Source organism: Denticeps clupeoides, chromosome 5 (assembly GCF_900700375.1).
Source record: "Denticeps clupeoides chromosome 5, fDenClu1.1, whole genome shotgun sequence".
Lineage (NCBI taxonomy): Eukaryota > Metazoa > Chordata > Actinopteri > Clupeiformes > Denticipitidae > Denticeps > Denticeps clupeoides.
Window position 1 is genome coordinate 27,259,242 of NC_041711.1, and position 273,245 is coordinate 27,532,486.

The window sequence follows — 273,245 nt, forward strand, 5'->3', positions numbered from 1 at the left end:
GCCGGCTGGAAACAAGATGCATTTCATGTTCAGAGACAATGGGCCATGGCTGATTTATGCTGTGCCATTGTCTCTGTGAAGAGAATCATTTAGCAATTAAAGCTGACAGAAGCAGCAGCGTTTTAATGATGGAAGAGCTGCCAAGAGCTGCTGATTAGATGTGGAATGGTGCTGAAGAGGGCAGACCTACATGCCCACACTGAAAGTTCATTAGTTTACCTTTAAGAAAGAGCAGCTTGATGTCAGTTGTTCTGGAAATGCATTCAAAATGTTGCCAATTAATGGTTAATGATGGTATTCTGATCATTTTTTGGGTGATTTTTTTAGACCAGGCAACTAATTTCCACTAAGTGTTAACTAAAGACCTGTCAGCTTACCCGTGTATTAACTAACAACTTAACTGTTTCCTGCCATGTGTTGACCCAAACAGTGTCTCTCTTAGAGAAAGCGGTCTAAGTCCTGCCGCCTCTGTGTGTTACATCAGGGACAATGGCAGCTTTGTCAGTGTGGCAAAGACAACAGCAACTGCACAAACACAGAGAGGAAAAAAAGTGGAAAAATGAAATAATGGGATTCCAGTGCTTCCCCTCCGGCTTTCTTCATTGTACTGGTCAATCAATGGCCATCTTTCTGGGATTATGTGGAATAGCAATTAACATTCAAAGGTTTGTCACCCTTGCTCTATTTCTGTTGTTTTCATTTGTTTCAGATGATCATTTATTGCAGATTGACATGCTCACATGGCAGTACGCTTTTGGCAATCCCACATGGAGTACTACAAATACCAACATTAAATTAATACATCAATAATAAAATGTATCAAGAATTATTTAAACATCCTTAATTCAATATAAATTTATAAAAACTGGAAATAAAAACATTATTAGTTAATTAATTAAATGTGCAATGTTGAAATATTTCACAATTTTCTGAATTTGTGCACATTCAACGCATCAGTCAGTCTATTCTATTTGTCAGTCTGACCTAAGTGAGTTTGACTAACACAGATCTGGCCTGGCTCTTTCCACCATGGCATTACAATTCATGGGTGCTTCCATTCAACATACTGGTCAGAAAGTTCAGAAATAACTCCCTCAATAAATTTTATTAAATAATCTCACAATGTCTCTTACCAGAGAATGTTAGTGACATGTTGAAAAGGACACAGCTTCACACCAAACCAATGGTCTGTACAATATCAGGTTAGAGCAGCATTTATACCACCCACTTACTTTGATGGGTCAGGCTGACAGTAATTCATGGTGCACTGAATGTACCCAAATTAAATAAATTGGGAAATATTTCAATAACATTTAATTAATTTATTCATTTTTTGTAATTAAGATCATGTTGATTGATGATGCTTTAACTTCCCATTTTAAATAATAAATGAAAATGTATTATTTAATGATTGGTGTATTTATCTTTGTCATGCCATGAGGTGTGAATAACGTGACATTAACATAAATTTGAATTCAATAAAAGGAACAGAAAATGGCACAAAACACAGAGAAACCAAAAAAGAAATGCAACACATCACCAATGGAGGACAAGGTATCAAGTAGCCCTCCCACAAGGGCACCCAACAGTCAAAGGAGGTGGACCCGGGCACTCTGGCAGCACCCCTCGGCGAGTCAGGAATGGAGGTCGGTCAGAACTCTCAGGCAGCACCTCTCGCCATCCTGACTTAACACATGAGATACACACGCATGGGAGGCGGCCCTTGGATCCTCAATGCTGCTGACCTGTATGGGAATGTAGAGGCTTCGGATGACCACAGTCAGATCCACGGTCGAGCCGGAAGTGGGCAGGGCATGGCATCTCTGTGCCAGGACCGGTGGGGACCCAGAGAGGCATAGGCTCGCTGCAGTCAAAAACGGCACAATGAAAAATGGCATGATGGCCAAAACACAGAGAAACCAAAACCAAAGTGCAACACAATATTACCAATGCAGGACAAGGGAGTGAAGAAAAAAACAAGATGTAAAGGGTCTAATCCCCCCTGCCAAACAAGCAGCAATTGGGGGTGATCTTTTTAATTTTGCAATCTTGCCACTTCATAATTAGGATTAAAATCCCATTAGGATTTATAAAATATTCATGGTCATATAGTTAAAAATACATGTTCAAATATGCTTTTATTTCAGGTGTCTGGTACATACTTGTGATTATGTACTTGCTTCATTTTAAAACTTGCATAAATCCATGCTAGACTGTCTGTCATATTAAATGCACTAGAGGGAGCTACAATTCAAAATCACAAGTCTCAGATGGAAAAATCAAGAAATCTAAACAAAATTTAGATTTTCTTCCTTTTGAATCTAGTATTTCCTTTGCTTTTCTTTGTGTTCAGACAGTTTTTGTACTATGTTGGCTGAACAGAAGCATCTCAACATTAATAATTGTTAAAATTGGTTTCGGTGTTGAGATGAGCAGGACTAAACTCGCATGGGGAGTGGCAGGGCAGGTGCAGACAAAGTGTCACGCAACGGGAGACAAAGGACCCAAGTGCAAGTTATCAACAAAAAAGGAATTTAATAATAAAGTAACAAGGGGATACATATCTCAAAAAGAATTACAGGAATTACAGAATCGCTGGATGTGGCAAATGCAATGATTTGCAATGACAAGAAAACAACCAACTCATTAAAGTGACACACCAAGTGCTGTGGTATCACTTTCACTTAAACAGACAGTGGCAGTGCAGAGTAATGCATAGGCTGATTGGAACAGACAGGGGCAGAGACGCAGGTGAAAACAGATGAGCTGAGAGCATGACACAAACTTAGCAAGTTCCAGCCAGTTAACTTTGGTCCAGCCAGTTAACTAAAAGTCCAGGAATATATCTAGTCCAGTTTATATTATATTTAAAATAATTTTGGGGTGGCTATTGAGCTCTGAATTAATCAAGGCAATGAACGTTTGGTCTTATTTAATGAAGGGAGGGAATTTTCAAATGCTTGTTAAAAGTAACTACACATATATCTGTATTACATTGATATGTTGAGCTTTCAGTGCACTTGGCCTACCTGTCTGGTAGAAGGTGCATGAACTTTCATTTGATTTTCAATGACAGAGTCCAATAACCTGAACCAACCCCTGACATTTCAAGTGATTTCCCTATTGTAGAAAATGCTTATATTTTTGTATCACAGTCATAAAAAAGTAGAGAAGTTATGTGCTAATAAACACTACATTTAATAAAGTTTGTATTTTTAAGTCACTACAAAAAAACGAATCTATCAGTCATTTTTGGTTGTTGCTCTTGCAATCTTGCAGAAAATGGGAGAGAATTTTTTATTTTATAATATACATATATAAATATATTTGTAATATATAAAATACATACATAAAACATACATACACTTCCTTAGTATTTGGTTGAATTGCCCCAAAATTGTTTCACTTGGGCCAAACGTTTCAGGTGTTCTCCGACAAGCTTTGTACAACATTTTTGTCCACTCCTCTTGACAGAACTGGTCTAACTGGGTCAGGTTTGTAGGCCTTTTTGCCTTTTCAATGTGCCCCACAAATTTTCAATGGGATTCAGATCAGGGCTTTGTCCATTTGGAAGACCTACTTGCACCCAAGCTTTTACTCCGTGGCTGATGTCTTCCCATCCACATAATCCACAATTCTTTTTTCATGATACCATCTTTTTTGTGAAGTGCTTCTGTTCCATCTGCATCAACAACAAAATTATAATGCCACCCCCATACTTTACAGTTGGGATGGTGTTCTGAGGCTTTGAAGATTCCCCCTTTATCCTCAAAATATACTGTTAATCATTATGGCCAATCAGTTACATTTTTGTTTTTCATCAGCATCTTTACAAGGTCCTTTGCCTGCTGTCCTGGGGTTTTTGAACTAGAAGTGAAGTGATTGCCATTGTGAAACACAGCACATGGTGACACAATGAAATGTGTCCTCTGCTTTTAACCATCACCCGTAGTGAGCCGTGGGCAGCCATGACAGGTGCCCTGAGAGCAGTTTGTGGGGTCGGTGCTTTGTTCAGTGGCACCTCAGGGGCACCTTGACAGATCGGGATTTGAACCGACAACCTTCTGATTATGGGGCTGCTTCTTTAACCACTAGGCCACCACTTCCCCAAGTTATGCACCACATTATGCACCAAAAACTTTTATCTATGGGACTCAGAATACATCTTCTTCCTGAGCGATTTGATGATTGTTCAATTCCATGTTTTTCAAACTTTTTCAAAACTATTATTGTCGGATGAACATGGAACATCTGGAGTTTCACCTTTGTTTAAGACACAATAAACTTGTATGTATGTTTCTGACTATCATTTACACCAACAGATTTATGTGTCCACCAAGATCTCTGCATCCTGGATGGCAGCTGATCATCTAAAGCTCAATATCAGAAAAACTGAACTGCTATTCATCCCTGCTAATTCCTCCCCACAAATATAGTTTTCAACCAAATTAGGGATTTTAAAGAGGGATATATTAAAGCATGTATATAAGCCGCTCTGGATAAAAGTGTCTGCCAAATGCTGTAAATGTAAATTTATTGGTAAACACTTGCAGTCCAAGTAGGTGAAAAAATAGGACAGAGTAAAGAGGACATCTAGTCACCCTATACATAACATTAATGTCCAGTAGGTCGTTACCAGATGTATGCATTATGTATTTAGCGCATGAATTCTTTAAAGAAGGTATGAGCTATTAATTGTGTCAATGTGTAATAATTTACTTTATTTCCAAATATGAAAGTCATTCATGACCCTCAGCTACTAATTCTAGACCATGTAATTATTTCCCAAAAAGCCCCAACATACATCATGGTCTATGATCAACTCCCCCATCCCCGCAAGCAGGAGAATTATACAAATTCAAGGCAGCGTCCAGGTATCAAGATGCGCATGACTATTAGGGAGTGTCAGCATGCAGGTAGCAGTTTGGTCATAACCATGTCCAGATCAGGCAGGAGGCTTGGCCATAAATTCCAAGATTATCTTTGTGATTTCCATGCACAAAGCCAAAAAACAAATATTTTGCAGCCGTAACCTAAGAGCAACAACAAATAACAATACATGTAGATTTTAGGAGGTGGTCTATTGCAGGCTGTGCATAATGTCAGGTTAATTGTACCTAACAATTATTATGGTTATGGGCAAGATTACCAGACAGTCGAATCTGTCATGGGCAGATTCCGTGCAATATTTCATGGTCTGGAGGTGCAGGCATAGAAGGCCTTGTAACGTCTACCAGGTGGAAATAAGTTCAAAGAATGGCACGGATGAGTTGAGGCCTTGCAGATACTGATTGCTAGACAGCGTGACCTGTAGATCCAATGATTTTCTGTGCTGTGGATAAGACCTGTTGTATAGTCTTCCTGTTGGCTACTGTGCAGCTTGAATACAACTTGGGGATGTAGTATGACAGTATGCATCTGTTGTGGAAGGGAGGCGTTCTTCAGTCCCTGAACCAGACTGACCCTGAATGTTGTACGTCTCATCATGGCTCTATGTCTGCAATAAACCAACCTGGATTCACACATGCGCCTGGACATTAATTCTCTGTTATTGTGTCTCTGCCCTGTGTCCACCCTCATGTTGTGACAAAGGTTGCCAGCTTAAACTCCTTTCAAGTCCATTCACTGCAATTTCCTTCTAAACATCTAGTATTCTGGCCTCCTTTATCTATGAATTTTTTTCAGGCTGTTCTCTTTTTGAACCTTGTTGATAGAATCTAGACACACAAAAATGTTATCTAGTTGCCTAGGGGCATCAGGTGGCATTTTGATGCCTGAACTGTACTTTGACAGCCCCGAAGCAGTGGCAAGAGAAAAGCTCCACCTTAGTAGTAAAAAAGAAACATGCCTCCTCCACCACCTACCTAATCTGGCCAGTAGCTAAACTCCTCTTCATTTGTCACCACAATTCTACAGACTTTCATTGGTGCATTGGTCCTCAAAAGAATAAAATAATGCCAGGGCTAAGTAGACTGGAATAAGGCCAATTTCCCAAGCAAGGTACCTGTACAACCCTTGAATTATGTAAGCGACGTGTTCTGTCTTGTGCTTATCATGGCCATCTGGTATTACCTTTTCTGTAGCTCCTTCTTTCTTAAGAGTGCGGCCACACTGAACCCGCATGCTCCATGTTCCATCAGTGCCACGATCTTATCTGTGGAGCCCTGGAGCCAGTGCAGAGATAAGGTGACGAGAGAACACTTCACAATTCTCTCTTGCATGCATGTTTAAGGAACTGGAATGTAAAGGGTGGGAGCTGGAGGCTCCCAAGGGGCAGATTGGGGACAAATTTTTTTAAAGAAAGATCATGCTGTTTATTTCTGCAATTACTAGTACTGCAGCATTTTTTCTAATTGAGCACTATACTGATAGGACTAGTATTTAATCGTTGGATTATCAAATAGATGATCCAGTGATTAAATTCTGTAAGACAAAGTGTAAACTGCATGATGGCAAACTACATACAAGCAGTCGCATCCAGTCACATGGCTGCCATGCATTCTGTTCTGGAGTGTCAAGACTTATCAAGTCTTCTGGTATATTGCTTGGTCAAATTATTACAAGATCCATCAAACATTTGAGGAATGATGTCACATGACGAGGTGGTGTTATCTGGACAAGAAATGTCACAGATTAGCTTACTTTGGACCCAGCTTCATTTGTATCAATCTTTCAGGATTCCTTCACCATTCTGAACTGAACAACTATTACCCTGTTTATTTAGAACAGTTCAAATTACTACATCATTCACCTCATCCAGAACTTCCTCCATTGAATTGTTAGAGGAAAGTCTACATAGCTACAATGTTACTGGTTTTGAACAAGAACTGCTTCTGCATGGCTAGTGCAAGAGGTAAAGCCTGGGGGAACTCATCATTGTTCCTTCGTCTGATTTTCAAATATAAAACAAAAAGAATGATCAAGAACAAGCAAATGATTGTAAAGCTGTGCAAAAAATTCTGAATGTGAATTAGTTTTTCATTGTTATGAACTGTTCTTTTAGTGTGTACTGCTACAACACTGGTCACTGGTACAACAGCCTGACATATGACTTCCAAAAGAATGTGCTGAAAAATCACCACAATGCATAAAAACAATAAAAACTACAGAAAAAACTGAACCGTGTTAAACAGACTGGACGGACTGGCTGCAGGACAGTGCATGTTGGAGAAAATGAACACTCCTTGATTGTTTGTGGATGAATGCCTCTAAATGACCTCACCATCTTTGTAGGGTATCTGGATTATAGGTGTAATAGCACCCAGGTTCCAAACTTTGGCACGCCTCCCCACATTGTAATTAATTACACAAAGCTGAGAGAGAGGGATTCAAGAACAAACCTATGCCCTTGCTCCTGCTGGCTGAGGTGTGTGGAACCGGCAAATTCACAGAATTTAAGGTGTGAGGTTGCTGACATATACACTTATTGAGAAAAGTTATAAATAGTGGTTACAAATTTAGAAAACAAAAGTGTGCAGCAGAAAGTAAGTGAAGAAGATGAATGAAATGCCACACACTTTTTTTCCACAATGCAACATAAGGAAATGTTTAAAATGACCACACTGGTGTCCATATTAAAAAAAATCCAAGTGAGATTTTCTGGCAATTTTAACTAAATTATTTTTTTCTGGATCAGCTTCAAGAGGTTACAGCTTCAAGCAAGAAAGTTTTCAGAAAGTAAACAGAATTGTTTTCAAATTAATTGATCAATGTGTCTGTCAAGCCTGATGTATGGTAACCTGGTAGTGGTAGTAGCCTAGTGGGTAACACACTTGCCTATGGAGTCACAGGTTCAAATCCCACTTCCTACCATTGCTCCAGGGGGGACTGTCCCTGTAACTACTGATTGTAAGTCGCTCTGGATAAGAGAGTCTGATAAATGCCATAAATGTAACCTATTTAAGAAATAAAAGCGAACACTGTAACATTGTCTTCAATGTCTTATCCTTTAATTTCTTTCTATACAGACTGATTTAGGGCTGATAAATCAAATCGCATTTGTGATGTCAGATCATGCAAAAAGGTTCAATTTGTATTATGAGTACATGGACTGAAGCAACATTATATTACCTGTCATTCTCTCGAAGCTTTCCAACAGTAACGTTCCTGGCGTGTTCTGGAACGCAAGATCTTGGGTTGGGTTTGGGCTTAATTTCTATTATTTTAGTCAGCTCAAGTTAGGTAGAGCGTGTGCGGTAAATGAGCAGTCAGCAAACATAAACGTCCTGTACCAATACTTTCCATTTGATTCACTGCTTGTAAATTTGTTTGTAAGTAATTTTAATTTTTAAATTAAAGGTTTATTTGATTTGTAAATCTTGGCCAATATCGTCAGGTGAAGCGTTTTAGTTATCGTGAGAGAGATGCGAATATGGATGCCAAGAAGGAGAAACAGAGGGTAGCCTCTGTTTTAAACCCACACATTTCACCACACATTTCCATCTTAGTCTAGCACTCAGAAGGTTCAAATCCTGATCTGCCAAGGTGCCACTGAGGTGCCACTGAGCAAAGCACCGTCCCCACACACTGCTCCCCGGGCGCCTGTCATGGCTGCCCACTGCTCACTCAGGGTGATGGTTAAATGCAGAGGACACATTTCACTGTGTGCACCGTGTGCTGTGCTGCTGTGTATCACAATGAGAATCACTTCACCCACTCACTCACTATCGCAATATTGATCTCAGTAATTGCAATATGACTTTTTTCCCAGATCGTGCAGACCTAGACTGATCAAGTGTTGTTTTGAATATGTTTATTTCTCAATGTAACCATATATCTTACAAAACTCTAATTTCACTGCTCCATGTCATTTCTCATATGAAATGGAGCATGGAACTGGGCAAGATGGTTAACTTTCCCATATCTCACAGAGAGTGGGCTTGGATAAGGGTATATACTTGATTAATTTGATGATGAACTTCCAGTTAAACTATAAAACATGAAAACAGTTTTCATTATGCTCATTTACATAATCCATATTTATGTAAATCTGTGAGAATAATTAAATAAATTGTATAAATCATAGTTTATACAGAAAAATCTTTGCTTAAAAAGGGGGCTTTTTATTATAGCCCCATTCAAAGAAGCTGGCAACATGATACAGTGACAGAACTGGTTTTTGCAAACAAGTTTGCCTGTATTTGAAATATCCACATTACAAGGAAACATTTCTCTGCATAGAAAGACAGAGAAGTAAGGCATTTATATTCTCACATAAATTGCCAGAATGCATATTAAGAAAAAATATTGAATCTTAACCCTATGTTAATGGAAGCAGTCTGAGGCCAAAACCCCAAATTAATAAAAGAAATCAGAAAGTCTATTGTAAATTTAAATATAATTATTTTAAATAGTGTTTTTAAAATTGTGATTTTTTTTCATAATTCATAAATGCAATTTATTTTATTTATGTATTTAGCGAATACTCAACCAAACGTTTTTCCAGTTTATGGTACTTCACACAGCCACCTGCAGCATATACCAATTAATAATGGTATAAACTGTGTTTTACTCCTATGGTTTCAAATGTCATCATCTGAGGCAATCTAGAGTAACATTCCTATGTGGCACCTCTGTTATGCTGATGGGACAGATAAGCACATTTTGAGAAAAAGGAGACTTGTAGATTCAGTTTGTAACAAGTAGTCATAAACCATTTGATCATGCAAATTTTTGTAAAAGGTTGCCTAATCAACAGAAGTCAGCTTACATATTTGTACAAAGCCTAATTGTGCTTTAGTTCTAAAGTTAGTTCTGTAGTAATAATCTGTAGTGTTCATCAGTTTCTGGCAACAGTAACATCCTGTCTACCTTAAACGTTGGAAAGGGAGGAGTTAAGCTTACCAATGACTGACATTGTAGAGCAGTGGGTGTGAACTTGATCCAAACAGGCAGAGTTCTGGGGCTCCATCCAAGGACTCAAGTTTGGAGAATAGACAGAGAGGGAGCAGACAAGCACCATGTCGGCCACTAACATGAGGTTCAGGCTGGCCATTACATGCATCATCCTTGAAGTGATCCTCATCATACTCTTTGGTTTGTTCGTACAGTACAATGAAGATACGGATGCCAAGCACTGGCATGAGAAAATTAACAACAAGACGTCGAATGCTGAAAATGATTTCTACTATCGCTACCCCAGTAAGTAGCCAAAGCTCAATCTTCACCAGGTAGATGCCGGTATAGTGCTCTGTGTTTGCAGGTAGAATAGTTCTGGGTGGGAACATAAGGACTGCACCGTGCAGGATTCTGCATGAACCTACAATCTGAAATATTGTGCAGCAGTTGCGTTTGAGTGGTTTTTGAGTGTGTAGTTCCATCAGATATTTCCTTATCATTTATGCAGAATTGTGTGAGAGTTTTGGAAAACTTGTATATTTAAATATGCATATTTACTCCTTATTGCAGTTCATAATGTTCATTGGATTGATTAAGTTCAAGAAATTATAATTCATTATTAGGTATTCATTCAACAATTGTTTCATTAATAATGTTTGTTTGTAATTAAGAATTTATGTAACTCTCACTATACACATTTGTAGCGAGTTCTCAGAAATAATATGGATTATTATACTATTATTATACTATTAGGGTTATATGATAAAACTAAGTAGAAGGTAGGCTGTTTCTGAGGGCAAGCTTGTTTATATAGTGGGTAGGAAAAAAACAGACTTTAACAGCTGTGTGTCACTTGTGGCAGATATTTCCATGAGCTTCACACGCAGATGACAGAGCTGGAATCTAAAACAAAGCTTGGAGGAACAATAGAAAACGACTTTTTTACATTTAAAAAAATCATTTAAAATCATGAACAACATTTTGCCTCATGTCTTATTTACCATTAACTTTTGGACACTCATCATGAACCTTTTTGGAAGATATAGTAACAGCAACAACAAAGTGTTGAACACTACATATTGATGCACATATTGATTGAAAAGTATAATCTATTAGTTTTAATCTGTAAACCTTTTGAAAGCTTCAAATCTGTCATCATAAATTGATCATCAGTCTTAGTCACATGGGTGCAGAGTGTGCTGCATCACTGAATTCCACCTCAGGGGCTTGGTTTGTAATGTTAATTGAGGGACATAGTAAGAGAGAGCGAGAGAGACGGGAGCCATCAGTATATTCATCACCACATTTACTTGTAAGGGCATGTCCACCGGTAGAAATGTGCAGATAGCAAAACTCTGGGAAACATGTGCAATACCTTCAGATGAGGGAATGTGGGAGTATACCCCTGTCTTATGGTTCAACTGTGGGCAAGGCGTGAGAAGCAAAGTCAAATAAAGACAGCAAAAATCCATTAAAATGGAGGCGAGAGGACCGTGTCCAAAGAACACTTCTGCACCAGGACGTTCATAGTTCATTTATGACAAAATGTTTCTACAATTAGTCTCGGCCTCAGAATTCATCTGACACAACAAATTACCAAATTAGATTACAGAGTGAGTTGTCATTAAATTTTGGCAGCATTTGTGGTCTCCTCTGCCAGCCGCTACTCACCTGGCAACAGTACAGAGAGTCTTTGTCATGTGTACTGTGTGTACTGAAAGCAGATGACTTCTCCTAATGAGCAGCGCAGGGTGGAGCTTTTTCACGTTGGGATTGGAGGGGTGGAGGTGATCAATTCAAGCAAGGTGGCCAGTCAGTCCCTGAGATTTTACAGTTACCAGACGTGCTACAAAATGTCCTCATTTAGTGCACTAGGACCATTAGCTTAACTTGGAACTCAACCATTTTTTTTTTCAAAAACACATTTTTAATATTAGAAACACAAGACAACATTCCTCCAGGACAATGGTGCAACACAAAACAACACTAATTACAATGCAAGACTACACATGTACTGACAGGATGACACAGAGCTAAAAAAATAAATAAATTGTCTACAAATGCAGTACACACACTCACTCACTCACTCACTCACTATCCCTAACTGCTTAGTCCTGTTACTCAGGGTTGGGAACACCCATCCCAGGACTCGCCACAGGGTGCACATACACTCACAACATTCAGTCACACACCTATTTTTATGTAAAAAAGAGCAAACACAGACACTTTGGGGCCTTTGCAAGATCTGATCTGGTCAGACAGGGATCTAGTCAGACAGAGATCTTCCAACCGGGATCCAAGACTATGTGACAAACAGGGTGGAGGAGTTTGACAACATACCTTTGGCTAACACGTTACATCACATACCTCTGATTATCCCATCTTTTGGCAAAAGAGGCATGCATGCTTATGTGAAAAGTAAAACAGTACTTCAGATCCTCATTATGACTTGATATGTTTGGATGTTGCATAATTTTGTATTATTTGCAAAGTGGCCTCACACCTCCAAGTTTGTACTTTGGAATAAGGCTTGGACTTTGTGTGTGTGGAGTTTGCATGCCCTCCCCTCGCTCCAAAATTCCACATTTACAAGCCAACAAAACACTGACATAAAACCTCATGCTGTTTGTCCTTCAGGCTTCCAGGATGTGCATGTGATGATCTTCATCGGCTTTGGCTTCCTTATGACATTTCTGCAGCGCTACGGATTCAGCAGCGTGGGCTTCAACTTCCTCATCGCTGCCTTTGCCCTGCAGTGGGCTACGCTGATGCAGGGATTTCTGCATGGTCTGCATCATGGGAAGATTGAAATTGGTGTGGAGAGGTGAGATGCTGCCACATACAAACACACAGCTTAAAGCCACCTCTACAAAAGAGACAAACTAGTATAGAGACAAAAGCCGTCTCTACAAAAAGGCTTTATGTGTGACAAAAATAATGTATACTAGATATTTGCCTGCAAATCTAACAACTTATCCTGTATTTTTCCTGCAAATGCCATTCATTTTTTTGCATGGCATCATAGGCCTCACTAGTCATAGTCTCCTTGTGAATTACTTTGGTATAACCTTCAGTTTAGCAAACTCTAACTTGGTAGTAACTTGTAATGCGCTGGACCTTAGTGCTGCCCATATACAATAGTTATCAATACAAACAAAGAAACACACACAGAGCTTACAGACACAACATTAGAACAGGATCTGAGGGTATGCACTAAAACACCTTCAAGTTTGTGTTCACAACATTTCAACTCCACCCTGCCTATATTTTAAGTGTAAAGAGTTTGTGGCTGAGTTTCATTGTCGATTTATGTCCTGCTTTTTATAGCATGATCAACGCCGATTTCTGCACCGGCTCGGTTTTGATTTCATTCGGAGCCGTGCTCGGGAAGACCAGTCCTGTCCAGCTGCTGGTCATGGCTTTGATAGAAGTGACACTGTTTGCTGTGAATGAGTTCATCCTGCTTGGACCTCTACAGGTTAGTTTGTGCTACATCCACCAACTCACGTACTGGCATTGTAGTCTTAATGAGTCATTAGCGTGTGTGTCCTTGTCACGTTTTGAAATAAGAAATTATTAGACTGGACCTACACTTTTTTAGTCAAATATATAAGCCATGGCCCCCAAACTAGTTCTGAACTAGTAATTGCAGTCAAAATGGCTTCCTTTCGGCCAGCAGGTGGCAGATATCCTGGATATTGGTGAGACGTGTGACAATGATGCTGTCCTACTTACTGTTTAAATAGGTTCATTCATTAATTCTAAAAGTCTATTCTGCACAGGCAAAGGATGCTGGGGTTCAATGACCATCCACACATTTGGGGCTTATTTTGGATTGATGGTTGCCCGTGTGCTCTACCGCCCCCATCTGGACAAGAGCAAGCATAAAAATGGCTCAGTCTATCACTCAGATGTATTTGCTATGATTGGTGAGTTCAAGTAAACCATGTCTCTTTTTTTGCAGTCCAACCCAGTATTATTCCTGTCTGCAACATTGTAGATCACTGAAACACTAATGTGTTTGATCAGGTACCATTTTCCTGTGGATGTTCTGGCCCAGTTTCAATTCAGCCATCACAGCCCATGGAGATGACCAACACCGCACAGCCATGAACACATACTACTCCTTGGCCTCATGCACCCTGGCCACCTTTGCCATGTCTGCTTTGGTGAACAATGAAGGCAAGCTGGACATGGTGAGGGTCAAGCAATGGTTTTATTTAATGCAAAACATCAAGTCAAGTCGTATCAAGTGGGACTTTATTGGTATTTCAGTCATTGGATGTTGCATAATTTCATAATTTTATCTTTAAACTGAGCTGCACGGTTAGCAACATGGCATCACACCTCCAAGTTTGTAAGTATGAATCAAGGCTTGGACCTTGTGTCTGTGGAGTTTGCATGCCCTCCCCTTTGTTCTCTGGTTTCCTCTTGCTGTCGAAGGGCACGTACACTAGGTGAATTGTTGACACTGAATTGTCCGTAGGTGTGAGTGTGTATACCCATGATTTGATTTATGGAAAGCGAGGTGAGAGTATGTGTAATATTTTCGTTGATACTGTTTCTTTTTTTTTAAGGTGCACATCCAGAATGCTGCTCTGGCAGGAGGAGTTGCCGTGGGAACAGCTGGTGAGATGATGCTGACCCCATTCGGCTCCATGATTGTTGGCTTCCTGGCAGGAGTCATTTCTGTTCTTGGTTTCAAGTACCTCACGGTAAAGCTTGAATTCTCTTCTTTGAATAAAAACCTGAAATGCCATTATTTGCTGATGGGTAAAAGATACATATTTACTAAAAAAATCTATAGCCACTTTATCATGTCACTTTTGCTCTAACCTCCTTTAGAGGCTTGGTTGAGCCTACATTTTTAAGCCAGCATAGAATCCCTCTAGAAACACATTAGTTGAGTTTCATGACATCCCTGCAACCTTAGGTGATATAACCACACTCTCATTTAGCCTCTTCTGGAGTCCAAACTAAAGATCCAGGACACGTGTGGGGTCCACAACTTGCATGGCATGCCAGGAGTCCTGGGGGCTATTGTCGGCGCCATCACTGCATCTTTTGCTAGCAAACAAGTCTATGGAGAAGGGTGAGTAACCCTTATTTTACAAAGAAACAAACCAAAAAACAGACATAATGAATGAAGTAACACACTTATCAATTAATGTTTCAGGTTGAAGGATGTATTCCCTGATGTCTATGACAACAGCCTGACTGCATCTGACCAGGGTTTGCGGCAGGCCATTTCATTGGCGGTAACACTGGGTATGGCACTTCTTGGTGGCCTGTTGACAGGTGGGTAGGAATCTATCATTTTTATCAAAAATGTTTGTTATCCGAGAGAAATAACGAGTTCTGCTTTACTTTCAGGGTTTCTTTTGAAGATACCAATCTATGGCGCTCCTCCTGACACTATCTGCTTTGAGGACAGCATCTACTGGGAGGTATAGATAGTTCCAGGGCTCTAATAATAGTCTGTACATGTTATACTTGAATATAAGACCTGAAGAGAGTACAGTGTAAAAACAGATAATCACTATACACAAAAAAAAATCACCCCTTCACAACTGGGAAGAGTTATGAATGGGGTTTACAGGACTTCCTTAGCCAGCCTATAGAGCAGGACTGAGAACACCTCTCCTCTACCTGCTGGTGGTGCTGTGCAGAGATTGGAGGGCAATGTCCATACAGCAGCTGTCCACCAGAGGGCCATCTCGTCAAGAACATTGACATTTTAGAACTAAATTTCTTTTTCAGGCAAATGTGAAAATAGTACAATATATACTAACAAACCAAATAAGTAAATACATACATTTTTTTGAATATGTGTGTGTACGTGTGTGTATAGATATTATCTATATACATATGTGTGTGTGTGTGTGTGTGTGTGTGTGTGTGTGTGTGAGACACATTTACAAAAATGTATTTACAAATTGTTTACATGTATTTTCTCATTTGGTTTGTTAGTATGTTTAGATAAAGATATATGCATCAATAATATTTATTATCATTTTAAAAAAAATTTACAGCATTTAAATGTACATGTTTACATTTAAATGTTTACATTTACAGCATTTACCAGACGCCCTTATCCAGAGCGACTTACAATCAGTATTTACAGGGACAGTCCCCCCTGGAGCAACTTAGGGTTAAGTGTCTTGCTCAGGGACACAATGGTAGTAAGTGGGATTTGAACCCGGGTCTTCTGGTTCATAGGCGAGTGTGTTACCCACTAGGCTACTACCACCCATTAAAATAAAAATTAAATATAATGTTACATTATAACACAACAGCTGTTATCCCTCCTTCCACCTCAGGTACCAGGAGAAGAGGGTGGCCATGAAGAGCTAGCTGATGTCAGAACAGAGGAGGCAGAAAAGCTCAATGGTTAAATGTTGTATTTCACTGTTAACACAATGTGTAACACAGAGTCCTAAACACCCCCCCATATACACACATACACACACACACAATGTAAAAAGCCAAAGGTGGCCACCAGGCTACATTTTACTGGCTCCACCTTCTAGTGGATTGTTGCTGGTTTTTTTGTCCTCCATGCTGCTCATATCTGTCTTTGTTGTGAATGTTACAGCTTCGCCAGTTCCTTCCACATGTAAGTGATAATGGCCAAAACAAACCACGAGCCTTTTGAATGTTTTTTTTTATCCAAAATTATTCACCTACGTACCTGGTGACGTTACCGATTTTAGAGGGAAAATGCCCATTTTCACGCAGGGCATTGTCTGCTCACGACTGACTCCCCCCGCCGCCAGATGGCGCTTCTGGGCAGAAATGGCACAATCAGCTCATTGTAAACTTTGTCGTGTGTTTTTTTTTTTATACTTTATGCTTTTTAGTCTAAAGTTTGTTTGTCATTTTAAAACATGTGTGCGGAATATTATCAAACATTATCATGAGAATGTGTTCCTGGGATATGAATTTTTATAGTGCATTGTCCAAATGTGGCAAAAAAGTAGGAAAAATGTCTGCAGGGCAATATGGTTTATTTTAAATAGTTCCCCTGACTCATTAAAACTTGTCCTTCACTTCACCTTCACGGAAAACCGCAGAACAAAATAAGAAGCGTCTTATTCCGTGGCGAGAATCACTGACCTCCACGCAACACGGTAGATGTTTAATCTTTTTTTTTCATTTTTGGTCTTAATCTAACAGCGTTGAAGAATACTGCAGTATGCTTGGGCATGTTTGTTTAGATAATTTCACGAAATGCAGTAGTTCAATGAGTCGCTCGATTTATCAAGCGACATTTGCCAGAAATGATTAGCGGACATTAACGTCGTCTGACAAAACGAATGCGCAGAAAGCGGATGCGTCGTAAAGCGTGTCAGGTGGAATGCATATCTTTCTTCCATTTACTATGATGATAGACCTGCAATATTACTGAGGCATAATACGCCTACTTTATTACGTGTGTGTACTGATGGGTGGCGTGCGGAAGGTCAGAACGCCACCATCTCTCCTTTTAACGCATTAATACCAAAAAGCGGTTGCGCACACTTTTGGGACCATCGGATCAATGGTGAATCTTTGCATAATCAATTATTGTGTCGTGATTTTAACAGTTCGCCTTGTGCTTCAACAATTGAAACATCATGGGAATAAAAAAGGTGTCGTTCTGGTGGCTTCCTTTTTTCTTTCACTGGTGGAAATGTGCGCTTGGAAAAACCTCACACCGATGCCGGGACCCGTGGGGCGCTCCAATGGCGCCGGCGCTCACTGCGGAAGGGCTTCATGGCCGAGCCCAGACGCGGTCCGCGGCGTAATTAGCACAGTTTCACTCTGTGGGATCAAACGGCGGGGAGAAGCTCGTTTTGATCGGACGTCGTTGCGTCATTGCGTCATTCGGCCCTGCTCCCGCGGAACAGACAGGCGGACAGCTGTTCGGTGAATGGCGGCTAATGATGAAGTGCTTAATAGCCATCGCAATTTTGAAATCGTTCTAATAATTGGGATTAGTGGGTAGGGGGGGGGGGGGGGTCGTCGTGTTTGGGTCATGGGCCCGGTTAATAAACGTGGAGCGTACTTTTAAAATGTTAAATATATTCTCAGTGGCTGATGCTGGATTTGATACCATGATCCTTAAACGTTTCACAGGGTGCAATAAAACCAACATCCGGAAGGCCCAGGACCCAATTAGAAAGAGAGGATATGGTTCTTCTTAGGAATGCTTCTGTCTGGCCGAGTGGCACAATGGGTCACTGCAGGAGAGAGACCCCGCTTTTCGCCACAGGGATTACAAATGAACTCCGATCAGGGGTTTGCGGTCTATTGAGACGAAAGCTCGCCCCCTCACCAGTGTTCCTGATGCAGGGAGAAAAGAGCTAAAGAAATACAGATACAGAAATACAGAAAATTTTGCTCATCAGAAAAGCTAGTAGAAGCATCTCCACGTTACCATAGTGTGTGCGAAGCACGACATTTCTTCTATTTACATTTTGGATATTAAAAATTATTTGGACACACACTGCTACGACCACCGAAATAAAGCTGCTTACAGCCATTTAATATTAAGGTGTTCTGTATCCGAAGGAAAAATCCCTTATAAAACACACTATAACACATCCAGATACCTAATCAAACAAAATGGTGGTTGCAAGCTGTCTGACTAATCACCAACACCTAATCCCACAGGACCCATTCTAATGAAAAACCAACAAAAGTGTTTACAGCACCCCTTACGAGAGGGAGGCCTGCTGGACATGAGGGGAACAATGAGAGTGACCACCCCCCTTTAACCCGGCAGTATCTACACTCATGCCTGTGGAGCTGGTGGCATTGTGGGGTGCATGACCTGCGGGTTGAGGAAGGTTAAGTGAGGTGAGGCCTCATGGACATTTAATTGAGTCCTCCTTTGAGAGGGATGACGCGGCTTCCTAGACCCTGTGAAGCAGAAGCTGGCTGTGCTAATGGATAAAGCCATTATAAAGTCACGGCATAAGTGTCCCTCTCAGTCCCGCTTTTAATTCTCTTCATGCTCTTTGAAGACACATTAGTTTCCTGCTTTCTGTGGAAAAAAAAAAAGGAGGAATAAAGCAGGGGCGTCACCAAGACGTGGGTGACAGCCCACTTCAGGGTCCATACAGCAATGTGAAAAATGTGAAATCTTTTAATTAGTTCTCCCACTGAAAATGGTTAAAAATTGTCACATCAACCATTATTTTATCTTATCTTATTAACACACACTTTGCTTCTGTGCATTTTCTTTACATAAGCTTTTTGCATGCATGCTTGTTAATGTACTGCTGTGTAGGGTTTTCACGATAAACCACCTGGCTTGCTTGCACAATTAATTTAATAAAAATAGTAAAATTATAGTTGGGATAAAAAATTGAGAAGCAGCTCTTAGACTCACAAATGCAGCCTACTGGCACAGAATTTGGTGCATTGGTCATCTCTTGGCATGCAAGGGAGCTCTTGGAAAAACCGTTTCCTCTTGCATAGCAACTAATGGAAGGCAAAGAAAATCCACAAATGTAGAAGAATGGCATGGTGGGAGGTTGGATTATGTAAAAACATTACCAAATTAAAACTTTAATCAGCCCCTCCACACCAGCGTGGACAGAGAAACCATTCATAGCACTGTGGTAAGCTCACATAGTCCTTATAGATTTTATGGAATATTGTATACACTGTGGTACCGGCACTTGCTCATTAATACAACCTGTTGGATAATGAGAAAAATAGAGAGAGAGAGAGCGAAAGAGAGAGAGAGTGCAAATGTGGGGTTTATAGAACGCCCCTCCATTATTCCCAACACCGGCTCAAAATTGAATCTTTTTCATCAGCAAGAGAAAAAAGGAGACTGAATGGAGACTGATAAAAAAAAAACTAAAACGTGGCTGATAATATCAGTGGCAGAAAAAAAGAGCTGGGGGATGCCTTAATTACCAAGTAACTAATCTCTGCAAAATTAATAATCGGGTCAGTGGTGTAAGGAAGTGGTGGGTGAAAAATTGAGCACATGGGGGGAGGCAGGAGGAGAGGGGACAGGAATGCTACTGTGATGGCACCCAAAACCCCGATGGGAATTCTGTCCTTGTCTGTTCCCCATAACCCCTCCCCAACCTCCGCTATTCTCTTCTGCGCCTGAACAACAAACAGCTTTTGTGGTTCAGGGGGGAGGGAAAAAAAAAATCTTTATCGGATGCCTATTTGCATAAAGGCAACAAGCAACAACACATTTGCAAAGGGTGGCAGCTGCACCTCCTTTGCCAACCCTACAGCCTTGTGTTAAGGACCGCATGAGCACACTCGCATTCACACACATGCATGCACACATCACACACACACACACACACGCACACACACTCAAATTCACATGCTCCCATGAGCGCGCGCAAGCACACACACACACACACACACACACCACACCTTCTTGGCATAATTAAAACAGGAGCTCTTTGTACAATCCTCTTTTGTCTTAACGAAAAGCCGAAAGTGAAAAGGATGGTGGTGTCGCATGTGAATTAGGGGCCGTACTCGGGCGTATTAACCGACGACACAGTGGGCCTACTTTGTCACAGTGGCGCAGGGATACCGCAGGACGGTGGACTACCCAGCAAGGGGGAATATACAGGCTTACTGAGGGATAAGTGACATGTAGCAAAGCATGCCTCGAACTGCATCTTGGTGTCACCGTGCCTCGTGCCCACCATGCGGGCACGAGGCAAAAATCCTCTTTGGCCAGTAGGTGGCATCACAGATCTAAATGAGTTGTGTGCATGCAGTCATTCTCCTTGATTATCTTAATTGACGCTTTCTTACATTATGGTTAAGCAATGTTGTCTGTTTTTATTCTATATATTTCTATTCATCTTGTGACATGCTAATGGATCTGAGTTTATTTTAAGCCACCACTTCTTAATAATGTAAAACAAAAAGAATAATCATTCTGTGTGCATCATTAAAACTTGGTTGAACTTGCATGATTCCTGAAGTAAATGCTAGAATACTTAAACAACGAGCAACAGTTGACTTGGTTTGGTTTCATGTTCCCAGTGTTATAACAATATTCCATTTTGCACCGCAAATCATTCTACTCTTCTTTGAGGCTTAAAAAACTTTAATTCTCCCTCGCTATCTTTCTCTTTGTCACTTCCTCAGAGGGGCATTTAGAGCCGTGCGGCTGGATGTCCGCCCCTGGCACCCAGTTCTGAAGCGCTGCGTGTGAGGGCCTGTGTGTGAGCAAACGGGCGCCCACTCTGGCCTTGCCCCACAAAGCCCCTATTCTTCAGAGTCAATGGCTCCATTAATGTCGGAGCCTTTTACTCTAGAGGGGATGTGCGTCTTCCCGAGATGGCACACAGAGACAGCCATTAGAGCCAGGAAGCCGGGGCCTAGAGGATGGGGGCAATGAGGAGGAGGCCACTTGGCCAGAGATGACATTTGTGCGAACGCCACTGAATTCCCAGCAACCAGCGCCTTTGTGCCTCTTTTTGCCCGCTTCTTTTCGTGGGCTGAGCCACCAAATTTATCTTCCGTGAGAGGTGCATCACTTAAAGCATTATAAAGGATCGATATGTCAACGTGAAAATAGATAATCAAAGAAACTGGACTGGACCTCTGACATCAAACACACCGGGAAATTTGGTGGAAATCCGACAACGTTCTGTAATGCATATTACATGTCGAATGTTGGATTTGACGCTCATACAATTATTCACGCTTCCTCACAGTAGGCATGGGATGTATGTGAAGACAGGATTAGGCCATGTGCTAAATTAATACTTATAAATCAATGACGCAATACCACAAGTGAACTTGCCTCATAAGGACCACAATGAATGACTCGATTACATGCTTATGAATAGAATTCACGGTGCCACATTTAAAGGAGCAGTGGAATTGATGCTACGTTAATGCTATATGCCTCACAACCCCAAGTTTTAAAGTCACTTTCAACAAACAAGGCCATCAAGCAGCATAATAATGACTTTGCAGTCATTTAAACATCTAGGCATATGTTGTATCAAGCTTAGATTTTTAACTGCTCCCTTTGGGTTTTTTTTTTTTCAATTATTTGGAATTACTCTGCATCTTCTAAATTGTTAAACTGCTTGCTCACAACATATCTTTCGGGACACTAGTCTGCCCATTTGTAGGTGAGCTTGCAGAGTTTGATTCTGTAATCAACATTATACTTTAGAATAAATCTTTCTGTAACTGAATCCACTGCTCCATAGTCAAGACGATATGCTTGGTGCGTAAAAGGTTTGAGCCCTTGCTCACTTCTTGCAGAGAACCACATGGTAAAAAAGAGGAGGCCCACTCTTTTGCACTGGGGGCAGGTGGGTATTTCGGGTTGTGTGTGGGTGGGTCTGGAGAGGTTTCACCATCCACTGATCTAATGACAACCCAACTTCTGAGCAATATCCAAGGAATGGCTCCCTATGCTCAGCACCAATTAACTCCAAGGGTGGGGACAGTTGATAGACAAGTCTATTATTAACATCTAAGAAACACTGCGGTGACTGAAAGAAATCAAAGGAGAGAAGTACTGAAGGACAACTCCAATGCAGGGTGAATGCAAGATGCACGGTTCACTGATTCAATTGTTCACCATTTGCTTTATTCCTTCATAGAAAAATTACTAAAATACACCACAGTTCACGCAATTGTGTGATTATATAGAAAATGGGAAGATTCTAATCAGATGCGGGTTTCTTTTTCGGTGAAACAGGTTTTATGAGGGGCCAATATGGAACATAAAACAAATCCTGGCAACAAATCCTGGCATTATGTATTTTTTGTTGTGTTGTCATCAGCTTTTTAAAAATTGTCGTTGCTGTTATACATTGCTGAAAAGATTCTATTTTCCTCACTATAAATCAGATCTAAAGGCCCATGTGACACTCCCACCTGATGTACTCTCTCTCTCTATATATATATATATATATATACACACACACACACACACACACACATTCAAAAACACAGATATGGCCATATCTGTGGTACCATCCGTTGGTCAGGATTAATGTGACCTCTGGATCCCAGTAATTGAAGGGGTGATGCTCCTATGCCAGAACAAGAAGGTTGCATGTGTCTCTGGAGAAGGAACAAGTGAACTGTCCTCAGGGTGTCCGCTGGGGACACGTCACCCTTTTTCTGCTCTGACCATGTTAAACGATTCATTTTTTAGTCAGAACATGATAGACAACAATCTATTAGTTAACCAATTGATTCACATTTACTACTTTATTGTCCATAAAACTGTACGCTGGCTATCAGTTTATGTTTTTCCTGTGTTGCCCATATAGGTTTAGATATGAGAACAAACGAATCTGCTCGTTTTCTTCAAGGGCTTTTATTTATTATTGCGGCGGGGGCGAGATCGTGTTCATTTGTGGCGCGTTATTCAGATCCTCCGCGTTTTCCGCTCCCAGCTGCCAGTTTGCGGTTCCACTTATGCGTCCATTCATGAGAAAAGGGTCGAGAAAGAACAAAAAACGCCAATGGCAGCTGTTTGTTTACGTTTTCCCACGACTCCCCGCCAATTACCTATCGTCGCTCCTTCAGCCGCTTGTCTTCTCTCATTAGCCACCCCCCACCCGACGGGGACTCCCGAACGGGCCGATGCCCGCGTTCCCCGTCCGGCACTCTCACCTGCTCCGCACACCGCGCCTCGTCTGCTCAGCTACTCCGGCGCGGTGATGCGCTGCGCGGCGCTGCGCCGTGCGCGGGAACGAGTCACGTGGCGCGGCTAGCACGGGTTAGCATGGGCTAGCATGGAGGCCACGCGCGCGGCCTTTTTAACCGAACAGTTGCTATTGCTAAATATTGTACGAGCGTGCGTGCACGCAGGTGTCACTTTATATTTAAACCAACACGCAACATTTATACAACGTATTTACACTAAAGAGGGTTTATAAATATACAGATATCTTTGGTTTATGTCACGAATTGCAACACAATGGCCTCTTTGGTCCCAGTTTAAAACGGTTTAATTACGGTGGGATTCCTCCTGACACACACACACACACACACACACACACACACACCCACGCACATTGCTGTAATGGAAAGGCCGTTCCCGTCCACAATTTGGCATGGACATGAATGAGTTCCTGCAGCTCGTAGGCACCATGAACTCTTTCACAGTGGGTACATTTTCTTCTGTTTAATTGGGACCCAGTTCAGGACGGTGACCTCAAACCTTTCTGAAATAAGCATGTATAAAGGGTTTAAAACAAAAGATCTTGGCTTTGATGGGAACATCAGTAACACGGCGTAAGGAATGTCAGCCCTTTAGAATGTGTGCGTTGTGTGACGTCATAGAGCTTAATTCTGACTGTTGAAAAGACAATGTTCCTTTTGTCCACTTCCATATCCTTTTACTAATTTTCTTCAATTGATTTTTAACACTCCAGTTGTCATCAAATTAAATATGCGATAATTGCTACTGATTGCAATATTCATGGACTTAATCCTCGTATTATCCAATCATTTATGTATCTAAAGATGTTATATTTAATATTTTGGTCAGAACCAAAAAAGTCATATTAAAATTTCCACTTAGATCCCATTTTATTAGAATCATATTTCAAAGTGATTATTAATCATTGTTAATAGCTTAGACAAACATTTGAATTGTCTGAACTCACTACATCAGACCTGTATGTCTATGTCTAATGTCTAAATAAATAAAGTTTTGTCCGTTTCTAGACATGCCCTTGGGATAAGTAGCTTGGTTCTGATTCACGTTGATTTCACGGACCGTCACGCCCCATGTCTCTATCAGATGAAACTTCTGTCTAGTAATGCAGTCTAAATCTATAGGCTTACGCCAAAAGAAATATTATTTCTACTTTTGGTTGAAATAAAGAGGGGTAAAGTATTCTGAAAATAAATATTAATGTTAACACTCAGTTTTGATACTCTTATGTCTCTCCAGTCCAAGAACAGACCAGGCCAGACATGATTCTAGTCACGCATCTCTTCATGTCTGAGTAAAGGCGCTCTCATGGAATCCGTCAGTGATCTTGGGGGTGGGTGGCGGGTGGAAGACCATGCACTGGCTGCGCGACTCAGACGTTCTCAGAAGGGTGGCGGTGGTGTTGCCGAAGTGGGTGGTGATCTGGGTTGCGGGGTGCGGGGTGTTGCCGTCTTTATGCCTCCAGTCAGGAGCAGGTGGGGTGAATGTAGCTGACATTGACAAAGGCAGCTGACTGGAAAGAACTGGGTTAACACTAGTCGCTGTCTTTTTGTCTGACTTAATCTAAAATGGTCAAGCCAGTAAGCTGGCCATTTGTTAGTTAAGCTGGTGCTACCAAAGGATTGATTGGATTGTTGTTTGTTTAAATTATATTATCATTTTAATTTTAGTCACAGGGTGGGTGATGCTACTTGCTTATGCTAGAAGTAGAGAATAGAACATTGTCTATTTGGAAGATTTCCAGAGTATTATTTTTTAATATTATTTTAGCACCTCCCTGCTACCACATAAAAAGACTAAGGGTTCCCAAAATCCCCCATTGCTTTTGGGGTGCATTGGCATGGCCATTACCATGTGAAAGCACCCCTTCTCAGTGCACTTATTTGCCCTCTGACCTCTTGCTTTATGTGTCTCAGACAGAAAATTACCCCAGTGGCTGGGACTGGTCCTTATTCCTTCCACCACACCCATCCCATACCAAAGTCTCCTAGGAAGTAAGAGTCTGTGCACCAGGGTGTGGTTGTGATGTGGGGGGAAGAGGGTGAGGGGGCTCAATCAGGTCATTTAATACCGAAGTCAATTCCCAAGCACATCCATAGTAGAAAGGCACACAGAGAGCAGCACACTCCCACACTCTTGCCCAGACAGTCTGGAGGGTGCTGTCTCATTTGCCTTTCTTTGCCTGTCCGCTCCTCCTGCACCCCCTTTTCTTGTCTGTGTTTTAATTAAGAGCTTGAACCCCCAAAAGTGTCATTGTGAGGCGACCCTGTTCTTGGGCCCTCCATTTTTTATGTGTTTGCATGTCTGGGTTCCAGGACCCATAGCACTAATCCCAAAACCATATGTGATATATTAGAGCTTCCATTAGCCACTAGTTTTAAACATATTCAATTTTGGTGGCATCCAGAGGTCCACTAGCATCAGGGAGAAAGTTTTTGTTGTGACCATATGGTAACGAATGTGTCTGCCAATGTTCTAATTATTGACACACGTTTCTTTTACGTGTTTTTGGAACAGATAGGTGTAAATGGCCAAATTAGCAGATTTTTTAATGAAACGCACAATATAACTAATAACAGATTTTCTCTTTTATTTAGAAATAGTTATGGAAAATAATTAATCACAATTACTTTATTTAATGTTGCTATAATATAGACAAAATTATCACAGACAATTGTGGGAACGTAACGGGAACCTTGTCTTGTCTTTTTTTTCCCCCAAAACTGTACTGTAAATAAAGTAAATAAATGGAAATACATTTTAAGGCAAATTACTTTTTTTTTAAGTTTTATTTTTAATGTTCCCACCCAAAGGCTGTTTCAAATGCCAAAAGCACTGTTAAAATATTTTTATGTGGTCACGAATGATCAGCCTGGTAAAAAATAGACACAGTCACCTTGTGGATGCAGGCAAGCAATTTCCTCGTGTGCCACATGTCTCCATTTGGAAATAATTTAAAAGCAAGGCAGAGGATGCATCGTCTGAATCTGCAAGGAAATATTGGTCATCTTCACTTTTATGTAGGGATCGTAACTGATCAGACCCCACACAGGACATAAACAGAACATTGCTGTGTTAATTTATGTCAACATATTAAATATCTTTATAGCTATAATAGTGATTAACACATACATTTTGACAGCCCTAATTAAAACACTACACAAAATTAGGCCTTTTTCAATCATAGACAGCAAATGTGTTCTAAATGTTTGTATTTACAGGAAGAAATTTTGAAGTAAGGTATTATCCAATATGAAAGGTATAGCTGTCTGTGTAAATGTAGCTGGATGAAACCAGAAAGACCAGCCTGTCCAGCCTTTCAATCATTGTCATCAAAATGGTATTGACTGTATTTTTCAGTGAAAGTGCCCAAAACAATTCACACCTTAAAAAGAGGTTGTCAGCTCTAACCTGACATACTAGAATAGATGAAGGTCATTGTTGCCATTGTACTTTTTGTGTCAGCTTTGGCCGTTTTTATTATGTAAGACTTTTGTATGCACATAATGTACAAAATAGCCCTGCAGACCCCTTGGCATGTCGGCTTCGCCTGAGCTAGTTTCCCAGCGCTGTTAGGTGTTGGACGGTGTCAGGCAAAAGCAAAGACATGCTTTAAGTGTCTTGTTAATGACTGGCACTTCCTCTGATTAGTCATTGTCCTGCAGGAGCCAGCTGGAGAGGCCATTCAGGCAGTTGGAGACCCTGGCCATTATTGTATCCCCAGATGACGGTCATATGCACAGAGGTCAAGTGACCAGCCCCCTCTGTTGCACGGGTACAATCTCAAGGGTACGGCTACCTCCAGCCGCAGCACCACCACCCTTCGCTGGTCACAAAGGTCAAGTGGTGCTTGTTTTGGCCTTGACCCCATTTGTCACATCATTCCCACACAGGCTCAAGAACAATGGTCAACTGGCCAGCCTAGCTAGTGCATTTCCTCACCATTCTCAGGTGGACTGCCATGGTGTTTTCCTTACAATAGAGCTGGAGTGGCGCGTATTGTAATCATTTAATTTAACCAGGTAATTCCTTTGCAAATTCCAGCGTGACTGAGGCATTATTTGCTAAAGGTCAAACAGGATTCAGCATTTAAATGCATGTAATCATATTGTAATGCCAAGAGTATCTGTAGTGTTTTTGCATTAGCCTGTAATTGTATGTGTTTTACATGTAGCTTGGTCTCGTGAAAATCTGAGTGTGATGAGAGTTGCATACACTGTGGATTTAGTTAGAAGGGCCATGTTGATTCATGCTTTTATATAAACGCCACGATAAACTCTGTTGTCCAACCCAAAGGCTTACATCCCTTCAAGCACAACTGCACCAAAATATCACTAAAACTGCATTTAGCTCTAAAACGTCCTGAATAAACTGTGCTCGAGGCAGTATGATTCAAGAGAAATATGTTGTCAGAACACATGGATGTAGGCTTCACTGGCAGCTGCATGGGGAAACAACAGTCTGTTAGACTGTTACTGCCATGTCAAATTAGCACCCTGTCTCTCTGAGGTTTTAAAATTCCTCTAGACAGACAAAGAGCCAAGTGAGGGTTCTGCCAGATTATAACAATAGATCTGTTCACTTCAGTAGCATAAAGGTTTGGGTAGGATTCTGTTATTTTTTATTTTGTTGGATGAGTCAAATTCAGTATATGCAATTCAAATAAATATAATTATTGTTGACATAAACCACTGTGTGCATTATATAGATGTATTTGTGGGTGGGTTTTTTTTGTTGTTGTTGTTGGAATTGTGCTGTGAATGCATTGTGGGACTGGGATATGAGCTGTGAAGTTGATCCGCATGTTCAGTTCAGGATGTGTATGTTAGGGGGAGTATCAGTGCTTGCTGCTCCATGTCAGTGCTGCAACCTCCTTTTCCACTCGGATTCAGTGCCATCACACACTGAGCCAGTTGCCAAGGCAACCAGGAGCCAGCATGAATGCTAGAGAGAGAGAGAGGAAGAGGTGGAGCATGGCACTTGTCTGACAAGCAGCAGCTGTAACATACAACTATTGCACTATGTGCCTGCGATTCTGCTGTTCTTTTGTTTTGTGTGTGTGTGTGTGTGTGTGTGTGTGTGTGTGTGTGTGTGTGTGTGTGTGTGTGTGTGTGCGTGCATTTAACTCCTTCAGTTGGGCACATGCCACACAGATACTCTGCGTGGTGCTTGGCACCTGCATGCCTTTGTCTTGCAGTGCACAAGAAGTAAGAGTCGATACTTGCAAATAGAGCATATGAAATATTTATTTCTGGCTCTGTGTTACATAAATAGAATGCATCAATCCAGTTATTCTAATTAATATATGCATAGAATTGTGCTCACCAATTGTTTATAGAACTTAATGTCAAAATGTCCATTAAATTATATTATTCATATTTATGAATAATATCTAAAGTTAATAACTACAAATCTTAATTAAGCATTCACAAATGGGTGGACCTTACCTAAAATATACTCATCTTGACATTTATTCATGTGTCTATATTAATATTGAGAATGTAGTATTGAAGCTGTAATTTCTTAATGAAATGCTTTGGTGTTACTAATTTTTGGCCAGTTAAATATTGTAAACTGAAGTCATATTTTCACCTGTACCTTTAACCTTAAGATTTTACTGTTTTTTTTTCTAATCATTTCAGAGTTTTAGAATTTACAACCACAATATAGAACATGCTAATTATTTTCCCAAAATAAAATAAGAAATGGTACACTCTGATAGGATTATTACAATAAGAACAATGATTATAATGCTAATAATATGTTGGATTTCAATCCCTGCAAGGACTTTCTTACGTGCATTGATGTATTAGAACATTACCAACTATTTGTACATTCTGTACCATTCTTTCCTTTTTATGGAGATAATAATGGAGAAAATAGAGAACTTAATCTGAATTAACTTTTTGAATGACTAAATTTTTGGATTATACATATACATTATTTAAAAAGAAATCAAAAATCCCTTAACACCGAATTCACCAGCTCTGTCACCTGTTACTGGTAAACTTGACTCATACTGAAGAAACATCATGAAGACTCTCCAAAAGGGTCTGGCTGCAGACATGTACTCTCAGGCACATTCACACTCAGCCACTGACATCAGGTGCATCTTTTTTATGTACAAACTTCTCACAGAAAAAAGCCTCTGCTCCGTGAAGCTGTTGATTCCGAAAGATTTTGTACAGACAATGTTTAAAACCCCAGTTTACAAATCCTAAATCGCCATTACATCTCATTTCCTCATAAATACTGTGTTTATGATTGGATAATTTAGAGAAAAAAAAATGACTGCATAAGCACAACGAATGTCAAGACAATAGTCCAGCGCCACTGTGTTTTGTGCTCTACCCATTGATGGGTTTGTGATGGAAGTGTATGAGCTGGGTAGATATCAGTCTTAGTTAAAATGCCAGACTGTGACAATCAACTTGAACTTGAACCCCCCCCCAGGTCCCCTTGACCTTAGCTCTTTTCCCTTGCTCCTCTCCTCCCGGCCGCCAATGGCTCCTTTTGTTGAGCTGTCGGCATTAACTCTTCGCACCCCTCACACCTTCTTCCCTCCCGCCGGCGGGGCCATCTTTCTTAACGCCCGCCCTGCTTGGTCACGGGAACCCGTCTGGTCCGTGTGAATACCCTGTGGGGCATTTTGTTTTCCCAGAATGCTAATATGGCGGGAGACGTCCATTCCCACAGACAGGCTCCCAGATTTATTCTTTTGTTTTTACCTGAGTGACTTTAGCATTGTGCTGTTCTGAGCTTAAAAAAATGTAATTAAGTAATACACATATAAAATAATTACACTGTAGACAGAATGTGTTTTACTTGGTCAATAGAGTTTAAGTTTCATTGTGTTTAATTTTTTTTTTTTTTTAATGATTAAATTTGAAAAATCTGAATTAACCGTTACTAAATATGGGCCTGAGCATTACCAATCAAGTCAAATAATTTTTTTGATTTCAATCAGTGGAATGTGTGAAACAAGATACCATTTGAGAAGGACATTTATTTGGCATATATTCAGGTTCATAACACAGGAAAAAAGAACTGTATCCTTAATTATTGTTTGCATTGTCTTGCAAGTAATTTTTTTTTATCAGTTACTCACTTAACCTATGCACACAGACACAAAACCAAGCACACACCTTCTCTCCATCTAGCTCCGGAGTATATGAATGGCACCACCATTAAAAACAGTGGGTCTTGCAAGTAATATGTGAAACAACACATTTTTTTTACAAGACCAGTGCAACTGCATATTTTTGTCATCCTCAGAATGATGACAGTTCTCTGTCGCTGTGTTGCTCCTCCAGGTTCCAGGCAACGTTGGCCAAGCTGTCGTACTCCCATCAGAATGTTTCACACCTAGCCAGTGAAGCCATCCCCATTTTACCAGCCCATCACACACCCCAAAGCTCAATTTCTGCTTACACAAAAGACAGCATGTTTTGCGTTGTTGAAACTGTGGGTAAGGACCTAACGGATGACATCCGTTTGAAATCGGCAGGTCGTTATTTTTTTTTCTTTTACCGATTGTTGGCACCAGCCACTGAAAAATCTAAAGATGCACACCCAGTGCCCTGGCAACTGGTAAACAAGATGAGAGTGCAATTGCCTGCAGAAAAAGCAATGGCAGAATTTCCCAATCACAGCCTTGCATGCTAATGATCTAGGGAAGATGATATAAAAAAGCACCTGCTTTTCCTGCCCTTGGACCATCACCCGCATCCACAGATTCCACCATTTCTGTACCACGAGCTAAACATTTCAGGCCCTGTTCAGTTGCATGAGCTAGCAGTGTTATGTAACACTAGTTTGTCATAATCCACTGGCAAATATAATAAATTCACAGTGTCTTTCATACGAACGTACACCCTTTCCCTCAGTTTCTACAGCTTTTTTTGCTATAGAAAATAACACTGATATATTTTAAATTACATGCAATTATATGTTGATCAACATACTATTGGAAAAAAATTACATTAAAATATAAATATGTGTGTGAGTGTGTTTTTGCATGCCTAAAATGTGAAAAATTGATCCTTACAATAGATTTCAAAACAGGTACATTTTCAATTATTCATAAAAGAGAAAGATATTTGACAAAAAACTAATTCAGAAATTAGACATATACATTTGGTATATGGCTTAGACACTCTATGCAACATCACTTCAACCTAACAATGACTCAGTTTTGAGTCATCCACCTAGCCAGACATCATTTAGTTCCAACCCCCAAAGAGTCCCATTGCGTGGAGTTTAGTTCATTATGTCCTCCACTAAGCTATAATGCAACATGCCTCTTGGCAGTCTGACAAAACTGTGAATCAGATTATGGGGGCATAAAGCAGCCACGGAACCATGGGTGAGGGTAGATGTCACAAAAGACTCGGTTGCATGCTGTACATTAGTGCTCTGTTCATAATGTGGCGGCAACCTGGCACTGACAATAAAGGAATGGTAATGTGTGCACTAGGGATGTTCATTTCGACAGTGAATCGTTTTATATGAACCTAAATTGCATTTGTAGGCCCTATAAACCTGTAATGTTTCACACACATTTGGGGGGTTCTGAAAGTGCAAGACTTATAGTGATAGTCTGCTCCATTGTGTGCTCTGTCTGTAATAAAGGTGATTAAATGTATTTATTTATTTATTGATACCAGCTTTTTCTTTCAAAACGTAATTATTTGCAAACAGTGTGAATTTGTGTGAATGCTGTCAAAATAAAATCAATCCATCAGATATTGTGAATTGCTTGTAAAGAGCTCCTCTGCACTAAAAATGTGGACACCTGACAATGAAATCAAATTTATGATCTAGGTCAGTGGCACTTCACCAAAGAATTATGTCCATGGTTCGGGTTAATAAGTTATAATAGACCATATTTTAAAGATGATATCTGGGTAGACATAGGATATTTTAAAACTGAATATTTTAATTAAATATTTGAATATAAATTTTATAATTCGTTTATATACATTTTTTTTTGTGGAACTCATGAAAATCTGTAAACTTCTTTTAATGATCAATACATAATATGTCAAAACATGTAGTGTTTCAGAAAAAAAGAAGCCTTATTATTTGTTTTCCATGTAAACTTTTATTATAGCACATTGATCCTGAAATAAAGGCACATGTGGATTGTCTTAAAATATATAGAGACATTGTACAACCAAATAAATCAAAATAAATAAATAACTGGACTGCCTGAAATGCAAAACACTGTCAAATGTTAATTGACTATTACAGCAAGTCACTTTTTTGTGAAATTATACACAATTTTTTTACTAAACTTCAAAATGTTGCATAGATCAAGTGAAAAAAAAATTGCCACTACCCAAAACAACATTTTTCATTATGATTAAAAGTTAAGTGCAATACGTCTTTTTTACACACACAAACATGTCCAAAATTATACAGTATATTTGTTTCTAATTTTACTACATGCTGTATTGTTTGCTATGTGCAAAGCAAAACATTTCAGCTGATTGCAAAACCAACTAATTTGCATAGAGAATAAAGACAACAGCTCTCTCCAACAGCAGTGTGCTCTCCACACACAGAGCTGTCCAATCACAGTGCAGTTTTATTCACTGCTGCCGTGGGCTTCACTATCACACACATTTCCATAATGTCTACCAATCATTCTTAGTTTCAGTATATTATCATATACACTATATACACCATAGCTTCCATAACTACAAACAGATAAAAATTTATTTCTCTTAATTACAATGAAAAACACATTTTTAATGTGTAAATTTGTCCTATTCTTGAAGTATCATACACATTTTTCACTTCTGTGCATATTTTTCTAATATAATTTTACTGATTCATGTCAGGTGCATTGCTCACAACATTAAATTTTTGTTAAAACATATTATGTTTTTCTTTTATTAACAAATTAAGTTTAAATTTCCTTTTATATTCCGAGTGGTCCTTTCCATTCTACTGGCTGCATTTTCATGCCACTCAAAAAGGAAACTCCAATAACCCAGTAAAGTGCTTTGAATATTAAATGTTGGAGTAGAAAGTACGTCAGCAGTGGTCTTCCTGGTTTCCCGTGCCCAAGCTCTTATGTTCTGGTGTGTGGTGTCTCTCATCGTAGGACCATGTTCTCCTCAGCACCTGGAAAAAAAAAAACATGAAGAAAAAGCCATTTAAAAATCTGTCCAGGTGTGAAATATCATGGTCAGTACAGTCAGTAAGAAGGATTTGAAGGATGGCAAGTGCCAGCGGGGGGATTGAGGGCGAAGTTGAAAGTCTTTGCAGGAGATTGGTACGTGCCGGCCCTAAATACAAAGAGGGAGCATGTGACACGCCCTAAGCTGCACAGCTTGTAGGGAAACTTCAGAGAAGCACAGTCCCCCTGAGCAGCTCAGACATGAAACATAAGCTAGTAGGGTCATGAGTGGACTAGGAATGTTGTCACTGCACATAATGTGGCCTTTTTTGTTCATTTCCCTGCTGTCATTTCCAAACCTGCAGACTCAAATGGATGATAAGAACAGAATGACGGTAAACTGAGAGGATATGGTGTGATGTTGAAAGGATACCAGAATACTGTCCGGATGTCTTCAGTGGAAAAGAGGGGTGAATGGGCACCATGGCACTGTTTCTCCTTTCCTGAATAAGCCTGTTAATGCCAAATTTACAGCCCCAGCACGTGTCCCAATAAAACTGTGAGGAAGGAGGGATGGCCATAGGGAGCTAGTGTGTGAGTGTTGGGCTGAGGCAGCAGGGAGGGGGATTGTCCATAGGACTAGAAGAGCTTTGGGAGTCTTTTGGACATGCGCTCTATGCAACACTGGCTAAAAGCGAACCCTAAGCACGGAATCAACACTTTCATTTAGGCGGCCCAAAACTCCTTTCATTAGCCACCACCCCCTCTCTCTGTCTTTCTCACTAGTCCAACTCTCTCCTCACTTGTCTCCCCTAGAATGAATGGTCCTCACAGTGCTACTGTGTCCCCAGCACCCCCACACCTCCCTGCCGGCTTGGCTCAGGCTTGAATAGGGAGTTGAATTGAGCAAACAGTCAGCCTGTCACCTCAATAGGAGGTCTGACCGTGAACTTGAAGTCCTTCCCAGGCCCCAGCATCATGGCAGAGGGGGAAGTGGGGAGGGTGGGAGGAGAGCCCAGACTCAGACAGACTTTGGGGGGCCCCGGTGCCAGGGGGAGTGGGGGGTTCGGCGGTAGTTGTGGAGGTGGTTGTGGTTCCCAAGGTTAGTGCCTGCAGTGGAGGCCCCGAGGTCCAGCTGCTCCCCAAACATAGCAGGAGGGGTGTGTGTGTGTGTGTGTGTGTACGGACAGGAGAACGTCTGCGCCCCTGTCCATGTGTCAGAGTACACCCAGACACAAGCTGCCGTGTCTCCAGCCCCCTCACGTTCCTCCTAAGCTACTCATCGTCTCATTACCAGTGCCAGCCACTCCACTGTCTACTGTTTGTATTGTTTTTATTGATGTGGGTTGGTGGGGGGGTCTGCATAATTTACACAGATCCTCTCAACCACCCTCATCTTCAGTTTAGCAGCTGTTTATATAGACGCACTGTTACTAGTGCATGTGGCATTACGAAATGATAATAATATGCACCTGGTGGTTGAATCTAAATCGCTCAAAAATTCTATTTATTTACAATTTATTGGTAATGCAAGCATATACATTAATTACATTTAAATGGTTGTCTTAATAGTTACGTATATAATATATAGTCTTATTTATAGTCTCACTTCCTTAGCAGGAAACATTGATGAGCCTGACTACTAGCATAGCACCAGTATGACGGTTCTGTATTGTCTCTACCTCCAGAGAAGGGACACAAACAAAAGGGGGTTCTCTCGGTGCTGCGGGGACAATGGCGGCCATTGTTTACTTACTCTCTTGGTTTATCAGGCCCAGCCGGCTCTAATTGGTGTTTTGGTTAAGCGGTTTTTCAACTTATAGCTCTCTGGCCTCAATAATGGTGCGCCACAACAAGCTTGCCAGGGGGAACAATGCTCGACTTGTCTGGGCACTGGCTCCCCAGAACACTCACCCACAAACACAAAGAGGGCCCTCCTCTATTGAAACCCCTCTATGACACCCCCAGTCCCCTTTTTCGCTCTCCCTTTTCCATCCATCTCCCTCACTCTGGCTCTCACCCTTACGCTTTTTGGGGCTGTGATTTCCCCACATCCGCTCCAGACATTTACACAGTGTGCTGCTCTTAAATCACAATATTCTCCATTAAAAATACAAATGCGAGTGAGAGGGTGTCATTTAAAAGGTGAATATTTAATTTACATTTCTAACTGGAAGCATTACTAATGATAATTTGGCTGTAATGCGCTCGTAATAGAATTTACCAGAACAAATGTTGGAAATTGCGTGTATTGTGTGCATTCTGTAATTTTATGTAGACTCGTTCCTCCACGATGGCACTAATCACTACGCTGGGCATCTGTGAGAGTCACGGAGTGTTCCTCACCCAGGGCTATCCAGCACAGATGCCCACAGACGCCTCCTGAGGACACCATTGTGAAACGGGAATGATTTAATGCTAAGGCTTTACAAAACGTCACCCCGCCCCCTGGTTCACCCACTGTGGCACCATGTGATCGTCACGATTAACAAACACATCTGCTGTAATTAACACGTTCTCTGTGTGGCTGGGATGAGCCTTTAAGATACGGCGAGAGGAAGGAAGAAAAAGGAGGAAGGGTGAAATGAAGGTTGGCGCAGTGCCGGGGCGAGCATTCGTACCTGCTCTGGTTTCCCACTTCCATTTTATGCCCCCTCGTTCCTCATAAGATGGTGGCGCGGGCTGCATCTTGCGATATGGAGAAGAGGGCAAGCAACGGCATGGGGAGGGGTGGAGGGATGACGGGAGGGAGGGAAAGCAAGCGAGGCGACGTAAGTGAGGACGACGGCGAGGGAAGAGAACCAGTCAGCCCCTCCTTCCAAAGCCCACTCCCTTTCTTCCCCCACTGGCATTTACTAAAAGTAGCAACGATGCCCTGCATGAGACAAGAAGAAATGGAGAAAAGACAGAGACAGAGAGGACACGGTGGTGAGACTTTGCAGTCATACAAGCGTACAGGCGTGTGCAGAAGCACACAAGACACACAACGCAAGCACGGCACGCTCACACACCTTTTCATGTCTGTTCTCATGGTACAGTCTGCCCCTGAGCATGCAAATGACTTTCATTATGCAAATGCATGCAAATCAGACCCAACCATCTGAGAATGAGGGCTGGGGAAAAAAAAAACCTACACACAGAGGCATTGAATGAAAGAGGGGGAAAAAAGAGCGAGGGGGTAAATCCTTTTGGGTGGCAGGAGGTGGCTGCTGAGGTAAACACACTGTTGAGGAACAACGGTTGCCCAGGTCAAACAAAAAATGAGCGCAAATGTGCAGAACAAACGTGAAATCTCCTGGCCATTCATCCAAGATGCTCCACTGAAAAATGCGCCAGTCATCATTTGTGTGCCAAAAGTAAATAAAGCTCATTGGGCAAATCAGACAAAGGATTACAAACGTTCTGGTGATGATGATGCAAAAGCCGTCAAGGCATTGAATTAATGAGGCAAACCACAAGTGGGGTTCCTCATCCCTCCCGCTGCAAGCGGGAAAGTAACATGGAAACTCTGTAGCATGTAGCATGTTGGTGGTTATACGCTGCGCTGAGTGCAGGAGCTGCAGAGCTGCCAATACAGAAACCTACGCTTGCAGCACGTTGTTGGCAATGAACAGAAGTCATCGCTCGTAACGTGTCTGGGCACAAAATAAACAGTCTGCCTCCTTCAAATGTCGCACCAAGCAGGGCTGCCACTCCGCCAAGGCGTACAGTGACATGAGCAAAATGGCTGACGCTGGCGAGCGCCCCTGCAAGCCGTCCTTTTGTTTTAAGGTGGTGCCAGTGGACGGCTCTCGTGGAAAGAAGGTGGGGGGCCGAAGTCGGAGAGAGAGGTGAGCTGAAGTAGAGGGGTGGGGTACAGTTGAATGGTGCAAACCTTTCGTAATTGGCACTTGACATTTTTTTTTTGTGCTGTGTGTTCTAAAGTGGGCCCACTTTCTAGCCCTCTTCAGACCCTTGTTTAAAAAAAATGCCTTATGCAAATATGGCAAATAGGGACCATTGTCAGAGCCCCTAAGGGAAGAATAAACTTTCTCCGGGCATGTAGGTGTGTGTGAGAAAAAAGGACAATGGGAACCAGAGAACACGGGGGGGTCTCCCGACGGCATATCAGCCACCAACGGTTTCGTTTACGGAGTCAAAAAGTAGGTATAAATAATACCTAAATAAATAATAACACAAGCTACAATCCACAAACTTCTGACTTGTACTTTTTATGGTTATTATTTTGACAAGTGACAAATTAGTCAGTTCTCAGACACATCTAGTACACCTAGATCTGTAAACATCTATTATGCTGAGGTTAAACATCTCACTGTCTCTCTTCTGCTCTGCAGAGCCCATTCTGACCACCTTACGAGTGGATGGCGTGTGAATGGAACCGGCTCTGAGCGCTGGTGTGGTCCGAACAATGTCAGGGTACACCTGTTACTGGTAAGTTTCCAAACGTAATCTCCTTTGTCTGCGTGAGCCCATTGACTTCAGTAAGAGCCTAAATGTATTCATTTCTCTCGAGGGGGTGATGGGAGGGGGGAAAGGTAGGGTCTGGCCTTGTATTCCTCCCCAGCAGTGAGGCCATTTTGAAGCCCGGTTGGTGTGTTCCGTTGAGAAAGGGGGAGGAAGAACAGGGGGCAAGAATCGCTGTGCTTTTTTTTTCTAGTCCGAAAAAAAGCTGTCTGGCTGTTCAGACCCGGCGGCAGTGAAAGGGTGGTAAAGGATCCCATTGTCTCGCATTGACAAGTGGACTAGCTCTATTGACTGTACTGTCTACTGGGGAGGGTGGAAGGCCTCAATGGCTGTTTTTCTACTTGACACTTGGACTCTAAATCTGTTCACCCAGAGCATAAAGAGCAAGACAAATTCAGCCCCCCCCCCCCTCCATTCCCAAATCCTCTCCCCTTAAACCCCTCTCACTCTGGCCATGCAAAAGGAGGAAAGTCACTGGCTTGTAGGAGGAAATCCGGACGTGAGCCACTTCCAGCCATCCATAGGCATTGCGATCGACTGGCCATGCCACTGCAGACAATTACACCACTTCCACACAAGGTGAGATGGGCTCACTAAAATAAGATTCAACATTTATGTCTGAGCTGGTGTGACAAACCCACAGGATGAGGAATGAGGAGGATATCTGGCAGAATAAATGGATCCAATATGCTAGATCTGGGTAACAACATATGCATCAGAGGTTTTAATTTCTCAGTTTCACTCATTTAAAGTCCAGCATAAGTTACTTGGTTAATGGGGCAGTTAAGTTAGTTAAGGGGCAGTGGTGGCCTTTACGGGTAAGGAAGCGGACCCCGTAATCAGAAGGTTGCCTATTTCGAATCCTGAACCGCCAAGGTGCACGCACACCGTCCCCACACACTGCTTTCACGCCTGCCCACTGCTCACCAATTGTAAATGCAGAGGACACATTTCGTTATGTGCACCGTGTGCTGTGCTGTTGTGTTTCACAATGACAATCACTTCACTTTCACTAAAGGTTAACAATACACGAGTTAGTTTAGTCAGAGTTGGTTCTGTCAGACTTCATGAGCAAATGTTCCACTCAGCACCTGCAATGCAGCGGCGAGATCAGGGGCAGGTCAGGTGATGCAGCAGCAAGGACATTGTAAGGGTGGTCGCATGGGGACGCATTTGTTTGGCCGCTGTCATGAAAAAGGCTAAAGGTGAAGTAAACGTGCAATAATTCAGGACTAATTAAGCTGTTGTCCGCAAGTTCGCCTGAATGGACGCTAATGTCGGCGCTCACGTGCCCCTCCGATACCCGCGGCTGCACTGGAGCGGCTGACGGTGATGGAGATTGCGAGCTGAGGCGCCGCCGGACTCCCACAGGTTAGGGTCCGTAATGGAGCCCCGGAGTGTTTCCCTAATGGTGCTGTCACCGGGGCTGTTCCGCTCCAACTGCTCCGACCACTCCCCCTCTGCCCGGGCACCACGGAGCCGCATTCAGGGCAGTGCGATCAAGCCTTTCCACTTGGCAGCATCTCCGCCAACAGAGGATTCACCCGCTGCACCACTCAGAACCAAGCCAACTGCCGAGTCTAATCAAACACCTCCCGACGGGCATAAAAGGCCAAACTTAACGAAATTGCACTCGAACAATCGCTGGCTGTTTTTCCTCGTGAGGCCACGGACGACTGAACAACAGGGTGATCCTCAGCCTGGAAAGGGGGCAGTTGGTAAAAGAGCGCTCGGGAGAGCCCAGTCATGCTAGCTTCTCACGTATGCAGCCGAAGGAAACGCATGTACAGCAAGACGCCGTTGTCCATGAGCTGGAGAGTGGGCAATCGGTTAACTAATTTGGGTAAAGCAGCTTTGAGGGTGAGGGCATCCATGGGCTCCTGTAGAGCCACATGCCGCTGGCTGCCATGTGATCCCAGCATTAAGCTGCCGCATACCGCATGCTGTGCACAGGGATCAGAGGCTTATTAGATTAAAAGTGATCATGTTTGACCAACCGGGTTGCAGCGTGCTGCACATTAATATTTTCCCCCCTCGGTTAGAGACCTTTGGATCTGAAACCCATCCCAGGGCTACAGTGTCTTAAGGTTCATTGTGCTGCACAGCACCTCATTATGGTCCTGTACACTCATTAGTGAAATTTTGTGTTGGGACACAAGTCTGGGACAAAAGCTGTAGATTATGCAGCCCTCGATGGGTTGAACTAGCCCTTTAAAGACGCAAAGACAGACTACTAACTAATGGATGCTATTTTTTGGTTACTTGTCATAGAACACTCTCACAAATACGATTGTTCATGGGCAGGAAAATGCTTACCTTATTTGGGAATTCAGTTTGGGGATCTTTCGTGTCTTTCTCCAGACTTCATCTGTCCGTCAGATGGGGTGAGGCCAGGAGTGTAATGGGATTCTTGTTACTTTCGGTTATCTAGCTTTATGAAGAATGTACATCACTCATACAGCTAGATAACCAAAGATAACAGCCAACCCCTAAGGCTACCCATGACTCCACAGGAGAATCACACAAGCTCCATGCATGCCTAAAAAAAAAAATCTTGTTTAATACACAGCTGCATGACGTGAAACAAGAAAAGTGATGTGAGGAGTGCGTGAATTTGAATACTAAAAAATGTGGCTATTGCTATAAAGAAAAAGCATCAGCTCATCAAAGTTCGGATGCTAAGACTGTAGAACCAGATGAATCTGGTGACTGCGCCAGGGCCTACAGTCCACAGAGACAGTCTCATGCAAGATGCCCACCTCTGAGTCAGACATGACTTCCCGCATCGTACAAAATTTGAAAGAGAAAGAGAAAGAGAAGATGGAGACAATCAGATTTCTGGCATTGGTGCAGGTCTAATTAAAATCCTTTTCTATGTGAAACTCCACCCCTCTCTCACAGAGCCGATCTAATCCCTAGCAGGAGAAAGAGCCAAGCCATCATCCCACCCCAACCTGCATCTGAGCCCTCAGCCCCACATGTGAGCAAAATGGCTGCACCAGGGTACGTTTGATATTTCCTCTCTACACCCATCTCATTCGATCTGCATTCCACAATAAATGAATGTACCCCGAAAAGGTGTTGACTACTGTACACTTACGGTTTTAAATCTGGCAGAAAGCAATAACATAAAATGGACTACACATGATGTAAATGAAAAAAAAAGTAAAATAATAATAATGTTTTTAATAATACATAATTACATTGTTTATAAGACGAAAATTAAATTGTATTTTAACCACTTATGAATATATATACTTTTTAAATGTATTATTGTTTGTATAATTGTTGTTGATGAGCAAGACACCAGCACATGATGAAGGAGTGCAGCCAGGCTCTTCCAGACCCATGGGAACAGATTTTCGATATTTCTGCGGGATTTAAACCTCCAGGTATCGGACTGGTGTTGGTAAGCGGCATTAGGAATATTCGGATAGTTAAATTGCTTTTTTTTTTCTCCTCACCGTTTTGAAAACGCCTATAAAGAGCAGGCTGAATAGTAAAATCGTGTCGAAAAATCATTTATAAAGCGCTGCGTGAGTAACGCGATAGACGATCCCCCTGACGATCCCATACATGCATTTCACCGATCCATGCATTTCACATGATCCCATACATGCATTTTTTTTCTACAAATCTGTACAATTTTGTTATGGGGCCACGGACGATTAAACAAGTTGGTAAAACCCTGTCACCCCCTCGATTATTTGGAATTTTTTTTATTAACTAAAAAACCCAGCAAGGTCGCGTCTCCGAAATGGTTCAGTCAGTCTCGGGTGTTTTATTTTAAAAAAAAAAAAGCGAAAGACGAGTGTAATTCGGGGGAGAATTTTTTTTTTTTTACCTTATTTGCACGTCCTGCTCGATCCAGCGCAGCTCGACGTGATCTTGAGAGAGAGAGAGAGAGAGTCGGTTCATTAGTGTGAACACTGATCACTGTTGCTGTATAGTTCTGTATAATGTATATCGTTTAAAAGAGAATACAACTAGTGCGCGATGCCCGCACGTTTACAGGCGACGGCGTGTTTTCTTTCGACGTCGCTTAATGACGTCAGACGTCGGAGGGCCTGGTGCAAATTAATTCGTTATTAATTCGCATTATAACGCGTCCTAAAACCCCACGCAGCATCACATCCTGCAGCTTGTAGAAGACTTTGTACTCGGAATACTCTGTACTCTGTCTTCTTCGTTTGTGGAGTTTTTTTAAACCAATAATTTCCAACGAGCAATACAAATAACAGCTAACCGTTCAATTTCGACGGAGCATTTCACACAGTGTGAAGTGTTGCTAATTGTCCGTGGTGCGGGCCTCACGTCCACGTTCCACCCCGAACACTGTGGGAGAACCACAGTAACTTTACACTGCAGAGCCCACGCCACGATCACATTAAACGTGGACAGTGTGGGTCCGCAGGCCCGCCTGTTCCAGCAGGGTAAAGGGAGCCTGGAACAGTCCTGTCACCCCACGAGGCCTGAAGAAAGGACACGCAGCGGGTCCCTGGCCGCACCGATGTCGTCATATCGCCAACACAGAGACACTTCATGGGCGGACTGGACATTGGATCTTGCCCCCTTCTGCCGGTTCCGCTCCAAACCAGTAGCACCAGTCGAGGTGACACGTGACCTTCTGGTCAAGCGGGACGTTTCATTCATAGTGAAATAAGAACGGCTCGGGTTCTACAGTGGGTCGGGGCATCGCGACTTTACACGGGCGTCGCGCGCGCGCGCGCGCAGGTGAAATAATTCCGCCACCCCTTCACCCCCCTTCCCCACGACGGAGCTCCGCCGACAATACTCACTCGCTCCTCGCGGCTCCTCGCGTCATCCAGGCGGACCGCCGAATGACGCCTGGCGCCGCGCTCCCGCGCCTCACGGCTGCGGCTCGCGCCGTGACGTCACGCCGGCGCCGTCCACTCAGCTCGCGCCGGGCGGGCCGCCCCGCCGCCTCCTCGCGCTTATTTCCCACGGAGACCCGCCCGCCGCCCGCCGCCCGCTCTCCCGCACGGCCGTTATGGGCTCAGACACGCGCGTCAAAGACATATAGCGTCCAGAGGCCCCTCCCCCTTATGACAATTCTTTTTATTGTCTCCACCCTCCGAAATTAAGAAAGCCTCGACTTTAAGATATTCACGTGTCTTTCTTTTCTTCCCTCTTCCCTCCTTTCTCTTTCGATTGGCGCAGTATGAGACCCCCCCTCATATGTGTGTTCGTTTCCAGAAGAATAAGACAAATATTACAACTGTGCTGTGGAAATGAAGTATTTATAACTCCCATATAACCAGTTTTACTGGCAGCCCCATACCTATCAGGCCTGGGGTTTTGTGGAGAGGGCCGTGGGTGCAGGCGAGATCAGGGCCATCACATATTCATAGTAGCCAGTATCGCGCACTGCCACTCTACCAACCTTACACCCCGGGTAGAGCTGCTGCATCCTGGGTGGAAGTGTACCCCGAACCCACACACACACACACACACACACACACAGACACACACTACATACGAGTCTAGGAATGCGACCATCGGATCGTCGGGGTGAGAGCGTGTAAATCAGCTTTAACTGTCAGAAGCCGCCGCAGACCCCCGGACAATGGGGTAGAAAAAGGGGGTCTAGGTTGGTCGATTATCATAATAATCAGATCGCGGGGATAAAAATCTCCTTTGAATAAATTACTCGTTCAATAGGAGGCGCGACTGCCAAGCAGACAACTCTGTCAGCCGCCCGCTTCTTGTTGGGTTCCCTCTTTTTTCTCACCCCCACCCCAAAAAAAAAAACGCTTTCCTGGGCCCCAAACTATAAATATAGGCACTGTTTCATTTCCCGCCTCTGGTTACCAGGGCCAGGGTGCTGATGGGTAATGGGCTATGGATAATGCACAATGGGCCCGTTCTCCCCGATCTCGGGGCGCCGCATGGGAACCCGGGGAATGGGGGCGCAGGGGATGACACGTCTCAAGGTCATTACCAGCCATCAGCGTCACCCCGGCGTCCAACTCGTCCCGCGGACAACCAATAATCGGCCAGGAGATCCGTTCACCTCCACCGGTTCCTTCCACCGACTCTCCATCCACGTCGTGCGCAATAACGAACGCACATTCCGTCTCAAAAATTCATCCACGCAAAACAATTCAGTGTCGCCTGTTTCTCCGAACCAAATGTGTGTGTGTGTGTGTGTGTGTGTGTGTGTGAGAGAGAGAGAGTGAGAGAGAGTGCGTGTGTGTAAGGTAGATTTTAAGTGCCATATTATACGATCATTTTTACTGTAATCAGTTTTTAAGGAATTGAGTGAGCAGGGGGCGACCTTTTTTTTGTCAGTGATTTGATTCCAAAATTGCAATTCATTCTCATACATCGCGATTAATCGTGTCCAGCTCTCCGGGAAGCGCGACGAATTGCGCTCGCTTGCGTGGGATTGACACATTTTTATTCAGTTCTGTCTTTACCACAGCCAGGGAAATATATATTTTTTTTATTTCTTCGTGGTGGTGATGAAAGCGCGGTCACCTCAGAGGTTCCTGGTTCTGACGGTTCGTGTCCCAGTACACCGTGGGTGCTCTCCATGATCCACCCAGAGACCTTCTCCGCCGAGGAACATTTCGTCCCCGGTATCCATCGGTCTGCAGCACATTATCATGCAAAGAGAAGCTCTGTCCACTCCACATTCAGTCTGAGCGCAGATTCGGACATCAGCCAACAACAAGTGGCTCTGAAATCACAGCAGAACCCTGTTTCAGAGGTTCGGAAGACACTGCATATATGCATATAGTCTACATACACAGATATGTGTGTGTGTGTGTGTGTGTGTGTGTGTGTGTGTGTGTATGGAAAAAAATAATATTGTTATTCATTCTTTTCAGCCTGACCATTCAGACCAATAACTACATGGGAACAAAATAACATAGAAATAAGTGCCGACAAGTCATAAATCAGAGGAGTAGCCTTAATTCATAATTGTGAGGACAGGTAGGTTGTAAGCACCAAACGAACCACTGAACCAGTCAGCCAATCAATTAACGACCAGCCTTTGCGGACAGCGGGGGGATATTTACTGGGGAGCTAAATATTTAATAGACGCTCAACGCAGCAGATGAGAACATTTCAGTTTCAGATAAATACATCTGCGACACGGTGTGGAAGGAGGAGTCCACGTGAAAACACCCTGAAACGTCATACGTTAATAATATCTACTGAGATGTGAAGTGAAGTTATTGGAAAGTCTTTTTACATCTTTTTTAATTCGGTAATTGATTCGGACCTCTGGGAAATTAGTCAAGCAGTTTCTAGGAAGTAAATAATGTTGTTAATTTAAATCAATTTATTTTTATTAATTTATGAGCGTCATCATTTAAGTTTTAGCAAACCAAAGACCAATTTACATGGCAATGTTGTCGCCTGTCCATCAATATTAATGGGCTTTTTCTCAGCACTTTATTTATTCTGTTTTTTTATTATTATTCTGCAGCATGATTCGACCTGCCAGGTCTGATCTCGCTTGTCGGGAAGATGGAACTTTACTTGTTTGAGCTGCGTCGTTCTTTGAGAAAGTTCGTTCCGACGTATAGCGTCTCAGGAAGCCGTCCCCGGTCGCCCGGACTCCTCAGCCCAGCAGTTAAACGTCCCTCCACACGCAGCCATGTTGTTTTAACGCCTCACTCACGACTCGTCTGTCTGCATTTCCGCTCTTATTTGAGGTCCGTTACTCTAAACGCACAGCGTTGTTGGGTGGCCAGTTCATAGACGACCGAACGCACCCTGGAAGATATTGTTTTTTCCAGTGGTAAAAAGAGCATTAGTTCATTTTATAGTTCTTTTTTTTTGTTGTTTTCATGGGCATTTGTCACGCTGCTGACGGTGCAGGGTCCTCGGCTCCGCGGGGAGACCCACGACAGACTAACGTCTCGTGCCCCCAGCAGCATAGAGCCACACTCACCAGAGCTTCTATAGCGTCCACCTTCCAACCAGCAAACTTCTACTTTGCACTTTTCAGCTCATTCGTTCACTAGGACGTCGAGTTAACGAAATAACTTCAACAATTAACGAATTTCGAATGGAAAAATTAAAAATGGAATGTAGGCTTTTTAAAGACTGTCTATAGGAAATCAGTGATTTATCGGTGATTTAATGATTCGGTCAGAATGTTTCTGTTCATGAATATATGTTATATATTTACTGTATCTGGGATCTCAATATTCTTCACGTTGTCTGAAAAGGACGCGGAATGGCTGTCACGTGGGAGACTGTACATTAACAGAGACGTTCTATGTGTATATAATTACTAAAGAAAGATAACTGTTTATTATATTAAGTTTGAGAACCTACTAGAATCTATGTGCATGCGTAATTCTGACATTTGTATTATATTTTAACATGTAATTTATTTCTCAGCATATTTCAGACATCAGTCTCCAGAGCAAAAGACTCAAACCTCTTTCTACCCAGACATTCACCCTCCCACTCCCTCACTCACCCACTCACTCGTTTCCTTCACTCAACCACTCATTAATAACCCACAGATTCACCCACCCACTCACTCACTCACTTACCCAATCATTAATAACCCACTGACTCTGTGGGTTACCTAACTCACTCACTCACTTATTAATAACCCACAGACTCACCCACTCATTAATAACTCACAGACTCTGCAGGTTTACCTCACTCACCCACTCACCCACTCACCCACTCACTCTCTCACTCACTCAGCCACTCATAAATAACCCACAGACCTACTCACTCACTCTCTCACTCACTCACTCACTCAGCCACTCATTAATAATCCAAGGACTTTGTGGGTTACCTCACTTACCCACTCACTCACTCACTCACTCACTCACTCATTAATAACCCAGTGGTGGCCAGTTAAGGACGCAGCCCTGTAATCAGAAGGTTGCCGGTTTGAATCCCGATGCGCCAAGGTGCCACTGAGGTGCCACTGAGCAAAGCACCGTCCCCACACACTGCTCCCCGGGTGCCTGTCATGGCTGCCCACTGCTCACCAAGGGTGATGGTTAAATGCAGAGGACACATTTCATTGTGTCACCGTGTGTTGAGATGTGTTTCACAATGATGATCACTTTCACTTTCACTCACTCACTCACTCACTCACTCACTCACTCAGACACTCAATAATCCACAGACTCTGGGGGTTACCTCACTCACCCACTCACTCACTCAGTCACTCACCCACTTATTAATAACCCACAGACTCTGTGGGTTACCTTACTCATCCACTCATTGACCCACTCGCTCAGCCACTCATTAATAACCCACAGATTCTGTGGGTTACCTCATTCACTCACTCACTTACTTACTCACTCACTGTCTATTAATCCACAGTCTCACCCAATCCACCCACTCACTCACCCACTCTCTCACTCACCCACTCATTAATAATCCACAGACTCTGTGGGTTACCTCAGTCACTCACTCACTCACTCACTCAACCCACTCACTCACTCACTCACCCACTCATTAATAACCCACAAACTCAGCCGGATACCCCACTCACTCACTCACTCACTCACTTACTCATTAATAACCCACAGACTCTGTGATTTACCTTCCTCATCCACTCATTCACTTACTCACTCACCGTCTATTAATCCACAGTCTCACCCAATCCTCTCACTCACTCACCCACTCATTAATAATCCACAGACTCTGTGGGTTACCTCAGTCACTCACTCACTCACTCACTCACTCAACCCACTCACTCACTCACTCACTCACTCACTCACTCACCCACTCATTAATAACCCACAAACTCAGCCGGATACCCCACTCACTCACTCACTCACCCACTCATTAATAACCCACAGACTCTGTGGTTTACCTTCCTCATCCACTCATTCACTTACTCACTCACCGTCTATTAATCCACAGTCTCACCCAATCCACTCACTCACTCACCCACTCATTAATAATCCACAGACTCTGTGGGTTACCTCAGTCACTCACTCACTCACTCACTCACTCACTCTCTCATTCTCTCACCCACTCACTATAACCCACAAACTCAGCGGGTTACCCCACTCACCAACTCACTCACTCACTCACCCACTCACCCACTCATTAATAACCCACAGCCTCAGTGACTCAGTCTGTGATTGAGTTCCGGTCCCACGCGGAACAGGGCCTGATTAGTTGGTTGGGGATGGATGAGAGCAGGTGGATGTGTAATAACGCGGCCACTCCTTCCCTTTCTCCCGTTATTGGGGAAACTGCGAGATGAAAGGGGTCTGTGGGCGGGGGCGTTGGGGGTGTTAATGGCCGAAGTTGTTCTATTGAACCGAACCTTGCCACGCCACTGAGCTGCCAGCGTGAGTCCGTTGTGCGGGCAGCAGGAGGGCAGGGTGACGGTACATGTGCGGTGTTTGTTCCTGCCCTGCCCCGCGTGGAGGATGCTGGGGTTCGGTTTTCCACTCGCGAGTCCACCCCCGTTCAGCACAAAGCACCATGGGAAAGGGTGCCTGTAGGTGCTCCTGTTTGTTTTACATATAGGGCCGAAAACCGAGGGGGCGGTGACAGCAGATGTCCTTTGATGGGATTATGAAATTAATCTGCGGATTATGGGTGGGAAACGACAAGTCGCTCTGAAGTTTCGGTCTTTAATGGTCGTCGGAAGTGAGAATACACGTTTTTTTTTTCAAAAACATTAAAAACGTATGCGTTGTTTTAGATTTTATTTCTAAATCCACTGATGCAACTGAATTATTTCATTAATAACATTCTTATTCATTCATCCACTTTCCACCCGTGGAACGCTCGGTTCCTTCAGGTCCTCCACATTAGCACACCCCTCCAGCATATAATATCGGGATATAATAAGAATCCATCCACCCACCCTCGACTCAGATCTTACTCAGCCGCAACGCCGATTTTATTTTATCCCATCTTCACACACACAATCTTACGCCCAAATCCGAGATAAGCGTCCACAGCGCGTGGACGTCAGATGGGAAGGCTTCCACGGTGGAGGTGGCAGAGACGGACATGCAGCGCCGGCATTTATTCGCGTCGTTTTCCGGAAACGTTTGAAGAACGCAAACGACAATGGTCATAAATTGCTGTTGTCGTTATTAATATTATTTATGCATGCGTTTGTTCGCTATTACCCCGTTCGCACTGGACCAGAACAATGGATCTCGACATTTTTGGATGTCATGTGGTGCTGCATTTATCTTCTTTCTACCTGGCAGTAAATGACGGGTTAATTCTGCTCAAATCCTAGTTCATCAAGATGCCTGACAGAGATTTTTTGTTATTACTTGTATAAAGAAAATTATTACTACGAATTAAATGTTGTTTGTAAAAGATGTCAAAATCTGTCAAATCTTCAATGTACGAACATGTTCTTTATTAAAACGCACATGCTTAAAACTGACAAAACTATTTTTGTAATCTTAATTTAAAGATTAAAAGGGTAATCTTAAATTAAAGACCGTTCACGATAATAATTATTATAGTTGTTATTAATGGAGGATTTATTCTTATTAATTAATAATAACCGGTGTCCAGTGTTTCTAATGTACGCTTTCTGTCCATTAGAAGGTCTGCAGTTTCTCCGTCGTTCTGTTGGATTAAAGGGGAAATTCATCATAAACACACACTGCTCATTTGCATGCTGTATCCCACGGTGGAAATTACAATGGCGCGCAATTAATATGCACATAAATTAAAACCGAGAGGTTTCTACATTCCGAGCACAGGCGCTCTTCCTGGGAAGAAAATGGGCCTGTGTTGGCGGAGTAACGGGCCGACTGTTCACACGCTAAATTCTGAGAGGAGGTCCCCACAGCCCCACACACACACACACACACACACACACAAGCACATCCTTTCTCAAAAGCTTTTTAAAAAATACCCTGCTTTTAATTAGAATTTTGGGTGGCGCGTGCCACGCTTTATGGAAAGAGCACAGAACAGGAATAAGGAATTTGGGGGACCCTTCGTACAGAGTTACAGCATTAATGATTTTTTTTTTTTTTTTTTTACAGTTTTACAGTTGGTTATAATTGTTGGGATGTCAGAAATCGTAATTACAAATGCAAGAAAACGATTGATTATGATAGATTACTTGATTACTTGTTAAATGAAAGTAACACGTGATCTGAGGATGGTTTTGCTGTGGACTGGTTTACATGGACGTCCTTGAAGAGCATCGCTGATGCGGCAGTTTGGCGGGCAGGTGTCATTTCTTGCATTCTGTCGCCACCTCGTGGCCGGACCGCGGAAAAGGCCGCTCAGGCCTGCGGTGAAGAGATAAAGAACAAAAGAAATAAAGGATGTTCTCGTTTCAAATGTATTTACACGAATTCTGTCAAATTAACCTGATTAACTGTTTTATTTAGGTCGTTTAATTGCCCAATGTTAACCTTTCCAAAATTATAAAGTGAAATAAAAGAGATGACATATTAGTGTCATGAGTGGGAAACAAATGACTAGGTACAAAAAAAAATATGAAAAAAATCTTTATTACAAGCCAGTGTATACTTCACCAAAAAAATGCAGGTATTAATGAATTGATTGATTATAAAAACAAGGTTCAGTTCAATAAGGAACTTTTTCGCCCTCTTGACTGGTAGTAGCCTAGTGGGTAACACACTCGCCTATGAACCAGAAGACCCAGGTTCGAATCCCACTTACTACCATTGTGTCCCTGAGCAAGACACTTAACCCTGAGTTGCTCCAGGGAGACTGTCCCTGTAACTACCGATTGTAAGTCGCTCTGGATAAGGGCGTCTGATAAGTGCTGTAAATGTAAATGTAGTGCATCACTTGTCATGTGGGGCTGTACTGGACGATTATACACGTTTACAAATGTCCACAATAACTTGTATTTTTACTCATCTTAATGCACATTAATGCAGTCATTACAGGCGCCTGACTCCTCGTGTTCAGATCTGTCACCGGATTCCATTCCACTTCTTGATTTCCACACTTAGACACTGATTGTGGGGGTACAGTGGATGGAGGTAGGAGGGTTTGTTGGCTTTGTTGCCATAGATACAGAGGGTTGCCAAGCAACAGAGAGGATGCTGTGGAAGCCAAGTGAAGCAGAGCAGCAGGTCAGCGCAGAGAGGGGAATTTGCACCCACACACCTTTCATCTGCACTAATACTCCATAAAACAATCTAAATGGATGGTGAGGCAGGGAAGATAGGCAGGGGAAGATGTGTTTTCAAGTGACACTGGCATTTAGATTGAATAATGGGGATTTTCATCAACAGAATATGGTATACAGCAATGCAAAGAGGTTAAGAAAAAAAGACGTCTGACACACAACCCTTCATCTGTGTCTCGGGGTTGGATCTGAAGAAGTGCAAAGTCTCTGAAAAGGACAAGGGACAGAAGGAAAAAAAAACTTTGCCAACATTTTCCAGACACCAGAGCATTTTCCTGGCAGATTTTGAGTGTGTTGGTGCTGAAAAGGAGACTGGGTCAGCATGGGCCTGAACTTTTCCCATATGTCCACATTCATGACTATTAAAAAAGAATGTAAGAGGAAACCTTCAAGAAAAGCTAAAGAATGCACACAAAGACATAAACCTCTGTTTGTTTGACTTCTTCTTCAGGGTGTGTTGTAGTAGTAGAGCAGTGTGAACAGGGCACCCATCTGTTTGCATTATTTCTCCTGAACAAAACCCCAGTATATAAGCAGCTTATGAACAGAGTATAATCTCCATCTTGCTCTTCCATTTCCCTCTTCATCCTAGTTCCAGCAGCCAAATTCTCTCTCGCATCTTTGACTGTCACCCGTTGACGTTAATTGCACTAGACTGACAGGAGCAAGTTTCGGCGAATCCGAGAGAGGTTTTTAATGACCATGCCAGCAAAGGCAAAGTAATGTGCAAAAACAAAATCATATAAAATATCATATAAAACGGTAAAAAAAAGTAGACATTTAACACGTGACGCAGAAGGAAAATGATTTAAACCGCTCAGAGATTCTTCAATACACACCCTCGTGTTCCTTTAAATGTCCTCCTGCCCACCGCAGACTCTGGCTGTGACAGAACTATGACGTACGTGGCTCTGGACGGAAAATATGGCGCAAAATCTGCGAAGGTCTGTTCTCACGCGGAAGGCTCGTTCCTCTTCCTGCTCAGATAAGGACATTTAGTGGACTACCGCCGACACGAAATGCGGTATAGCACGTATAAAACCAGTATCCACGTTGTGTTCCGGTCTCTCCTAATTTCGGTGTCATTGTTTCATTTTCCTTTTTTTTTTTTTTTTTTTTTTTTTTAAAGGTGTAGAACCACCCTCAACACTGTAAACACCGTATTCTTCCGCCAGACAGGGATATAATAGTCCCTGTCCCCGACCTCCTGGCCGTTTTACTGTACTTGGTACAACTGTTTTGTTACAGTATTGTGATACTGTGATAAACGGGTACATTTGTGCACATCTGGATAAATTGCGGTCTACAACAGAGCTGAATTAGTTGCGCACGTTTATAGTGTTTTTTGGCCCTTCAGAATACACTCAGACTTTTGAAGTCGGTCAGTGAAGTGTGCACATGGGTGATTAATTGTCATGAGGTCAAAAATATACATATAGTGCGCACACACACTAAATAGCACAATATTCACAGATAGGTGGAAAGAATGAAAACAAAAAAGGATAGAAACAACTACAACTTTTCGCTCCGAACGTGAACATTCAGGATTCAAACCTCTGCATTACACAATAGTATGAACTGTTCATGAAGACTATATTAATTATAGGTCACGTAGACGCGCCGACATTAATGCTTCGGAAAAACATGGTTATTTTTTAAGAAAAACCGAACAGAACGCAATAGTGAAGGATTATAAACTTTTGTTTCAATTCCACACTTCTTTTATCAACAAGGTACGCAGGCGGAAGGATACATCTAATGTGTTCAAGTGCGATCTCTCTAAGTCCTTCCTATTTCACCTTAACCCTCGCCTACCAAGTTACAGTGCTTTACAAGTAGCAATCCTTTCACGCTTGCCCGGATTGGACGAAAACGTCCAACGTCCTCCTCCTATTGGACAACGGCCCGTCAATCACCCGGCAATGCCAATCATGGTAGGTTGAGCGGCGCTTACATTGTATCGTTTGACTGAGCAGGGCTAGCAAAATAATTACCTAGTACACCAAGAGGAAAGATTTTTTGTTTAACGCTGCCGACGTTGTTCGGATGTCAGCTCGTCCGTTTTTAATTTTGTACTCATTGTTTGGTGCGCGATCGAACCCGACGACATCCCTTCCTAGCCCTACAGATGTGGATACAGTACTCCGGGGTAAGTCACTCTTTGCCAGCTAGCTCGTTAGCTTGTGAGGATTTTTCCCCCCATCTGGCTGGCCACCACCGAACTGCACGGTTGCTGGTCGATGCGAGCTATTGCCGGCCCGGTTAAATAAAGGCGCATTTTTGAGCGAGAGAGGGCCGCTTCCGCGCCGCAGACGAAGCGAGATCACGAAATGGAAGGCGGCCACGGCTAGCTCGGCAGCCATCAATTCGATCGCAGTCCCGGACTCGTGTGTTCATTTTCGGACGTCGGAGCGCTCGGACGCCGCGCTGGGGGTCCTGGTGCCCACTGCTACTGCGTTCCCCGCACGTTTGGACGCCTGTGCGCAGCAGCCGGGTCTAGGTAGGCGGCGGGTGCCGTGGGAGGAATTTTACGCGTTGTTGTCATCGCTTTCATGTGCGCAACAGTCGTGACAGGCAGGAGCTGTCAAAAAGATTCACGTCCGCTCAAGCGCTGTCGCGATCGGGCGCAAATTAAACGCGCCCGGCCTCGTCTTCTTGGTTTGATTTTAGCGTGTTCGTGAAGGGGCGAAGTTGTCGTTGTCGTTGTGTTTGGTTTTTAGATTCCTTATGACCGGGTCCTCGACCTTTTATGATCGTCCTGACTGAGCAGGCGCTGTTGCGGATCGGTCCGTGCTTCTTTTACACTCGAGAAAATGTTCCGACATGTATTCGGCGTGTCAAGTTAGGTTGAACTAACTCTGAGGACACCTGAAAGCAACATCTGTTTATTAAAAAAAAATTAAAAAAAAAAATCACATCACGCAGTAATATTACTCATTTTTTGTACTAAGATTACATTTTTTAAAATGTCCTGGAAATTATTACCAGCGGTCTGTTGAGCATATATCTGGATGGACATTTATATGATTCGTGAGTTTTTATACATCTATATAATTATTTAGCATGTTTGTTGTGTCCACTGGCACACAACAAACATGCCGTGTTTCCATGTCTTGTTTTCCGGAGCGAGCTCATTATGAAATGAGTGGTGGCCATGCAGGTACCGCCGGGCAAGTCGTGATTCCCAGCAGGTTGTCACACGGCTCAGGAAGTGCAGACCAGTTGCTGTCACCTCCGTACTGCAGAACGTCACGCAGGTGTCAGTGACGGGTGCTGCGTGGCCCCTTTTCCTGACATCATCTGGGCTCTTACTTTGATTTCCTCTACCTACAAATCACTCCAGTATCTCCTTTCAGAAGAAAAAAGGAAAAAAAAACAATAAATTATTGACTTATCAGAGTTTACAAAATGTAAGCTCGGTCACAGGTAAGATTTGCTTCGTCCTTTCCTTTTCTTACTTCTGACAGCACACGCTCATCTTCGCGAATTAATTGATAAATGGTGAAATTGTAATGAGATACGGAACATTTTGGGTTCTGCCCCTTTGGTTCCCTTTTAAGACATTTCCAAAAACAACAATACGTGGAAGCACCACGTATTAATGATTTTCAAATTTTTGTTTGCACCTGATTGAACTGAACTGTTGTATAATTATATAATTTCTTATACCTGTCATTATAAATCCTAGAGCTCAGTGTTAATTGATGTACGTTCTGGGGTGGATTGTACCTCGGGCAGTATCGACAAGCCATTAACTTTTTTTTTCGCAATGGCCTGGCTCTCTGCGTTGCACTGGTTACCGAAGGATTAGGGCTCTCTGTGTCTGGTGCTCCTCAGCAAGGGCAGAAACCTTCTTACCGGGACTAATCTCTCTTTCTGCAAGCCCTAATTGAGCCGTCATCAGCTGATCCAGGGGTTAAACATCAATTAAGGTAATGAGGAGTACGGTGCAAGGCGGGCACTAAGCTGGAGGTGAGGCCAGGCTGGTTTAGTCTCAGAGAATGTCAGCCTCGTTTTAATAGGGTTTTGATTGGGTCGGTGGATGAAATGGTCGATGGTGAACCATATCAGTTACTTTTCTTAGTTTTTTCAAGAGACCAGCATACAAACATGCTCCAGCAGGCATATGTGTTCCAATGTCAACATCTTTAATTTGTTAAGATATGCTGTAATACATCTGCTTATACTCAATATATTTTATAAATGTAGGACTGTTCTTAGTGTATTAAGTCATTGATCAGTAATGTAAATGTAATTGTAATGAGCAATCGTGTTAAAATGTTTTGTACTATGCTGTGTTTTGTTTTTTTTTCCTGGAATTTTCCAAAATATAAGTGTGATATTAAGATAAATGAATATAGGTCTAGAGTGTAGTAGTTTCTGTGTCCACATATGTAAAGTAGTAGCTGGTATTGTAAGAAATGCAGACATGAAGGTTAATCTCTTTGCTTTCTGAATGATGTCCAGTGGGGTGTCAACTGTAGGGTCTGTCAAAGCCCATTGAGATATACTGTATGTGATTATGGGCTATATAAGAAATAAATGCTGTTGTTGATGTTAATCATCAACGTCCTCAACAGCAAAGTCTCTGAAAGATTCTGTTGCCAGCACTCGGTTGTCTCCCAGGTTACACAAGGGGTGTTAATTGAGAAGGGCAAAGACTGCCTGGTCTTGTCATTGATGCGCATTAATGTGGAAATTGTCTTGTTTCCTGGTGGTACCAGGTTGACCCTCAACAATTATAGCCTCCTATAGCCGTCATTTGTTGTCTTTAAATTATAACTGATGCTGTTAAATTTATGCTGAATTGTACAATTTCTGGACCACTTCCGCACATGGTTCCACTGGTGTCATTTTACTGAAGTGGTGGCAGCTGTTGCCCATATATGAGAAAAGCTCTCAGCCCAAGCTGTTGGAACCAAGCAGTCAAGACGTCAAAATGGTCACTGACATTTCCTTCAGGCCATGCCAACTGTTAGAAACATCACAGCAATTTATAATAATAGGGCTCCAGATAAATGTCACACTAAGTAATAGCACTGGTCCCACTGACGTTCTAGATGGTTTCACCAGCACATGCTTCGAATGCCGCTTTTATGTATATTTCTTTATTTGAACAGCATGGAATTAGTGCTGAATACATTGCATGCTGAATATTACCTGTCTTAACGAACTAAGAGTAAAGATTTTATATTGCAAAATATTTTAGTATATACAAGGAACGTTTCTCTCTGCCAAGCAGTGATTGACAAACTAAATCATCTTTCTGTATTTCCCACAGGTATAAAATGCATTTGTGTTTGTAGGTGAAACAGAAATGTTCCAATGCATGTGATAAATGACGTGACCTTTCACATAATATTCTGATATGTTGAGTGTTCATGTCAACTGCACATAATTGTCCAACCCCATGTCCAACCCCTCTGGCACCTCTTCTATTGTTCATTTGTTAAACCAGTGGCTCTCAGAAGTCTACATTCTCTTCTTTGGACACCAAATTATCATCTTATTCAATCTTACATGTACAGCCAAATGATTAATCTTTCATTTTCACAAATGTGACCATTGAAAAAAATGTATCTTGTGAGAATATATAAAATTAGAATGTCTGCTAACACAGCCAAGAGAAAACAGAGAGAAAACATTATGGGCTAAAGGGTATGCATTGTTAATTGGTTAATGGGCTGTTCAAGGAAAAGTATAAAGGAAGCGATTTCTTGTGTGGAATCTTGCATTGAATCATTTCTCAAAAATATTCTCATAAAAGAGGACTTTCAGAAAACTGTTCCTCCCTGAGAGTGGCCGATGGGAGGAACTGCTTAAATGTCCATCGTTTTTACAGAAACTACATGTAGGTTGACCTTGTTTCAGGGTGACACTGGGGAAATGTGGTGAACCGGTGAATGGTGCATTATATCTGTCTGATTACAGTGGTTGCAAGAGTCCCACTGAATTTATTGGGTTTAAAACGATTCAAATGTCACTTTTATTGTCATGTTTTTCAGTATCAGATTTCCCAGTGTTTCATTAATCATAAACAAAATGACCTCAACATCGGCCTGCAGTATGGCTCTCCGTCAAATTGTGTCTGATCATGTCTTATGTAGGTCGGGTTAAAACTCTACGAGGCTTATATTTTATCAGTAAATTATACCTTTTGGAGAACCTCTAACTTCAGCCGCGTCTTCAGATCTTGTTTTTTTTCCTTCTCTGTGTTATTAGGGGAGGAATAATTCAGCCGGCACATTTAAGTTTATTTGAGCCTAGCCAAAATTGTTTATGGCGTTCACAACCCTGTATGAATCATAATCATAATCGTTTATTCAGGCAGGACACGTAGACACATGTGTTATAGAGCTGTAATTGAGTATTTGAGAGAAGGAAAATTAATGACCTCTATATGGCAAGCAGGTCTATTAAAAAAATACCACAAAATGTTCCAGTTTGAAAGAGGAGTTATATAATCTAAATATTTGGATATGATTATTATCTCACTGTCTGCTGTTGCTAACTCTATGGTACTGTATATTACAGTGCTTGGTCTTTTGCAGTAAGTTGTGTTGTAAGTATGAGGCATTTTGCCCTAGATAGATGTCAGGTGAACAAACCAGCCATCTCATATTTCTCATCAAGCCATATAACTGCAGAATATATGACAGCAGTACAATCAAATTGCACAATCAACAGTTAATAATACTTACAATCCAAGTAAGAATGAAAACTCTTTACGCAAGAGGAGTGCAGAGTGCACACAGACATGTTTTTATTATAAATACATCTTCATTCGCGAGGTCCTGTCACACTCCAGAACTGGCCCGGTTCGGCCATGGGCTCCTTGTGAAAGATAGGTGTCAGTCAGATATGTGGGCTCTTCCTGATCTCTGTGCTCATGCATACAGTGCTGTTCAGCTTATGGTGCTGCGTGGGTTGTATGTTGACTGTGCCTGATCGGCGAGCATGCGTAATAATATATGCAGTTGGGTTGCGTTTCCATATATGTCGAAAGACACATAAATACATCGACCACAACATTACAAGCACTGGTGAAGTGAATATCACTGATTATCAGGCTCCTGGCAGTTTACCAGACAAAATGGACAGGGCCATCTTCCATCTTCAAATCTGCAGCTCTGCAGAGATTTTACAAATGGAGGGAATGGGTCTAGAAATGGAGGGAAAACCTGTGAAAAGGGTCATGAATAGCCAAGGCTTCTTGGCTTTGCATGGTACGTCTTGAGGTGAGTAGGAGGAGGACTGACTTTCGAAAGGCATGAGCCATGATATGCTTCTTGTACAAAGGAGTTTCACAGTGGAAATGAAAGCATTATTCACAAGGAGAGCTGCATGTAGGAAGGAGTGCTTAATTATGGACAAATCAGTCTAATTGGTTGCAAATATGGGATTGCAGTCATTGTCACAGGTTGGAAAATACCAGAAACAGATATGCTGGTGGTGAATGACCGTCATCATGGATCAGTATTTCTCATTGGCCAGAAGACCCTGGCCCTCATTGCTTATACAGATATTTGAGGATGTACAATACCCAGTCTTTCCCAATGTAGGCAGATATCAGTTCATGCCAGATGGTTCCATCAACTGTTGCATGGAGCAAAAAGGCAAATCATTGGAGAACAATGTTTGAAGTTTTGGTAGGGTACAGAACCTTCTGATAGCAATGTGGGAGGGGTTAGAGTGACGTGAGGGCAGGACCTGGCCCCAACTTCATCACAGCTGAAACAGCAAGAGCCCGGGCCAGGAGCTGAAACGCTGCACCCATGCCTCTTTCCTTTTCTCCGTCCCTTTGATGTGAGAGCCTGCTAATTCTCGTAGTCCTCTGTCGTCCCACCTGCTCTTTGCCTCCATGTTGCAGCGCCTCTCACCCTAGCCAGAGTTTCGCGGCGTTCTGTTCCTTGGCTGATCCTCCAGCTATTCCCCCCCTCCTGCTCTCATCTTTCTCCGAGCTCTGGAGTTTTAGGGTTCCACAGCTGTGCTACATGTATTATAAGGCCATCTGCACCTTGTTCTTTTGAGCTCTCTGCACACTCAAGTTCTTCTGTCTTCATGTTTGAATGGAAAATGCCGAATTTCCGATCACTTCTTGCTCTTACTCAGGGTGCAGAGTGCTAGTAATGAGGTCAGAGGAAATCTCCCCTCTGTGTCCTTCCGGGGTGACACATTTGTCCAGGGTCTTTATGCATCTTCTCTGTTTGTAGGCATCTAATCATTGGTCGGCGAGAACATATAGCTCCTGAAGCCTCAGAAGAACCTTTCGTCATCGCAGGGTCATCCTGTCTCGAACGTTAGGAGGATAAAGAGAGTTTTTCTTTCATTTTACTAATGACAGAGACAGTAGCTCTACATCAAAGGGAAAACATGAAAGGATGGAGGATGAATAAACTTTCACCTTTGTCACATTTGGCTCGTTATCAGAATTCCTCTCACTATTTTAGAGCATGGGCTAATGGCTACCCGTTTCATTTCTGTCCTCCCCAGTCCGCCCCGGGTCAGCTGACTTGACGTTGCTTCCCCCTCGCCCATGGTGTGTTTACACATCCAATTCTATGTGTTCAGCCCTCGACACAAAGAGTGAATTTAAACCACTCTGGCCGGCCCACAGAGGATTATTGCTGCAGTTTATAATATCTAAATGGATATCACATTACCGCTAAACCACCGCGGCTTAAGGGCCAGTGTGCACAAATATCCAGAAACATCACACTGGGCCGCCTGGACACAGCCTGTATAATGGCTGTATCTACTGACATGATGACGGGGTAAAATAGCTGATTACTATCACGGGCTCTGTGTAATGATACTTGGGTGAAAGGCATAATTGCATTTCTGGTAGTGTCATGTATGACATGAATATATGTGAGGGAACAGCATCATCAGATTTGCCTGATCAAATTTTTTATTTTTTTTTTTGGTCCATCGAGTTGAGAATATAATTATGCAGTGGAATAAATAACTGCAAGTTGAATGTTATTTTGTGTGAACTCGAGACTGTTTAGAGACCAAAACTGTTCTTGATCTCACAGAAGAAGTGCATGTGTTGACCACATACTTGATGTCTGGACTTGTCTTTTATGTTCATGGGTTTGAATCCCATGTTTTGTTCATTAAAGTGAACCATTTTTTTTTTTTAGAAAGTGTGTGACCTGCCTGATCTTTGTCAACGTGACAGTTCATGCGATGTATTCTGTAAGTTGAGCGTAGTCAGTGGGGTGATGAAGGCAGAAATGGCACCCAGGGCTTGGGGCCGGTGAGTGTGGGGAGTGGTCGCTTTATGGGTTTTCACAGTGACCAGTTTAAAGTGCAACAGGTGTGGATTTGTGGGTAAGTGTGCTCACGGTGGCATGCCTCTGGAGTGGGAGAGGTTAATGGTAGTCTGCTCTCCCACCTGTAACCTGTCAGCTGTTGGGTGCCTGTTAAAACGTCAGCTGTTTCTGAGAAGAAGTGTGTGTGTGTGTGTCTGTGTGTCAGTGTCAGAACAAGCAGAAAAAGAGGAGGTAAGGAAATGAGGAGGTCTGATTTGCACATGTGTGGGTCGCTCTGCTAACATCAGATGCCTGTGGGGATTTGTTTATTCACAACTCCCAGCCCCTTCTGCTAAAGCCTCTGCCTTCTGTTAAACCTCGTCTCCATTGTTAAGAGAAGCAGTTGCTCACAGCCGGTCAGTCAAAAAAGTTGAGACGTTGGATTTGACAGACGCCTCTCAGAACAACGTCAGCTTGACGGAATGACGAGTGTTTACTGAGAGCACCACTGCAAAATGCCCTTTTCCATTTGGTTTGGGCCGGCGCTATATGTGGTCCTCCCCTGGCCAATGCATCTGAAAATGCCATCTGTCCCCCCATCAGCAGCGACTAGGCTTCTTGAAAGGGCATCACATCCATTTCTGTTTTATCAGCATCTTCTTAATGTGTTTAGTCTTCAGATTCCAAGGGGCCTGCTATGAGTTAGGCCTAATGGCTGCCTAATTAAAATCTGAATATTGATTATGAAAAGTTTTCACTTTTTTTTTTTTTTTAATGACAATCAGATGACCTCTGCCTGAAGGTTGTCTTCAATTTGTATTGAAATCTTTTAGGCCACGACAAAGCCAGACACGCTTCAATTTCGAGGTGACGCCACCCCTGCTCCCTATCAGCAGTTGCTCTTTAGAGAACGTTCCAAATGTCTTTGGTACCGCTAGGTTGATTGCCTGGGTGCAGGCTGCGGCCCGGCACTCTGCTGCGTGTGCACGGAGACAGGAGACCTCTGTGCTGGCAGCTGATGGGTGGGGGTCGCAGCAGGAGAGAACAGGTTGTGGCGTCTGTTGGGACTTGTCTCACTCACCATGACCTCTGCCCTTTAGCTGTGACAGCTTCACTGGCGCAAAGACACCAAATTTCTGAGGGTTAAATGGAGGGACTGAGGAGGACAGTGATTGCCATCAAAGTGTTTTATATCAAACCTTTCTGGGTTCTCGGTGCAGTGTTTCTGACCCAGTTGAAATTCACATTTCTAATGTTTATTCATTAGAATGAATTAACAAGAAACAATAACTATTAACACAAGGCATTGAAGAAATTTTGTACTTTGAGTTAATGATATAGTTTTTGTTTATTAATTTAAATCTTCAATCAAAGCAAAACATTTTATGATTGATTTTTTTTCTGTAAAGTCAAATCATAGGCCCCTCTGTTTAAAGGTACTTGAACCTTGCCTGCCCGAAGACAACCCCTGGCCTTGACGTGCTGCAGCACTCCTGGGTCGTAGCTTTTCTGTCTACTCTGATCTTCCCAGACTGATATGACTGGTTTCTGGCAACATGCCTGTTTAGGATGGTATTTGTAGTACTGTCCAGTTGACAAGTGCTAAGGCTATGATTGAATTTAAAATATAAAGCAATAATAACAAATTTACTTGTTAAATATTTAATGTCAAGTTGACTCACTTTTCAGCTTTTCTGATTTAGCTAAAATTCTGAATCAAAGTAAAACTCTATCAGAGAATCTTTCTGTAACATAAATTATTTCTTCCTTGTTTGATCTAGATTTTATGTTTAACAGAGTAAATTGTAAATTAGGGGTCATTTTGTTATTTTTTTGGTACAAAAAGTGACTTGTCAACCATGGCTCCTCCTGGGCTCCATTCTGTTCAGATTTTGGTTGTTGCATTACAGCACAAGTACTACACTTTAGTACTAACACTAATACTTCATAAATGAGATTGTCATCAGACTCTGCCTCCTTTTCTACTACAATGGAAGAACAATCTGGTTGTACAAATCTAGTATGTTCCTTTTAAAGGTGCCATTGAAAGGTATCGTAGATGCAAGTGACCCTTTCTTGGCTCATGCTTCAGGTTCACTGAAACACTGCCAATTCTGACAGGTGTTGAATTTCACAAAAACAAGAACAAGAGTGGTTTATCACTTCAAACACCATAATCGTGTCTTTTTTTTTTCTGACACAACATAAAAAGCAGTCTTTGTGCGTATTAAAAAAATAATTCGAATTTTATGCAAACTGGAGCGAGGGCTTTTCCTCCAACCACTCTCATCCCAGGTCCTCTGCTGTACGATGGCACGAGTGAAGTTGGCACCACACCGTCCTGGGCAATGCTCAGCATTAACCTCCGGAAGAAAGGCAAAGGCAGTCCCACAAAGCCCATTATTAGGCGCTGGGCCAGAACACTGTGTACAACAGGAAGCCACGGTCGGTGAGATCCTTGTGGCTATGTCTCTTCACCGGACCCTTCATTTGTGTTTGTTGTCCTAGTAATCGTTCCTTGTTTTGTTTAGGGCCTTTGTGTATTTTTTCCCAGCATGGGCAGATATCCTATTTGATATAAGGAAGTGCTGGTTTTCGGTCATCCCAGTCAGACTTCCCCAATATTTGCCCATATTAGTTATTTCTCTGGGGTTAAATTGCTCTTTGGTATTTTGTACCCCTCAATTAACACTCAACGGTCAGCGCAGGAATGCGCTTCATGTCTTGCCTTCCGTGCTGACCAGAAGTCTCCTTGTGGAGACTCAGTGACATGTTAAACAAACCCACTGCCCTTCCATTCCCACACCCTCCAAACCGTTCAGAAATTTCAAGGTCAGGAAGGGGCAATTGTGCTCAGGAAGACGAATGAAAGAAAGAAACATTTTGACAGAACTGTGCTGAACTTTTCAGCATCATTTAATAAAAAAACATGTTTTTGTAATCAGTGATTACAAAAATGACCACATAAGCGAACTGAGATTTTATCTACTGTTGTCTGCTACTGATATTTCTCTGTTAAATATCTCAGCACATGCTGCAACGATCAATTTGAGAGCATAAGCTCCTCATTCGGTGTGGATTGCAGCGGCGTATAACACCACTAGACACACAAGTTGATCCCACAGACAGCTGTGCGGGTGTGCTGACAGCAAGGGGGGGGGCGTTGGAACAAAAGGTGTGTGGGCAGCTGCCACTGCACTTACAGCAGTTTGCATATCAGAAGAGAGAATGCACACACACACACACACACACACGTGTAACAGGGTGGGGGGCTGGTAATAAGGATCTAACAAACTGCTTTTACTACAGCCCCGGTGCTAACACCCGGCCACCCTCTCAGTTGCCACCACAGGCACTGATGAATTGGAGCTGCTTGCTGAAGGCATATTAGGGCAAAGGGTGAAGGGGGTGTAGAGGAGAGTGGAGCTCAGGGAGGCTTGCTGCAGTCCAGGACTGCTGGACAGAGTGGTCACTGAGGCACCAGACGCACCACTTTTGAGGGTCCCTTTTTTTTGGATTATGCGTTAACATTGACTTGGACTATTGAACAAGATTCGTTTTTGTTCAGGGAATAGCATACGGTAAGAGATTGTTTTCTTCACTTTTAGGTTTTTTTTTTTTTTTTTTTTTGGAGAATTAATCATTTAATTTCCCCTTAACTTTTCTTATTGCAACACAGTGCAGAGTAAAGGCGATTCAGAGAAAAGTGGTCACATTTGTCCTAAAATTGGAGAGGAAGTTGTTACAGTGATGGACACGGTAAAGTGGAAGATATTTTAGTACTTGTCACATTTATTGTTTCAAACAACACTTCAGTATCTCAATTTATACCTGGGAAGCTTTGCTAATCAAGCAAATTGAATATTAATTTGTCTATCAACTATCAAGTCTAAAGTCATTTTATTTCTAAATCTTAAAAGCAGAATAAATAGATTTTTTAACAATGCTGGGAATTGTTAATTATTCGGCCTTCTTATTACTTCTGACAGAATATTTTGAGATTATTTTTGCACCTGGTATGGGGGTGCAAGTTGACAATATTTGCCACATTGAGTGCTTTTCTGCTGAATTTACTGTGGGCCAAAAATACAGTGAAGTTGATGTGCACTGATGTCTAATGTTTTTTTTTTTTTTCTATGTCACAGCTTTTATTCCTTAATGACAATAATAAAAGTAGTTACTTTATTTATTAAAGGATTTTTGCGTATTTAGCGGCTCCAGACAATATTGCTTTTTATAATAGCCGACCAATAGGTTTTCTGATAGTTCGAAAGGCGTAGGATTGTTAGCATTGGCCTATAGACATTATTCATTACATCAAACATGCCTTCATGTTTTTACATTTCTCTTTAAGTGAAAATTTTGTGAATTATTGGCAGGTTACAAAGTGGTTTAAAGAACCAAACGTTTTGGCATGAGTATAACCTAATGGAATTCAGATCTCTAGGTCAATTTGGCATAATATTAGGCACCAGGATGTTTTGTACATGGTGAATGTGAAATGGGGTAAAATACTAAAAGCATCCTGTCTTTTGGCTGTTCAAACTTCTATCAACTATTTTCATCTCACCTTTGGTGGCAGATGAGCTGAAACCAAATGGGCCGGTGATTTTTTTTTGTTAATGTAACCAGTCTTTCAATTGTTGCCTCATGTTGGGCTGTGTTGGAATGAGAGCTAACAGTAGCAGAGCAGGTTGCCATTTGTGGCAGGCGTGGCTGCGTTTAGCTTCACATCAGTGTCATCTGACAAGTTTGACCACATTGCCCACACGGTTAACAGATAGACCAGTGTCAACATGTCATTTGTTGAAAAAACAGCTTTGTTTGTGCCATGTCCTCTTGTGTTGCTGATGGAAAAAACACTTTTTTTGTGTGTTGCCGTAATTAATGACAGTTTCTCATCAAAATGTCCCCCACCATGTAAATGCAACAAGCTGCAGATTGGTTGTAGAGTCTGCGGTACTGACAGGTTTAACAGCAGGGGTGTGATTCATGAGCTGAGAGCACAGACCATGTGCCCTTCACACCCCTTCCCCAAACACACATTCACAGAGTAATGCCTTTCTTTTTTTTCTACACTCCTCCATTCCTTTATTGTTTTGGGTATTGGGTCAGTACCTTGTCCAGTCCAGTGTAGCCATCACACCGTGCCTCAATGAGGAAGGGGGTATATGGACTGCAAGGAGCATGGTCTTGAAGGCCTGCCATGTTGGAAGTGTTCACCAGTCCGGGGACATGAGGCAACAGGCTGGAAATATCCTGCAGTTGGTGCTGGCAGTACAAACCAAGGTTGGAGTAAATCACCGAGCCCCCTGAGGGCAGGACGAGAAAGATCACTGTCCCACTTCGAGCTGGAACCGGTGCTGGACTTGTGATCAGGGCAAAACAGAGCATTGTAGAAGGTGAACAAAGCACTGATGGTAGCTCATTCAGTCATTTGGTCTAATACTGTTTTGTAGCCACTTTAGCAGCATTTTTTGGAGGATACATACAAGCTAAAATATAAGTAACTCTTTTATTACAAGAATTGTAATTGGAGTACAGTACCATTTTAGCCCCATCCTTGGTCCCAAGAAGTGTTTTGGTCACTTGATCTTTGTCAACAGTTGTTGTCCAGCAAGACATCCCCGTTTTGTGGTTCGTCAAGTGAATGGGTCATGAATCAGGAGTGGGGGGATATTGCAGTCTGGGTGTTCTTTGTAAATTGCTGGTACCGTAAACAGTGGAATTAAACAGAGCTGTCCCAGCAGGGCCCTTGTGCTGAGTTGGAAAGGTGATGGATTTCTCAGCGGTGCTTTGGCCGCGCGCCAGGCCCTACCCCTGGCACTGGCTGTTATCTGTTAGCACCAGGCTGCTTTGCTTTGCGTTGCAGGCTTGGACAACAAAACTGGACAGTATCACACACACCCTGAGGAGGAGATATCCTTACTCACACAGGCAGCCGGCCGTCACGTATGCCCACACATGGGTCGAGGGAAGATGGTGTTATCGCAAAAGAGCGCATGTCCTCCAGAGCACTTCAGTGGGGAAAGATGGATGGCGGTTTTACGCTGTCAGTGTCTTTAAAAGCAAAGGTTGCAGGCAATGAAAATGTGCTAATGCAGCATGCGATTGACTTGAGAAAGGGGACTGTTGCAGAAGAGAATCACTTGACGTTATCTTCTGTTCCCATACATTTGGGACGGCGTAAGATTATTGGCGTATTTACCACGGATCGGCTCTTGGTCTAATTGTTATAAAAGTGGTCACTTGCTTGGTGTGCATTACAACCAATTTGTAATTCATTCATTAACTGAATTACTTCACATTGAATGGAAATTGGAAAAAGGTAAAAACGGCTCAATTACTCATTTGCACATTATGCCTAGCCAATTAGCCAACCTAATCTATCCAGCAATGTAGTAATAGCTTTTGTAATAGTTGTAGTAATAGTTGTTTCTGTAAATGACTTTGTCATCTTGCTGTGATTTTTATTTATCTTTTGGGAGTATTTTTATGCCTATTCGATAAATGCTAGTATATTTTGATTAACATACTGTTTTTTTTTTTCCTGACTATCAGTACATGAAAAGCGTATTGAACCCAAGCCTATCACCTTTAGTTTTTTTTTTTTCATGCTGTTTTTTTCCATACACACACCCACAACCAAGAAACAACCCCTTTTATGCTTTGCTTTAAAGCCTGTATTTGCTGTGGTGAAGCTGTAGACAGTCTCCAGGTCTGACACTTCTCATGTGAAAAAGGCACTCAGGCCAGTCTCAGCGATGGCCAGCACCCCCATGCCCCCCCTCAGCATGTGAAAGGCTAAAGGTTGAGGTCTGTCTGACTCCCCCTCGCAGATAAAGGAGCCTTTTCATCTGCTCTGGTCCAGGCAGCTCAAAACAAGCTGCCTTTGAACTGCTGCCTGCGTGGCTGATGGCCGCTCCAGCCCTCACTTCCCATCAGCACATCCTCGGCGTTGCGATCAAGAATACGGTGGCTCTAACGGCTGCAGGGCTTGGGGTGGGTGAGGTCAGTGTTACGCAGCAGGGGCCTGTGCTTTTGGCCTTTTACATAAAGCACGATGACACTATACACCAAAAAACCCACCAGTGCAATGCAGACCCAGCTGTTGATGGGAGTTTCTGAGCTGAACGTTCCCATTCGCAGCTGCATACAAGCCGCGCTGAGGTGGACGATTCTCCACGCTTCACACAAGTAAATAAGGAAAAGAATTACTCAAGATGTTTAAATCTAGTCAATTTTGCTAATCTAATGCAGGCAACAGAAAACCAAGCTTTGTTCTCCCTTTGATTGATGTTGAGTTATTTGCCTGTTGTGCTTGTCAAGTATACCAGTAGTAGGACTTTAAGATATCTGTGGATGTGTAAGATATTAAATGAAAAAACAATATGTTGTGTTAATTCAGATTCTTACATCATTGCTGTGGAATTACATCATATGATTTGGCATATATTCCCTAAACGTTACCTCATTTCATTTTCTGCATGCATGCATAGGTAACACCAGAGAAGACGTGGTTTTATGCAAATTTTCTGAATTAATGTTAAAGCGGTCATTTGATTAAAACAGAAAATGACACATACCATCATGGCTGCTCTTTTGTGGTGCCTCTGTTCCTGCCCTGCTGTGGGTGTGTGCATGCATGTGTGTCTGTATACAGAGTCTGGATGTGTGTGTGTCTGTGTATATATAGAGCTCTATTTTAAGGCCTACTTTTTTGACCTACATATAGTAATAGCAGGTCTTAAAATGATCATTGCCTCTGCGCTATTCTGAGGCTGTAATAAGCTCATTCATAGACTTGCCGCTACCATTCATACATTTACCTGCAGTCTAATGGTACTGGCTAATGGCATTTCTCCTTATCTCGCTTCTCCTTCCTTGCCACTGTGGCAGCATTGTGTCAGATGTTCAGGTTTAAACACAGAGCCAGAGACGGAAACACGCGCAACTTCTCACTTTTTATCCATGGCATTGAAAATGGGCCAAGGTGAATAAAATGTGTGATATGTATATAATAAGGCCATGCAGGCATGATGAGATCCACACACACACCCACCCACATTCATTTGACGGTTGAATGGCAGGCAGAGCTCCCTGTAATGAGGCTGACATTAAGCTGTGAGCTTGGAGCAGAGGTCCACAGCTCCAGCATTCGGGTTAAGGCTGCAGCAGAAAGGCAATATGTGGCACGATGCTCCACGAGGGTGCTGCTGCGTGCTGGGTTTGATTTGTAACGACACATGGCACATCAAGCCGGGGGAGGCAGCGAAGTAGCCGCAGGGCCGAGAAGATCAGCGACGTGAAGGTGATGTCTCTAATGAAGCTGACACAGCAGAGCCTCGCTCTCGCTCATTCGCTCTCACCCCCCCTGAGGCTCTGGAACACAGTCACCCTCCCCTTCTCTGGAATTGCAAACCTCCAGAAAGCAGCTCGCTCCCCATGGGCCATCCTCGCTGCTCCTTCTCAGCACCCTCAAAACCACTTTATCTCATAGACATTTTTTGAAAGCATATTTTCTGCATGACAAAGGAAAGTTGTTAAATTAGGGCCTGAACAGATTTCAGGATTTTTTTTTTTTTTGCATATGGGGCTGTTTTAAGCTCTGGGCTTGACTGAATGATTCAGACCAGGAGCTTTTCACCCCAAGTCACAAGGCTCAAGTCATATCTGCACAAATGCATATCTCTTCATAAGCTTGTAAAAACTGTTTACAGTTACTCTTTTGCATTGCACAGTTGCAGAATATGTATTTGGTACGTTATGCAATATTCCTTATTTATCTGTTCTACAATATGATATATATATATATATCATATAAAATTTTTTAATTTTAATCTTTTGCTCAGTGTAAAGCGATTAGGGTTTCATCTCACTGCCTGGGGCATTGGTTGGCCTATTGGGTTCGAATCCCTATCATGGCTGCTCACCAAGGTGATTGGTTAAATGCAGAGGGCACATTTCGTTGTGTGCACCATGTGCTGTGCTGCAGTGTTTCTCAATGAAAATCACTTCACTTTTACATGTATGACTGTGTATGTGACTATATCCTCTTAACTTGAAACCTTTGTTGGGTGGGTAATTGAGACACTCAAGTCAGTTGTGCTTTAATAAAACTAATCAAATGATAAAACTAATCTAATACATATGCATTAGAACATATGATGGATATCTTGTTTGCAACCTTATTTTATTAGAACACTGCATATATCAGAAAACACTGTATGAAAGTTTCTGCCTTTCCTTGTGTTCCCAGGAATAAGCCCACCGTTTTCTGCAAGACTGACTGAGGGGGGAAGGTGCCAATATCAGACTGCAGTTGGACGACTTGCACCCCAAACAGACCATGATCTGAAGTCCGACCCACGAGCCTTCGTTCCATCTTTTCCTTCCTTCCTGTTTTTTCTTGTGGAAGAAGAACTAAGTAAGGCCAGGTGCCTCAGACAGCTGGAGCAGAGAGACTGAAAGAATCATAGGTGTAGCTGGGATCAGTGCATCTGCACTCCTCCTCCAGGACAGACACAACCTCCGACCTGACCACGTCCCCCCCGCGTCCCCCAGAAGAACAGCACAGCTATGGGGAGGAAAAAGATACAGATTCAAAGGATAACAGATGAGCGAAACCGACAGGTGAGAATTCTGCCTGTGTGTGTGTGTGTGTGTGTGTGTGTGTGTGTGTGTGTGTGTGTGTGTGTGTGTGTGTGTGTGTGTGTGTGTGTGTGTGTGTGTGTGTGTGTGTGTGTGTGTGTGTGAGCAAAGAAAGGAGATTTTTTTTAGGCTTTACTCCCAGGATTGTTAATTGACTTCGAATGACTAGTCCACAGACAAAAATATATGTAAATCATTCAATAAATCAATGCAGGATAACGTATAATCAGACATGTATTCCGCAGTTTATAGCGAGGAACATTGTAGTTAACCCTTCAGAAGGACTTGTGTTGCTTAGAGGAACTTCATATTTTTGTAACAAGCTTGTTGTATGAACATAGAAAGTGAAACCTGAGGAAAAGTCCTGCACTCAGACAAAGCCAAGTCAATATCAAACACTGAGAACAATGAGAATTGATTCAATTTAAATAAATGTATTCCAACAAAAGCAAATCCCTGTTTTAATAAATAATTATTTTCAATAGAAACACATGCATTTAATACTTTGAAAAATCAGCATGTATTCTCATAAAACATTAGATTTGGAAAATTTCCCCTCAGAATCTCGCCAGGTCATTCGGGGTTCTAGACCCTTATTTGTGACTGTTTAAATTTTGACCTGTATATAAGATCATTTTCCTGCTGGAACTACCAGTATTATTATTATTATTATTATATATATTTTTTTACTTCTCTGATGCCATGAACCTAATAAGGTTACCTGGGGCTTTTGAATATAGCAACAGAAGATTGTAGAACCTACAGTGGTGCACCTCCTTGGTGTTATACCAAAGCTACATTGACTGTTCATTGCCTAAATTAATTGTCTCTTCAAACACCTCAGCTTCATGAATGGAACTTCATTGTTTTGACTATTTTCTGGGGAATATAAATTCACTAAAAGTAATGAGGTTTGAGAGGTGATTCTGTTTTTAATACCAATTATGAGTTGCTTGTTTATCCTAGCATTATTGAAAGAAATATGATTACAGATTCTCCAATGGCTCTCACTTGGCTATTGTTTTTTGAGGTGGGTGAAACCCACACTGTGGCCTGCTTGACCTCTGATACTGTTGTTTATTTTTTTTTGTAGTTCCTTTGTCCTTAATTAACTAGGTTCCATAGTTTCCTTCTCTATTTTATCCAAGTTGTCTCTGTGATGGACTCCTATCTTCCTGTTTGAGGTAAGGAGAGAGATAGATAGAGAGAGCAAGCGAGTGAGGAGGATTTTTGTTGGCTGTTGCCGAGGGTAACGACCCCCCAAATAATTTGATTTGTGGCAGCAGGGAGCTGTGACTGAAAAAGCAAGCTGAGAAAGGCTGATGATCTGCTCCTCAGAGATGCTTCATTTCAACATGGTGGCGTTTGAGTAATTAGGGAAAAGAGGTGGAGGTTTTAAATGTCACGTGTGTGTGTGTGTGTGTGTGTGTGTGTGTGTGTGTGTATAGGAACATATGCGTACACACAGAAACATCTTGTTTTGCGCTCATTCTTGTTTTCAAGGAATAACATTTGTTGGTCCCCAGATGCCAATACTAAAAAAGCTCAAGAAACAGCTGTTCATGACACATTCACACATATTTATTATATTCTAAATATAGTGCACATATTTACCTTTTAAAAAATTTGCATTGCGGTCATGAATTTCTTTATGACTAATATTTTATTCAGTTGTTGTGTTTGTCATGATTTGATCTTATTTTAAAAAGACAAAATTCTCTAGTCTTCTGTCCAATAAACGAAATACTTTAGACATACAGTCAGCACTTAAACTGCTTTTTTTTATACAGTATCATAGCGAGGGACATTGCTATGGGATATGCTCCATGCGCTAAGATTAATTTCTACCACTCTTAGCATTAAAGTACACCCCTAAGAGTCTTTATAATCTTTTTATATTCATGTTGAATGAATGAAGGGAATCATTAATGATTCAGGGCAACCTAATCTTGGTAAATGTGTTGTCATTTGGACTTTAATTCCACTCTGCTACTTCACATCGCAGGTGACGTTCACCAAGCGGAAGTTCGGCCTCATGAAGAAGGCGTACGAGCTGAGTGTGTTGTGCGACTGCGAGATCGCCCTCATCATCTTCAACCACTCCAACAAACTCTTTCAGTACGCCAGCACGGACATGGACAAAGTGCTGCTCAAGTACACAGAGTACAACGAGCCCCACGAAAGCAGGACCAACGCAGACATCATTGAGGTATGAAGGGTACCGAGCAGCGGGCTAAAATGGAGGTAGTGCAAGGACGCCACGCTTTTCTCATCGCGACTCTTGCGCTACTTGAGGGCTTTTCTGGTTGAGGAAGCTATCGTGGCCAGTATGAGCATCCACCAGCAGATTTGAGTATGAGTGGCGCTGGGACAGCCACCTAAACTCCCGAGCCAGAAGGCTCATTGTAATTTGTGAGTGTAGAGATTAATGGAGGGTTTATGGATTGCTGTGTGCAGTTGGCTCCCAGCCTGGAAGATGGTGGGGCAGCAGAGGTAGGGACATCTGGGCTCTCCGCCGCTTCCCCGGTTTTGGCACAAAGAAAGGGCAGGAAGCTCTCGCTCGGCACTCCCCCTTCGCGGTCCTGGCCCAGTTGCCACAAGATGGCTGCCTCGTCGGGGAGAGCTTTAGTTCTGCATGCCTTCTCTGGGAAACTGTCTTGATTTCTCCGCTGCCTTGTTTGGGTTCCCTCAGTCTTGATGAAAATGTGCAATAAATTAAGCATTTGTACCACTGAATAATTCACTGCATCCATAAATCATTCCCTTTAAAATTTTTAAATGGGCGCTTTCGCAGCATTTCATCACAGACTGCTGTTGTTAATCACCAGAGTGGGTGAGCGCATCTACGGAAAGGAAGGGAGGCATCAGCTGGTTGATGCTCTTCGCAGGTAGGATTCCACGGGTTGCTGCCACCAATGCTTCTGGATTGTGTTGTAGTGTTGCGGCCGCGTGTGGGACTTGGTTTCGGGGGTGTCGGGCGGCTCTAGGCCACATCAGTGTAAGGCTGACCTGGCTGGTTGCGCGAGGGAGGGAGGGAGGGAGAGAAGGAGGGCGACAGAACAAGCGTGGCCATGTATGCACATCGCTCCCTCCCAGATGCCGGCCTCATGTAAAATTCAGAGGCCGACGAGGGTCGCTGGGTTGTGAATTTCACACAGCTCAGTGCTACATGAGGGATCAGCAAGGCTCTGGTTGGGTTCACAGCTTAACCTAGCAACTCTCTTCAGATGTACGTATACATATATGTGTGTGTGTGGGGGGATGTAGATGCATCAAGAGTGGCATTTCTGAGGAGACTCATCCAGCCGCCGATGTGCACAGCGCGTCCCCAAGTTTCTTTGAGCAAGCGTTCATCTGTATGAATTATGGAACACAAAGCATGGCGTCTGCCTCCCCCTCCTGCGCTTCTGATGCTGAAAACACACTCATGCGCGCGCATACGCGATTAACCAGGCATTACTTCACTGTAATGCAGCAGAAATATGTGTATGCACACAAACCGTGTGTGTGTGTGTGTGTGTGTGTGTGTGGGCTGCCTGCTTCTCCTGCCAGACCGTGTTAATCCGCTTGACTGCAGATCCCAATCAGGAGAGAGAGGGAAGGAGAGAGAGGCACAATGAGGGTGAAAGGAAGGAGCGAGAGAGAGAGAGAGAGAGAGAGAGAGAGAGAGAGAGAGAGAGAGGGAGGGGGGTGAGGAGAGGAGGAGAAGTGAGGGATGCCCTTTTCTTAAGCAGCTCAGAGAAGGAGGAGGATCTTGCCTCAGCATCATAGGCTGTAGGGGCTTAGAGACTCTTGTCATTGCCCAGATTCCAGGTCACAGGAAGTAGAAAAAATGTATCTGATATCGCCCGACTGTCTTTAAGATGTTAATTATCAGCCTTTCTTCAGTCCAGCCATTTGAATAGTGAGGTCCAATAGCTTTACATTTATAATTCTCTAATGCTGTCCCAATCTGCTCTGGGGACCTTCGACCAACCCCCACTGTGGCCCCTGTGATGCTCCCTGTGGGCTAATCCTGCTTTGCAGTGTCAAACAAATTCTTGTGGCTCCCCTAAGACCTGTCTTTTCTCAACAGACTAATCTGCACCAGGCCCAGAAAACGAGCAGGGGCATTTCCGGGTTGAGCTCTCGGTCAGACAGTGCCATGTTGTACTTTATATCCTGGCAAAGTCCGGGTTTTAAAATAAACGTGGAGGAATAGTCTATATTACGCCTGCAGACTGGCATGAATAATGATGTCTTATTGTCCGAATGACTTTACCTTTAACCTGGCCTCGAAGCAGGCTGTGTGTGTGGGGGGGGGGGCAGCAGTCCAGCTTTCTGCCCAGTGCCACGTGGGCCATGATCCACTAGCAGCCCCCCGAGAAAGAACACGAGAGCCGCCGCCTCGCTGGGGATCATCCGACAGACTCCATTAACTCCATGCATAAGTAATGCTGAGTGGTGTGTGCTGTAATGGCAGAAGGGCTTTTAAATGTGGGGACCTGCAGACTCAGGAGGAGACGGTTTTCATCTCCTCCTCTTCATCAGGGCTCCATGGCTGGGCAGGTTGCAGGAAGTCCAGGCTTTAGAGCCAGACTCTGGGGATGCCTTGCGGGGCCCGTGGCCCTGTACGCGCCCCTCTGCAAATGCAACATGACATTACATGCGGCCTCCACGGACGAGAGCCCACACGGTTTGCTTCACTCGCTCTTCCCACACTGTATTGCGAGAGCAGGAGAGACAGACTGACAGAAAGGAAGGGAACAGGCGGAATAAAGGCACTGGGAATTGAAGAGAGCGTAGGGGCAAAAGAGGACAGCGCAGAGTCGTGGGAAGAGTCCAGACGAAATGGAAAACTGCAGGCAGTCGAAGGAGCGAGAGAGAGAGAGAGAGAGAGAGGGTGGGGTGGATGGAGAGTGCATGCAACGACGCACGAGGGAGAGAGCGTGGAAGGTGCTGGAGGGGGAGGGGTAGGAGAGAGCGCTCCAGCCAGTCACAGCCTGCGCTGCTCTGCAGGGGAATCTTACCCTGGCAACACAATAGAGGCTGCACTTGAAAGAGCGTGTTCCAGCGGGGGAGAGGTGTGGAGGGACAGGTGAACAGATGGAGCTGACTGAGGGACAAGCTGATCAGCTGACTGACTTTTCTCTCCGTTCTCTCCTTCTCTCTCTCTCTCTCTCTCTCTCTCTCTCTCTCACTCTATGCGTGTGTGTGAAGGAAAACCAGCAGGATACAGCATTTATGTTCTGCTGTAATAAAATAAAATACTTTGACTATATATATTTATTAGTACATTATTAATTATGCATCAGTTACTGAAATTTAGTCCCAACAAGCCTGCCATCCAATCCAAGCATTAAGTGTAATTAATGCATTTATAGTGTTCATTGTAGCGATGGTTTTCCATTTATTTTTACATTTGGTAAAATATGAAGCATCTTATTATTAAACATGTTTCGGGAATTTTGTAAGTCAAATTTAAGGTGGGTTTTGAGCATTCTTCTGTATCAGGTCACAGCAAAAGGGATAGAAACGGCTTTTAGCCATTTATTTATTTTTTTGTTTGTTTGTTTATTTATTTATTTTTGAGTTCCTAGAAGAAAAGCTACTTACTGTGAAGCCAGTTTTCAAAATCCTCTTGAAATAAGACCCTTTCTTGGTAAAGCTAAAATGGCTTGACTGAACGACCTGAGCACATACTACCATTCTTGCGGTTTTGTTTGTTGTCTCTACTTTCGTTTACTTCGGTACAAATAAATGCTGTGAAGCACATTGTTGGATTTATAGGAATCGTTTGGTCAACACATACCTGATTTTGATTGGTTGGAGGTTAATTCTTGAAGAAAATGTCTTTTTCAGTTAAGTCAAATTGATCGTAATGGACACTTTGCAGGTGTCCAAGTTTTTTGTATCTGAAAACCTTTGGATTATTGTATATATATTATGTATTTGACATAAGAAGCTGCTTTTGGATTATGCTCATTGTTAGTATTATTTGGGTCTGACAGGTCTGACGTTGTTAACATAAAAACAAACAGCTTGATTTTGGGTTTAGTTTGCATTGTCCAAACTAAATAGCACAACATGGCCACAAATGAAAGATTTCCTCCTCTTTCTCCCCCTTTAAATGTTTAAAGACATTGCGAAAGAAAGGCTTTAATGGTTGCAACAGCCCAGAGCCAGATGGGGAAGACTCCATCGACCAAAGCCCGTTAAACGACGACAAGTTCCGCAAGAACGAGGAGCTGGACATCCTCTTCAAACGATATGGCGTGAGTAATCCTTTTTGCTTTCCCTATCTGGTCCCGCTAACCTTCGTCCCCTTCTCTCTTTCTCTCTTTCTGTCTCCATCCTGCTGGGGAAATGAAGGCTCTGAACAAGAAAGAGCACCGAGACTCTGAGAGCCCAGACCCTGAGGAGCCCTTCTCCCTCACCCCCCGCACTGAGGAGAAATACAAAAAAATTGACGAGGAGTTTGATAAAATGATGCAGAGCTATAGGCTGTCAGTGAGTACCAGTGTGGCTGCCACTGTGGCCTCCCTCACCCTCCCCAACCCTCCCCAGCAAAGAAAAAAAAAAAAAAGCCAGAAAATCAAAGCAGAAATAAAGCACCAACTCACTGAGCACCTTCCATCTCTCACAACTCCAACCCCACCCTGTCCCTCACCTCCCTGCCTCCTCCAAAGCTTTGCCCTCTGACCGGGTGTGCTGGGCAAGTCGAAAATCCAGGCCAATAAGACCACTTTCTGGAATAATCGGACTTCTTTGCACATTTGAATGTTTTTGACACCACGTCTGTGTTAGTTTTGTGAATCATTTTCCCAGTGTTGCACCAGAATACATCTAAAGTCTGAATGCATAGTACAGATTAACAGCTCCAGACCTGGCCCCGGACGTATTTAGCCAGTGCTAGATCTTGTTCACTCGATCAGGTATTTTATCAACTGTGTGTGGAAGTCCATAGAACAAGTGACCTCAATCGAGAAGAGAATATTTCAATTTTATCTTGAAATTGCAGGCCACTAATCATGAAATTATTTCCAATTGCTTCGAGATGTATATATGTTAGTAGTCAGAAGGTGCGTTTAAACACAGGAATGTGCACGGCTTTTGTCAAAAGGCCTTCCGCAGCCTTTTTCAGGACTGCAGTTTTGCAACATCCCCCATGTTGCCCAGCACACCTTCCATTGGGTTGTAGAAGACAGAAGCATACAGCGTCCATCCCCGCACAAACGAAATAATCCTGTCCTGACAGTCAGCAGCTGAGATACAGCCATAATCCGGCCCTGTTTGCCCATCCTTGCAGCCATGCAGCCGTATCAACTGTACAGTATATTATATCATGCAGTCAGAGAGGGATTTGCCCTTAATCATTCGCTCTTTCAGCATTTTCCAGTGATGTGTTTTCTGTGAATTTATGGTCTAGACACAGTGTAGCACCTGATAATGTTCGGGTAATCTTTTATTCATCTTCAGCTAAAATCAAAGCCATTATTAAGCTGTCTGAGCTAGCAATAAAAAAAAGGCATAGCACATTTGCTGAGGGATATTTTCACGTTACGTTTGAAAAGGCTGTTGTGGCCTTGACCTTGAAAAGGTCACCTGAACTCAGCCGTAAATGTCACTGCTTTTTGACCCAGCGCTAAATGTGGATGTTTAAACAGAGTGAGGGATCTCTGAAGTTAAAGGGAACATTTCAAAGGCTTACAGGACATGAGGGACATTATAAACTAGGGCGGCAGCATAATTCACTTTCCATGTCATTACGACCAGGAAATACTAAATTTGTAGAGACTATTTCAAAGTACTCATACACTACTTCTATATGAACACAAAACGGGAATAAAATCTAATCTAATTGTTGTAGGGATAAAACCTTTATTGCGGTTTCATGTGAGCTAAAGCAAAATGGTGAAAACACAACTACTTTGCCCATCAAAGCAAAAATTCAAATATTAGACACCGGGGGGTAGAATAAGCAATATTTGCTCGACCTTCACAGGTGTAGTGTGTGGTGAGTGATCTAGCTCTCATTTTTCATGATTGATAAAATGGCAGAAATTAGCATCTTTTGTGTTTTCTTTACAATATTTTTAAACTGATACACGCAGCTGTCAAACATTCCAAGTCTCTTGGAAGTTCCCGGAATCTGTCACATTGTTGCCTGCAAATTGCATAAAATATCCCAAAAAATAGAGCTAGCAAACAAGAGCATGCAGGCGAGACATTTATTTTGCGTCAAGCATTCAAAAGACAGAATGAGAGAAAGAGAGAGAGAGAACGTGTTGATGACTGCGTGTGTTTCCGATTCCACAGACAAAAGGCTTTCTGATTGGCTTATTTTGCGAAGCAATCAGATTTTATTGTGGGTGGGCTTTTATTTAACTTCTTGAGGAGGTTATTATAACTTCAAAAAAAACGATAACCGTGATAACAGTACAGTGGAGCATCATGAGCCTCAGCCTGAATTTCACAAGTAGAAGCAAGCTGAACAATATTATTTTAAATTTTGTTGCTTATTTGCATTGGAAATTATACACTGAAATTAATTTCAGCAAAATTGTAGAGGCAAAATATTTAAAAAAGAAATGTCTCTGGAATTCAAAGGCTGATAAAGTTTCCAAATCTGATTAAAATTGGATACAGTTGGAAACTGAAACCTTTTAATTGGATTATTAGTAATACTTACTGTATATATGATCTTTTTACTATTTTGTACCTTTGTACACAGATGGGCTATAGCAGGGGTACACAACTTTATCTTTTTTTTATTAAAATAAAAGGACAAATAGACCTATGTTTATGAAGTTGTATTTCATAGTTTTTTTTCCATGTACATTACAAATATTTTACAGAAAGGTTGATTAAATGGGCTTAGTTCATTCAGCCAATAAGCTACAGGTTTTAAGCTTTGATCTAATGAAAGTGTTGAGTTAAATGAAAAGCTTCTTTGTGAGGAATTAATATTTCATAGTTGCAGCCCTACATTGCTTTGATTATTATATGTGTCTTGACAAGGAGTAAGTAAATAAGTAAGCTATATTATACAATTCATGTCACAAAGTTGTAAATCATAAAATAAATCGTAATAATGATGATGCATCCTCATTCTGGATAATGGAAACCTGCTCTTGTCAGTCTGTTACAATCACAAAGCTTAGTGTAAGCTCCCGTCTCCTCTCCACCTCTTGTTTTCCTCGGTTTTATTTTTTTTAAAAATCAGTGGACATCATCAACTCGGAACAATGTCCTCTGCCAAAACAGATTTGCAGATGGATTATCAGAACTTAAATTCAGGAATTCTTACATTAGTGAACACTCCCCACATGCTACATCTTTAAGGGTGTTCCCATAATATCCCAATATGTCCCAAACAGTACAATGACTATATTGCAAAGCGCTGGAATTTATGCACAAGAAAATAGCAAAGAACAAACATAAAAACGTCTGTTACCAAAAGTGAGCAGAGTTGATCTGGTAAAACTATCTGCTATTATAAGTCACTTCCCTGTGTTCCACCTCAAACCAGTGCGATTTGACCCTACACAAATATGTCCCAATCTAACACACATTTTTATTTTGCGCCCCTAAACCCCGATAAAACTGCTGTATGCTCCTGGTTTCTTCTCCTGTGCTTTCCCTACACTAATCCCACAGTTAAACCACCCCTGTCCTGCCTGGACCGTGTGCTGTGCTGTAACTCACAGTCCTGGCCACCAGCATGGCAGATTGGGCTCATTGATCCGGGTTCAGCATAATGAACCCATTTAAACCTTTTAGTCGTAGGGCTTGGAGGTTTTCGTCCATCTCAGCATCTCTGCCGGTTGGTACGCACGGTTGAGACATTCACCACATGCACCAGATACATCAGTGGTCAGGTTACATACCATGCGGGTTGAGCATGGTCCCTGTGATCGGTTGCTTCCTGCAGACATTCACAGATGGCACACCGATTGAAGGTTAGCTGTGAAGGGTATGAGTGATGAGTGGGGAAGGAGGGGTGGTCAGATGCCTCCCATTGTGATTTTTCTCCTGTCCTCCATCATTCTGAAGACAACGCTTGTAGTGCGAAGGAAGGACAGAACAGACAGCAACTCTTCCTAACTGGGTCCCACGTAGGACACACGAGGCCACGCGTGGCCCACATTCTAATTATAGCGACCCTGCTTCTGCCGAGGAACAGAGGAAAATAGGTTGCCATTTGCTGAGGTGCCGGACAGTTTGAGTCCACCGCCCACCGATGCCACCAGAGCAAGAAAAAAATTTAGCTGACTCAGACTGCATCAAGATCGCTCAGCCCTTTCCTTCTTTCTCAGGTCTACAGAAACAATACCTAATATTTCCCCTCCAGGTATACCTGACAAATGATAAAAATCTAAATTCAGAAACGGTATGTGGTACAAATGGTTCAGCCATTTTATTCCATCCTGCATAGCAGTGAGAAGTTTGTTTTCTTCATCCAGACTTCATCAGGACCACAATAAACTCAGACCAGACATGATACTAATGCTATCTGGCTCTAATTCTGTGCTTGTTTTTCTATTAATTATTCATTTTGCTTATGTTTGTCATTTCACAGTGCTAGGAATTCCTTGTTGCTATGAATCATGTATCCCTCCTTTTAAAACGAGCAGACCTAATTTTAGAAAGTACCGTAAATGAGTAGCGTGAATGATAACATGTGGCCCAGTTGTTGTCAGTGAGGTTTGCACATGATGTTGTGTGTTGTGAGCACTTTCAGCCGCTTCCAGCTTGAGTTTCCTCGAGACCCACTGGCATGCCATAAAATCCAAAACGTGTATATATGTGTGTGTGCAGGGGGCGGGGTGGCTATGTCTGAGCATTAGGAAGAAAGTGGCTGCCTCCTAAAACACATCTTTTAATGTGGTTTCTACCTGTCTTGGTCTGTCTCAGTCCACAGTCCCGCCGCCCACTTTCTCCATGCCAGTCACAGTGCCCGTGTCCAACCAGAGTGCTCTGCAGTTCAGCAACCCTGGCAGCACCCTCGTCACCACCTCGTTCGTCACGTCCACCCTCACAGATCCCCGCCTGCTGTCACCACAGCAACCAGCCCTCCAGAGGAACACAGTGTCTCCAGGGTTACCACAGCGACCAGCCAGCGCAGGTGAGGGAAGGATCTGCGAAGCATGTCTCACTGCCGAGTGTACTGACTTTTAGTGCAAAATAAACATAATATTTATATTGGAATACACTTGCCTTGTTGTGTCTGAACCAAGCACTGAAAAAAGCATTTTATAAAGCATTCCTGCATTTGGTTTTTTTTAGGTGCACTTTTAGGTGGCGACCTCAACAACTCCAATGGGGCATGTCCAAGTCCAGTGGGTGAGTAACATCTTGCTGCTTTTTCTCCTGTGTGGGGTTTCCCTTCTGACTATTGTGATAGCATTCATTACCCGTCCCTCTGTACCTTTCTCTTTCAAGCAGTGAACATTCTCAGCGTGACAGTGCCAGTACACTAAGCCTCACTATGCATTTGTGTGAGTGTTTGTGTGGGGACAGGCTGTCCACAGCGTCAGATACCATACAATCCCTCTCGCCCTTTACCCATTGGACGTTCCCACACCTGTTGAGAGCGCAACAGCTGAGGGTCACAGGACCAGCTCATACCCTGTAAACAGCCCCAGGGCGTAATGGGTAATGGGGGAGGGGAAGACGTGAGGGTGAGCAGAATGGCAGACATGAATGACATGAATGGCCTGGACTAACGCCTTCTCAGCTGTCCCCCCATATCTCACTTGTCTGCTCCACCCTGATAAAACCTGACTGGAAAAAAAACTGATTACACCTTGACAGACTTCTCAGAAGTCACTTTGACAGCCCCAAAAAGTGTATTTTAGACACGTCTGTTCACACAAAGTGAGCTGGTTTATCTGGCCTGTTTTTGGCCCTGCACAGTAAACTGAGAAACATAGTCCCATAAAGGGTCAGAAGCACCTAGTTGCTTTTCTGTCCCACATTGGCCCTCCTCCTGCCCCTCCTGTCACTTGATTCTCAGCTGTTGTGGTCCGGCTTGGGCTCAGGGAATGTCACCATTGACGTCATGTGGCATTCCTGACATTCCCACGCCAGGCCAGGAGTAATAAGAGCCTCTGGCCTCCTGAGAGCAACTCAAGCAAGGTTCTGACCCAAGCCCTCTGTGGGGGGCTGACTGAGTGAAAGAACACGCTCCAAACAGGGCAAACGCGTGTCTAAAACCCCCATCACAACTTGCCCCACTCTAATAAAATATTTTCATTTCAGTTTTCTTGTGCTGAAATGGATATTTAAGACAAATTCTCTTCCACACTAACTTTACTTCTACTTCCAGTGTTATGCTTGGTTTATTTACTCCTTCTACGTCCAGTATTTCACATGTTCGGTGTGACTCATTGACTGAGATGGTTTTACAGCGTTCACATGATACATGTGAGAAGTGCAGGTAGTTGATAATGACAAGAATCAAAGTCTGTGCCGTCAGACTGCATTTTTTCCCGCACTGTTGTACGAGAATCAACTAAATCTGGCGCCTCAAATTCCTTTTCCCCGTGAAGCAGCCACTGGCTGAAGAGTGTGAGAGCTGTGGTGTCACATGTTTGTGCAGCGTAGCTCTGTGAAAGCGTTCGCTCATGGCTCCCCGCTGGCTTTGCTCTGGGGAGTGTCCTGGGAAAGTCCCTGTTTCAGCCGACAGTCTACAGCCACCACATGCTTTTGAGTCGCCTGCTACTTTTAACACACTGGGCTTCATTTATGCCTTGATGAGGAATGCTGTTCTCAGAGCAACGGGAAAACACCACAGCAGCTTTTTATCCAGTTACTTCTAATCCACTGATTATGATGTAATAGGATTTTTAAACCTGAGGGAATAAAGGGAAGTTTCAGCAAAGGGTGACTGTTGTTCCAAATGCTGGTGTAGTGCAAGAGTGTTATTGACCATAAAATTAAATATATTAGTGTGAGCAGCCCTGTGACACATTTTGTGTTTTGTGCATCATTAGCAAATGGGTACATCAGCGCCCGGGCCTCCCCAGGACTTCTGTCTGTGTCCAATGGCAACAGCATTGGGAAAGTAGTTCCGGCCAAGTCTCCACCTCCGCCCAGTCCCCAGATGGTCAACAGCCGCAAGCCGGACCTCCGGGTCATCACTTCTCAGAGTGGAAAGAGCCTGATGCAGCTGGTGAGCAGACACTATGGCAACCTTTTTGGTCTGAGCCACGTCTTTAGATCTTTTGTTAACCTTCATGTGAAAGGCTGTCCAACAATGCTGAAATCACACTACATTCATAATTGAATTCAGTCGTTCTATTACTTGAAAATGTAGTGAGACAGTTTATAACGACAATTGTTGAACTTTTTGCCCTGTTGTATCTTCCAACATGAGGCTTTATGTTTAGATTGCAATGCTTTTAGCCCCATTAATCTACCATATTATGTGCATGGTGGGAGTTAACTCATGAGGCAGCATTCAGCAAACAGTAGTAATCCCACATTTTCTGTCCCATTCCTCCCTCACAGACAGATGAAGAGCTGGAGTTGGTGAGTGAGGTGAATAGATTTTGATAACTTGCCTGTTGTGGTGTGGAGTGTACTTTGTGTATTGGTGAATTGTGCCTCATGCCATGCGTTTGGAAATTGTCATACCGGCACGTGAACCAGTTTGCACCTGGTGTATACTGATCAGCCACAACATTAAAAGCAACTGTCTATTATCACAAAGGCCCCCCCGTGTAGTGTTAAATAAGGGTGTAAAATCTCCCATGGTATCTGTCTGCAAGACTGGACTGTCTTCAGTGGGTTTTAATGTTATGCCTGATTGGTGAATTGTTTGCTTGAAACTGAGAGGGGAGCATATAACCCTAAAATTATAATTCATAGGTTTCCCATAATCAAAACAATGATTTAAGTGTATGAGACTGGACATGATAGGTTCCGTTACAGATGTTGCATATGTGTATCATTATACAGACGATATTTTTAGCAATGTGCAGATTGTTCGGCCGTTTCTGAGACAGGAAAAATGCTCATTTGGATCTGTGTTGATTGGGTGCATCTCAAGCTGTGCCGGGCTGACTGCACATGGGTCGGATGTGCCAGATTAGACCCAGCACTCACCCAAGTGGAAGTGATCACCCAAAGGACGCTGCGGTTCTCTCCCTAGTGCCACGAATGATTGGTGCCCTGTACTACATGCCTCACTGCACAGTTCAGATTAACAGAGCTCACTGTAGGTTGGGGCGAAATGATCAGACCCCTGGGCACCTGGACCCCATGTTAGCACAGTACTGGCTGAAACCTTTTTAGGGTGTAATTATTTTGTGGTTTAGCTTTACAGATGCTGTGCTTTTAGAATTTTTGTTTTTCCCACATACAGCTCACCCGAGAGTGGCTCAGTGTGATTAAATGAAAGACAAAACAAATTAATAATTGCTTGTATTAGAACGTTTGGACATTGTCAAAGATCAATAAAATTAAAAGTCATTGTTTCATAGCCTGTTTAACTGAGCAAAAACAGCTGGCATTTGCACTAGATAACTTGCATAGACAGATTTCATTGGCTAGCGTGTGCTCATTGCATTCAATTTTATTTTCTGCTGCAAGCAACATAAGCAGCATGAAGCAATGCAGCAATTGATCCCAGATATGAGCTACGTGTTACTTTTCTGAAGTATCCATCACAGTATCCATGAAAAAACAAAGCTGTTGGGAGAAGGTTGGGAAATCTGACTTTTTAAATAAAAAGAGTTTCATTTAGGCCCAGCCACAGATTCAGATTTTTGGGTGTTTTTCCATCAGTAATGGTACTGTATAAATCCACACTCATACATTTTGAAGTGCCCTGTTTGTTTTGACTGAAAGGGGCATGAATTGGGTTGTGCTTTGTTTAGTTCGACGCAAACTTGCTGCCCAAGACGTGCTGTAGTTCCTCATAAGACAGTTGTGTAGAAAACGTCCATGTTATTGATATTTCAGGCCCTGTTCACAGCTGAAAAATACCTGTACTCTCTGACCACATTCTAAAGAATGTAGCCCAATAGCTTACTCTATACCAGTGACACTGGGGTGTGGCATACAAAAAATCCTTTAGGATAGGCACAGATGGACTATAATATCATGACCACCTAATATTGTGTAGGTCCCACATGTGCCATCAAAACAGCCCTGTCCCTGCCAATGTGTGCAGTCCACTAGATCTCTGAAGGTTGTATTTGGCACTGTCCTTAGCAAAAAGTCCTGTAAGTTGCAAAGTGGTGCCTACACATAGCAACTCTTATGAATAACAATGAATTTTACTCACTCATTTTACATTTACGTTTACTTTGTCTTTAATTTGGATCCTGTCGAAGTTGCTTAGATCCTTTCTCATTTTCCTGTGTCAAAGACAAAAGGTTCACAAATACTGTATATCCCACCTACTGCCGGGTACCATTGTAAGAAGACATTGCTACAAAATAAATGCATGTTAACACCACATTAACAGTTTTGAAAGTGAAAAAGTTTGTTCTTTGTTGTCATCTCATGCAGTCAGCAACCTTATTTAAAACCATGACTCTTTATAAACCATCTTTGTCTTTTGAAAAGGCCTCCTGTCTCCCACTTGTTAATTTTTGCATGTTAAGCATGTTGATGCCTACACAGACATCAGCCGCATGAGTAGATCCTGTGACAGTGGCTAGACTGCTTTAAGCTGTCTGGCAGAGACAAGTCTAGTCAGTGAGGCACATGTACCAACACTAGCTAGGTAGACATTTCTAATAAAGCCCTGAGTGAGTTTTCAGTAATGGATTCAGTAATGTTGTCTATCCCACTTATAGGTATTAATTTATGTGGAACATTAAATTTAAAAAAGTTCTTACGGTCCACACTGTTCTTTTGTTATCTCAGAATGCTCAGCGATTAGGCTCTCAAGTCACACAGCCCCTCACCACACCAGTGGTCTCCGTGGCAACACCAAGCCTCCTGACTCCGTTCTCTGCCATGCCGACGGCCTACAATACAGGTGAGAGAGTGTGTGAATGTGTGAGTACAGGGTGTGTTGATAGCACATAGCAAATATGTATTCATAAGGACTCAAATCTGACCTTCACAGTGTGAGCACTGTCTTTTCTTATTCTTGTGTAATAGTTCAGTAACACATTGGTTCTAAATGGTTCTTAAATGAAATTGTCTTCAAATTGGGTAATTATAAGTTCTGAGTGCTGAGAGGTTGAGTGGGGCTGTAATACCACTGTTGCCCTATGATTAGAGCCAATCTCTCTCTTCCTCTTTTCACTCTTGTTCTCACACTTTTTATTAGAAGTTTTCCCTCCACTTCTCTCTTTAATAGCTTAACGTTAATTTTGTTACCTTCTAAATAATAAAGAATCTGTGCTTAGTGCTGTGGTCTCAGGAGTTAATCTGCATTAAATGCCTTTTTTCCCCTTTTCATCTCAGAGTATCAGCTGACAAGTGCAGACCTTACAGCACTCCAGGCTTTCACATCGCCGGGTGGGCTGTTGCCAGGCAACGTGTCCACTTGGCAACAGCAGCAGCAGCCATCAGTATCCCAGCAACAGCCGCAGCAGCAGCAACAGCCCCAAACACAGCAGCTGAGTCTGGCCTCTCTCAGTAACCTGGTGTAAGTAACTCAGTACTCACTATCATACCTCCTATACCTGTCACATCACTGGTGATCTTTTTGACCTTGAATGGCTTATGTTTTTAAAAAGGAAGCAGAATGCAGCTATATGTCAAAATATGAACTTACACAATTTAGTACATTTGGAGGCATTTCTAGATCTGCCTCATTAACCTACACCTTACTCAGGTAATTAGGTCCACACAACCTGCATAAAATCCTCATTAAAGCATTAAATAATAAAGTTTTTCCACTTTGTTTTTGCATCTTTCCAGTTTTGCAGGAAAGGTGCTATATAAATGCATAGTGTTTGAAGTTATTATACAATATATGAGAATGGGTGCCAGAATACCTCAAAATGAAATACAGGCAGGGAGTCGTTGAAGTGAAATACAGGTTAATATGTAATTGAGTTTGCAAATAAATGCAAGTAAATGTTTTTCTTTTTTAAGTTTATCTAAAAAATAAGCTTTTCTGTGCAAATATAATCATTAGTAATTTTGCTTCAATCCATGTTTTAATTATTGGAATAAAATCTTTAATTGTATTGACTGGCTGTTATATCTCTTAACAAGGTGAGCATAATAATTTGAAGCACAGTGTAAATTCTTTCTTGCATTCTATCTAGATTTTTTTCTTCCCTTTTTTAAGAAATCCCAACATCACACCTCTGCATATTTTCAGCTGTCTCACCTGGACAGTTTTGGCAGTATTTTGAAACCTGTTGTCTGTGCTAGAGGCTCTGCTAGTTAGTGTTGGTGCCATACACATGAGAAGTGGCTACTTTGGACATGTCATCTACTGTTGGTATAACAGTACTAACTTTTCCTGTGTTTCCTGTATTCTAATGATATTCTTAAAATATTCTTATTATTTTTCTGTTATCTTTTAATGGCTTTAGCAATGTATTATTTTGCTGTTGTATTGGCTCTAAATTGCATTATATCTAGCTAAGACAAACTTCAGACTGTCTTAATCTTGCTCCAAATATTGTTCTCACTCTTTCATTTCCCTCTTTCACTCACTGTCATTCTCTCAAGTGGACGTTGCAGGGAGGACTCACTTGAGGCGCACATGTGCAGTGTAATGGTGTGCTTTTAATGATATGCTGTACGAGTGATAATGGTGGTCCCTGTGAGTTTTGCAGGTGGCTTGTGGTGTTAATGGTAAATACAGGGTTGGCGTAACTGCCCCGTGTTCTGCTCTGTTCACAGCATGTGGGGTGCAGACAAACAGAATGGGGAGATGGCTAACTGCATCTCCAGTTTTGCAGCTAACCTCAGGTGAATCAGTAGCATTGCACTGTGTGGAATCATGCTTCTGTCTGTCCACGTTATCACATGCAGCACTGAGCTGCGATGGTCCAAGATAAAAGAGAAGTCCGTAGACCATTTCATGGCAAACATCAAGGGTGTCACTGTCTGTATTCCCATTTGCTTTGTTGTGTATGTTTTTTTGTTTTTTTTTGTATTTGTTATCGTCGTCGCCTACACATTTGCTCTCAATTGTGAAAACTGAGCTCTTCTGTGATTTGGGTACATTACAAGGAGTGAGAACGCTAAGCTTGTGTAAATGCCCCTGGTGAAGTTGAGGGAATTGGGGTAAAATAATGATGTCTGCCTCCTGCGGTTTGTTTGAGGTGCCGAGGCATCAGTGAGTCATTACCAGCTTGCACACCACGGCCCTGACTCTGGCACCGCTTTAACGGTCCATTTTAACCTTCATAAATCTGACCGTTCAGAATTCACTTTCAGAAGGGGTCCACATATTGAGGATTAAGCCTGTGCTTAACCAGACATTGTGTGTTAGCAGTTCAGCAGGACCTGAATGCTTGAGTCAGATCCAGTGGGTGTAAACTAACTGATCAGCATATGACATTCTTGAACTTGAGCAGCACAGGCAACACTGCTTTTTCCTATTGATTTTTATTAAGCTAAAAAAAACTGTCTTGGCAAAAACTGCAAATAGTCGTGTAAATTTAAGGCTATGTTGTTTTTCTCATGTTTAATTTCTGCTTTTAATGTGCATTCATTTACAAGTTCAAGGGGCACAAATGAACATACTTTGAATTTGATAACGATTTGTTCTGAAGATCCTCAAAGGATTCAGTTACAGTCTCCTGATAGTGTATTAATATTGCTTCAGTTTAATGAATTCAGGACTACGTAATAAATTGTTACAATGTCATCTATTTCATTCACTTCACTGTAAACTAAGTTTAATGGCGGGTAGCGATTTATCATGTGCGCACTCCAGAACTAGAAGGATTACAGTAAATAAATCAATAATTTCAGCTGACATGGCACTAGGACACTCTGACATCTGTTTTTATTTTAATTGTGTTTTTGTAGCTAATGTTCCTTATTAAACCGGATGGAGGGTCGTACCTTCTAAACTTTGTTTGGTGTTTTACCACATCCCATGCCTGCTCATAATTTTCTTGCACTGTACTGTTTACCGTAACCAAGGACTTCTAGAAATGTGACTTATTTTAGGTAAATATGTGATATGTTGGGGGTTTGTCATTATTAAGCATCTTGTTTTATTAAAAGACATTTAATACATTTTAGGGAATTTATTATTGTTAGGGATGGCCACTTATTTAAAAATTGAAATTTTTTTTCTTTAAGCCTTGAATAAATATCCTGCCCTGCTAATTAACACTATATAAATTAATAAAATTAACACATTTCTGAAAGTATTAAAAAAAAAAGAGAAATTATTAAAACGTATATAGCAGCTTTGTGCTAAAATATTATTCATACCATAACAATGTGCTCCAAAATATATTTTTTAGAAAAAAAGCTAAATGTACTGTATTCCAGTGCAAATCAAATGCAACCTATTAATCAACAAGTGATTGAACCTGTCTTGTGTTTCCATAGTTGCAGTGTAAAGGCATTTGGAGCATGTGTTCTGTAGAAAGTCACATTTAAATATTTAAAATGGCTGTTATTAACATTGTGCAAAACTAGTTTCATTTTTGCTTATGTTTCAAGTGTTTTGTAGGTTTTTGGGGTTAAAGCGTCATATGTTTTGCTAAAACTCCTTCACCAAAATTTCTACCGCAGAACCCAACACTCTAGTTTAAGTTCCTATTTGGAATCAGCTGTCAGCTGTCAGTACCCTGTAAAACAACCATGAAATTTTTGGTGCTTCTGGTTTCCATTTTTTCACAGTATTCGTAATTGTCAAATATAAGGGATATTTAAAAAAAAAAAAAAAAGCTCAGTACAGATGACTGTGTGTACATTTGATAATCTGAGTTATAGCCGTTGGTGAAGTGCTGGCGCTTGTTGATTGGTTAGCCTGGCTGTGTGTCAGATGGCCTGTATTCCAATAAGCTTGTCTTTCCTCTCTGCAGCGTGACCTCTCAGGCAAGCTTACTCTTGGGCAGGGAGGAGGGGCTGAACTGGTACTGTATCCCCACCTCTATGTTACGCTGCTCCACAGCTCACGCTGCGCTTCTGGCTGTCTGAGCTCTCACTTGGCTCTACTCTCAAGTTAGCCACAGACTTGCTGAGTCGGCCCTTTTTCCTCCCCCCACACCCTTCTACCTTCCTCTGGAACAGCATCAAGGCCTGTATGGCATTGCTGTCGAGCTCTAGAACCTGTACAAGAGATACCAAGGTCACCAAGGGACCACTGCTTCCATTTCTGATGGCAGCTGTTCAGACTTGCATGTGGCTTAGTTAAAAAAATATATCAGTAAAGCAAAGAGAGGGCTCAATGTACATGTTCTGTTTTGACGCCAGGTTCTTTATCTGTATGTCTGTAGTATCGTACTCGTGCAATTAAAGCATGTAGCTCAGCGTTTATTGTTGAGGAGCGACCAAAATGCAGCCAGACTGCATGGCTTTTGGAGGACAGTGCACGTCCATGTGGCCTCTTTTATGGTCTGTCTTCACTTTTGCCCTCTGTATTTGTTCTCTCTCTCTCTCTCTCCTCCCTCTCTCTCACTCTCCCTCCCCTCTCTCTCCCTTTCTCTCTCCTCCTCTCCCTCTCCCCCATTCTGTGTATGTCCCTCTCCCTCTCTCTGTCTTTTTTTGACCAAGAGCATGGTACACTGTCCGTAAGTGTTTGGATCTGCTGTTCTGTTGCTGTGTCGTTTTTGTTGACTTTTTGAGGTGCGGTTTTCACACAGAAACACGTTGCAGAGTGATGCTGTCAATTCTTCAGACATTGTTGACACTCAGCCTTACCTGTTGTCCTGAGTGTTGTCTGAATGAAATGTATTGTGTAATTATTTTGCAGTTGTCTCTGTTGTAAGCTAGGTCTTCTTCAATGACGTCTCTGTGTCCCCTATTACAGACGGGTAGGCGATCAGTGTTCACTTATTTTCTTTTCTCTCTTTCTCTCTCTCTCTCTCTCTCTCTCAGGCCTGTGGGTCAAATACCTCAAGGTGCCACTCTGACCGTCAACACTAACCCCAACGTGAGCATCAAATCTGAGCCTGTGTCTCCCAACCGGGACCGCAGCACACCGAGCTCCTCTGCTTCTGGAATGGTGGCGGTGGCAGCCACCGCTGCAGCCGCAACAGGTGGAGGTGGTGGTGGAGGCGTGGTGGCCGTGACTCAATACCCCGGAGCCCTGCGGCTGGAGCCCACCGGACGCTCGCCCGTCGACAGTCTCAGCAGCAATGGTAGCTCATATGAGGGCAGCGACCGCGACGACGGAGCTCAAGCCAGGCCTCCAGACTTTAGCTCCACCATCGGCCTCCTGAGGCCCACGTCGGGTGAGCCAGCCGAGCCAGAGCAGGGCGCCAGCGTCAAGCGCATGAGATTGGACACATGGGTGACATAAACCAATCGTCCCTGCAGCCCAGTCCCTATCACCCTGACCACTTCCCCCTCCATTTCACAATCCCAAAAAGCACTGCCCTTCACCAACCCCTCCCCTACGATCCAACATCCGAGAGTCACACCACTCGACTCCACACACAGTGAGAAATACATGCATGCACACACTTGTTCAGACATACACACAAACACTCACACATGCTCAATGTTTTCTCATTCTCTCTAGCACACACAGGCATATGCATTAATGTATGGACATTCTGTATACAGATTATCATTTACATACACACACACACACATACACTCAGAACCCACGTGGACAGTAACCAAACCAGGGATATGTTGAGTTTGACGAGGTTGATCTGGACAGAATTAGTTCTATTTTTCAGTAAATTTGTTCCTCCTTGTTTGTGCTGGGTATGAGGTAAGGGGGTGGGATGGGGGGTTGCTTTGTTGGCTTCTACAGTTGTTTTCAGAGATCCTGTTAACTTTTGCAGTGAATTGTTATCTTGGTTTTGAGTCTAGCTGCTCTGTTCTCTTGTGGGGGAAAAAAACTCAAAAACTATAAAAAAAAAAAAATGACACCAAAAGAGAGAAATCACTTGTATTGCCTGCTACAGGCTGTCATTTCCAGCTACTGGTGTTTCACATTACAGTGTGATGGGTTGCATTATCTCTTCAACAAGGTTTTTTTTTAGCTTACAGTATCTATCCTTCTGATATTAGCTTGAAATGTTTAAGGAGGACAGTATTCCAATATGGGAATTATGAGTATCAGAATCCAAAAGGAATTCTGATACTTTTTTGCCGTCATGCAGAACTTTTAACAAGAACTTCAACAAGAAACAAAGGCTACCTTAAGAAGGTAGCAGATTTTTTTTCCCCCCTCAATCAGGAACGGGCTGTGAAAGCCCTATGACCGTACAGATCCATAACCATGGAAACCACACACGCCGCAATCTCCCACTGAGAAGGAGCGAAACCAGAGCTGAGGAAGCGGGCAGGATGTCACTTGCCATCACTGCTGCACAATGTGTGTGTGTGAGAGCGAGAGAAACATGTGTTTCTGTGTTTGACACCCCACCCCCACCCCCACGCACTGCAGCCTTCAGCTAGACGAGAATGAGAATTGGTAAATAGCCAAATATATCTATATATCTATATAAATGCTTTTTTGGTATTATTATTTTTTCTTTTTTTGCTTCTCCAGTGATCTTAGTCCACCTCGTCCTACTGTTGTGCTCACATGAATATCAAATGAGTATCTGGGGTTAGTGATTTACCATGTATTTACCATTAAAAGACTCTGTTATCAGTTTCCATGTTTTTATAAAACATTTTTGTAATGGAAATGTAGCCCTATTTGAAATTGTATTGGCATTTAGCTGCACATTGTAATGTACACACTTACAGACTTACATGTGCACGATCACTTCTCTCCCACACACACACCATACAAGAATAATGAAAAGTGGGTGTTTTTTTATTTTTATTTTATTTATTTATTACATATTTTCAAAGAAATAGCTTTGCTTTATTACCTTCAGTACTATTGGTTTTTGTAAACTGCGGCCTAATTCATATGCTCAATTGACTCTTTGGTGGCCTGGCTGCTTAATTCAGGAGAACATAAGTCACATGTGTGTCACATTCAGAATTTTTTTTTTTTTTTTTTAAACAAATTAGTATTCTAAATTGTTTCAAGAAGCAAGAAAAAAACTGAGGAAGGAAAGAGAACCATGTACATACAACGTTTGGTCTCAGTGTTTCTTTTTATGGCTGGTATAGCTGAGAGGCGAGTCTTTATCCTTCTCAAAGAGTGTTAATGGCAGTTTCCCCATCATTTTATTTTGTCCCTTTACCCCCCTCAATTTTGTAAAGACTGCATGTACCATAATGCAGAGGACAGACAATAGGGATTGTACATAGAGATATATGTTCACATATATTCTGCTGGGTGTCCCTAAAGCAGACCTGTTAAATTCTCAGTGGAGCCGTCTTTCTATTTATATGTATATAAATGCAACAAGTTGTACGTGACGGTCGGTGGGGCCGAAAGGGAAAATAGCCGTGAAATTTGACTGTTTGGAGTGATTCTTTGGATGGAGCGCACTTTAGAAATCTTCCCCTAACTCGGTCCTCCCTCTTAATTCAGGTGTCTTCTGCAAGGAGACAGATGTGTTTGCATGTCCACCCTTACCATACTTTATTGACCCTAACAACCTCTTTAAGTCTCCCCAGCATATTCTCAGCTGCCCTTCCCGAACACACACAGACATGCATATATACACACACACACACACACACACACACACACACACACACACACACACGCTCCATGTGCTCATTTATCCAGGACAGATGGCTTTTTATAAACTTTCTGTTTCTAACTACTTCTGTAGTCCAGCTTTACGAGTGATTAGCAAGGTTTAAATTGAGGTGTGTGCTTATTGGCCGTGCTTTTGCAGGAAGCCTCGCCCCCTCCACTGGTCCATACATGCCTACAGTAATAGTTCAGGGAATTAGTTCATTTTCACACATACAGCCCCATGATGCACTAATCTTTTGTCAACAAAGAGGTATGGGTTTTTTAAAAGTCACCTTTTGTAATTTAGAGCATTGTACCTATATATAGATTAGACTTACTTGACATGTGTTGCAAGTGTGCAATTCTCAGAAACATATATATATATATATATATATATATATAATATCTAAATGATACAATATTATTTAAATGATGTACACTGACTGTTTTATAGTGAATTCGTATTTTCCCCAGTGATGATGAAGGAAGGATGTTCATTAATAGTGATTAAGGCTCTGAACTATAGGATTTGTTTTAGTTTTGATTGCCAAGTCGGCTTGAATGTCCTGTAATATCATTGTTTGAACTCTCAACAACTCTCTGAAGGATGGGAGGGTCGTTTGATACTCAAGTGTTTTAACCAGTTACCAGTTGCATATATATTTTCAGAGTTTGTTAATTAATTAGCCCCGACCCCATGCTTGACATTGGTGTTTAATTGAAGCTGGAAAATTCTCTGTTTGACCTGCATGGCCTGCCCCTGCAAGATTTTTCTTATTATTTCACTTTTGGGACAAATTTGTGTGTTCCTATCCATCCATTGACATGATAAACTGTAGGCGTGACTGATTTATTTTCCCACTTTTTATGTTTTCTGCCCACTTCATCTTCACCTGAGTTTTCCCTCCATGTTCAAGCATTTCACATTCACATTCGCATTTTTCCCTCGTGGACTGTTTTTGCTGTGTCTGTCTCTGAGCCATCTCAGTGAGCAAAGCCTCCACACCACCCCCCATGAATGCAGTACATCTTCATGCTTCTCTCAGCTTGTGCTTTCTGCAAGGAATTGGAAAGATTTCTAGCATCCATCTGGTTGCTAGAAATGACCTTGTGCCACAAACACAGACCTCATGTTGGCAGGTCTCAGTGCAAGCGAGTCCTTTTTTTTTTTTTTTTTTTTGGGTTGGTTGTTTGTTTGTTCCTCTTTATTTGAATAAAGCAGCATGACATGAAACAGGCACCATCATGCATTGTAGACAGCAAGGAGTTTTCGACTGAATACTCAGAATAGGACTTTAAGACTGTTGGGTCTTGAGCTTTGAACAAATGTCTGATTTTTAAAGATGTTCTCTGAAAAGGGCGCAGCCTTCGATTATCCCCATGGGTAGACCGTAATTTAGCATGGCCAAAGCCTCGAAGTACGTTTGTTCTGGTGTTTGTAAGGTCTGCCATAGACCTCAGAATACTGGTAGGAGTCACATTAATCAAAAGGAAAGACAATCGTCAAGTTAGTCAACTTGCGCTCGCCCCCCTCCATACCCCCCAATGTATGATGAGTTTTAGAAAATTTCGCTAATTTTTTTTCTAGTGTTAATTTGTGCTGGTGACAGTTCTGTTGTCTGTTTTTATTATTATGGTTATTATGATAATTATTATTACCATTATTGTTACCCTTCTTCATGGTAATAATAATGATAATTTTAGCGAGGCATTTTTTTTTTATTTTCTGAGTTTTGTGTTGGTTAGGTATCCTATTTTGATTTGATTTTTGAATTTGATTTTATTATATATATATATATATATTATATAAATATTTTTTTGTTTTTTGTTTTCATTTCTTCAAAGGGGTGTTACTAATATTGCACGATTTATTAAATAAAACAAAACAACTGTAGTGATATTAGTACTTATTTGGTATTTGAGGGAAGCGACAAAAACAAGTTGAATATAGTTGACCAGTTCAATGCTGCAATTTTTATTCAAATGTATAAAAATAATCATAGTTAAGTGGGGAGAAACACATTTAATTTATTTCAGACCAGACACAAAGATGTCAATGCATGGGCGTACAACAAGCAAAGAATGATTCATGTTATACAAAATAAAAATGTAATATCAATAAGAATATACACCACACAAAAATAGAATAGAAATTTAAGAAAAATGTTTAAAAATAATTATAGCTAATATATTGTGTTTGGCTAGTCTGCTTTTGAGTTTTGTTGTAAAAAAAAAAAAATGTTCTGTTTTCGGAGAATGATATACAATTTGTGTATATTTTCATAAATAAAGTATGCACTGATATGTTATTACAAATTCTATACTGCTTTTACAAAAAAAGTGTTTGTTATTGTACCAAAGTATCCATTTGTCCTTTTATCCCTTTCCCTTTTGCGTATGTTTTACTGTATTTTATATATTAAATAGACAAGTTGACCTACAGATGTGCATAATTTGTTGTCTTATTTGTTCTCATTTCAACTTCCAGTTGAAACTGGGTGAAAATATTTAATGAACTTATTATGAACTCTCAGTATGAGTGATGGTCAAATTCAGTGAAATAAATCAATCAAGTTAATTGTATATCTGGAATGTTCATATTTACATTTAAGATTTATATCTGAAAGTATCTCGCAGTATAGCTGCACTAATACTACACTATTTAATACAATACTATACAGTACCATTTTGTACCACTAGGTGGCAGCCCAAGCAAATTTATATCACTGGGTTGTTTGTTAATTTGTGCTTCAGATGCTGTCTAATTTGTTCACAGCTGTGGCAATTAATAAGATGAGATAAACACTCACAGCTTTTTTCAATTGTATAAGAGTGAGATTCTGTGCAATTTACTCAGTCTTACACTCTTTAAATGACATTAATAAAGTCACAGTGTTTTGCTTGTCTTGTATGAGAGGAGCAAGTGGTCAAACATCTGTTTTGGACAAGGTTACTGGACCTGTCAGCTGCTCTGTCCTGCACAGCTGAGTGGCTCACACCACACAACATGCCAAAGAACACGCCGGTACCATGCACAAGAACAGAATACTTACAATAGAGCGGTTTGATGACTGAATCACTGCTTTAAAACAAATCTCTTCCTTCTCTACCCTTTATTCTTAACCAGTGTTTATTGAGTTGAGGATGACTCACTCTCTGGTCATAATTTCTTAATCCATTTCAGGGGTGAAGAGATTGTCATTCTGATACACTGCAGCACAGCACATGATGCACACAATGAAATGTGTCCTCTGCATTGAACCATCACCATTTGTGAGCAGTGGGCAGGCGCAGGGAGGGGGAACTACCCAGGATGGGAGCAGGCCACCACACAGCACCCCCACCATTTGCTCACACATTGGCCAATACGCCTAGAGCCTCATGCCTGAGACCTTGGACAAAACCTGCGCCAAGAAAGTGTGGTTAAGGCCACAGTGCTACCAAACAGGGAGGTTTTAAAGATGAAAAACTATGTGAAAGATAAAGAGTAACATGAGTGATGGTGGGCCTGTCCAGGTTTGGTCTGTCCAACAGCACAGATGCTCTGTTGCTCACTAGCTGATTTGCGCAGTAAATCAATAGTGGAGTATAATGGAAGCAGATGGCTTTTGTGGAAGAGCACACAACTCCCCACAGGACTCGGGCACTTTCATGTCCCTAGAGGCTCTTCGTGTCCCATCAAGAACCAGGGACCACTCTGATGAAATATATCTCATCAGAGTAGCCACTCAGTTGCAGCCCCTTGCATCAGACGACAGAAAGCCATTTGTCATGGGGCTGTTGTGGAAATGATTCATGAGGCAACAGGTGTTCATATAGGGCAAAACCAGCCATGTCACATGTGTGGTCTTTATTTTGTATGAAAATAAAACTGTAAATCCTGATCAGATGCTCTGGTTCCATCAGCCACGCCCACCATTGCAACTGATTGCAGTGCATTATCAGCTATGTCTAATTATGGAAGTGTGCTAATTCTAGCAACCCGGTTACATTCTTCTATGTGTTAAGATTAACCCCTAAAACTGGCCTGAAGAGTAACAGAAGGACATTGCAGATGGCTAAAGTAATTCCATTATATCCAACAGACTCACGCTGCCTGAAAGGCCTTTAAGTGAGCTGCTGCAATCCCTGAACCCACCAGTAATCCTTTCATGGAATAGATTTTACCACTTTGGATGAATTTGCCACTTCTAAAATAGCCGTCATTGTTCACAAACTCAATAATGAATGACAAAAGGGGAATGGTGGGTGTGTAAGGAGGAAAATGGGGGAGGTGTACTCATCTATTCTGCCTCAGTTTGACGTGCTCCCCTCACGTCTTTTCTTTTTGCAGCCTGTGTGTGAAGTCTGTATTGTTAGCAGGCTGGCTGTGAGGTCAGCAGTACTGGGCCGCTGCCAAATCCAAACCAGCCCTCCCACGCTGCCTGTCTCCTGGCTAATTTTTTTTAAACAAATTTATTAAAGTCCCTCTTCAGCTAATTATCTACAAATGTATGATTCTCAGCTCTGATATAAGTGTTTCATGTATTTGTTTGCCCTCTGTCATTTTTCTCAACTCTCTCTGATCCTTGATCTCATGTACTTGGATTTCAAGTTATCAGTAAATAAAACACAATTTGTCTTGCCAATTAGTTTATTTTCAGATGGAAATTCATTATTTAATTACCCATTTAATACAGTAATACAGCTGATATGGGTGCAACAAATGTGTTAAATCCAGTGTTGGGTTTACTTGTTTCACTTAAATGAAGCCTGCATTTGACAACATCCAGTTGTGCTCAGTGAGTGAAGAGACACTTTTATATAATATGGATTTTGTATGTTTGTGTAGAGAATAATGTCTTAATGTCATTCATTCTTTTCATTGTATAATGTGAAACCAGGCACACTGGCATTATTTTGATCCTCACCAGAAGGCCAGGACTCATCAGCTAATCCATCACCCTCAACCCACTCAGTGTCTCCGCAGAAGAGAGGATTAATGAGTGGGTGTCTGTGCTCCTCGTTTTCTGCTAGGAGAGCATTAATGTCTGTGGTTGTCTCAGAGTTGCCCTTCACCTCCGGAAAGTTTTCTTTTTGAGGTTCCCAGCTATCAGCAGATGTCCCCATCTCACTGGCTGTAATGCTTAAATGGCTGTAATGATCTTGCTTAGTCTCGTCAGAGTCAATGTCTGCTCCTGATTCTGTAGTGAAACCCCACATATCTTCCTTCACCTCTCTTTTAAAGAAGTTTTTGCTCATTTCATTGGCCTCATTTGAATCTTCAGTTCCATTGAAAAAGTCTTTAGTTGATTGGCTAGCTTGGTAAACCAGATTATTAAATACATTGTTAGCTTGGCTATGGAGACCACCCCATTCATCCCTAGGTAAAGAAGCTTGTTCCTCTTGTTTGGTCTGTTGTTCAAAAGATGTGTTCAGCACCTTCCACTTCTGGGTAATGTGTCACAGAGAGTTCTACTGGAGAGTTTGACACAGAAATTTGTACTTGGTTTGTTGACTCAGATGATGGGGGATTTTCTGTGTCATGGTTGCCTGCATTGGCTTCACACTCAGGTTCGCTTTGAACCTCATGTTTTACAAAGATGCTGTCAGTAAGATCCAGATTGGTCAGTATAGACAGGTTCTGCTCATCCTCATCTGTTTTATCTAGACTAGCATTAGTTATGACTTCATCCATTTCAACTGCTTGTGTGCCAAGTCCTTGTGTTTGTGCTGGAATGTTTATAGCAGCAGTAGATGGTTCGGCATGGTTTAAAGGGGTAAAGCTCTCTTTCTCATTGATGTCATCATGATCAACAGAATCATTCTGAGGTTTCATGGCTTTTTCAATGTCTTTGGTCTTCATCAGTATGTGTTCACTCTCTGTAAAAGGGTCTGACTTATGCTCTTGCTCTTCATAGGTCAAAATGTGATGTTCCTCGTGGTCTTTGTGTTCTTTTTCAACATCATCTTCTATAATTTCAACATCGTTATAATCATCCGTTTTTTTTTCTTCATCTATCTTTTTCAAGCTGTCTGAAAGCCCTTTCTTGCTTTCAGTGTCCCACTCTTCTTCCTGAAGGGTTTCGTGTTCCTGTTCAACACAAACAATGCCATCCACACTTTCTACTTCAGGTTCCTCAGAGAGGTCTTCCATTGTGTCAAATCTTTTGGACTTGATGACTGCCCAGTGGCCTCCTTCATGGTCATCTTCACTGTCACTAGAGTCGCTGACACCCGTGTGTGGGACCTGGTTGTTCACATCAGCTTCTTGACTTTTGTAACGGATCAGGGGTCGAGTGTCTGCAACTGTGTCAGAGTCCCCAGGATCAGTTCTTAAGGAAGCATTTGGTGAGTCATCCATTTCAGCTCCCACTACCCCTTGACCTTCACAATGGTCATTGTTGTGGTCTCCATTTGAGCTTGCTGGATCTTGTTGTTCATGGTCATGTGTTGTGTCTACTAGAACATCCACATTAAGATTTTCCTTAGTGCAAATGGGATGCTCTTCAGGTTCTCTGTTTTCTAACACATGGGCCTGTTCCATGATGCTGTGATCAACTTCCATTACCTGTTCTTCAACCTCTATTTCACCCTTTAGCTCAATTTTCCATTCATTTCCATTTTCTCCTTGCTCCACATCTTCTTCGGCTTCCATGTGATTACCATTACCAGCTGTTTCCTCCATCTTCTCTTCTCCCAGAGGATTATTTTCTTCCTCACTTTCTAATTGGTGGTTTGCCTCGTCTTCTCTATTAATTAAACTGCTAATATTATCTTTTCCTTCTACTGCATCTTCCAGGTATCCTATGCCACCATGCTGAACACTTTTTACAGGGAAGGAGTAAACCTGTTCTGCAAATGGTGCTGCTTCAAACATGTCTTTGTTGAACTGAAGCTCGTCAGAATCATTTGTTCTGCAACTATTTTGATCCTGTGTGAACTTTAGATGAACTTCTTTTTCTGACAGATTGGTGTCTGTGCTATCTTCTCCATTGTTAGAGCATTCTTCTTCCAAGTCTTTTTCATTCAGTTCAAACATAGGTTTTTGAACATGAAATAAGATATTATTGCTGAATGCCTCAGTAATTTCTTCTTGGGGATTTTCTTCTTTCTTTGTATTTATTTCAGTTTGGATTTTGGCATCATCCTCAGTCAGGGTGCACTGAACTGATATCCCAGCCATGAAGCTACTATCTTCACCATGGACACCATTGGATGCCTCCTCTTCCATTCTGAAAAATGTCTTCATGTCTTCACTACTGGCTTCTTCAGGCTCAGAGTCAGGTGGCAGTATGAGGCTTTCTGCACTGGCAGCCATTTGAACAGGGATGTCCTCTGTCCAGGGGAAATCTACGAAACACGTCCCACCTGAAACCTGAGCTGTAAGGGGTGTGGAACAGCCCGCTGGACTGATCAAATGATCCATACCTGCTGCCTGTGATTTTTTAGCTGCTTCCACTGAAACAGATTTGTGTGTCATGGACCCTGAATGAGCGCTTGACTGGATGGCTCTAGCAGAAAGGGTAATTAAGGGATTTGGTGACCATTTTTCACTGCAGGTTTTCTTCAACTCATCAGACATTTTATCTGCAAATGATTACCAAAAACAGTCAATAATAAGTTGAATTCAATTATATTCAATAAAGAAATTGTGGCAAATGTTAAGAGATTCCTTTAAAAGTCAAAAGAATCCCAAGACAATCTCAAAAACCGGCTAGTCAGCCTGAAAGATATTTTATTAGTATTTGTTACTTCTCCAATTGATTCCTCTATTTTTACATTTGCCTTTTATTTTTTACTTACCTTTTATCTTTAACCATACATTTAATATAAATTCCAATCCCTTACTAAAGATCCCAGGTAGATTTCTACACTGTGACTGTGATTGGGAGAAGCAGTTTGCCAAGTTTTTGAAACAAGCTCTTAGCCCAAAAGGGTACAACCTAAAACAGCAACTGAGTGTTTTATAAAAGTGCAGTCACATCACTTCACAATCAATGTAGTATATCCGTTCCAAATGGTCAATGTCTTGTAACAACCATGACATACAATATATGCAACAGTAATTCATTCATAGATAAGCACAAATAGTTGATTACCTAAACAAGACATCGGTGGGATGCCAGCCTTATTTCTGGACGTGACACTGACTCGCTGGCTTTCAGTCTCCAGTAAAGCTCTGAAAAAACAAGGCACGAGGAGATTAATATTTACCAACCATCAGTAAAAGCAGAGTCTCAATTTCACATTACATGTTCCAAAAATTCAGACCCAAATATGTTGAAGCTTATAGTATTAGTGGTCTGAATGAGAGAAATATTGCTTTTGTTGCTTTTTGTTGAACAGTGGGCTGGAAATGATTGTCATGGAAATGTTGTGATTTTTATAAAGCCACCTGCAGGATTTAGGCCACCACATTTTCTTTCTTTCAGACATACTAGACCAAATATATCTCACTCTCTCCATCCCTCACATCTACCCCCCACGCACACACACACAAACACACACACTATTTACTATTACATTGTATTCATAAACAAATGTATGTGTTTTATTTTTTATAAGAATATTAATAAAATATGTTTAAATTCTAAATATATCATATTGGAAAAATAAACCGAACTGTGCACTATTTGAAGTGCCACAGATAACATGTAAAACTTGCAAAAACATCAGCCAGGAGAACTGGTATATTTAGTCAATATCATTGAGATTTGACCTGCGCCTCCTTTTGTCACCCTAGAGTCCCACTGCACTCATGTGCTGGTCATGTCTGGCAGCAGATGGGCCACAGTCAGTGCTGGGAGGAGGAATGGCACTAGACTTATGTTACCTCATGCCAGAAAGCTGAGACCATCCTTCTGCTGGGCGCTGGCCCACTTTTTTTTTATAAAAAATATAATTCTTGAAATTAGTGAAAGCATAGTATTTTCTTCATGATGCATTTATGAGAAAATAAATTGTTTTAAGAGCCATATATTATTATTATTATTATTATTATTATTATTATTGCTACTAGATAGAAGTTCAATTTCAATTTTACTACAGTCATTGTTATTAGCAGTACAAATCAAGGACAGGCACCTGTATGTGGCCACCTCAAGGCTCAAGGACATCTTCATGTTCAGCAGTCCATGTTTCTCCTTTATCAGTTCATTGATTTGCGCTCCCAGATCCACCTTCTCTGCCTCCAAAGCCTCCACGTGGGTCTTGATCAGACAAAGACAATGTTACTTGAAACAGATTTCATTCCTTCATGTTATTTTCAGTTCTCATTAGCAACTAATTCATAACCATTCAAAGCCATATGTTTAAATTAACAAAATATATTTTTTTCTATTTTCTTCACATTGTATTTGACAAAGCAAATGATCATTACATCACCTAAAATGTATTTTGTAATTCTTTTTTTTTTGCCGCATTCCAAAAAAAAAAAAAAAACACCTCATTTTATAAATATATGTTTATACATACATAGTCAAAGCAAATAAGTATTATTTTTATGAAAGATTTTGAGTTCACATTCTGAGTCAGGTCTATTGCTGTGAAATACAACCACATGACTTTTTTTTTTTTTTATCACACAATTAGCACAGTTTCATGAAATTAATTTCCAAACTCTTACCTGGAGTTGAATGATTTCATGGTTCTCTCTGTCTTTTTGATGGGCCACATTAATCACAAGCATCTCCTTCTTCATCTGAGCTGCCTCCAACTCCTTGGCTAAACGCTGGAGCCTTAACTGACTATCTGTTTTCTCTTGGGTTACCAAACTCAGACGCTCCTTGGCTTGGGACAGTGCGTCTTCTAGCTGTATCATCTGCTTCTGATAGACCTCAGATGCTTCCTTCCATGCTTGAGATGCGTTTCGGGAATATTCCTCACCGAGGTTCTGGATGTTTTGGGCCTGTATACGCTGAGGCATCACGCTGACAGGCTTAGCATGAGCCAGTGAACATTTCATGGAGGTAACATCTTCTTGGTGAACTTGTACCTGGAAGAGTAGCTCACTTTCCAGCTGGGCCACCTTTTTCTTCAGCCAGATCTGAGCTCGCTGTTCCTCCTCAAGTTCATTCTTGCTCTCAATCAGCCTTCTTCTTGCCTGCTCTTGAGCAGATGCTTCTTTTTTCCTCTTGAGGCCAAGCATCTTCAGCTCCTCCATTAGATTTCCCATCTCCAACTCTACCCGGTCTTTCTCACTCCACGCAAGCTCCAATTCATCCCTGGCCTCTTTCAGTGCATCTTCCATTGCTTTCTTCTGTGCCTGAGGCTCTTTACTTCTTCTAAGCACATGGATCTCCTCTCGCAGTAGCTCATTCTCTTCCTCCAGCAGCTTCACCCGATTGAGATAGGACTCCAGGCGCCGGTTCAGGTCCAGCATCATGTAATTCTCCTCCCCGAGGCGGAATTGGGACTGTCGTATGGCTGGGATCTCCATGCTGGTGAGATGAAGATTTGTCTCCGTGGTCTGCTCAGGAGGTCAGGCAGTGCTGGGAGATGAAGTGCCCTTTGTAAGCTGACCACAGTCAGATGCACTCCTTTCATAGGGTGCTGGGGGAGGGCTGAGCAAAAAGACAAGTGGAGGAAGCAAGGGGGAGCAGACAATGATGTCATTTTCGAGTTAACCCCAACTGTGCTGGAAAACATCTTCAGATGTATAATACAGAATCTCTGTTTTACCAGCATTCTTATATGTACAATGTTTGCCAAGTAAACACGATAGATTATTCATCTGTTATTCATCATTTTTATCTTTTTTACAGTCATGTGCCAATTACTGTGAAGCTTTTTTATGCTTTATCATCACCAAGTGAGTCAGAGTTAAGTCAGAGTTGAACAGAACCAAAAAACAAACTTTTTCACCTAGTCTCATCCTTCTGTTCTACTCCCTCTGGTGGCAGCATGCGTAACCAGCCATACCAAATCATATAACACAGACATACATACAAAGAAATCATGACAAACATGTATAGTATGTGTGTACTGTGTGTATTGTCTGTATTTGTATTATTTTTTATTAGGCTCATGTATACACATGGTGTGTTGCTAAAGCAGATTTTTTTTCTCTGGCATGTTCTCATGTTTGTGGCTTTAGCAACAAAAAAAAACAGAACTGCTTTGCAACAAAAAGAGAAGTAGAGAAGAGTAGAGATGCAAGAGTAAAAAAAATCCCTTTTGCCTTATTTCTTATTGTTATTTCCCAGATTGCAGATAGGCTTCTCTTCTTTTCTTCTCTCAGCCAGGCTTTTTTGACAGTGCAGAAGTCTCTTCTTCTGCAGAAGAAAATGGATGACGAGTCTTATGCCAATATAGTTTTTGCAAATTCACCTGAAAAAAATCCTAAAGGTAGGTTTTTAGTTTTTCTTTGGAAAAGAACATATAAAAAAGATAGATTCATAGGCAAAGTTTGAAATAATGATGATAATAATGATATAGTCAAATCCATATCTGCTGAAATACTGTACTAGTGTGAATTTGGCTTGTTTTATTGCTTCTTTAATCAATACAACTGTTTTCATTGGAACTCAAGACTAATTGTTGCTGATGAAGTTCCTCTCTCTACGTGTATGTAGATATTCCATTAATAGCCATGTCCAGCTACTACAGCCATGCAAAACATTAAAAATGTCTGGAATGCAGTTTTGACCCATGCATTTCATGTCATTTTAAAATTAATTGTTTACAGTAAAATACTTGACATATTCCACATATTTGTTTTAATATTGTGTATTGTCATCATTTTATTTGGTATTGTTTAATGTTTCTAAGATCTTTGATTAATAGAATATTCCTAATTTAGGACTTATTCTTTCTTCTGTACAAACTTTGCTTTAAAATGACATTTTGTTAATCTTCGCTATCTCCAGATAAAAGTAGATTGTTTTGTGTTTGGAGGGTCATTATCGTGTTTTAACTTCCTCATTTCTTTTAATGAATGGGGACCATTATATCTGTTGTGAATTAGAAAGGTGAATTAGAAAGGCATATAAATTCTTTTGAAAGTTATTTCTGTGACTCTCAGTACAGGAACAAAGAGAAGACACTGTGTATGCCGAAGTGAAAACTGCAGATATTTCATCACAGCCTATTTCAACAGAAGGTACAAAATATAGCAATTAACAAAAGTTTTCTCTGTCAGAGAAAAAAGGACATTATCGGTTTATAACTTCAATTCCACAATAATGCATTTCAAAAAGTTAAATAAAAGTTATAAATGAAATCGCATTTTCATGAATTTGATCCCTTTGCAAAACATGATTTAGTAGGCAACCACAGAGGTCAGATGTTTCTTGTATTTTTTCCCCCTGATTGTATATTTAAGTGTGACAGCTAACACACCTAATACATAATAAATGGTGTGTATTATAGTTACAATGTCAAAAAGAGCATGATATTAATAATAATAATTTAATTGGAAAAGGGACCACGTGGTGTCATGGTGGTGGGTGACTTGGCCTCATACCTACAAGGCTGTGCATTTGAATCCCCGCTCAGATCTTGTGTGTGTGGAGAATGTGCATGTTTAGATGGGTCTCCTTCCACCACCCAAAAGGCATGCTCACTAAGTAGATTGCCAACTCTGAAGGTGGCAGAGGTGGCAGAAGCCTGATTGTAAGTGAATCTGGATACGGGTGTCTGATAAATGCCGTAAATGTAAATATGTGTTTGTGTGTGAGTCCCCGCCCTGCGCCGAGTGTCATAGAATGGGCTCCAACAACTGTAACCCTAAATGGTTATGGAAAGCTAGTGAGTGAGTGGAAATGACTTTTTAAAAAATAAATAAATAAATAAAAAATATATATATAGTTGACAAGACCACCATGATGCCAAATCATTGTGCTGCAGTGACTTTGGGGCTGTGCAGCGTTCTTCTCCTACTTGCTTCTGTCACCTTGAGCATCTACTGTAAGCATTAAACTGGTCTATACACATATTTAAAACATTAATATGGCTGGACCTAAATGTAGTAGAATCATTTTGTTGCCTTTTATGTTTACAGTGAGTACCTATATATCAAAGTACAAGACAATGCTGGTAGGTTCATGTTCATTTGTGTTAAGTGATCACAAGTGTCAGATCATTCACAGCAAGTCCAGTATCATCAGTTTGCTGAATTCAACAGCAAATCATTTCCCCCGTATCGTGTTCACAATGCCAATGCCAACTTCACAGGTTCGCTATGAGAATGAAATAACAGCAAGAGAGCAGCTAGGTGCTCACTACAAAAGGCTCCAGGAGCAAGTTCATCAACTAAATCAGACACTTGAATTTATTCTTAAATTTGACCAATTTCCAGTACAACAATACTGCCAAGATGTAAATTCCAGTACAAAAGGTACATCAGATTCTAATTTAGAAATGATATAATTGTGTTAAGCAATTGTGTTCAGACTGCAATATAACTTTTATCCCTAGAAAGGATATGTAATCCTTGTCAGAATGGCTGGAAGAACTACATGTCAAGCTGTTACAAATTTCAAATGACTGATTTCCCATGGACAACTTGGAACAAAGGCAAAACAAACTGCTCACAATTGGGGGCTCATCTGGTGATCATAGACACCAAAGAGGAACAGGTATGTGGACCTGCTGTAAAGTAGGCACTTTGACGTAAACTAATACTAACAAAAAACAAAACACTGATTTTTTTTCCCCACCACATCCTTCACTCCAGTGTTGTTTTATATATATTTTTGTTCAGGAATACATTAATAACCACACACGTTATTATTACGACGACTTCCATGGATATTGGTTTGGACTATCTAAATCTCATGCTGGGAAATGGCACTGGGTGAATGGCAGTGAACTGAACGGAGGGTAAAGCAACATGAGCTTGGCTTACAGACACCACCTGTACACATCACACATTTAGCTGAAAGTGTGTGTTTTGTCTTTACAGGAACTGGAAAGACAATAGAGATGATGGCAACTGTGCAATGACTATGCCAAGCAGCGACCCCTCGAGAAGCTGGGCTGCTAAAAACTGTGCTATGGAAAACAGATGGATCTGTGAAACAGAAGCTTTACATTGGCCACAAGGCTGAAGTGGCCTTTCGATAACATGTATTAATCTTCATAATATGCCGTTTGTGTTAAAAACAATGGTACATATTATAGGATGAATATACAGTAAGAACAACAACCCTTTCCTAACAACATGTTATCAATGGGATCTTACCCCATGCCTGCTTGAATATTCAGACTGCTGGAAGGAGCTTAATAAATTAGTAACTAATCACTGTAAATCATTCCCACAGGGACATGATTGCTGCAGTTCCGGTGACTTAAAATCAATCCATCTTACCCTGAGTAAGGCAACAGGGGCAAAAAAAAACACTACTACTGGAATTATGACATAATCTTAAGAGATTTTGAGAAGACACGTACGACTATCAGACTAATGCTGGTTTATTACACAGAATTCCAATCTAAAATATTTGTAATCTGTCACAGATACACCTGATAAAGACATTAGATGCCTACAATACACCAGTTGCTATTTTTAACCCCCAAACATTCGCCATTGATTATAAAAACAATACATTAATTTAGAAAGCTGTTAATTTTTCAATTTACTCAAAGTGAAGTGCAGCTTTTCTCTTGCTCTTTTTCTTTTCCGTGGACGATGCCTCTTCTACGGTATTTCTGTCCTCTTTGCATCGTTTTCTCTTTTTAGATTTGACTTTCTTATCAGTGATCTCATCCTGTGACTCATTAAGTCTTCCTTTTTCTTCAGGTGGTGGCAAATCATTTATATTCTCTAAAGACTTCTTTTTCTTTGTCTTTTTTGAGTTAACGTTCACACATGCAGGCTGGATGTCTTTATGTTCGGTCATCTGAACAGTGTCCTCACAGTTCTCTGTCTCATGGTCGTTGACCAGATTCCCATCTAATTTTTTCTTCAAGTGTTTCTTCTTTGATCCAAGATCATCAGCATCTTTGTCTTTAACATGGGCCTCCTGCATTTCTTCAGCAGCTGGAAGTGTTGACTCTCTGCACTTCTTGCTCTTCTTCTTCTTCTTCTTTTTCTTGCATGTTCTCTCCAGATCATCGCCATTGGAGAGAATAGCACAATCCTCTTCCACATTGACCAGGGGCACAATTCTTTCTTTAGAGTCTCTTCTCTTTTTCTTCACCATAGTGTTTTCTGTGGTGTGGTGTCCATCACCAGGCTTGTTTCCATACTTTGCCATGAAGTCTTGTTCCTGTTGCTCGAGTCTTGCAAGTTTGGCACTCATTGTAAGACCATGTCTGGCTCCCCTGATAAAGAGAAAAGCTTCATTATTACTCCCTACATACACTGTCCAATGAAAGCAATCAGTGCGCCAGTCACATCTGATCATAAATGTCAGTAACACTTTACAAATCTCAGTCAGGTCTTCAGCTAAGCATGCAAACTCAACCTGAATTCCTCCTGCTTGTTTCTTACTTGTGAGCTGTACGTCCTCCACAGGCTTTCACAAGGTCTGAATCTGATAACCTGCAACGGAGGACAAAAGTTTACTTTAAGTGATAAAAACACAAGTACTAATGGCTAATGAACTATGGCTAATGCCATAAACATAAGTTCTTACTTTGTTGTGGTAGAGAGGTCAAGCCTCTGGTCCTCATCCTCAGAGTCGCTGCTATCGTCTGAACTCTCTGCCTTCTGCTGAGGCTGCTCATGTCCTGACACAAGTGTAGCAGACTGAAGAAAAGAAATGTAGAGAGAAATTGAGGAGTTACCTTTTGATTATATCAGGTCACACCTAAACACACACTGCTCAGCATCGGTTCATTTAATGTGTCATCTTTGATATGATTCTCTCAGTGGTCTCTTAGGGGTGTAACAACATTAAATATTAGTTTACCTTGACAAAGCATCCATAGAGCATGGACTTAGCAAGCTTTGCCTTGCGAGGCTTTTTGTTGGATATCATGCCATCCTCATTTTCTTCAGTTGCCACTTTCTTAAGCTTTACTCCATCCTACAACCCCACACACCCAAGACGTGCAGATTGTTTACATTTGTTGGAAGATTTTAAAATGGTTAAGATATTAACCAACCAACCAACATATACATTAACTAAACATGTTCAGAGCTCAAATACCACATACCGGCTCTGACTCCACTGACAAATTAGAAGATGCCTTGTTAAACACATGGTCCCACCAATGAAACGTGAACTGCTCGCCTTGGTGGTGTCCAACCTAGAATAAAAGAGAATACATTTTCCACCACAAAAGCAGGTTAATGGATTTAACCCAATGCTGTTATAAGTGTACAGACAAATGATGGCAGCCAAATACAGACCCCTCCTTTATCACATTTCACTTTGACTTTGATAGCTTCTGATATTCCATTCTCATCTCGACCCAAGCCTTTCCCTGGACAGGATGAAAAGATGGTGGTGAATTTAGCTTTGGAATAGCTGAGTTGGTCATAAGATGCATTAATAATAATATACATTACAAACAAACACTTACCCTTTTCCCATCCGTGGCGAAGAAGTTGCTGCTCTGCAAACTTAAGCCCGCGACTTTCCTTTTGGACACCGTCTGCCATTCTTCAAAGCAGCAGCAGGTCGGATCCCCAACCGAGCCTGTTAATGCACCATTTCAAACCTCGTTTCAGGCGAACCACGCGTTCGAACAGGCGGCAGCCATGACACCGGAAATGACCAAAGAACGTTTCGCTGCGACGTCACGTGAATCATCGCACACAAAGCAGCGTCCAACACAACTGATAAATAATAACTACTGCAACTGCAGCAATGCTGTTTGGTGGCTCGTGTAATTTATGTTTAATTCACACCAATGTTGTGTATATCCTAAATGGAAAATCCCAGGACGACGCTGTAAACTGTTATTCGTTAAACAAATGAATTTAATTCGAGAATCGAGTGGTGCATGTGAACGTTTCGCCGCTAGGTGTCGCCGTTGAACCCGAAATGCGCGTACATGAACATAATAAACCAAAATAAACTCGCGGGTGAATGAATATACTTAAAACTCGGCTTAATTCGACTTGTTTTGTTACATTTTAGTTGTATTTGTCGTATTCGGGATGTTTATTGTTTTCACAACAAATGAATCAGTGTGGTAGTAGTCTAGTGGGTAACACACTCGCCTATGAACCAGAAGACCCAGGTTCAAATCCCACTTACTACCATTGTGTCCCTGAGCAAGACACTTAACCCTAAATTACTCCAGGGGGGGACTGTCCCTATAACTACTGATTGTAAGTCGCTCTGGATAAAGCATTTATTTTCCTCGCCACCCTTGCGGCCTGAATGGAGTGGTTATCTCTGCATACGTTCCCAGACGGGAAGAACACATCCCACAGCATCTGTTATCGGCCCCGGCCTGCTGTTTACCCGGAAACCAGCAGCGTGCCGCGACCACACCTGCCTGCGTTCCAGCACAATGCCCTTCCTGCCGAGACCTCCCGAGAGGCATCGCAGTTATCACCGAGGAGTCCACTATTATGAACGCGGGACGCCCAGTATGGTGCAGAACTCGATCGATCCTTGATCCTTTATACAATCGGATATTATTTGCAAAAAAAAAAAACATCGCCAAAAAACAGCCTGTGAATGAACCAGGTGTTTTTCTCCCCCACTGTGTTGGTCGCTGTGCTTCAGCTACATTTCCAAATGAATGAGAGGACTCCCTCCCTGCTCCCCCCCTCCTGTCCCGCCTCTCCCGGAGAGGAGAGGACGCTGCCCGCCTCCCCGAACCCGCCGCGCATCTGCCCCGCGTCCCAGATGTGAACGGTGGACTCGATCTCTCCACTGGACTCGATCTCTCGACCTGCGCACGTCGGAAAGTCTGCGTGACGGAACAACGCGGTGGGCTGACAGCAAATGTGCAACTTCAAGGTAACTTTTCCTATTTAAAGATTCCTGTAGTTTTTTAACGATTCGTCCTTTCATTCCGTCGTCATCGTCTTATTTACATTAGAACAAACTGAGTAATCGACACAAACTGAGTAATCGATGTCTACATCTATTAATATTATAATTCATAAAGGCACTTCTGGGCAGTAAAGTGTCAGCAGGAAAGATAATAAAATAATTGGGGAAGCTGCTTATTTCACAGCCACTAAATCCAAATTGCAATAACACTCGCAATAGAAAGACGGAAAGTATACCGTACGTGATTAATTAACAATACAGAATATACGATTGCATTTTAATCTGTTGAATCTGTTGACACACCTTCACGTTTTTTAGTATGAAACCAACAAGAGTCCCTATCATGAGCTGCCTGAAGGCATGAGGAGGAGGGGGGGTCATCTGGTTCAATTCCAGCCAGTTTCGGATGGATTAAAGAGACTGATTTAAAGAAACTTCTTTAACTTGCCTCTGTGCGTTTTTCACAACATCCCCATGACTGATTTACTCTCATGTTGATCTTCCTGAAGGCCAAAGAAGTGCTAAACAATGCAGCATCAGAACAAGGACACAACAAAAGCCCAATTTCTGTTCACAAACGAACATTCACTTTATAGTTTACCCTCTCATGTCTACACCCACTGACACATTACTGTCCAGAGTACTTCGTATCAGAAAAAAACTTTTCTTCGTGCTTCATGCAGTCCTCAGGGCAAATTAAGCCTATTTCCTCACACAACCCCAACTGGACAAAATCAATCGTTACTAGTGAAAGAAATCTTTACAGCAGCGATTTCAGACTCTGGTAGGTGTATATTATAGATATACAGTCTCAAATATAATCATAAGAATGAAACACCATTTATTGAAATTGGAAATGTGAATCTGTAAATGTCTACCAGGTGATTGCACTTCCTGAGAAATGGAAAATGGCAAACACATGCAACCAAAAACAGCGGCAGAAAAATACAGTTAATTTACACTTAATTACATATATATATACATATAAATGTATACTGTACCACCAGCCAATCCTATATGTATAATTTACTGTACCACCAGCCAGTGACTGGTCTTTTGTAATGTTCTGATGTTTTTGGAGATATATACATTGAGGGAAATGAGGGAATATCAACACACTTCAGTTTTTCAATATTACTGCCACATGCTTATATAAACCCCAGTAACACACATATGTTCTGCAGCCATGCAGCTAATTTGGAGCAGATCCGACAGCAGTTAGGCGGTGGGTTTGGGCTGGATTTCATGTTTTTTTCTCTTTTATTAGTGAGCGCATGCTCCAATAGGCGGTTCCAGAGAAGGTGACCACATTGTACTGTGCTGCGGTGAGGGTCTTTCCTGTAGCTGCTTGTGTTTTCGTTTGACTGTCAGCCTTGGAGGGGGCTTTGTGGAACGCTGGAGACGAAAACAATTAGAACGTGAGGAAGGGTGCCGCCGTGTCTGACTGAGTCAGAAACTCAACGTGTACTGAGCAAAAACAGATCACTGTGCAGCCCCTGTTCTGAGGATAATATCTTTAGAAGAGCACACGGTAGTTGGATTCAAGTGGCTTCTTCCTACTCTAGTCCAGTCCACAACTCTTTCCCTTCAGCACGTTGACGGCTCTTTACGCAGTCCTTCCCAAGTCCCGGCTGTTTCCATGATCCAGATCAGACTATAAAAGTGCAGGTCAGTGAACAAATGAGAGGAAACATTCTTGCAGTATCTCATTACAGCAACTTGCAGATATGGAAAAAGGATAAATGCAGTCAGGTCCCAGTGAACTATTTTGGCCTCATTCAGTCCTCTGTGTGTGTGTGTGTGTGTGTGTGTGTGTGCCACCTTACTGTGTTATGCTTATAAAAGTATACAGTAATTTAGACACAGAAGTTGGGTTGCTCTAATGTTTCCATTTTTTGGTAACTGGCTGAAAATGTCCAGATCAGAATAAATAAACTGGATGGAGATTTTGATTGTTAGAATACGCAGGTAACATACATGACGGTTCTTTATTTGAGGAGTAGTGCTGTGGATCGTGTGACTGCTTTCTCGAGTGAGTTTGGTGGTGTAATCGGAGAGGCTTTTGGAAAATGTGCTTTTTTTGGGTGACTTTTCTTTGTCGGGGCAGAACAGGGCAGGCTGCTGGCCCCTCTTCTTCTCTCGTGATCGCGTTTTGCCCAGGACATCCTCTCTGTGTGTTGAGCATCTGGCCTGCCACATTGTTGCCCCCCCCCCCCCCCCTGTCTTCCTGTTATTTCTGTCTCTGTGGAGCAGACAGGCCTCTGAAGCAGCAGAAAATGTATTGTCCACCATGGCTGACTGCATAAACGTCACACTACTTTCTATACCATTTTAAATTAGTTAATACATTGATTTTTTGCAGCGTATTCAGTGTCATTAAACACTTATGAGTGTTTGATGAAAACTTGGAATGCTTTCTAGGTGTGACCTTCCAGGTAGACCCAAAGTTCATCAAATAATCTTTCTGACTCTAGACACTCTGTTGTTTTTTTCTGCAAATAATAAGAAACAGATTTCCTCCACACTTTCCAAAACGGCAAAATACCGTAGGAAGTCACGCTAGTAAATCAGCAGGTCTTAACAGCTATGAATTTACTGACTAGGACTGGACTCGCTATAAGCAGGAGGACTGACACTGCATGGTACAAAAGCCTCTCCCATTCGGCTGCAACGATGGCCCCAAGGCCCCACACGTGTACGCCTTAACATCTCCTCAATCCTGGTGAGCTGGAGACAGCTAAATGCACTATAAATGCATACCACAGCAGGTCTGGAGATAAGGCACCACTGCACTCCTAAATTCCAAAAAACTGTGAATCCTGCGATTGCAGATGCATACGGTAGATGTACAGCAGATATACCAGAACGGAAATAACGCCACCAAACGTGTAATAAACGCTGTGTTCTATACTGTAATTCCGAAAAGAGAGCGGAACACCTTTGCACAAAACAATAAACATTTCGTAAACCAATAAAAACAGGAAGCAATGCGTATAAATAACGTTGCATGCGGAGAGCTGACTAAACCATTTAGGTGCGTTTAGTGGCTTCAAATAAACTTGCCAGCCAACAGTTTGCTTTTTCACTTGAACCAGATGCTGTGGGGCTGTGATTTCCACGGATTAGCGATCTTGCTGGGCTTGTGATGCAAAATGGTCCAGAACTGACTGACGTTACTGCCGAGATGCTGGTGTCTCGGTAGCATCAGCCTGCAGCAGTGCAAGGCAGGCAACAGGCGAGGACCAGTGATCCTTTGGGTCCTATTGGGACCACAGTACTCAGAGTGAGACATGTGTTCTGGATCCACGGCCCCCCCTTTGGAGTGGCCCCACCAGTGTGAAATCTGTTGTACATTCGGGGGAAATTAGGGGCACATCTGACCACTCCACCCCCCCAATCTCTGTCTCTCTCTTTCTCTTTCTCTCTCTCTGTGCATGTGGACTTTAAATGCATGTGGAGATGACGTTTTTGACAATCTGGCCACCTCAGAATCCAGATCCTGGAGAGTTTCCATTTTGGGAAATATATTCTGCTAGTCTATTTCCACAGCTAAGAAAACAATACAGTTCTGGTTTTACTTCTATATTTAGACTATAGTAAACAAACAGTTTGTCTGTTTTCAGCTGTACTAAGATCATTTAATTAAAAAAATGGCACACTTATATTCCACTGGAACTCAAGATTGATAATGTTCCTCTCTACATGTATGCAGATATTTTATGCCATTCAGTTTTGACACTTTTGACATCTTTTTTATACACCAAACATTTGTTTATAGATATAAATTCATTCAGAGAGGTAACGTATTATGAAATCTGGTTTATTAATTTTTTAGATGGAAGTTTTTTTTCCCTTTTTATATATTTTTTCCCTAGTAGAATTGAATGAGCTCATAGACCTCTTGTGTATACTGGAAGAAAGCTAAAAGCAAATAAGCCCGGACGATGTCATGTTTGGCAGTCACTTGCTATATCCTGTCCAGAGTTGGAGTAACTTTTAATGTATTTTTGACCTAATTTCCCAAAGAGAAATGGACAATGAGGACTCATTTTAAATAAAAAGCTTTACAAGGGGCCATAATTTAATATGACTTGATCTTTCCTCCATTATTACACCTGGTGTGTCATGACACTAAACAAAAGTGTCTTGCAGATGGCAGTAAATCATCTCCCACCGTGACACCGCGGTTTACTCTGAAAGTAAAAGTCATGTGTCATGTCCATAAATTACATTGAGAAACACTGGATTAAGTTAATCATTATAAATAATGTTTGGTTTAAAATATCTGAAAAATAATGCAGGCATTTAAGGTATCTTAAGGTATAGACAATATACAATACCCATAAATAAATAAAAATATAGAAAATTGTTTGGAACACTGCAGTTCAGTGTTGAAGAAATAAATGAAAGCAAGCACAATAAATATTAGTATTTTCAGTATTTCTATTGATCTGTAATCCTGCTCATGCAGCTTCAGTTTCCTCACATTAGTTGTATAAAGACTGGACACTGGGTAGAGTGACCTTCGTGACCAGATGAATTTGTGTAATGTCAGGGCTTAATGAGTCAGACATTAGAATATAATAGCAGTATCGTGATGTAAGCACGTTGTGATGCGATGATTCACGGGTTCTTATGGCTTTTCATTGTAGATAGGGCTTCCGTGGGCTTCTGGGTGTGTCAGTAGAGGAAGAAGGCAACTGGAAACACTTCCTCATGGTCATGAATCTAATGACTCATGTCAGTAAGTCAGTGTGCATTGTAATGGGTATTTCTGCTGAAACTCAACATCTTAATTTCTTTTTAATTCGTTCAGGGTTCATTATCCACATCTAGCCAACAAAATAGATTACTGTTATACCTCTAAAACATTTATTGGGATAAAATTAAGCACCCCGTAATGCAGCACTGATTTCAGTATTTATAGCCAGAAAGGACCACAGAACCCTGCTCTGTACTAAAGTATTAAAGGGCTGCCTAGACTAAGAACAATATAAATGTATAAAGACAAATTGTTTTACAATATATTTATAATCCCATATACATTATTGGGATCAGTATCCGAGTTATATAGTTATATATGCAATGACTTCATTCCTCTAGATAGATTTGTCTTGAAATACTATTGAAACTGCTTGTTTTTATATGCCACACTGTGTAGATGATTCACACAAGTTTTAAATTAATAAACGTTATGTATATTTAAAGTAATTTGAAAGAGACACAGTTTAATCTGGTCCTTCTTTGGGCAGTGGTGGCCTAGCAGTTAAGGAAGTGGCCCCATAATCAGAAGGTTGACGGTTCGAATCCCGATCCGCCAAGGTGCCACTGAGCAAAGCACCGTCCCCACACACTGCTCCCCAGGGGCCTGTCACAGCTGCCCACTGCTCACCAAGGGTGATGGTTAAAAGCAGAGGACACATTTCGTTGTGTCACCGTGTGCTGTGCTATATATATCACAATGACAATCACTTCACTTACACTTTCTCACTTTCACTTCTTGTGAACTGGTGTTCTCACTAGCCACTACTGTGACTCATTTATTCCAAGGGTGCAATGTATATGTCTTCCCCATTGTGCACCACATTTGCTTTTGGCCATTTTCTGTGTAAACAGAGAAAGTCTGTATTTTTTGGATCGGGTTTAGTGGGCACCACATGTCTCTGCATGTTTTTCGTCCACATAAATTACTGCACATATAATTATGGCTGAGTTTTGGTCATGTCCTCTAAAAGCTAAAACCTCGGCCTTACCTCCCTCTTTGTTCACTTTTTTCTCTGGATGGTGTGATACGTGTGTAGTACGAAATATGGAGACTGGTATTTAAGTCATTGTAGTTGTTCCTATTCCAACTTGTATGTGTGTGGCTAGCATATATTTTCACAGATGTACATTTGTGTTTTTGAACCCCCCTTACTTCACCAGACCAAAAAGGCCGCAGTCATTCTGGCTGTGGTCATGGTTTTAAGTGTAAAAGAAAAAGAAACAGTCAACAGTGTCAACCGACATAAAAACATACTGCATTACCCACCTACAGAGTAAGAAGAAGATAAGTTGGGCACCACTTTCTAGTCCTGGGTATAAGCAGCTACTTCAAAATATTCATAAAAATCTCAATAATTTCAATAAATAAATACAAATTCAAATGTCATTTGCCGCGTACACACAGTCATAAATGGAATGATATGCAGTGAAATGCTTGTAATATTCATAAAAATGCTTATTATTGCAGTAAATTGTAGATTTTTAAAAGCAGGATAACATCTGGTGTCATCTTGCAGTAGATACAGTACAGGCCAAAAGTTTGGACACACCTTTTCATTCAATGCCTTTTCTTTATTTTCATGACCATTTACATGGTGGAGTGGTGGCCTAGCGGTTAAGGAAGCGGCCACCACCATGGGCAGTGGTGGCCTAGCGGTTAAGGAAGCGGCCCCGTAATCAGAAGGTTGTACATTTTGTGTATTTTGTACATTGGTAGATTCTCACTGAAGGCATCAAAACTATGAATGAACACATACTGTATATGTTATAATCTTTAAATATTTACAACTATTCAAAAGAATGATCATTTGGAAAAAAATTACATTAGCAGTAGTCACTGACAAAGATCGAAATAATAGTTTTATAATAATTTTTGATTTTTAAATAATAGTTCCAAATTTTACTTTCATCAAAGAATCCTTTAATTGTAATTAATCTTTGGAAGAGTTTGAACATTCTGGATGTCCATTTGTTGTGGTCATTCTAATAATCAATCATTTAATAATTTACCTTTGAATGTGACAGACTTGCATTAGTAGAACACGACATTCCATTGGAACTCAAGACTAATTGTCGCTGATAAAGTTCGTCTCTAGATCCGTTCATTTGCTCATGAGGTCTACACTGTGGAACCTTTTACATTTACAGCATTTATCAGACGTCCTTATCCAGAGCAATTCCAGAGTAATTACAGGGACTGTCCCCCCATAGACTCTCAGGGTAAAGTGTCTTGATAGTAAGTGGGGTTTCAACGTGTAACTTTGTGGTCTTCTGGTTTGTAGGTAAGTGTGTTACCCACTAGGCTCCTACCACCCAGTTGTCTAGCTCTTCTGCTTGTAACTCTGCACACATGAAAGCTTAATTTCAACCATGTGGTCAGTACATAAGGCCAAACGCCTTAAAGTACATAAGATCCCTAAAGCAACCGCTATCAGAAGACTATGTTGGGGTGTTCTGAGGAAGAGGGAGGAAAAGGTGTGGCGTCGGAGTGAAAACGGTCGCCAGTGATGAGCGAGCTCATGCTTTTGAAGTTGACTGAAGTGGTGACCCTAGTTTCAGTGGCTTGTGAACCAGGCTGCGGTGTGAGGGCAGAGGAGCAGCTGGGAGAGGAAGGGGCACACATATCCTGTTATTTTGCTGAAACGCAGACAGTTCAGGGCCATGGTGTGTCAAGCGGCCAGATCCTGAATGACTTGATCTGTTTTTATTCATTTTTCCGTTACAGCAGCGCCATTAATGGGCCATGAGAGCTGTGAACTGCCAGACTTCAGTATTAATGTTTGACCCAACGTTTTGCATGACTTTTGAGTCAGACCTTGCCATGAATTTAGATTGGTGTGTTCGGATCTTAGGATCTTAGTTCGACTTTGTATCAGTCACATTGTGATTGTAGACAACTTGATCAGAACCCAGAATTGTTCAAGGACAACTGGAGAACATTGGAAAGAATGTGAGTCTGGGTAGCTGTTGAACGGTACCCACGCTGTCCCCTGTCCACCACTGAAAGCACCTTCTTCCACTGTTGTTCATTAGGTTAGGTAAACTCTGTGGCTCACTTTGACCTCTAATGTGATAAATTTGCTTTAGTATGGAGGCTGACAGTGGAGTGCAATTGACCAGGCGAACATGAGAGAGACCTTTGCAGTCAGGACACTTCTGTTTGTCTGATTTAGATAATGAATGAAACACATGTGCTCTCTTCATGTGAAAACAAATGGGATCACCCAGACAGAAATGTTGCACCATAAATCTGAGGGGTAAAGGTGTCTCTTCACGTTTTGGGGAGGGTTGAGAAGTCAAGGTATTCACATAAATCCCAGAATATATGGCACTGCACCCTCACCGTTCAGTCAGCAGAGGAGCGGCTTCCAAAAAAGCCTCCCCTGTAGCACGGCCTCCTCCTTCCCTTCCATCATCCTTTTGTCACGCAGTTCACGGGAGGTGCATCGAAAACACAGCAAACGCCAAGTCGACTTTCCACTCCACAATTCACCCTTTGGGGGGACTGGTGCTGGACTTGTCCATTAACATGTGTGGTGCTTCATCCGCAGAAAGCAGAAAAGGCACGATGCAGAGGAAAGGGCTCGAATCTGGGCATGCAGAAGTAGGGGTACACCCTGCCCCCCCCAGCCAACATGTGGCATTGCACTGGAGCGTGTAGCAGGGCAGCTGCGGTGGAGGGGCTGAGTTTTCGACATGTGCCAGCCAGCGCAGAGAAGACCAAGCCCCTTATGAGCAGGATTATGAGTTTTACCCCAGTTTACCGTAACTCGCCTTTAGGCTTTATTAGTTCTCCGCCTCACTGAGTCAGGGCTGCGGCTGCGGTTTGACAGTGTCTCTGGGAGGCTCTGATTTCAGTGCGATTTGCTGCGTTTCTCGGCCCACCGTCTCTGCGGCTAATGACGTGATTGGTAACTTAATGAATGGCATGCCGAGATGAGTTTACCTGGTGACATGGCCAGGTCTGCTCTTCACAGTGACGTCTGTGCATGTGTTATGCAACAGTCTTGTGATTCGGCTGGCTTTGGTGCGCTTACGGGTCGCTTTCCTTGGCATGTCTGCCGCTGGCCATTCCGGCATGAAGAAGTGAAGGGGGGTATCATGAGCTCAGCTCCTCAGGGACCTGAAATGAAAGTATTACAAATGGCCAGAGCTGAAACGATATCCTGTTTGGGCCAGCTGTAGGGGTCCGGGAGGAGAGCTGATACCGTAGTGGACTCTGCCGTTCCCCCTTCCCCCGTTCTGTCTTCCTCAGTCCCCTACTCGCTGTCACCGGTCCACACTGCCAGCTCGCTTTTCTCCACCCCCCACCCCCCCTTCTTATTTTCCTTCCCAGCACATCTGTGTGCTCCAAGAAGTGACTAATAGTTTCTACCTCAATTAACATCCCAGCCTCAGAGAGGGAGGGGGCAGTGAAGGCAACAGCTTGATCAGTGCCATGTGTCACATGCAGAATAAAGGCAGTGGCCGACTGATCATATAGCCAGTCTGTCATTTGGTCCGGCTTTGGTTATTTTCTTGTTAATATATAGTTACTGTACTTAGGGTGGTAGTAGCCTAGTGGGTAACACACTCGCCTATGAACCAGAAGGCCCGGGTTCGAATCCCACTTACTACCATTGTGTCCCTGAGCAAGACACTTAACCCTAAATTGCTCCAGGGATACTGTCCCTGTAATACTGATTGTAAGTCGCTCTGGATAAGGGCATCTGATAAATGCTGTAAATGTAAATGTAAATGTACTGTTCACTTTTTTCTGCTTCACACTTTCATTAAATGCCATCTTGCCATTGCTTTGTGTTGAGCTCTTATTTGCCTGTATAGTTTCGTAGCCACGTATTGTAAGAAAGCAGGCTTCCGTCGAAACATGGCAAGGCATTTAACATTTTTTTTTCATTCTGGTTATTTTGAGAAGCCGTTCACTCTGCGCAAAGTAAACATGGCAGTAACGTGGCCTGAGCAGCGTCAATGAATCTCACTCTGAAAACACAGGCGCTGTGAAAAATAAACCGAATGCCCCTGCATCTGTTTTCATTTGTCCCGAGCTTGGACTGAAGTCATCGTACGGTTCTGGAAAAAGCATTGTGGGGCCTTTTAAGTGACTGAGCATTCTTGGATACAATTATGTGTGCTCAGTTTCTCCCGTTCTACTCAGCCTGGACATGCTTGTCATCCCTGAGCCCAGAGGATCCCACTGCATTAGTCTTTGCTTTTACTAAAAATATCTACAGTGTGGGACATGCTTTTGTCATTTAAATATGAATGTTTGTGTGTGTTTTGTTGGTAGTGTGCAGATGTTGGTGTGTGCTTGCAGATGTGCACGCGCCGCCTCTCCATTATTTAATAGGGCCACATGAAAGTTGCTTAGGGCAGGGTAAAACCTTCTGTTCTGCTCATTAAAACCAACCCCCAAAACGTATGAGTTCGTCTCCAAACACCCTTATGAAATCCAGACACCTCCGAGGTTTCATGTCTGTGCCATCAACTTTCTTCAAATGACTCCTGCTCTGTTTGAAAACCTTTTTATTTTACAGTGAATATCTACACCCCAAATACACTTATAGATTGATTCGTCTGGGAAAGCAGGTTGTAATTTATTTATTTTTAAAGCTGGAAATTTGTGGAAAAATTATTACTGAAAATATATATCCTACTTCTCATAGAAGAAATGATGGGAACCCCTTAAAGCAATTATAATGTACTTATAAATATATAAAACTGCATACTCACCAGTTATTGTACACTGTTTATCAGTCATTAAGAGTGCCTGCGATTGTTTCGCACTCAGAAATTCTTTGTGTGGTTTGGGCAACATTTAATGAGAATGAGAGAGAGAGAACTAATTAAAATATTTACTTCAGTCAGACGGAGTATTCTGTTTTTTTAATTGAAACCCGATGTCTGCTCTCATTCAATGTGCCATGCTTTTAGTCCTCGACTCCAGAATGTCACAGATGCTTTCCCTTTCAACAAATCAGTCATTTGGAAGTGTCCGTATCACAAATGGTTCTTATCTTTTTCTCTCTTAGTTTATTTTCTGATCCTCTGGGTCAGGCTGGATACGTCCTCCTTTTGTGGAAATACACTCCAAACAAAAGCCGGTGGCCGATGTTAATTCTGTAATGTCCACTGGCTTGTTGATTGTGAAACCCAGAGTGAACTATCGAGAGGGACTATCCAAACAAGTGGGAATAGAGCTTGCCGACTGAGTGTCAGTGCAGTGACGTCGTTTCTTGACATGCTACATGCGGTTTCTCACGGTGGAGCAATGCATCGCTGTGTGGTCACCATGTCCATGGGAGCTTTGGAGGCCATCTTCTGATAGACACTTCATGAGAAGTCGCTGTCACGTTCCTTATCCCGTCCCCGGGGTATCTTCAGAGTGAAACCAGATGTCGTTTTGTGTGTGTGTGTTGGACACGAATGGATCTCGGGAGTTTAGAGACCTTTTGTTTTGTTTAATTGGATGAGAGCTGATCCAAATTCCTCACTTTGTGTCCCTCTGCTAAATTCCTCCATGTTACTCACCATATGTGGAAAAAAATTTTTTTCAGCTATGTGTTCATCGGCTCACATGTGACCGGCGTGTTGAGACTGTGACTGCGTTGCTGCAGCTGCATTCATGTGATGAGGCCAGCAGACTCAGAAAGAGCCACAACAAGGCTGATGTGTTGCAGGAGGGAGTGAAGAGTGTGTACCTGTGTATCACGGTGAAGGGCAGCGGGGCTGAAATCCTTTTCCACTCTATGTGGAAAACGTATTTTGATGCAGCATTCTTCTTGGGTGTTTATATTCATGTTCCTGCATTGAATGTCTGTTTAGGCAGACATAATTTAGGTCTTACGTTTACACTTTATATCCCTTAAAATTTTTAATTATTTTTTAAAAATTTCATTATTGTGTGATTTGAGCCTTGAAAAGCTTCTGGTAAAATGACTTTTAAAGAAAAAGAACTTCCACACATCTGTTTCTGATTATGTGGGTCTTATCTGTCTCTGCAGGACCATGAAGTCAGTGGAGATCTCTGTGGTCCTGTTTCTGCTGGGTTCTTTGGTTGACCTTGTATCGTCTTTGAACCCCAGGGATCCCAACGTGTGCAGCTTGTGGGAAAGGTGAGAGCTACCTACAGATCCCAGAAGCTGAGAGATGAGCCATGCTGGAGATTTTGAACTCTTTCTCTGCTCCTGCAGTTTCACCACCTCGGTAAAGGAGTCGTACTCCCACCCGTTTGACCAGGTGATTGAGGAGGCCTGCTCCGAACCCTGGAGAGCCAACAAATGCATTCGTCACAAGTAAGAAGGAAAAGCACACACTCTTCCAAATTCCACTGACACTGGCCGGAGTGTGTAGTAAAGGAGCACACAGTTTATATGGTTATTGATGGTCCTGTTGAAAGATATGTCTTTAAATTTTGAGACATTTGATTCAAAAGATGAAAACAAACAGCAATACCCCCAATCCACACCCACCCATAAAAAATAAACAAAGAAAGAACAAAAAAAAGAAATCGTTTTTTTTTTCTGGGTGAAGCAGGATTTCTCATCATCCATCCAGCATGTGCCAAATACCTAAACTCTCCGGTAGGAAAAGAGTTGCAGCTCATTCTTATTAACTTATTCAGAAATTCTGCCTTCAGGAAACGGGGCCCTGGTTGTGAACCCAGTGATTTATTATATGCACGCAGGTTATTGCACAGCCCGATCAGCATTAATTAATTCACAAATTCACTGTCAACTGTAGAATCACGTACAAATCAGCTTACCGGCAGGCTGTGAAGATGGACTATCGCCGGAGGTACCAGTGCTGTCCAGGGTTCTACGAGATCAGAAGTAGATGTGTCCGTAAGTAGCAGCAAAGGCTTTGCTCATCCATGAAACACACATAATAACATATGACATATGATAAATGCACCTGAACATTACAGGCACTGTTACAGGCGATGAGCACAGCACTATGTGCCGAAGGTGTCCTCCGGATCTTGTTAGTTATTTGTATCTCGAAGAAGATCATCTAACTAGCCTTATTCTTTGGTGTTACACAAAATTACACACTGGTTAAGATTTCATCTTCTCTATGTGTAAATGTGTCATGTACATCATTCTTAGACTTCTCTTCCTGTGTGTGTGTGTGTGTGCCGCAGCCCGCTGCAGTAAAGAGTGTGTGCACGGTCGGTGTGTGGCTCCGGACCGCTGCCAGTGTGAGGGTGGCTGGCGTGGCGACGACTGCTCCAGCGGTGAGTCCCTGTCTCCAAACACACACGCTGCACACAAAGGCTCCATTCAGCAACAAGAGGCTGTGACCCACCGTATGGCCGCGCCGCCACATGCTGAGGCCAGCAAACTCTGCAGAAAAAGCTCTGATCCAGCAGCGCAGGCAGAGTGGAAGAGCTGCAGGAGGTGGCGAGGTGTGCGTAGCTGTGTATTATGGTGCAAGGCGGCAGTGAGAGGAGAGGAAATGGAAAATCCTGCCTCTTGTTCTGGGCAGGAGGACTGCACTGCTGGCTGTACTGAGTGAACCCTTGCTGGAACCCACTGGCTGAGGGAGAAACTGACACTTCCTCATTGCTTGTGTGCTGAGATAATGGTTGAGGAGAGGACAGGCAAACTGTAACGAGTGCACTTTTATTGGAGAGCAATATGTTAGATGAGAAGGGGGACGGGGTTTAAATACACGCAATATCTCCACCACAATACATAGGATCCACTGAGGAAAACGAGAGGATTTTTTTCCCGCACATTAAAAAAAAAAAGCGTTGGCCACATTATGGAAAGCTGGCGCTTCTAAACTGCTTATTATCGCATCATGCAGGCTAGGAGGGAAGACACGTCCTAATACACTGTTACATGGAGAAATCGAGATCAGCAGAATGGTTTACTTTGACTGTTGACTGATGCTTGTACTGCCCTGGGAGGAGTTGCTGGTTGTAGGTACCCCACCCTCATACAGTCTCCACATTGAATCTAGAGCATTGCATGGGGAGCAGGCCACATTGGAGTAATCAGTCCTCTAGCTGTAGTAATCCAATAGCTACACCCCCCGAAGCGAGGCTTACCAAATCCGAGCCAGCCTTAGAGATAGACATCGAGACAGATTTAAACTCTGAGAAGAAATTTGTATCAACATACATTTTTGTAGGATCATGTAGAACATATTAACATACTACACTAAACACTGTTTTTAAATATTAATGTCTAGAGCTGAATTCCTTTTTATGTCTTCCATGTCTGCCTCATTCCACTTATGTTTTTGTTCTAAAGAAAGTGTGGCTCCATTTAATTTAAGTCCTTCAGGGAACATCCTTACACAATAACCTTACATGAACTCATCTCTATTGTTTACTGTGTTAGTCCATTTGCCAAAATGGCTCACATTCATCACTTAGGTCTGGGGCTGGAGTCCAACTGTCTTCCGGTCAGTGAAGTCCTTTCAGCATTGGAGCTCTCAGTAATTCATAGTGACACATGCAGGAGCATTTATATTATATGCTTTGCTTATTCATTAAAATCCATTTCCCCTAATTGTCCAATAGTGAATATGAGGCTAAGATGAATAAAGCTTTTTTAAAAGTTGAATCTGAAGCAAGCGTGGGCTTAGCCCCCCACTAAATGAATTTATCTTCTATTTCAACTCTGCAGTGGTTATCATTGGGCGCACTTAACCTTGATGAAGGATGTGTGTGATCAAATTAAAAAGCCAAAGATCAGATGTCTGATCTTTTTTCTGATGTTTTTCTGGGCGCCTCTTGCAGCCAGTCTGAGTTCATGAGATGGGTCCTACTGTAGAAGAAACCGACAACGTCTCCCATGTTGACGTCTCATCATTATAGCCTGGGGTTTGACTGAAATTTAAACCCTGTGTGAATGTGCTTCCTCGCCTCAAAATGAAGGCCATCAGAACCCCTAAAATGTCCCAATGTCATCCTCATTTTTCTTTTTAGCTCCATGAAAATTGTCTTGTCAGTTGAGCCACAATGCAGGTAACTTAATATTCCAGTGCAACTCTGCACCAGGGAGGAGTTTTACACACATGTTCATCCATGGCACAGAGAAATATGTTCTCAAGGAAAGGTCAGTAGTTATTAACAGTTTATTAACAGCAGTCGATTTTCTTTCAACAGCCTGCGATGAGAAACACTGGGGTCCCAGATGTGGTAAACCGTGTAAGTGTCAAAACAGAGGCTCGTGTGATCCATTTAATGGCTCCTGCCAGTGCCCTCCAGGGTACAAGGGACCCACCTGTGAGGACCCCTGCCCCACGGGGACCTTCGGAAAGGGCTGCCTGCAGCGCTGCCTGTGTGGAACTGGGGGGTCCTGCGATAAAAGGACGGGAAAGTGTACATGCAGAGAGGGCTTCACTGGACCTCTGTGAGTATCAGATTTCCTCATGTCACCAGATATCTGGTGTCTCATTGGTGTTAATCAAGATAATATTTTGAGGATGTCCAAGTATGAGGGTTCAACATTTATTAGCAAGAGGATATTAGTGTTCAGTGAGGGACAAAAAGAACATAAAATTACATTTACATAAATAAAGGTGTTTGTATAAATAACTACTAATGATGTTCTTGCTTGACGACAGATGATTGTCAAAATAAAGCGCAACATTTAATAATCCATAAACTCTTCTGCAACGATGGAACACATTCTCACACAGTGGTATCAGTCTACATGAGATGAGATATGAGATGTGAGTGAGTTAACAGCAGTGACAGACATATTTTAACTAAAAAACTGGTGCAGTGCCTGTCTTTGCAAAAAAGCAATCCATTGTTTCCTCAGTTGCAGAGTATGTGTGTGTTATATTTGTGTATAGAGAGTATGAAACATATTTCTGCTTGATGTTTGCCAATTTATTATTATATAAAGTGCGATAAAACATTAATTGTGGAATGTTTCTGTTGTAGACTGATTTTTTTTGTACTGTTCTTCAGATGTGAACAATCCTGTCGGAAGGGGCAGTGCCATGTGTGCCAATGCCAGAATGGAGGCTTCTGCCAGGGGACAGGAGTGTGTATCTGCCCTCCCGGCTGGACGGTAGGAGGCTGATCGCGTTTCACTATTAGAACTTTCGCTCTAGGCTTTCACCTAACCCTATAATTAAACACTGCTCTCTCCCTCTCAGGGGAAAGTGTGCACAGAGCGCTGTGGAGACGGCTGGTTTGGGGCCAACTGTACTCAGGAGTGCGTGTGTTATAACAACGGCCACTGTGACCCACAGGGCGGGCACTGTGAGTGTGCTGCTGGTTTTACTGGGGACAGGTTTGTATTATCCACCTCTTCATTCAGGGCTTCCCAGGTCCTGGACACCAGGGAGTCCTGCCTACCAGGAGACCATCCAACTCTCCTCAAGTGCTAGTCAGAATCAGGCACACAGTTTAATAAGACCGTTAAGAGAGTAATTTGCAACAGATGCTAAAATGGTAGTAAAAGGGGAATCCATTCAAATTACATTTCATTATGTAGTTAAGAAAAGTTGGATCGTCTCCTATAAGGCAGAGCTCCAGAACCAAATATTGGCTCCCCTACTATACTGGCATTAAATTGTGCCGCAAAATCCAGTAAGATGAGCTCTCATCCCCCAGGTGCAATGAGGAGTGTGCTGTGGGCAGCTATGGTCCGGGCTGTGGAGGCGTGTGCGACTGCGCTAACGGCGCTCGCTGCTACAACATCCACGGGGGCTGTCTGTGTGAGTCGGGATTCATGGGACCACACTGCAGGGAGAGGATGTGCGCTGACGGGATCTTCGGCATGCACTGCGAGAACCGCTGCCTCTGCCACGCCCCACATACGCTCAGGTACCATGCGGCAGCATGTTCCAGCCAGCATCCCCGCTGTTCCCTTTCAGACACAGTGTCTTCGCAGCAAGCTTGCCACTCTTCTACCAGAAAAAGAGATGCTGTGCTCATAGGCAGAATATAGGGCTTTATTTAAAGTGTGAAATTTACTGGATTGTAAAATTGATTGGCTGGTATTCATGTAAAAAATACAGGATGTTTTTTATATTATTCAATAATTCCTATAACATTTTGACTATAGTTCCAATAGGCAACTTTATTGTCTAAAATAGCCAAAAAAGAGAAAACTACAATAATGTTACAATAATGCTAAACAACTAACTAAACACATTTATGACCACTACAAAATAATATAATGATAACCCTAATTTTGGGAAGGTTTTAACAGTCAAAACTGGATGAAATCTTTACATGTTTGGTGAGATCATGTACAAATAGGTATATTGATGTTCAAATTGAACAAATCATGAATATGGTATAGGAACAGAAAAACAGTAGTCTTAAGTGGTCCAGACCTGTATGCACACTTAATTACACATTACTGTGTATAACACTTTTGCTAAGGCTCACTAGCCAGCCAGCCTTTGTTCATTTGCATGTATTTACTCTCCAGCTTGTAGAGACAAATGTACATAATCATGAGCAGAAGTTTCAGATGACTTCGATCTGTGTAATGTATAATGCATATTTATTGATTTCCTTTATTTTGGATAGCTGTCACCCCCTGAAAGGCGAGTGCACTTGTGAGCCTGGATGGGCTGGACTCTTCTGTAATGAAACCTGTGCTCATGGGTATTATGGTCACGGATGCCTGGAGCCCTGCCTGTGTGTCAATGGAGGGGTGTGTGACAGCGTGACAGGACAATGCCATTGCCCTCCAGGATACACGGTAACTGGACATGATTAGAACTTAATTATTGTCCTCATAATGACACTAGAGCATCATCCATGTGGCTGTAGTGTAATTATGAAACAGTTTTGTTAAGCCAACTTACCTCAGTTATATTTACCTTTTATTGAAATGGTCCATGCCATGTGCCCTACAGGGGGATCACTGCGAGAGCTTCTGTGAGAGTGGCCTCTATGGCAAAGGCTGCTTGTCTTTCTGCACCTGCACCAACTCCATCACCTGCTCGCCCATCGATGGCATCTGCTTTTGCAAAGAAGGTGAGCGTCTAACAGGGTGGTAACATGCAGAGGCTATGCAAGTACTATCATACCAAAAGCAAGGCATTAAGAGTTTTGGGTGTTTTCAGGATGGAGAGGCGCAGACTGCTCTGTCCCCTGCTCACCTGGGATGTGGGGTCGTGGCTGTAATGCTACTTGTCTGTGTGCTAATGGAGCAGCATGTGACCCAGCGGATGGATCCTGCACTTGTACAGCAGGCTGGCAGGGTCCCTTGTGTGACCAGTCATGTCCAGTACGTCCTGCTGTCTGGGAATGGATGTTCAGCTTCTCATCCGAACAGCATTGTTTCTTTGTAACCTTTAAGCTAAAAACAAACCACTCAGAACAAACTTTGGATGAGGGTTTATATTTTTGGAATTTATTCCAAATAAATAAGACTTTAACATAGTGGTATTGTTAGATTCTGAATGGCTAAGCTTTTCTACAGTAAATCTGTAAGTAAGTACAGTGCATGTTTAGTAAGTTTTGAATATTATTAATTACAAAGAAAAACTTTATTATTGCTACAATAGCATTTATGTTTAGATCAAAATTGCTTTAGACTTTTTGTGACCTCATCTTAAACCGTTTTCTGTCTGCCGCTTTCATCAGATTGGCACATTCGGTGTGGGCTGTTTAAAGAAGTGTGACTGTCTTCACGATGATGGCTGCCATACAGTTACAGGACAGTGCTTGTGTCTGCCGGGGTGGAGAGGTATTCAAACTGACAGAGTTTTACCAGAATGTTCAACACTCTCCACCGTAATAAGAACAAAACCATAAGATTGGGTTATACAAAATCTCCTGTTTGCTATACTGAGAAAAACGAGGGGGGAAAATTACTTGTAATTAAAACAAATGTATTGATGAAAAGATTATCAAAGATGATCAAAGAACAGTATTGTCATCTCACCTTATACAAGTTCACAGAGAATTGCGAATCACAGTGTGCTTGTTTGAAACTGCCTCTTTCTACTGTTATTGCAATAATAATTCTCCACAGACCCAGGCTTGATCTAACCACACCTTCCACTGGCCTGCAGGACCTCGCTGTGCTGAACAGTGTCTTGAGGGCTCCTGGGGTCCACAGTGCAACCAGACATGCTTGTGTCTCAATGGCGCCACCTGCCAGCCAGACAGTGGTATCTGCATGTGTAAAGCTGGGTACCAGGGATCTCAGTGTGAACACAGTGAGTTGCTGCAGCAATGTGTGTGTTTTATTATCACCTTGACACGGCTGTGTCATAATAAAAGATCATAAGTCATAAATGACATCTCAATCATATCTCAGTTTGTAGGTCCGGTGAGTATGGTGAAAAGTGCAGCAGAAGGTGTCCCGCCTGTGCCCAAGTATCCACGTGTCATCACATCACAGGGCAATGTCAGTGTTCCCCAGGCTTTACAGGAGCCCTCTGTGACCAGGGTCAGTGTCTCACTAATACAAACACTTCATGAGGGGCCGTTTTGGAAACATTTCAGACGTTTGTTACACAAACACATGTGAAACACATACACATTCACATATGAAACTGAAAAGCAGTCACTGATGATAATGGTATTTTGCGCATGCGCAGTCCAAACCTGGTAGCGACACCGCTCTCCCTTCCTGACGGAAGACTCACTGTCACCCGAGCGCCGCCGGCTACTTTGAATATTCTTTTTTTTTTTGGATTAGTTTTTTACTTAGCTCATTCCTGGACGTTTTCGGCCAATGAAGACATAGTACAGTTCTTCGCTGATAGACTGCGATGTACTGAGATGATACAGAGAGAAACAGAAGGGAGAGGTGCGTCGCTACCCGGATTGGACCGCGCATGCGCAAAATGGGTCGGGTCGCCACACAAGAATCCACAGAAGCGAAATAGTGAAAAGTTTTCACTCACACGAACATGTGAAAAGCTTCACTAACGCTATATGCGCTTTTAACACACCGTTTAAGTTACATTTTTGTTTGTTACATAAGAGTCTATTTCACCTGTGTCTGTCTGAGTGTTTCATATATACATATGTGCGTGTCCGTGTACATTTCACGTGGATCGTGTGAGTGTTTCAAATGTGTGTGTGCGATCAGTAGTATAAAGGCATGCTTGTCAGTTTGATACGTGAATGTGTATGTATTTCACATGTGTTTGTGTAGCAAAAGTCTGAAATATTTCCTAAACGCTCCACAAGTAAAAACAAAAAAAAAAACGTTTGCATATGGTATATTTGTGCTATTGTTTTATACGCATATCAAGGAATAAGATGTTTGTTGTGCTCCTCAGTTTGCCCCCTGGGTTATTTTGGGAAGCATTGCAGCGGTGTGTGCAAGTGTGCCAACAACTCAACATGCCACCATCAGGACGGCTCCTGTCACTGTCCCCATGGACTGATGGGACCTGACTGCTCCTTGAGTGAGTTCCAGTGACATTTATTTACTGTTTCAGTACCACTCAGGCAACAAAAATGTTTGTGCTGATCATGCAAAAATAATGCAATTATATGGCATTATATGGCATTATATGAAGGCATTATATGATTTTTTTATATTTTGTTTTCAGTGGTTTAATTAGGTGAGTGTGTGTGTGTGTGTGTGTGTGTGTGTGTGTGTATATGTGTACTAAGCTATATGAACTGCTGTGTGTCCAGAGTGCCAAGCTGGAACCTTTGGTCCTAACTGTGCTCAGCTTTGCACATGCCCTCCCAGCTTCCAGTGCAACCCTGTTACAGGAGAGTGTGTGTGTGAGCCAGGCCTGATGGCTGACTGTAAAGGTATGATCCTGTCAGTCGTCTGCACTTAGAAATGTCTGACAAGTGTGTGAGATTTATGTGTTTTTTCCTCAGATCGCACTGGCAATGTGATTATGCCACTCTCCCCAGGGGAGAGGGACTCGTGGGGGGCCATCGCTGGCATTGTGGTCCTGGTGGTCCTGGTTGTGGTCCTTCTGGCGCTGCTACTGTTGTACCGTCGTCGGCAGAAGGACAAACAGAACCACACACCCACCGTGTCCTTTTCCTCCACACGCACTGTCAACTCAGAGTATGCTGTGCCAGGTACCTGAAATACCTGAGTTTATCATATTCTGCACACTGTGGAACATGAGTTTTGGAGGTGATATATATAAATATAAAAATTATTATTAATTCTTCAAAAAGTTGGTTGCTATTGCCAGAACACTTTACGCATAATACACATTAAGGTGATACATATTCAGAATCCAAATATTAAATAGCCGAGTTTTGTTAGTACACTTCAGGAGTATTTTGAGTACTCTTTATCTCAGTGTATTCAGTATTCAGCCATCACATACTTTTACAATGTATTTTCTCCAATCCTGAAAATAATATAAATTAGTATAATATAATGTAATATAACACACTGTGTGTTACAAAGCAAAAAATGTCTCTTGAACCAACTTTGCAACTTCCATCTGCTTCTACAGGAAACAACAGACTGTCTCTGTTTTATTATTTCAGATTTCATGCTTTGCAGCATTCTTTTTTTATTTGATTTTTGGATCGCCGCGTTTTTTCATTTCTACTCGTTATGTGCTGAGAACTACGTGGCCTCTGTGTTTGATGTTGCTTTGACTGCATGCTTTGTGAGTGTGATAGAGTGTCAAAATTGTTTAGTGTGAGTGCATAAAAGCAAGGCAGAAATACTGGAAGCTGCAGAGGCTGTTGGGTTTATTTACTGTTGTTTTTGGAAAATTCATGATCTCCAGGGAATTATCACTCTTCGCTCTCTGAATGAATGAATGAATGAATAATAACGCCTTCTCCTCTGGCTTTCACAGATATTGCTCACAGCTACCATCACTATTACTCCAATCCCAGCTACCACACTCTGACTCAAAACAGACCCCCGCTGCCCCACGTGCCCAACAACCAGGACCGCTGCATCAAAGTGAGTACTGCTGTTTAGTACATCACAGGGTGCTAGTAGCCTAGTGGGTAACACACTCACCTACAAACCAGAAGATCACAGATGTCCCTGTAACTATTGATTGTAATGCTGATAAATGCTGTAAATGTAATATCACATTGCTAAACATTATCACGACAAACAGCAATGTTGTATTCTGTATTGTTGTATTTTAGAAGATGTCATTGATGTTTTATATTCATTTTGCCCAGAACACCAACAACCAACTGTTCTGCAGTGTAAAGAACTCGGAGAGGGAGAGGCGGGGCCTTTTCGGGGTGGAAAGCAATGCCACCCTGCCTGCTGACTGGAAACATCAGGAACCTCCCAAAGAGCATGGTGCGTCCCCCACCCATGGATCAAGTCCATCAGAAACTTCAACCTCTGATTTATTCTCTCCGAACAGTCAACCTGACTATTACACAGCAGAAAAGAAAATCATTAAAAAAAAAATTAAAAACTTACCATACCAAATTTACCAGTTGTATACATGCCTTTGTTTTTTTGCAGCTTTTGGAATTGACCGGAGTTACAGCTACAGTGCCAGCCTTGGGAAATTTTATAACAAAGGTGCCAGTATTCATTTATTCCCTTAAACTGGGTTTGTGTTCCTTAATAACAGAAGCGTTTCCTAATCTGTCACTTCCTTCTCCACAGAAATGAAGGACTGCACTGCCAGCAGCAGCTCTCTGAACAGCGAGAACCCATACGCCACCATTAAAGACCTGCCCAGCCTGCTGCCCGCTCCACACGAAAGCAGCTACATGGAGATGAAGTCGGCTGTTTCCAGAGAACGCTCCTACTCCGAGATCAGCCCCCCTCCATCCGGCTCTATTACTGCCCGCAGAGGTACAGAACTAATCAGCATCCTGTTTCGCTTTCTAACTAGTGTCACAACTTCACTACAACCACAGTTACATTTACAGGACTTAGCTGACGCTCTTATCCAGAGCGCCTTGCAATCAGTAGTTACAGGGACAGTCCCACTGGAGACACTCAAGATCTCAAAGTGTCTTGCTCAAGGACACAATGGTAGTAAGTGGAGTTTGAACCTGTGACTTTATTTTCTCAGAACGTTCTTCTCTTGGCAACGTCCCGGAGCGAGAGCCTCAGAACCACTATGACCTCCCTACCAACAGTCACATCCCCGGGCACTACGACCTGCCTCCAGTGCGCAGACCCCCCTCACCCTCCCCATGGAGGCTGCCTCACTGACAGAGCCCAAAGCAGGCCACAGACAATCACAGCACGGTGAAGATCAGGTCCCCCCTTCGGACCTAAATGTTCGCGGAGGGTCGTTAAGGAATCACATTTTTCTGAGATGTCCCCATGTTTACACTACAGCTACAAGCTGCCATTGCATTGAAGTGAAGTGTTTTTGGAGTCATGTGGTGCTCCTGCTTGAAATGAATGTAATCATTTTCCCCTTTTTGTACATAATGTAAATAAAAAGAAACTGAGCTGTAACTTACCTTCGTTTCCATGTCTGGTGTCGGTAGTGGATCCAGCGAATCAGACACAATTTCTTTTAAAATAAATAAATGTTTCACACAGAAAACACTGCGAAAAAGATTTTATTACTGTATTTTTAAATTCCATTATTATGCATAGCATCAGCAAAGAGGTTACATTTCCAAAACTAAATAAAGCAAGGCACAGGTATACTTTTTTCAAAGAACAGTATTTTTTCCATCATCATGAAAAATAAAATTTGGTTCTAAATTCAGAAGTTGATTTGCCTGGTATTCAAACCAGTCCTGACTTGAAAAACTAGCCCCAAGATCTGAACAATAGTTAGTTTTGCACAGCTCAGTAATGTGAGGCAGCCGTGTTCTTATCAGTAAACACACATAAACATGTCAGGACAAGAACCAGAATCATAATATAAAAAAAAAATGAAATAAGAACATTATTCAACATGAATGGCGGTCATTACTGACAGGTACAATATCCATGTGCCATCTATAACTAACCAAAGCTTAGCCATATCCTTGCCATGCAGCAAAAGTAAAAGAAAAGCCCCTGGTATATCACCAAAAGAAAGATCTGAGGAGTAAAGGAAGCACCACCTGTCACTTGTCAATAGGAATAGGTCTACAGTTAGAAAAATCTCAAGTGCTTTTACAAAATCTCTGTTCTGTTTTCTGTTGTCAAGTGTTTGGTCAGATATATTCATAATTTCACCTCGTTCTAAAAAAAAAAAAAAAAACACACATTCAAAATTAGAGCAAGGCAGCCTGTTACCAAGCGAATGAGGTCAGTGTTTCAGGCCAAAATGCCACTGGACATCATCATTTTCCTATAAAGCAGCCAAATGGTTTCATTCTTGCCACAACTACTGGCAGCCCTGTGTGATTCTTTATCTGAACTCACTGATGTCGATAGTGTCAAAACTTAAGTTGTCTTAAAACCCACCCAGCTAATCTTGTAAATCCAGTACTTCAAATATAATACTATATTTCAAAATAAATCATACATTTATTTCGCAAAAAAAAAAAGGACAACTACCTGCAGTTGTTTTGACACTTAAAAAAAAAAAAAACTGGACAAAACAAAACAGGTTCCGACGTGAACACAAGCTGCAACGTCTCCTTTCCTAATGGCAAGAAGGGAATCAGAGCCACGCTTCTCTCAGCAGGTTCCCTTACTTAACAGGCTAATGTAAACGTTCCCTTAACGCCTGCCATTAGAACACCAGTAAACTCATAATACAGAAAATTACAACTTTTTTCTATTGCATGCATCAAAAATAAATACAAGTATTTTAATGACTTGCAGTGAAAAGGTACCAATGCGACTGGCAGTGTAGAAAGTACAAAGACAACACGGTAAAGGAAAGTGCGCACCTTCGGCAGAATGACTCTTTGGCAACTGCCACCCAAGCAGCCTTTGTCAAATGGGCTTAATACTTCAATCTTATATGTGCTGAAATTCCAGAGGTAAAAACCCTGGTCAAAAAAAATATCATCATCTCAAGTTAAAGGTCTTTTGGTAATGTGTGTGTAAGTGACGACAGCCATGATTTGAAGGGAAACTCCACATCTTTTTTGAAGGCAAAGTGCCCGAACAGCCCTTCTCCCAGAAAAAAAGCAAGCCCACCTACCATACAAGAAGTACATGACATATACAAACTGATATATAGCCAAGCCCGTTCCCATGGAGTTCTTTACCCTACTAACCCACCCTGAAGATCAAACAGGGAAAAAAAAAAAGACTGATTTATAAAATATATATATAAAAAGTTGAAAAAAAAAAATTAGAAAAAGTAACCCTATAAAAACAGATAAGGTGATAGGGTTATATTTGCTCCTGAGTTCACATGATGGTGCAGGGCTCCATCTTAGGACCTCCCTGTGAAAAGAATGCAAATAAATGATGAAATGAATGAATACAATGATTTGTTGTTAGCAATAATTCTGGGAGGTGAATTTGTCACCTCAATTTAAGAACCAGTGTGTGTGTGTGTGTGTATATATATATATATATATATACACACACACACACACACACACACTGGTTCTTAAATTGAGGTGACAAATTCACCTCCCAGAATTATAACTTTATAACCAGCTGAAAAAAAGTGGGGGGTTTACTCACCTGTCGCGGCAGGTTACTGCCAACCACAAAAGAGGGGCTCACCAGACCCTCCGGCAGGCCACCCCCACTGCTGTGGAAGGTGCGTGCAGCACTAGTCGCCGTGGAGCTGGTTGGCACGCCGTGGCCACCGGGCCTGTCTGAGGGCTGACCACAGGAGCCACAGACCACTGTGCGGCTGCGCAGGTTGTACTCGCTGTCGCCGCAGGTGCTGTGTGCGGCCTGCAGGGGGAGACAGGGGTGAGTTAATGGGTATGGAGTGGATCTATATTGTACCTTACTGTGGGAGGTTCAGTAGCACACAACGGCTTCTATAGCGAAAGAGCTCACCATTTCATCATCATCTTCTTCCTGGAAGAGTGTGCGGGTAACCTTCCTCATTGCCATCTCCTGCAGAAAGAAAACAAAACCATTAAACCTGTTCAAATAAGTCACACACAATAGGTTATACTGTAAGTGCATCTTCTTGCAACTCCAAAAGTACATCCTCTGTAATATGGTGCCAGACTGTGCCCCTCACCTCTCCGTTAGAATTGAGGAGGATCGTTTGGAACAGGTCTCCAGTGCCCCAGGAGTTCTGGGCCTTCCACACAATGTCAGAAGGAGGGCTGTGGGTGCCACCAGCGCCACCTGCCCAGATCTACACAGTGAAAAGCACCGATCATACAGACCTTATGATGCACACATAGATATATGAGTTACAGAACCCTCTCTACACATTGCAACTTACAGTCACGGTCTGGCCAGCCTTGAGGATGAATTTGGGAGGGAACTTGTAGGTAATGGGGGGGTTAGAGCCCACCTGCCTCTTCACTTGCCAGTGACCCATTAACTGGTCCTGCAGAGTTGAAAGCATTCATGCATATATTTATCACATACACAAACACGCGCACACACACATACACACTACCCCATTGCAAACTATTAAAAGTAAAACAAAGTTGCATAATTAAATATAGTCAAGTTTTCATCATCACCTGGTCAGCCTTGTTGCTCAGACGGACATATTTGCCATCCAGGTCCACCTCATCCACAGTGACACGCCCACTGGCAGAGGCCTGCTGGGCGATGCGGGTGCGGGTCACAGTGCCACCCACCACGCTGGAGGCCTCACTGTCCGTGTCGTTGAGCCGCCGTTTCTTGGCGGAGCCAGAGGAGTTGCGGCTGCTGCTCTGCACGGTGCGGGCGTGGCTGCTGGAGCCGGTGGTGCGGGTCACTGTCACCCGGGCAGGTGGAGGACTGGGGGACAGCCTCAGCCTGAATGAGAGAAAACATTTAAAGCCCATTTAGACATACTGTATGTGATTTTGGGCTATATCAAAATAAATGATGTTATTGTTGTATTGTATGTGTTTTTCAGATTGAGGTGGAAATTGTTACCCTCTTAATATAGAATCTGGGAAAATGGGTTTCCATTCCATACTACACAAATAATATCTCGCTTTACAATTACACCTGTCTACAGGGTTCGAATTACAGGGGCTTTCAGGGGAGCCCTATTTTATGGTGCCCGCTTCACATGACTGCACATGTGCACGTTTGTTCAGTAATAGGAGGATTACTGCAAAAAAAAAAAAAGACTGCAGCCTGCAGCTAATAATCAGTTTCATAGAGGCACAATTACAAAAATATTATATGGATGATGCAGTTTAACAACCCAAATGCACACGTTTTCGTAGCTCCCGCTAGGCTTGGGCTAAACCATGCCTGTTCATTTTGTTTTCTATTCGACTATGAATTTTTTGAAGCTATGGGTGGTCAGAGACTTTTTAACACTATTAACAGTGGCAGGTCTCACCTTTCCTCCTCTCCCTCCAGCAGTTTCCTGTAAGCGGCGATCTCCATGTCCAGAGCCAGCTTGATGTCCAGCAGCTCCTGGTACTCGTCCAGCTGCAGCTGCATGCGCTCTCTCATCTCGGACATCTCCCGGTCCTTGTCCTCCATGCGCCGGCGCATGAGGTCCCGCTCTCTGCTCAGCATCTCCTCCAGCTCCCGCACTTTGGCCTCCTTGCTTGCCAGCTGAATATGGACATTACAGAGAAACTCATATTTTCAGCAAAACCAACCACACTGTAATTGATTAAGTCTAAATTAATAACATGAGTTCAAATATTGCATGCAGTTATTTACCCATCCTAAAATAAAAACTTCACCATAAAAAGTCATTAGTTCGCTCACTGAACAACTGAAGATGTTCAATTAACGCCCAGATTACGCTTAGATTACATTTTTATTATTATGGTCTGCCATTACAATGGTAATTCAGTCATTATGCGTTTATACCTAAACTAATTTCATTGGTTAACCCTCATGCATTAATATGGGAAAGATTGCCCTGACCTGTTTCTGCAGTGTACTGAGCTGGCCCGACATGCTCTCAAGACGCACGCGCGTCTGCTGCAGCTCCTCGTGGGCGGCTCCCACCAGATGGCTGTTCCTGTCTGCGGACTGGCGTGCGTTCTCCAGCTGCATGACCAGCAGAGGGCCATTAGACCAAACATGACCGGGCAAGAGGAGGTGTGTCTGAAGCTAAACTCAGAACAGGTTCTGAAAAGTGGTCCTCCTTACTTTGGCATGGAAGGTCTTCTCAATCTCCTCTTTGTAGAGGCGGACCTGGTCCTCGTGCTGCGACCGCAGTTCGGTTAAAGCCTCGGCCAGCTTGCTTTCAAACTCTTGCTGACGTCCAGAGTCCACCTCCAGTATGCGTGACTCATGGCGTCGCTTGGACTCGCGCATTTCCTGCCAGGACAGAAGGGATAAAAAAAGAGACTGTCAACAAACTGGAATGTGATTCATGGTGAGAAGGGAGAGTGAGGGGGACAAAAAGAGACGGCAACCTCAGAGAAGATATTCTTCTGGAAATCCAGCTCCTCCTTGAGGGTCTGGATGCGGTTCTCAGCATCCACCCTTCGCAGCATCTCATCCTGCAGTTGCTTCTTGGCATCATTCAGGCTACTTTCCAGCTGCAGGAAAAGCAGAAACGGTTTCAGGGGGAAGAACTATTTCAATTTTCTCTATGATGAAATGAAACGAAATTATGTTATGCAATAATGTTTCAGTGGAGCCTACAAAAAAATAACTGTTTTGTAGTCCCTAAGATTTCAGTATTTCACTTCCCACCATGCCCTCTTGGGGGCTCTGTCGGCATCTGGTGAACACGGTTTCCTTTTAAAAACGTTTCCCTGCAGTTCATCATGTGACCAGCAGAGGGAATGAACTGGAACCATGAATCAGCAAACTTTATACATTTACATTTACAGCATTTACCAGACGCCCTTATCCAGAGCGACTTACAATCAGTAGTTACAGGGACAGTCCCCCCCTGGAGCAACTTAGGGTTAAGTGTCTTGCTCAGGGACACAACGGTAGTAAGTGGGATTTGAACCTGGGTCTTCTGGTTCATAGGCGAGTGTGTTACCCATTAGGCTACTACCACCATAGTCAATTAGCAAATATTTTTCTTTTTAAACTTCAAACAAAAGCCAGTCAGCTTCACTTTCAAATTTACAAATTGACAAATAAAAATGAGACAATACTTAGGTGTCTTAATTGTTTCACTTCTCACTTTCATGGTGTAAAAAGTAAAATGTACTGTACCTTCAGCAGCTGGGCTTTCAGATCTCTCACTTCAGTCTCCAGGCTGCGTTTCTCCCCCAGGGCAGTGGACAGGGCGGCATCCTTTGAGTTCAGGAGTGCCTCCAGGTCCTTGAGCCGCGCCAGGGCTGCTTCCAGATCGGACTCTTTCTTCCCATTCCTTTGGGGATTGAAAATGAAATTCTTAACCTCATATAATTGTTATAATTTGAACAGAGCTGCTCCAGATGTTGCGCATGCAGAAGCACATCCGTTGCATTTGGTTGTACGGGTGCGCTGCACAGCAGGAACAGTCACAACATTTTCACAACAGCAAATGACCAACAGTCTCTTCAAGTGCTCTCGTATTTTAAAGCCTGAAGAGGCCTAACTGCAACAACAGGTAACATGATTTATGTCCTGCAGACGCCTGCCGGTCTTTACAACCACACCCGCCTCCTTTCAGTGCAGAGCTCAGCCAGGCCTTTATTGTGTCAGACAGGCATCGCTGTAGCTTAGCTCAGCATTGCATTAAAAAAAAAAATCTGTACTATGACAGCTCCAGACGTGCCTCGCCTGAGGTGTGACTGTTTTGGACTTTATCAACTCAGCAGAAGGTTGAGATACTAGAAGTGGACATAGTGAGACTGAAGCTGCTAGAAAGCTGTGAAATGTGAAGAATGTTGAGCCGCTGACCCTGAGGGTCACACATTGCGCAGAGCAGCGCTTTTTACGGTGAACCCACCTGGAACTATTTTTAACACCGGTGGCAACCCAAAAATGGCCACAGCTGACATATTCAACAAGACAGTCATAAAATCTATTTCACTGTTTTCTTCTGGGACATAATTAGAATGAATTCATAAAACAGTGTCACGTAGTGCAAAAAAAGCCAACAGGATTGGGGACAACTGGAGCACATTTCACCCAGCGAGTAAGAAACATGCTGGGATTTTGAAATTGTGTGATAAAATTCAGTATGGCACGTCTGTAGGTGTGTGATGAAAGTTTACAGTTAAACCTTCGGTCTGTGGGAACTGTATATACCGAAAGATTGGAGGGCTGAAGGATGAGTAATGGGGATGACTTCACTCTAAGGTGTAAGGCGTGTCCCGTGCGAATAGAAATTAAAATACTTTGGGGAAAATAGGCACAGATTTGTGAAGGAGAATAAACTAAAGAAAATGGCTTGATAAATAAATAGCAGCGGTGCTGTAAAGACATAACCACATCATGACCAGAAAGCTCCAGAGAGGACAAAACCAAAGAATTCACAGCACAGCTCCCCTGTTTCAAAAGAGTCAGTGCTGCGAAGTTGGGAGACTGGCGAGGGACGGTGGCTTCACTGGGGGGAGGGGCATCAGTACAGCGTCCAGTCCCCTCTGACTCACAGCTATCTTTGTCCACCTCACAGACAAAAATGGAACCAGAAAAAAAATATATGGAGCAAAGGAGTGTTTGCTGTCATGTTGTCATGACTACGAGACCAAGTGTTTGCGCTGAGTGGAAACACTGAATGTGTCCTCACGTTTTACTTTTTTTTTTTTGGCTGCGATGGATGGGAGTTTTCCCTTCAACCACTTCCCCGTTTCAACAGGACCTCGGAATGGAAAGACATCCCTTATCTTACAAAGGGCACAGCTAAGCAACCTTAAATGGTTATTATGACTGCTAATTTTACAAAAACTTTACAGAAAGTGACATGGACCAATCAGACTCGCATTGAGATTGATTTAAAGTAATATTGAGACAGCAGTTTACTCCAGAGAAAACCTTGTCCTATATCAACACTGATTGAACCTATTCTGGCATTAACGATAGGTGCCAGCAGCCCAGGGTCCCATATTTCATTTCGTCCAGGCTGCTCCCATCTCGGATGTATCGAGTCCCACTGAACACAAAAGCCCCTGCAACTTCTACAGCATCACTACAGCCCAAGTCATACTCACACACACCATCCATCCCCTCGGGCTTCCCCTGTGATGGGGCGGGGAGTGTGTCATCTTCGAAGTCTTTAAGGCAAATTAATAGTATGATTAGTATTTACGCTATGACTGTACATCTGCTGTACTGCAGAGAGGAACTCTGAAAACATCTCTTCCACTGAAGCTTAGACCCAAGCATAATTCAGCATTAATCATTTCAGTACAGATGAGGAGACACAGTGTTCTTCCAAAAGCCTTTCATAATAATAACTATAAAAGGAATACCACAAAAGAGAACAAAAGGCACAGGCTGGCACAAGCACATTTCCTCCATGTCTGCTGAGGATTGAAACACAATGGTGTTTGTTTTAAGCGATTTATTTCAGCAACAAAACCAAAAAAAAAAATGGTCAGACAAACGAACACTCCAATAGTTCATCAGCGGGACCAACGCTGTGTGGTAAAAAGTATGTTTAACATGAATGATTTCAATGCACGTGGGCCAGGCCAGGAACCAGATGTTGAATGGGCATGACTGTCATCTTGCCTGGAGCTTCAGAGTCAAATGACTGGAGCAGTGGAAGCGGTGGCGAAACTCTGATACGGAGCTGATAAATGTCGCCATTATACTGTACAAACGCAGGGCTCCAAGCTAACAGAGGGGCAAACAGGCGTGGTCGTGCAGATACGGGCCCTATGCACGCCGGGTGGTGTATTGGCTTCTAAGAAATTATTATGTTAGGTTCCCCAGGTTATTGATAAATGCTTTGGACTTTGTGTGAAGGGGATAATCATCTACTACAGACCAGGACTAATTTAGCAAAGAGTGAAAAAGATTGAGAAGTCACTGAAAGGTTTTGCACACCGCTTCATAACTCATCTATGCGCAGCTGTATTTGGTTAGAGATGTTGCAGAACAACGCTGTTAGTAGGAGGCTCTGGCATCAGCAGCCTGGAGAGGAACCAAACGCTGTGGTTGGGAGCTGGAGATGATCACTCCTTCTCTCACGCTAGACCACGAGGCGCTGCCATGCGAACCGGTGGAGCCAAGTAGCAATGGAGCACAATTGAGGACGAGCATTAAGGGCAAAGTTCTGAGCGAAACATCTTGAAATACTCCCGCAAACACCTAGCTAAACAGTCTATGCCTATTACAGGTTGGGTCGCAAACATATGTGGGTACTTAGAAACCACGGTCTGAAAAGGGTAACAAGGCCCTGGACACGTAAAACAAAATTAAACTATTAAACGTTCCCTTGTTTTCCTGAGTTCCACATAGAACAGTAAACAGCATCGTGTAGCCTTGCAGAAAAACAAGATTTTTTTTGGGGAGATGTGTTATAAGACCGGGGGAAATATATTAAACTTGCCGCACCCTTCTTCCTCAACATCCAGTGAGAACCTCCACTGGAGTGTATGTGTGTGTCCTTGCTACTCCAGCATCTGATTTACTTTTAGTGAGTGACTCATTAGTTCTTGGCCTTGGTTTGGTTTGGTTTGGTTTGAAAAAGCCTTAAGTGCTATGGAAACTCTGATAAATCCATCCATGTACACACACGCACACACACACATAAACAATTTTCCTTCGCAGTGGAACAGGGACCCGATGAATGGATGGCAAAAATGTTCTCTTTCATTATCTTAACTTCCAACCCAACTCAGACCAACAATGACATCTCTATAGCCATCCAGCCTCTTTATGAAATGTATAACATCTGTTTTCCATCGCATGTTCATTTCTCTGAGTAAAATGAGTATACAGACCGGCCAATAAGAACCCTACTGGAACCAAGAACAGACCTTGGAGAAACTGGGTCTGAAAGAAGAAAATTATTTATAGTGAAATACAGCACAGGCTCTGGCTTACTATACTGGTGACTACATTAATTACTTCAAAATAAAAATTCACAATAAAATTCATAAAAGAAAAGAAATATGTCTGTAAAAAGAGTTTACTCCTAGATCAGAACAAGCCTTCTGGTGTAGTGCAAGTGAAAAGTTTGTGACAGCTAATCTTAGGTGAGATCAGAAAATGTTTGCCCCCTGGACAAACATTAACCTAAAAAAACATGGAGTCGTGGTTGACCCATGTGACAAAACCTCCCTCGGTGAGACACAGAAGAGGCTCCATTCTCAAGAATCTGCAATCTTCTAATCATTATTGTTTAGCAAGATAAAAAAAAAGAAAGACAGCTCTTCCTTATTTGCATTTGGGACTGGATATTTTGATCGTTGGCAGTCTTCAACAGTGATTTAACCTGATTAAACAAATGCATGTTACATATTTTAAGAAAGAAGCCTAATAATGCCACCTACTAAAATCACTAGACTGTTTTAAAGTCTATGGGACACCTCTGATCCTGCATGATATGAATGGTACATGCAATTAGCTATAAAAGTTAGTGTTAACTAACAATATCCATTTCTGGCCTAACATAGTGAATTGTCAAATGGTCATAATACCATTTGCTGCAAATGTGAAAGGAAACTGTGAAGGCAATGACATACATGCAGGAAATACACTGTTTTCATTTGATAAGTTACCAGACAACTGTGCATTCAGCCCGGCAAAGGCCACAGAAAAAAATAGATGGTGGTTTTGGCCCAAAGTGTTTTTAACAAAAGGAACTGAAAACAATGTTCAAAGACTTTTCCCTTTTTATCAGTTTGGTTTGGGATGCTACCCCTCCGGTCATCTGAGCATCTTTGAGCACAGCTTGCTGTATAATTTGGTGGAAATTCTATTACTGACTATGGTGACATAGTAACCAGTAAAGACCAGTTCTGTGGCATTAGTTTGCATTTGATACTGTGTGTGGAGGAATTCATTTATAAGCCTATAAGTCTGGCCTCCACATATCTGCAAAACCTCTTTCTTTGCCAAAGGGTGTGGCAAAGTTGTGCCAGACACTCGCTGTGTGAAGGCAGCAAACACACCCACTGTGAAATTCACCTGTAATCTCAGTGCTGTAGCATTGGTTCGCACACACTTAGTCACTGTTCCTGATACATGACTGATACCATTTTAGGTGCATGGGGGCTGGGTTCAGGGGAAGCCTTGGGTATATAACTTCTGCCAGCTGGTTTATTATGTCACAGGGAGTTTGGTTTCCTTGCTATGCTCAGGAAAACAGGAGCTGCCATTTCCAACAGACACAGACAGGCCAAAGCAGGCGGTGACAAATGTTCGCAGGCATTGCATACTGGCTGTAATTGCATTTTGCCCGCACTGGCCATTCAGACACTGCTGCATCACAAGGCTGCATACAGTGTCTAACTGTGCAAACAGGAGCCCTATTGTGCCACTGTCATCAGAGTCTTCAACAATTTCAGCAAATGCTGGACCACATTGGTTTGTACAATGATAATGTGGTGCTTCTGAAAAGTTTTGAATGCATGGTTTCTAGTTGGATTTTTTGAAAAAGCCCAAAATAAATGCATGACAGCTTCAAAGACATACACCTAAACAAGTTAATGTTAAAAGAATGCCTTGAGCAAACATTAGAACTGTGCCAGGATCAACAGTGCCACTGCTTTCTTAATCCTTCATCACACAGTACCAACCCTCGGTACTCTATTTCTTCCAACTTACAAAAAAATGTGTATTCTTCTCACAATTTGTACTTATGCTAAAGTAAGGGAAGCCAGTGGAGATGAAAAATTATGAATCAAGGGCTTCATGCAGTCATCATCTGACCACATCAGGCAATTCCCAAACGGCCTTGAAAAGCTTCTGACTCACCACATTGTCAGCCCCCTAACACACCCATGGAAAGGGTACGGTACTACCATAGTAACCAAACATTCCCTACAGTAACATGGCTGCAGCAGTGCTGTATGAGGAGGACTGTCTGGAATCATTATCTAATTGAATCATTTTGTATACATGCTTCTTAGGGCTGTGCATGAAGTAATGTTTACATGTTGTACAGTGTGTGGTATGGAAGTAAAAGTAAAAGGAAAGTAAAAGCGCAAAAATGCATATGAATATTAACATTGACATTTGCATCTAACACACCAATCTCTGACATTAAAATGCTGTCAGACACCATGAGAACATGAGTGAATGGATAAGTAACCAACACAGTATCACAGTCTGTGTAAAGTCTCACTCCCGAGACGGAGATGCAATTAATATGTTGACACTTTTAAATATAACTGTCATTACATTACATAGTTAAACAGCACATTCAAACTAGCATGACCAAATGCATGTGCACATCTGGTGACACCTCCATACAGATAAGCCTGTTACGCAGAGCTCTTTTGTCCCTCTGTCCAAATAATGGATGGCCAATAGATGCAAGCACACACAATATGAAAAACTTTGCAGTTATCATTAGATGCACCATGAGGAACCGTTAAATTGTTTATCTTGTCATTATTTACCTCAGCTTACTAATGCCATGGGATAGGGTGTTGTCTCATCACGCATTACTTATGTCAGCATACTTCTGTGCAGTGCCACACCAACAGCACACACAAGATATACATTTAAATTCACAGCATTTATCCCACAACTTTATCCAGAGTGACTTACAGCCAGTGGTTACAGGGACAGTCCCCCTGGAGACACAATGGTAGTAAGTTGCGTTTGAACCTGTGACTTTGTGGTTTTCTGGTTCATAGGTGAGTGTGTTACCCACTAGGCTACTACCACATTGAAGACCACTACCAAGCCTGAAGACGTCAGCATGACTGGTGCCCAGAACTTCGACAGATGGAGTTATTCATTCAACTATTACAGATTGAAGAAAAGTAAAACACCAGTACATTTTTGTTCCTTAATTGATTACTTAAGTACTTTGACATGGCTCAGATGGCACAATATAAGTTACAGGTCATCACTTCTAGCAGGTGTAACAAAGACCCCAGAAGTAAAAAAAAAAAAAACGCAACTGTCACAGAAGCAAAGTGCATTGATGTGTGGTCAGATAAAATGGTTCTTTACTGAATTACCCAAAAAAAGAATTCCAGCAGTTCACCTCCTACCTGGCTTTTAGCTCCTTGAAGTCCTCTCGTATTTTGCTGACCTCCAGCTGCAGGCGGGCACGCTCCTTGGCCACGGAGTCGAGGGTCTTCCGGGCATCAGCCAGCTCGGCCTCGTAGGCGGCCTTCATGCCAGTCAGCTCCCGACTGACCTCAGTCTCCGACTCGGTGATCCGCAGCCGAAGCCCGGCATTCTCCACCTCCAGCGAACGCACCTTGTCGATGTAGATAGCCAGGCGGTCGTTGAGGTTGCACAGATCTTCCTTCTCTTGCAGGCGGGTGATGCGGTTGGGGGACATGACGGTCGTACGGGTAGAGCGTTTCTGGCCCGGAGTCTCCATCAGTGGGAATGCTGTACAGTAGCTGGACATGAAGAGTGCAGACAAAATGAGGAAGAGACACGAGACACATAGGAGGCATTCTAGAGGAGCAGAAGGAGCCCAGCAGACAAATTTTGGAAATTTGAAAGCCGGAAAGAAGGTCTGAATCCTAAATGGTTCTGCTGATGACAACCATTGGAGAAATACTCTTCACAAGGATGGACGGCCTCAGATGATCCCTCCTTCTCCTCCCACATTTTTGTCCACACTTCACTCACATCATTACCCCTTTCTCCTCCCCTTTCTCCATCTCTCTCCTCATTTCGCTCAGCCCACCATGGTACGCACAAAACTGGAACTTGTCCAATATATCATCCATATCATATATCAAAATTTTAAAGTCATATATAAAATAGTTTAAATAAAGAATGCAGTGGAAAAGCACATGTTCGTGACTTATTTCTCTGGGAAGACCAGTATAACCCAGTAAAACCAGTATAAACTAGTCATCATTCAGCTGCTCCAACCACTATTTCCTTCTGTGAAATAATAATTCTATAATCAGATGTTCTAAATCTGACAAGTCTTTGTGGTTACAAATACTTGGCAGCAATGCAACATTACACAAAGTATTACAAACATGCTGCCCATGCAGTTTACACTGCAGTTTTACTGTCTTTTATCTCTTGTAAACCTGCACATTGGTCCATTCATTCAGTGTCCAGAAACCCCCTCCACGCTCGACTCCACGTGTTTACAAAGATTACATCAAATTCATCGCCACTGAGCAGGCTAACAAGCAGCCATAAAGACCGACATGAAAAGAGATCAGTCCCAAAACCCATAAAGAAAATCTCTACCTGTGTTTACAGACAAGCACGTGGGTGAGGATAAATATCCTGGCAAGGTGGGCAGCGGTTGTCTGAGAGTTCTCTGCGTCTGGAGATCTCGCCGGATCTGTCTGAGGTCTGACTCGCTCAGTCTGCCTTTGGCTCTGGCTCAGGACTGGCTGCCTTTCAGTCCTTCCCAGCTCAAGTAGGACAGGGCAGAGTCAGGCAGGCATTGGGAGGAGGCGGCGGCAGCAGCAGGGGGAGGGTGGTGGAGGAAGAGGAGGAGACCGAGGGAAGGAGGGAGGAGCCTGGAACTCTGAGCAGCCCGAGTGGCGGCTGGATGCTGTCTCTTTCATTTTTTGCCCTGAACCCACAACTTCCCCACTTGTTAAATACAGACACACCATGTCTGCTATAGACTTCCAATACTCTCCAGGTAAAGCTATTTGTAATGTGTAAGGTACAAATAAAGTAACGTTATCCACTTGAAGGCGATTTCCTCCTTAGTTCTATTAAACAGATTAAGAAAAAAGGAAACCAGCAACTCACGTCCCAAAACATCCATTCAAGCAACTTAGTTAATCACCCAAATTAAACGTCCTGCTCAAGAGAGATCCAACAACAGGGCTGTTTGGATCCTTATGAAATGTTTCTTCGGCTGAGCACCCAAGAAATCCCCCATCCAATCAGATCTCTTCTCCGGAGAGCGAAGTGATGCTGGACAGGCAACATCACGGATAGGCTGGTACTGACCACATACGTAGTTCACAGGGAACAGGAATATCCTTCCATGGCCTCAGCAATGGAAAATCCTGTTCACCCATAGAACTGGAATGAATAACACTGGTGTGTGTGCGCAGCTCGCTCTCACACACACACAGGCAAGGGCCTTTAGACAAGGGTGACTTTTCCTCTATTTCTATTTCTACTCTCCTCCGGAATTCCTAATAACAATGCTGCCTTTTTTTTCCAGAAAAACATTTGTCTGGTCCCTTGAGTCTCCTGCCAGCAGAATGTCGCTCGAAGATTGCCTTGTTGTGTAGTCGTTTCCAAGAGAGACATACTTCCTTTGATACACATCCATTTTGAAAAAATGTATGCAGCCTTCCCAGTAAAACCAGTCCCTCCACCTCACTGCTCAGCCTAACATTTCCAAGGAAGCTGATCCACATACAATGTCGTAAGTCAACAACACTAAACAGGACACTAATGGTATGTTTTGATAACGTGTTTTACCCACCACCCCATGATAAATACATTTCTGCATTCCGGGCAGGTCACAAAGCCCAAACTTTGCATTCGGGCTGTCCAAACATTACCATATTTTCACACAGTGCTTAGCTCTCTAACAACATGCTCTCAAACATAAATTCAGTTATTCAGCACTTTTCTTCACACTGAGCTCAGACTTAAAACCTTTGCAGTTTACATGCTCAATCCAGAGGCTCAGAAGGATCTTCATCCTCAGGGTTTACAAAGACTTTACAAGTGACTAGAGAGAAGAGAGAGATTCCCTGACTTACTTTTCTGAAAGACGCAGGCCTACAAACATCATCAAGCCTTTGTGTTTTGGCAGGGGGCATGGACAGAAGGAAGCCGAGAGTGTAAGCGCTGCCCCTAGTGGCTAATATTTGAAGGAGCCCTGGTTTCAGGCACACATTCCTTCAGCAGTGTGTGGGCAGAAACAACAAATCTAACAGTAGACAAACTGTGATTTTTAAGACTGACCCAAATGGAAAAAAACATTAGATTTTCACAAAACGTTTGCTCAATTTCATCAGGGTAACACTGGTTGGTGACGTGAAAGTACAGAACGGGGGGCGCAGGGTCACCATTCAGCATGATAAATGTGAAGATACCAGCTGCTGGGCTCTGGCAGATAAGGAGCCCAGCCCATCCTTTCCCCAGTGTGCAGCAGCCTACTATAACATCTGCATGTGAATAAAGCACCCAGCTCTGACTCGCAAATTAATTATTTTTGATCAACTGGGGTAATCACACGCATTTTCGGTGTGACGAAACTAGGATTTTAGTGACGGGTATGAAGTCAGATGTAACAATAAACTTGAGCTCTGTTGAGGGGGTTACTGCAGGAGCTTTAAAATCAAACCTTTCTGGCTGAGATAAACTGCATCACTGCGTATCCTACTTCAAACACCTGCTGAGCTGAGGCTACTCGCCCAACATCCTGAAGTGTTTTGTCACACGTGTGTCACTGACTCAACTGATCTGTTTAACCACCCCATTGTCCACACCGTTTATGAATAATTAACAGGAACGCAAACAGTTATTTAAAATACACATTGTGTTCCTGACAAGCTACTATCACGTTTGTTTGTTTTTTTTGTTTTTTTTATGCCCCCATCCTCCTGCCGTCCGGACATTTTTTGCTGTGGTGTGGAACCTCATTATTAATACATTTCTCCTCCTTTACATATGGTTTATTTTTCTGCCTTAACTGATATAGGACAATGTCAAATCCTTTCACTTCATTACAAAAATATCTGATGGTAAACACACTACTAAAGACACTCGGATCACGGAAAGCATTTCCTCTTGTTTTATGTAAATTCCATCACAACAGGAAATGGCTATGATAGGTACTGCACTGCTCTGAAGGACCTTCTCCTGAAACAACACATTGAGAATTTAGCTGATGATCCTTATTGAATAATAAATAGTAAAATTCTCAAAGTTGATGCATTTCCACCTTTCACCGTTTTTGCTAAACCTCTTCCAAGTGTCTGTTCTCAAACAGCAGCAAGGTTTAGTCACCCAACATAACAGCTAATGGCACTACCTTCCTACCCACAAACTGAGCCTGGCTACACCCAAATAGAGAAGAACACAACACAACACAACTGGCACATTAGAGACGATTACAGACCTGGAAACTGCACACATAGTGTGGGGTCAATGTGGCCTGTAGGGAAAGAATGAATGAATACATGTTTCCACACAGAGAGCCCAGGTGTGATGCCTTTTTGGAGAAACAGTGTAAGGCCAAATCCACTACACAAAAGATCATAATAAACTGGAAGCACTGGGAGAAATGAACAAAGACTTCTGACACGTTAGGCCTGGACACCAAACCCACTTCCATTATTTCAAGGTGGAGGCAACAATTGTTGAGCCAATGATGTCCAATGGAAATATACAGTACACACGTTAGGACATTTTTAATTTTTAATTCGGAACATTGATAATATAAAGGATGCACCAACTCCAAAAACAAAGACCACTTCTGCGGAAACTCACATGAAATATATATCACGGAGAACACAGCATACAGCAAATGGTTCAATTCAACAGAACAGATTGTAAAAAAAACAATTTTCCAAAGCTGAAATGTGCCAACTTCCAACACCTGGGTCTATTTGTACAAGTGAATGAAGCATTATAAAGCGTTGTAAGGATCCCAAGACAAAAATGTTCCTATAATAGTTTCCTGAGATGGAAACAGTGACTTTAGATGTGAGAGTTTAACTTACACATGAGCTAGTATGTATTGTTTGAATGTTTTTTGGAAATCTAAATGTCATTTTTTCACATCAATGGTTAGAGTGAAGTCGACTTTCATGCTGCTGACGGCTGTGAACAGTGACATAGTTTGACCAGATGTGAGAAACAGGCGCAGGAATAGCTTTTCAGACTGAATATAATATGAGATATTGATCCTCGACAATAATGTGATGAACTAGATTTAATGTATCTGAAAGTTTCAAAATGTACATTATACATTTACAGCAGGTTTCAAAATACGCAACAAAGGAACATTTAAATCCTAATAATCCCACTTCTGACAGATAATCCTCTTTTGTGGGGCAATGGTGGCAGTTAATGAACCGGACCGTCAAGGTGCCCACGAGCAAAGAACCGTCCCCACACACTGCTCCCCAGACGCCTGTCATGGCTGTCCGCTGCTCACCAAGGGTGATGGTTAAAAGCAGAGGACACATTTCATTGTGTCACCGTGTGCTGTGCTGTGTATCACAATCACTTCATAATTTAATGTATCTGATTATTTTGTTTTGTACACCCATACTGTCCCAGTTTATCCCTCCATTGTGAAGGTCGGTTTTGTTGACCTAACATCATTATATGTAAAAAAAAAAAATAACTAAATTGTGAATTTGGTAAAAGTCATCCAGTCATGCACAGACAATGGATTTGTGTATGCCGACAATCACTAACAGGGCTGGCACTACACACAGGCAAGAGGGGACAATTCCCCCTTAAACAAACGTCCTGCCCCCTTAAATCAAACTTTTAGAAGTTGAGAAAGAAAACAATAGATTACCTATATCAACATGCATCGTGCATCATAGAATCACCGATTCACCCCTCCTGACCAGGCCACAACCCACAATCGAAAGGCCGTAAGATAACAAACCTGCCTGAAATTTGTCAACTGTTGTACAGTTTGTCCGTACTGCACACATGCAATTACACACATGCAAGTAGCAGCACGTGGAATCTCGGCTCATTCAGCTGCAGCAGACCCAAGCAAACCTTTTTAACGTGGTCTCACCTATTTTACCATGACTGGAACGACAAAAGTTATTTATAGTGGTAAATCAAATGTATTTTTGTGTACCCCCCTTTTTGTTCAGCATCACTTCTTCTTCTGCCTCCAGTGTAATCATATTACTTGTGGAGTGTGAGCATTCATCGTCTTGAATTGAATCGTACAGGGTTTGCACATAAATCGTGAGCTTTTTTTCATATGTGATCTATTCGTACAGTTTGAGCTGGGTTTGTACCACATGAAGAACCACAAATGAGCGGGAGGCCTAGAGCAAGCAGCAAATCTCTGTCTTCAATATCCTAGTGACTGGTGAGATAATTAACAATTAAAAAATAAATCTATATTTGTACAGTGGGGGGCTAGTCCATTGTTATTCTCACAGCTTCAGTCTCGATCCCACTGTTTCTTTCTCGATCCCACTGTCAGCCTGTCTGTTGCGTAGAGCTGACTAGAGGATCCAGACACGAAGTAAAGTTTTTTTCACTTCTCCACCGCAGCAGCTCACAAACGGAAAGCTGGTGCTGTGAGACGCTTCCTTTATTAGTTTTGTTAATATTGGCAGTCGTGAAAAGTGTTTTTGTTGATTTTGAACATATTTGATATAGGCCATCCAAGGTAAATGTCAATTTAGGTAAATGTCAAGTGTCCCTTCAGGCAGGACACCTTAGTTGGACAGGTCTTAGGATACAGGCACACACCAGTTACATGACAAAAACAACTATCCAGAGCAAAACCCCACCCCACCCATTTCCCGCCCCCGTTGCCACCATGCGCCCCCTCATATATGGCTGTCTAGATCACTAATAAATTTCACTTGAAATTTCAAGGGTTTCCCCAGGAAGAAAAAAGAGAAAAATGGGTATTGGCAGGTGTGGTTAACCTGCAGCTGTAAAATGAAACGATCAGACAGCCGGCAGCCCGAGACTGTGCAGAGTTGGGCCGCTGAGCTGCTCTCCCTGCGGTCGGGGGCAGCCGCCGTTCCAACGCCAACAGCGCCCTCGTGCGGCCACACCTTGTAAACACATTTCATCCTGCCGGACATCGTTTCAACTAAATGTTCATGTTCACAGGCACCTTCGTACTGTTCCTTCCGCCTGTTTTTCTGTTTATTTTCTGTTTGAATTTTTCTTCTCTTTAATTTGCTTTGAGCGTCTCTTTGGTTTTTTCGTTGAATATGTGCAATGTAACTGGAACTTGGAAGTAAACATTTTGTTTATTTGTTTTCTTGTTTGTTTTAGTTTTGTTTTGTTTGTCATATTTAAAGCGACACTACAGCTACATTCAATATTTTATATGTCCTAAAAAATACAATCGATTAAATGCATTCTACAGAGGCCACAGTGTGATTTGTGTGCATTTAAACTCCACCTCGGGGTAGTGAAATCACTCTCATGCAGTAAGGTGCTGATTACTAGAATTTTCACCTAAAGACTATTGGTTGTTACAGACCATCTCACACGTGATTGGTGCATGAAAAAAGAGGGAGGAGTAGCTGGAGGAAACAAGAGATAGAGTGATGACCTAATAGTCAAGAAAAGCGATGAAGTCATAGCCACCTGACTCATACTCCCAGAGGAGAGGAGCATTTCCCCTCAATACTAGTGTGTGTGTGTGTGTGTGTGTGTGTGTGTGTGTGTATGGGTGTGTATGTGTAAATAAGATAAAGAGGATTTTGAAAGCAATAGATGTGGATCATGTTGGGGTCTTTTTGGAAAATGAGGAAAAATCACATTTATTCATGTATGTGTGTGTACATGCAGTAATTGTATGTAGGTTATCAGTGCCATGTTCTGGATTTGTTATGGGATGTGTCACAGGTAGGAAATCACGTGTTACAGTAAATCCTTCAATACTGGGTATTATAAATGAGGGAATCACCACACCCGAAGGATTTTCCTTTGTAGAAAACAAAGGGCAGCCAGCAGTGTTTGAGGAGCTGGCATCTGGCTTTGTGGACCATGCCACAATGACTTCATCACCAGACCTGTTTTCTGTTGATGGAAGGAGAAATGTGCCCAACATTGGCATTTGCCCTGATCCTCTACCAGACCTGCAAACCTGTGTCATGTCAATGGAGAATCTTGACAGATTTTTTTTTATTGTTTGTTTCATTAGAACAGCACCAAAAAGTTAAGCATCTCAGTCAGTGCAGATTCACTATCCAGTCACCTGCTGCTTTTATCTCAAAGTAAACCTTTTTTGGCTTTGAGATAAAAGGTAATAAAAGGTTGATGAGGTTTTATTGGTTTGCTTTTTTTGGAGGGGCAGTGGTGCCCAAGCAAGTAAGGAAAGTGAAGTGAAAGTGAAGTGATTGTCACACGTGATACACAGCAGCACAGCACACAGTGCACACAGTGAAATTTGTTCTCTGCATTTAACCCATCACCCTGAGTGAGCAGTGGGCAGCCATGACAGGCGCCTGGGGAGCAGTGAGTGGGGACGGTGCTTTGCTCAGTGGCACCTCAGTGGTACCTTGGAAGATCGGGATTCGAACCAGCAACCTTCTGATTATGGGGCCGCTTCCTTAACCACTAGGCCACCACTGCCCCACAGTGGTGGAAATTCACTCGTAACCAAAGGGCTTCAAGTTTAAATTCCGAACCGCCAAGGTTCCACTGAGGTTTCGCAGCTTTCATGGCTGCCCACTGCTCACCAAGGTGAAGGGTTAAATTCAGAGGACACATTTTGTTGTGTGCACCATATGTTGTGATTGCTGTGTATCACAATGACAAGAAACAATTTTTTTCACTTTTGTATTAAATCTCATTTCATTCAGCTTGCTTATGAACGTTCCCCCATGCGTTCTTCATGTGTTTAGTTTTCCTTCATGTTGCTGTACGTTTTTCAATCCTGGTGCTTTGACATCTTTGCCTACCCACAGTTGACTAGCAACATCCAACCACCCACCTCTTGCCGCTCTGCTTGTTGGATTTCCTTATTGGAGATTCTTTATAAACCTGTCCATTGCTTTAAATAACAGCGCTCTTGCTAGGAAAAAATTCTTGCTAGTCTAAATCCAACAGCTCATCAACATCAGTTCAAACTGCTGAATTAACATCATTTTCACACTAGGCCTGGTCATTTTTTTTTTTTTTGGAAATTTCCTCAGCACTGAGTGATTCCATACATTTTTCTGTACTTGAATATGGGAAAATATGCAGTTAATTAAAATTATTCAAGTTACTTTGTATGAGGTATGTTGCATGAAACCAAAGAGTTATTCGACTGAACTACTTTTCTGCCACACTTTGTAATGTAATTTGTAATGTACAATAAATGCTTAAAAAAGTAAGAATGCCATCTGGCCACATGCTTTCACGTCAGTTTCCAGTTATTCTACAAACACACCAAAGCAGTCATTTAATCCAGAATGGCCGTGCCGTGTTCAATTTTCAACATTAAAGCTGTGCATGTGCATTGATGATCAGTGTGATGATCTTTAAAGATATTGCAACTATTTGCCAGACAGAGCAGCACTGACTGCATCTGTCAAGTTACTTTTGATGCCTTTAGCTTTTGCCAACACCATGGAACCATGTGGCACTGATTCTGAAGTTTTCCGTTTTCCTCGTCTGCACTGCAACGTCGGTCGTTTTTGGTGGTGGAAACCTTCGTCGGGGCTGAACTGAGAAGGTTTACCAGGGACTGATGTAGTCAGGGCCTGTGTGTAGTGACTGCAGAATTTGGCCATGGGTTCCTCAAAGTTACCACCACATAAATAATTTTCCCAGTGAGAGAGCAACCACCTGAGAACATTTAAAATCACGCAGTAGAGCACGCTGAAAGAAACGTCTTATAATGAATTCTTATAATGAAACAGGTCTGAGTTTGGGACAAAGACCAGAAAGACTTGCCCAGATAGTAAGCAACAGATGGATCACACAAGCAGATGGTCTTATTATAAAGGATCTTCTCGTGTTCAAAGAGCAGAGAGAAAACGAGAACGATATGAAAACATAGAGAGACATCAGGAAAGATTACCCATATCTATTACTACCATTGATTCTGGCCTAAAGCACATGGCCGACACCATTAGTGGACGGAGATGACCTTTGGACACCGACTCTGTCACCAAAAAGCTGGACCTGCTCCAGGTTCAGCACAAGAAACTTTCTCCGCGTTCACGACGTCCTGCCATGTTCTGCAGGACCCAGGGCTCGACCGGGCTTCATCTAGTCTGTCCTCGCATTGATCTCCTCCTACAGGACACCACAGGGGAACGGATCCCTGATTAGTAATGGGGTGACATGTCTAGACGACGATTATGTTCACCTGAACTAGCCGGTAATGTGACATCGTCCAAAAAATTATGTTAAAAACTATCTGGCGCGCAAACACCAACAAAAAAAAAAAAAGGCATGCAAATGATGGGAAACGTGACAAATTAAACGGGATGGAGTGTCAGCATTTATGAGGTTAGTGATACATTGAACTTGCACAGTGGGATTTAAGTCCCACTTAATCTGCCTGAGCCACCGCGGCCCAACAAAACCCCGTGGCAGCATCCACAGGCACCAAATCAACTCAACTGCAGGAAATGAAGCTGCGTGTCAATTAATAACTCAGTGTCATCACGCCCTATCCAGGCTGTGCAAGTGACTCACACAGTACCATAACACAGATATAGTCCACTGGAGAGAATACGGCAGGTATGTATGTATGTACGTATTATTTAGCAGCCACTATGATGTTTCATTACTCAGGTGTCCCGCCAGACGTTGTTTTTTTTTTTTTGTTTTTTTGGTGGAACATGCTGCCAGATTAGAAGCACCGCTGTCTGGTCTTTGTTCGAGGCTCGCTCGGAAAAACGCGCGTTGCTCTCGTTGTTGTGTCGGTATGCTTCATTGTCCGGTGCCGCCTGACGGCGAGCCCCCGATCTCCCTCTTTCTTCCCCCTTTCCTTCTCCCGCTCGCATCCCCTGCGCAACGCGTCCAAAACAACAACAGTGACCCGCTGCAGCCCACGGCGCGAGGGGCGGGTGGGCGGACCCACAAACATGTCGGCATTAACCCTGTCGGGGCCGGCGGAGACGGGCGCGTCGAGGACGTTTCCACGCGTGTGCGCGGCTGACGTGGCGGGTGCCTGCGAAACATCCAGCGGAGCGGCGCGACGGAGCGGCGCTCGCCGTCATTTTATTTTTTTTCTCTCTCTTCCTCCATCGTTCCGGTCGCCCAGGAGGCGGAACAAAAGTTGGCTACAGGATGCCACGGTCTTGGCAACCCGAGACGGAGCGGAGCGACGGGAGGGCGGCTCGTTGTGTCTCGGCGGGGCGGGGTCGGCGTGAACCAGACGGGGCGGGGCCGCGCCGGGCCGCGCCCCTCTGCGCGCAGACGGCCTTGCGTGCCTCGCGCGCGGACGAACCGCCGGAAAGAAGGGGCCGGCCGGTGGGCGGGGCTGGAAGGAGGGGGTGGGGCGGCGGCAGAACGGGTGCTGCTCCTCCAGTCTCTTTCCCGTGTCTTTGTCTCACACTCTTTTGTTAGCCATGCCTAGCCTGCTGGTTCTTGCAGGGATGATGGAGAAAAACGGGGGCTTCGGCGGGGACCTGGCCGGCTCCGGCTTCGTCGGCGAGGGTCTCCTGGTGCCGCCCGACGAGGAGGAAGACGACTCCCGCGCCCTGCGGGTCGCGCTGGGCCAGCTGTCTCTCCTGGGTCTCGGGGAAGGGGAAGACGGCGGCGGGGCTCCGGCCACGGGGGTGCAGGACCGGAGCAACAATAACAATAACCACCACAACCACGCCAACAGTGTCGGCGGCGGCGGGGACGGCCCGGGCATTTTGCAGGGGAAGAGCAAGTTGTCCGTCCTGTACGAGGGCTCCTCCGCGGAAACCAAAGGACGCGGCTGCAACATAACAGAATGCGTCCCCGTGCCCAGCTCCGAGCATGTGGCCGAGATAGTGGGCAGACAAGGTAACCGCGCCGACCGAACCTTTCCCGCTCAAAACATCCGCCCTCCTCCTCCACCTTCACCAGCGGCGGCTCCACACGCGGCTTTGGTGCAGCGGGTCCGACGACACGCGGGCTGTGGATAAAGGAAAAGGGAGTGGTGCGGCGTTTTTTTTTTTTTTTTTTTTTTTTTTTTTTAAACGCGCTCCGCGGCCACGTTGTTGCCGAGGTGACAGACACAAGTGTCCCAACTTGACACACTTCCGCGGTGGCAGGGGTGGTGATGCATCGGGATGCGCGGCCGTCGGCGTGGTTTTTTTTTTTTTTTTTTTTGACGCGGGGCGGGACGGAAGGGAGAAGACAAAGCGGGGTGACCGTTATAACTGCGCCGCGCCATGCGCTCCGGGGCGCGGGGAGGAGAGACGCGACGCGCTCCTTTGTCGTCTGCGCGCGGCCGACTGTTTTTAAGAAGGGAGGAAAGAAGGAAAGAAAGAAAGAAAGAAACAACAACAAAGGGAGTCCCCCTCTCTCTACCGGCCACTTCGGGATAATCGCCGCGCCGAATTAGCATCTCATTATCGGTCCCGTTCACGGGGCGCGCGACTCCTCTCAAGTTGCGTCTTTCGCGATATTTTGCGCTCTTTGTCTGTTTTTTTTTTTTGGGGTGTGGGGGGGAATTGTTGTTGTTGTTGTTGACCAGCGTGCAGATAGAAGACAATGGCCAGGACAAGAAATTTCATGTCATGTTGGCGCTGTGCATCCCGCAGGATCCTCCAGAAGTTTGAAGTCGTGTTAATTCCGCACGATAAGAGAGAGGGGGGGGGGAAGCCCAGGTCTTGTGAACAAGGAGCTGGCGGTCCTGGTCAGTGTGCCGGCTAACCGAGGTTGTGACCGGTTCAATTTTTAATGCCGCCCCCCCCCCGTTTTCGTTGTCTCGGTGACGCGTGGGGGGGACAATGGCGGCCGAGCGTCTGTTACTCGGTAACTTTTGTTTCTCAGCTGGGATGAGGAGGTGGGGACGTGATACCACCCTGTCTTCACCGGTGACTCCATAGTGTGTGTCAGTGTTTTTTTTTTTTATATATATATATATATTAGAATAGAATCACTGGAATGAGATTCCCAGCTACAGCACCTGTCAAACAAAGGTGTGGGGGGTTGCTGAAGCTGGGGACCCCCCTTCTGCGTCAGGTGTGGTGATACGGTCACACCTTTTGAAGGCCTGTAGCAGGGACCCGTTTGATTTCCTTTGTGTATTTTGACTTGACCGCCACGCGTTGAACGAGGCCTGGAGTCGGATTGTAGGTGGGGATTGGGGGGGGGGGGGGGGGGGGGGGATCCACCCATCAAATCCCTCCTCACCGCCACAGACGCGCACACTCCACTCTGTCAGCGTGTTTGAAGGGATGGAGACGGCCAGCACAATGTCACGTTTTCAACTCCGAAATTGCTACTTTGAATAAGCAAATTTGATATTCTGTCAAATGAAAAACGACAAATGTCCAATGTATCGTGGCGTAAGTGTATCCAGCGCTGATTTTATGTTTCTGCTTGGACATGCCGGAACGTTTGTTACTGTAGCTGTTGGTCTGAATTTGAAGGCAGGTTCGGACTGGAGGGCATTGTTGTGTGGATCCAGGCGCACATGTGCTTCTAAATGCCTGGTTTTGTATTTGTGTGCATCTTCGGATGAGGAGTGTTTGGTTCGGTCCTTTTTTGTTATTCCAAGCTGGGAATATTGACACCGTGTGTTTTAGCGCGGAGAGGGGGGTGGGTGGGAGTGACCTTTGTAACCGGATAGTTTTAGGGGGTTCAGATGATATCACTTGTTACAGCAGACTGCAGGTCAGAAGCTGAAGGCCCTATCATATTGGCATTTATTAGGCTTTTTAAAGCTACTTGCACTGCTGTGTGCATGATAGAGGAGCCTCCAGTGGGACCCTTGTCTTTTTTCTTTTTTTTCTTCTTCTGAAGAGCACAGTGCCAATTACAGTTTATTAAAAGGATTACTTTGTGCCTAGCAATGAATTCTAGTAATCTCTTGTTTTTAGATGTTTTGTAGCGGCTTCTGTCAATGTGTTTTAATTATTCCCCTGGCTGCTGTCCATGCAAGATTACCAGAGTATTAACCAGGGGAAACATTTGGGCTGGGGAGAGGAGGATGATGATTATGATGATGGTCACGGTAAACTTATGTATATCTCCTCAGTGATAAGAATAAATGAGTCATTACTGTTACCATAATCAGCCTTAGCAGGGGTGTAGTCCTGTAAAATTCTTGCAGAAATTGGTTAATTCAATCTTCTGCACGGCAAACAATGTATAAACGTGTTTTCTGGGGGAACAGGCCATGAATGAGGGCTCCGTCTGAAATGAGTGGATCTGAGATTCCTGACGTCATAAAGTGAATAAGTTGTACAAAAGGAATATAAATTATTCACACCAAGATGGCATGAAATCGTCAAATTTTGATCCACTCATTTTAGAGGGCACATTCATCTGTGGCTTATTCAACTCACTGTTGTATTGAAATGGTGAATGAATAACAGGCAGAAGTTGTAATTAAAGACAAAGTGATCTCCCACATTTATTACCGTCTGGGGTTTGTATTGAATAAAGTGTTTAGTATAAATTATGATAATGTGGTTTATAATTGATTATATGTGATACATGTTTACAGCGTTTAATGTCTAATAATATAATAATAAAATTGGCTATATCTAATATTAATAGTTTAATGCATTGGTGATTACGTTTTATATATATATATATATATTGCAAATATATTATATGTATTGCTTCCAGAGGACATTAGTATTGAAGGGCCCTATTGAGCCACAAACGTCTCCAGAAAGTGCTTTCATCTTCAAATACGGTGGATAGATTTTAGCTCATTTTAAGGCCATTCACCTACACTGACTTCCATGCCTGCGTCTGTTTCTGCAGCACACGCACGCACACACCCTGCTCCAAATGGCAGTCAGGACATTCTGATGTTCATAGTGAACTGCATACATGCGACTAGATGCTAAAATGTCATTCCATCATTTATAAATGAAATCCATTGATTGGGGTACAATCTGTGAGATTAAAATGTACGGCTAGTTGTGTCATTACCAATAGCTGCATTCAATGTTTTTTTTCTTGTACCACACTGCTTGAATTAAACCTTGAATATTTGAATATATGTTTTTATAAAATTAGTTGTCAGGCCGAATAAATGCAAATGATTGACATTAACACAGTAAAGTCTTAATAAGGAGCTATGCTATTATTATTCCCTGATTTGAACCCACTGCTTCACCTGTATTTTAAACATTGCTTTCTCTGCCACATTAACAGTTTCTCTGACGTGGCCATGTTGATGTCAGGGAAAAAGAGGGCACATTTATGTAAAAAATAAGCTGTTGTAAGGTTGGGTAAAATAACAGTAGGCTCAAAATATGCTCCCTGTCCTTGAACATGAAGCTCAGACTCACTCGTTACATGCTGTCTACCTCCTCATGCAGGTTGCAAGATCAAGGCTTTGCGAGCAAAAACCAACACCTACATCAAAACACCAGTACGAGGGGAAGATCCGGTTTTCCTGATCACTGGCCGCAAGGAGGATGTGGCCTTGGCACGTCGTGAGATCATCTCAGCAGCGGAGCACTTCTCCATGCTCAGGGCTTCCCGCAACAAGCTGGGTGCCTCCTTCAGTGGCTCCAGTCCGGCGCCACTCCCTGGCCAGACCACCATCCAGGTGAGAGTGCCTTACCGGGTTGTGGGCCTCGTGGTGGGACCCAAGGGCTCCACCATCAAACGCATCCAGCAGCAGACATGCACCTACATCGTAACCCCGAGCCGGGACCGCGACCCTGTGTTTGAGATCACAGGCTCCCCTGGAAACGCAGAGCGCGCCCGAGAAGAAATCGAAGCCCACATCGCCTTCCGCACTGGCGGCCTTCACGACCACAACAACGAGAATGACTGCCTGGGCCCTGACGGTGGCAGTGGGGGTCTTGAGAGCCGCCTGCAGCAGGTGTGGGGCCTGCAGGGGGGCCAGCGCAAGCCGCTCACCAGCAGCTACCGCCAGAATTTCCCGGACGCCACGGTTGGAGGAAACGGGGGAGGAGGAAGTGGAGGTGGTGGCGCAGGAGGGATGTACAGTAAGAGCGATTTCCCCAACGTGAGCAGCGACAAGCCCTGTTCCTACTTCGGCTCAGAGGGTTCTTCTAGCTGGGTTGACCCTGACTACCCCAAACAGGTGGCCTTCTACGCCCAGCAGCGCTCCAAGAGCTTTGGGGGTCTCCCTCTGCCTCTGACCAGACTGTCCCCGAGCCTCCCCGAGTCCTGCACCACCTCTGGCACAGCTGTCGGGTCACCCCATGCTCAGGCCCGTCGCGCCCACAGCGAGCCCACCTCCGTCAGTGCCGCTTTCCCTGCCGCTCGGCTCCCGGTGCCAGACTCGCCTCCTGCTATCATCAGGGACTGCATGACGTGTTTTGAGAGTAAAGTGACAGCCGCCCTGGTCCCCTGCGGCCACAACCTCTTCTGCATGGAGTGTGCCATTCGAATCTGTGAGCTAAACCACCCCGAATGCCCTGTGTGCCACACCCTTGTGACACAGGCCATCCGAATTTTTTCTTAAACAAAAAAGAAAAAGGCTTCCCCCCATTTTCTTTCCTTTTTTCTTGATTTCCTTTCTATCGGTGTTTTTTTATGTATTTTTTAAATATCATGATTTTTTATTTTAAAAATATTAATTTTAGCCAAACAAGCAGCTATTTTAGAGGGCACTGCTTGCTTTACTAAAAAAAAAAAAAAAGAAATATTTTTAATTTTTCTTAAATACACACATATATATAAACATATATATTTTATAAAAGTTTTGTTTATATGAACAATATTGGTCCAATCTTTTTTCTTTTTTTCTTTCTTTTTTTTCTTTTTTAAAACGGCTGCTGATTTTCACATGTGAATCACAGTATGGGTGAAAAGTTAAACAATGTGAACATTTTTTTTTTAGTTGTTTTGTAGATTTTGAGTTTTAAATGAGAAAGTAAGGAGTATAGTTTTGCATTCTGGTATTCAAAACCTGTGAAAAGAAATTTGGGAAAATGCTTTTAAACACAAGCTAGTTGCACCTTACATTTCATTTTCTTCTTGAAGGTAAAAAAGAAGGATGGTCAGCCTTGTTGCTAATTGGAATTCAGATATCAGGATCCAAAATGTGGTTTGTCTAGAGCAAATTTACATTTTTCAAATGTATCAGTTACAGAAAATAAATAGTACCAACTTCACTTTATATGCCAATGTAAAAAAAAATGAACAAAGTTGAAACCAACACTTGACAATATGTCAGTCTAAAGCCTATTTCATCTGTTCTATTTATCAATGCTCTTAATGTATTAATGATGTATGAGTACAGTTTTGCATTAATTAGGATTTTTTTTTTTAACTTAATGCACTTCAGGCACGTGTTTTTCCCCCCCAAAGTGTTTCAATGGACAAGGATGCTGACTCTTTGTGCTTGTTTCGGGAAAACTGAACTTTTTGTCTCAAAACCATATCACACACAGGGACAATTGCTCTGAACAGTTTTTGGGGATTCTACAGCCATAATTTAAGAGAAGAGTTGGCCTCTAATCAGATTCTCAAATGGGATATACACAAAGGAGACAGAGAGAGGCTTAGTTCTGCACAGCGTCACACAGCGTCCCCTCCCCCATTCAGAGTGGCCTTGTGTTTGAGCTAGCAAGTGCCTGCTGTCCGCTCGTAATTGCTGAAGCTGTACGGGAGCAGGTGTTTCATAGATGTGACCTCAAGTTCAAGTCCCCCGCCACCACCCCTCAATCCAGCCTTGCCTTTGTCCCCCCTTTTCTTTGGGAGTGGTCTCTTTTTGCTCGCCGTTCAATCTCTCACAAGTGCAACAATACAGGCCTTCCCAGAGCGCAGTGCTGCTTTAGGTGCAGCGGCGTTGCATCCCCAGAGCTCTTGGACGTGGCCCGCTCCATGTGGAATTGATAATTAGTCAAGTGACCGAGTCCAGGTGCGGGTGTTGGAGTGGCAGTAGTGTGTGGATCGGATCGGGTGGGGGGCGGGCGTCCTCTGGTCACTGCTGTCCTGCTGCACCCTCATTGGGGCCGATTAGTAACCCACCCTGCCACTCTTTCATTGAACTGGGTGCAGCTGGACTCCCTCCGTACCTCTCCCTCCCACCCTCGCCCTGTCTAATCTACAGTACTCCCACAGGGGAAAGGGGGTTCCATTGTCCTGTCAAAAAAAATCCTGCAACAGATTTCAAAGAAAAACAAAAAAAACGTCCACCTTATTCAGCATTGATTCAGGCAGCTCAATACTAATAAGTAGTCTTGTTCTAGCATGTAACTTTTTTATATATATAAAAAACAAAACTACAGAAACAGGAAATGAAAGATGCAATAAAAAACGGACACCACAAAATTAATAAACGTTGATGCGGCCTGTTTGCGTGAGAGAGGGAACCAGCCGCAGATCGACTGTTTTTGACGAGGGCCATCCTGTCCATGACCTTAGCCTGGGTCCACGCTGGACCACTATGAAATCTGACTATTGTAATTGACAAGAAAGCGGAGGAAACGCCCCATTTAGCCGCTGTTCATGCTGAATCAAATTACACACCCAGTGCCTGCCTCGTACCCGGCTTGGGGGTTTTGGTGGGAGGGATTAGAGTAGTTTGCAGATAAGAACGTCTCTTCCCTTCTGTAACAGACTGCAAAAACAACATGGAGATGGTGGAAATATAGTTTTTCTCAAACACGTCTTTCATTTATGTTGCTTTTTGGTGGTGAGGTGTGATGCTGCCGCTTGCGTGTTTGTCGCTTAGCACCAGACACCAGAGATCTTGTAACAGTCACCATGCTCCTAATCTTATAAGTTATAATCTTAACTGCTTTATCCAAGAAATCTTTTGGTTCCCCAATTATGGGCAGACTGTTGTGAATGATAAGATTTAATGGTGGTTTGGCCTTTCACTGAGTTATTAACGGTCAGTTCAATAACGTTTTTTATGTAGAAGAATGTCTCCTTTTATGCATTGATTCAGCCTTTATTAATATTAGCCATTAATAGATATGTGGACGGATGAGATTTGAGGGAACGAATATTTGGCTCTTTTAACACACTTTTTATATATATCTCAAAATAAATACTAAAGCACCTTAATACGCAAAAAATTGAGAACAACTGAAACCAAACCGACTGCTGATGGTTAATATTCAAGATAGCTGAAAAATGTGCACATGTTGAACTTATGAATATGTTTTTTTTTTTCTGTTGTAGTATAGGTATGTTCTAAATGGCCTGAGAGAATGATGTGGTTGAATTTGCACTGGCAGCTCATGGTTTGAATAGTCTCACCCATATCAAGACAACATTAACAATCAACACAATGGCTTTCATCAATGAAAAAGGACTTCATATGTAATAGTTGCTCGATAATTACTTTTGTTTAGCTCTAGCTAAATCACAAGGCCATTATAGAGATGAATGTGTCTACATTCTGTGCGTTACACTAAGCCAAATAAACTTACAATGTTAGACAAAATAATACAGCACTATATTTGCTAGGAAAGCACCCTAAAATTACTCCCTTTAAACAGATTACATTGGATTTAAGCAATAATGTCTTCAGATAAATGCATAAATAACAAGAAATGTTAATGGACACTAAAACATTTACACACGTGATCTCTAGTTTTCACAATGACTTTTTTTTTAAAAAAAATCATTTTTTCACCAAAATCACCAAACACATTTGTAATATAATGCTGTTTAGAATTCTAAATTTCATTGCACTGCACTATGAACGATTTCTTGTCCTGAAGTCCTGAACAATCATGGCGCTGTACCAAGTTTTACTGTCAGCACACTTATAAACCCCATCAATCTTATTAACATTATGGAGCTAAACATATCTTTTAAAGCCAGTAGCATTTATTTGACATTTTATTATCTATTTAGTCATATTTAGGGATTTAAGATTTATCCAAAATACATAGTTACCATATTTCATTGAGCTATATTTCAGTATTTAAGCCAAGTGAGAGAATATTTTATGTAGTTGATGGGGCTTAGCTATTTCTTTCATCTATTACAGCTGATTTTTATTGTTCATAGTAGAACAATAGTACAAAAGAAGTACAAATGCATTTAAGGCCAAAGAAGAAACACTTAATATTGTAATTGTAATTTCCAAGCAGACTGAAGTTATTAAATTAAAGCGGATTTCTCAAGCCAAGTGCATTATTGTCCCGAATGACCACAGGAGGAAAACACATTTATTTATTTTATGGTATTTTAGATTTTTCTGATGTTTTCTGATAGCCATGACTAAACTAAGGATGGGGCTTGAGGCTTGAGAAGAATTTACATAAATATGTATTCTTATGTATTCTTTTATAAGTAGTAAATTGATTTTGCATGCTATCAAATGCATAACAGCATTTTGAAAACAATGGGCCACACAATACGAAAGCTTTAGGGAGTATTTTATGGAGTATTGGTATACCTTGTATTGGTATATATTGTTAACAACCATATTCAGATCTTAATATTAAGTGTTTCTCTAAGGTTTGATACCATATCAAAAACTTACAGCAGACCCATGAGAGCCATAGGATTATATATTCATATGTTCCATCATCATGTACTAGTGTTATTCTATTAAAAGATATTACTTAGGTCTAGAACTCTTACTCAAACTTATTTGTGAAACAAATGATACAGAATTCACTCTTTTTCTTAATCACTTCAGAGATCATTTAGGCAATGCACTTAAACAATTATAAAGACCTATCAATATTAACATGAGCAGAATTTGTATTTGAATGTAAAAATGGTCCCACCCCTCTAACCTCTTTACTTAGTTTTGCCTTTTAAATCATTAAATATTAGCTTTAAAGATTAGTTAACATGGCAAGTGTATGAGAGAAAGGTAAACCACCGTACACATTTTGGTCATTCTACTTAACATTCATAGAAAGCAAGTAAAAAAAAAAAAGTCTTACTTCAGTTTCAAAATATTCTATTTTGCTAACTTGGTTTATTATTTCATAGAAAGAAGAATAAGATCAGTATCTGGATGTTATTTATGAAATCATAAAATTAAACATATTTATTAGTGACCTCAAAACATTTAGTTTTTTTTTTTTATTAAAATGACAATAGTTAATATATTTCTAAACACGAAGTTTGTTTCTACAAAACATTTAAAGAAATTAAAGAAGTTTTATTTATTGAAGTTAAAGAAACAATCACTACTTTGTTCCACTGTAAAGTGTTAGAAGTGCAGTGAGTTTTCTGAGACTTATATTTTAACTTCAGATATGCACTATTTTAAAAGAAGACCAGTGCATTACAGTGGAACTGTCATAAGGTAATATAATATTTTTAACATTCTGGGGTATTTTAGTTACTCACCATAAAATTTGTGCCTCAAGTACACATTTTCACTTGCAAACTTCTAACCCTTAACTAACTTGACATAGCACTCCCCATATTGCCTGTGATTACTTGTTTGCCCCCCAAACGCTGCATTTATCTTTACTGCAAATACTTAAAATGCATATACCAGGTGTGTCTGTTACATGCAGGTATATTATTGTATACAGACATCCGTTTCTACCTGGATATATCTACTACATTTAATGGCGCTCTTGCATACAGGGAATCTTAGGTGAGATTAACAGACTCACTTAAGCAAAAAAATAAATCAATCAAAGGCTCAGTAAACTACTTTTCTCATTGTAGAAAAAAACTGATTAGCATTTAGACTTGCATTCAATTTGCTCAGTATGGTTTTAAATTCTTGAGCACTACATGTAGTAGATTTATGGTAATCTCTCTGTCTCTCACATGCACACATCCACAAAAAACACATTTCAACATTTCCATCATAGTTTGCATGAATCTCATATTATCACAAAGACTGGAGAACAGCACTATACCCATTGTGTATATGCTGTCTAACAAACTGTTTTTAACACCTAAGGGCTGATGCTTTTTTTGTTTCATCAAGATAACACAACAAGAGGACACTTCTTTATCACAAAACGACAATAATAGGGATGCAGTTTCAGTACCACTTGACTACAACAGACGATACCAGCCAATGCTGTCTACACCTTGTCCTTTACACCATGCAAGAGGGAAGTACTTGCATTTGCCACCCTTAAATAATGCGTTCTCAGTCTCAAATGAAATGTAATCAGCAGAAGCTGAAGCAACAGTTCCCTCCTCTTCAGAAGGTGGTGTTCCAGTCTGAGCATCTGTCTTAGGTAGCTTTCAGAATCTTCCAGCACAGTAGTGTTTCATACTGAACTTCTAGTGGTCTTAGTGCTTTAGTTTGGACAAACAGTTCCTGGTTCTAGTTTCTGGTTTCTCTGTGGTGAGTGAGAAAGGTTTGCCATGCCATGGCCAGCCATAATACTAAAATAGTCATGTATTGTTTTTTTTCCCCTTGTCATGCCCCCATGAGGCATGTAAAATTGCAGGTTTGTTTCCTAGCACTCATTTTTTTGTGGGTTTCATTTTTGTATATTTTATTATTGTCTCTATGCCATACTAATTTTTACGTTTTTGTTATTTTACAAGATCCAAAATGTATTGTCAATGTTTCTAATAAAACAGGAGTAAATAATCTCCATCTGACCCTGTCAATGTGTGTAGAAACGGCGCTTAAATACAAAAAGATAGCAAATTAAGACAGTAGAAGCATGACCAATAGGATTTTTTTTTATTATTCCAAAAACACTTGCAAATTGACAATTAAGAAGCATGTAGAATCCCTTCCCCTTGGAAAATGGCTATATTGTTGTCAACCATGGCATATTCCACGTCTTCCCTTTAAACAGATTACATGAGTGCCAAATGCAAGAAAAGCCTAATGCAGAGGCCCATGAGACTAAATCATGGTGTCTAGCAGCAGGGCATCAGTCGGAGGCTTTAGAGTTGTGATGAACTTCAAAACTAAAGTTCCATGTCAAGAGGGTCTGTGAAGAACCAGCTCCCTTCCGCTCCTAAACTGCATAATGCAGAAAATTAGGTTTCCCTAGAGGCCAACAACCAATCAGGTTTCATGCATAAGATGAGACTGGAGGTCAGTAAAGTCTGAGTCAGACATACCTCATGCCTACTTCACAAGCTCACAACCAGAAGTAACAAAATGGTCATATCAAACAGCCATGCATCCTAAAGCCCCCAACACACAGCACCAGGCTGACTCTGAAGATCAAGACAAATCCTTGTTCAGTGGTTAAATGGCTTTAAGCCACAGGAAACAGACTCTCAAAATATTAAAGACAAAAACATAAGAGGTGGGACTAGTGCAGTCTGGGCTGCCAGTTAAAGGTTAAAAGTAAAAGGAAAAAAAATGCATTCATTGCAAACCCAACGGGGGGGGGAATTACATTTTTTTTAAATGGAAAAAGTAAAATAATTTAATTACTACCCAGAATTCATACTGTTAAATCTACAAAAAATGAACTAGTTAGGATTGATGCAGACAATCTATTGTACAGCAAAAGTAAATTTCATCCATGAAACACAAGCCATGAGAAAAGAAAAAATTCTTAAAACTGAAGCAGCATTAAATAAAATAACAGTGTATCAGAGATAAAAAACAAACAAATAACAACCCTGTGGTCAATCAGACATCAATAAATATGCTAGAGACCTCAAACACACAAGCAGAAAATAATTGAAAATAAGATGTGGTACAATGTGCAATAATCAGGGGTTAGTTGAAGGTAAAGGTAAAAATAACCAGGACATAGTTCCCTTTATGTATTAGTGCATAAAGCATTTTTGAACATTAAATTAGGCTTCCATTATGGTGGATCCCACAGATCCAGTATCTGATTGTTTATTCTCCAGCAGTCTTGTGAACTATATTTGCAAGTATTTGGGGTGGGGAGCGGAGAGTATGAGCAGTATGAGCAAGGGGTCTAATTTCACATACAATCTAAGCTAAAGGAAAGAGATGGACAGAGGTATGATGAACTTCCTACTTCAAACCCATCCACTTTCCACTTTTTTTAAAAGACCCATGGACCAAGTTGTTAACTAACAGACTATTAAAAGCACCGACAGAGCACCACAAACAGAGTGCACAGGCAGACATGCTGCGGTCAAACCCCTTAAGTCTGTCTGGTGGTGTCCATCTTAACAAGGATCCGCTGCATGTGATTGGAGACGTGAGCTCAGTTGCTCTGGCAGCAAGCATTCTGCTTTGCAGCATTCTGTGTCGGCTGCACTGTGATGGGCACCACGTTGGAGCTAGGGGAAAAGTCTGTGTCACTGCGGCCAGGCATCTGTCTTTGGGACACTTTGTGGTAGATAGCTGTTCAAAAGAGAGATACAGTTACTGAACACTTACACGTTTCGTCATCTCAAACATTCTCACAGTCTTTAACACCCCAACATGAAGTAGTCTGGTGAACAAAAGAAATCTAGTGAATGTATATAACTGTAACATCATATTACAAGAGAGGGTGCAAATGAAAAGAATAATCACATGGAATGTGCTGCCATCTACTGGTTGCATGAAAATAATTGCTCCACCCAGTTACATACTGTGCATGACCAGACAAAACTGCAGTTAAGCAGTACAAATGCACACATACAATACATTTAATTATATTTTCGTAAATAAAATAAAGCACATTGAAAATTTACCTGCCAGAATGGTCTGGAATGCCAGCTCCACATTTGAAGAGTCCAGAGCAGATGTCTCCAGAAAAGAAAGACCATGCTTCTCTGTTTAAAAAAAAAAAAAAAAAAAAAAGTCCAAGATTACTACAATATCAGCTGAGCTAAAACACAGAGCAATTTATTAGGGTTACCTGCTCATACAGACATATATTTATAGGGTTGTGTTATACGTGTGTTGGACAAAGGATGGTAGTAGCCACAAAGTCACAGACGCTTAAACCCGGAGTGTCTCCAAGGGGGGTACTGTCCATGTAACTACTGATAGTAAGTCGCTCTGAATAAGGGCAACTTAAGAAATGTAAATGACAAATATTACACCTAGGATACACTAAAAGAAAAAGTGAAATGAAAAATTAATAAAAAAAAAAAATGGTTAAACAATACAATATAAATTTTCGGGTCTGACAAAGGTGTGAATTCACTGAAATGAAAACCCGGACATTCTGCTGCTGTGGCACACGTCACGTTTGAAGCTGGTTTACGTGATTTTGTGATTGTAGAATAATTGTTGGTTGACGTGTGGTGAAATTTTCCTAAACCATCCACAGGGAAAGGTGTGGGGAAACAAAAGGATCTAGTGAGTTGCAGTTCTGTGTGTGAAACCCATTAACGGCAAAGGTCAAACAATAATGGCAACAACTGCTGAATGCAATCTCTCTCTGAACACACAACACAATCAGCAAACCAGGAGGACTAAAGTAGCAGCAGAAGACCACACTCTCCAGTGAGAATACAGTGGGCTGGATCCAAATCTGGAAAAGTGGAAATTGGAGAGAGCCAGCCACTTAATTAATTAATCCTACTAGGGCTGCAAATATCGAATATTTTATATTCGAGTACTCCGTTGGTCTTTTCATCAAGTACCCGAGTACTCTGATAAATCATACTTTTGTGTTTTTAAACAATTACACCAATAGTGTGCAACATAAAAGGCCCCTTAAAATGAGCAAGCAGTTTGCTGTTATTCCTGAAAAAAAAGGTTTTAATTCAAACTCACTTTCTGATGTACATGAAAAACTTCACAAACATAGGTTCATCTATTTGTCCTTAGTTTTATTTGAATGAAAAAGATAAAGTGGTGTACCCCTGCTAGAACCCACCTGACTAACAAAGGTACAAAATAGTAAAAAGATCAATAAACAATTCAAGTATTACTAAATTTCCAATTTCCATCAGATTTTGAAATTTTGAATATTCTAAATATTTTGCCGCAAATAATTTCAGTCTATAATTTCCAATGCCAATAAGCAACCAATTTTTAAATACTATCATTCAACTTGCTCAAATTCAACTTGTGAAATTCATGTGAAAATCATGCTCATGATGCCCCACTGTACTGATAACTGTTATCAGTTTTATCCAAAGTTATCATAACCTCCTCAAGGAGTTAAATAAAAGCCTGACTACACTGAAATACGACTGTCAGATTTTGCAAAGCAAACCAATCAGAATGCCTTTTGTCTGTGGAATCGGACACACCATGTGTTCTCGCTCTCTAATTCTGTCGATTTAACGATTTAACGCTTGATGCAAAATAATGTCTCGCTTGCATGCTCTAGTTTTTGAGATATTTAATGCAATTTGCAGGCATCAATATGTGATAGATTACAGAAACTTCTGGAAGACAGCCGCGTATTTCTGTTTCAAAGTAACGTAAAGACGCACACAAAACACGCTAATTTCTGCCATATTGATAGTGAAAAAATGCCCAGCCCTATAACACAGGCTACAAATCAGTTAGCAATCATAAAAATACGATTCCTTGGAGAAGCTGTCCGCTTGGAGAAGCGCGGTTCACGTGAGGATGCTTTTGTTTCAGGTGCTACAACCTTTTCTGCACCGATATCTTAATTTTCTGCCATTGCCATAGAGCACAAAATAAACTTGTGCTACCTTAAAACTTTGAAAGCAGGAGTGATACGATAATAGATGGACTTTGGTAACTAATTAAACAAAGCCTCAAGGCAAAGAATTTACCTCAAATCTTTTTTTTTTTTTGAGTTCCTTGAATACGCATTTCGGCCATAAATCCTACCATCACTATAAAGCATTGGAATGGAAAATGGCCACGGTTAACAACTAAATAGCCTTTTGTGGATGGTTGAAATGCCACATATTTGAAAGAGCTCCCCACTGTCTAACTGGCTACAAGAATATATGAGTCAGTGTCTCCAAGATTTCAATCCAAGAGAGCTACCCTCAGATGAGGTGGAAAACGGAGTTTCGCAGCATGACCGCGTCGGCAAATCTGCACTGACTGCATGATGCAGTGTTGAGTCAGACATTTTGATGAATCAACTAAATGTTTAGGCTGTTCTCTAATGTAGCCCCGGAGTATAATTTTAATCTATAAAATTAATCTATAAAGACACTGCAGAGACTGCGCAAATAGAAATCAGGTAAAGTACGAAGGATCATCTTATTCAACGTACAAATATAATGTGCGTTCACACACACACACACAGCTGCATTTACTGACCTGAAAAGGCTTTGGCTTCGTCTGTGGGCACTGCCCGAAGATGGCGCAGGTCGCTCTTATTGCCAACCAACATGATCACAATGTTGCTGTCTGCATGGTCCTGCAGCTCTTTCAGCCAGCGCTCTGCGTTTTCATACGTCAGGTGTTTGGCGATGTCATACACCAACAACGCACCCACAGCACCTCGGTAGTACCTGTGCCCATGGAGACATTAGGAACATATGTCCAGTTTTTCTTTATAACTATACAAGCGTATAATTAAAACAAACATGCTAAATCACACTGTTTGAAATTAAGCTTCTGATGGAGAGCACTCAGAACACTGAAAAGGTCACAGTGGACATACGCTGAGGTGATGGCACGGTAGCGCTCCTGTCCTGCTGTGTCCCAGATCTGAGCTTTAATGGTCTTGCCGTCCACCTGAATGCTGCGAGTGGCGAACTCCACGCCGATGGTGCTCTTGCTCTCCAGGTTGAACTCGTTGCGTGTGAAGCGTGACAGCAGGTTACTCTTCCCAACGCCCGAGTCGCCAATCAGCACCACTGTACGGTCAGAACATAAGAGAGAGGTCAGCTCAGGCCCCTTCTCATATGCGGGGTACTCCGAGCCAAGATGGCTCTTTCTCTTACATTTACAGCACTTATCAGACGCCCTTATCCAGAGCGACTTACAATCATAGTTACAGGGACAGTCCCCCTGGAGCAACTCAGGGTTAAGTGTCTTGCTCAGGGACACAATGGTAGTAAGTGGGATTTGAACCTGGGTCTTCTGGTTCATAGGCGAGTGTGTTACCCACTAGGCTACTACCACCCTGTCTCTTCTCTTTCTACATTTGAGGTGCTTCCACTACCAGATTCTAGAATAAACGACTGCAAATTGTTTCACAAGGTAAAGGGTGTGTTCCACAAGGGTGCGTCCTATTTTCACATTGACTGAAAAGCCGTCTTTGAACCAGAGTCGCCTCCCATCCTCACCCACACATAGTTGTGAAATGAAAAAGGTTGGTTGTCAGTGAAATCTACATTTTGAATACGATTTCACAGGATAATTATTAACCAGAATGAACATTCAGCATTCGCTGCAGTGATAAACACATGATTAGAATCTCTGTTTAAAAAAAAAAAAAACACAAGTTCTCGCGTTTATGGTTGACTGGAAAAAATTTGGGAACACGCATGCTTGACCTTCCTTATCAACGTACTACTTTGCATGAACAAGCCCTGTTCAGATGGCCGAGCCGTGATTCGGCAGTGACGCCATGGCCAAGGCAGCAGAGCCAGGAAGGGCAGTGATAAAACTCCCAGACTTATCTAACGGCATCTTAAGTCCATTAAGAATAGGAGGAGACAGAAATAACAAAGGATATTTCATCACAGGTAAGCCTCTTCATTCCAACCTGCCTTCAGGAGGCTGCTCTCTCTCTATCGCTTTATCTCTCACACACACACACACACACACACACACTTCATGCAGGTCTTTCCAGTCAGACAACACCTCGGGCAGTTCCACCTATGAGAACAAGGCCGGTCTCATAAAATGTCCTCTTTTTTATTTTTTTTTTTCTTTCCTCCTTGACCAGAAAAACCCCTCACGTACGAGCGCCCCGATGTTGGTGGCGAGTGAAGCGATTATTAATTCACACCGTCGCGCCACAAGACGTTTCGGAGCGACATTCGGCGTCCCAAAACCAGGGAACCGGGGCGGACCGAACCGCCGGGTCACTCGGCGGCTCCAGTTACCCGAAAGACGTGCGGTTGGAACCCGTTTAATACTTTGACGGCTTATAAAACATTCGCGGCGAGGTCAGTGCCACCCCGCCAGGCCACAAAGTCCACAAAACCTTCCTCCGCTCAGCCCCGCCGAAGCCCCGGGCAGCGTTAGCGCCGCGCTACCCGGCTAGAGTGACGTTAGCTGGCCGGGCAGCTTTAGTCGGGCTAACGGCGCCGACACCCGGGGGACCTACAGGTAGAAACGCGGCGGGGCGCTCACCTTTGAAGAGGTAGTCGTACTCGTCGTCTCGGCTCGACATGGCTGCGGCGCGACGTCAGGCGACCTCCGCGTCCCGGGCGGCGACGGCGATCTTGGCGGCCGCGGCTACAGCTAACCAGCGAGGCGGCTAGCCCGCAAGCTAACGAGACTTTCACAAGTCAGCCGCAAAGTCCGGGTTCGCTGGTCGCGGCGGCCTCCTGCGACGCGCCGAAAACGAACATCGACCGGGTTCCCTCCCGGCGTTCCTGTCGAGCACGGCGGCGACGACGGCGCGGCCTCTCGCGGTCTACACTCGCGTAGCACGGGGCGTCCGGAAAAGTTTTCGTTCTTCCTCTGCCCGCACTTCCGAATGTCGTAAGGACGGACGCTGCACCCCGCCTCTGTCCCCTCCTCGACCGGCCAGCGGGCCGATGCCGGTAACAGGATTTGCCGGTCGGACTGTCACTCACACGCCTCCGTAATATCGCTTCGCTGACATTAAATCCGACCTGATGCGTTGAAGATTTAGATTCCCACGTTCCGCAGCTCACCAAATCAGGGGTAAGATAGGAGTTTCAGGACATTTTATTCGTTTTTGTTTTTCTCCACTTCCTCGCTGGTCATACAAGTCTGGAAACAGTACAGGCCAAAGGTTTGGACATTCGATGTGTTTTCTTTATTTTCACGACCATTTACATTGGAAGATTCTCAGTGAAGGCATCAAAACTATGAATGAACACATGAGGAGTTATGTACTTAACAAAAAGTGGAGACCTGGCCTCCACAGTCACCGGACCTGAACCCAGTCGAGATGGTTTTGGGTGATCTGGACCGCAGAATGAAGGCAAAGGCAAATCTACCAGTGTAAATGGTCATGAAAATAAAGAAAACACATTGAATGAGAAGGTGTGTCCAGACGTTTGGCCTGTACTGTATATTATAGTAAAAATATAGCTTAGATTTCTTCTTTGAACTAGTTAGAATCCCATTTTCCTAGCCAAGAATATACTTATACGTACATAACTTGCATAAGACTGAAATGCAGTTCCTCAGACAAAAAAAGATTCTTACTAATTTGTAACCACTATGTTAATACAGCTGCTTAGAGGATAGCTGACATGGGTGGGGTGGGTTGCAAAGAATTTGAACTGTATACTGTCTGAGAACACTTTTTAAAACGAAGGTCTTATTAAAAGAGTAAAGGAATAAGTGCGTAAAAGAATAAATAAAGACTACAGACTACATTTGAAGTAGATCTTTAAACTAGAACATTATGTTCTGTTAGAACAGAATAGACACAAAAGGCTGTTTTGTCTGTTTTTGCTTCTTTTGTATGTCGAAAAAAAATCAGATGCAGTCAAGACAAAGAACAAAGCAGAATGGAAGTAATAATTTATTATTAAAGATGAAACAGTTGAGAATTATGGTGAATTAATTGTTGCTTTTGTATTTTGTCACCATTACATGCAAATAAGGTGCCGGCATTTACACCTCTTTCATAGATTTTACATTAAATATTTGAGCTGAGAAGATTCATGAACACATTTTACTGTATACAAAAACATTTAGCTGCTAACACACAGACTGTGACATAATACATCAGTTTCCGACATTTCAGTGTTGTACTGCTGCATGTCTTCTTGCTCACAAAGTGGTTTATGCTCAGTGTGAAAACAGGAGCTGCGGCGGCATACACGTTATGAAGGAACACTTCTTCACAAATGTGACGAATCCCGTTATAAATTCTTACAGCAGGGTCTCCTCTCCTGTTCGCTGTCGGCTGTCAATGCGGCAGGGCTGGACAGTGACACTGCACTGATTGAGCCTCGGGTTACTTCTTTACTGGCCACTTTCCTGTGGATCGCTGCACAGTTGATAACACACACACACACACAAAAATCATCAACAAACTATATTTCCTTAACTTTGAAAACATGAAAAGACATTTTAGAACTTCCAGCCCAGTCCTCCCGATACCTTGTAGCACTTCATTGAATGCACTTTCAACATTTGTGGACTCTAATGCTGAAGTCTCCATGAACAGCAGGCCGTTCTTTTCTATATTTGAGACAGGGAAAAAAATCTTTAACACCCTCCATGTTCATCAGCCACAACATTAAAACAATCGGCAGGTGAAGTGAATAACATATTCACACAGTCTAATGTTAGGAACAGAAAAGATCATGAAAAGATCAGGAAAGAACATCTCATGTACCCCCTGCCTCCAGATTGCTGTACAGTACAGTCCAAAAGTTTGGAAATACCTTCTCATTCAATGTGTTTTCTTGACCATTTTCAGGACCATTTACATGGGTATGTAGATGTAAAACTATGAATGAACACATGTGGAGTTATGTACTTAATAAAAAGTGGAGACCTGGCCTCCACAGTCACCGGACCTGAACCCAATCGAGATGGTTTGGGGCGATCTGGACCGCAGAGTGAAGGTAAAGGGGCCAACAAGTGCTAAACACCTCTGGTAACTCCTTCAAGACTGTTGGAAAACCATTTCAGGTGACGACCTCTTGAAGCTCATCGAGAGAATGCCAAGAGTGTGCAAAGCAGTAATCAGAGTAAAGGGCGGCTATTTTGAAGAAACTGGAATATAAAACATGTTTTCAGCTATTTCACCTTTTTTTATTAAGTACCTAACTCCACATGTGTTCATTCATAGTTTTGATGCCTTCAGTGAGAATCTACCAATGTAAATGATCATGAAAATAAAGAAAAACACATTGAATGAGAATGTGCGTCCAAACTTTTGACCTGTACTGTACATACACACAGTGAGCTGACAGGGTATTCATGGTACACTTACCTGCAAAGTCCTTTGCATCTTCAGTGGGCACAGATCGCAATGACAACAGGTCTGCCTTGTTGCCAACCAGCATGACCACTATGTGGGGGTCTGCATGATCATACAGTTCCTTCAGCCAACGTTCTGCACTCTCATAAGTGAGGTGTTTTGAAATGTCATAAACCAGGAGTGCTCCAACCGCACCCCTGTAATAGCTGTGTAGGACACAGAGGTAAACCCCAGTTAATACAACATTGTATTATTTGAATACAAATGGAAAATGTAATTGAGCAGACAAACAGACTCTTTAAACATAATGAGTGTGTAATTTCTAGTCTTGCAAACATAGCACAGAAATTTAAAACTCAACTATTCACATGACTATACTGTGTGTCTGTATATGTATATGCAAATTGCTTATGTTTATTCAAGTGTGCTTTTATTGCATATGCAGGCAGTGAAAATTCAAATTCCTATGTTCTATGTAAAGCAGGCACTCTCTAATGATGACCTACGCCGAGGTGATGGCTCTGTAGCGTTCCAGTCCAGCCGTGTCCCAGATCTGAGCTTTTATTGTGAGTCCGTTCAGCTGAACGGTTCGGGTGCTGAACTCCACCCCAATGGTTGTGCGGCTGTCGTGGTTAAACTCATTTTTGGTGAAGCGTGACAGCAGGTTGCTCTTACCCACACCGGATTCTCCTATAAGAACAACTAAAAGAACAAAAACCCACCTCAAAATTTGAAACAGGAATATGTACTTATCCAACATTTTCACAATATATTTTTTTTGCAGAACCAGCATAATTTTTGCTGTCTATATAATTTCGTCATTTGCAGGTTCTGTTTTGAAAAGACAAAACTGCCATTGGTAGTGAAATGTATTTTACAATTCAAGTACCTTGATGTCATGATCAGAAATATAAAATTGCAATAAATCCTTAGACTGTATCAACCATGTAACCATTACAATACCAATATATATATATATATTTGAAGTACATGCAGCATAAAAATGATTCCCAGTGCAATGAAGCTAATACAGTTTCTACTTAGCAGCTGGCATGCATGCCATCAAACTAGCTTGACTGGACAAAGCCCTAAGGTGGGTGTTGGGGAAAAACTCGGGTGTCCTGAATAAAAGAGAAACACAATGGAGTAACAGGACACTCCCTGAGCACCACCTTGCTTTGCTTGAAAAGCAGTAAAACAGGATATTTAAAAACCTAAATAGGGAGGGACTCTGTTGCATCAACACTGCACATTTCAACACTCACATGAAATTATGTAGTAGAGATATTTCATCAGCAACAAAAAAAAGAAGTAATTCTGTAATTATTTTTCGAGCGCTTTAGAATTGGTTGCAATGGAGTCACAACTATTCAAGTTTTCTAGACTTCAACACAGCAAAATCAATCCTAACAAACCATTTAGACAAATTCACAATTTAAACACCTTAATGCATTCACTGAATAAAAATGATTAAAAAAAAATAACGAACTCTAACAATATCAGTCACCAACACAAGGACTAAACATGTTAAGGTGCACCTGACCATCTGGCCTCAGAAGATCTCTTTTTCTATAATAAGGAAGTGGCAAAAAAAAAAAACGCGGAAGTGCTGGCACAGTATATACCAAAGCTGCCAAACGGATTTGAAAGCCGTCTCCACGAGAAATGACAGTCCACAACAATGTCAGATATACATTGTTGTTCTTGTAAATGCAAACAAACTGATCACAGGCTCACTGGGTGAATGGGGGGTTGGGCAAGCAAAGTTGAAGTGATTGTGCCTTCGCATGAATATTCAGAGCAAGAAGGAACAAAGTTTGGTGTTGCACAATTTGTGTGTGTTTTGGGAGTAATTGCTCACTCTGAAGTCACTGTAATTTTGCAGTGGGTTTCATTTAGCAAGTCGACAACTATTTTATTTTCGCCCTTACACAGTAACCTATCTTAAGCAAACAGTGCCTTGGTTTCCATGGGAGAACGTGTCGAGACCTTGGATCGTTTTGATTGGCACATTTCTTCTGTAGGAAGCCTGCCTTTCTACTTGTACTCCGTGTTCTGTGATCTGGCGTGGTACCTCAAAATTCACCGCTGCAGAACAGTAGGGGGGTAAGGGGGGGGCTGAGTTTTAACATTAGCTAAGAAACAACCAGAACGCGTAAAATGTTCGCTTTTCCTACAGACCTTCATATCAGGACTTTTCTGTTATCAAATCATGTTTATCCCATTCACAAAACATGTTGTTCACACCTAAAGTGCAATACACACCTAAAATACGATCTTAACTGGAAGGTCACTCAGAGTACAGCAACTATCATGTGTCCTGATGTAGCTGTATCAAAGGCAGAATAAACTGAAATTTTCTTATACTACAACACATTCTGTCAAGTTGCAAGGATTTATTCAATTTTTTCAGAAATCTTGTCACTTTTATGCATTATTCATTCCGGAACTGAAAATAATACCTTCTCCTGTCTACAAGTCTAACATGCCCATTGTTGGCAATTAAAAGTAAATCAGGACACTCACCCTTAAAAACAAAATTGTAGGCCTCTTCTGTGCTCATGTTGACACCATTCAGTAGTTCCTCTTCAACAGCCTAGACAGGAATCTCGGAACCGGACAAGATGATAACACACACAAGACCAATCCCACTGAGTCACACTGAGAGTTGCATCAAAAAAGCTGGCTTACAGCTCATGTGGAATCTGTACGCAGACCCCGTTTCCCTGTGCTCTATACAAATCCTGCTTGTTTGCACAAGGAACTAGATGTGCTGTTCAGCCAAGCAGTTCCGCTGACAAGTGCAGTGAGGGTTGGGTGGGCGTGTCCTTGAGCCGAGGGCAGGTTGAACAGGTAGGACAACTGCAGGTGTAATCATGAGACAAGCTAGCTAAAGCGCCTGCTTGTCCACCAAACACCTTATCTTTGTCGTACTGAACTACTTTGTAATCGCTCATTTTGCCAAGATTAATTATAACCTCTAGCTCATTTCCATTCCATTTTTAGATTACTGTGTAATATACAATGGATTTATGTGCATTCTTCCTACTTACATGTGATGTACTGATGTAATATAATGTAGATTGAAATGGAATTTACACATATCCTCAACTGTAACAGTTGTTATTTATTTCCTTAAAATGCTTCTTTCTGTTTTAATTTTCAGTAACTTAAACGTGATATCCTTATGACCAATTAGATCATGAGGCCAAAATAAACACCTCCATGGCAATAAAAAAACTTCCTTGGATTCTGGACCACATCTGAATGAATTGACCACAACGGGTTTCAGTAATACGATTTATCCCATTATGTTTATACAACATTTTAACTGAGTCACTGGGGACTCATGTGACCTTGGGTTTCTTGGTTGAATCAGGAAGGGCATCTGGCATAAAACTTTGGCCAAATCTTTATGCGAACAACCAGTTGATCCGCTGTGGTGTGGTGGGAGAAGCCAAAAGGTGCAGAGCATTTTAATTACTTTAAACCAGAAGAGAGAAATCTCTACATGTGTATCTGTATCCACTTGTGCAGGTTTGCTTCATGCTGCACTGGACCATAACATGAAGTTCACAACTAATGAAGCCATTTTGAGCATCACATACAAATCTTACTTACTTTAATTCCTTTAATTAATCATTAATAAGCAAAGACATTACAACATGTAAAGCATCAAATACAAATGGTTGTGAATCACACATCATAAAAGATGATTTCTCCACACAAAACAAATAAATAGTTAAACAATTGTTTCCACTGAGCATTCATTTGAGAAAAGACAGGTCAAAGTTCAGCTCACTTATATCACTCAAGCACAGTGCGCCATGTTTGGCCATAGGAGTCAAAAGCAGGAACCAATCTGTACTTCACTATGATGCAGCCACTTGTGTCAAAGGTTCTTCCAAGTACCGCACCAGAGCCTCAGCCTGAAATGATGTTTAAATACGATTAATATGATACAAATGTCAATAATACTTGAGTTCTATAATAAAAGTTCACTTACCTTGGCTTTTAGCATACCAAAGCCTACTGTTTCTTTGGCATACATGCACAGCAGTAAATTAGCTACACGAGTAATAGCCACCCTACCCTCCTAAAAGACACAAGACACGTACAAGGACCATTACAGAACATAAAAAAACCTACAAATTATCTTAACTCAAGCTTCTTCTTTCAGGCAGTACCATGCAATCCATCAGAATGAACTTGAGTTTGTCCTCATTGAACGCTTGGTGTCCGTTTCTGTCGTAGGCTGCCCAAATGTTGCTGGCTATGGCGGCCGTGACTCGTGCATCGGTGTCCCCGTAGCCAGAGTAGGCCAGAAGAGAGCCTTCGTTGTTTAACAACCTGGGGGGTTATTAATTGCAGCTTTTTAATTGATTTATTTATTTGCTAACTGGCCCCTACAAATGTGTCGCGTGAAGTACTGATCTTCAAAAGTGCGTTATTCTAACGATCTATGGCAAGCAAAGGTGCAAAGACACCTGGGACCATTAGTCAGCTTCCCCTATCTGTATACCAGCAACTTGAAGACACTACTATGCGTCGGCATTCTGAAAGAAACATTTATACACGTAACAGGAAAAAAAAGAGTGGTGAGCTAATGTTTACTAGCACACTCGGCAACATGCTAGCAGTACTTACAAAGTGCTCTGGACCCCGTTTGTGTTCGCCTGACTTAGAACCTGAGTCAAAGCCTTCGGTCGTAACATAATTTTCTTTTTATAAAAACTACACGATACACGGAAATCGCTTCAGACGTATTTGTATTTTCAAAGCAGTCCTCTGTAAACTCAATGGTGATTCCATCAATGTCATGTGACTCTGAGGCAGACTTGCGTGTGGTGCATGCTGGGAAATGTAGTGCCATCAAGACAAAGCCGCCGCGCGCTTTGGCGTCGTAAGAACGATCAATCGTCGAGAGCAGGCCCCCTGTGGCCACAAAACCGGAGCTGTATGTAAAAGGAAACATTTCTCTAGAGTATAACACATCAGTGCTAATAACACTTCCGCTGTCAACGGGAATCCCAGAACATTTGAGCAGGCGGTACTTTTAAGTTTTGGCATTTTTCTGATTCACCAGGAAATACGGTTACATGCTACAGGTGGACCGATTTTCTAAAATGACAGACGGAAAACTGAGCCAGTGTCTTTCGACATCAGATACACTTTACTGCATTTTAAAGGCTTTGAGGGTTTCCCAAAGTATGTGGTTCATTGACTAACCTTGGTAGGTGAGTGACTCACCTAAAGACAAGGCGGTAACTCCCGAATTCCACAAATCTGAAGCCAGTTTGTGGGATATGCTCGAAAAGAAGCCTTCTATGAAGCCTCGACCTCCCTACCTCTGCTGCTATCATTCTCGTATAAAATTACTCAGCATAACGTTAGAGGCCATTAAAAGTCCATGCATGAATGGCTCAGAATTGTTTGTGGCAGGTGCGTTATAGTGCATATTAGATACAAAAAGACCATTGAATTATATAGGTCAGAATCACTTTATGATTGCAGAGGGAAATAAGAAACCAAACCAGGTTTTCCTGTTTGTCCTCTTAGCTGCAACCTGATGTTAACGCATCATTTGAAAATGATAACGCCAGGTCACGATCCTGATCCTCCAATCCTTCACAAACCAATGGAATCAAACCCATTACCAAAATGAGAAATGTAATCAGTCAATCTAGTCACGCACCACTGTTTTTCAGTACAGCGGAAGGAGAATCCCCCACCATAAATTCTTTTCATTCCACAAAGCACACAATCTGCATTACTTATGAGACGGAGTATAAAAAAAAAAAAAAAAAAATCCAAGTAGGATTGAAGCAAAACAGTTTCAATACAATGTACTTTAAGTGCAACACTCAGAAACACTGCCCTGGGAATCCCAACTCTGAAAAAGTATTTACTGTAAAAGCTGAACAGATTATTGAAGTGCAGCAAGAGGCAAAGTTGAACACATTTTAATTCACATCAAATTTCATGTTAGTTCCATTAGACTGCTGGAGTATAGTTGTTGCACAATTTGGAAAATATAGCATTATTACTATCATGCTTTTATGAGTGTTACTGCCCAATCAAATGCATGATGCTGTATCCACAGCAGCACTTTTTCTATGGCAAAGCATAGGGACAGTCAATATGAAGGTTGTATTCTTACCATTGCTCTTCAGCTTAGAAATATTTTATTGATACCATGTTACATTCTCAACCATTAGATTTCATTTACACATTGATCAAGCCGTGACTAAACCAACTGACTTCAACTGCCAATTCAAAAAAATAAAAAATAAAACTAAGTAGCTGAGCCATCCCCCAGCCATTATCCGTGGGAGGGTGTTACAGTGCTCAAACGTGGATGGCCACATCCATATGTAGCTGATAACACATCAAATGTCAAGAAGTCTTAAAGCAGTGTGAAATGAAGTGAGTCCTAAGGGCAGGGAGGGTAATGTGTATAGCTCTTGCAATAAATACTGATCTTAATCCAGCATGACCAAAGTGAAGCTGAGAAATTAAATGAATGATTATTGTAAAAAGCCAGGAAGTAGAAGTACTAAGAATTAAAAGGCTTATTCCAACCTAACACAAGTACAGCCAGGTTATGCTCAGTTAATAGGAATGGTTTCCTAAACAGAGGTGTGTGGATGGGGCGGGCCAGAAAAAAAATCTCAGCTTGTTCACCTTGTTAAGGAACTTCGCAGTCAATAAATGAGGGGATGTGTTAGTATGTCATAATTTTATAGTGATTACATTGTTGGTTCACAGGAATTAAGTTGAAAGCCCAACTTTCCTATTATTCAGATCAACAAAAAGAAAAGAAAAAAAAAAAAGAAAAAAAAAAAGAGAGATGAGATGTAATTGGAATTCAGTCTGTATGGGGCTTTTCCAGATTTCATGTGCTGAAGGATTGTGTTCATACATCATCTCTCCTCTAACTCCTTCACATCCTGCCTTGACAGCTGGGGAGTTACGAGGGCTGAGAGCCGAGTAGTCTTTCGATGGCGGCGTTGATGTCACCCCCTGTGGCGATCAGAGCCTGTAGGTTTGCTTCTCGGTTAATGAAGCCCATGGCACTCAGCTGCTCCAGTTGCTGCTGAAATCGCACCTCTGGAGTCTGAGTCTACAAGGTGTTTAAATAAATAAATAAAGTGTTACATTTCCATTTATTGTTCCAATCACCAAAATAATCGTTCATGCTACTATGCATTTTATGTAAGTTTAAATTTACTCTGTGAAACGTCACCCCTTAAAATGAATGACGAACAATCAGAAATGAAGACGACAGTGAGGTAAGATTTGGGATATGTACCGACTGACTTCCTCCAGCAAACATCTGTAGCATCTGCTGAATGAGCTGCTGCTGAGAGGGGTTGGCTCCAGCAGCAGGGGTGGAGGTCGGAGCTGATGCTGGAGGGGTCTCTGAGGGCAAGCCACCCCCTGTAGAGAGTGGGGCTCCTGGGATGCCACCAGGGATCAGGCTACAAAAAGAAAACAAAAACAGTCCTAAAGATAGGAGTTCATAAACATAAATTATCACAAAACATAACTTTTAGATCATGTCATGATAGCTTTACTGTCTAAAATATAGCTTGCAGAGTAAGTGAATGGCATCATTGGCATTTGTATGTACTTAGGCATGAGTCCGGGTGCCTCTGTCTGAAGAGTCTGCAAACCCTGCTGGATCTGCATGAGGGCCTGCATGGCCCTGGGGTTGGTCATAACTGACAGGGCTTCAGGATTTTGCATCTGCAAGCAGAAGGCAAACATCTTCATCTCTTGTATACATTAATGAGTGATAGCAACTTAGAACAAACACTGAAAAATATATTGAATGAAACATTGAACAGCTTTAAAGCTGGAATTGTCATCACACCTGCTGTAGAAAAACTGGCAACTGATGTCTCAGTTGCTCCTGCAGTTGTGGGTTGCCTGCAAACAGGGGGTTGTTCATCAGGACCTGTGAGAAAGACATTAATATTAACACAAGACCGTATATAAACCTAAACCTTGACTTAACCAATTAGTTATGTTTTTTTTTTGTCTGACCTGGGATGCAATTTCTGGGTTCTGGGCTAAGGACTGCATCATGCTGCGCATGTAAGGCGCAGACAGCATGTTCTGCATCAGCTGAGGGTTCTCTGAGATCTGCTGCATCAGGCTCTGCATGCCAGGACTGTTGAATATGCCTAGATTGGGGATGACCAGATGATTAGGATCATGCAAACAGCTATACTTCCTATAAATGTATCTGTACAACTATGTACAAATATACTTCCAATTTAAGATTACACATGTGAAACATTATATATGTAGTGAACATATAGTAAAATAGATTTGACTATAGAATCACATTTATATATTTACATCTTTGTAAGAATATTTTGAGTGTAAATATTATTATATTTTATATTATAAACACACACAAACACAACCCCCATTAGTCGTTAGTAATATGTTTAGCACCGTTTCCAACGGTAGCAGAGCCAACGCCCAGAGGGTTTGACACACTGGGCGTCGATCCACTTGTAGAGGTGGTGGTGGTAGTGGTGGCAGTAGAACCCGCTCCCCTGTTCTCAGTGGTGGAAGATTCACTAGGTCCCCATGGGTTTGGTAAGGGCTCCCTGTTTTCTGTCCTAGAGGGCTGGGCACCAGAGCCATCTGGACTGCCTCCCAAGGCAGAAAAGGGATTGTTTCCAAACTTTCAACAAAAAAAATAAAATAAATAAAAGCACTTAAATTTAAGAATAGAGAACAATAACATTACATATTAGCACAAAATAACTTACCTGTTCTCTTGCGGCACTAAACATGGGCTCCTGAATGTCTGTATACATCCTCCTTAAGGCATTATACCCCCCAGGGATGCTCTCCAGGTTGCTAAGTGCACGGTCCTGGTTACGCATCATCTCTTGCATCATTGCAGGGTTCCTTGCCAACTCCATAGTCTAAAAATAAATTAGATAAGAAAATAAAAAGCTATTTAAAAACACCACATGGTATTTCTTTAAGACCTTCAATTCTATGACTATTCTGTAATAATGCAGGGTCTGAGTCCTTTGTATCACCTGTCTCATGAGCTCTGGGTTGTTAAGCATGTGTGAAATCTCTGGGTTGCGTTCCATAAGTTGTTGCATTTGTGGATTGGCCATAATCATCTGCCTCATGAGGTCTGGGTTGGACATCATGTTCTGCACCAGCGGGTTCTCCATGATCTGAGATAACATCTCAGGATTGGACATGAGCTGGCGTTGCATTTGCTGCTGTAGCTCCATGAAGTTAGATGAGCCCATGCCAAGGCCAGCCAAATTGGACAAATCACCAAAGCCAGCTACAAAAACGATAAAATGTATCTGTCCAGTCAGTGTCAGAAGGATGCTATGGCCAACGTTTGAAGAAACAAACAGCAACAAATCAATGTCACGTAATGGTCAGTGTCAGAATGACTAAAAAAAAAAAAAAAAAAAAGATTCCAGTGGAATTTATGAAACCAAGTGATATGGCTAAAACATTTAAACAATCTCTTAATCATGTGTATATATAAACAGATACCTTGTTAATCACAGATGAAAATTCAGTTTCCAGCAGTTTAACTTATAGACAAATATGTTACTCAAAACATTTTCAATACTGATTGTCTTTTAACCTTATACTCACATAGTAGGTTGCCGGGCTGTGCAGGGGCTGCAGAAGGCCCGGTGCCCTGTGACTGGTTTGCAGTGGAGGCTGGAGGAGGGTTGCCAGCGCCAGCAGTGCTCCTGTTCGAAGACGACACACCAGGGCTGGGGGCCGAGGCTTGAGAAGTGCTGCCTCCCGACGCCCTAAAACACCATTGTATATACATTTCACAATAAAGTAATGTGCCTATAGGTGGAATTTACTAGCAATGGGAATAAATCTTAGTGAAGAAAATTTTACTTGGGTGAAGTTTTGATGACAAGGTGCACAGTGAGTCCATCCTTAATTCCATGTTGGTTCAACGTGTCACCATCTTTAAGGATTTTACCAGCAAAAATCAAAACCAACTGGTCCTGCTTGGCTTTAAATCTCTTGGATATCTCCTCTTTGAACTACAAACACAAGGAAAAACTCTGAATTCAAAAAGTTTTATATAATTCAGTTATTTTTATAAGGACACATTAACCACCACTCATGGTTCAATTTAATGAAATTAAGCCTAATGCATTTAATTAATAAGAACATATTTGGTCAACTGTTACCAACTCACGCGTTTCACTGTCCAGTCGGTAAATCAACAGTTAAGCAGCAGAGAATTACATGTTAACAGGTTTATCTGAAACCACACACAAGGAGTGTCTCGAGAAAAAAAAAATCCCGATCAACTAAAAACGAACACGAGACAAATCGATCGCTAACACAAAAAAAAGATCAAAATTAAAAACCAGCTAACAAATTTAGTATTCTCAACAATCAGTCTATTCTAAAGAACGGTAGACAGTATACAATTTAATGAGTTGCTATCATGTCACAACGAAGCAATTAACCACTGATTGCGAAGCAAGAACGGCAGACGCGATAAGAAGCGTCGAGAATGTTCTCTGGAAATGAGGATGCAGTCATCAAACGTGGCACTGCGTGACGAGCACAAATTACGCTAAAATCGCACGTCGGCTAAACACACAAGCTAACAGTACGACGAGCGCCGTAAGACTTTACACACTTTACGTTTCGTTGGCGCTCAACCACGTTGCCGATATTTCGCTACGAGAAACATCCGAATCGGTCGCCGCCATAGTCGGCAAACGCCGCTTCACGGCGCCCAACGAGAGGGACCGGAGTCTAAGCGTTCACAACTAAAGGACCGCCGCGAAACGACGCTCGTTCTTACAACAGCGCCGCGTTTAACACACGCCGTCGCCGCATTTCCCTGACGCCGCGGGCCGCCGCTTAGCACGAGGAAAAGGAAGCGCTGTGCGACGTTAGCACGGCGGCTAGCCTCTCCGCCTCGCCTAACAGGCCATTCATGTTGCCTAGTCAGGTAGCTAGCAAGGTAGGTGGCTAACTAGCTAACCCGCTAGCAAAACAAGCGGCACTTTGGCGAGCGAAAAAATAATTTTAAAAATACCTGCGCAACAGAAGAGTCTTCGGATATCGCTATCTCCTCCTTATCCTTCGGGGTTTTGACGGTGACCATGATGATGGTCCCGCCTTTGGCAGCATTTTCGTCGGCGTTCGTGTTCACGGCCGGATCCGTGCCGCTGTTCTCCGCCATCTTTGCTCCTCTTTTACTTGATTACATCATCGAGCCGACAAGACCCGAAGGCTGAGCTGGACGCTGTTTTTGTCGCGATCCTTCAGCAACTCCGCCCCCTGGCGGCGTGGAGGTGCCACCGCGGAGCAAAGTAAGCGGTACGTTACGAGTGCTTAACACCGTGACCACAGAGTCCAGAGAGTGAGCCGATGTACCGGAGTTAAATGGTTACACTAGATTTTTTACGTGTATTTCTTCTTTCTTGTGTCTTTTATTTTCTTATTTTCTAAAGACTTTTATTTTGTTGACCTGTATTCTGATGTGGGTAAGGGAATTATAACGACAATCAGGGTGTTTGTTCAGTTGTAGAATGTTAAAATGTGTTAATGTTCCTGGTTATGTTAAATATGTTTCTGTATTTTTGTTTGTTCAATTTATGATTCTTATAAAAAGTCATGTGGGTTCTAAAAACTTTGATCACCCCCCGAAAAGTGGTTGGATGCGGCCGTGTCCTTGGGTTAGTGGGTTGGAGACCCGGTTTAGTTCTCTAGGACACATGGCATGAGCTGTGAGAGAGAGAGGTGCAGAGAGACGCGAGTTGTGACTTTGCTTTTATACACAATACACTTTGCACGGAAAATCTCGTGGGTGTCGGCTCGTCATTGCGGTACAAGAAAGGAAATAAAAAAATTACACAACGCAGAAGAAGAACCGCTACACCAGGACGGGATTTGTACATTTCGATGACAAAGAACTGGCCTTCCCTCCAGCGGTGGACAGATCTGCCAGTCTTATGTGAACGTGTGAGGGCCGCCAGTTTTAACTTGAAAAAGCTTAACGCGTCTCGGGGGACTGTTTTGGAGATTCGGATAGCGTAAGGTCAAAGACAAAGATGTCCCCAGGATTCACATAAAAAGGTCAAACAAGAAATGGGCATAAGCTCTAATGAATTTTGCACACGTGACGTGTTGACAGTTGGGATGTACGAGCATTTAATGATTTTAAACTTTTTTTTTTTTAATAAAAAGAGGGACCGAAAAGGCTTGTTCTCAAAATAGAGTAGTTTTAATAGCAGCGTGTCAAAGTGTTCTTCCTGACTCGATGTACACGATGGACACCCAACAGTGCATGTAAAAAAAAAAAAAAAATACAGGCTCCTGTTCAAGTTACCGCAATACATCATTTCTAAAAAATGTTTACTACTAACGTAAAGAATTTATACGTCACACAAATATACTTTGAGTTAGACCTAATGTTCAAAGTTAAATGGCGATCACATTTTCTGTAAATCAGCAGAAAGGGTCTGAATTAACTAGTTGATAATCGATTGCTTCGGTGTGCACCCACATGCTGCTATGAGCCACACGCTCTCTGAGCGACTCCGATTGGCAAAGAAGCTGTAAATGATGCGACTTTTACGGTTTTAACGATTATAGGATGTATTTTATGAGTTTACAATATAGACCCGGTGTAGTTGGGACTAAAAGGATTCGGTTCAATGGAGACGTCAAATTCGTGACTGGATCCGGGTGAGTCGCGGATCACACAGCGATATAAATTACGTGCTTCTCCGTTGCAGGGGAAACAGTTGCCTTTCTTTTGTGTGCGTTTATGCATTTTATCAGGTACCTGAAACAATAAATGTTCCCAATAACGTTTGTAGTTGTAAGTAAGAGCGCGGGGAATGACCATTACATTTACAGCATTTACCAGACGCCCTTATCCAGAGCGACTTACAATCAGTAGTTACACGGACAGTCCCCCCCTGGAGCAACTTAGGGTTAAGTGTCTTGCTCAGGGACACAGTGGTTTGAACCGAGGTCTTCTGGTTCATAGGCGAGCGTGTTACCCACTAGGCCACTACCACCCTGCAACGTTCGAATGACTTAAGAGGTCTAGGGTGCGTCCTGCCCTGCCACCCTTCTCCTCTTTTCCCCAAGAAGGCCCCCCTCGACCCACCCATCAAAGGTGTCTCTGCGTATTCTGTGTACGTTAGAATTTCGTAAGCTGAGTGTGACTAGGGTGGCAGAACCAGAAGACCCAGGTTCAAATCCCGCTTGTCAATCAGTAAATACTGATTGTAAATCGCTCTGGATTAGGGCGTCTGATGAATGCCGTAAATGTAAATGTAATGCTATCAACTCTCATTGCAATAGATTTGTTTTGTTTTTTAGTTGAATTATGCAGGTTATAGGTCACATTAAAGACTTGGCATTTTAACAGGGGTGTCCACATGGACTTAACATGAATAATTGGTGAAACTGCTATGCACTGTTTAAATTACCTTCATGAGCTTGTGACTCAAAGGGGCTGTTTGTTCGGCAAACAAGTCATGGTTGTTTGAGTTTTTCTGACCTTTCTCAAAGTCAGATATGACAAAATGGACAACTCCTCCTGAACAAACGTCCTTCAGTCCCAGTCTTATAAAAGTGCCTGCCAATTTCATAAGAGCTCCAATGGGCATGTATTGAACTACTCGTTTAGCCAAGAACGACTTGAAAAAAGGCAAGTGCTGTTAATTTGACCTTAAATTCTGATTGTTGTGTTTAGTATAAGATTTAATATGGATGTTACGTTGATTTGTGGTTTTTCCACAGTGTGAGGAACTGTCAAACCGACGGCTGTGTGAAGTGATCTTAACCATGAAGATTAAACTCATCTGGAGACTTCTCGCCTCATTAGCAATGTAAGTGTACGACTGTGTTTTTCACATTCATTTGGTCTGAAGCGTTATGCAATACTTACAAAATATGCAAAACATACTTTTAAACTTTTGATGTTGTTTTTCAGTGTGTTTCAGGATGTGAGTTGTGGAAAGGACACATCATTTAATGATGAAAAAGTTCTTCAGCTCCCCAAATCATATGATATTAGTTGGATGAGCTCAGTTGAAAACTCCAAGGTCATCTCTGAACTCACTATTCCTGGAACACACGACACCATGGCTCTCTATGGTGGCCCAGCTGCAGAGTGCCAGGCATGGTCACTGGAAGATCAGCTCAGGGCTGGCATACGCTACCTTGATCTTCGAGTGTTCTCTATTGATGACAAATTATATGTTATGCATGGAGTGATGTATGAGCACACAACCTTCATCAAAGTATTGGAGACAATCAAAGCTTTTTTAGCGGAGTTCAAAACCGAGGCAGTCCTTGTGAGAGTAAAGCCAGATTTGTTTAATAAAGCGGATGTCGAAAAGCTGGTCCAGAAAATAGTGGAATTTGATGAAGATGTTTGGATTAAGTCAGCAGTACCAACAATGGGTGAGATTAGAGGTAAAATAGTTTTCGTACAGAAATTAAGTTTTAAACTTGGTCTCCCATTGGTTGGTACGGATAAGAAGGATGACTATAAAGTCACCAACATTCTTGACAAAGAAATCAAGATCGAAGAACATTTGAATGAAGCTGAAAAAGAATGTGGCCGGGATTATTTAGTTCTCTCTTATTCAAGTGGCACTGGTATTGGTACATTGAAGGGCATGTTTCTAACTCCTAAAAAAGTGGCTAAAAATATCAATCCATGGTTCTATGAATATTTGAAGAAGCTTCCTCATGATACGGGTACATGCTTTGGTATAATTGCTATGGATTTTCCTGGCTTGGCTCTTATACAAACTGTAATAAACCTAAATTAATTTTAGGTCTCCTAACATGTTAATAAATCATTTTAACCCACAATACAGAAGACACAAATATGTAGCATGTATTTTGACATAGAATCAATTGCTGATTATTCATCAAAACCTGTAATGGCATATTTTTTACTTTGGATCTAAGTTCACATAAATAAAAACATTGAAATTGATTTTGTATTTGATGAAGTGTCATACTAGTATAGTATTTTGAATGTTGGCCAGCATAATTTGGGCCATGACTGAAATGTGGCTGTCTGTTCTTTACTCTTTGAAAAAGGCACAAAAATCTTTTTATTGTTTTGATATTTTATCTGGCAAATGTCTTGCAGGTGCAACAGAACCTTTCTAAGGGGAACTCATACAACAATTACTACAGTTCTCTTGTATGTTATAATGTCTAATATGACGATACAAAAAGGTTTAAATGTAATGCAAAAAAAATCTGTTTTAATATTTTCTGTGCTAAACAACTGAAAATGTTATTTGATATTATCTTACTGAAGTAAACTTGTTTATTTTATTTTGATTTAATTAGCAAACTTGCAGCCCATGACTCCAACTGCTCAAGAAAATACACAGTATTTGCGGTAGAAGTATAAAAAATTGATATATTTGTTTTATTCCTACACTCCCTTTACAAAGAGTGTGAGAGTAAAGGTAAGCTAAATGTAGCACTCTGATTTGATACATGTCATTTGCCCCGGTTGCTTACATGCGTGTGTTAATTGAGCAAAGAAAATAGAGACAGGTCAAGGTTCATGTTTGAATGAAACATATATGGAAATTTGGGTTAGATGTCTACTGAAAAAAGTATGCATTTTATTGCATTACAAATCTAAAATATTGTGGAGAATAGGTAATATATCACAGGTACAACAACATAGAAGTCATTATAAGACATTATGTAATGTAGACTTAAAAACCACCCTTATAATGCCACATCAAGCAAACTGTTATGGGGCTCTCTGGAGATTTTCATTTTGTTTTTGGTATTACATCTTAACAGGATTATTTAATACTTAATACATATATCAGTATCACTACCACATTCCACTAATGAATCAATATTTTAAGTTAAAGAGTAGGCATTGGTTAAAGAGTTTTCTTTTTGTTTTCTACAAAATCTCATCAACCTAAACTTTACCTAAATCACTTCACCAATCAGCTGTGGACCAGTTTCAGATAATATAATAAAGAGCATATAGAAAAATAACAACAATTAGTAATAAGAAATGATTCATAAATTACTTAACCAAAACATCCTAAATAAAACGATTGCATGCTATTCAATTCATTGTGATGTTACTCTTCATGTTATCGCAGGGGCAGTGGTGGCGTAGTGGGTAAGGAAGGTGACTCGTAAACAGAAGGTTGCCAGTTTGAATCCCAAGGCAACTGAGGCAAAGCACCGTCCCCACACACTGCTCCCCGAAGTCATTCTTAACCCCATCATCTCCATCGATCTTTCACAGAGATGCTTATTCCTGCACGTCTCGGAGAGGATCTCTGGAATATTTTGAAGCCTCCGTATCAGTATCAGTTAAGAGTTTAAACAGATGATGCTGCACAACATCCCAACAGGTGGCAGTGTTCACTAAGTACATTTACATTACTTACCCTTATGCAGAGCGACTTACATTCAGTGGACACACTCTCTGGAGACACTCAGTGTTAAGTTTCTTGCTCAGTGACAGGTAGTGCTCAGTGCTCAGGTGATAAGTTTGAACCTGTGACTTTGCGGCCTTCTGGTTTGAAGGTGAGTGTCTAACCATAACTGCCAGGCTACTACTACCTATGTAAAGTCGAAACTACATTTTATTTAGAGAAATTAAAATAAAATTATTTAGAGAAATGCAAAGAGAAAAAAGCAAAAAGTGAAAAAAATAATACTGTAAAACAAGGTGGAGAAACAAATTTTTTACATTCACAGCATTTATCAGACACCCTTATTCAGAGCGACTTACAATAAGTAGTTACAGGGACAGTCCTCCCCTGGAGCAACTTAGGGTTAAGTGTCTTGCCCAGGGACACAATGGTAGTAGGCGAGTGTGTTATCCACTAGGCTACTACCAACCCTTTTGTATTTACTGATGTAAATATTGTTTGTGTCTGTGTCTGAAACAAGGTACATTCAGACAGTTGTAAGTTGAGACAGGATTTGTCTATGGCCACAAACATGTCTGTGCTTTCAAAAAATGTATTAACTACTGAGGGCTTGTCTATGGTATGAAAAACAAAGGGGATTAGACTGTGGGTGAATCATCAAGTGACAATTATTGAAGAATTAACAAGCCTTCCAGATCACCTGATCTCATAACACAGGAGGGGCATCTTCTGCCATTTGCCTGAGAAAATGAGAAATAATAGAAAAGGATCACATTCATCACTCAGCTATATCAGGGTGGTAGTAACACACTCGCCTATCAACCAGAAGACCCACGTTTAAACCCCACTTACTACCATTGTATCCCTGAGCAAGACACTTATCCCTGAGTGTCTCCAGGGGAACTGTCCCTGTAACTACTGATTGTCGCTCTGGATAAGGGCGTCTGATAATTGCTGTAAATGTAAATGTATTCTCACAATTGAATCTTATGGATATTTCTTTTGGATAGAAATTAACCCATGACCAACTGCCATTGGACACCACTAACCACCACTGGAAAATAGATGTAATTTGAAAGATGTCTGAGTTCATCAAAACATTCCAAATGGACCTGACCTACAAACATTTGGACGCTGAACTCTACATGAACAGATGAGTTTGAGGATAAGAGACGTTTACTGTATGTGAACTCTGACTTGGAGCCACTCTATGCTAAACACTCTTGAGGACACAATGACAAATATGTTGACAAACTGTTGTAAGATTAACATTACACCTCATGCATTGTTTATGCATTGTTTATGCATTGTAGCACCCCCTATAGGTGTACTTCTTCTTAATTACAAGATGATACAACATTATAGGTCTCACGTTTGACTTTTGGAAACTGGCTTTTAAAGGTTAGAAATCTAAAAGATATTAAATAAGCATGAGCACTATGTGCTTTAGTGTTCATCAGAAGAATGTTTTGCCATTTTTTGAGGTCTGTGCTCTGTTGATGTGCATTGTTCTAATTTGTTCTCACTGAGCAATTGTAAAATATGTTTTTCTTACACACACTAACACCACACACACTTACACCACTCCTATCCAGTATTTGGATTTCAAGAATAATCAAATAACATTTATGTTTTTATTACACAATTCTGGTAAAATTTTATGTTCCCACTGAAATGTGTTATTGTGAAAAAAATCTTTATTACATAAAAAAACACATGTTAACAATAAATGAGAGGTGTTACAATACTATGGGAGTAAGTGGGGTGCAGTGCAGTCGGTGTACTTGGGCATCCCGAGCACATCGTCCGATTGCCACGTGATGTTTTTCTGCGTTCCTGAGGTCATCTGATGGAGCCGAAACTCAATGCACATTTGTGTGGCTAAATCATATTTAAGAAACAGTAATTTTGGCCTGATTAAAAGCACTTCTTGACCTATTCACCAAAATAGGATGCGACCCTTTTTATCAGCAGAACAGACTAAAGAAAAAAAACTGAGAAAATTACATTTTTGTTTACAATTCACAATTTTCTGTCTATATGCAGCCATGATTTAGTCAAATCAACTAAATCTCATAATATTCTTTTTTCATTATTTGCTATTCTAATATCGTTCATTTAGTTTACATTACTGCATAACTTATAAAAAAGCAAAAATGTAAAAATTACATTAGATTTACAATTACTTTGTGCATTAATATCATTGCTTATCATTGCTTTATTTTTTCAAAAAATAAAAAATGTTATTGTCAGGGACTTGTTTTCTTACTTGGGAATTATCTTTGAAATATATTTTAATCCAAAAACTCATTTTTGCAATTATTGGTAAAAATATGTGATCACTTTCCTGATATAACTTTACATAATACTTTTCTTTAGCTGTCAGAATGTTTTTTAAAAGAAAAAGTGAGCCTAAAGGAACATCATTTTTAAAAAATTTTTACTCATGTGACACATGACTGATGACTGAAATATTTTTTCCACATCTCTCAAATCAGCAAATATATCACTTTACCAAATGTATTTGTGTAAGTGGTGCTTAATTGAAATTAAATAATATAAACCAGAATTACTAGCTAGATTACTAGCTAAATTCACATAAATTAGTAGTAGAAATCCCACAGGTATTGAAAGATAAAAATTGACAGTAGTTAGTATTTTGTAGAGAAATAATTCCGAGTTAGCCTTTTTTTGGTTGTTTTTGTAATAACCTCCTCCAAATTATTTTATTTGGATTAAATAAAAAATATCTATTTATCAGCAAAAGATCTGTGACAAACACCATCATATTGTGCTGTATGAGTGCCAATGCTGGCTGAAATAACTGTATTTTAGTTGTTATGTCCCTGGACGTATGCTCCCACGTGTTCTGCGTGGCTGGCTGTGTTTTTCTGTCTTGTTTCTTTTACGTTGACTTCATGGGAGGAGTTGAAGCAAACCAGCTCCGCCTACCATCTGCTATTGGTCACCTCCACCTATATAAAGAGACTTCAGATGGTGTTCAGGAGGTCTCTAGGGTCTGATAGGCCCTTACGCTTTTGGGAGGACCCATGGGTCCATGGAGATCTGCAAGGAGCTCCGTTAGGGATCTCATTTGTGTGTCTTGTGGCTTTGTGTGATAGACCCTTTGTTGTTAGCCTGTTAGCTTTATGTGCCCTTTTCGTTACCTTTTGTGCGTTTTTGAGTGATCCCTGCTGGACCATCCCTTCCTTTAGGCTGTACTGATGTTGGTTAGCTGTGCTGAGTCCGCTGATTTATTCTACCTGTTAGCTCACTGTAAATAAAAGCACTGTTTCTATGCTTTGTTTGGTTGTGTGTGTAACAGTGGAAGTCCTCCTCTCCACACCCTTGTCGTGTTTCTTAGACCCCTAGACTTAGGAACGTGACATAGTGGAAAACCAAACCACTTCCTCTGCCCAATATAGCCGTGCTCTGCAATAGTAACAACCATAATGATAGGGAAGCGTTGTTTTCACCTCGAACTAAGGCAAATCCATAATTTGTTTTGCTAGTTCACTAACAGACGTCCTTAATGATAAGGACACTACCATATGGAAAGATGCTCAATGGAATTAGACCACAAATAGATTGAGAAACTACTGTTCACCAGAGCTGTGGTCACCACAACCCCTCTCCAAATCCTGCTCCAGTCTACTAGAACTGTAACACAACATAAAACACCCATATGGATACACACCATGCATCTCACCACTGCCTTATATTCCAGAGTTGAATACTGCAACTTTTTATTTCAGTATTTTTGTTGCATTTGCTGTGATGTCAATTTTGTATTTAGTAACTGCTTTTATCATTAACTAAACATAGAAGTGCTTCCATAAGCTGTTTACTGCTCCTTCACATAGTATGAAGGTATAATTATCTCTTAATTCTGTGTTGCATATGTTGCAGATTATACAGGGAGTGCAGAATTATTAGGCAAGTTGTATTTTTGAGGAATAATTTTATTACTGAACAACAACCATGTTCTCAATGAACCCAAAAAAACGCATTAATATCAAAGCTGAATGTTTTTAGTTTGTTTTTATTTTTAGCTATTTTAGGGGGATATCTGTGTGTGCAGGTGACTATTACTGTGCATAATTATTAGGCAACTTAAAAAATATATATATATACCCATTTCAATGATTTATTTTTACCAGTGAAACCAATATAACATCTCCACATTCACAAATATACATTTCTGACATTCAAAAACAAAACAAAATCAAATCAGCGACCAATATAGCCACCTTTCTTTGCAAGGACACTCAAAAGCCTGCCATCCATGGATTGTCAGTGTTTTGATCTGTTCACCATCAACATTGCGTGCAGCAGCAACCACAGCCTCCCAGACACTGTTCAGAGAGGTGTACTGTTTTCCCTCCTTGTAAATCTCACATTTGATGATCGACCACAGGTTCTCAATGGGGTTCAGATCAGGTGAACAAGGAGGCCATGTCATTAGTTTTTCTTCTTTTATACCCTTTCTTGCCAGCCACACTGTGGAGTACTTGGACGCGTGTGATGGAGCATTGTCCTGCATGAAAATCATGTTTTTCTTGAAGGATGCAGACTTCTTCCTATACCACTGCTTGAAGAAGGTGTCTTCCAGAAACTGCCATTAGGACTGGGAGTTGAGCTTGACTCCATCCTCAACCCGAAAAGGCCCCACAAGCTCATCTTTGATGATACCAGCCCAAACCAGTACTCCACCTCCACCTTGCTGGCGTCTGAGTCAGACTGGAGCTCTCTGCCCTTTACCAATCCAGCCAGGGGCCCATCCATCTGGCCCATCAAGACTCACTCTCATTTCAACAGTCCATAAAACCTTAGAAAAATCAGTCTTGAGATATTTCTTGGCCCAGTCTTGACGTTTCAGCTTGTGTGTCTTGTTCAGTGGTGGTCGTCTTTCAGCCTTTCTTACCTTGGCCATGTCTCTGAGTATTGCACACCTTGTGCTTTTGGGCACTCCAGTGATGTTGCAGCTCTGAAATATGGCCAAACTGGTGGGAAGTGGCATCTTGGCAGCTGCACGATTGACTTTTCTCAGTTCATGGGCAGTTATTTTGCGCCTTGGTTTTTCCACACGCTTCTTGCAACCCTGTTGACTATTTTGAATGAAACGCTTGATTGTTCGATGATCACGCTTCAGAAGCTTTGCAATTTTAAGAGTGCTGCATCCCTCTGCAAGATATCTCACTATTTTTTACTTTTCTGAGCCTGTCAAGTCCTTCTTTTGACCCATTTTGCCAAAGGAAGTTGCCTAATAATTATGCACACCTGATATAGGGTGTTGATGTCATTAGACCCCACCCCTTCTCATTACAGAGATGCACATCACCTAATATGCTTAATTGGTAGTAGGCTTTCAAGCCTATACAGCTTGGAGTAAGACAACATGCATGAAGAGGATGATGTGGACAAAATACTCATTTGCCTAATAATTCTGCACTCCCTGTAGTGGAAGGTGTATAATTCCAATTCAGCCTAATAGACAGCAGACAATACAATCACTCTAATGAGGTGGCAGTGAGAGATTCTATCTGCTAAATTTCCAAATATGTGAGCTCTTTGGCGTTTGTAGCACAGGATTTAAAGTATTGACTGATCAACCTATTAATTCATTGACTTGGCACAATTGACTGGACAGAAAGTGAACAGGCTGACTAAGAATTCCTTTTGGTTTCTGAAGAACACAAGCCCAAATCCGTGTATTCTAATCATTTTGAACTTATAGTCAAACACATTAGATATGTAATTTATGTAATTATCATCACCATGCATGGAGATAGCATTTGGTCTCTTGAGGGTGAACCAGGCAGGACGATGTTGTAAAACCCATTCACTGTTTTTGGCATCTATTTTTGCTATTTTTGAGAAGTGACAGACATTAACAGCATTTAGATATTGCAATATTTTTGTAAAAAAAAAATAGTGTTGTTTTCCATCCTGCTGTTAACTGATATAGATTATTCAGAGTAATTGTTATGTAGTTGGTTCAAGATCCATGATCCAAGATCCAGTGGTGGCCTAGTGGTTAAGGAAGCGGCCCCGTAAGCAGAAGGTTGCTGGTTCGAATCCTGATCTGCCAAGGTGCCACTGAGCAAAGCACCGTCCCCACACACTGCTCCCCGGGCGCTTGTCATGGCTGCCCACTGCTCACTCAGGGTGATGGGTTAAATGCAGAGGACAAATTTCACTGTGTGCACTGTGTGCACTGCTGCTGTGTATCACGTGTGACAATCACTTCACTTTTAAATAAAGTACATTTACATCAAATATTTACATTACTATTGCACAATCATAATTCAAAAACACGTTTTCTTGCACTATTGCCTGTGTCTAAGCCCAATGTCTTGTCATAATTTGTAATAATGTATAAATTTCTGTACACGTTTCTGTATTCTTGTATGTGGCTGAGACGACAAAAAAAAACACATTTTGACATTGATTAATAAGATTTTGTCCATAAATAAATTAGTTTTTCCAACAGAAATTATAATTACATTGTTACTGGGAAGACACACACCTGTCAATATACGGTCCCACAGTAGAGTTCATGTCAGAGCACAAACCAAGCATGAAGTCAAAGGAATTGTTTATAGACCTCAGAGACAGGATTGTCTCAAGGTACAAATCTGGGGAAGGTTACAGAAACATTTCTGCTGTTTTGAAGGTCCCAATGTGCACCTCCATCATCCGTCAGGCCTGTATGGAACAGTGGCCGAATGAAAGCCACTCCTTAGTAAAAAGCACCTGGAGTTTGCCAAAAGGCACCTGAAGGACTTTTAGACGATGAGAAAACAAAATTTTCTGGTCTAATGAGACAAAGATTAAACTCTTTGGTGTGAATCCATGGTTCATTTTTCAGCAGGACAACAACACAGCCAGGATATCAAAGGAGTGGCTTCAAGACAACTCTTAAAATGTCTGTGAACTGATGCTTCCCAACCAACCTGATGGATCTTGAGAGGTGCTGCAAAGAGGAATGGGAAAACTGGCCAAGGGTAGGTGTACCAAGCTTGTGGAATCAAAAAGACTTGAGGCTGTAATTGCTGCCAAATATGCATTGACAAAATATTGAGCAAAGGTTGTGAACATTTATGTACATGTGATTTACTTTAAATAGATTTGCCGAAACCTCAATTAATCTTTTTTCACATTGTGTAGAATTCTAAGGGGGAAAATGCATGAATAAGGCTGTAACGTAACAAAATATGGAAATGTTGATGCACTGTGAATCCTTTCTGGATGCACTGTATAAAGTATTCTGTACCACAGAACATATAGTTGCACTAATAAGACACCAAAGCCATTAACCTTTGACCATTCATAGATCTTTATTTTGAAAGTGCATGTTAATTGGTTGTGGGAAGATTGCGATGGATTTGTAATAATCCACTATGTTACGCTTTGTTTTCACTAAACCACAGGCAAAGACTATAGAAGTGCATTAGTATGTAAAGCATTCAAGGCACAGACTGAAAAAAAAAATTCATTTTGGACCCAATATATGTAGGTGCAGTATATTATATGCGCAAGAGGGATTCTTGCAATCATTCTGACACCCTTTTACAGCCCAAAAATCAAGCCAGTAGTTCTTATTAGGCATAGGTCTGAATCATAAATTCCAGTCCTGATCTAATGATGGATTTATTTGTATATTAGGTGTTAGGATGAATCCGTTTATGGAGAGAAGAACATTTAATCTATCTTAGAGAAGTTGAAGCAAATAACTCAATATTACAAGCACACATTCACTAATTATTACTCATTTGCTTGTTCTTTTTGTAATATGTATCACAATCACTTTATATTAAAACTTCTGAATGAAAGTGAAGAATGACTTTATTTTGCTTTCAGAATTAAAATGTTTTCATAAAATATTAGTAAATCATATCTGAAGTAAACATAATAATAGCAGATTCATCACAGACATGAATTTTATTGGATGGATGACAAATCTGCATCTCAAATTCATAGGTAAACAACATATCTGCACCTACATATCTAATGTGTCTCAACATGCCTCCTGTGTGTCTGTGTGGATAACAGGCTAACATTTTTCTAATGAGAAGTACAGGATAAATACCAACTGATAACCGAAAATGACTGCCTGTGTACAGAGAGCAAACAAAGTTGACTGTCGTCACAAGGCCTGGTCTTTCCTGGGTTGGGGAAGCTCCGATAATGTTGGGGTGGTTTGGGTCCTTCAAAAATCAGTCCAATCTTCAAAATCAACCTCATTCTGAGAAATTACACGTGAGTCACATACACAAAACAGCTTATAGGAACATTTGACAACATAAAAAAGAACTTTGGTAGGAGCCTGAAAATGACTGATTGTAATATTTGTTACATATCATTCCCAGAGTTATGCAAGAAAAGAGCATTAATGACAACAGTAATTTTTCAAGTGCAATATGTCAGTCGGCAGAAATAAAACAACAGCATATAGCTATCTCTTACCAAACAGATTATGTAACACACTGACTCAGCTTTGGAACTAATGCCAGAAGCAACCAATTAGTGTAAGAGCATTTTAAAGAGTAGATTTAGAGCATAAAGACAACTAAAGAGTCTAGATGTGTTGGAAACTAATCACAGTGGTTTCCACAAGCTACTGTCAACCATCCTTCAGCATTTCTGCAAAGAAAAAGAATCACTTGTATTGACAGTTACAGACACAGTGGCCATCTTACATTTAGTACAACAATTAAAGGTTTGTCATGTCCTCCTTTATTGTAACTGGTAGTCCAGTTATTGGTGCAGCACTCAAATTAATGCTGTTATTGTATACCAAACTATATATTTAAAAAATTCTGCATAATGAAATTTCTTTCATTCATTATGCAAATAACACCAAAGCTGATCAGAATTGAATGAACAAAAACAGAACATTTGAACTAAAATAATTTGCCTCGGTGACCCTTTGCAATTACGACATGCCCCTTTCAAAGTTATCCTCGAAAATGGATTATGAAGCATCAGAATATACAGGAGCTAAGAGGATATTTTATATATATATATATATATATATATATATATATATATATATATATATATATATATATATATATATATATATATATATATATATATATATATATATATATATATATATATATATATTTTTTTCTTTAAATTAAACTGATCAAGTTTTTGTAGAGAAAGTGACATTACTCTGTATATAAACAAAAAATCTAAAATACAGCGTAGAAAAATAGAGTAGGGTCACAGATAGCAGATACTTCAGGAATTATCATTACATGGTATTGATTTTAAAAGGATTGTTATCATTATGAAGAGTGAACACAAACATAAAACTTCTTGTACTCATCCCAGTAGTGCAGCTCATCTGAGAAACTAGTGGAGCACACCACCTCTTTACATGAGGTCTTGACAGTGTGGACCACACAGACAGGCACCTGATCAAACAGCATCTCTGCAACATCTGTAATGTTTGGCTTCTTCAGCTCAGTGATCCATTTCTTGATCTGAACCTTGTCAAGCGGCTCTGGGGAGGCACTGTAGGACACCATCACATTCAGGTTGTCATCTGTTGATAGGACCTGAAAGCGACTCTTCCCTGTGGAACACTGGAAGTCCTTCTTGTTGGTGAACAGACCCGTGGGAGAGTTGAATACACGGACTGACCAGCCGACCCAATCATATTTTTTCTTCAGTGTTTCTACTATGAGATCAGCCAGCTCTTTGTTGGTCTTCTCTCTGTTGTCTCTCACCAGTCTCTTTAGGTCTATCTCAGCCTGACTGGGGAAGCTGTTGATGCAATCCTCAATTACAACAATCATTTTTTCTTGAACATCCTTCATCTTCTCACTCCACTCCTGGAGAAGCTTCTCCTCATCATCACCACCTTTAAGGGCATTGTATCCCATCAGGGCAATAAGGCCGATACAGAACAGCTTCTTAAGTCTGGCACAAAAGTCCTCCACAACACGCCGGTTCTTCTGTTCATAGTTCAGGGTAATCTCTAATACGGATTCTCCAGACCAACCACCACCTGTGACAGCACTGTAGAGCGTGTGAAGGTTTTTATCACCTCCAGTTTTAATGAAGTGCTCCAAGAACAGCTTTTTCTTGACCTCCCTGAACTTTGGTTTGGCATTAAGAATGTCCATATACTTGCGGAACTGGTTGGTCAAATTCTCCTCAACTGAGAAATAGGCGGCGTCAGCACCACTCTTCTTGATCTCGTTATTTATGAGCTGGATCTCCTCGCTCACAGACTCCAGTCGATCACGCACCTTCTGGAACTGCTCCCTCATATATTCAGCCTCCTTACTTTCAACATTATCAAGGGCTAACTTTACAATGGGTGCTGCGATGGAGAAGACAGGGAACAAGTCTCCCGCAATGCTGGCAACCACTTCGGCCCCTTGCTCAAACACATCCATCACTGTCTCAACAACATTCTTCTTATCAGCAACAAGCTTCTGGAGATGATCTGCCATCCTGTATTTAAGTCGATTCTTAGTATTGTCTGAGCAAAAAAAAAACAAAAAAGAACCTTAGAATTTATAAAGTACTAGAACAAAAAAAAAAAAAATACTATAATGTTTACCATTATATACTTACTGCAAAAAAGTCAGTATCCTAAAGCAGTTTTAGCTCCTGTAGGCCTGCTGATGAATAAGAACAGCATTAGTTACACCAGAACAGCAATGCTGGATCACAACTGAACACACCCAGTGAGCAATCTTTTCTAGTGTAGATGGTAGATGTGGTTGGATGTCCAGCAAAATCTCATGAGGTCAAGGAAAGATGTGAATGAGGAAAAGACAATCATGCTGTTGAAAGAATCTGACTGACACAAGGTCTATGCAATTAAACAATAAGTAAAAAAGAATAAATATAAATGCACTGAACACAGAGAACACCCTGTGCATTATCACAGAGTTGTTTCATTCAAAATACTTCATGACATCAGTCAGTGGTAACAGAGTCATAAAACTAAATCTAAATAACTGTATTAGTATCGACTGCTCACACTCAACTGCATAACCCCACTAATCATATAAAAATAATTGTTAAACTATGTAATATATTAGGCAATCAAATGTTAAAATTTCACCGAAGCACTGAAGCACCATTCCTTAGAATGTAAAGAATTTGCTCTTATCAGGGCTGTGGTTTACACATTCTGGGGTCATTTGCCTCAGTTAGGATCCACATTTGCTATTAAATAAACTTTAACAAACTGTCGTCTGCATGTTAATAAAAGAGTCAAGAAAAATCAATTAATTAATAATATAATATCTAATATTTTCAATATAAATACGTTCATCACGTTAGAACAGGATGCAAACATTATGCCGTTTCAGACCCATGCTGTAATATTATAATACTTAAATTGATTTTCCGACCTTTCAACAGGTACTTTTACTCTGCCTGCTGTTTCTCTGTGGGTTTGTGGAATCATTCACTGGGGTAGTTTAACTTGTTAGGCAGTCGTGCATTTTCCAAAGCACCCCAGACAGTATCCATGGCAACAAGACAATGGAAACTATTCTGAAGCGATCTACGCAGGTTTTCTGGCAGCCATTCTATCTACTAACATGCAGAGCATCTTAATTAGGAATTAACAATCCAGCTTCTCTCTGCGCATTCTGGGAAGACACTTCAGAAATTCATGTTTCAAGACATTTAACTGTGAAAGTCCTCTACAGCTGCAAAAATGTAATGGTGTCATTTCCAGTCTTGGCCCATTTCAGCAAACGGCAAAATTCATGCTTATTTGATTTAACTGCACTCATCACCACTAATGCATTACAATACACCACAAAGTGGCTGAGGCTGTGTATGTCATAAAAAAAAAGTTTAGGTAGCATAAAAAGTCCAGTTGACTGTGGCAGTATGATATATGTATGTCTTTAGTTGTAAGATGATATATATATATATATATATATATATATATATATATATATACACACACACACACACACACACACAGTACAGACACACAGTACAGGCCAAAAGTTTGGACACACCTTCTCATTTAATGTGTTTTTTGTATTTTCATGACCATTTACATTGATAGATTCTCACTGAAGGCATCAAAAGTCACCGGACCTGAACCCAGTCGAGATGGTTTGGGGTGAGCTGGACCGCAGAGTGAAGGCAAAGGGGCCAACAAGTGCTAAACACCTCTGGGAACTCCTTCAAGACTGTTGGAAAAGCATTTCAGGTGACGACCTCTTGAAGCTCATCGAGAGAATGCCAATATATATATATATATATATATATATATATATATATATATATATATATATATATATATATATATATATATATATATATATATAGTGTAACATGAACAAAGTTGAGCAGGACTTCACTCACCACCAAAGTAACGCGCGCCCACTTCCGGGTTCAGGCGCTGTGTACGAGTCTGAAACTTCACCCCAAACACACACACACACACACACACACTTACAAACACACACGATCCCGGAATAACTACTGAAACAACGTTATGGTGTCGGGCCTGTAAAAATGTACGAGTCCTTCGACGGGAACTAGTCCTGACAACAGAACCGTACCGGGCGACACGGCGTCACCGCGACCACGCCCGCGGGTTCCAAAGTTTCGGGCAGGCGGCACAAGCGAAGCGTCGCTCCTGTAAACCCGCAGCCGACGCGAGTGACGGCGCTCCGGGGAAACGTGAACTCACCTCTGCAGAGATAAAGCGGGTTTCTCCGCGACGGACACGGTCGTGTAGCTCCTCCGGTTCCAGAGGAGAACGCCACACCCTGCGTTTAAGGGCGTAGGCGGCTAACCGAGCGGTCGTATTTATCACTGGTGGTTCAAACCTGAACTAGACAACTCGGGGATTTATATATATGAAAAAAAAACTAATTTTGCTCAGGCTGTTTTCAGTGAAACTGTGGAGATTCAGCTCGATGCCTGGCCAACGTACACATTTGTATATTTGGGTTTCGGGATTATTTATATTGCAAAAATGAATAATTGCAAGGTTACAAGGTGGGTTTTTTATTATATGCATAGTGAACATTGCAGAAAAGCTTTTTGGTCTGAATCGCCCAATGTTTCAACATTGGGCGATGTGACATTAAATATCATATTTGACAGTGACATTTTATGCACACAATGAGTAGCATCGTAACAAGCTTCAATAAATGGCTCCATGCAAAACAGACATAAACAGCTGTTTATGTTCCACCCCTATTGAAAATTAAGCTCCATGCTCTTGGATATACTGATTCAGAATATATATATAAAAAAAAACACACAATAAATTTGTTTCTAAATGACAAATGCTAGAACACCCTAATTACTTACTACAATATATAGTAATATATAGATTGCATTAGCTCATTTGGCTCGTGCCACTACTCTGAATGGATACATATGTGGGCTCTTTTGTGTACGGCGTAGTAGTAGCACTCCGGCTGAAAATTGTTGCGCTCCTCCACTTTCTTGTATCGACTGACTGCATGCACCACGCAGTCGGGGATACTGTTGCAGAGGGATTGTGCCACTGACGCCATATCACCCTTCTGCCTTTGGTTCTCAATCAGCTCCAGCACTTGAACTTTGTTGATGGGTTTTGGACTGAGACTGAAAGAGACCACCACCTTGATCTTGTTTGAGGTGATTTCAAAATGGTTGCGGCACCCGCCGCTGCCGTAGTACTTCTTGCCAGCCAGCCAATTCCAGAGAAATAGTCCACTATCACTAAAGACTCGAATGGACCAGGAAACCCAGTCATACTTTTTGGCCAGGATTTCTAGTAGAGATTTTGTACACTCGGGGTCCACTCTGAGCGGCTTCTCTTTAAGTTGCTGCTGCACATCTGTTTCCGCCTGAACGGCAAAGTTCTCCACACAGTCATCCACTGCTGCTTTCATTTGCTTTTCCACATTCTCCATTCGATCTTGCCACTTCTTGACCATGTCCTCCCCAACTTCTCCATCTTTCAATGCAGCATGGCCCATGATTGCTATGATGCCCATCACGAACAGCTTCTTCAGGCTGGCGCAGAACTCCTCCACTGCCCTTCTGCTCCTCTGCTCTGTGTTTACTACCGTCTCCAGCATGGGGTCACCTGAGATGCTCTCACCAATAACTGCATTGTACAAAGCATCCATGTTTACATCCCGATCAGTGTTCTCAAAGTGGCTGAGGAACTTTTCCTTCTTCTTTTCTTTGAACTTGGGCTTGGCATTGATGAATTCTTGAAATTTTTCATACTGACTGATGATCTGAGCCTCACGATCGAAATTCTGCTTGTTCATGGTGGTCCTCTGCAGCTCAAGGGCTATTTTATTAATCTCATCTTGGATGCCCTCCAACTTCTGGTTGATCTTTTCAAACTGCTCTGTCAAGTACTTGGCTTCCTTCCCCTCAGGGTTGCTTAGGATCTCTGCCGATGCCATGAAAACAGCCTCCAGGATTGGGTGTAGCTGGCCCACAGTCGCTGCCAGTACCTCACAACCCTGCCCCATGATCTCCACTCCCTTCTCGATCTTGTTTTTGTTTCGCAGGACCCATTCTTCTAAACTATCCATGATGCCTCTCAGTCCGTGAGGGCAGCAGGCACCTCCACTTCAAAGATTTAGCAAATGTCTGCAAGAGAGACAATAAGACATTTATATCAACTACACTGCTGCTAATAGGAGGATCATGTTCAAATCAATGATCTCTTTACAGAGGCATAGATGTGGTTTCACAGGGGTCACTTGGGTAAGAGTGGATCAAACACAAACAGGACATTGACATTCCCTACATGCAAACTCAACTGACATCCTGCTGAAGAAGGATGGGTATTTGTCAGAGGTAAAACTTAATTACTGTTCTACATAAATAATAAAAAAAACGAGTCAACATACCCCACCCTTTAAGTAATGACAGGATTGAATGAGTAGATTGGCTGAATTCATTTTTTACACAACCATGCATTCAGGCAAACAGTCCTATAAGTTTACATCAAAGGTCCTGATGACGTGGACATGTGGTGCCTGTGGAGTTTTACCCACACCAACATATGCCAGGAAACAGAATAAACACAGATGTTCTCAGCACAGCAAAAAATGGATACGGTGTCCGCTGACATACAACATTGAAAAAAAAAAAAAAAAGAAAGATTCTTGGGTGTAAAAACGGTATTTTCCTGCGAGCAAGGAAAGAGGACTGTTGCTCGCCAGACGGATGACTCTGTGTCCGTCACTCTTGCTCATATTTGCCACTTGCTTTCCGCTCTAATCTGCCTTTTTCTCGCTAGATTCCACCCCTCCCCCATTTCAGAGCTGCATTCTTCCTCGAATCTGCTCCAAACTAGCATTTCCAACTAAGTTATTACTTATCAAATATGACAGACATCCACAGGGAACCTGATAAACCGCCTCATAACTCAGGGCAGGAACACCGTTACATAAAGCCCACAAGGTCCACTCACCTGTAAACTTAGCTAAAACTATAAATTATAAAGATATTAAGATGCTGGATAAAGTCAGATTTTTCTGAAAAAGTTGTACTTTTTTTTCTTTTGTCTTACATACATTTCATTTTTACTTTACTGCGTATGTGACGGTTTTTAGGTGGACATTTGGTGAATTTGCACACAGTTACTGCAGATTTAATTCACAAAGGGGATGATCTCACACACATATCTCATTTCCCAAGATCCCATATCCACTACAGAAAACGGGCACACCCTGATCTGAGAAATCTGTGAGCACTGCACTTGTTCAGTGAGAAAAAAAAATACTGAAAACAATAGTGGGACCATGTAAAACCTGATGTTATAAATAATTAGACATAATATTGTCCTACATCAAGGTCATGGTTATTTTAAGGAGCTAAATGAAGAAAAAATACCGATTATTAGTTTTTACAACAAAATGTTATGGTTTCTAATTGCTGCAACATGTAGGAGAAATAATACTTACAGAGGAAGGATCTTTATAGCAGATGAGATATTTTGAATCTTGACTTGAAAAATATGCCACAAATACTTGAAAATAAAAATTCTAAAAAAAAAATACATAAAAAACATGAAATATTGGAACCTAATTATAGAAAAGTCATGTATCCCAATCAAACTCAAAGTAACAGGACAGAATGAGCCCAACCCGTTTATCTCTTTCAATTCAGCAGACACAAAGCAAACTCACAGGGCGCAGAAACATATTTCTCTTCCTTAATCCACCTATATTCACACGATGAGTTGTGCCCCGTGGCAGTCAATATTGATTTAACAACTGCATCCAGAAAATTCCACCTGCTCATTGTCAACTTGTCATGTTTAAACAGCTGTAGACAGCATTGTGCCATGCTGGAAACAGGAACGGAACTTCTTCAACACAACATCACAGCACCGTGAGAGCGCAACAAGAATCTACTACGTACCACTAGTCCAGCAAAGTGTAGACAGAGAGGTGAACTCCGGTCCAGCAGTGCCTGTAAGTAACAGCCTCCCAGGGGTGGGATGAATATATAGGCTCTCCCCCATGGCACTCCCCCTTTGGACTGCCTCCATCCCCTCCACGCATTCCACAAAACCCACTCTGAAAGATGACAGGCTGGGACAAAGACAGATAATGTCATGTAAACACCCTGTTTTTAAAAAAAGACACCAGAGTCACACAGCTGTGGGGAGCAGTAGACCTTCGCAAGGACAGCTTCTGCTGTGCAAAACTCTGCCTGTTGTGTCTCTGCGAGAGTTGCCATGGCCACCCAGTCACCAGTTTGCAAATGAAAAGATACTGTGCCATGGCTTCCTGCTTCTCCCCCACGAGTGAACAGTTTGGTTTTGCTGCACGTTATGATGAGCAAAACATTTCCATGCCTTTGAATATGCAAATGAAGACTATTTCTGCACATTTCGGCCTCGCTTCCAGATTTGTAAAGGATCCACATGATCCTTGGGATAAATCTGTGTGAAAAATAGTCCCTGCATTGTGATTGGTGGTGCAGCAGAATTCTCCGTCCTCTGAAAGGCTCCACTGTTTGCGTGTCCCCTGCGCTGCAGAGCTCGACTGAGCTGGTGCCTTTGTGCTGCAACGTTCTTTTCTGTGACACATTAGACAGGGTGAATAATCACTCCAGCCCTAGAGCAAAGGGGAGGGGGGCAATTTGTTTGCCTTGTAAGCTACCTCTAGATCTCACACTGCGCTAGGGATGAGCGTGCAGTTACAGAAGGTAGCAGTATGTGCCATGTCACTCCTTTTGCAGTGAAATGTAAATGTTGCTGCGTTGTATTCATGCATTTTTTTTTAATAACTAAAACACTACATGACTATGTTAACTAATACCGTAATCTCGTAATGTGCATTGTGTGATAATAAGTAGAAGTAGCCCAAAATGAACAAACCTAAAATTGTGGTTTTATTTAAAAAGCAGTGTTGAATGTTGAAGGATGGAGTGTGGAAAGTATTAGACTAATTGTAGCCACGTGATAATAGTGTTCCAGACAGAACAATGAGTTCCACATGTTATGTCTTTGTTTAGTCCACCTAAAGGTATGCACATTTAACTGAGAATACTTGTTTAATTGGTGTTAAACCTGGCATGATACATTAGAGCTAAAATGATCATATTACTTTCTGACACTTGACCTTGGCTTGAAACCCACGATTTCCTGTTGCCACCAGAGGTCACTTTAGTCCAACCCAAATACCCCTTACATTAGTCCCTGTTGGAACATTGTTCTTGCGTAGTTTCCAGTCAAGTCAAATGTGATGTACAGAGCTCTCAAAAGGAGTAATTATGAGGAGAACCAGTTCCCGCGCATGAGGAACGACTGATAGTGTCTCAGTCAGAAACAAGCTCAGGCCTGCCCACAGAAACCAATGAGAGATTAAAATAAGCCTGGGGACCTCAGAAATGTGGGAAACAGACACCTGCATTAAGCCAGTTTTGTTCATGTGAAACCAGACAGGTGCCCAACATGACGAAATTTAATTCGATTTGAACGTTCATTATTCACAGATATCTGTGTTGGTTGTTGTCTTTGTGGGACTATTACTAATTGAAAACAAGAAAGATAAGTAATGTCTGGCTATTTAAGCAAAATAATATCCGTAAATGACTGTGTCTGGAAGAAACGAAGATAACTGTGAATGTAGTTATCCATGATAAAACTTGTTTTCCAGGAACTTCAATGATCAAACCTGCCCAGTTTGATGATGCTCCTTGAGAAGGAGACGCTCATGGCTGATAAACTGAGTATATTTAAAGGAAATACTATGATGTGGGAATTTTCCAAATCTACAGAAAAAAGGGAATTCATTATAAGGTTTTCATTTTTGGGTTATAGATGATTATGTTTTATTTCTTTTCCAGAAATGTTTTGCCTAACATACAGGACCATTTTTTATTAGCAGATTGCTGCTTTAGCAGACTTCACCTTTCCTCTAAATCTCATGTAGGCAGGTGTTTCCAGAGTGCTCGAGGTCAGCGGTGCCCTGAGAGTGGACCAGGGGACTTCCACATCATTCTCATAAGTGTTTTAACGACAGCAGATTTTCAGAGTTTCCGTTGTAGTCAGAGGCTTTTCAGATGAAGGGAAAAAGATAATATATATTTTTCCCTTTTCTGAATGCAATTTTACCTCCCATAGAATCCTGAGCAGTTTCTATGTCAGATAAAATGTAATATTGTCTTTACTATATGTTTGTAAATCATGTATAGAAGGTATCTGTTTGACACATTGGATCGATACCTTGGAAATATAATAGGAATATCAGATGAACATTCTAAAATGCATAATAAGCAGACCATAGATATAAATGAACCTTTAGTCTGTTTGTTTTTATTTATACATTGTGGACAGTCATTTTATATGTATGGTCCAGAGAAGTCTTGAAGTTATCTTGAAGTTTGAGTTTAAAGTATTTTTCTTTTATTCCAGAATTCTCAGTCAGCTTAGCTGGTGTGGTAGCTGCCGATTCTTTGTTCCTGAAAGAATCGGCATTCCTTGTGGAACTCTCCCACAGAGAAGCTTTATGTGTGGCAGGGCAACAAGTGAAATCATTCACAGAGTTACGACATGATGCTGGTTTCCAAAAATGTATTGGGGAAAAAAACATAGACTGTGTTTGATTTGTAATATGAAATTATTAAAGCTGCAAAGTAATTGAAAAAGTAATTCCATTACTAAATGAAGTTGGAGAACGTATTGCATTCTATAATGTCTTGCTCATATAAATGAATAGGAACTAAAAACTAAGAACATTTCACAGTTTACATTCTCAAAATCAGACCAAGCTTAACCAAATGTCGGTGGAATGGGAATAGCAGATGACTTTCCAGATGGACAGAGAGAGGGGGTGAGTGAACAAATCAATATACTGCGTATAGCTTTAATTCACTAATGGTTTTATGAACAAGCAAATACAAGGGTGCCTGCAACACTATCTATAGCCTTCTAAGAGGAACCCATCAATTCTACAGCTAAATGTTCTCACAGCACATGGAGCCAATGTAACATCCCATCCATCATTAGAAGTTAGCTTGGCTTCACTGAACACCCGTGTTCTAGACTGGAAATGAAAGCGCTCAATATAACTTCCTGTGTGCTTGGGTTCATGGCTCAGAGGAGGACTGTTTCCTGACTTTACTTCCTTTGTCTCCGTTCTCACGCTTTCCGTGTCCCTCCGACCCCCACTGCATCAGGCAGCAGGCATTCATTTCATGATCCCTCCAGCGGCCTGACAGAGGTACTTTCTACATGACACAGTATTATATTCTGATAAACCTTAATTCAATAAAGCCAAAGTGGCCTTGGTTGTGAGAGGTGGCAGCCTGTGTGCTGCACTGATGTGCGTGATAACACGTTGTGTAGTGGTGTGCATGTGGGCAGAGGCGCAGTATTCTGAGGGAGGCATGGGGGTGAGGTAGGGGAGAGATTCCTGAGTGCTGACGTGCTACTGGGAGACAGCAGGATCACAAGGGTTGAGCTTACAATAACATGTGAAGAGAGAAAACCAAAGAGAATGGCATGATAACATTTGGGATTTTGTGATGATGCATTCTTACTACGGTAGTGTGACCTTCACAGAAAAAAATCTCCAGTAAGGAATGAACTCTGAAAGTCAGTCTGAAAGGCTTCAGCAAGTCTGCTGGTCTGTGTCACTGAACAAATGTTTTAATGCTTTTTATCAGATTAGTCCACTTAAGCAGCAGAGGGCTGGTCGATGGTCCACTCTGACAGATAGGTAATGTCATTAGGCCAGGCCACGTTTGGCTGATCCATCTAGACAGAGCCATCCCTCAATTGATCGACCCCCGCAGGGGTGCTCTAATGCTCTGCTTCATAAAATCACTCATTTGTTTATTAAATATTGATATTGGCAAATATCTCTTCCTGACGGTGCAGTCTTTTAAAACTTACAACAAAGCCTGGCCCAGGATGCTTCTAACAAAGCAGTATATTGTAAAGACTGTTTATGTTGCTGTACAGGGTGTATTTGATATGATAACCTCATTTAGTCACTCCTGTATCTTACACAGCAGTATCTTACGGGATCTGAAAAGTAAAACACCACCAGCAGATTTGTGACTTTTTCTAGAAGAAACTCGAAAGAGTTATCAATGTATTATAAAATGCAAATAAATGTTTCTCCTTTCATGATCTCCTGGCAGCATGAGCAAGTCTGCTCTTCAGAGGCCATTTTTCCTGAATCCTGTTGATGTGTTTGGTGGTGGCGCCCCCTATCAACTGAGCAACGCACCACAAGCTCCGGCAAGCATGCAGTGGTCTCACAGTGACAGCCAGGATTACAGAAGAACCACAGGAAATCCTTTATTAGTGGCAAGAGCTTAATGGATCAATAGATATATCCAAGTCAGTTTCCACTGAACCACAAATGAATAGAGGAGTTTCCACTGGCTGTTGCCGGGTTTTCCATCTTTACAGCTGCTGAGGAATATTATAAATCCATAGTTCATGAGGTGTTCGAATAGTGAAAACACGGCTGTTAAAATGCGGATGCATCAGACAAAGATCACTTATTTACTTTGTAAATGAGGGATGATCTGATCTGTAAGTCCAATTGCATTGGGGGAAAAAATTAAAAACATTCCAGTTTACCAGCTTTATTCAAGGCATGAACTAATTTTCTACATGTACTATCTAGTGCCATTTTATTTCGCTTGCTTATTGAATCCTTGGTCAGGCCAAAAACTGCATACACATGCTATACATTTTACAAATTACAGTCTGGTCCGGTACAGTGACAGGAAAGATTTAAAGCAGTGTTTCGCAAGCCCTGACACAACCTCTTTACAGTGATGGATAATTCCCTGACTCTCCACCTCAGTGGCCATGATAACTAATTCCAGAGTGCTGAGCGCAACGCTTTTTAGCTGGTCTTCCTTACATTAACAGTGCGGTAGGTTAAGCTCTCTCTATTACAGTGAAAATATGCTGACGTGTCTGTAACTGTATTAATTGAATTAGAAGCCGCTCTCAGTAGTGTTTTGTGTTAGCCCAGCAGATTTAACGGCAATAAATGTCAACAAATACAACAATAAATGCTGTTTACATATTACATGCATCACATATTCCATCGTGGATCAATTTTTTTACCTTCGGATCAGTTTCAGTGTCGTACGTGCAGATTACATGCTTTAATGAGCTGCTGTGAAGACGTGCAGCGATGAGCGATTGGCAGTCCATACAGTCGGCAAGTCTTACACGAAGTCCTGTAATCGGACCCTCTCTGATGAGATGCCACTAAATTAATGATCCCTAACACTTCAAGTGAAAGCAGTGGTGCTGAAAGTACTCTTAATCTTATTAACTCTAATCGTACGGTTATTTGCTCTAGTTAATATTTTGTATTATTAGCATTTAAACATGTGGACGTACAATGTAGTCTTCCAGTAAGCAGCATTCAATATTCATAATTACTCGCAGTTGCTATGCCAGATATGATCAAAGCAACACATTTCTATTCGGAATTAAAGTGCAGCGTTGGAATAAATGGCAGTGAGTTATTTATAATCATTATTATCATTCTGAATGCACACAAACAGTGACATGCTTGTGCCTTTCCCAGTAATGGCATTCTTCTGGAAAACTGCACGCTGCATAACTCTCTTTATGTCGACTGATGGCATGGACTACAAACCCGGACAGCTGATTCTCCAGAGCTTCCACCACCGCCTTGGCATCACCCTTCCTCGCTGGACCGTCCATCAGCTGCTGGATCTCACGCCTCGGAACAGGCTGTGGGTCGCGGCTGTAGGAAATGACCAAGTTGGTGTCGTTCACCTCCGACATGTCAAACCAGTTCTGTCCTCCAACATGCTGGAAGTTGCCCCGTGTACGCCAGTTCCAGACACTGTCTCCTGAGTGCCTGACCACGCGAATGGACCAACGAACCCAGTCATACTTCTTGGCCAAGAACTCCTTCAGTTCTTCAGCCAGTTCTTGAAGGCTCGTGCTCCCTTTCTCTTGGACCACTCTCCGAACATCAGCACATGCCTGCTCAGGGAATGCTGTCACGCACTCCTCTATGTACGCCTTCATCTTGGTGTCAACTTCCTGGATTTTGACCCCCCATTCTTCGACCCGCTGCTGTTCTTCGTCCTCCCCGTGAGTGAGTGCACAGTAACCCAGCAAGGCAATCAGCCCGAGACAGAAAAGCTCTTTCATTCTTACACAGAAGTCTTCGAGGACCCTCCGGTTTCGAGCCTCATACCTCATGACCACATCGAGGATCGACTCACCAAAAGTGTTAATGCCCATCACACCATCATAGAGACCATGAAGACGTTTGTCTTTCCCCGTTTTCGTGAAATGCTCCAAGAACAGCCTTTTCTTGACATCGCGGAACTGAGGCTTAGCCTCTAAAATGTCGACATATTTGCGGAACTGGTTTCGTATGTCCTCTTCTGCTGAGAAGTACTGTGAATCCAGCTGGCCCTTCTTAATCTCACTGTCAATGTCCTCCAGCTGGTTGGAGAGGACGTCCAATTGGTTCCTCACGGTCAAAAACTGCTCCTTGACATAAAGCACCTCTTTGCTTTGCACGTTGTCCAGGGCTAGGCGAAGGACCGGAGCAGCAGCTTCGCACAGTGGGAAAAGCTCCCCCACTGCACTGGCCAGCACTTCGGCGCCTCTCTGAAACATCTCCATCACCGCCTCAATGGCCTCCTTCTTCTGGGCCACCACTTTCTCAAGGGCACTGGGCATGGTCTTTCAGAACTAAACAAATTAGAAATGAAGCACAATTCATCATCGGAGACCAGGCTTCTTATTTCTGTGAAACATTCTGTCTGTCCAATCGAGTTCATGGTCTACCACATCCCCACCGATAAAAAAAAAAGAATTTGATGCTGTGACGTGTGGCACTGCCATCTGGCCTATTTATTCAAATCACCTACCTTACTCTGCGATGGTGAATAGATCTTTTTTATTTTACACTAGCCTGATGAAACCAATGGCGTTTCATCACGGACGTCCATGTTCAGACTGCACGTAGACAGTTCCACCACGGGACACACCTTGAAATCCGTCGCTCGTCCCCACGACAGTAACGCATCACGCATTCATTTGGGGTTTTTTTTTTTCTGTACCTGCAGCGCTGCAGCTTCAGGGGTCCGAACTGCTGGCCGGGAAGTTTCCAGAAGGATCCCACAACCTTTCGGTCCCGTCTGGTTTGGGAAGAGGTGGGAAATGAGAGAGGGAGAGAGGGAGAGAGAGGAGGGGACCCGCGCTCTCTCCACACGGTAAGACATTTTGAAATTTCTTGCCTGTCAAACTGTTGTCCCGTTTTGTCCATTCGGAGCAGTGTTTTTATTTCTTCACTTTTTTGTTTGTCCGTGACAGAACGTGTTTTTTAATGTGTGTGTGTCTCCATGATCAGAACAGTTCCCTGACGTCGGCTGAATGGTGGGGTTTTTTTTGCGCACGGTGCGCACAGACTCCACATCGCCCGACTGCAGGTCTGAATCACGCACTCCAAAATGTACCAACCTCCGGTAAGAACTTTAAAGCTTTTTACGTCCGTGTATGTATTTGTCGTGTTTAACAATGTTGGACATTTTTTTTTAATTCATGATGCAGAAGATGATCTGATGACATGACGATCACATGACCTTATGAGCATTCATAATGAGTATTAATTTGGATTACGTGCATGAATCAGTTGATTAACTCATGTTTATTAGGCACATATGAATCGGCACACTATTCATCTGATCATTGTGTGTGTGTGTGTGTGTGTGTGTGTGTGTGTGTGTGTCTGTGTTTGGTGGATTGGGGAGGGAGGGGGTCGGTTAGCGTGAAGAACGCTCCGAATAGACGCCCGTCCTCGTCACGACAGTGACGTAAGCGCGTGATTCCGACGCTGTCCTCGAAAAGTTACGTTTAAATGAATGAATTCGGTCACCTGCACCGATGCTGCGGGGCCTGTGCGGTGGGGGGGTAAATGAATTGATCAGGGATCTTGCCTAATATCATCACAGCATGTGTTTATTCTCACGCAGATTAGCTGCAGATTAGTAAACCGGGGTGGGGGCATCTCTGGGAGGCTAAAACCTGCTCTTCTGGTCGGGGCTGGGGTTTATCCCGAGGCTCCACGCAGAGGTTTTAGACAACAGTCGGTTTGGAAACTGAATAGAGTTTTGTGCACAGTCCATTGTATGGATGTTATTGATGTAAAAACGTGGGGGGAAAATTATAATTAATTTCGATTTATTTAATAATGTTAACCATCGTTATATTTAAAATAAGTGTAAATAAAAATAATTTTGGGGTGTTTTGGGCTGCTCCTATTAACAAAATAAAATAAAAGTAAAATACGAGAAACTGGATTATATAGCAAACAGATGGACTCAAATTCAGAAGAATTGAGCTGCGAAATCTGTTAACCTGACCATATTTAGTTTTCTTTCATTTTAAACTGTATTTTAAGAAATTAATGTGTGATGATTTTCTGAACCACGTTTTCTGGGGACTGAGCGACAAGCTTCAACTTTAACGTTCCAGGGGGCTGTCCTGCCATCTAGTGGAAGAGAAAGGCATTACAAGCTTTTCCTAGATTTAATAAATATTTTATTTTTCAGCAAAGACAAACAAAAGAATGAGTCTGTGCTCAGTATATGTGGAAGCATCTTACATGCTTCAACACATTTTTAAATGACATATGTAGCATTAGGCCCACTTGGTGGCATGTTGGGTACATTAGTGGGGTTCAAAATTCAGGCCCGGTCCAGAGTTCTCCTTGTGTTGGCGTGGGTTTCCTGCCACTGTCCACAGGCTGGGTGGATTGGCAATTCTAAACTGACTGTAGGTGTGAGTGTGTGCATACATGGTACATACCACTCTGGCAAGGGTTGGTCTCTGCCCTGTACCCAATGTGCATGCTTGCTACTACAAGCTAGACGCTATTTGTTATGAACAACTGAAATGGGGGCAAAATAGTCCTAGAACGTAAGTGTGTCATTCTTTCTTGAATCAGAGCTAAGAGGGCAAGAAGGTGTATGCTGGATCAAATTGGCACAGACCTCAAGCATACATCAGCTGGAGTTACATCAGCTTTTTTCCTGGATGCTTGCTCAAATTGGACTGTAGGGTTAGCTTTCAATAATATTTCCAGCATTATTGATTTTAGTTTAGGTTTTAAGAGAACACGGTGAAACTTTTAGACTGTCACGACCGAGGCATTTCGGACTGTAACGAGACTGAGAAGTGAGGCATAATTAGGACATAAAAAGGGTTTATTAAACACAATGACAGGAGGGCCCAAAGAAATGGAAAGAACAAAAACAAACCCGAAGGCGTGTGGCGATTGCCAGGAACTGAAAGAAACACAGGTTAGATTCAGGGTCCACATCAATGCAGCCGTATCTTCCTGCGACTACTCCTCTGTATTTATGGAGCCCTGACTGCCCAGGCCGGATTCCCAATCAGGTGCATGGCTCCTCACACAGCTCCTAGCGGTCCCCAGGCATCACACGGACATATTGAAAAAACAGGATATTATGTGTTTTCATAATTATGAAATTCTAGTCATTTTCCAGTTCGATGTATTCCTAACCTTGACCCTGGAGGCCACTAGCCCTGAATAGCTTTGGTCTCTCCATCCTCAATCACACCATTGTGTGATTGAAAGCAGAGTATTTTTAGCAGGACGAGTGCTCTCCAGGACCAGGGTTGGAGCCACTGGATTTAGATTACTTTATGTACTCATCAAAACCATTGCTGTTCATTTAAATTCTGTCATATTAAAAAAGTTAACTCATATAATGGTGCTTGTCCAGGGGTAGTTGCTGCCTGGCCTGGATAGGCCTGTGGCATCACAATGATCATTAACCAGAGTAGCAGGTTTAAAACTATTATCTTTATTCTGATTTAATGACTAGGAAACCTAAGTGGTTCCATAAGACACTTTTAAATGTGACTTAATACACCAGAACAGATTTACAGTAATATAAATATTATGATTTAGTCTTATTTCAGTCATGAATAAGGGACACTTTAAATAATTCCATCATAAAATGTTTATTGGGTTGTTTATGAATTAGTCAGCATTAAACAATATATAAAAATATGTATAGGAATAATTCAGGAAACATTCTTCATTGCCAGTTTCAGTTAGTAATAGTTATTATCTGTAGGTAAAGCATCTAATCATGGAGGAAACATTTTTAAAGCTGCTGCAAAACATTGCTCACAAAAGAGGCACTAAAGGTTTCTTTTTAAAGTATGTTCTAATTACACAAAACCAGGGAGACAACTATATTATTCAATATTATTCAAATAATACATTATGTTTTTAGATCAAGAAAGATAATTTTATTTGTGACAGGCTTGGCATTTCTTAATTTGTTCTTTCATTAAACTGATCCAAGACATGACATTAAACATTGAATATAATTAGAAATAAAACTGAAATGGAATAAACACAGAGTAGTTTGAAGGCCATCTTCTCCATCATTGTTTTTAGTGCATGTTTTGGTGTGAGTCACAGTGTTAGTCTATTTAAAAGCTTTAGTGTTTCAGCATTTGCTGTGGATGCAAATGTCACAGCTCCTTCAAATAGTGTTTCATAAAATAATATTTTTTTTATCTTGTTCCAGTCATGAATCGCTAAAGCTCAATTAAGAACACAGCAGATTTTAAATGTGAATTAGATGGTTTTAAGCTTCTAAAAATGCACTCTTCTTTTGTAGGTCAGACTAAATGAGACTTAAATATATGCCTAAGAGTAATGCTTTCAGTACTGCTGAAATTACTACTAGTACCTTTACACATACATCTTTGCCCTGTAAGCATAAACTGAGTGTAGTAATAGCAGTGTTTGTAATAGTGTTTGGCTATATGGACTACTAGTAATGTAAATATGTAGCTTGTATGACAACATTCATGCATGTCAAGCTGTACATTTAATGAGTGAGTGTTTACAAGCCTATAATGTTTACATACTATGAGAGATAAATACATTTGAGGAAAATATCTTATAGATACAGTTCAATAAAGGACAATGGAATTCACCTCATTCTTTCAGTAACTTTAACAGTATTTATATCGTCAGAACATCCTCAACCCTAATGTGCAAGTCATAAATGAAAAAAACAGGGTGGGGTGGCAGGAGGGAGTATGAGGGAGGAGGAGAGGAAGTGAAGTCTAGAAGAACATTGAGGGCTAGAGTCACTTGCACATCTTCAGCACCTCTTGCATCCTATCTTGCACATTCTCCATCTTCTCCGTCCACTCCTCACTTATGGCCTCTTCGTCATCTCCAATGATGGCCGTGTAGCCCATGAGTGCAATCAGGCCAATGCAGAAGAGGTAGGTGAGACGAGTGCACAAGTTCTCCATGACTTGCCGATTGCTCTGTGAGTGCTTCATGTACACATCCAGGATGGGCTTGCTGAAGAGCTTGGGCTTCCCCATTACACCCTCATACAAGGAATGCAGGTTCTGGTCACCATAGTCATTGGCATAGCATTCCTCAAAGTCGTCTTTCTTGCGCTGCTGGTGTTCACCAGGACGAGCTTCCACAACCTCCATAAACTTGCGAAACTGGTTGCGAATGTTCTCTTCAATTTTGCAGTACTGGCCGTCCAGCGTTTCCTTCTTGATCTGTAGCAAGGCATTCCGGTTCTGCTGGGAGATCTCGTCGAGGGCCCTGTTGACGCTGCCAAATTCCCTTTTGAGTGTCTGGATGTCCTCGTCATCCACATGGTGCAGCACGACGCGAATCAGTGATCCTGCCACTCCAAAGATGGGGTTCACAACAGCTGCTGCAGAAGAGATGGTGGCCACACACTCCAAAACCTTCACCAGCCCCTTCTTCAGCTTATCTTTGTCCTCTAAGATCTCAATGTCATTCATCGCAGCAATATGGAGGTCTCCTTAAATGCCACGGCAACCTGAACAAAGAACAACCAGAACAAAGAAAGCACAATCAGTTTTTTATGTGTTCTACTTTGGTTAAAATTTGTGATACACAAATTTCGGTGAGCAGCGGGCAGCCATGAAAGGCATCCAGTGAGCAGTGTGTGTGAATGGTACCTTGCTCTGTCCACCAGAGTAATTTTTAAATTGAAGGAATGCACTTTTTTATATGAGAAGAGCAGGATTGTGTGCCAGTCATTTTGTGTCATTATTGTGTGCCAATATTATTATATTACTATATTATTGTGGAGGTGGCCGCCCGTAGTCTAAATGTGTGATGACGTCTGTAGCGCACGATTTTATTTGATTGTTTATGAGGATTAGCTGAGAGGATGGAAAAAAAAAATTATGTTTATGTACATCACCAAGGACAGAATGCCTGCAAACCTGAACCGCCAATTTATTATCAGCGAATTAAAGGAAATTCATTGTCATTTTTAAATTACTTCGGTACATGCTATAGCAGGTTATTATATAAAAAAAAGACAGAACAACATTTTACAGGAATATATTTACTTTTAGTGTGCCAAAAAAAAAATATGTAAAAAAAAACAGTCCACAATTACTATACATATACTTTGAAGAAAAATAATAACATGCAAACAGGTTGCAAAATATGTTTAGAATACCTCCAGCCATAAGGACATATAACAGCCTGGATGGTTTTTGAAAGTGCATTTTACTGCTATAAAACAAATAAAAAAGATACATTATTGTTTGATTGCATAAAGAGGAATTGCTATCTATACAACAGATTGTAGCATTTCTTTAAATGCTTCATCGAGTTTTAACTTTGGGAAAATATTTTAGTGGTCAGGCATCAGTTCTCTTTACACTGGTCCAGGACCTCAAGCATTTTGTCCTGAATGTCAACCACCCTTTGAGCCCACTTTTCTTTCACTTCATCTTCATCATCTTCAGTAACGGCAGTGTAAGCCATCAGAGCCATGAGGCCAATGTGGAAGAGATGGGCAATGTGGGAGCATCTGGCCTCAATCACCTTCCTATTTCCCTCACAATGTTCCAGATATACTTTCAGTAGTGGCCTTCCAAACAGAGCGCCCGTCCCCATGACCCCCCGGTAGAACACGTCCAGGCTCATATCACTCTTGTCTTTCTCATAGATGTTCTCAAACTCATCCATATAGCTACGGGCATGATCGGGGTTTTTCTTCACCCTCTCCACCATACTATTGAAGGCCGCATACTGATGCTTGATGTACTCCTCATATTTCCCAAAAGTCTCATTGACCTCGTCAATCCTAATCTGCCGCAGGGTCTGTTGATTTCTCTGTGAAATGCCCTCCAGCTTGTCATGGATCTGGCGGAAGTCTTTATCCAGCTCATGGGTTTCTTCTTTTGCCAGACCTTTCCTTGCTACCCCAACTAAGGAGGTGACAATGCCAAAGAGAGGGTCTATGGAGGAGGCAAAGGAGGACACTTTCTCCACACAGACCAAAATCTTTACAGCAGTCTGCCTGAGTTGCTCCTTGTCTGCCATGGATCCCACTGATCTGAAACGACAAAAGATTATAATAATTTAGACATTTTTGCATGAAGTGCAGTCATTTTTAAGTAGAAAGTTATTTTTTGTCTGTTACTTTGTGCTAAACAGCATTTTATGAATATTACGGGGTTGGTACCAAGCCCAAATTCACATTGTAGATCGCTGTCCAGTTCTGAAACTATTGCACAACAAAACCAGCCAACACCGATTAGGAATGTAAAATTGAATTCACTGCAGTCCCACTGCACATAATTATCAATGTGAGCCATGCAGCCTTTCTTTCATACAGTGAAGGGTACACAATTACACAACTTTGAACACATTTATGCATTCCACAGGGATTTGTGTGTGTGTGTGTGTGTGCAGAAGTGTTGCTTGCTTATTTTAAAAAACCCATGGTGCCATTATAGCTTACCATACAGGAAGAATTATTTTTCTCCCTTTAAACAGCATTGATGATATATGTGCTGTAACATAGTAGAGTCGTATACATAAAATCACAAATAGAAATTGAGCTGCTACGCTTAAGAGAGAATATTGACAGGGAAATAACTTGAAGGAGCTATGCCGCTAGGCTAACGCTAGCTTTGAGGAGAAACAGTCGACTTCCACATCAGTGTCGCGGGACAGATTCACAAGAGGCTTCCTAGCAGGAAAGACAGAGCTTACCTGTTTTCAGGCGGCTGCTGTTCTCTTCTGATGACGATGATGATGATGATGGTTGTGTCCTGTTGCTGCTGCAGCTGTTGTTATTGTTGTTTCTGAACAGGCAGCCACCATTTCAGTGCGAGAAGCCCGAGCCTCTGCACCATATAAGGGCAGGGCGTGGGCGTGACTCATGCAAGGTCGACGCTGATTGGATTACGGCGGGGGGGGAATGCAGCCATTCCGCAATCTTGTTTTTTTTTTTCTGGACACACCCACACCGCAGAAAATGGCTGCGGCAGTTTGCGCAGTGTTGCTTTAACAATGCGCTAGCAGTACGGAAAAGATGTCGATGCGTAGGTGTATGCGACTGTGGTCGAGAGGCGTGGAAAGGAAGCGCGGACCGTGTGACCGTGGGCAAGCGCAGCATGTGAGGAGAGACTGGCGCAATGTGGGCAGACCCAACCGCTGCCACCACGCCCCCACCCCACCAAATAAATTCATTCATTAACTAAGAGAAACTTTTTATTTCAATGAGAGCTTACGTTGCAGTCTTCTCTTGGTTTGAAGACCCAGAAAGCCTGTCTCTGTCTTCTGTAATGTAGCAGCTCTCTGAAATAACACACGAGAGAACAAGAATAAGCTTTCTGTAAAAACATGTTTGGGATGGTGGGACTTTAAACACAGAAATAAATATGTAGGTAAGGCTGTGTCTAAGTGGTACAGTTTGCCAGAAAAAAAAAAAAAAAAAAAAAAAAAGTGTTGAAGGGGAAGTTCAAGACAGTGAGCACATCCTTCACAAGCACTTCCTGTTTTGTTGTGCATATATGTGGAAAAGGACCAGTAAGAGTGTGAGTGTTCAGGAACCATCGAGCCTCTACTAGATGTGTGTGTTAATTTGCTCATGGAACGAAGTTTATGAAACACCCTTCACTGTTTGTTATTGATGTTTCTGTGTTGCAGGATTGGAGGCTATTGAAGAGTAAACCTCACTGTTATTTTTTTCCTTATTTGCTTTTTCAGACCCAACACAACCACAGGCATGATATCTGATGATTATCTCCATAACGGACCCACAGGAACTAGGTTTAAACGGAATCTAGCACAACCGAAATACGGGTAAGGATGCAACTTACACCTGAAGCAAGTCATTGAATGTCGGGAAATGTAGTGGCTCACAGTGAGTAGGGCAACATGAGCCGTGCCACAAATCTCCATAGTCAAATAGTTTATAAAGCCCACAGCCGGCTGCCCTGTGGGATTCCATCGTTCTGCGAAGTCGTTTGAGGGACAGGCAGTGGAGAGGTGGTGACAGACAGAGTGCAGCTACTGCCACAGTTCAGCTTGCTGTTAACACCTCGTGCCATGACACTGATACCCAACAAGTGGTCTGGACTGGTTCAGCATCACAAAGGTTCGCTCCAGACCTGACCAGCTGCTGAGAAGGATGCACAGTTACCAGCGCTGCAGTTGTCTGCCATGTTTTTTCCCCCCTGTCTCAGACAATTATGTGAAACCTTTTCCCTCAGACACCCCACAGGGGGCGTGGTTTTCATCTTTCGATTCATTCACGCTCTCCACACAGAATGACATCAGTGGGAGAGACATCACTTCACATCTTTTTTTAACCCTTTCATGTCGAATTATTTTTTTATTTAAAAGTAACTGTGCCTCAGTTTTAATTCATAGCCTCTTTCAGAGAACTCATTTACATAATTGGTGTACATGGAAACATGGTGTACATTTTTTTGTGCCACATTCTTTTAAAAACTTTCACATTTTTGCCCTGCACTTATTTTATTTTTGCCAAATGTAAATGTATATTAATGTGTTAACACAACATATAAATCTTAAGTATTTTTTCTTGACATTTCTGTGTGATGCTCCCCATAGGCAACACAGTTTTACTTCTATCTTAGTGTGTTATGTTGAATTAGTGTGTTAGTGTTGCCCATAGGTGCAACTGACATGCAATCTGAATGCAAAAAGTCAACAATACCAATACTATTATTCAAAAGTGAGTATTTTAAAAAGCTTTATTTGGTTTCTGGAAGCATCTGATACTTTTAACCCTTTGTGCATATTTCACAATTAATGGTTCCATTTGCACAGAGATCATATTATTCAACACAATCATGCCTGATCAGCATGGCACAGCATCCCACAGTCAACACTGTCAGCCTTCATGACTGTGTGTGTGTGTGTGTGTGTGTGTGTGTTAAAATGTGTGTTTACTCAACAGGAGGCCTTGTGGGGACACAAAAGATCAGTGCCTACACTGCAGAGGCTGAAGTCTGGTTCTTAACAGAACATTACAACCACTGAAAAGCTCAGGTACATTAAGTCTACCTCAGTTCACCTAGACCTAAACTGTGGATGCTCTGTGATGCACATTATTGCTATTGTAACAAAAATCATGTTTATTCCTATTCACTGGGTCTGTGAAAAAGCAACAGCTACATTTGAGGCCGACAGTGCAGCTGGAGGAGAAACTCAGGAAGTCGGCTGCTCCTGAGCAAACTCACCGAACAGGGGAGCAGCCATTTTGAAAACTTCCCACTCAGCATACAGTAGTGCAGATCTAATGATATTTTATTATTAATATCACCATGAAAGCTTTATAATGATTCTGATTTCCACATACAAGTGTCCTTTGAGTATTTTTTCTGACAGACTGATAGCTGACAGACTGTTTTTGTCTTCATTTCCTCAGAGCAAATGAGATGTTTGGCTACTTGGCTACTTAGGCACCTTGAGCCAAGGAAGAACAAACAAGAAAAAAAATGTCTTAAATTAACCCACAACTGAACAACAGAGCTCCTTCCTGAGTCTTTCTGGCTTTGTAAGTATAACAATGCACCATATCCTCCACAACAGCAGAACTCTTCCCGTTCCCACCCAGCTATGGCTCCCCCTAGCCGTGTCTCCATATTGCCTTCCTCATGCTTATTATAATGCAGTGTCCCAGCCTAGTTTTCAGCCATGAACAGACTTCACATAACACCTCAGAAATCGCATCCATGTCCACAGACTTGAACCAAAGGCCCATCCAAAACCTCCATATAGCCACTGATATGCTTAACCATTGGTATAACAGCTCTCCTTACCTCTTCAAAATGCTACCTCCCTCTCCAAAGTCCCAATATCATACTGGTCTTCTTCTTCCCAGAAATCCCTGCAAAAGGCCACTTCCATGTAGGTGCAATAAGCAGGGGTGCTCATATTGGACTGTACCATTATTCTATAGCATAAATGGCCCTGTTTGATCACTGTGGGCCTTTTGGTGTACATACAGACACATGTGGTAATGTGGAGCTCTGAAATGCCATCTCACCCACCCTCCATTGTGCATCCTCTTCACCAGGCTCCCCTGTACTCCCCCAAACACTGAGACATTTCACTAGTCCAATAGCACCCAGACAGGCGATACAGAAAGTCAGTTGTCACTGCGCAAACAGCTGTGATCCTCAGAGCCTCCAAAGGGTTTTTAAACAGCTGCCAGACACAAGGGCTTCTTGTAGTGGCTGAAAATGAACATCCAATCGTATATTTTGATGTAAAAATGAATATTTGCATAGGAAGGAACCAACAGAACAGAGTTAGAGAAGTATGTCAGTGCAAAGTGCCCAATTCAAACGGAGGCATCACCTGTGAGTGCACCTCTCCAAAGTACACCCTTGTATCCAAGACATAGTTTTAAATTGAAAAAGAAAATGCATGCCATGATCTCATGAAAGACAATTTTATTTTTTACCATTTCAGAAAATAATTTAGCCCATCAGATCCTTGGAATGAGAAGCCCTATAAACACCGTCCCTGTGTGCTTTATTGGAGTCCATTGTCCTCCATAGTAGGCATACTAGAATGTACAAAATAATGCTGACTAGATATTATTTTTTAACTTATACATCACATTTTAACTTATATGTTATTTGTGTTAACACAATGAAAATAAAATAAATGGGCCATTTTTTATTTAGAAATATGTATTAATCTATTTAGTTTGTTTTGTATTATTCGAATTGGCTGCCCAAAAGTTTTCCATTTTCTAAATAATCAGTACTTATGAATACATTTATGAGAAATAAATGACAGTAAAAGAAAATCAGCTTCATAAAATAGATTTAACATACCTAAGTGCAGTTATGGTGTATATATATTGAGCATGTCCCTTTAAAAACAGCTATCCAGCCACTGAAATGCACGCAGATCGCTCTTCTAAGTCTCTTACGTGGCAGGAGAGTTTTTACGCATTTCCATTCCACGCATGACAGCAGCGCCGCCGTAGTGGTGGGTTTCTCTCAGATGCGTGCCTGGACACGCGTCTGGTCTGGTGCGGATCCTGTTACGCAAGGGTTAAAAACCGCCCCCAGTTTACCAAAAAGACCGGCTACGGCCCACAAAACCGACGGATCCGATTTAATACCCACATCTGAACCATGTCTGCTGGAGAGAGCGGATAACTTCTGGTGGGTTCTTCTTAACAATGGTCATGGTCAGTGGATAAGATACGATGAACGCTAACGATCGTCCACTGAGACCTACCACAGGGATTCTGAGTGGCTGAACCGTAAAGGAATCACCGTTCTTTATCGATTAAAGCGACACTTGCCGGAATGACGCGCGCATGCGCATTGCGCGCTCCGAGTCGGTCTGGTGCTGAAATCCCCCCACCGAGTACATTCTCGGATCTCCCTTTAAAATTTGTCTAACTCGGAGTATGAACAAATACAACAATGTCTCTGCCCGTGAGAGCGGAACGTTCCTCTCGCGAGTTTTACGCACTACGGTGGTCCACGGGCACCCAGTGTTGCGCAGGGTGCTGCGGTGTGGGGGAACAAACCCTGCACTGTTGAGGACGATTCTTCAGATCCTCTATAGGGGCTGAAGTATAAATGGGAATAAAAAATAAATAAATAATAATTTTTTATTATATTTCGTTTGTGCCCACTCATGCATGCCTTAGTATTTTGACTTCTTATTAGAAATTATCTAGGTGATTGTTTAGTTCATATTTCCACACTGTACCTGGCAACATAATGATATTATGTTTATTTAAGATATTAAAACATTACAGAATGCTACAATTACAAGTTAAATCCAAAGTGTCTTTGTTGCTGCTAATTCAACTGTGCAGCGTTTGTATTTATCTCAGTACACAGAAAGCCTTGAGATAAAGTGAATAGTGTTCCTGCACGATTTTGCCACCTGGAGGATGAAAAACCCCACCAAGCAGCGGTCAGTTCCTTACCAGAAAACTGCACACAGGTTTAGCGGGAGGAGCATAAAGTTCTGCAAATCTACCAAATAAGAACGTTTTTCTCTACCAACTTGCTGGCTGATTGCGCATTTGAGCGCTGGCTGCATTTTCTGTTCATTGGTTTACATTTTCAGCAGGTTGGGCAGAATATGGTGTTTCAGGTTTCATGTTAGCCAGGGCGTGGGGGGCATTGAGGGTAGACTTGACACCACAGTATCTCTCTTCTTCCTTCTGACTAGCATAATGGTATTACGAGAGAGCTGCTAGACGCTCACCACGCTAACTTGTGTAAATTTTCCAGCATGTTCACATTTTAATTGATAGTTTTATTTGTGTTGTATGTATGTAAGTAACTAAGACATTTCAATAAACAATTATTAATAATTGCATCCTTGTTAATCAGGGCTTTTTGGAGGGATTGCTGTGGCCTAAAGTACATGATGACATTTATTTTACAGTGAATTTGAAGAGTCGAGTGAGAATGCATTGTGTGCTGGGTTCAATGTAACTTCATCCAAAGGAACCATTTTTACAGGTATATTCTACAGAGCACCAAAATGTTCAAGCATACATTCTACTGATGCATGTCAATAAAATGACAAACCTTATGTTTTTCTGTTACAATGATAAAATAAAACTAACAATTCAATAAGTCTAGTTTATTGTGTATTTATATTGGTTGTTGTCTGCTTAGGATCTCAAATTAGCCCTTTTATTAAAATTGTGACTTAATCTGAAATGCTTAATCAAACTGGTGACTTTAAGGAGACTCAGGCTTGTGTCTTCGACTGGGCCCTCTTTGCACTGATTTGTTTGGGCTTTCAAATAAAATTTATTATTATTTTTTTCAAATTCAAATTTTATTTTTCACATACACAGTCATAAACAGTATGACATGCAGTGAAATGCTTTAAATGTTCAGCATTCATGGGTACGTCTGTGAGTACATTCTGTCTGATGCAGTCATCCACAACTTGAGGAGCAGTCCGTTCACACATTAAAAATGCCCCAAGTGCAGCAGAGCAATATTATGAACAGAAGGTCCAAAAGAATAGGTTCTCTTCTGAAATGTCCTGTAATGTGTGAACTTCATTAGTGCATTACAACTTATCAGTACAGGATTGCAGTGACATTGTCCAAGTTTCTAGTTTAGTTTACTTAAGTTTAGTTTACTTTAGTTTTAGTCAGGATACACAGCAACTGAGTTTTTTTTAAGTTATAGAACTCTGAAGCCAAAAGGAAACTACATGTAAAATACACTAGAGAATGATTAAGCATTATGCAATATTTTCTCTGTATTGATGAAGAAACTATGATTATGACTGATAGTCATCAGCTGGATGGCTGGATCACTATGAGATTAGAACTCTGAAAATCAGCTACAAATTGAGATTGCAGAGGTTTGGTAGTATTTTTGCATTGATGCTCTCCAGAGAGTACACTTCATTACATCTCTTTTAGTGCTAGATCACAGTAACATATGGTATATATGATCACTACATACAATGCCATGGTTTTGTGAAAATTCCTTTTATAAATGTGTGCATCAGCACTATAAATTCATTTTAAATTTAATTCCCATGAAAATATCTCCCATGTATGATTCAAAAGGTATTTGTTGCTTTGTGCTAAAACCGAGATTACATTTAAAACCACATATAAAAGGTTTTTAAATATTTATTTTAAACCAATAGTTGTTTTTGTAACTCGCACAACCATGTGCGTGATCGTGGTACAGTTCATGGCACCTTGTACTTGGATTACTGCGTATGCGACGAAGAATCGTGAATTTTGCATCATTGACGCTTGAACTGGTTTTGACCTTCTTCAGTGCAGCGAGCCGCCGCTGGGGGGCGGTAGACGCTGCGAAGGGGGCGAAGAGGGGCGCGCCAGGCACCTGGGCGGCGTCTTGTAAACCAGATCTGTCAGCATGACACGTGTTTCTGCTGCTGCCGACAGACTGTTACTGTCAGTGAAGATGTATCATTGACTGCTCTGCTACAGTAGCTTTGATTAACTATTTCATAAATCTGAGTGCCAGCACATTACATGAATAAATGTATCTTCTGTACTTATATTAAGGATGTTTAATGGATCTTCGAACTAACAATTAATGTTTAATAAATTGTGGGGCTGCTTTGTACAAATTAAGGCTGTGTTTGTGACATATTTGTAGTATTTGGTGTGTGTGTGTGTGTGTGTGTGTGTTTTATCAGTTCTCCCATGTCTGCAGGTTTTATCACTCTGGAGGCTGCTTTGCCAAGTTGTTCGGTGAAGTGACCCGGATTCTAAAGCAAAGTGGTGGAGGTGTCTTGGAGTGGTGTGGTAAGGGGTGGGGGCTAGTACGTTGTGAGAGGGTGGCGGGGTGGGGGTGGCTGGGAGGGTGCAGCGTTGCGACTGTGCGTGTGCTGGTGGGCCTGTGTGTGTGATTAAGGGGGGCAAGCAAAGGTTCAGAAGTGTTGGAGCAGAAAATCTCCCCTCTCTCCTCTTTCTCTTGCTCCCTTTCTCTTTCTCTCCCTCTGTCACTGGGCCAGACGTAAAGCAACAACAATTTGTGCGATTTCACAGCTCACTGGCTACCCAAAAAAACCCTCTGACAGCCTTGTACAGAGAGGGAGACCAGATGAGTGACTGGAGATGGATGGAAAGATAGGGTGGGTGGACAGCGATGAAAAGAATGTTAGTAGGTTGTAAGATAAAAATTTTAAATGCCCTTTGATTGAATGGGAAACATATAAAAATGAATACAAATGTAATTCATGTTTAAGAAGACTGCTGATGCCAAATAAAAAGAGCCAGGAACAATCTTTTAGGCTATGTAGGAATAATTTCTCATGCATCAAACAACATAATCAAATTTTTTACTGCCTTACATACTGCCTTTCATGTTTTTGGTGAAGTTGTGTATTGCCTCAGAGCCTAAACATGCTGCTAAGAACAAAAAAACTATTCATATATAACTATTCATATTTTCTCTCTCTCTCTCTCTCTCTCTCTCTCTCTCTCTCTCTATATATATATATATATATATATATATTGTAATTAATCTAAAACGTTCAACGGTTTAGCATAACATGTAACATAATATATTTTTGCTAATAATGTGCTAAACATGCTTGTTTAATGTGTATTCAGAAGTGTGATTTTTCGCTGATAGTCAAGCACAAAATGTGACCCGGCATGGCCCATAATCCTTCTATCTCTCTGGGCGTATTAACCTCTCAACAGGGTTCCATTTGGGTGGCCATTACCCTCCCCATTACCCTCACTGAGAGTGCTGCCGTCAGTACGGACACCCTAAAATCGCTCTGCAGTACTGTTCCTGTGTGACATGAGAATCTGAACGTAGAATCTCACTCTGCATTTTCCACTGTTAATTCTGAGGAGAAAGCAGACTTCTTAGAGCCGCTTGAAGAGATAAGAGCCTGCGGGCACTTCAGATAAGTCACGTCACCTGAGTTTTTTCGTCTGGAGGGGTGCAGGACATCTGGGCTGGCCTCTGAGGTCAACCCTAGGACAGGAAGCCCTAGTAATCCCTCATACAATTCTCATGCTGCTCCAGTGCAATGAGAACAGAACCCCGGTTTTAGTTTTGAATTATTATTATTATTATTAAGTTTTATTTGTATCTGTTATAAAGTAGTATTTCATGAAATGCTAATGACTAGGGGGTTAATTTCTTGTAATACCCGGAAGAGGCACAGCGCAAGCTGTCTTTGAGAGCATGCTGTGTGGCCCACATCTCCTCCCATGCCGGAGGAATTACCATACAGGGCGAGGGGTCAAGTGAAGGTAGCAACGCCAACCAGCCAACTGGAAAGCTCAGGGTGCACAGGTCATGGAGAAGCTGCTATATTGGTTGATTGGTTAGACAAAATAGATTAACTGCGAGCTGTTTCCTCCTTGATGTATAAATAAATCTTTGAATCCTGCTTAGTAACTCAAAAATATATGTGGCCTCAAATATCCTGCCATCAAATGGATAACTAATAATATCAGGCTGTGCATTTTTGAGATAAGTTCAGTTTCAAAAAGAAATCATTTGATTGAACTATACATTTTTGTGGTAATATGATGTTTAACAATCTGACAACAATCACAAAATTTACTGTACTAGTATGTTTTAATATTGTTTTTTTTTTTGTTTTTTATTCAATCTGAGATAATATGCAGTTGTCACTTTATTGCTGCATTTACCTATCTTAGGATTTACCTATATGTCTAAAACCATGTATAAGTAGATATCAAATGTCACCTAGCTGGCACCTATCAACCCAATACCCCTGAAATTTCATTTTTAGACCTCCCTTGACATTGACCTTCTCTACGCTGCAAGCATTTGGTGAGCTGTGATTTATCTGCCAAATAAATTTGTTGGCTTCATTGAAATGTATTTAAGATAGGGGTCACTGTTTAGGTCAAAGATGGCAGCTAATAAATTGAAAGTGCATGATGGAGGAGAGAGCTTGAGACAGGAAAGGAGGAGGGTTAACAGTTTAGTTTAACATAAAGAGATTAAGGTCAGAGAATACCAAATCACACAGTATTCCCAGTATAAATATTTGTGCTTTTTGATTATAAATCAAAATTAGTTTCAAAAGTTAAGTTGTATAATAATTGGGCTCCAGGCTCCCAGGCTCACTGTAAGATGATCATTTGACTTTTTAATCTGTTAATTCTGTTTTATTTCAAAATGTAGCGATAAACTGTAAACACAAATCTGTTAATTACATGTATTTTCCAAATGTTCCGCTGGAAATTAGGAACGATTCTTACTGGAACAGACGTTTCGCACTAATTAGAATAGCTGTTCATGATGCTTTGCTTTTCTCTACTTTTTTGGTTTTGTGAAAGAATAAACCTCAAGGGAGATGTTTTTGGCAAAGAGAACACTCTTTACACAATATACACAGTGTTAAAGGGACAGATTCATTCATACCATATAGTTTGCATTTTGCGACAATGATCATGGCCTGAAAGTGAAGCTTACAAAGTCCCAGTGTGACCTGTTTGCAGTATCTGGTCAGTTTTAGTCTTGTCAGTGCAGACTATTGTTTTCTTATCACAAACATAAACCTTCATTAAACCTTCATTAAGGTGCAGTGATAGCATAGCGGTTAAGGGAGCGGACCTGTAATCAGAAGGTTGCAGGTTCGAATACCAAGCTGCTAAGGTGCCACTGAGGTGCCACTGAGCAAAGCACCATCCCGACACACTGCTGTTAATTACCCACTGCGATGGGTTAAAAGCAGTGGACACATTTTGTTCTTTCAAATTGTGATGGTCAAGAGTCAATACAGCTCTCAGAGTTGTAAGAATTTTGTAGCCATCACTGGCCATTGTCTGTCACTGGCCTCCAACAGTATAGTGACAAACATTGAGCAACCATGGGTCAGCTGACTCAGACCAATCCCAATTGTATCACCCTGGGAGAAAAGAGTACAAGCGGCCATAACGCCAACCAGATGTCAGGGGCTGATCATTAATGAGGTCTTATCACTAATTAGGGGGCCTTAATGAAGGCATGCTAATGAGTGGCAGGGAGCTGCTTGAAGGACGACTCACATCAGAGACTTTAGAAACTTGTGGGCAGAGACTGATGAGCTTAACCGCTGGTCTTTGTAGAACACTTCCTTAGTTATGTGCTAGAATAACAAAGCTGTTAAAAAGCAAAGGATGTTGAAACAGACAAAATGAGGCAAATGGCTTTTATTATTTGTGTTGGACAGCAGCTGTGAGAGCTTATGTGTTTTGGCCAAAATGTGAACCATGTGTTTGTTTGTGTTACAATATCTGTAGGGGGAAAAAAGAAGAAAGGAAAAGAAATAAAAAATGTGTGGCTCAGAAAATGTGTGGAAATACCAGAGTACCAGATGGAGATGGATGGACGGCCCTATAAGGCAGATGTTTAAAGACCATTATTTACAGGCTCCTTAATCTGGACAATTTCCTTGCCCTTGGCAATGGACAGGTCTGCGGGTCGCTGTGACTGAACCCAAGTCAGTTCTGGTCATTCATCTCCTAGTGGGCATGTGAGATTCACTCAAGTGAAAAGCTGTCAGGCCCATTTTTCATCCACCTCTCCCTCTCCTCTCTTCTGCATACATTTCAATTAGAGCCTCTGTGATGCTGCTGGTCAGTCTGGGGTTCTTCTCGTCCAGCCTGCTCTTAATTCTGTCATCTACAAGATGAATATTAGCCACATTGCTGTCCGTATCGATTTGTGCTAGGGTTAAAAGCTCTGTGGCCCTTGGCTTGAATATGCGTTGCTTGGCAACAGTTCCAGTAACTCCACCCACTGTCCACGGGCTTCACCCCAGACAGATGTAGCCTGGGCCTTGATTTCTTTCCCCATCTGTGATTAAATATAGGGCCTCTCCCTTTCACCCAGACCTTAACCCTAGACCTCCCTGATCCTTGGTCACTTAACCTTGAACCCAATTACAAGATAAGGTTAGTCAGAGGTGACCCTCACTTTGCTTTACTCAGCTAATAGGACTGTCCGGAAAAAGGCAGGTGCAGCTGATAGAGCCCCGGCTAATTCACAGGGTTGACAAAGGTCACACTGTGACCATAAAGAACAGCTTCGATTTCTCAGGCAAAATGAAACTCAGCAGTTCCCTGCCAGAGCCATGCAAACGGCAGAGTGTGCAATGTCTCTTTCTAAAACGCAATCGCAGCTCTTAGCATGCGTTAATTCCCCTCTGCTCCTGTAAAATTTCATCGTTGTTCACGAGTACTTTTCATCCAGGTCTCAGACATGTGTACAAATGCACATTATTGGTAGTAGCCTAGTGGGTAACACACTCGCCTATGAACCCGAAGACCCGGGTTCGAATCCCACTTACTACCATTGTGTCCCTGAGCAAGACACTTAACCCTAAATTGCTCCAGGGAGACTGTCCCTGTAATACTGATTTTAAGTCGCTCTGGATAAGGGCGTCTGATAAATGCTGTAAATGTAAATGTAAATATTTCACATTCAAATGTTAGAATAAAAATCTTTAACTGCCAACAGTACCTGGCATACTTTACATTTTGTAACAGGTCTCCCTGATGATGAACATATTCCACTTCATCAAGCACAATATGCTACAAGTTAAAGTTAAGCACTTAAGCAAATTAACTGCAAACCAAGTGCCAGGGGCTTAAACCTTGCTGTGTGCTCTGCTCCACCCTTGGATGGGAGGACTGTTTCTCAAGTGCAGCATCCCTCACCTTTATGCATGGATGCAGAGAAATTTGACTTAAGTAAATAGATTTTGCTTGCTAGATTTTTTCATGATGTGCTTAAGGCTAAAGTGAATCACGCCAAATCAAACCTTGGACCTTTGTGTTTAGTCTTAATTTGTCTTAATATCTCCATCTAAATGGGTCATCAGTTTAAAAAAAGCCTGATAAAGCATTGTAATCCACAAAATTGGTGAATGATCCATGGACAGATAGGTTTTACAATTGCACATATAAATATGATGTATAATTTAATAATGGAATGATAAAGAAGACTCAAGGGATGAAAGGGACAAATAGCTGTAAAATATTGAGTGAATAGCTTTGTATAGAAAAACGCACACACTTTACAAAACACGGCCACTCTGCTCTCGGTCTTGTTCCCTCGCTAGCTGGGATAGCAGGAACAATCTGACTGTTGTGTTGTCGCTGTAAAAATAACATGGCTCTAGTTTTTTAATACATCACTGTGTTAGTGCAGCTTCATTAAAGGAGTAGAGGGAGAGAGAGCGGGAGCGAGAGAGATAAAAGGGGTGTATGCAGGAGAGAGAGGAAGAAAGGAGACGTCTGTGTGAGAGAGAGTGTGTGTCTGAGAATCGTGTGTGTATGTGAGAATAGTGTGTGTGTGTGTGTGTGTGTGTGTGTGTGTGTGTGTGTGTGAAAGAAAAGGGAGAGAGAGCCAGAGAGCTCCCTGGTAGAGCGCAGCCCGCTGACCGGCAGTTGAACCTCCCTCTGAACTGAGGATGAACCCTCAACTTGAGGAGCGTCGGTCACAGATCTCCCTGGGAGCTACAAGCAAGGGCAGCCAGCCCTGGGACTGACACACACGCACGTAATATTCTATCGCCCTTTCTCTCGCACACACATGCATTCACAAACACAAATTACAGACACACAAACACTCACTCTCTGTCACAAGCACACACACAAATGATCCTCAGTAGGGCTAGAGGTTGACCCTATTTGGCCTCTTGCTTGAAAATGCTATCCAGCTAGTGTGGTTATCTGCATGTTCTGTGTGTGTGTGTGTGTGTGTCTTTTATACACACACACAAACAGGAACTATGGTGCATCTCCACATTCAGCAAGAGACACAACACAGACTCACACACTTCACACTGACAAGCAACACTCTACCAGCCACATGAGCAAAAGCCCTTCAACCATCCCACCGTGACATGCCTGATGAGCACCCTGCAAAATGCACAGAGAGGGTCACGGGCGGGTCACTGTCAAACATACCATTCCAGTCCAGTCCTTTTTGGGATTCCGGCACAAATGTCACATGGGAGAAAAGAGAGCGCACTTATCAAAAGGAGCAATGCTTTTCCGGTGTTGGAACCACTATGCAGAAGGCAGGCAATACTGCCCTATGATGTGGGACAAATATCATAATAATATGTTGAAAAAATAAGTAAATGTATAAAACTTGGATTTGCACTGTATTCAAATAACATACATATAAAATAGAAAATTAAACTGACATGGTAAACATATTATCTAATTAATATTAATATCTAATTAATGTCCCTGAAAAAGTACATAGACACAAACTTCTCCCTGTGTAGTTAACTGAATACATCATTACAAATAACTGTCTACAAGCAATGTTCTTGCTATTCTTCAAAATATTTGTTTGGGTAATTTACATTTTTTTTTTTTTCACGTTACAATTTATTGTTAAAAAGTTTGACCGATTCAGTTCTCTTGGTGTTGTTTTTTTTTTTTATGTAAAAGTTCTCACATTCTTCTCTGGCTGGTTTTAGATTGTGAATGGTTAACAGTCATATTTAAATGGGGCTTTTGTGTGTTCCATCTGTGATGTTTTATTTAAATCCCTGAGGGAAAATGTGGGTAAAGAAAAGGTCTTTTCTAATGTGGTTTTATGCAGTGGTGCAAAATGGCCACGCAACTGTGATTTTACGGCGGGGCATTTGCCATGTTCCAGGCTGCGTCCTTCTGCATTATAACAGCAGGAAAAAAGTAGCAGACAATAGCAGATCATTTATTTATAAAGAAAAACACTGCATGCCATCACTCCATAATGACAATGTTCCTGCCATAATGTCAACAAATGCTGAAGACCACAGGTGTGTTTGGGGGTATGGTGAACTGACCATTTTTACTGTCACTAGGGGAATGTCCAGCTGTCCATCTCCTCACCAAACAGTCCAGATTTTAGGACAGGAAAGAAGTCAAAGTCTGAGCCTCTCACAATAGTGTCAAGCTCACAGTTTACAGTTAAAGCAAAAGTGATGTGGAGATGCAGCAAAAAAAAAAATGTTCCACGAGTTTGGTTTTTGAACAGCATATGGATATTGAATGCTCTCTTCTCTTGGGCATCTTGAGCAATGTGCCAGAAACCATGTTGTTGATCCTCAAGAAATGCTTTTCCTTCATGGTGACTTCAGTGGGGGGGGGGGCAGTAATACAGATAGATCCTCTAGCTGTCAGCGTTCTTCCACACAAGGACAGACATTGTTCAATCGTTTGTTCTTCAGGTTGCCTTTAGAGTAGCTAAGAGTAACAGATCCTGGCTGTGTATGAGGTGAAGTGAAAGTGAAGTGTTTTAAGGTGTTTAACGGAGTACAGCTCATCCAGAAAAAAACGGTAACTCACTCTACAGCTCTTCTTAATCTCATTCCTGATTATCTGGATATCTGATAACATATTTCACTGTTAATCATATCACCACTCAGACTGTCATTACCAAAGTATGCAGAATTTTATGTGTAGAAATGTTTTATCTCAATCTAAATAGAATATGTTTAAATATATAAATAAGGCATTATATTTATAGCATTTTAGTAATTAATGCAGTCCATTATCATTTACATTTTCATACAAGGCCTATGCATGTATTTTTAACATGAAATTCACTAATAAATAGGAAATCCTCAAAAAAAAAATAAAACAGGCACACCTTTATTTTATTAAATTGGAAAAGATCAGACTTTTTCTAAGGGGTTTTTTCAATGTGGTTCAGAGTAAGAATTTCCCATCCGTTCCTGAATGAATTTATATCTGGGTGGGATTGTACTGTTGTGTTCTGCTTTTCAGTCAGTGTATGTTCATTTTAGATGTGAGCTGATCCTCTTTTCCTTTTTCTAACTAATAAATTGAGATTTATTTAGTTTTTATTATTTTATTATAATTTATTATTGTGGCTTGGGTAGGTGGGGTTGTGGTTTTTATTTAAATATACTGTTATAACTTGTTCTACTAAACTAGAAAAACTAGAAAAAAAATACTAAACTTGAAATCCCCCCTATATGTAGTGGGCATGTCATCACGTCTCTATGAAGAATTATATCTGGTACCTATGTCAGCTCGTTTGTCATCTGGAACATTAGCCTTTCAGGTTCCCCTGATGGTGGCGCTCCATAAAGAATTGATTGAGACTTTATTACTGATTCTCATGCTTCACCGGTTGCAGGCAGAACAGATTCTGGAAATCAGGGATCAGGCCACTACCATAAATCATTTAGCCCACAGTGCTGCATACCGAGGCAATTTAGGAGCAAGAAGTTTTTCCACCCAATCAAAACAAATGCATTGACAACTGGAACTCTGAGGCCCAGACAGGTGCCGCTGGCTCCTGTCAAACTCCATGGTAGCAGCTGCACCGCTTCCACACTGATAGTCTGTTGATGGCAGGCTGACAGGTGGCGGGTCATACCTCCATTCAGGCCTTTACCAAGTCCGAGGTTTGAGTTTCAACCCTCGGGGGTCCAAAAGTCAGCTACACCTTTGCGGTTGACTGGCTAAACAGTGACTAACACCAACCCAGATCAGGCATCACCTGTTAAAGTCTGTACTAGATACTCACTGATGAAGCATCTTCTGCCATTTACTGTTAACGCCAGGAAACCGTGACATGCACATGGTCTGTGACTCTAATGCATCAACAAGCACACTACGCATGCGACATGTTGGGCTTCTCAGTGTCATTGTCAGGACAAAAATTCAACATTCACTGGAAGTAAAAACATCTAGTTGTGACTCTTTGATCAAGTGAAGGCTTTCTGCACTAGATGGCATTTTTTTGTAAAAGTATTGGAAATATTATTGCATAGTAACAAGGTATTTGTAACATACTGTAACATTGCAAATGTTTCAATTTAAATTCAAAGGATTTTAAATAAAGGAAGTTAAATAAGGAATATTGTTTTCGGTTTAATTCCTTATTCTACCAACATACTGCAGAGCATAGTTTCACTAGGTTTTATCTATAGTAGCTTAAAAAGATATATTATAACATGGGAGTTCTGTGAAGTATGTGCTTGCACATACAAACACACACAAAGCGCTGAGAATCATGCAGCTGCAGCATCCCGTCCCAATTAACAGGGTTCTGACCTCACGCATCCGGGTCAGTGAATCCCAGCTCAGGAACAAAGGAAAAGCTGGTCTCAGAATTCCATTTCCCAATTACTCCACACTCAGAGCCGCAGGCAACAATGATGCAGGTGAGAAGTTGGATGGGGCTTCTATTAGGGGTTGGCAGGGACACAATAGGCCACTATGACATTGGCTGGAAAGGATTTGGTTCTGTGTTAAAAAAAAAAAAATCTCGAAGGGACAGGAGTAGTTTTTCTGCTTTCCAGCACAGTGACTAAAGACCCCTTCCTCTGCGATTGTCATTTTGATTAGGCCAACCCTCTCAGTCTCCCTGAAATCCTTTGTTGGTGCCATCTTCCAAACTGTGTAAATAGGATGCAGGCAGGGTTGAATAGTCCGCTGAACACTCACCCTCACCTTTAGGCAGACTTCAGCTCCAGTGCCCTAAAACCACCCATTTAATGAAACTACTAATGGGATAAACCTGTTGTGCCATCTACAGCCACTCAATTCAATGCATGTGGCAGTAAAATGATGGGTCTTATGTCCTGTGGGCCTGTGTTAATCACTTCATTTTCCGGAACTCTCAGGACAAGTTCACCCACTCGCTGTTTACAGTCCGGTGTTACTCTGAACTCTGCAACAATTACCCTGTCCCCAGAGAACCCAGAGAACTCAATACACCATGTCTGTGATCTAATACACCAAATCTATCAGCTCTGGTTCTAGGCCAGTCACTCCACCAAACTAGGGGAAGTGATCAATGGGCTGCCAGTGCTATGTGTGCAGAATGTGTACGGGAAATCTCAAAGCAGGGGCACAAGCTGGCAGAGGGGCAGTGTTTGGGGTAACCGATTGAAAAAGTGACCTGAATGGGTTCAAATGTTTATATATTACATACCATAGGTGTAAGTCACCTGATTACTTTTGTAATCTATAATTTGGGTACATTTCTTAAGTAGAAAAAGGACTGTGATTGTTGGAGAAATGAGGATGACATTGGAACTAAATCTGAACTATATACAGTTTATTTATGGCTTTTTGTGCTGCAGTGAGAATAAAGAGACAATGAGTATTTTAGACCTATTATTTTATGCTAGCATCATGTGTTGTTAATTTTATTATAAAGCATGCACAGACTCTGACCGGAAACATGCAGTGCACAGCAAACAATCATTTAGTCTGTGGAATAAATACACCAGAGATTCTGATTATACTGACATTAGTCTGAAGAGGGCTGATGGTCTCATTACGTTGGGACTACATGGAGTCACAGCATGGTTTCCTATTGGCAGCATCACATCTGCACTAGATTTTGTAGAGAGAGTGCGTTAACAAAGATGCCATACTCACCTCTGTAAGGCCACATATGGAGCATGATGTAAAAAAAAAAAGTCCAAGCAAAGAACACACAGTCCTGCCGCAAGCTCACACACCCATTCCAAGCATGGCCTAGGGGCCACATAAAGATGACTTACTGGGTCAAACTGTACCCACAGACTTTGGCAGAGTGGGAGAAAGAGACGAGGAGAGAGACTGCACTGGCACAGAAGGGGAACATACACAAACTAGGAACAGACGCGTCTAAAAATAAACCATCTGAAATATTTAACTTACTGACCCAGAAACAACCGTGGTGTAATCATATCTGTGCTCCAACAGTGGTGACTGCAATAGCAAGAACATGATATCATTAGTGCCATGGAAGCCATAATGAAAGGAGAGGAATGCTACGCTTGCTGGAGGGATATTGCTCTTCATATAACATGGAGAGACTTTAGAGATTTATTAGTCCAAGGGACACACAACTTATTTCATTTTCTGTGAAAATTATTTCCAACTTATCTGGCATATTTTTTAAGGGCATTATTTCTTTTGTGTGCAGATGTGTTTTCTTTCTTTCTTTATTTCTTTTAGTCATCCACATCCTTTGGAAATTTCTGTCAAGACATATAGACGTATAATATTTTAAATAATGTATTTCTTGTGTACTTTAAAAGGCCAATGTTCTTTTGAAATTCTTGTAATTTAAGCAACACCATCCACAGGAACAAGACTTTGGTTATTTTATTTCCCATTTGATTTTGGGAATGATAAGTGTGAAGGTGGCACCCCGAAATAATTACCATTTTAGAGTTACAACAAGCAGAGGGGGCGTTGCACAACAGCATCAATATTGATGCTCTGTGGCTTAAATGGCTTTACAGGAACTTTCTCTCACATAAATATTAATGGTGTTGCCATATATTGAAGTTGGTTTGTGCTCTTTAAGGATTTATAGTGGGAATACCACAGGAAGCACATTATTTTTGCGAGAAGCAATTGCAATTTGGGTCCCCGCTTCCATGATGGTGGGTTTTTCGTGGGTTTGCAATCATTTCCATGAGAGTTGGATTTGGTATTCTCCTGAGGGGATTTGAAGTGGTGATGGCACTGTAGCTTTTTCCCATCTTTGGAATAACACATTTAAACACCTGTCTGGAAATATATGTTCACTTTAATGGAAAAAAAAGATGTTCTTGATGTTATCATTTGAATTAATAACATATGAGTTGATATTTTTACTCTCATATCTAAATAACACAAATGTCTGTGTATGTATATATGTAATTAAAATGTGGATTATGTTATAAATGCAGAATGTAGATTATGTTATAGAGTGGATAAATGCAAAATGTAGAACATGTTATAAAACATCAGATCTACATTAAGTTTCTACATTAAAAATGGCACAGTTACAGAAGTCAACTGTGTCAGAACCTAAAAAGGCGCTGCCCTACAAACTCTCCAGCCTCAAATGTGTCTCTCCCTCACTTCCCCATCTCCCGTGATGGACCAGCTCTCAACGATGGAGAGCAGCTCCAGGAACGTGGCTTATCCTCAGCATGGTGCAGCTGGCCTCTCCCAGTTTTTGACGGCGGGCCAGCAAGCGGGACCTCTTACGGACAAAGAGTGACCTCAATTCAATTTGACGTCTCGTCTATTGATCGGGACACTGCCGGCTGGCAGATTCCCCAGAGACAGACAGCTTGCCCTTGTGGCTAATGTTCATGTTTGAAGCGGTGGCCAGGGGGGTCTTTCATTCAACCACTTTGTATAAATTATAGGGCTGAATCATAAGGCCCCCTTGACACATCACTCAGGTCCATGTTGCTTATCCACAGAGGCTGGTGTTAAATTGAAATTGTGTCATAACAGAAAGTGGAGGTGCTGGACTTAACTGCAAGTGACCAGCCCCTCTATCAGCAGCACAAAATGCAGCCATATTTTTCTAGGCTTGTTCAAGCCCAGACACCCAGTGACAGCAGTGTCAGTGTGTGTGGGAGACACTGAGCAATGTGATTAAGTTGCCATTTCATAGTTATATTCACACCATTTTATACCACCACATAATTTTCTTATTCAGTTTTGCAGAGCTGGACTGGTGATAATCCAATGGGTCACAAATGGACCACACACACACACACACACACACACACACACATAGATGCACCTCCAGCGCACACGTGTTTTATATTTACAAAGAAAGAAAGGGGGAGTATCTCATAGATGGGGTTGGAGGGTCATGGTGTTGAGCTGGGAGTGACAGCTCTAAAATGAAGGCATAAGTCATCGTCATGTATGCCTCTCTACCTCCATGGCCAGGAGGGGGTTGTTTTGGGCTTCTGGCAAAAGGCAGGCAATGGGACAGTGGGGGAGGGAGGCGCATGACCTCCTCTTCAGATGCATGCTCTGACAGGATGAGCTCAGGATGAGCCAATCCATCCAGAACTAATGTGGCCATTCCAAAACATGTTGTGTTAAAGGGGCATTCTATCCAAAATCGAACATGGTTTTGCTGCCAAATGGTCTGAAGATGATCAGTGGCAAATTTCATATCTTCAGTAAAAGGAAGAGTCCTCCATTTAAATGAACTCTTCGTCATGGCAACAGATTAATTCCTAAAGTTTCAACTCATTCTAGCCCTATTATGCATCAAATTTCACAAACTTTGCTAGCAAATACTATCAGGGGATGGAATACATTTTCTAGATTTAAAATGTTGCATGATCTACTGGTTTGTTCGTATTTGTACTTATTTGTTTATGATGACAAAAAGAATGGTGAAAATGATCTGTTACTGCCTAGATGGGTAACTAGGCAACTCTGGATATGACTGGATATCAATCTACTGGATATCAACAGAACATCCATTAGAAACTGTAGATATATGATAAACAGAACTATATGAGCTGCAACACAAAACAGTGTTTTATATTATTTTCCCTAATAATTAAACAATTTATTGAATCATTGTTTAGCTGAGAGCAAACCCATGCTTTCAATGAATATAAAATTGAACTGAAAAGTTGACAGTTGATTACATCTTTCTCTGTCTAGATGCAGCAACAACTCATTATCACAGTAAATAAATTGTACCGACTCAATAAAGATAATTCTGTAAACAACAATCTTTTATTTCTTGGATCCAATTTTCTCAAGCCTAAAATACAGAAAAAAAACATATTCTTATACAAATATTTTGTGAACTAATACAACAAGGTCCCAATGGCTTTTATATTCAGATAATAACACTGTAGTGCCATGTTGAAATGTGAGACTGGATTTCAGTAAATGAATAACAAAGTTCTGGAGAAAACCTATGTTATAAGATGACCTCTCTTCAGCTGGACTTTTCAGCAAAGTGTTCAGGTCGACCATGCTCTCTTTCAATATTCCCCACTAGCGCATCACATGCCTCAGACACTTCCAGTAAGCACTCGAATCTGGTGGAGTTTGTGCTTGACATGGCAACATACTAACATACTACCTATTTGTGCTGATTTTTGGTGTTGTAGCTGAGTAGAGCATAGAGAAAAACAGGGGGGTGATTTCAAATGTCAAGTGCCTTTTTTCACAACTCTGAGAGGCCTTAATTGTAAGAAAGGTCAACTCGGAGACAAACCAAATTTAGCTTTAGTCACCAACATGTTTCAAACAGCTCCTTTGCCTAGTCTTTGGCAATGGCTTTGAGAAATGTGTCCTGAGAGATTTGTTGTTTTCTCTCTATTTCCGTCGGGACTCAATCACCCCTTCTTCCAAAATCAGCTGCTTGAACACATTGTTTGCTCTCAATGCTCAGGGTTTACCACACACATATGGACACAATCTTGAGTTTCTCCTAAAACAAGTTCAGCATTTTGAAAGGCCCACGTACAGACAGCATGATTGTTCTCTACATGTCCATGTCAGAAAAAAACAAACAGGCATTGGTTTTAATGGCTTCTGGCTTCTTCAGAAACAGGAATGGACACGACTCCCACAGTCTAACAATGTTGCGGACAAGTAGTAGATGGAACTGCCTTGTGCAGGGACTGCAGGGCAGTTTCTTGAGAAACGGATTCATTAAGCATGGCGACTGTTGTTCCCAACAAAATGGAACGGATGGCTGGTGCATCAAAATAGCAAAGAGCTGCTGATGTGGACAAGGGCACACGGTGCAACAGTAGTCTCTATAGTCTCTTATCTATTGGCCCTGGTGCCCGCTGTGTAGAGGTGCGGATGGATGAATGAATAGATGTATGTAGGGATAAGTGGGGTCAGGGTCAGGGCCCGTTCTCGTTGTAATGCAGGGCGAGGGGACGATCCCTCTGCACAGGCATGTAGGGCCAGTTGTAGCTGGAGCCAGACAGGAGCATGTCCCTCAGCAAGGTCTCGATGGGCGTCTTGCCCACCAGACGAACAAAGAAGAGCTGCTCGATGACGGGCGAGGACACGATGCGCAGGGAGGGCAGGCGAAGCAGCAAGCGGCCGAAGCGGTTGGGTTGGCTGGGGTACTGGTTCCGCACATACTCCTCCAATGCACACTGGGACTTCTCCTGAATGCTCTCCACGTGAGCCACATCAGACAGACCCATAGCATCTGTGAATAGAAAAGCAGAGAAGAGACGAGAAGACACAAGAAGGGGTTAATATTCTGATTTAATCAGTCATATAGCAATAAATAAAACAGGCCTGAAAAAGAGCAGCGACTCATCATCATAAATAAAATTAAAATACGGATCTATTAAAAATCAAATCTGAGGACGTGAAGCATTTGGACCAAACATGGGGAGAAGAATCATTTGACGACCTTTGTAATAGTTTCATAATACATGTTTCAAAAGCCAGTGATGATGGAATTTTAATTAAATTTATATATAAATCACACAGCCTTTGAGCTTTATCCCAGATGATATTTGCAGATCCATACCAATAAAAGGGAAGTGTTGAAAGTGTGTGGAAAACAATGGGCTGTAACCCATGACCCTGTTCTGTCATCTTCTTTTTCCCCTCCGCCCACAGTTATTACTGGCTGAAGCATACAGTAAATGTACTCCTGCTGGGCTTCAGTTCAGAGCAACAAAAGATTAATTGCTTCACATTTCTATGGTGATTATGAACCCCCTTGGTGGGACATAACTGCCCTGTCTGCCTTCACTGAAATTGTTAATAAAGACAATAGTATTCTGTGAGGTGCTCTCCGCCATTTTGGAGAGGAGGCCTGTCTGTCCAGATAGACCTTGCTGCTCTCCACCAAGCCCTGAAATGGTGTTCTACCATCCTACATCAGAGCACAGCACTGTGCCACCCAGCAGGCAGACACATGTGGGGGGGGGGGTCCACACATATACAGGGCAAGCGGGTGACACTAGACACCCACGCACCCATGATACGGGGTGATGGGATTGGGGTAAAGGGGCCTGGGGCTGAGGTTAGGGGGCGCAGGAGTTTGTCTGCCCCTGTTAGCTCATGCTGGCAGTTCTCAGTGGGGGGCGACGTGGAGCCCTGCCTCGAACTGGAGTTCAGATCACACTGATGCCCTGGGCTACAGAGGTTATGTAGGTCAGGGCCAAGCTGTGGCAAATCCCTCTTGCTGTAACTCAGCATGCATAATTCAGCTGTGTTGGTGGGGTGTGTGTGTGTGTGTGGGGAGGGGGGGTGCTGCCTGTCTGGTTTCAATAATAGATGGAAGCGTGAAGAAGCGAGTGATGAAAAAATAGAGTAAGGAAAGGTTCAGCCATCCATTTGGAAGACTACAGGTCTGAGCAGGCTGCTGGAAAAGTGCTTCTTACTGCCTGAGCTGAAAGGTGAGGAAAAGAACGATTGTGCGAAAAATATGTCTTGCAAATGTGCAAGACATATCCCGAGTCATCATTTTTACATTTTCTGTCAGTGCCATCCCTTACCATCATTACTGAGAGATTATCAGTGACCATCATCAGTACTTCAACCAACCTCTTCTCTCATGAAGCAAACTGCCCAGTTAACTATTCTACATACTTCTTCTAAAGCCTATCATTTAATTTATGTGCTATGTCTGCGGAGCTCACCAGAGGTGAAGAGGACGATGGACTTGAGGCAGGAGTATTCGGCCGTGTCCACCTGCAGGGCCTTCAGCTTCTCCACCTGCTCCTGGAAGACGCGGATGTGGTCCATGAAGGCCACCACACGCTCGGCAGACATGGGCGAGGCATGGAGGCCGGCGGCAGCCAGCAGTGGTGCCACATGCAAGGGCATGGAGCACTGAGCAGCGTTGAGCACAAAAAGCTCGCTCCACGACATGCGCAGCAGCGCCACCTAGAAACACATCAATAACAAATTCAACACAGTGACTCAGCAGCATAGGGCATTAACTGTCATTAATCAATTATTACTAATTTCAATAAGTCTCATTGAAAGAATATTAATAAAATATGAGATCCAGAATTTGGGGAAAAATAATAATAATCAAACGATTAGCAACTGAAGCAACAGTAACCCCATAATGAAAGTCGGTCTGGAAGAAGATTTGGAAGAAGTAGCGTTGCTAATACAGGAAAATTATTCATCATGAACTGCAACTTTTCAATAGAAAATTCTAATTTTTCTTTGTCACTGACAACAAAAAGATTGATGATTGGTCATGTGACATGTGAACGCTGCCTTTTGTCAATAATGCAACATTCATAGTGAACAGGCCCAGGATGGAGCTCACCTGATCCATGAGCTGCAGGTCAGGGAAGAACGGGATGTTCTTGGCCCACTCCACTGCGCTAAAGAGCAGACGGGCAGCCAGCTCACAGATGTTCTCAATGCCCATGAGGTTGTTGGACTGCATGCACTGTGCGCCGTAGCGGGAGGTAGGGTAAGGCTCTGCCCGGAGCAGCAGGGAGATGAAGCCTGATAGGTAGGGCTGGCCGTTGTATGGGTCATTGCCATTGGCCAGATACTGACCAGGACTGGACTGGGAGTTGGACATGCGGCCTCTCTGGACAGCTACATGGAAAAGGAGAGAAAGGTGATATGGATTCTGCTTATTAAACTGCTATTACAATAAGAATGTGAGAAAACGTTTCAGAAAGCAGTTAACCAATCCCACAACAGCCAGAATAAACTCAACGTAAAAGGCGGATGCCATGTAGATGCCGAGAAGGAGGTGAAATGGCTAAATGCGGGACACAACAACAGCTATGCACTGGTCAAGTGTCTGTGAATATCGTCTAGCGTTTCTGCGCATCAAGTGACTAATGGTAAGGCAGGGAAGTTCTTCACACCTCCCTCCAACAAATGGCTCAGCTGGAGGCCAAAGTGCCAAACAGAGGCCACAGGCCGTATGATGGGGTGGCCCGAGGCCCATTTGGAAAACACCTGTTCGACTCTCCTGCTGTCTGACTAATAACTTCATCTACTGTTACAGAGCGAAGGGGTGCGAGAGAAAGGAAGAGAGGGCGGCACAGAGAGGGGGGGCGGCGGTGGCACAGACACGTTTGGGATGGAAAATGTTTTTCAGCTCAGCATCGCTTCCCCTCAAAATAGACTGGTTAGGACAGTTGTGACAGCGGAGTAGCAGGAAATGCGTCAGTGGGAACATACCCTTTCTTTTCATTACCACACCGCTCACCGGGCTTGAAGAACATTTCTGAGTAAGAGTATTCGGTGTCTCACAACAGCAAAGACATAAACAAATTAGACATAAACTGAATTGCCATACTGAATAATAGTGTGTAACGGGAGCGAAACCTAAAACACGCATTATTTTCTCTTTCTTTCTGTTCCTCGGGTCAATTGTGCTCAAGTTGCGGCCACTCAAACCAGATGCATTAGAGGAGATGACAAGTACCCAAACGCTGCTGGCCAGAAATTCAAAACACTGCTCTGAGCTGAGCGTTCCTGGCGGGACCAACAAGACGAGCTGGATGGAACAGGGTTTTAAAAGCAGCAAACACACTGGGAAATGGGACACTGTCATCTTCACCCGCGCGTGTCCCCGTTCTACCTTTGCTTGTGACTTTGGGGTAACGCAGACACACCACTCTGTTATGTCATGCAAGTTACAAGACATATTAAGGGCCGGTGCTTTGCTGGTATTAAAGATGTCTACCCAGCAGATGAAAATGACATCACTAAATGACAGGTCTGCTGCGGTCTCCCTATAGAAATGCGAAATCAGGATCGACTTATTCACAGTGGTTAAGGAATCAGTCCAATAATCAGAAGGTTGCTGGTTCGAATCCCGATCCGTCAAGGTGCCACTGAGGTGCCACTGAGCAAAGCACCGTCCCCACACACTGCTCCCCGGGCGCCTGTCATGGCTGCCCTCTGTTCACTCAGGGTGATGGGTTAAATGCAGAGATAAATTTCGCTGTGTGCACCGTGTGCTGTGCTGCTGTGTATCACAATGACAATCACATCATTAAAAAAATAAATCACTTCACTTAAAGACTGGGCAGTGTGCTGCTAGAGGTGTCTCTCGCTAGAACTAACCATGCTGAGGCAACTTTTATATGCTGCACATCACTAGAATCGGCTTTTGTCTGATCTCAGATCGGCTCAAACCCTTTTAAACCCATTTAAAAAAAAAACTACACTCAAAACTCTACTCTTTATTGACGCATTTGTCTAAAAAAGCAGTCTATGGCTTCACTTTTTCTAATGATTTATCACATGTAATCATTTCATTTATTGATTTTTTGCCCTTCTATCTACAGTTAGTACCTATTTAATTTATTTATGTATTTATTTGAGGTCAGAACAGCACAGTCACTGAGAATTTTCAAATGGCAGCTCAAGACCTTCCTCTTTAGAGAATACTTAGATTAACCTGTAACCTTCTTATTGTCTGACTTACATATAAAAACTACAACAGAGTGATTAAAAATATTGTATTCATAGTTCATTCATAGGGGGTCCTAGTGAACCAGAATTGATCACTTCATTGATGGTAACATGAAAGCACGTTGTAAGTCACTCTGGATAAGGGCCTTAAACATAAATGTATATGAAACGTGTCATATAAATAAATTTCCCTTGTCAATATTTGTACTACGATTGTTATTTTTGAGATTAAAGCATGTTCACCAACTGTGTCATGTCATCCTGCTGGAGCTGGGAACGACAGCTGAGCAACTTTACCTGTGACCCTTAAAAGTTAGGGTAAGGGTCAGGCACATGTTCAAACTGGTTATGCGTGTACCATAACTACCAACTATGGAGATAAAGGATTTTCCATTTATCCCACAGCACCACAAACTACTCACATTAAGAAAATGAATTTTAAAAAAAGAACAGATACTATTAAGTATTCTCTTTTATTGAGGTGAACATTAGAGAGAAGGGAGGAAGCTGACGTCTGCAATAAGGTGGTGATGAATTAATAAGAGAGGTGTGCATTGCCCCCAAATAAGAAACTGTTGCCATGGTTGTCAGTTTTAGGAAAACTCTTCTTTCCCTGCATGGAAAAGTAAACGGGTCACGCTCCAGACGTTGGGAGGGTGGAGCAGCTGTTGAGACAAGTTCACACACACAGCTCCCAGTTTGACATTTTCATCTTAAAGGATTTTGAATCTACTTTTGATCTACTCACTTCTGTCTCTAAAGGCTCCCGGGGGCGGAGTTTATCTGTAAAAAGATCACGCCTCAGTGCCAGATCTTTCAGATGGATCAAGAGAGGTTGAGAAGAGCATCAAGGTGTTATAATCATGTACTTTTCACTGACCTATATGTCCCAGAACAGGACATGGGTTCCAGGTCATGGGATGAAGAAAGCGCGTGTGAACCTGCGGGCTTTATTGACTTCGGAAACATGGTAAACACAGAAGAGGTCTTTCCATTAAACTTTAACCTGACGTTTTGGTTTGGCGTGGGTACGGATACACGCTGTAATCAGTACGAGTGAAACGCTTAACGTTGACTTTTCGGTACGGGGTGATAGGTCAAGCGAGTGCATGTGGAATATTCCAGGGGCTGAAGCTGCCGGCCGCTGGCACTCACTCTCCTTGATAGGAGCCCTTTGTCGGGCTGGAATGTCAGTCATGTCAGGAGGAGCCACGGGTGCCGAAACAGGTAGAGCAGTCAGCGGGAGCAAGAAAACATGGCTTGTTGAGGTGCCGAAAGGTAAACAAAGTGCCTTGGGGTTCCGGCGTCTGATCTTGGGCGCGAGGAAAGACAACACATTTCATCACCCCGGCACCTGAATACTCAGCACCACTGAGTCCCGCTATTGTTTCTGTGGCACTGGGAGCAGAGTACAATAGAAACGCTGGAATCATTTGTATTCGTTCAAAATCCAAAACGCATGTGATAAGCCCGTAGGAGTTGAGAGTAGGATTTTGGGACCTCTGAAAGCACACAGAACACAAGCGCTTTTCATGCATGTGAAGTGCATCCATACATTTGGGTTTTTATTTTATTTTATTTTTTTTTAATAAAATTGGGGTACCGACAAGAAGAGGCAACCGAGGAGGGGTTGGGTTCTGAAGGCAAACAGGACTCCATCCGGGCTTTAATGAGCTCAAGAACATTTTTCTTGCTCCTTCACCTATTACTTTTACCTCTCATTCCATCAGATTAATCAGACGTCATGAAAGTGATTGAACTAATACTCCCAGATCTTATGAGACGAACCGGATATCGTGTCAACTATTAAAGTTTTTAAGTTGCAAAGACAAACAATAAATAAATACTAATGCAAAATTAGTACTAGCGTTGAGACACTTTTAACCGCAAGATACAAATAAAATACGGAATCTAGATCGCAACACACACACCCATGATGATGGTGAGTGTTCGTAATTCGAGCTTTAAGGCCCACTGACCCCCGGACGGACGACGTTTGCAGAGGTTCCGAGAGCAGAAAGTTTGTTCTCTGGTTTTAAAAGAAGTTTTTTTTCTTGCTTGTACCGGGCTGCGCTCCCGTCGCGGCCGCGATTTGTTTGGTCGGTTTTAAACGAATGACGTCAGGACGTTTTATTTAGACGAAAGGTCGGAGCGCGTCAGGCGATTTCCTCGGGTTCGAATCAGAAGTCAGAAGGGCCGCCTGCTTTTGTCCCGCGGCGCTGCACATAAACGTACGTGCCGTTTACCGGGGAACGCAGACTTCTACCGTCCGGAGCGCCGAATTTAATTCGCGCAGAATTATCATCTCGGCGACGTGCGCGATCGCGGCATTTTAATATCCAGTAAATGCGGCATTACGTAAAAAAAAAATAAAACCGGGCGGGGGTCGTCGCCACTTTCTTGGGTGCTACGGTTTGCGCGGCCCCGGCTGATTAAAAGTGAAAAGTTAGCCCCTCTTTTTGCACGTATTGACCCGTTCCTAATCCCGCGTCGCCCGGGGTGTCGGGGGCAAACACCGTAATTAACGCGCCAACAAAAGGGCCGCGAGAATGAACGACGCGCTGGAAACGGCGCGAACCGAGAGGCGTCGCGGACTCACCCTCTCGCCTCATGCCGACTTTCAAGCACTTCTTCAGGCGGCAGTACTGGCACTGGTTCCGGTGGTGCTGGTCGATGGGGCAGTCGCGGTTGCCCCGGCAGGTGTAGCTCAGGTTCCGCCGCACCGAGCGCTTGAAGAAGCTCTTGCAGCCCTCGCACGTGAACTGGCCGTAGTGCTTCCCGCTGGACTTGTCCCCGCACACCATGCAGTCCACGTTGGGGATCTTGTCGCCGGAGAGCGCGTCGTTCCCCGGGGTGGAACCGGAGGGGGTCCCCGGCGTCCCGCCGGGCTCCTGGCTGCATATCTGGAGCTGGGACCCGGGATCGGCCGAAATGTTCTCTTGCCACTGGTTTACTACCATTGCCATGCTATCCTGTCACGCTTTCGGTCAGGCGGCAGATGCGGCTTGTACAGACTGTACCGCGGAGCCTCCGCAGGGTGGACTTTATTCTACGAGCACGTGTTGTTATAAATATCTCTCTCTGTATATTTTAATAAATCAAAACTCCTATCAAAGTTGTGGGAGCAGATGCGATATCGTGGTGGTCATCATGCAGGAGCCCTGCCAGCAGGCTGCTTCTCTTAATACGCAACGCGGAGATCCCTCATAGCGTCCAGAGAAGAAGAAGAAATAAATAAAAAAACAAGATAAAAAAGCCCGACACCGACTTAATAAACTCTGTAACGATGAGTTTAACCAGAGAAAAAAAAAAGACACACACGTCAAAAGTTCGGATCTCTAGAGGAGAGAGAGCGTGTGTGTAATAATAAATTAAAAAAAAAAAAAGAAGATGTTCTCCGTCAGTCACAAATCCTTTTTGCGCGCGGTGAAAGCTGGGAGATTACGGGCCGAAATCGCCGTGGTGGGTTAAGCGCCGCTCATCCGCCATCTGTCGGTCCCATCTCCGAGAGTCGTAGTTTAGAAAGCGGTGAAAGTGACACTAAACAGCCGCGCCTGGAGTAGTCCCTCCGACCGCCTTCCTTATACGGTCAGCGCTGCCATATTAGGGCGCGACTCCTCCCCGCGACTCGAGGTCGGCGCCAGGCGAGCCCTGCCATTGGCTGGAGGAGGCAGAGGAGTCGGGAGCGGCAGCCAATCAGGGGCCAGCTTGGCGCTCGCTTAATTGTACTTGATCGCGGACCGAGGAGGGAGCGGCGATTTATAACTTCTCGCCTTAGTTTTTTAGAAAGTATGTTCTGGTGTAAAGTGTTGAGAAAAAATGTACAGTGTCACGCAGTGTCGCCTAGATGATACAATTGCCATTGTTTCTCTGAAAACGATTCGACTAGTTTTTGTTAGTGTGTCAGTTTTGCACTCGCACTGTTCGGACATGTAAATTCTGATTATCGATATGAAATGGGACCGTTTTCTGTCCAGTCTGTCCATTCCACAGAACGTTTTTATTCCCGCAGAGTGGCAAAGTTCACGGAGCGGGGTGTTTGTCGCATGTCTTCACACGTCGTCCAGTTAGAAGTGCTGGTTTTCTCAGTTGCCCCTAACGACCGCGTCTTACTGACTTTGTTACGTCTCTGGACGTCTCGCCCCAGATGACAAAACAGAGACACATGGACAAGTGGAGCTTCCATAAAACCCCAGGTGTGGGGACCCACCATAAGTGCCCATATGGCCTATACATTGCAGCGCGTGGAAATCCCATTAACATCTTCTTCTGCACGTTTTCAAAGGTCTTTGATTTAAAGCTCCTATCTATCTATCTATCTATCTATCTATCTATCTGTCTGTCTATTTACACACACACACACACACACACACACACACACATATATATATATATATGTATATGTGTGTGTGTGTGTGTGTGTGTGTGTGTGTGTGTATATATATATATATATATATATATATATATAACCCACAATTAAGCAAGTGTCATTTGTTAATAATGCTACTGACAATACAGACAAGAGCACTTTATTCTTGCTTCAGCCGAGTGTGCAGAGTGCTGCAGGCGGTGACGCTGGCCTTTGGCACACTTAATTGTTGACACATGTAACCTTACCTGTCTCCCAATTAGCCCCTTGACTTGCTATTAGCCCGTTCCATGAGCAGGGGAGTGCTGACCAAGGCCAGTGTTTGGTAAGGGGCCCGGTGATTAAGTGTAATTCTATACAGTGGAGGTTAGATTAGTTCCAGTACATTTCTTTGCACTGCCTAATGAAGAATATTAAGTTTGAATAGTTCTTATGGCGTTGCTCTTAGTTGTGACAAAATTGTGACAAATGTTAAATTCCTATTATTTAACTGTATTTATCTCATGTGACATCTCATGTTTGAAATATGTCTTGAGTTGAACAGAAACTGGTTTCCAGCAGGCTCTGTTCCACCATTCAGAGATTGCTTTATTCTGCTCCTGTTGAAGTGATTACGTAATCTTATTGGTAGGTACTTTGTGTCCAGAATGGATGTACCTGTCTGCGGGGGAATTATATATATTTGGTCAGTGACTGATGACCTGAGCAACTGGCACAGAGATTAAAAATAGGGTCAAGGGGTAAGCATGACCGTGTGGTATGGTATTGGTGCTGGGGCCACCAGTTTAGGGGATAATTTGCAGAGACCTTGACACCCAAAGACTCATAATGTTCTACCAGTTCTCCTGACACTTCATATGAATGTGACAGCCAAAAACTTTAATGTATTCATTTTAATGTATTCAGTTAATTCAGTGAGTCTATGTGGAATGGGATAGTTTAAAGGAATTGCAATCTCAAATGAAAAATAATTTTATATATTAATATATAAAATATATTAATATGTGTGTTTGTGTGTGTGTGCATATTTATTAACTATTAACAATTGATTGACTGTGTTTTTATGTTTTCAACTGTAACAGAACATGAACATAAAATATCACAAGTAAGTAATGTTTTTAACACCTTGATTTTCATCTTAAGTAAAGAAATACGAGATCTCGCACAAGTTCATTGATGTCTGGGTGACAGGGGTGTGACATGAACACTCAACAGTCCTCCTTGTCATGGGCTATAAGTGTTCAGTGATGACTGAAATATTCAGACTGCTCTGTAACTGAGTAGAGAAAAAAAACCCTACAAATTGCAAAATTTCAGGAACATTTGTGTTTCAGCGTCACAGCATTTGAATTGAAACCAAAAGGAATTTTAGTTTCCGTTGCAACAATGAATACCTCTAGATGAGCACAACAGAAATGAGACTTTTAATTAGCAGCGGTAAAAAGAGGATTTTTGTTTTCTTATCCACCTCTTAAGTGAAAGAGCCCTAATGCTGACCCTTTATCTTCACACAGTTTGACGTGGGACCCCTGTATGTTTCTCTGGGTGGGTCTCTTTTGTGGCTGAAAGTAGCTATCCACTGCAGAAATAAATCTACTCATTACACAGGACACGGGCAACTTTACACAGATGATAAGTGAGTTATTTATGTTGAACTCATTTTTATTTAAGCAATTGATTTGCAGGCAGCTTTACTTAATCAGCATAACTGAAAAAAACTTATTTTGTGACTAATCAATTAATAATTCAAATAATGTTGCTGTTATTAATCAGCCAAAATGAGAATAATCTTTTTATAATTTTTTTTTAATCGTTTTTGAGATTTTTACACCAGCTACATGCATTCATGTACGTGCGTGAGCGTGTGTATTTTATATAGCACTTGGACCTGACAGATTTTAGTGTGTGCTTTTTCCTTTTGCCGATTGGGGTTGATTAAGAGGTTAAACATGTGAAGCATGGCATCTTTAACGAAGATTTATCTGTTCCTGTTCTGACCCTCACCTTAATGCTTCCCTCACCCCAATGTCCTCAGGATTTATTTAGTTATTTGTTTATCTATTCTGAGGGGTCTCTCACCCCCCCGCCCCGACATTTTTTTCCTGTTTGTTCATCCCATGCCCATTTTTCATGAACATGCTGAAAATGACTGGGTTGCAGTTGTTTGCTGATTCAGCGAACATTACAACTAGAGGAGAAACAGACTTTCTTATGAAAAATAGACCGAAAAGCATTTTTACTCTAAATTGATACATAAGTGTTTACCCCTGAATACACCCCGATCTGCAGTTCCTTTCAGAGAGTCTTTCTTTTGAGACTCTTTTTCAGACGTGCACAGGGAACACTACAGTATGTGGCCAGCATGACCTGACACGTCTCTGAAGCTGGAGGGGGTCCCGACCTTTGCACCCAGGCTCCAAAACTAGGAAGATGAAAAAGGGATTGGGCGCGAGGGTTGCTTCTAAACAAGGGCTTCTGTTCTGACCACGCCAGGAATGTCATTTCCATAAAAAGATGCCTTAGAGAGAATGAAAGGAAGCGAGCGAGTAAAAAAAAGGGGATGTAAAGAGAAGACATTGTGAGCCGAGTCTTTTATTTTATAAATCTATTTTCATTTGTTTGTGCCTCCTCAGGAAATGGTAACTCCATTAACTACAGTTTTGTTGCATACTTCCATATGGAGCTAGTGTAAACCTGTCTCTGCTCATATATAAGGGGTGTTTGAAGTTTTGAGGGGGCCACAGGAGAGATTACACAAGATAATAAATTATCAGACCTACGGACTGTGACCAATGAGCTTAACAAGGCAGAATACTGGACTGTAACAGATTTCTTCCAGCCCCCACCCAACGTTCCTGCACCATAATACAGTGTTAACAGCCATTTTTACCCCGAACTTCGGTCATGCGATCGGGTAATAAATTATCCGCTGGCCCCAGTGGAGGGAGAGCCCTTGTGACTACGCACTGTGACATAGGTGGAGCAGCCCTGACGCTGAGGGTCACACTCACAGATAACCTTGTGTTTTCACAGCGCTTTTTCACTGACATGGTTTGCCGCCCCGAGAGCAGACTAACACCACCCAGAAAGGTTTTTAATCCGTTCCAACTGGAACCACGTTGACGCGAAGCCTCAATACATCTTAAGCTAGTCTTTGTGCGCGCCGTCGTTGTATTCAGAGGGAGATAAGAGGGTGAATAACAGGAAATCAAAGAGGATACAAGAACAATGAAATTTAGATGCTCACCCCAAATGTATCCTCCTAGTTGGGTTCATTTTGATTCCACTGTCAAGATAAAACAATTAAATCTCTCTGCTCACCTTCTTTAACCTATGAACATTTAGGAATGCGCCAAAGGCTTCATTAAACCCCACAGGGACCAGTGTCTCTCAAACTATTTAGGATTAATAGACCAAATTGTATAATAGACCGAATTAAATGTGTCGCTACACCTTTTCCAACTGAGTTTACCTCAAAAACTCGCAGAGAAATGGGGGCCTAGCCAAATTCTCCACAGTTAAAATCTCAGACGGTGGTCCTTAACGCATTCTCCCTACCCTCCCTCACTCGCTCCCTCCCAATCCCAATAAAAACATTCTGACCACCAGTTGACCTTTTGCCGTTCTCTCTCTCCCTCGTTCTCTCTCTCATTCTATCTGTGTTGCTCCATCTCCCACTGCAACCCACTGGAGGCTGTTGGGGGTCAGCAGCTGTGGAGGGGAGGGGAGTCCAGGGTCAGAAGGGTCATGGTACTGGTAAAGTCATCGGTGGGGCTCCGATACGGGGCATCACTTCCCCCCTTCAAAGGCAGCAGTGATGTCCGTGGGGGCTGCCCGATGGTCCCGCTGTTCCAGGGCTTCCAGGGGCAGAGACAGAGCAGAGTTAATAAAGTGATACCAGGTGTTGACCAGAGAAAACCCAAAACTGGGGGGCTTCATCCAAAGCACACAGAGGATGTGAAAAAGCCAGGAGAATGCGGTTACATTGTTTATATCTGCCAAGGGTATGCATTAGATCATGAACAGGGTGTGAAGTAAGCATGGGGTCATGTGACTTCTAACTAATGGCATCCAAGGCTGCCTTGGCCTTTGCAGGCAGAAACAAAGCAGTAGATTATGTGTCACAGTGCAAGATCAGTGCAAGAACACCCTAAAACCTCACAGTCACAACCCTGTTCAGTGGAACACACAAGCCACAATCAGGACTGTTGGCCAAGGATAGGGGGGTGATAGTGTGTTTCAGAGCGGGCAGGCTCTGTTGAGGCTTCAACGGGCAGAAAAGCGACCCCCTTGAATAGCTGTGAAGATCAAGCCGTGGTGAATGGGAGTCATTGTGGCGAGAGCAAATCAGCTCTGACAACGAGTGAAGAGCAAACAGAGGGACGCCATCAGAGGACGAGTGCTACAGCCGTGGTGTTAAATGAGGGGGAGGCTTTGGAAAAAAAGCCGCCCCGCGCAGGTCTCCCCTGAAATCTCAGTCCAAGCTCCGCTCAGTCCACCCTGTGACTCCAAATAAAAGAGAAGGAGCCCCAATTAACGCTAATTAACATCAATGACGGGCAAGGGGCCATTAGTCCAGCTAATCCGCAGTTTACGTTTTCCTCTTGGAACCCTGCTGGCCAATTCTCACCCCAATCATAGAAAGGACATGTTGTTAGAAAGGGCCAGCATCAAAGCTTTTTACCCTTCTACAACAAACTACACATTAGCCAGAGATCTGGACCCAATTAAGTTCGGGTTAAGCTGGTATCTTACCACGCCCCCAGGGCCTGGAACCCCAACACCATTCATCAATGACTAGTTGGGTTCTTTCATGCTTCCCAGCCATTTAATACTGATTGCAAATGAAAGGGGTTAAACGATCTGATACTGTAAAAATGCGTCATCATGAGCCCTTTTTCTTTGGCAGCATACGAAGAGACTGATTGCTGCGGAACTGAGAAGAGTGTAGGAGGTGTGACATTTGAGTGGCCACTGGGTGATAATGCAAGTCTTTCTGCCAGAGTTGCGCAACACCAGCCAATCTTCATAGTGCGACCAGACCACAACAGACTGGTGAAAATTTCACATTCTGGAGAATGATGCTGTCCATCTGTTTAAAAGCACATCGGTCCATACAGTTCATTAGTACAATAAGCACTGTGTCTTATTGTCTTCTAACTGTGAAGGCACAAAAATGTGTGTTGCCTAATCAGGGTCACCCCTTCCCAACTGCTATACTGTGAGTCTATGAATAAGTACAAAGGAAGAACAGCTGCGGTGTCTTTTTTCTAGTCCCGGGGACACTCATGAGACTGGTAGCACATGTTCGTTAATGATCAATTACAAAGCTTACAATGGGAAACTGGTAACTCGGGTCTGTAGCTGTTTGCAGATCAAATCATTTAAAAGAGGCAGCCATCTGCTGAACAGATAACGAAGGCTGGTTTACTGAGATTGATTAGGTCTCAGGTACAGGTCTGAGTGCTGGGAGAGGTAAGACAAGACAATGTGGAACCAGAATGAGTTCCAGACTGAACTCTAGGGCCATTTTCAGACTTCCCTTAAAATGACTAAATGGAAGTGCGACTTTGCGTGTGTTAATGTTTTTTGTATATATTTGTATGTTTGCAGTATCAAGTTATGAGGTCAAATCAGAAATACACAAGTTTTGTTGGTATAAATGTTGAGCGAAATGGCAAACAGCTAAAGCTTTGAGAAGATGCTTTAAACGAGCGCTTCTGGGACAGGCTCACACACATACAGGCACCTATCCCTTTAGGGCAGCCCCTCCCCTACCCCAGCACTGAAACCCGATCTGTCGGCATGCAGCTCGGAATTCTTCAATCGCCCTGACATTTGACCTCTGGCCTTTTTGGCAGCACAGAGAAGAGAAGATGAAGTGTCCAAGCCTCTCTTTCTGCAGCACAAAAAATCCCCTGTTCTTACAACCCTCCCACACGCACACACAGACACACACACAATCACATAAAGTGATATGCACACATCATGATCGCGAGGACTTGATGTCATATGTATGATTATCTGCTCACCGTATGCCTTTGTTTCAATATAAAAAATTTTAAGGAACACATTTTACCTTGGGGGCACCACAGAAAAGTCACCATATGGCTGGTATGTACTGGCTTATCTAACATTGTGGGGACATTTTTTTCCCCACAGGGTCAGAAAATCAATAGAACACATGCATAGCAACAAATCTGTACACATTTACCCAAAATTTTACTAATTCCATGTATACCAAATGACACAAAATATTACACAATATAATGTAACATTTTCCTTATTCTCTCTATCCCTGAGTGTATCACACATAAACATACACACTGTCCTAAACCCATTTTTAACAGTTAAACACATATGTTCACACACATATGTTCCTTTTCACACACATACACACAAACACATTCCCTTTGGGACACCTCCAGTCCAAGAATACCTTCCCTTTACTCCCCTGAAGTTCCTGTGAGGATCTGGGTGTAATTACTCCTAATATCTGGGTAATAGTGTGTGAAGGGAGCACGATTGTCCAATCCCATTCATCCGCCCTCAGCCCACTGCAACTTAAAAGACTAGTGCATCCATCCATTTTTTTCCAAAACCAATGGTGCATTATACTTGTTGGATGTAACTGCTATGTCATTTTCCTCTTTGATTGCACCCTCACAATGTCATCAGTGTTGAGCTGGACTGAAAAGCTCTGTTGTACAGGGCCTGACTAAGTCCTCTGCAACCAATGTGCGCTGAGCTTTTCTTTCCATTCATGTGCGTGACAAACAACAAACTGTCTGTTAAACAGTGTGTGTCGGGCCACTTGATATACTACCTCATTTGAGTGTAGTATTGTAGAGTGAACCGGTTTGTTGTTGTTGTTGTTGTTGTTGTACCTCTATACTAGATGGAAGTATAAGACCTCAAAGTGAGGTCATTTTTTATGTAAAAAATAAAGTAAAAATGTGTTTTGTCGTGATTATAATGACAAGATTATGAGATCTGTGTCATTATTTCGCAAGAGATTCATTTGGGGAAAAAAGCATGTGGCTTGAGTTAATGTGTACATGGGTGTGCTTTCAATCAAAGTAACTTGGTGTGGTGGATCCCTGAGTGTGGCAAATCAATGAAGGACAAGCCTTCCTGATCCCCTTCTTTAAATTCTCCACCGTGTCTGATTAAATATAGCCGATTTCTATGCCTGTGCTTAGAGACACAGGGCCTGAATGGATTCTCACAGTTAAACCACTGTGAGTAGCCTGAGGGGAAAAGCAGTGAAATAACCCAAAAACTAGTTATTATGGTCAACGCCTAACATGAAGGGCAACAGCCCTGCAGTCATTTTCTACTTTTTTTTCCTTTTTCTTTTTATAAAAAAAATAAGTCACTAAAACATGTAGAACTCTCTTGCAAAACCAAAAGACAGTGTATGCACTGTGGTCTAATTACACGACTCCCTTCACCCTCACATTCTGGAGACCTGTCCCAAGGTTCTCCCCTGGGAATCCTGGGAAAGAGGGTAGAAGCGCTGGCCTGAGCATCTGTCTCCTGCCTCGAGGGTGAGCAGCATGGCATTCCACCACTGTGCATCCCACCCCAAATGAAGCTGCTTTATGAAGCCATCCATCACCTCCATCAATGGCCCAGCAGCCCCAACCAGCCACCCTGGGTGCCCCTGAATAGGAGAGGGAGGAGCAGCTGGGTCCGGAAGGCAGGCCTGGCTGCTAGCGCTGTGATCTTTCACTCTGGCCTCTGAGATCTCACCAGGGAAAGTGATTAGGCACCCACTCCTCTCTCCTCAACACTCTTGTGCTCTCAAAACCCATTTGAGCCCTTTCGCCTTAAAAGATGTCTTTCAATGAACTTCACCTATGACTGCTTCCACCCCGAGACTGTACTCCTCCTTTCTTTTCACCCTCACTGCAACTGGACATGTAGAATTAAACATATATATGGAAACGTGTTGGTTAGGGAGCTGGATTTCACAACAAGAGTACGTTCAGTAAATCCGAAGGACGCTGAAAGTTTCCCCTTTGCACTTGTGTAAATATTAACTCACAGTGTGTAGCAGTTCCAATTCCAATTAGTTACTGAGTTATACATCTACTCCTGTGTCCATGTCTGCTCTCACTGACCTTTCTGAAGGCAGAGTGATGCTCGGCAGTTTCTACTGTAGACCCGGCAGGACTTTGCTTGGGATGCATCTTGTTTTCATATGCATGAGATCTTGATGACATCGGCTTCTCCTCCCTGTCTCATTAAGAGACACAGCGTTTGAGACCTGGCTACCCAAACTACTCTATTATGACCCCTAAAGTCATCAGGGCTTTGTTATTTAGTTTAAGCCATCTAATGGAGTCACTAATTGGCCAGATAGGTTTATGAGTGTTTCTGGTGGAAAATACACCTTCAATTCAGTTCTAGTTAATTTGCGATTCTTCCGAGAATATTGTTCTTTTACGTTTCAATTCCTAGCACAGGCAATCAGTGCAAAATGTATTTTAAGGGCATGGGATTCATCTGCTGTTTATTCTCAGTCATGTCTTGAAAATGATTATTTTCAAGATATGACTGACAACAGCTTTTCATATGGCGCCCTTCCCTTTGTGTTGGCCACGGTTTCCTTAAGCAGCAGGATGACCACTGTGGGCTTTACATTGTGTGGAGGCTTAGAAGTGAAACTATGCGTTCATTCAGGAAGCATTTTAAAACAAGGAAACCAATCTTCCCCCAGGATGAGACATCTCAGAGACGTTCTAAAACGGTGGGTTCTGGATGAGCTGCTAAGAAAGGGAGAGAAAAAAAAAAAGTGTGGTTGGTGGGGGCCAAAAATCCCCCCAAAGCCCCCTACCCCCCATTTAGACCAAGCCCACGGGGGTTTTTCTCTGCTGACCACTGTTACCAACCACCCCCTCCCATTGCCCCTTTCAGAGCTTCACAGTTATTTGAGGCACTAAAGACCAGGACCTCCTCATTGGCCCTGGACAATAGCTTCCCCATTGAGGCTTTTCTTCATTTCACCTTCCTAATGACAGGTTTCATCCTCTTTCGCCTGACCTAAAGGAGGAGCAGGACCTACCCACCACCTTTCTCCCGCTGCCCCCGCCATCACGCCTCCACTGTTGTCCGCCCCTTACACCATGCCAAACACATTCCCGCTCTACTGTCATCCATGACAGCTCTTTACAGAAAATTACTCTGTCGTCGCTTCCTGTCCTGTGTGATGCCATGTTGTTGTCGACCAAAGGAATCCTCTTTGTAAGTTTAATCTCTTTCTTAAATTCTGCTTATCAGTCAAATCAAGCCATAACGAAGTCCCCAACGACTCTCCTCTCCTCGTGCCTGTTAGTAGAGCGGGGTGACACAGCAAGGAACTGTTGGAAATTTGACAACTTGCTTGGCCTTTGTTCCCCATAGCTGGAGTTGGTGGAGTGGGCACACAGGGGGTGAGCAATCCAGCAGTACGGCTGAACTTCCTGCCGGGAATCACTTGAGCTGATACAGTAGTGTAGGCAGAGACACAAAGGGAGTGTAAGAAAGCCGCCCGCCATGGTGACAGGGTGCGACAAGGGTGAGTGGTTTGGCCTGGGGGGCAGCGAGTGGAAGTCCCATCTCTCCTCTCCTGTGGCCTCCATGTCTCCTGTCTCAGCGCCCTTACTTCAGGGGGGGGTCAGATCAGCTATGGCGTGTAGGGGGGGTGTGTGCTGGTTTACGGTTGACCTTCTCCTCACGCTTTTGTGAGCCTCTTCACCCCATGTCAATTCTCTTGACCTACTTGGCCGTCCAGGAGCAAGCCACTTAAAAGAGTGAAATGTAATTCTTCTGCATGCACTCACATCTGTCTGCTGGTGTCACTAAATTATTATTATTTTAAGTCCATAATTGCTACTGCACCAACAATGTGATTTAATATAAAATGTTTCATATCACATGCTATAGACTGCTGTGTTAATGAAAAGAAGACCCCCAGTACATCACAAATCCACAAAGTACAGTCTCTTGATGGTAAAAAGGCTACTGAGTTTTTTGTAATGTTTCCTTGTGAAATATTTTCATTTATTATTTTGATTCTCCTGTTGCTGTTCTACTATGCAATAACTCACTGAGTGACTCTTTTAACTTACCTAATGTACAATGCTGCTTTAGCCATTACTACATATTTATTTTTAGTGCTTGTTTTTATTTTATTTTTATTTATACTCATAAATGTATGTCTGTCTTTCGGTCTCTCTGTGCACTTGTTGTATGTCTTGTACATACATTGTATGTCTTTCCCTCTGATTCTGATTTAATGACAATGAATGACCATAGTCAACAGTGTAAGGCTAATACGCCTATGCTATCACTGTCTACATCAAGGATGAGATGTAAGCATCACAATGAGATGTATGCATCATAAATGGGGACGACAAGGAGTACAGAGAACTGACCTAAGACTTTGTGGTTTGGTGCCAGCAGAAATACGTCCATATCAACACTGGAAAAACTGCAGGCACAAACATCCTCCACTGCAACCACTGAACATCCAGGACATTTGGACATTGAGGCTATGGAGAGCTACAGGTACCTTGGTGTTCATCTGAACAATAAACTGTACTGGACCCACAACTCAGATACTCTCTTCAGAAAAGGGCAGAGCAGGCTGTTCCTGCTGTGGACGCTCAGCTCTTCGGGAGTTACGGGGACAGCACTGACCAGCTCCTTCAGTGGCAGGCACCCACGATGTGGGACGATGTGGGACGGAGAGATTCAGAAGGTCTGTCCTTCCAACTGCTGTCAGACTCTACACCAAAGGGCCTGCAGCTGACCACACATACACTAACAAACACACACATCCTATAAACCATAGTGTTTTCTTATGAGCAATATGCATATATATGTGTGTGTGTGTGTGTGTGTGTGTGTATATATATATACATACACACACACACACAGAACATACATACACACATATATACATTCTACTGTCTGCTTCTGCTGTGACAATGTAAATTTACCACTTGGTAACTTGTTGGTGCGCTGTGAAGGTGGGATATTACGAAACTTGAAACCTTAAAGCAGCTTCTGCACCTGAAATAATGACTGGATCTTCGCAACACCTTCCATCACGCCCCCTGTGTCTCTCACTTCTCTACCTCGGGGATGTAATAATTAATAGGTCACCATCTTTTTGTCCAAGGGCCGCCGAATTTTGACCTGCGGGAAGAGAAGAGAGCAGTCTGCCGGAATTCTCTGCGCAGAATGTGCACTTAAGAGCCGGTGAGAGGTGATCCATTCCTGCTGGTAGATGCAAGACATTTTCTGGTCAAATGAGCCCGAACAAAGACGAGTGAGTGCGAGGAGGTGTGTGTGTGTGTGCAAAAGGGCAAGGGGGGAGCTGGTCCGAGAAAGGCTTTTGGTCTGTTGTGTAAACACCCAAAAGCTGATCGCAGCGGAGTCCCAGGGAGAGGGGAACAGAGGGGGCAAACATAGCTCCCACGGCAGAGCACGTTAAACTATGCGGTCCCTGGTTACTGTAAAGCGAATACACAGGAAAGGGAAGTGACCAGCCTCTAATAGCCATTGCGAGGAAAGAGTGAACAGCGACACACACACACACACGCAGCGTACCAGAGCACAAGATCCAGCTGCCCACCAGTCACCTGGAGGCTGTAAACAGGGTGGACTGATCCAGGGAAGGCGGATGACGACGAGAGAAGAGTCAGGCCTGTCCAGACAGAAAACACTTCTTCAGAAAGCACCGAGTTTTTGAAGGATTTTGGTCCTCTGTTCCCACAATGTTTTCAGAGGGGTTTCAGCTTTTTGGGAGAGCATAAAATACTTGCCCAAACTGAAAACTGGTTTCAGAGTGGGAAATTTGAAAATGCAGACTTTTGACTGCAATGTAGACATGCTTGTCTATAAAAAAAAAAAAAAAAAAAAAAAAAAAATATATATATATATATATATATATATATGTGTGTGTGTGTGTGTGTGTGTGTGTGTGTGTGTATATATATATAGACAAGCATGTTCAAACAGAAGAAGGAACAATGACAGACTACTGAGATGTGTTGTGCTTTATTACCATTCCTGAAATACAATGTTTGTCATTCGTACAATAATTAGTGGATGCACTGAACAGAGCCTGAAATTCCTTTCTCACAATGAACATGTGTTGCAGATGGATGGAAATTCATATTTTTGGGAAATTAAAGTTAATAAAACTTTCCCATCACAATGCTGCGTTTACTAAGATGTCAGAGTGATAAGGCAAAGACTATTTATGTGAAACACCTCATCCGTCGAGCTTCAGAACTGTAACTGCCAGACACTGCAATAGCTTCTTCCCACAAGCAGTCAGAGCTCTCAATGCACTGCCATCACAAAAAAAAAACAATAAACTCAACAACATTTCACTGCATATCATACCGTGTATGACTGTGTATGTGACAAATAAAATTTGAATTTGAACAATACACTTCCAGCCATATGCATCCTACATGATGTGGTCCAGTTAAATTCTGTTCGACTTGTTCATTAATCAAAAACGTTTTACTTTTCTCCTATAAAGATGACCTGTACAGTATTTAAGTTTTAGTTAGTTTAGTTTAGAGTGTATTTATATATAAATTTTTTTCTTTTCTGGGGGGTCTGTGTGAAACATTATTTCAATACAAAGTATACTGTGTATAGTGTTGTACTGACAATAAACCAATCTTGAATCTTGAAATATTCAATCTTGAACTGGCGAACGACAGTGCTGTAACCAAATATATTTTTGCAGTAACAAAGACTCCTGCCATCCTAACACCAGTGTAGCTGAAGTTGACCTTTCTTCATTCTTTCAGTGATGGCCTACAGCTCTTCCTGATCTTCCATATCTATAAATATTGCCATTTGACTGAAAGGCAAAGCTGGAAAACTGCAGGTATAAATAAAACCATGCGGTTTACATTCAGTCAAGTACCAATAAAGTCATCTTTGGAAGTGGCATAGAACCAAGTGTTGCGCACTAAACAAGTTACAAATTTACACTGCCAGCTACTGCCCCGGCATACATCCTGCAGCTTTTCTAATCATTTTTGGATTACTGACTGGATGCCCCTGTTCCTGACCTATGGCCGCAACCTGTGGGGCAGTGGTGGCCTAGTGGCGAAGGAAACAGACCTGTAATCAGAAGGTTGCCAGATGAAATCCCAAAGGTGACAATGAGGTGCCACTGAGCAAAGCACCATCCCAGGCACAGTGCTTCCAGGGTACCTTTCATGGCTGCCCACTGCTCATTAATGACAATCAAAAAAAAATTGTTGTGTGGATGGACAATTACAACAGCAATGAGTCTTGTACTAAAGACTCACATAAAATTTATTCATTACTGTTTATATATATTCAATAAAAAAATCCCTTTCAGTCCACAGCGATTTAGAGACAGGAGGTTATTCCAAAAATGAGTGTTGTAAACCAAAGTTCTGACCATTTTATGACATTCCTGATAACGCTCCACAAGAAACGTTTATTTTATTTTCTTCGTGCTCTTTTAAAACTTCATCTCAAAGCACTAATAAAAATAAACTGCTGGGCCCCATTTCTTTATTTTGAGAGTGAACGGGTGACCCTAAAGTTCACCGAGGGGTAAAAGAGCTGGGGTCATCAGGAACAAACGCCAGAAGCCTCAAAGGTCAAATGGCCTGATGTCCAAACTCCTTCAGCTGACGCTTTGCAGGAGAGCACTGCAGCTTGTATAATCGAGGATATGTTTTGTCCGAGAGTGTAGGATAGAATATATCACGCGGCCCTGACAGACCAACAATAGATCACGCTTTGTGCTGGCCAAAGTGAGGCGCTTTAGTTCTTTTCAGCAAGCCATGCATCTGGACCAGCGCAGATTAACCCTCCATTCACCACCCTGCTTTTCTGGCTGACCTTTTTGTCCATAGCTGCGCACTCACACACTCACCCGTCCCCGGGGTTTAGCTGCGGGAAATCCAGGTGAAGTGCCTTATCCTGAGATCAGCACCCAATGGGAAAGAATTATGGCCTTGAGTCATCACCCTAAACCCAACAGGGGAAAAATAGTAATAAATTAAAAGTAGCTGTTTTTTTATATTCTCTTAGTGTGCTTTAGATAGTGAATCTCAAACTTTTCACAAGTACCACGTTTGCATATATTTAATTAGAAGAGCGGTAATTTCACTGCATTTATGCCAACTGCATATTATTAACAATATTCCCTTGGAGAACCACCAGTTTGAGAACAAGTCTTCTGACATTACATGATCTAAACCCTGCAGCGGTAAAGGCCACTTTACCATAGCAAGATCATCACATCCTATATAGATACTGCTGCTACAGTATCTTGGTTAAAACATTTTAATTCTACACTAATATCTCTTTAAACTGGGGACAATTTACCCTACAGACGGAGGCTAAAATATTCTTCAGAACTATCGCTTGATGGGGCCTCTAATGGCCAAAATAAAGCCTCACATCTACCATTAAAACCTGTTTTTAGCAGGTGTGTGTGTGTGTGTGTGTGTGTGTCACACATTCCACTGCAAAACATCTTTCATGCATCATTCCAGGACGGCGGCCCTTATTGTTTCCCAAACTAGGTAATGTCCTGCCTTGTGACTCTCCCATCACCCACCTGTGTGGACTTTTCTCCTAATCCCCGCTGATCCCTTTTTTGCTTTGAATACTTGGACTACTGAGTGTAACTAATTCTCCCACACAAGGATATTGTCTTCCCCTCTTCTGCTTTGTCTTTCCCTTCACAGCTAGTCATTGACCACTTCCATTAGTTAGCAGAGTAGCGAACAAAACAACTTTCAGCCTGAAAGACTTAATGAGCTATTACTGCCACCTTTACTAGAACTGAATTTTAATCTCTTTCTCGCTTACATTTTCAAAAGACAGAATAGATACAGAACTGTTGGTGTACTGAATCATGCTTTGTTATCCTTCTCATTACAATGCATGGGAACGCATCTTTTTCCCAGCCCAATATTGCTGTTGAGTAAATACCTGAATCACCACATCATCAGTGAATTAATGACGTCCCACAACTCAGAAGTGAGGACACTCATTCATTAAAGCACAGACACTTTGACTCCGAGCATATTTATCGAGGCAAATGTTCAACAGATTTTCCACCTTGTTTGTGCACCAGCCCTGGGCCTGTAGCGCTATACAGATGACAATTCCACAGAGACGCCTACGCCCAACAGGGGCTTTCTCAGACAGCCATTTGGTGCTCTCATCTCTAACCTCCTGACCCCCAGCCTGGAGAGGTCAGCTGTTCGGTGGAGCTGCTATATTCCAGACCCGAGCATGTAAATCAGGACCCTCGCGGGAACTGCCTGATGCTCGGGGTCCCAGGCTGGACTGGCACCGCCGTCCTCGCTGCTCTGACGCAGGAGCGCACAGGTTCCCACTCTTGTTGTGCCCACTGCAGGCCACTAAGATGCCCCCCGCGACCTAGATCCCAATTCATCAGCAGAGGTCTGGGGTCTGGACGGACCTGCTCTCAGACAGGAAGGAACTAAAAAAAAAAAAAGACCTCCTGTACGCGAGTTGCCCAAATGACAGGGGGGCGGCTGCAGTGACATACAAGTCATGATGCACCTGGAATTCATACAACCAAAATGCTCAGAGAGAGCATGTGAGACCCCCGTTCTTTCCATATACTTCAGTTTAACCCGTGTGGATTCACCCTTGGGTGCTCTCTTTCTCTCTAATGAGAAGGGCCATAAAGTGGCTGTGTATCTGTTTTCCTCTCCAAACGATGACACCAGTTGTTCAGGTCCCTCAGGCTTTTGTGAGCTGACAGGTCATCTGTTCCAGATGGAAAGAATGCAGAAGTCAATTTATGTTACTGCAAAATGACTTAACTTCAGATATGGAACCAACAATAGACGTCACTAATGCTCAAAAATCCCTGCACCATGTCTGTTCTATACCTCAGTATGAATCCTACATCCATC

At 42.1% G+C, this 273,245-nt stretch overlaps 18 protein-coding genes and 3 long non-coding RNA genes across 55 annotated transcripts; 8 read left to right on the forward strand and 13 right to left on the reverse strand.

Annotated features, from left to right (window-relative positions):
- The first annotated feature begins 9,925 nt into the window (after positions 1-9,925).
- On the forward strand, positions 9,926-17,477 carry rhbg (Rh family B glycoprotein). The gene is made up of 10 exons (XM_028979056.1): positions 9,926-10,140; positions 12,475-12,661; positions 13,165-13,319; positions 13,620-13,766; positions 13,867-14,033; positions 14,415-14,552; positions 14,796-14,929; positions 15,014-15,135; positions 15,211-15,284; positions 16,158-17,477. Exons 1-10 carry the CDS (start codon positions 9,960-9,962, stop codon positions 16,230-16,232), a joined length of 1,380 nt encoding a protein of 459 aa, XP_028834889.1. The 5' UTR covers positions 9,926-9,959; the 3' UTR covers positions 16,233-17,477.
- Positions 17,478-33,477: 16,000 nt separating this feature from the next.
- LOC114791295 (uncharacterized) lies at positions 33,478-42,919 on the reverse strand. Its single transcript, XR_003749969.1, has 5 exons — positions 42,905-42,919; positions 41,950-41,992; positions 40,422-40,644; positions 36,263-36,516; positions 33,478-33,646 (listed from the first exon to the last, which is right to left on the reverse strand). It is a non-coding gene; the product is annotated as an uncharacterized LOC114791295 (long non-coding RNA).
- Positions 42,920-52,148: 9,229 nt separating this feature from the next.
- On the forward strand, positions 52,149-96,101 carry mef2d (myocyte enhancer factor 2d). Of its 14 annotated transcripts, XM_028978807.1 has the most exons (15): positions 52,149-52,269; positions 53,045-53,159; positions 69,742-70,115; positions 72,139-72,342; positions 76,253-76,387; positions 76,485-76,622; positions 81,030-81,240; positions 81,402-81,458; positions 83,111-83,289; positions 83,628-83,657; positions 85,995-86,109; positions 86,544-86,727; positions 87,942-88,010; positions 90,092-90,142; positions 91,107-96,101. In XM_028978807.1, exons 3-15 carry the CDS (start codon positions 70,062-70,064, stop codon positions 91,528-91,530), a joined length of 1,851 nt encoding a protein of 616 aa, XP_028834640.1. In that variant the 5' UTR covers positions 52,149-52,269; positions 53,045-53,159; positions 69,742-70,061; the 3' UTR covers positions 91,531-96,101. The 14 variants fall into 14 exon arrangements, with proteins under 14 accessions (XP_028834640.1, XP_028834636.1, XP_028834641.1 ...); XM_028978803.1 differs by lacking the exons at positions 52,149-52,269; positions 53,045-53,159 and adding an exon at positions 53,166-53,374; XM_028978808.1 differs by lacking the exons at positions 52,149-52,269; positions 53,045-53,159 and adding an exon at positions 53,166-53,374 and having other exon boundaries at positions 83,628-83,648.
- Positions 96,102-98,460: 2,359 nt separating this feature from the next.
- nes (nestin) lies at positions 98,461-104,342 on the reverse strand. The gene is made up of 4 exons (XM_028980744.1): positions 103,442-104,342; positions 102,901-103,025; positions 101,916-101,995; positions 98,461-101,403 (listed from the first exon to the last, which is right to left on the reverse strand). Exons 1-4 carry the CDS (start codon positions 104,252-104,254, stop codon positions 99,236-99,238), a joined length of 3,186 nt encoding a protein of 1,061 aa, XP_028836577.1. The 5' UTR covers positions 104,255-104,342; the 3' UTR covers positions 98,461-99,235.
- A 599-nt stretch (positions 104,343-104,941) lies between these two features.
- On the forward strand, positions 104,942-108,056 carry LOC114790332 (C-type lectin domain family 4 member E-like). Of its 6 annotated transcripts, none has more exons than XM_028980304.1 (9): positions 104,942-104,975; positions 105,056-105,162; positions 105,839-105,916; positions 106,624-106,722; positions 106,817-106,851; positions 106,990-107,152; positions 107,233-107,393; positions 107,519-107,637; positions 107,720-108,056. In XM_028980304.1, the coding sequence occupies exons 1-9, from the start codon at positions 104,968-104,970 to the stop codon at positions 107,862-107,864; spliced, it is 915 nt and encodes a 304-aa protein (XP_028836137.1). In that variant the 5' UTR covers positions 104,942-104,967; the 3' UTR covers positions 107,865-108,056. The 6 variants fall into 6 exon arrangements, with proteins under 6 accessions (XP_028836137.1, XP_028836138.1, XP_028836135.1 ...); XM_028980305.1 differs by having other exon boundaries at positions 106,663-106,722; XM_028980302.1 differs by having other exon boundaries at positions 106,817-107,152.
- On the reverse strand, positions 107,335-110,480 carry gpatch4 (G patch domain containing 4). Its single transcript, XM_028980300.1, has 7 exons — positions 110,287-110,480; positions 110,114-110,187; positions 109,918-110,010; positions 109,671-109,787; positions 109,395-109,507; positions 109,250-109,300; positions 107,335-109,080 (listed from the first exon to the last, which is right to left on the reverse strand). Exons 1-7 carry the CDS (start codon positions 110,363-110,365, stop codon positions 108,393-108,395), a joined length of 1,215 nt encoding a protein of 404 aa, XP_028836133.1. The 5' UTR covers positions 110,366-110,480; the 3' UTR covers positions 107,335-108,392.
- Positions 110,481-111,380: 900 nt separating this feature from the next.
- pear1 (platelet endothelial aggregation receptor 1) lies at positions 111,381-134,816 on the forward strand. The gene is made up of 23 exons (XM_028981261.1): positions 111,381-111,680; positions 123,482-123,592; positions 123,671-123,772; positions 124,221-124,321; positions 124,621-124,713; positions 126,598-126,844; positions 127,411-127,513; positions 127,602-127,738; positions 128,062-128,274; positions 128,989-129,163; positions 129,321-129,441; positions 129,531-129,694; positions 130,054-130,156; positions 130,485-130,631; positions 130,733-130,864; positions 131,706-131,834; positions 132,070-132,192; positions 132,265-132,474; positions 133,218-133,327; positions 133,558-133,684; positions 133,856-133,915; positions 134,003-134,194; positions 134,418-134,816. Exons 1-23 carry the CDS (start codon positions 111,460-111,462, stop codon positions 134,558-134,560), a joined length of 3,264 nt encoding a protein of 1,087 aa, XP_028837094.1. The 5' UTR covers positions 111,381-111,459; the 3' UTR covers positions 134,561-134,816.
- Positions 134,817-134,901: 85 nt separating this feature from the next.
- On the reverse strand, positions 134,902-149,402 carry lmna (lamin A). Its single transcript, XM_028979823.1, has 13 exons — positions 148,607-149,402; positions 147,430-147,789; positions 140,537-140,693; positions 139,777-139,902; positions 139,508-139,678; positions 139,280-139,405; positions 138,738-138,958; positions 137,917-138,196; positions 137,670-137,777; positions 137,460-137,579; positions 137,270-137,329; positions 136,943-137,161; positions 134,902-136,696 (listed from the first exon to the last, which is right to left on the reverse strand). The coding sequence occupies exons 2-13, from the start codon at positions 147,765-147,767 to the stop codon at positions 136,661-136,663; spliced, it is 1,962 nt and encodes a 653-aa protein (XP_028835656.1). The 5' UTR covers positions 147,768-147,789; positions 148,607-149,402; the 3' UTR covers positions 134,902-136,660.
- An 8,290-nt stretch (positions 149,403-157,692) lies between these two features.
- Positions 157,693-169,648, forward strand: mex3a (mex-3 RNA binding family member A). Of its 2 annotated transcripts, XM_028979470.1 has the most exons (3): positions 157,693-157,753; positions 158,612-159,010; positions 162,496-169,648. In XM_028979470.1, the coding sequence occupies exons 2-3, from the start codon at positions 158,614-158,616 to the stop codon at positions 163,614-163,616; spliced, it is 1,518 nt and encodes a 505-aa protein (XP_028835303.1). In that variant the 5' UTR covers positions 157,693-157,753; positions 158,612-158,613; the 3' UTR covers positions 163,617-169,648. The 2 variants fall into 2 exon arrangements, with proteins under 2 accessions (XP_028835303.1, XP_028835302.1); XM_028979469.1 differs by lacking the exon at positions 157,693-157,753 and having other exon boundaries at positions 158,522-159,010.
- Positions 169,649-169,725: 77 nt separating this feature from the next.
- On the reverse strand, positions 169,726-176,556 carry rab11al (RAB11a, member RAS oncogene family, like). Its single transcript, XM_028979471.1, has 5 exons — positions 176,187-176,556; positions 174,544-174,739; positions 174,198-174,391; positions 171,683-171,763; positions 169,726-171,347 (listed from the first exon to the last, which is right to left on the reverse strand). The coding sequence occupies exons 1-5, from the start codon at positions 176,224-176,226 to the stop codon at positions 171,208-171,210; spliced, it is 651 nt and encodes a 216-aa protein (XP_028835304.1). The 5' UTR covers positions 176,227-176,556; the 3' UTR covers positions 169,726-171,207.
- A 989-nt stretch (positions 176,557-177,545) lies between these two features.
- Positions 177,546-181,760, reverse strand: rab25b (RAB25, member RAS oncogene family b). The gene is made up of 5 exons (XM_028979586.1): positions 181,498-181,760; positions 179,478-179,673; positions 178,984-179,177; positions 178,143-178,223; positions 177,546-178,029 (listed from the first exon to the last, which is right to left on the reverse strand). The coding sequence occupies exons 1-5, from the start codon at positions 181,532-181,534 to the stop codon at positions 177,902-177,904; spliced, it is 636 nt and encodes a 211-aa protein (XP_028835419.1). The 5' UTR covers positions 181,535-181,760; the 3' UTR covers positions 177,546-177,901.
- An 827-nt stretch (positions 181,761-182,587) lies between these two features.
- Positions 182,588-184,045, reverse strand: lamtor2 (late endosomal/lysosomal adaptor, MAPK and MTOR activator 2). The gene is made up of 4 exons (XM_028981088.1): positions 183,619-184,045; positions 183,159-183,321; positions 182,978-183,067; positions 182,588-182,900 (listed from the first exon to the last, which is right to left on the reverse strand). Exons 1-4 carry the CDS (start codon positions 183,684-183,686, stop codon positions 182,844-182,846), a joined length of 378 nt encoding a protein of 125 aa, XP_028836921.1. The 5' UTR covers positions 183,687-184,045; the 3' UTR covers positions 182,588-182,843.
- Positions 184,046-184,918: 873 nt separating this feature from the next.
- On the reverse strand, positions 184,919-190,204 carry ubqln4 (ubiquilin 4). Its single transcript, XM_028980522.1, has 11 exons — positions 190,058-190,204; positions 188,890-189,041; positions 188,629-188,792; positions 188,040-188,302; positions 187,761-187,919; positions 187,438-187,672; positions 187,021-187,160; positions 186,848-186,931; positions 186,605-186,720; positions 186,284-186,452; positions 184,919-186,094 (listed from the first exon to the last, which is right to left on the reverse strand). Exons 1-11 carry the CDS (start codon positions 190,202-190,204, stop codon positions 185,942-185,944), a joined length of 1,782 nt encoding a protein of 593 aa, XP_028836355.1. The 3' UTR covers positions 184,919-185,941.
- A 2,586-nt stretch (positions 190,205-192,790) lies between these two features.
- On the forward strand, positions 192,791-193,990 carry LOC114790990 (1-phosphatidylinositol phosphodiesterase-like). Its single transcript, XM_028981450.1, has 2 exons — positions 192,791-192,869; positions 192,974-193,990. The coding sequence occupies exons 1-2, from the start codon at positions 192,826-192,828 to the stop codon at positions 193,818-193,820; spliced, it is 891 nt and encodes a 296-aa protein (XP_028837283.1). The 5' UTR covers positions 192,791-192,825; the 3' UTR covers positions 193,821-193,990.
- A 10,548-nt stretch (positions 193,991-204,538) lies between these two features.
- On the reverse strand, positions 204,539-208,299 carry rpz4 (rapunzel 4). Of its 2 annotated transcripts, none has more exons than XM_028981872.1 (3): positions 208,120-208,299; positions 206,025-206,068; positions 204,539-205,929 (listed from the first exon to the last, which is right to left on the reverse strand). In XM_028981872.1, the coding sequence occupies exon 3, from the start codon at positions 205,898-205,900 to the stop codon at positions 204,725-204,727; it is 1,176 nt and encodes a 391-aa protein (XP_028837705.1). In that variant the 5' UTR covers positions 205,901-205,929; positions 206,025-206,068; positions 208,120-208,299; the 3' UTR covers positions 204,539-204,724. The 2 variants fall into 2 exon arrangements, with proteins under 2 accessions (XP_028837705.1, XP_028837703.1); XM_028981870.1 differs by having other exon boundaries at positions 204,540-205,929; positions 206,025-206,071.
- Positions 208,300-208,423: 124 nt separating this feature from the next.
- rpz5 (rapunzel 5) lies at positions 208,424-211,971 on the reverse strand. Of its 3 annotated transcripts, none has more exons than XM_028981868.1 (3): positions 211,818-211,929; positions 211,358-211,438; positions 208,424-210,035 (listed from the first exon to the last, which is right to left on the reverse strand). In XM_028981868.1, the coding sequence occupies exon 3, from the start codon at positions 209,975-209,977 to the stop codon at positions 208,799-208,801; it is 1,179 nt and encodes a 392-aa protein (XP_028837701.1). In that variant the 5' UTR covers positions 209,978-210,035; positions 211,358-211,438; positions 211,818-211,929; the 3' UTR covers positions 208,424-208,798. The 3 variants fall into 3 exon arrangements, with proteins under 3 accessions (XP_028837701.1, XP_028837702.1, XP_028837700.1); XM_028981869.1 differs by lacking the exon at positions 211,818-211,929 and adding an exon at positions 211,583-211,798; XM_028981867.1 differs by lacking the exon at positions 211,358-211,438 and having other exon boundaries at positions 211,818-211,971.
- Positions 211,972-214,090: 2,119 nt separating this feature from the next.
- On the forward strand, positions 214,091-216,871 carry LOC114790565 (uncharacterized). The gene is made up of 3 exons (XR_003749839.1): positions 214,091-214,738; positions 215,085-215,128; positions 216,054-216,871. It is a non-coding gene; the product is annotated as an uncharacterized LOC114790565 (long non-coding RNA).
- On the reverse strand, positions 216,371-219,282 carry rpz6 (rapunzel 6). 2 transcript variants are annotated; one of them, XM_028980735.1, is made up of 2 exons: positions 218,802-219,282; positions 216,371-218,622 (listed from the first exon to the last, which is right to left on the reverse strand). In XM_028980735.1, the coding sequence occupies exon 2, from the start codon at positions 218,608-218,610 to the stop codon at positions 217,426-217,428; it is 1,185 nt and encodes a 394-aa protein (XP_028836568.1). In that variant the 5' UTR covers positions 218,611-218,622; positions 218,802-219,282; the 3' UTR covers positions 216,371-217,425. The 2 variants fall into 2 exon arrangements, with proteins under 2 accessions (XP_028836568.1, XP_028836567.1); XM_028980734.1 differs by having other exon boundaries at positions 218,994-219,280.
- Positions 218,985-233,334, forward strand: LOC114790564 (uncharacterized). Of its 10 annotated transcripts, XR_003749836.1 has the most exons (6): positions 219,157-219,398; positions 226,997-227,092; positions 228,216-228,815; positions 231,129-231,211; positions 231,692-231,768; positions 233,065-233,109. It is a non-coding gene; the product is annotated as an uncharacterized LOC114790564 (long non-coding RNA). The 10 variants fall into 10 exon arrangements; XR_003749838.1 differs by lacking the exon at positions 231,129-231,211 and having other exon boundaries at positions 233,065-233,334; XR_003749834.1 differs by having other exon boundaries at positions 231,129-231,768; positions 233,065-233,108.
- rpz (rapunzel) lies at positions 221,904-229,142 on the reverse strand. Of its 3 annotated transcripts, none has more exons than XM_028980736.1 (3): positions 229,081-229,142; positions 226,519-226,585; positions 221,904-223,796 (listed from the first exon to the last, which is right to left on the reverse strand). In XM_028980736.1, exon 3 carries the CDS (start codon positions 223,756-223,758, stop codon positions 223,072-223,074), a length of 687 nt encoding a protein of 228 aa, XP_028836569.1. In that variant the 5' UTR covers positions 223,759-223,796; positions 226,519-226,585; positions 229,081-229,142; the 3' UTR covers positions 221,904-223,071. The 3 variants fall into 3 exon arrangements, with proteins under 3 accessions (XP_028836569.1, XP_028836571.1, XP_028836570.1); XM_028980738.1 differs by lacking the exon at positions 221,904-223,796 and adding an exon at positions 224,307-225,335 and having other exon boundaries at positions 229,081-229,114; XM_028980737.1 differs by lacking the exons at positions 221,904-223,796; positions 226,519-226,585; positions 229,081-229,142 and adding exons at positions 224,310-225,335; positions 225,998-226,220.
- A 13,901-nt stretch (positions 233,335-247,235) lies between the features above and the next one.
- Positions 247,236-256,463, reverse strand: nr2f5 (nuclear receptor subfamily 2, group F, member 5). The gene is made up of 4 exons (XM_028981660.1): positions 255,520-256,463; positions 250,801-251,081; positions 250,157-250,403; positions 247,236-248,706 (listed from the first exon to the last, which is right to left on the reverse strand). Exons 1-4 carry the CDS (start codon positions 255,884-255,886, stop codon positions 248,390-248,392), a joined length of 1,212 nt encoding a protein of 403 aa, XP_028837493.1. The 5' UTR covers positions 255,887-256,463; the 3' UTR covers positions 247,236-248,389.
- Positions 256,464-273,245: the final 16,782 nt, after the last annotated feature.

Excerpts from the sequence above, each read along its gene's own strand:
- LOC114790332 (XM_028980302.1), top strand. Across the intron at positions 107,153-107,232 it reads TGTAAATTCCAGTACAAAAG|AAAGGATATGTAATCCTTGT; the intron begins GTACATCAGATT and ends TTTTATCCCTAG. Across the intron at positions 107,638-107,719 it reads GGCAGTGAACTGAACGGAGG|GAACTGGAAAGACAATAGAG; the intron begins GTAAAGCAACAT and ends TTGTCTTTACAG.
- rpz6 (XM_028980735.1), bottom strand. The coding sequence starts at position 218,610 with ATGCCCAGTGCCCTTGAGAAAGTGGTGGCCCAGAAGAAGGAGGCCATT.
- rab11al (XM_028979471.1), bottom strand. The coding sequence starts at position 176,226 with ATGTCGAGCCGAGACGACGAGTACGACTACCTCTTCAAAG. Across the intron at positions 174,740-176,186 it reads GTACGACTACCTCTTCAAAG|TGGTGCTGATTGGCGACTCG; the intron begins GTGAGCGCCCCG and ends CTGACCGTACAG. Across the intron at positions 171,764-174,197 it reads CGAAGCCAAAGCCTTTTCAG|AGAAGCATGGTCTTTCTTTT; the intron begins GTCAGTAAATGC and ends TTTTTTAAACAG.
- nr2f5 (XM_028981660.1), bottom strand. The coding sequence starts at position 255,886 with ATGGCAATGGTAGTAAACCAGTGGCAAGAGAACATTTCGGCCGATCCC. Across the intron at positions 250,404-250,800 it reads ACCTGCAGCTCATGGATCAG|GTGGCGCTGCTGCGCATGTC; the intron begins GTGAGCTCCATC and ends ATGTGTTTCTAG. Across the intron at positions 248,707-250,156 it reads CATCGTCCTCTTCACCTCTG|ATGCTATGGGTCTGTCTGAT; the intron begins GTGAGCTCCGCA and ends TTCTATTCACAG.
- lmna (XM_028979823.1), bottom strand. The coding sequence starts at position 147,767 with ATGGAGACTCCGGGCCAGAAACGCTCTACCCGTACGACCGTCATGTCC. Across the intron at positions 138,197-138,737 it reads CTGGAGGGAGAGGAGGAAAG|GCTGAGGCTGTCCCCCAGTC; the intron begins GTGAGACCTGCC and ends TCTCTCATTCAG. Across the intron at positions 137,778-137,916 it reads TGAGCAACAAGGCTGACCAG|GACCAGTTAATGGGTCACTG; the intron begins GTGATGATGAAA and ends TCAACTCTGCAG.
- rab25b (XM_028979586.1), bottom strand. The coding sequence starts at position 181,534 with ATGAGCACAGAAGAGGCCTACAATTTTGTTTTTAAGG. Across the intron at positions 179,674-181,497 it reads CTACAATTTTGTTTTTAAGG|TTGTTCTTATAGGAGAATCC; the intron begins GTGAGTGTCCTG and ends TTGTTCTTTTAG. Across the intron at positions 178,030-178,142 it reads ATTCAATGAAGTGCTACAAG|CGATCCACAGGAAAGTGGCC; the intron begins GTATCGGGAGGA and ends TCAACTGTGCAG.
- rpz4 (XM_028981872.1), bottom strand. The coding sequence starts at position 205,900 with ATGGCAGATCATCTCCAGAAGCTTGTTGCTGATAAGAAGAATGTTGTT.
- rpz5 (XM_028981867.1), bottom strand. The coding sequence starts at position 209,977 with ATGGATAGTTTAGAAGAATGGGTCCTGCGAAACAAAAACAAGATCGAG.
- nes (XM_028980744.1), bottom strand. The coding sequence starts at position 104,254 with ATGGAGATCCCAGCCATACGACAGTCCCAATTCCGCCTCGGGGAGGAG. Across the intron at positions 103,026-103,441 it reads ATGAAATCATTCAACTCCAG|ACCCACGTGGAGGCTTTGGA; the intron begins GTAAGAGTTTGG and ends TGTCTGATCAAG. Across the intron at positions 101,996-102,900 it reads CTTGAGGTGGCCACATACAG|AGCTTTACTGGAGACTGAAA; the intron begins GTGCCTGTCCTT and ends TTGTTTTTTCAG.
- gpatch4 (XM_028980300.1), bottom strand. The coding sequence starts at position 110,365 with ATGGCAGACGGTGTCCAAAAGGAAAGTCGCGGGCTTAAGTTTGCAGAG. Across the intron at positions 110,188-110,286 it reads TCGCCACGGATGGGAAAAGG|GGAAAGGCTTGGGTCGAGAT; the intron begins GTAAGTGTTTGT and ends CATCCTGTCCAG. Across the intron at positions 109,301-109,394 it reads GACCTCTCTACCACAACAAA|GTTATCAGATTCAGACCTTG; the intron begins GTAAGAACTTAT and ends CCTCCGTTGCAG.
- pear1 (XM_028981261.1), top strand. The coding sequence starts at position 111,460 with ATGAGAGGACTCCCTCCCTGCTCCCCCCCTCCTGTCCCGCCTCTCCCG. Across the intron at positions 126,845-127,410 it reads GAGGGCTTCACTGGACCTCT|ATGTGAACAATCCTGTCGGA; the intron begins GTGAGTATCAGA and ends ACTGTTCTTCAG. Across the intron at positions 134,195-134,417 it reads CTCTATTACTGCCCGCAGAG|AACGTTCTTCTCTTGGCAAC; the intron begins GTACAGAACTAA and ends TTATTTTCTCAG.
- rpz (XM_028980736.1), bottom strand. The coding sequence starts at position 223,758 with ATGAATGACATTGAGATCTTAGAGGACAAAGATAAGCTGAAGAAGGGG.
- ubqln4 (XM_028980522.1), bottom strand. The coding sequence starts at position 190,204 with ATGGCGGAGAACAGCGGCACGGATCCGGCCGTGAACACGAACGCCGAC. Across the intron at positions 188,793-188,889 it reads GTCATCAAAACTTCACCCAA|GGCGTCGGGAGGCAGCACTT; the intron begins GTAAAATTTTCT and ends ATGGTGTTTTAG. Across the intron at positions 186,453-186,604 it reads GCACCCGGACTCATGCCTAA|CCTGATCCCTGGTGGCATCC; the intron begins GTACATACAAAT and ends TTCTTTTTGTAG.
- rhbg (XM_028979056.1), top strand. The coding sequence starts at position 9,960 with ATGTCGGCCACTAACATGAGGTTCAGGCTGGCCATTACATGCATCATC. Across the intron at positions 13,767-13,866 it reads AGATGTATTTGCTATGATTG|GTACCATTTTCCTGTGGATG; the intron begins GTGAGTTCAAGT and ends GTGTTTGATCAG. Across the intron at positions 15,285-16,157 it reads AGGACAGCATCTACTGGGAG|GTACCAGGAGAAGAGGGTGG; the intron begins GTATAGATAGTT and ends CTTCCACCTCAG.
- mex3a (XM_028979469.1), top strand. The coding sequence starts at position 158,587 with ATGCCTAGCCTGCTGGTTCTTGCAGGGATGATGGAGAAAAACGGGGGC. Across the intron at positions 159,011-162,495 it reads CGAGATAGTGGGCAGACAAG|GTTGCAAGATCAAGGCTTTG; the intron begins GTAACCGCGCCG and ends CTCCTCATGCAG.
- lamtor2 (XM_028981088.1), bottom strand. The coding sequence starts at position 183,686 with ATGTTACGACCGAAGGCTTTGACTCAGGTTCTAAGTCAGGCGAACACA. Across the intron at positions 183,322-183,618 it reads AACGGGGTCCAGAGCACTTT|GTTGTTAAACAACGAAGGCT; the intron begins GTAAGTACTGCT and ends ATAACCCCCCAG. Across the intron at positions 182,901-182,977 it reads TTGGTATGCTAAAAGCCAAG|GCTGAGGCTCTGGTGCGGTA; the intron begins GTAAGTGAACTT and ends ACATCATTTCAG.
- mef2d (XM_028978807.1), top strand. The coding sequence starts at position 70,062 with ATGGGGAGGAAAAAGATACAGATTCAAAGGATAACAGATGAGCGAAAC. Across the intron at positions 83,290-83,627 it reads GAAAGAGCCTGATGCAGCTG|ACAGATGAAGAGCTGGAGTT; the intron begins GTGAGCAGACAC and ends CCTCCCTCACAG. Across the intron at positions 86,728-87,941 it reads GCCTCTCTCAGTAACCTGGT|CATGTGGGGTGCAGACAAAC; the intron begins GTAAGTAACTCA and ends CTCTGTTCACAG.
- LOC114790990 (XM_028981450.1), top strand. The coding sequence starts at position 192,826 with ATGAAGATTAAACTCATCTGGAGACTTCTCGCCTCATTAGCAAT. Across the intron at positions 192,870-192,973 it reads CTTCTCGCCTCATTAGCAAT|TGTGTTTCAGGATGTGAGTT; the intron begins GTAAGTGTACGA and ends GTTGTTTTTCAG.